Below are 277,409 nucleotides of genomic sequence, written 5' to 3' on the forward strand. Positions count from 1 at the left end.
TCTCTTCTTTCTCTTTATCTCTTAAATCCGGCGAAGGGGCGAGCCCTTCGCCGGAATCTCGTCTGGTTTTCCAGACGAGTAGCCGCCTGGAAAACCAAACGAGATGCCTTCGTCTGGATCTGGAAAACCAGATTCAGTCGAAGGCATCTCGTCTGGTTTTCCAGGCGACTCCTCGTCCGGAAAGCCAGACGAGATTCCGGCGAAGGGCTCTCCCCTTCGCCGGACTTAAGAGAGAAGAGAGATGAGGGAGGGAGAAAGAGGAAAAAGAAAAAAGAGAAGGAAAGAGAGAGAAAAAAAGAGGAGATGACTGGTTTGAAGGTGGAGTTAGTCGGTATTAATGGTGAAGATCGCCGGAGTATATTGTAGAAGTCGTCGGAGTTGATGTTGGTTGGAAGGAAGAAGACAATAAAAACTTGGGTAGTGTTTGGAAGAACCAAAAAAAGTTTATTTCCACCCTAAAATTTCTCCCCCGGAAAATTTTCATATTTCCCCAAAACATCGACCTAGTTTTTACACGTGGGGCCATAATTAAAAACCTTGGGATTTCAAGATTATAAAATAGTACAAAATCCAACGGCGGGTAGGTAATTCTTATGATGAATTCTAGTCAGATTAGTACTACTAGTGTGACTGTGTGAGCATAGATTCCATCATCACTCTCTTTCTCTCTCTAAAATATAAACAAACATTAGTAGATGAATAATAATTAATCCAAATTTGAAGAGACAAAGGTCCCGCTAATTAATCTACTACTACTAATATTTTTGTACTGTAATAATCCCACTTTATTAACTTGTTTGTCTCTTTGGGAATTTCACATCTTTCACCCTCCCTTTATATCTTCACTTTCTCTCCCTTTCCCCACCTCTTTCTACTCTTTCTCTCTCTCTAGAAAAGAAACTTCTCTCTAAACCCAAAAGTGTGTGATTCACAATTAGGGTTTTTGGAATGTATCAACCTCTTTCATGATAATACCTTCTTTCTTCTTCTTCTTCTTAAGCTGATTTGAATTTCAATTCTCTATGTTTTAAGAGAAATGGGGAAGAATGAAGTTGTATTCTTTCTCATTTTAATGGTTTTAGTTTGTGGTTTTACATCCATTGCTTCAGCTACTCCTCCTTCAAGTAACTCTCTCTCTCTCTCTCTCTCTCTGTAACTCTCCTTACCCCCATTTCTGAACTTCAATCTTTAGCTATTTTTAATGTTCTTATATTTTTTTGTAGAAATTGTAAATGGGTATATCTCAAATGCTCTTTCTTCACTTATGAAATGGGTATGGTCGATGAAAGCCACCACCAAAACAGGTTAAACATCTCTCAATTGAAACCCACATTTACTTTCTATCTCTCTTGTACTTTTGTTTCATTGTGTATTGGAAATTGGTTATTACCATTAATTAATTTATTGGGGTTGTGGGTGTTCCATTTGTGTGATTAGCTATTACTGGTCGTCCATTGATGAAGTTTGAAGGTGGGTATACTGTGGAGACTGTGTTTGATGGAAGTAAGCTAGGAATCGAGCCGTATTCGATTGAAGTTTTGTCTAATGGGGAGCTTCTTGTTTTGGATTCTGCAAATAGTAATCTATATAAGATCTCTCAACCTTTGTCTCGCTGTAAGTACTATTGCTTCTCTTCCAATGCTTTAAATTAAGTAAACAAAATTCAATGATATAGTCCTCTTTTAGAAGAAACAAATTTGTGTTTGTGTTTAAGAGGTTTTCGTAGTTAGTGAACATTCATCTCTAACATTTATAGTGGTTTTCGTAGTTAGTGAAAATTCAATGATATACCCTATTGTAAAAGGGGACCTATTAGCATCAGACCAAGTCAATTTGTTTGTGAAAGGACCCTTTAACAAAAACGGGGAAGCCTATAAAACTTCCCGTAGTAGGTTTCTATTGGCATTACTACCACACACGAGTGTATAGTTCTTAGCCACTAAAAACAGTAGAAAGACAATATTTATTTTGAGGGACCGTAATTTTCGTTTTAATGGGAAACCCCATACTTTGTAAAACATAACCATTAACCTTGTAATGATGATGACCGCACAAAAGGAAGCCCACTGAATAGCAGTTATATGCCTTGTACGTCATATGCCTACTTTTTTGAAACATTTCCAGTAGTTTTGGTAGATGGAGACGGACTTCTGAGTTTATATGTTTCGATGCAACAACGAGATTGTAATTGTAACAAGTAACTTTGTTGGTTGGTTGGTTGATTGACCACATTTTATTCATGAAATGGATGTGACCTAAGATTAAAAAGATTCTTTGATCATTGAATTAGTCATATATCAGTAATGTCATTGTAATATAATACAACACAGATGTAGTAGAAATAAGAATAACAATTCGACTAATCTCTATGTATATGAATGAGATGATTGTTGTCACTGTGTGCAAATCTATTTCAACATACCTCTACATGTTATCCAACAATTTAAAATCTTTTAGCCCTCAGACGTTAAATTATGGTTACTAGTTAGTACCTAAGTTTGTAATGTTTAATCTTTTGGGTCTTAACGTTGTAACTCTTTTACTTATAATAGTATTTTGGCTTCAAAAAAAAAAAAAACAATTTAAGATCTTGTCTAAAAGAGGACTGAAATTAACTCTGCATAGTCACCCGCAGTGAGACTATCATTCATAGAATCACAAGGAGTTGCCTTGGTGGCACAATCAAGGATGAATACTTTACAGTAAGATGATTATTAAATCATAAATACCAATGTTAAACAAATTAGATATCTGTATACTTCTTGATGCGGCTTTGAATCTGGCACAATCAAGGATGAATACTTTATAGTAAGATGATTATTAAATCATAAATACCAATGTTAACAAATTAGATATCTGTATACTTCTTGATGCGGCTTTGAATCTTGACGCAGAAAGCGAAAACTCTGCACTCCGTAGAGAATTGATAAAACTATGTTAGATAGATTCTCGAGGCTATCTATCACTATGGGTTAGCATTGTCCTAATGAATTAATGATCCTTTAATAAATGTCTATTTTGAGAAGGAAAATGTTGAAATGATGTCAAGCAACCATTTGCTATTATTGTTACGTGTCATTTGTAGTGAGATCTATTCTTGTGTTGAAATTTTTTGGTTCTCCTATGAACTAAAAAACACATGTTTTTGTGGTAGTTAGGCGTACATCACATTGAATGAAATGAGTAGACGGATTCCCACCCTCACCTGACAAAACATGTATTTTTAGTGGGAGTTAGACACAAGTCAAGCAATGTGCCATAGGCTCAGAGTAGAGTGTGGGTCTCTATAATTGTAAAAAAGTTCTTTTTTGAGTAAATGATAAAAAAACGATTTTACTTGGGGAACTTTTTACCATTTACCAAAAACGGCCCCCATAAAACTTCCCCAAGTAAAATCATTTTCTTTTACCATTTATTGAAAAAAAGAGTTTTTTTCCAATTATATAGACGCACACTCTGTTCCAAGTTTATGACACAATCCCTGACTTTTGCCTAACTCCCACTAAGAATGCATGTTTTGTCAGGTCAGTATAGGAATCCATCTACTCATCAATGTGATGTACCTGCCTGACTACCACAAAAACATGTGTTTTTTTAGTATAAGAGCAAAAAAATTTCAACACAGTAAGTAATCCTCCATCAGAGTTCATCTCCTTAAGAATGAGGTAAAACTAGAGTCTACTTAGTCGAGTTGGTTTTTTATTTCTACATCTGTGTTTTATTATATTACTGATAAACGATATTAATTTATTGACCTGAAAATCTTCTTAATCATCTTAGGTCTCATCCATTTCATTAATAGAATGTGACCAATCAACCAACAAAGTTACTTGTTAGTTGATACATATACAATCTCGTTGTTGCATCTAAACACATAAACTCAGATTCCGTATCCGTCTACTAAAACTACTAGAAATGTTTTAAAAAAGTAGGCATACGACGTACACGACCCGTAACTTCTATTCAGTGGACTTCCTTTTGTGCGGTCATCATTACAAGGTTAATGGATATGCTTTACAAAGTATGGGGATTCCCATTAAGACGAGAATCACGGTCCCTTAAATAAATATTGTCTTTCTACTCTTTTTAGCAGCTAAGAACTTTATACTCGTGTGTGGTAGTAGGGCCAATAGAAACCTACTACACAAATTTCATAACTAAAACGAAGTTTTATAGGCTTCCCCGTTTTTGTTAAAGGGCTCTCCCACAAACACATTGACTTGGTCTCATGCTAATGCCACCTTGGTCCGCACCGAGCCTTCCCTCGGGTGTCCCTGACTTGTCATGTCCGTGCCACCTTGGTCCGCACCGAGCCTTCCCTCGGGTGTCCCTGACTTGTCATGTCTGTACCACCTTGGTTCACGTCGTGCTTTGCCTTGGGTCTCCCTGACTTGCTATATTCGTGTCACCTGGTTCTATTTTTTTTTGAGATTCTTCACCTTTCTCGAAAGAATCCTCATATGCACTTCTTTTCTTACTAGAGAGTTATCAAGACTGTCTCCTCTTTACTCATTTCATCTTTAACAACTCGCCAGTCGAGTTCTCCTGAATGAGTGTAAGGCTATTTAGCTACTCGAAGTAGCCTAATTCTTTTCTCACTATATTTATCACTGATTTATAGCTTCGTTTTTTAGTTTCTCTTCCACATCAAGCTTGTCGCTGACTGTAGTTTGTACCAACTAGAGGTTTCGGCTGAAATTTCTTTGGAGTTCTTTCTTAACCCCAAGTGTTCTCGATGCAGATAGTAGGCCAAAACTTGTTGCTGGTTCATCGGATGGATACACAGGGCATGTAGATGGGAGGCCGCGAGAAGCAAGGATGAACCATCCGAAGGGCCTTACAGTGGATGATAGAGGGAGTATCTATATCGCGGACACTATGAACTCTGCCATCAGAAAGATTAGTGATGCAGGTAATTCAGTTAATAGTCCCGATTCTAATCCTACAGAACTTGTCCCTTTTTGTTTGTCGACGTTTCATAAACTAACCCTGAAAATATCAAATGAACTATAATGTACAGAATGACTTTTTCTTCACTAATCTCTTCTCGGAAGGATTACTTACTAGAAAGATAAAAACATGCTTTCTGAGCTTCTCTAGCAATTCTTCTTTTTTAATATGATATAACGATAAAAATGTCGGAGCTACAGCTTTTATAAACGAGTAGAAATAGCAACTGAAACTAAATAATATTAAGCATGCGTTTTGATGCCTCAGAGCATATACTACATTCCCAAAAGACTGTTATAACTTATAAGATATCTTTAGGTGTAATGTAATGGTGGAACTCGCACAACTATTCTTTGTAGGAGTGACCACAATTGCGGGAGGAAACTTGGGTCGAGGAGGGCATGTTGATGGGCCAAGTGAAGATGCAAAATTCTCTTCTGATTTTGATGTGGTTTATATTGGAAGCAGTTGTTCTCTTCTGATCATAGACAGAGGAAACCAGGCAATCCGAGAGATCCAACTCCACTTTGACGATTGTGCTTACCAATACGGATCTGGTTTCCCTCTAGGTAAACGTTCTACTCCAAATTCTTTTCCCAAATATATAAGATGGTAAATCTCAGTTCGATTGAGATGAGTATGACGATGAATCTTCGTTTGATGGTGAATCTCATTCTGCTTTCATCACATTTGAATGGGTAAAGATGTTAATTCTTAGTTCGATATTTGCAGGGATTGTGGTTCTTGTTGCAGCAGGCTTCTTTGGTTACATGCTAGCGATGCTTCAGCGAAGAGTGGGCACAATGGTGTCTTCACAAGATGTAAATATCACCACCGTCTTAATTTTAGTAATAGTGAGAAAAGTTTATATGAACATAAAATTGAACACATCTTTTTGTTTCCTTTTTTTTTGTATAGGATCTCGAGACCAGGAAACAAAGCATTTCTCTCAGTCCATATCAGAAGCCACCGAAATCATCACTAAGACCACCATTAATCCCAACTGGAGATGAACAAGAAAATCAAGAAGATGGCGTATTTGGGTCATTGACAAATCTTTTCATGAACGCCGGAACATCTTTCACAGAAATCGTTGGAGGGTTGTTCGGATATAGAAAGAAACCTCTGAAACATCAAAACCAGTACCAAAACCAGCGTTCGAACTCTTGGCCATTACAAGAAAGTTTTGTGATTCCAGACGAAGACGAGCCACCTTCTATCGAAACTAGAACACCAACTCCGAAGAAGACTTACGCGTTTATGGCCAAAACCCCGGAGAAAACCCATCATGTTAGACCAAGTCGAGCTTACTCTAATGGGTGGAATAGTGATCTCCATCAAAATCAGAAGCAGCAGCAACAACAACAACAGCATTATCGACGGCATTACTCGACAAGTTCACAGACATATTACGAGCCAAGTTGTGAGACAACCAAGGAGGTTCTCTTTGGGGCAGTTCAGGAAGATCAACAGAAGACCAAATCTCAAGTCAATTTCATGGGTCATCCCTATGATTATTATTAAACTTGTCTGCAATTTCTATTATATCACTAGATTTCAGATTCAAAATATTATAATACTCTTGAGGTGTAAAAGCTATATTTTTGTATGAAGACTGTCCAGCATTAGTTTTCTGTCACAAATCAAAAATAGATCCATAGATTATGTTTCACCTAACAGTCCAAAAGTACAAGATTTGAAATAATTTAAGTGGGGTCATAATTAATATTTAAACAGATTAGGTAATTGTTCACAAAATTTACATAAAAATTTGTCATCTTATTAAATTGATTCCAATAAATTTAATGTAATGAATGAAGAAAAACTAGTCAGACCCTGAACAGAAATCTTATGTAGATTGTCGTGATTTGTGTTTTTTGTGACCTTGATCTACTAAACAACGAATCATAATGATTTCTGTTCGGAGTCTGTCTAGTTTCTCTTGTTCTCTAGCATTACTCAATTTACAATAGGTCATACATGTAGAATGAATACTAATTTGTTGTAAACCCGCTTTACAAAAGTTAAGTTTTATAACCACACTTTTTTCCTATAAAACGTTCACGCGATAACATGTGTCGATAAATTTGACATTCAACGTTTGTAAGTTGACGAGCTCTCTAATATGAACATTGTTTTTTCGTCTGTAATGTAAACAAATGACTCAGTATCGAAATAAACAAACTTTGTCTTTCTTGTAATTTCATTTTGTTACCAACTTCAAGTTTGTATTTTCCTATGAGAGTGAAGTTTTATTCAAATAAACATAGCACATTTTTGTCATGAACTCCACGTTCTTTTCCTACTTAAAACCTAAAAGATCTTCTCATTAACAATTTTTATCCCTTAAAAGCATTACCTAATACCCCCTCTAGGGACAAAGATTACTTGATATATAAGCTAACTCAACCACTCTTTTCAATTTGGGAACATCACCATTAATTAGGATAAAAACTTGTATATGATCTTGACCATCCAAAATAATTGACCACTTTCCCCAAATGAATCTCAATCATTAGATTAATCAACTTCTATTCTTGATAATCACCACTTCTACTTGTAATCATCTGATCCAAGGAATTTAAGTGTTCAAGAATAATGACCATTGTACCCTTACAAAATTAGAGAAATTACACTAAAGAGCCTTACTACACTTTTGTTCTATTTGTCACTCAATGAGAGCACCTACCTTTCACTTTTGGTAACTGGAAGCAACAACTTTGTCTTCCTCACTTTTGTGAAAAAAATCAAGATTCCATCTTCCAATTTTTAGGGTTTTTCTACCACTGCTAGGACAGTAAACAAGTCAGACTTGTCAAGTTTTAATGGTGGATTCTTCTCACCAAGGTTGGTACTCTGCAATTTTCAATATATCTTAGAAAACATAGAAAAAATTGTTCAGATTCATTTGATCTCATATGAGATGGGGGTTTTCTGTTTTACAAAAAACCTAATGAATGAGTTCTGGGTATCCCTTTGATCTCAAAATTTGTTAAGAAATTAGATTTTTTTGATTGATTTGATCATACCCATCTCCTAAAATGTCTTCAATTCAATCTCAATTGCAGAAAAAAGATGGTATCTTTTTAACACATCCACCATCTATATCTCCTCTGTTTTCTCACTTGAGTTCTTCTTCACCAAACAGTAATTACCCTAAAGAATCAACACAAATATCATCATCTGGTAGTAGTAAATTGAGTCCAGCTATCATCTTCATCATAGTAATCATAGGAGCTATTTTCTTAATCTCAAGTTTACTTCATTTAGTAGTTAAATTCTTGTCAAGACACTCTTCTTCTTCATCATCATCTTCAATTTCTCAATCTAATAGATACACAGAGTTTAACTCTGGTTCTGATGTTCTTCAAAGACAACTTCAACAACTTTTCCACCTCCATGATTCTGGTCTTGATCAAGCTTTCATTGATCAATTACCAGTTTTCCTTTATAAAGAGATAATGGGTAGTATATCAGAAGCTTTTGATTGTGCTGTTTGTCTTTGTGAATTTTCAGAAGAAGATAAATTGAGATTACTTCCTTTATGTAGTCATGCTTTTCATATAGATTGTATTGATAAATGGCTTCTCTCAAATTCAACTTGTCCTCTTTGCAGAGGAACCCTTTTTACTCCTGGACTTCCTCCTATTCATAACCCAACTTTTGTTTTTGATGATTCAAGAGAAGAAATTGAAGTACAAGATGATAATAATGAAAATGGGGTTTCAATGGAAATTGAAGAAACAAGAAGGGTTTTTCCTGTGAAACTTGGGAAGTTTAGGAATGTTAATAATGGAGGAGGAGAGAGAAAGGAAGAAGAAGAAGAAGAAGGAGAGAGTAGTAGTAATAATTTAGATGCAAGGAGATGTTACTCAATGGGTTCATTAAAGTATGTGGTTGGTGAATCAAATCTGCAAGTTGCTCTGTCTCATGATAAAGATGGAAATGATAAGGATTCTATGAAAGGGCAAAATGGGTATTCTTTATTTAATGGAGATCTTGAAGAAGGGAAGAAGTTGAATAATAGGAGTAAAGGTGAGAGCTTTTCTGTTTCTAAGATTTGGCTTTGGCCTAAGAAAGATAATTTCCCAACTTCTTCAAACAAATTTGTACCTTAGGGCTTAGTGTGTGAAAATAGATAACTATTGAATGGATGAAACTAAAGGTATCTTGTACTATATTTATTACTCAAATTACATCCTCAATAAGAGTTTTTTCTTTGTGTTCTTGTTTTTCTTCTTCCTTTGGCATTTGTATGTGTGATTTGTGAAGACAGTAATGTGTCGGTGTATACAGATGGCTCGCATGAGAAAGTTGTCGGTAAGTTGCTCATGGCTTGTGCAGAGTAAACATCTTGCCGACCCACTCTCTAAGTCACCTCATATGACAAGTTCGTACGAAAAAGAATTAACTATATACATCTTATAATGGGAACACGAAACGTTATGTTTGTAGAATTAAATCTTCCAAAATTAGTTGATTGAGTTACAGGATGATAGGGCTTGCCAGTTAGTGATATTGTACGCTTGAGCACTTTAGAGCTTTAAAATTTTAAAAAGCCTCATAAAAGAAGAGTGTTTAACCTCTTAAGAGCGAAATTACACGTATTATAGGATGATGTAGACTAGCCTTACGGGTTGCTAGTAATACTCGGGCCTCACGGTTTTATGTTCACATATATGGTCATATCGTCTCATTCACAATAACACTAAAAATGGTTAATTATAGTTTATTATTGGTAAGGAGTTCACCTCTACCCTACATATACCAAACAATTACAAATAAACAAGAAAAGTCCCATTACCATCCACAATCAAAACCATCCAAAGAAATGACACATAAAATTGCTTAACCTAAACAAGAGATAATATAAAATATAGAATTTAAAAGAAATTACAAAAACCCACCATCTTGATTACTTTGATAGGTTGGTAGTACCACCATTAGGAATTTTTTGTTCTTAATTTTTTCGATGACATATTAAACACATAAAGAATAGTTGTTCATATACGAAACGTAAAACCAAATAAATTTCCACTACTACAATCAAAAATCAACCATCAACTACTATCACAAATTCGAATGTAAAGATACCTTTTTTTTTTTTTTTTCCGAATCACCACTTGATTTTTTTTTTATTGAAGTGATAATTGGGCCATTGGGTCCATGGGCCATATCATCCTAGGTAAAAGAAGGCCCATCTTTTCCAAGATCCATAGAAGATTTAGCAGAAACCGGAATAGAAGCATACCGGGATGAGAAATCCGGGTACCCGTAATCTTCTTCAAAATACCCATTTTCTCTCGCTCCTTCCTCGAAATTAAGAGCATAACTTAACGGATCGTACTGAAATTTCTTACCCCCATATCCTCCGCCGCCGGCGCCGCCGCTATTACCCCTCTGGTGGTGGTAATGATGGTGGTTGTTCTTATTGAACCGCCGGATAAATGTCTTCCATTTAGGACCAGCAACAATTTCCGACCATTCTCTTACCTTCTTGAACGCTATTATACCTTTATTCCACCATTTATCTTCGTATTGATCTGATGACGACGACCCTTGGATTCTTTCCCACCAAGCGGCGGATCCGACTGCCTGTGATGATCGATCTGATCCGAAACAAGGTAACCAAAAACAACATCCTCTTTTTGTGAACATAATTTCAGCCATTTCTTCTTCTTTATTTGATGATGATGATGATGATGGTTCTTGATGATTTTGATCTGCCGCCCCCACCACCATTTCTTAATTTCAAACCCTAACCCTAATTCTCTCTCTCTCTCTCTCTCTCTTTCTCTCTCTAGAAATTGAGGAGATGAGAATGGGGGTAAAAGTAAAATGCCAGGAGTGGGGAGCCTCTAACGGCTCGAAATTGTAAATGAAACGGATCTTCTGATTTTATATCGGAATTTTCTCTCTCTCTCTCTCTCTCTCTCTCTCTCTCTCGTTTTAACGGGTTTTCCCGGTTTTTTCGTTTTTCTTGGTTAACAACGTGTCAACGTGGGTTAACAAACCTCACCTTATATATCACTATTACCAAATCTCAATGGTACAAAGATTTAATGATTAAACACTCAGCTCTGAAACATGTAGATCCTAGGTTCGATTGGATCTCATGAATGTTCGATTAGATCTCATGAAAGTGCAAATGAGAGACTTAAATAAGCGATCCCCTCAATTTCCTCATGTGACAAGGTTGTATGTGTCAGAAGACGGTTGATTGAGTTTCAGATTCCACCACGGATGTAGACATCCACATTTTTTTTTTTACGTTTCCCTTTCCGAGCAGGGATCCCCAGGGGTGTTGGGTAGGTAGCTACGGTTCCATCCGGACAGGATAGACACATTTCACCCTTAGACCGCTTGGGCTAGCGTACGATTATTCATGAACGGTTTCTCACATACTCATTTTTAATTCGAAAATACTTTCAAAATATTGGAAAATGGGTTACATATAAAGTGAAACAAAAGTAGAAATCTTCAAGTGTATGATTATTCTTAGAGAATAGATCCTTCTTTATCTCCCATAATTCCTTCATCATAGGTCTAGCTTATACCCCAAGAACAACCCCAATCATTTGGGCCGTACCAGCTTCTATCTTCTGACTTATGCCCATTATTGGAGAGAATGAATCACAGAGTGCTCCATTAATGGAGTTCGGGACACATGCTTACAAGTGTATGAGATGTATTAAGTGACCCAAGTACGAATATTACCATTTACTTGGGACATTGATCGTGGTTCCTGATTCCCATTTTATCACCTACACATGCATATATCATTTGAAGTACAAATTGTTACAGATAATTGAATACTATTCTTATACAAAATAAAAGATCAGTAACCAAATCAAGAAGATTTTGATAAAATAACAGACTCATAATTCTCATGGGTCTGCAGTTCCAGCAACATCATCGTCGTCACTTGAACCCATGCTGTTTTCGTCACTAAGATCCTCATCATCGCTACTTTCTTCGGCAGTATTGTTTGAAATGTTCTCTCTCTTCGCGTAACGTTCACAGTACTCTGTTGAAAATGAAAATTTCCGTTGATGTTCGAGGAATAACAGTTAAAATCTATTATCTAACTATAATGATATTGAAAAGAGTTAAGATGATCCTTAAACCTTTCACTTTTTGTTCATATTGTTGCTTGTCTTTCATCATCAATGATGCCGCGTCGCCGTTCAATGGGTCTGAAGGATTGGGGTAAAGCAAAAGCTGAGGAAGGAAAACTTCGAAAACATTCAGAAGATCTGCAACACATTGGGCATATAAAGATGGTAAGGCCAAAGGAGAAGTATTTCCGAGAAAGCAAACAAGTTTTGCATAAACAAAAAATTTATGAATATGGTCTTACCAAACATTGGGCTCCAAGATTGGTTTATGACATCCAAACACACAGAGCCGGACCTAAAAGGAACATTAGAGGTAATGAGTTGGATTAGATAAACTTACGAATTATAAGATTACACGAAAAAGTTAATACAAGTGCTTCAAGCATAGGCGAAGAAAAGAGATGGGGTAGCTCTCGGATTATGTTGATGTCTTGGTTATGGTCTTGGTTAGATGAATTAACGAACACTTTCAACTTCCAATGGAACATCAAGGATAACTTGCGCAATTAAAAACGATTTATACGTTGGTCCGTAGAAATAACAAAGTCGTAGCTTATTATAAGAGGGAAAAAAATACTGATATATATGGTTGGAAATAAAGATTATGTATGCTCACAATTCATCAACATTTGGATGGAAAATTTTGTTCATGAAGCCAATAGAAGGAGACTTGTAAGGGTAGGCATCAGGCAGTTCGACGCGGATTTTCCACACTCCACCTTCATAAAGGCCTGCAACCACGCAAGTCAAAATGGTAAGCATATGAAAAGATGAATTGAAGTCCCAGATAGATGAGTTTCCGTTCACATTGTAGGCTGCGGATGATTATATAGTACATGAAACATCCTGGACAATTTGAATAGATCAACTAGTACTTCAAAATCCAAATGAGTTGGGAATTTAAGTGGTTAATGGCTCCATATAATTAGAGAGAGTAACAATGATTTAAAAAAACCCGAGTTAGACCAACTTTCTCATAGAGTCTTATGTTATCCCCGAGTAACTTCAAGTTAGAAACAACGCGTAAAAGTCAAGGGTCTCTGTCACTCATCCGACTTTCAAAGTGGCAAAACGGGAGAAAAAGATGACTATGGCCTATGGAAAACTACTATTTATAGCAATTATACTCCACAAACAATCAATCGTGATTAACGATGACAATGGCATATAGTTCTAAGGAGACATGAACCATCACAAAAGCCTAACGGGCGGATAAGATATCACATGAGCAAAATCAAGAGAGGCAGCAAAGAAAACTTACTTTCTTTTGGACCATGGAACTCCACGTTGAACTCACTGAGTCCGTCATTGATTGTCTCCACAGTATAGTCACTCATCATCCTAAGTAATCAACATAAAGTAGAGGTACTAAATCGATCATTATCCAAGTAGTCAACCAAAATATATCAAAAGGCACTCATATACTTGCCTCATTAATCAATGTCATACTATCTGTTTATTTGATTAATGTCTACCTACTTCTCTTTAGATTTTTTTTTACCATATTGGCATGACTAGAAGTACTTCGAAGTACATAACTTGCCTGAATAGCAATATAGATTTCACATGTTATACTGAATATCTAACATTTTGTCTTCACAGTTAGGAATATCATTAATGCCCACACCAAGGCAAAATTTATGTTCATAACCAAGGGGACTAGAAGCACCAAGGTCCTACAAGTTCTATGCATAATCGAGGGGCAGAGGGCCAGAAGCATCTGCATTCAACAAAGAAAATTTCACAAGAACCAGGTTGAAAATTGTCTACAGGGCGAAAGCGTATATTTCCATAATCACAGATAATTTCTCAAGTTGGCGAATATGAGATTGTCTAAGTTAGACAATGTTTAGCTCGATGTCAAGCTATGACGGAATTTTAACATCTCACCTCTTTGTTAACGAAAAGGAATTGAAACTACAAGAATGGAATAAAAAGTTACTCCCAAAAAAATAAGTGGAACTTACAACTTCATGACATCCATATCTCTCCTCTTACTTGGAGACGACATCTTTTCGAACTGAGTCTTATTGTTCAAAACCTAATCTGCTGCAGGCATCACAAAACTTAGATGATAAAGTTGATTATGGAAATAAATGAAATAACTACTACTAGCAATAGTCAACTACATCAGGTGCTAAAATTCGACGGAAGAAATCCAAGAGTTATAGGTTTTCAATAAAACTAAAATTCATGGAAACACAAAAACATAGTTAGCATTTTCGATCGTTCTATAGGTCTTACTAGAAAAACCCCTAAAATTACCACAAAATCAAACATTCATGTCAGCTCCATACGAGACATGTGGAAAACTTCTTTTTCCACTTGCTTGATGTGTGTCGACGAATTACCACAACTTAAGGTGGAAAGAAAAAACTACCTCAGTGGATGAGCATCTACTTCGACATCTATGTGGCACTTATTTATTTGGCAAGTTCAGAGTTTCAAATAATTCTCTTGCTCAACAATAAGAATATTCAAATGTTACTTCGTTCAATTTGATGTTCATAAAGCTGCTCATTGTAAGTGTCATAAAGAATTTGATTGGGAAGTACAATGGTATAGAATCCAAATAAATCCAAAACTTGGGTGATACATCCTTCAACTGAACCCAAGAGTGTCGACTTCCTTACCAAAAAGAAGAGCCGACTAGATAATATCTTAATGCACTCACGCAACGTCGGACGCACATTGAGGGATCACATTATGAGCTCATAGTGACAATGTACATTCCGGAACGAGATCTTAGAAATGGAAATTCGTCACACGGGTCATGGAAAACTAAGAAAAGAACATTAGTCTGAATAGCCAGGAATACCATGTACAAACGACTACTACAGGAATACGCTATCGCTCCTTACACTTATGAAGAAGGTAACAGCTATGTTGTTGTTCTAAGGGATGGATTGGTGTGGTGACAAATGAAACCTAGATTTTCCTATTGATTAATATATCAGACTACCTTTAGTAGATGCAAAGTTGAAGAATACACAAAGAAACCATTATACCCCAAACAAAATGAGAATCAAAATTTGAAGTTTGGATATAATTAAATGAAGATTATGAACTATTTGCATAGACAAAAATGGAAGATAGAGTAGTACTTGGTCTAATTCAGTGAGGGGATAAACAACTTCACTATAGATCAATCATTATATAAAGAGACAACCACAAGTAAATCAAACTATTTAAAAGGAACACACTATAAATTGATTATGCTTTTGGGTTCTGAATTTAATCATGTTTTAGGATCTACCCATTACCCAAACTTAATCTCCCCAAAAGAAATACAAACCTAATATGGATCTGAAGAACAGTGAAAAATTTACAAAAATTATACCCTAAAATTGAGAAAACAAAAAAAAGTAAGAACAACAACCATAGTAGAGAGAGGGAGAGAGAGAGAGAGAGAGAGACGAACCAAGGTAGGTTTGGTGATTAAGAGAGAATTGCAAATTGGAAATAGTGAGATTGGAAGAAACTGGAAGTTGGAAGGATTTTGATGGAGAAAGTTTTGATGACCCTTTTTTTTCTAGTCTAGAGAGAGAGAGAAAGAAAAGGGGAAAAAAAAAAAAAGATGTTGGAGAAGACGTTGATGTATCCATTGCTTAGCACGTGCAGAAAAATGGTGAGTTGACATGGATGGCCATCTTGGAAACCTATCCTATATGTTCTTCTTCAAAACAGAGACCAAATACTAAGGGCAACTCTAATTCAATGGGCTATGACCCTCAGACCCAGGCCCAACACCAATCTCAAGCCCAAGCACAATTTCAAGCCCAATCCCAAGCCCTTAGATTTTTGTGGGCAATATAGTCCAAGCCCATAAAGAAGTCTTGAAGAGAGTAAATGTTAGTCAAATTACAAGTAGTATAGTATAAGTGATACTGCTTATTTCTTGATAAGACCGAAATGGATAAAAGCGATTAGTTGCAAATTGAAAGTAAAACAAACCATATGAGGAACTTGCTCGGGGGTTTGATGTCAAAATAATTAAGAATCATCAAATAGTGTGTGATATACTCGTTAATAATAATAGATTTTGTTACTCGTCAGATGATTGCAGATACGTAATTCAATACTTTGTCAATGACACTTCTACTTATCAACATTTAACTGAGACATTTATCTTCTATTCCAAACATTTAACATGTAGACAATAGTTCACTAATTTCTTCATAAATACGAAAACCATGAAATGCTAATTTTAATTAAATAGTGAATTAGCACAAAAACAATATAATAAAATTAACAAAAGAAAAAACAAAGAAGGGAACTCAATAAGCCACTATTTTAGTGGTTTATATGCCATGCATATATGTAAATTGATCATCCTTGAGTTTGAGATAATAAGTTGCCATTAAGAAGAGCTTGAAGAAATCTAAGTTTTAACTTCAAATGCAGAATGTAGTCGGCAGTTTGAAGAAAAAGTCGATTGGGTCTTAACCCTTTCCCACCAGGCACTAGCCTTTGCAGCCTCTTGACTTTCATTCGAACTGAACCACCACCAACCACCATGACCCGTCTTCTCTTTTGCTGTCTAGCCAACATTCTATATATTCTTGTAGAGAGAAAGAAAGAAAGAAAGAAAGAAAGAAAGAAAGAAAGAAAGAAAGAAAGAAAGGAAGGAAGGAAGAAGAGAAAGCAAACAAGAGAGAAATTTGTAATGTGTAGTGAGTGAAAGAAGAGAATGGTGATGGTGTTATATATAGAAATGAAAGAGAAGATAAAGAGAAGAATAGGGCATGTGCTTGGGGGGGTTGATTTTTGTATTTTACAGGTAGTTGAGGACTTGATTTGAAATTATTTATTTTTGTTGATTGGACACGTCAGACGGCCAATCCTTTTTCGTCATTTAATGTGGGAAAAGGGGACCACTAACATATTTTCGTTGACGACTCAACGTACACACGTGTCTGCCAGCTATTTGTATTACACACATTCCAACTACATCTACTGGGGTTTATCTGCCTCGTGATTCCCAACATTTTGCCCACTCCAATGCTCTCCGACTAATTCGACTCCATGTAATAACAATGTTTATGCCCGGCACATCTCCCGACCTTGGTGATGTGTACGGCATAGATCTAGAGATAGAAAGTTAAAAAGTTTTTGTCTTTAGATCTATGCCCTACATATCACCCGATCGGAATTCAGTTGTGAGATGTATCAGCATAGTATGACGACTGTAAGTAAGTAGACAACAAAGTGTGTTGATTTGATGATCAGAAGATGTGACACGAGAGAATAAACATGAGGCGCAAATTAAATCCGACAAAAGAACATCAAAATGGGCTGATTGGGAGTCGACACAAATTAAATCCGACAAAACATGAGGCTTGAACTTCCTATCAATTCATAAAACAATAGCCGTTCTTAATCTTCACCACTAAAGAAGGAATAAGAAGGTCTTAATTCACATGTAGCTAACCTTAAGATTGGAAGATCAAGTTGATTGTTCAGGTGTCTCAAGTGGAAAAGCTGCACAGGATCGATCCTGATATTTAGGTGGCCCGAAGCAAGGTCCGAAAATGTGGCTCCTATATTCTACTAAATCATAAATGTATATATGTATTACAGAAAAATTGGAAGTACTGCAAAATATTTACATCATACGTAATATAACAATGACGATTTTCTAATAATTACAATCACTGAATTTTGTTCTTCTTACACTTTTAGATGAATTTGTCGGCCATATCCTTCTCAATAGATGATATAGCTAATCCATTTAACATTTTTTGTGACATATTAGACTGAATATAAGACTTAATTGACTTTAACTTAGAAAAACTTCTTTCTACAGAGGCAACAATAATCTCGTATCTTTAACAAATTTTTGTAGGAAAACCCATGTATTACGGTAAGAACCTGATCTCATATCTTTCAAAAATTTAGTACTTCACTTGGTCTTATGATCGATAAAAGATGCTTCAACACTTTCAGTTTAGAAAATATGTCGAGTCAGTGGCGGATCTATGTGAGGGCGAGGGTAGGCTATAGCCTCCCCTCAACCCCCACAAAAGTCGAAAGGAATTGAGAAGTAGCCCCCAACCCCTCCGTGTAACGAATAAGAGATTTGACGTTCTTAAGTCGAAAGGAATTGAGAAGTACCCACTTCTATAATTATTAATCAATATATTTTTGTGGCCCTTTTTTACTAAAAAGATTTGATACATGGTGGCCTTTGTTGTGTTTCTTTTATCGATGGGCCTCTTACGAATTCCTTAAGAAAACAATACTTTGGTGGCCCCCATAAACCGGTGGCCCGAAGCGACGCTTTGTTCGCTTCGGATCCGAGCCAGCCCTCAACTGCACAAGTGGAGCTCTATACCTTCGGGAAAATGCGATCAAACTAGTATGAGAAATAAGCAAATTAAAGTGATTCTCTAACTTAGTGTTAGATGTATAACATTTGAGTTTCCGCTTATAACATTAGGTAACATCATAACCGAACAGAAAGTCCACCAAGAAAAAGGGAAAGTTGACTCGAAATTGGAGACTGTTTATTTTTTTGTGGGCTAGGAATAGATTTTGACTTTTAACTCCTAGCACTGCTCTAAATATCTACATAATTTTGTTACTTACATTTTTTTTTTCTATGAGACTATCCTGAAGGGTCATTCTGATTTACATCACTAATATATTAAGCAACCAGTTAATTTAGCGCAATCTTTAATGTTTTTGTCTTTGTTATTACCAACTATGAAGCAATTAGAACTTAGGATTAAATCTTAACCTTATTTAGCTATGTATCTAAGTCAGTTGTAAACTCGATAGTCAAAAAGTTAACGCTTACCGTTGCTAATGCAACTGCATATGTTCCGTATACTATAATAATCAATGTTGAACTATTAATAGTATTTGATTATTCAAGGATTCCTTGCCTCGTTGGCCCATTTAAGATTCACCTATACCAGATTAAATTTGAAAGAAGAATATTTTTTTACTTAATAAGAAAAAAAATATCAAAAAGAAGAAAATACCTCCCTCGTATATTATCCAGATTCGACAATCAAAATTGGTAATCTAAGGTATTCTAAATCTGATTTATAACACCACAAAAGCATCACATTTAATTGGTCAATAGATTAATTAACATTATGTCGTTCACCAAGTAAAGAATCTCAACAGTAGTTGTGAGGTTTAAAATATTATCGTCAATAAAGTACATGGATCAAAACCCTAAGTCGATTGATAAGTACGCAAGTACATTACATTTAAAAGAAGAAAGAATAGTTAAGTTTCACTGGTTTCTTAAACATCTCTATATTTTTTATTACTTTTATGGGAAATCCTGATGTGTGCCTTTTAACCCACTTTCATCTAAAATGCATTATAAAAAAATGTATCAACTAAGTTTTGCTGTCATGTTTCGTAGTTGAAGAGAAACTCTTGCTTAAAGAAAGAAATATGGACCACAAAATTGTGTCATTAATTCCCATTTGCATTGATCTAATCTTGGTTTTCTTAATTATTTTTTCAAGGACTCATTGGATTTAGAGCATTGATAACCAATTAGTTTTACTTGAAACAGATTGATAGTTGGGTTGATTCCATTTAGTTCTTACAACGTTATCAATGCACTTGTTTGCCCTTGCATATGACTAGCTTCTATTTTGACCATCTTTTTATTTATTATTACTTTGATATTTTTATTTCTAAATAAAAGAAAGGGGGCGATTTTGACAATATTAATGAGCACTACCAATGAATATGATAGAATGGAAGAGTCCAATTCTCTATCTAAAAGAAGACCTCTATTGTGTTTAAAATTTACCGTTTTTATGAGTAGAAATCCAACCACCTCAATTGGAGATGAGAAGCGATTCCCCATTGGTAGCAAATGGTTATCCATTAGGGGGAGAATAGTATTTAAGAAGCATAAAATTATGCTCCCACTCTTTCAAGACGGATTAACAAGGCCAGCTACCTGATCAACTTTCGTAATTAAATGTCGTTACTGTATGAATAGATCTTACCTATTACTCGAGAATTTATGGGTAGAGCCTAAGTTTACCTTAATTTTTTCTTTTCCGGAGTGGACTGCCATTGTTGTGTGGAAGTGAGGAAGTGGAGTAAGAGATCCAAGCAAAGGTGGGGTTAGTGGTAGGGCACTTCACAATGCACATTTCACACTATCACATGCATGCACATGTACGGTCTAATTTCCCAATATCCTTTGCTTAGGCAAACTTAGGGAATACACTTTTTATTTAATTACTAAGTTCTAGCTCCCGAAAATCCCAAAACGAAGAGAATTTTCTTAGAATTTTAGCAGAATTAATGTTAAGAATTGAAAGTAAAGCAAAATATATTGTTGCGGAAGCGAAATAACATTGGAATCCATTACTAAAACTAAAGAAGAAACAAGAAATAACTAATGATAAACTAAAATAATTGTAAAGAAAGAAGATGCAATCAAGGGGTTTGTTTATAATTCAATTCAATGTCTTACAAGATAAAATGGACCTATCGTTTGTAGGTATATATTTCAAATTAAATTAAGAAATCAGTAACTTTTCACATTAAGTTACTAAAAATTTATCTAATTAGATGAATACCTAGTCTAATCTAATTAGGTAAAGAATCATTGCTCGTGAAAAAGAAAAAGAAAATTCGAAATTCATTTTCATTCATAGTTGGTATAGAAGCTAAACGATGCTTGATTTTCTATTTTAAATTAGATATGAAATGAAAAATAATAAATTTGCCCATACTTATATTAATCTTTGACTAGTTTAAGCCCTAAATAGATAGGAATAGGGGGCAAAATTTGATGGGTGCAATGTGCCATCATCTAATTCAATGATCTCTCACAATTATTTGCCTTCACTTCTTAGCCAATCATTGTTTAGTGCCTACACACCCAAGTCAAACTTGATGTGGGCAAAACAAAAATAAATATGATAAATTTGCTTTGAGCCATCTCCCTTTATCTCATTATGTTTTGTGGTTGTGGCAACTTCCATGACATATTGCACAAACTCAATAAGAGAATTGTTAATTGTGCCCAATCTTATATCATTGGCTGTCCCAATCATTATCCTGTGCAAGCCTTATTTCCACCCAAAGGCACGATATATATATTTTTAAAATTTATATACGCTGATTTCCATGAGTATTCTTATATGTGCTTGCAAATTTTAAGATACAAGTTTTAAAATTTTCATTTCCTCACCCAGTAAGCATTGAGAACAGTATAACAAGTACTTAAAGTTCTGTGTTTTGGACGTAACAACTCTTGTAAATGTTAGACAATAAAAGAAGAAGAATTTGTTTCGATAAATGACAACTAGTTGACCAATTGTTTGAGGTGTAGTGGTAAGTGGTTTTCCCTTTGCTTCGTAATTTATCAATTGTTAATTACGATAAAATCCAAGCTTTGCTTAGTGAAGTGAGCACCCACCTTGCTTGGGTTATCCACGGGCCCGAGTCGAGTCGCTCGAGGATGCTTATAGCCAATTTCTAGAAGCCCATTACTACCTTAGCTCTAGAGGAAAATCTTAAAGACACTACCAAACATAATGAAAGCCAAGCCTCCACTAATTGTGACTTTCATGGAGCATAAGGTGACATTGGCTCAACTTGCATATAACATTCCTTTTTTAACATATCAACTTCAACTTTTCAATTTAAAAATAGTTTGACCTCAATACCTAATTATTCACACTTCCATTTTTGTTTGTTCAAAATAAAAGTCCCAAATTGGTCTTCCAAATCATGAATTTTGAATCACCCAAAGTAGTGAAACAGAGGATTTTTTAAAATAAAAAGTAGTGAAACAGAGGTAGAGAAAACAGAGAAGATAAGAAATTCATGGAGATTGGAAGAGAGAGAAGAGGGTCTTATCTATGGGAGGTAGTAGTTCCATTTGTAGGTATGTCAATGGTGGAATTCACTGATGTTGGTATTAACACACTTAGTAAAGCTGCCATGACTCAAGGAATGAGCCCTTTTGTCTATGTTGTCTATTATAATGCCCTTGGTACTCTTCTTCTCTTCCCTCCTCTCCTCTTTCATCACAGGTACTCTCTCTCTTTCTCTCTCTAAAAACCCTTTTTGTCTCTTCAAAATCTAAACTAAACCCTAGTTGTATTTTGTTTTTCAGAAGAAGGCAACCACCACTAACCTTTACCCATCTCTCTATCTTCTTCCTCCTTGGTTTAATTGCGTAAGACAAGTAATTTACAGTGATAAAAGTTCATTAATTTATTTCAATTTCTCATTTTAATTCTGGGTTTTTTCTTGGTTATTTAGGATAGGGTTTGGACAAGTAGTTGCCTTTATTGGTGTTAGATATAGCTCCCCAACTCTTTATTCTGCTCTTATAAATCTCATCCCTGCTTTTACCTTCATTCTTGCTATCATTTTCAGGTACTACTTCATAAACCCTAATTTTAATTTGATTAGTAGTATTATCTATCTGGTTTAATCTCCTCTGATTTTCAATATTTTGTGTGAATTTAGAATGGAAGAATTAGACTTGAGAATTCAAAGTAGTCAAGCTAAATCATTGGGAACCATAGTTTCAATCTCTGGGGCATTCATTGTTACTCTCTATAAAGGACCTCCAATCATATTTAGGGCTACCACCATTGATGATCATCAACTTCTCTCATCTTCAAATCAATCAAATTGGGTTCTTGGTGGTATTTGCCTTTCATTGATTTGTATCTCAAGTGCCGTTTGGAACATTATTCAGGTACTCAAATACACATATCTATATTCATTTAATAAAAAATTAAGGCCGTCTTCGTTTTTTTGCTCATCGTTTGGTTCTGACTCGTCTGACTTAAATCAGCTACTCAGACGAGTCAAACATTATGAGTCAGATAAAAACAAACGTTATGATATTTGACTCAAGTCCATTTAGACTTATAATCCGATTTCATATCCAGACTTGAAAAAACGAATCCTACCTACCTTACAAGTTGAGTTTGAATCTTTTATTACGTTTGTGAGTATCTAACTCAAAATCAAGTAAGTCGACAAAGCAACCATTTTTGTTCTTCGACAAAAGCTCGAAGTAAATTACGTTACAAAAAAAAGCTCGAAGTAGATTCTGAATTATAACTTATGTTTGTTTACATAGACAGCAACTATAAAGGAGTATCCCTCAAAGATCACAATAGTCTTCTACTCTACTTTGTTTGGGACTATCCAAAGTGCAATAATCTCTTTGATTGCAGAAAATGACCCAAATGCTTGGAAACCAACATCTGGTCTGGATCTGATTGCCATTATATATGCAGTAAGTTTATCATGTATTTGAACTATGCAAAATTGATGAATTTGACCCATTTGGGTTGATTAAAACTCCATTGTCTAATTTTGGTTTTTTTTTCTTTAATGGGTTTAGGCAGTGTTTGGGTCAGCAATCCGAACAAATGTTCATACTTGGGGATTGCAGAAGAAGGGTCCTGTTTATGTAGCCATGTTCAGACCAATGGGGATTGTCTTTGCAGTTTTTACTAGTGTTACCTTTCTTGGTGACACTCTTCATATTGGAAGGTACAAAATTGATTAGATTTATCTCTTTTATAGTCATTTCAAAATATTTGTGAGCCCGAGTCGTTTATATTTGAGTTATCGTGGTCATATGCACAATACTCATTTCAAAATATTTCAGACTTAAATCTCTCAGTTAGGAACTATTTTATGTTTGACTCGAATAGACCCAAAATCAATTAAAGTTTGCCATGCAGATGAGTCAGACAGAAACAAACATTCTCAAACTTGACTGGAGTCGATTTTGTACTAGGAGAGAACATGAGCGCCACAAATTCTAATTTTTTTTTTGTATCTGATTCAGTGGGTTAATTTTTTGAACAGTGTGGTAGGAGCTGTAATAATTACTACAGGGTTTTATGCTGTGATGTGGGGGAAGGCCAAAGAAGGGAAGGTGATCGTTGAAGAGTACGTTGATGATAGAGTGGATAGTTTGGGATCATCGACACATAATGCCCCTCTCTTACAAGGCAACGACGTCATCGCATAGTGATTGTCTCGATAATGCACTACCAATTCAACTACCTGTTGTTGGCCGCTTTGTATATACATACGTCTTATGTGCACTTGTCTTGTACACCTATATGTTATGATTACACCTATGTTAACTTCTTTTGTATCTATAAAACATTGGTTAGATTGAAAAAATGAATTGGTCTCCATAAAGCCAAAAAGACCCTCACCAATAACCAGGCCAAGTTTGGAGTCAACTCATAACCTTGACTCAGTTGAAAGTTAGTATAATGAAAAAAAGGGTTAAAAAAATAAAGCGCCGCTGCCGGGGATCGAACCCGGGTCACCCGCGTGACAGGCGGGAATACTTACCACTATACTACAACGACTTGATTGTTGATTGATATAGTTATTCCCTAATTAAGTCATTAATATAGAAATTAGGATAGTGTAGAAAGACCTAGTTATTCTAATGAGTTTGTCTATTTAAATTGATATATGATCCAACTACTAGAAATAGTAAGAATTGCACCACAAGAAGTTACATATTTCATTCTTTATCGAACAATCTTAATTAGCTTTAAATTATACACAACACCAGAGAGGAACTCGTTGTTCGTAATAGACTTTTATTACCATAACTAAATACAACCAAGCATAACTTAACAATCTTCTACTTTTGTTGCAAAGGAAAAAAATGGGAGTAGAAGTATCCAAATATGTTACTCAACTTCAAAAATTCTGCAAAAAAGAAGCACAAATAGGAGTATATGAATTGAGTACATAAATAAGATCAAGATAATAGAATTAAAGAAGAGAGGTGGGTTTAGGACTCATGAGGTGATTTTTGGTACCTTTAATCTTGTTGATGTTTCATGTCATGAGATCATCAGACATCGATGAAGGTATACAATGAGTTGTAAGTATATCTAGTGTTGCTGCTTTTGCTTTCTTGGTTTGTAGTATCACTATCTGCTCATTCAAACAAAAAACGATAGACCATAAGACAAACAGACAGATAGACAAACAGACAAACCGAGAGAGCGAGAGAGAGGGACCTTCTGGTAGTCCAATTCAAAATTCAAAAATCCATCATCACATTCCTCCACCATTGACACCAGTTCCTTGAGATTCTTTATTGGTTTACCATTGAAAGCGAGAACCTAAACAAGTTCGCATAACAAAACCCTCTCACAAACTAACCCGACGATAGTGGAGACAATAGAGAACTAAATGAGTTGTTATTTCAATTGTCACCTGCGTGTTAACAATGTCTTCGTATCCGATGTTTATATCAGCTGCAAGAACCTACACAAAACACCCACACATTTTTTAACAAGATCAATCACTAAGACCGAATTGAGAAGACAAGGATATAGGATAAAAAGGCCAAAATGAAATGAAGAAAACACCTGAGATATCACCACTAGTTGTTCATCTTCTGATTGTGCCATTGCATAAAAGTATTTTGCCAACAGTTTAACTGGTGTATCCTCTTGTGTATCATACTAATAACCCGAGTAAGAAACACGTAAACTTAGTCACAAAAAAGTACTCGAAAGGTATAGTAACTGAAGATAAAAACTTCTATTGAAAGGACTATTCCTCTATATCATATCTTTTGACGATTTTGATAAGAAAAAAAATGTACTCACCTCGGAACGAAGATATGGAACAGATACAGCAGTGAAGACTAAACCGGCAATGATATAATAAGGAGGTGTTCCCGTTATATTTGGCGACATGAGTTGTTTTCGCGTTGCTAATTTTATATTGAACTCTAAAATCTCGGAGTTGCGAAGAACTTTAATTACAGCGTCATCTCCGGTATATCTCTGAGAAACAAGATAATTGAAACCAATTCGCTCTCCGTGCCTAAACGGGACTGAAAACACAAAATGGACAAATATGACTAATGGAGCATCGAGAGATACGTGAAGCATCAAAGTTCCTATTGCAGGATGTCGTTGTAGTATCCAACATTGTCTGGGAAGTGTCTAGATACTAGGCTATAGGTGGGAGCTCAAGCTTAGTAAGTGTCGACCCCTTTTGGGTGAGGCTCGTGAAGCATTTGCCAAGATATAAACCATGCACCCCTTAGGCCTGGGTCGTAAAAGCGAGGAATATATCGGTAACTGTTGGGGTATGGGTCATTACTTGAAAATGTCGTATTAGTGTCAAGCTAAAGCTACCAAAAGATATAGCTAATTTGTCATGTCTTTCTACAGATTAATCTAACAAGTTTAGTAGTTCTCTAAGAAAATCCAAGTTGCTTGCCTGTTCCATCGTTAGCAATATCAATTCCATCAAAGCTGATGAGCACATCAGATGGTTTCAGGAACTGAAATTCTGGCGAAGTTGGCTCAATTCTTTTAATACGAACGCCCTTCTGATCTGGTCCCATCCCCATTGCTAACCGCATATCAGGATTTTCCATCTTCTGCCACTCAACCCCAAGAGTTGGGAAACCTGGAATGACATGAGAATTGCTTAGAGTTTAGAAGGAACTTTGAACACATAGAAGACTAGAAGGATGACAAGAATATAGAAGAATAAACTTCAAAAGTACCCGTATATTCCTCTTTCTTCTCATAATCCTCAATGAAGTGGTTAACGACAGTCGTTGGTATAAGATAACCGATATTCTCAGCATTTTCGTCTTTTAGGGACTGAAATGCGATACCCACGCAGTTTCCTTTATCGTTGAAAGCAGGCCCACCGGAGTTTCCGGGATTTATAGCAGCATCAATCTATAAAAGCAACCATATGGACGAAAACCTATATATATATAGGATAATAACATAAAAAAAATGAGATATTGTATTGTTGGCGTTTGATGGTGTACCTGCAAACCCAATAGTTCATTTGATCCATGGGCATATGACAACATCTCCATACGCGAAACAACACCACTTGTTACAGAAATTGTATCTCCTCCGATTGGGTAACCCACAACAGTTACAGCATCTTGGAGTGCAGGTAATGACCCGAATTCGACAGGTGAAACTCCTTCCCAAAACTCATCATCTTTCACTGTCAACAATGCTGCCGAATCACAAAGAACAATTTGGCCGTCAAAATCATCGAAAAATAAACTAGTTTGGGTACTTGAATTTGATCTATGTGAATCTAAATATAAACTTCTAATTATCCCTTTAAATTTGAAATTTCTAACTTTGCATTGTTTTCTTATCTTTCTATGTGTCTTCCATCCACCTTATAGACCGCCCATCAACCAACTACATATTATGTAATAACTAGCACAAACACAAACACAGAGACTCAAGCTTGTTAATGATGGAAATCCATTAGTATAGGTTACCTAATTTTCTGAAAATCTACCAATTTAAACCAAATAATAATTAAGTTTGTAAGCTTCCAACTCAAAACTATACCCTAACTTAAACCTTCACTTGCAAAACTCTTGTTTAGTCCATGTGGGACTACTCTCACTTATCAAGCTTAGTAACTATGGAGCCCTTGTGGGTGCTTTCATGAAGCTTTAGCCAAGAACAAAATACCGCACCCGTTGGGCCTAGGCTTGGACTTCAAAAATAGAGTCAGTATCGATAACTGCTAAGACTTGATGCGTTACGGATGGTATGAGTTTAGGGGAAGAGCATTGAATAGAAGTAGTCTAGCACTCCAATCTAAGTAGTCTAACACTTCAATTTTTCATCACATACACTTAAATGTAGAGAGAGAATCTATAGAGAAAAAGAGAAAGAGAGTTACCCATATCACACTCAGTTCCAATAGCTAAGACAGTAGCCAAGTACTTGACATCAGAGCCACGTTTCTTGAGCTTGACTTGTGTATAATGCTCAACTGAATGGGCATTAGTCAAGACTCTTCTTCCCCCAATTATAAAACCAGTACTACTCGAACTTCTCTGTCTCTTTCTTTGCCATGGAAGTGAAAAATTAGGTGAAGTATGAACACAGAATACTTTAACAACAGCATCCATTAAAGGTACCACCTTTTCTCTTCCACTTCCACTACTTAATCTTGGTGATCCAGCAGCTGAAACTCCATAATATTCACCATTACTATCAATCGGATTCTTATACCCAAAACTTCTTGATCTAGATGGTACTTTCTTTACAAGTTCTTTTGAATCAGAATTCGAGATCTGTAGTTTACTAATTGAAAAATTAACTTCATCCATGGCTACCCTTTTGAAGGAACTCAAAATTGGGTAATCGAAATTCTAAGAAACTAAACAGTAAGAGATCAAATTAAAGACCACCCTAGTTCAGTTTCACAGTGAAAATGAAAACCCAAATCCCTGATTCGATCATAAATGCTTTAACTTTCTTCTATGTGTGAACTAGCAAGTGCTCAGGAGTCAATTTTAATTCCATCAAGTCAACCACTCCAATATCTGGGAACTCCATATTTGACTCTTGATATCACCGTTGGATTGGAATACTTTTGAGTTTTTTTTAGTGGTAGATGAATTAGATCTGACAGTTGTGCGAGTTAGTAGAGTAATCCGAGATGTACTGTATCATGATTCTACTTGAGTCCAAGTCATCGTCAACTCATCCACTGACAGCCACTCTTATGTCGTCTTTCTTCTTTTCTTCTGGGTGGTTGTCCACGTAGGATTCTTCACTTTCTCAACTATGCTACTTGACCCAAAATGTTCCTCCTACTTGGCAAATTTTGTTAATGAGTCAGCACGATATCATCAATTTGTTTTGTTTGGGTCATTCGAACCACTTTCGTTTCGACCAAATAATAGTTTATTTTCTTCAATTATGATTCGGGTCAAAAGACATCTATGCTTATTAAGTTTGAACACGCTTCTATAGTCTAATGTCCAGACGCTCGAAAGTAATGTGAGATTGTCTTAATCTCTCACCTTTGGAGACTGAGCCGTCTTTAGTTTTGATACTATCTAATACTCCAAATTTTAGCAGTTATCAATAGATAATGTTTAACTCTGATCAGATTGAAGTTGTAAGTGGCGGTTTCATGACTTGGATTGAGGCGGTTTCATGGCTTGGAAGAGAGGCGGTTTGGTGAAATCAATTGGAGGCAGTTTTGGAAACCAAATGTGAAGGGTTAGTAGAACTACGGTAGGCTTGATCCTGTAAAAAGGTACGTAGGCAGCCATGGTCATATGGTGCAGTCGGATGAAGTTACAAGAAGCAGATATATCTTACAAGGAGTATCCTGGTTCGTCCAAAATTTGAAGCATATCAAATTCTGTACGAGGTGGAGAATTGTAAGAGTAAGAGGCGTTTCATGGCCATGGATAGGGGCGGTTTGCTTGTGGCGGTTTCATGGATGCTTGTGGCAGTTTTGGTTTGAATTGAGGCAGTTTCCAAAAGCTATGCCAAGGCGGTTTAGTTTGGTTTCTAAATTGATTCAAATTGGATTCAATATGTCGGCTTATATTATTATATAAATAGGGGGTCTTGAGTCCAATAAAAAACACATCAACAAATAACTCAACAACTCTTCTTTAGAGAGAGCTAGAGAGAGAGCAAGTTAGAGAGATTGATTGTGGCGGTTTAGTTTGGTTTCTAAATTGATTCAAATTGGATTCAATATGTCGGCTTATATTATTATATAAATAGGGGGTCTTGAGTCCAATAAAAAACACATCAACAAACAACTCAACAACTCTTCTTTAGAGAGAGCTAGAGAGATTTTTTGTTCATAGTTTTGAGCGGTGTTTAATTTCTCGGTTGTCGAAGATCTAGTATAGAAGGTTAAATTCTATACGGTACCATCTTGGGACGAACTTGCGGGTTGTGTGAGTCGTCTTCATCTATCCTTCAATAAAGATTTCTTGTTCGCCCGAGGACGTAGGCTTTAAAGCCGAACCTCGTTAATTCTGTTCGCATATTTAGTTTTGGCATAGCTTTTCGATTAATCTTCATAATCGGATCAATTTCTAGGAAAGGTTCGATAGTTTCCGCGACTTTTAGTTACAACAATTGGTACCAGAGCCTTGTTTGAGATTGAACGAAGAAGAAGATGGGATCGAGAAGTGGTACGGTCAAAGCAGGGAAATATGAGATAGAGAAGTTCAATGGGAAAAACGATTTTTCTTATTGGCGGTTGCAGATGAAGAATCTACTAATCTCGCAGAAATTACACAAGACGTTGACGGGAAAGAAACCAGGAGATATGTCAGATGAGGATTGGGTGGAGTTAGATCTCGAAGCACGGGCCACTATTATGTTGTGTCTTGAGAGGGACGTGGCGTTCCTAGTAGACGGAGAAACAACGGCGGCGAGTGTGTGGTTAAAACTAGAAAGCAATTTCATGACGAAAACTTTAACGAATCAGGTCTACTTAAAATCCAAATTATTCACATGTAGAATGGAAGAGGGTTCTTCTATTCAGGATTATGTGAATAGGTTTGACAGGATTATCTCAGATTTGAAGGATATTGATGTTAAGGTTGAGGATGAGGACCAAACCCTCATATTGTTACTTTCATTACCTAAATCCTATGAGAACCTTGTTCAAACTTTGATGCTTGTTGGTGATAGTCTAAGCATGGAAGAGACGAGAAATTCGTTATTAGCGGATGACCTTCGTAAGGTTGCTACTAGCGGTATGACGTGGGTGGAGTAGACAAGGATCAAGCACAAGGGTTGTTTGTAACGAGGGGGAGGAGTAATGAAAGGGGAAAGGGAAAGGGCGGGAAATCTAGATCCAAATCTAGAGGCTCTTTCAAGAAAACGTGCTTTAGTTGTGGTGAGCTTGGCCACTTTAAAGCGGCTTGTCCAAAGAGAAAGTTGAAGCAAAAGAACGAAGGCTATAAGGAGAAAAAGGAGATGCAAGAGGAGGGATATGTGTCAGAAGAGGCGGACGAATGTTTCTCGGTGACAGAGGTGTCTGAGAAGATCTCCGATAAGTGGATGCTTGATTCAGGGGCGTCACACCATATGTGTCCAAATAGGGAGTGGTTTACAACCTATAGGAGTATAGATGGTGGTACAGTTATACTGGGTGATGATAGTACATGTAAAACTGTGGGACTCGGAACAATACGTATCAAGATGCACGATGGAGTGGTGAGAACATTGACGGACGTAAGACACATACCCGATTTGTGGAAAAATCTAATTTCCCTTGGTGTGTTGGAGCGAAACGACTGTAAGATAATTATAGAGAATGGCTCCATAAAAGTCGTTAAGGGTTCTTTGGTGGTAATGAGAGGTACTCGTTACGGTAATTTATACAAACTTTTGGGGACAACAATTACGAGAGATGTAGCAGTAGGAATCAGTGGAAGGGATCCAACGGCTAGTACGAGGCTTTGGCATATGCGCCATGGGCATATGTCAGAAAAGGGTCTATCTTTGATGTGCGGGAAAGGCTTGTTGAAGGACATGAAGAAGCCTTGCATGGAGTTTTGTGAGCATTGTGTGTTCGGGAAGGCACACAGGGTAACGTTCTCTTCAAGTAAGCACAAGAGCAAAGAGGTATTAGATTACGTACATACCGATGTCTGGGGACCGGTAAAGTTACCTTCCAAGGGTGGTTCCAGGTATTTTGTTACATTCGTTGATGATCATTCGAGATTTGTCTGGCTTTATTTTCTGAAGCATAAGAATGAGGTATTCAACACATTCCTGGTGTGGAAAGCAATGATTGAAAACAAAACTGGTCGAAAGCTGAAGACGTTAAGGTCGGATAATGGGACCGAGTACACGGATGGGGCATTCAAGGAGTTTTGTAATCAGGAAGGCATTGTGAGGCACTGGACAGTAGTAAACACACCTCAGCAGAATGAAGTCGCAGAGAGATTGAACCGTACACTACTTAAGAAGGCTAGATGTATGCGCTCCAATTCGAGATTAGGCGTAAAATGGTGGGCAGAATCTGTTGCTACAGCTTGTTATATTGTGAACAGGTCTCCACATTCTTCTTTAGACGGCGGCATACCTTACGAGGTGTGGTCAGGTGAACATGCAGATTACGGGAGACTTAGGGTTTTCAGTTGTACGACCTATTACCATGTTAAAGGTAACAAACTTGATAATAGAGCAAAGAAGGCAAGTTTCTTAGGATATGCTACAGGAGTCAAGGGTTATCGGCTATGGTGTACGGAAGACAAGAAGTTTGTAATCAGCAGAGATGTGGTGTTTGATGAGTCATCTATGGTAGCTATGGCGAAAGCTACGGTGCCTAGTTGTGGTGATGTTGGGTCTACTAAAGCTCAAGTAGTGGAAGTAGAAGCCGAAGACCAACGGGTTTCTAGGAATCATGATCAGGTGGAGCATCAAGATAATACTCAGGATGAGGAAATTGATGAACACAATCATGAGGAGGTTCAAGGAGAAGGTACACAAGTTTTACAACAACAACAGCAGGATGTTTCGGTACACACTAGGCCGAAACAGTTATATAAGCCGATACAGAGGTTAGGGTCAGACAAACCTCTTAGGCATTACGGGCAGGCAAATCTGGTTGAATATACACTCTCGGTGGAAGACGACGAGCCGGTCACCTTCAAACAAGCTATTACCGCGGCGGAAAGAGAGAGTTGGTTGGTTGCTATGCAAGAAGAGATGGAGTCTCTTTACAAGAACAAGACATGGGAGGTTGTCCCATTGCCCGAAGGTAAGTCTGTTATTGGTTGTAAATGGGTGTACAAGAAGAAAGAGGATTCTTCCGAAATCAAGGGTACAAGGTATAAGGCAAGACTAGTGGCCAATGGTTATGCACAGAAAGAAGGGGTCGACTACAATGAGATCTTCTCACCGGTCGTGAAACATACTTCTATTCGGGTGTACGAGGTGGAGAATTGTGAGAGGCAGAGGCGGTTTGCCAATTGGCTATGGCGGTTTGGCAATTGGCTATGGCGGTTTGGCTGGGTTTCCAATTTGGAGGCAGTTTTTTCTTTCTGGAAATAAATTGAAGTCGGTTGGTTGAAGTCGGTTGGTTGAAGTCGGTTGGTGAAGCCAAATTGGTTTCTAAATTGGATTCAAATTGGCTTCAATTGTCGGCTTATAATAATTTATAAATAGGGGTCCAATCAACACAATAAATCAACACAACTACTCAACAACAACTCTTCTTTAGAGAGCTAGAGAGAGGGCAAGTGAGAGAGAAATTTGGTTCATAGTTTTGAACGGTGTTTAATTTCTCGGTCGTCGAAGATTTAGTATAGAAGGTTAATTTTTATACGGTACCATCTTGGGACGAACTTGCGGGTTGTGTGAGTCGTCTTCATCTATCCTTCAATAAAAATTTCTTGTTCGTCCGAGGACGTAGGCTTTAAAGCCGAACCTCGTTAAATTCTGCTTGCATATTTAGTTTTGGCATAGCTTTTCGATTAATCTTCATAATCGAATCAATTTCTAGGATAGGTTCGATAGCTTCCGCGACTTTTAGTACTAACAATATTGTAAGTGGCGGTTTCATGATTTGGATTGAGGCGGTTTCATGGCTTGGAAGAGAGGCGGTTTGGTGAAATCAATTGGAGGCAGTTTTGGAAACCAAATTGAAGTCGGTTGGTGGAGCCAAATTGGTTTCCAATTTTTTACTCAATTTGGAGTCGGCACAACCAGATCCCACCGGCTTATATTAAATATAAATAGGTGGGGTGAGTGCTTTGTAACCATCATCAACACAACATCAACACAAGCAACAACAACTCTTCTTTAGAGAGAGCAAGTGAGAGAGAAATTTTTTGTTCATAGTTTTGAGCGGTGTTTAATTTCTCGGTCGTCAAAGATCTAGTATAGTTAATTTCTATACGGTACCATCTTGGGACGAACTTGCGGGTTGTGTGAGTCGTCTTCATCTATCCTTCAATAAAGATTTCTTGTTCGCCCGAGGACGTAGGCTTTAAAGTCGAACCTCGTTAATTCTGCTTGCATATTTAGATTTTGGCTTAGCTTTTCGATTAATCTTCATAATCAGATCAATTTCTAGGATAGGTTCGATAGCTTCCGCGACTTTTACTTCTAACAATTGGTACCAGAGCCTTGTTGAGATTGAACGAAGAAGAAGATGGGATCGAGAAGTGGTACGGTCAAAGCAGGGAAATATGGAGATAGATAAGTTGAAGTCTCAACTCAGTCAAGAGTTTGAGATGAAAGACATGGGCGCTGCAAAGAAGATATTGGGAATGGAGATTAAGAGAGAGCGGTCAAGTAAGAAACTGTACTTGAATTAGAAAGGTTACATCGAACGAGTAGTTTCTCGATTCGGGATGCAGAATGCGAAGGCGGTGTCAACACCCTTGGCACCACACTTCAGGCTCTCGGGAAAACAATCTCCCACTACTACGGTGGAGAAGGTGAAGGAGTTGAAGGAGATGTCCTTCGACCAAGGTGACAATGCGAACAATTTGTCGGATAGGAAAATTGATGTGGAAGATCATCAAGTCCGATTGATTTAGGGATCGTAGAGTTGTAGCTAGAGACCAACTACGATCGTCGAATTACGAAGTAATTCGCGGCTAACTTCGATCGGATCCTACAACGGGTTACACATAAGAGTGACAAATTGATCTAGGATATGAGTAGTGGGAGTGAGATATAATCATGGGAGTGTCCCATAAACATATCTCATAGGCCTAAAAAGGAATTAGGCAAAGATAGTACAAAAAGGCCAAAAACAGGGTTTTTGGGCCTAGACCGGTTCGGGTACTTCTAGGACTCGGATTGGGCTGAATTTTGGAGGGTTAGTTGCTGATATAATAAACATTATATCTGCCAATTTTCGTGGTGTTTGGGAACCTCCTCCTTAGGGAATTGAGAAAATACCAATAGTTGCTATTTTCGACTATTTCCCTAAATCTTATTCTAAATGGTGTTTTAGGAAACCTAAAAGGAGGTGGATTCTTATTAGGGTTCTATATAAACACTCTTAGGGCAGAGAATAAGGTGTGGAATTTCTCTCTAAGCTTTCTTACTCTACCACATCAAGTAGAGAGGAGAAAGTGAGCTAATTCCCATTAACTATCTATCTAGTCAAAGAAGAAGGTGTTCTTCTTTCCAACCACCATTGGTGTGCTAGCTATACAACAAGGTGGGAGATCAAATTGATTGCTCGTGTCCCAAGTAGAGGAGCTACACTTGAAGCTCTTGGTCTTCTTCAATCAATTCAACTCGTTCGAGGGAAAAGCGATTAAGGTAATCTACTATCTCCATTAGATTAATTACTAGTTTTGCATGTGATCCTGGGAATACTAGTGTAGACATTAGATGTCATATTTCCGCTATAAACACTAGTAGAAGGGTATAAATCCCTACAGTGGTATCAGAGCCTCTTGTCATTAACTAGTTTTTGCTAAGAATCGAACTAATTAATATGCTTAATAGTTTGAAAATTGAGTTTATAAAAGTATTTTAAAAGATGTTTTTAAAAGTATTTTAAACTCATAATTTGATGGGATTCAATAAATTTTCAAATTGAGAATCAAATTGATGATTAAAAGTGTTTTAAAAGACTCAATTTCATTGAATTTCAAACTAATCCATGCTTGATTATGTTGATAGTTATATTTAAAAAGGTTTTAAACATAAAATTTGATTAATTATGAATTGGATTCAAAGATTTTTCAAATTGATTTCAAAATTGTTCTTTGAAAAATTTCAAAAACCTAGATTTTGATCCAAAATTGGTTTGATTAAGAGTTGTTTTTTAAATTTTGGAAACTTTTGAAAAACAAAGATTTGGAATTTTAGAAGTGTTCTAAAAGAGTAGTTTTGAGTTTGGGAAACTCTCAAAACAAATTTGGAAAAATTTAAAAAGTTTGTAAAAGTTTTGAAAAATTTTAGAAGTGTTCTAAAAGGAATTTCAAAAATTTAAGAAAAGTTTTAAAATTGGAAAATAGCAACTTAAAGTTGCATAAGAAAAAAAAAAAAAATTTCTTTTTGGAAACTAGGGTTTTGAAAAACCCTAGTGTCCGGCCAGGAAGCTTCCTGGCCGGACCAGAAGCTCCTGGATGCGTCCTCTGGACGCGTCCAGAGCAGCTGCTGAGACGCGTCTTGAAGACGCGACCAGCAGCTGCGACAGAAGCTTCTGGACGCGTCTTGAAGACGCGTCCAGGTCGCGTCTAAGACGCGACCAACAGCTGCGAAGGAGCTTCTTGGACGCGTCCAGAGCACTCGACCAGACGCGTCTTGGAGACGCGTCTGGGAGGTTCTGGGTGTCTCGGACTAGTCCGAGACACCTAGTGCTGGTCCGGTCCAGTACCAGACACGTCTAGAACGCGTCTGGTACATGGACTAGCGTCCTGGCTCCGGCCAGGACGAGACCAGGCCTTGATAGGCCTCGGCCTGGACATGCCGGCCCTATGGGCCGTGCTATGTCCGGACCTTCTCCGAGTCCTTTTTGGGCTTGGGCCGGGACTTGTCTAGGACTTGTCCCGGGCTTTTTCGAGGCTTTTCGGACCACGAAAAGGGACCATCATTCGAGTGGGAGTTTTTGCCAAAAATTATTTTCCGATTCCAACCAAATAATTCCAAAATCAATCCGGGCCATCCAAGAGCCCAAAACGGATTTCTCTTTAAATTGATTTATGAAATCATTAAGAATCGAACCAATATTTTTTCCGAAATTGACCCGGGCTTTCTCGAGCCCAAAACAGAGTTTTTCTAAAAGATGATTTTAATCATAAAATAAAACCGGAAAGCACCATTAGTTGAATTCTTCGAATTTAGACTTAAGGTCCGCAATGTGACATGTGATGTCAACAAAAGTATCTCCCAAGATAATCATGCATATATAATTCTTAGCCTTGATATATTATATGATTGCATGTGATGTGAATGCGGGAAACTAGTATGGCCATAGATTTATTTCCTTATTCTTGTTTTAAGCACGGATGGGTGCATGCTTTGTAATTAATTTTAATTTCAAGTTTATACGATCTGCGAATCGTTAGAGTCTTGTAATTAGAGTTTAGGGTCTATGAGTCCATTGAAGAAACTCGAGGATGAAATCCAAAGGCGAGTGGGAGAAATCAATGGAGGTTCAAAGATGGCGATCCAAGACGAACCAAAAGGCGAAACAAGAAGAAAACCAAGGGAGATTAGATCTTCTAGGTTAGGGGCCATACTAGGATCTATGTCTGCTTGATTTACTTTCTCGCGCGCATTTACTTACTTATTTACGCTTTATGTCGTGGATGTTAGTTAGGCTAAATAGTTCACTATAACAAACGCCAGACTAGCGTAAAAGTCCCCAAAATTAATCTTGAGTAATCGCCTATCCAGATTAAGACACTCGTTGCGCCCTTGTTCGAGGAAGGTGGGTCGGCCTTCGCAGAGTACCTCCTCTACCTTGGGAAAATGCGGGTAGGCCTATAGAAGAGGCCTACACGTCTAAATGGTTCTACTCAACGAGATCAGCAAGAGAGTCTTGGATACTCGAGGCAAAAGGATAGATTAGTCATTCATTAATGAAATCTATCAACCAAGAGTCATAAGGTATGATCAGTGAAGTAGTTCACTCACCCGGAACGACGGAGTCAAAGGGTAGGGCCTTCGTCCGCTTTACTTCGAAGAACTGGGGTCTTGGAATCACTTATTCAATCGGAGACGATTTTTATTGAATAATGTGGGAAAACTAATGTTTTTCAAAAACGATAACGAGTTTTAAAACTTTGCCATTACTTTATGTAGTTTTAAAGATGACAAAAGATATTTTCAACTTCCGCTCACTTCTCGACAAGGAGAAGCTGAATGAGCACAACTTCCTTGACTGGGAAAGGAACCTAGGAATAGTTCTCAGGATGGAAGGAAAGCAACATGTACTAGAAACTCCAATTCCTGTATTGGATGATAATTCGACTAAAGAAGAGATAGATGAAGAAAGGAGTGTGCGGAAAAGGGCAGAGCCCGTAACTTGCTTAATGCTAGCAACCATGGAACCGACTCTGCAAGAGCAGTTCATAGACATGGATGCTTACTCCATGATGCGACAACTTCGGGAAATGTTCCAGAAACAGTCGAGATTGGAGAGGTTTGAAACCTCTAAAGCAATTATGGACATGCGCCTTGAAAAGGGAAAACCAGTTGGGCCTCATGTTCGCCAAATGATCAGGCTCATAGGCAAGCTGGCTAAACTAGGTTTCCCTTATAGCCAACAAACGGCTACCGACACTATCCTTCACTCCCTCCATAGTGGTTTTAATCAGTTTAAGATGAACTACAACATGAATGGATGGGATAAAACGTTGGAGGAACTTCATTCTATGCTTCTAACAGCCGAAAAGGACGTCGCTATAGTGGAGACTAAGAAGGACGTTCTTATGGTACAAAAGGACAAAGGGTTCAAGAAAGGTGGAAAACAGAAGAAGAAAACCGCGTCAAAAGGTAAAAGCAAACGAATTGCCAAACCTAAAGACAAAAGTCCTCCTCCTGACACCAAATGTTTCTACCGTGATGGCAAGGGCCACTGGAAAAGAAACTGCCCTAAGTTCCTGGAGGACAAAAAGAATGGAACAGTAGCTTCCAATTCAGGTATAAACAGTTAACTTATCAAATACTGTAAAATTCCCAAATTATGGTATGTAATACCTAAAATTGCCCTTTCATTGTGAATGAACAGGCGCAGCTGGGAACTGAGTATTTGGCTAAGGAAGACAAGATCCAAGAGGGAGCAGAAGCCTCGACTGCTAAGGATGCTGAAAGGGATCGAAGTCTACTTTAGGCACTATTCTAGATTAATCGTTTTTCTAGTTTTTTAACATCATCTCTGTACTAAGTATTATGGAGAATCAATAAAGAATTTTATTTCTAAATTGAGATGTTAATAAGTGCTAAGTTTAACAAACTATACCAAAAGATTCTAAACTTGGTCAAAAACCTATAAGATAGGTTCATCCCAATCGAAAGGGATGAGGACAACAAGTCCACTATAACCAAAACATGAATCAAACTGACAAGAAAGAAAGCCTTGAGTCAAAAACAGAGATTGATCTTCAAACGTACTTCTAACCTATCCATATTTGGAGTGTCCAAAAGGATTAAGATGAAGAACACGAATCAAACTCTATCCTCCAAAATCCATTTAGTCTAGACATAGCTTCTCACACAACTACCAAAATTCCGTCTAACAGCTAAGCTTGTAAAAGCATTACAAAACTAGCTAATATCTGACGCAATTTCTTTTAAAAGAAATTTGGGCTTCTTCCATAACTAATCAAGAGAACAAAGTGTTTGTTGCTCATGATAGTATTCTTCTAATAATTAGCACACCTAGTAGTCTGAGAGAAAACACTAATTATTAAAAGAATAAGTGGGAGAAAAGTACAAGTCTATTTAATTCGATCATGAGAAAAATCATGGAGGGTCATGAAGAACAATCATGAAACTTGTACAAGTCGATTAAATTCGACCAAGAGCAACAAACTGCGGCTCATCGGAAAAAGAAAGGTTAAAGACATGATCTAATAAACCCACCGCACAAAAGCGAATGTCATTCGCCGGAGAACTCTCAAAACAAGTGAAAGTGTCTCTAAAGGAATATCTCAAAGTAGTTGAGAAAATTCCAAATTGTTGTTCAAAAGCCCTAAAAGGTCAAATCTCAAAGACACAGAAAATAAAGGTTATTTCTGAAGAGATAAAAGACCTGCGCAGAAACGGAAACTGACTCTAGATTTTGGCTAGAAGCCAAAATCATCGTGGAATCCATATCTCGTCAAGACATGAAGCTTGATAATTTAAGTCAACAAAAGACCTAAATTGGTTTTCCAAAATAGAAAACTGAGAAGGATGGAAACATTCGTGTTTCCCGAAACGAGACAAGAAGAATAAAGATTCTTCCAATCAAGTTATGTCCACAAGCATGCTTCAGAAATCTATCGACGGATTAAAAGCACGCAAGAGTTAGAATCTTCGATTCAAAAGGCAATCAGAGAAATTTGATTCCTGGAGAATGAAGAAAATCTTGAATCACGAGTTTCAAGAAGGTAAGTGGGAGTAAACAAACCTTCCGGGTCCGTATGCAGAGTACATACAAAAGATTGAGTACGACATAAGGTGTTGTATAACAGTAACGAACTGACTCAATAAAGGACCACACACAAAAGGATAAAATGCCATTTTGGGCATCTGAAGATCTATAAGCATAGATCAAAAGGATGATAGGATTAGAGAGACTCAGTACGCTGAGATGCTTGAGATCCGAAACAGAAAATCTAAGACTCGGAAAGTCTAAAAGAATTTCGACCCAAAAACTCATGACAGAGGGCGTTGCAAAACTCGGAGTCTAAAAGACACCGATGAGCTAGCACGCATGAGAGAGACATTTATGTTCGAAAACATAAAGTCAATCATGTTGGACATGATTAGCATTTAAACATCCGAATTCGGATTGGAAAACCGAAACACTACTTAGTACATCCTAGAAGGCTAAAGGATGAAGTAGTACAAAGTTGAACATGTCATCGTAGCAAACTTCCAGACATGGAAAGAAAGTAGGCTAAAAGTGTTTTAAGCCGGGAACTGTTGCAAATACTACACAAAGAATTAAAGGCCTTAACCCTAGTAAAGATTACTAGATATTATCAAGGTTGAAGATAGTAATCTTCAAATTAATTGATAATAAGCAAAGTTTAAAACCGACTACCACGGTAGTCAAACTAAACTGTCACCTTAGACATAGTATGAGATTCATACACAGTCTAAGGCATGAGGTATAATTTTAAACCTCGACAAGTAAAACTGAGTGGGTAAAAGGAGTTTTACGGAAGAGGCTCAGATTTACAACTCTCGTTATCAGAAATAATAAGAATTATTTCACCAGTCGTCTAAACTTGGTTTAGTGTTTAAACGACAGTCAATCGATAATAAAACGTTCCGAATAGGTTTGTCAGATACGTGATCTGATGAATGAAACCCTATTAAGTGAACTTGGAATAATTATTATCAAAAATCCCTGGTCCAGGTCATTGCATGGACAACAATGACTCACGAAGACTAGCACGGGAGTCGATGGGATAGCGCAGTTTCATGGGCTATATGAATAGTATATTCTATTCGACTACGTGGGTGTGTAAAAGGTTTATACACTGGATAACCCTCAAATGAGAAGTACATCACTCGTGATGAACGTCAATACTTCTCATAAAGACAATTGGAGAGATTCCTCAAAACATGAGTGCTCCACTCATCTTATGTAAGGAATGCCCGACTTTGGTTCCGTTAAACGCCGCGCCGTAAAAGGAGGTTATAAAGACGGATACTGGGAAGGACAGGATAGACATGAAGTTAAGTGGGAGCGCAAGAATGGATTGTGTCACCCTAATCACATTAGGTACAAAGTGTCTCAAGGCCACTTGATGAGTAGCAACTGAAAATGCGTGGCCGCGCTCAAACGGATTAAAGTTAATCGTTTGTCTTTTACAGTTGTACTCGGATATCAAAAAAGTCTGAATGACGTGACATATCAGATGGATACTAAATTGACACGGGAATCGAGGCATTGCACTTGTTCTAAGTCCAAGTGGGAGTCTGAAGGAGTTGAAGGAGATGTCCTTCGACCAAGGTGACAATGCGAACAATTTGTCGGATAGGACAATTGATGTGGAAGATCATCAAGTCCGATTGATTTAGGGATCGTAGAGTTGTAGCTAGAGACCAACTACGATCGTCGAATTACGAAGTAATTCGCGGCTAACTTCGATCGGATCCTACAACGGGTTACACATAAGAGTGACAAATTGATCTAGGATATGAGTAGTGGGAGTGAGATATAATCATGGGAGTGTCCCATAAACATATCTCATAGGCCTAAAAAGGAATTCGGCAAAGATAGTACAAAAAGGCCAAAAACAGGGTTTTTGGGCCTAGACCGGTTCGGGTACTTCTAGGACTCGGATTGGGCTGAATTTTGGAGGGTTAGTTGCTGATATAATAAACATTATATCTGCCAATTTTCGTGGTGTTTGGGAACCTCCTCCTTAGGGAATTGAGAAAATACCAATAGTTGCTATTTTCGACTATTTCCCTAAATCTTATTCTAAAGGGTGTTTTAGGAAACCTAAAAGGAGGTGGATTCTTATTAGGGTTCTATATAAACACTCTTAGGGCAGAGAATAAGGTGTGGAATTTCTCTCTAAGCTTTCTTACTCTACCACATCAAGTAGAGAGGAGAAAGTGAGCTAATTCCCATTAACTATCTATCTAGTCAAAGACGAAGGTGTTCTTCTTTCCAACCACCATTGGTGTGCTAGCTATACAACAAGGTGGGAGATCAAATTGATTGCTCGTGTCCCAAGTAGAGGAGCTACACTTGAAGCTCTTGGTCTTCTTCAATCAATTCAACTAGTTCGAGGGAAAAGCGATTAAGGTAATCTACTATCTCCATTAGATTAATTACTAGTTTTGCATGTGATCCTGGGAATACTAGTGTAGACATTAGATGTCATATTTCCGCTATAAACACTAGTAGAAGGGTATAAATCCCTACAGAAGGATCATATCGATCGTATACCGTATGCTAGTGCAGTTGGCAGTTTGATGTACGCTATGGTGTGTACTCGTCCGGATATTTCACAAGCGGTCAGTGTGGTTAGTAGGTTTATGGCAAACCCGGGGAAGACACATTGGGAAGCTGTGAAGTGGGTCTTGAGGTACTTAAAGGGTACCGTTGATACGGGTTTGTGCTTTGGTGGAGACACATGTCAGATAAGCGGTTATGTTGACTCGGATTATGCTGGCGATCTAGATAGAAGACGATCTACTACTAGTTATGTATTTAGGGTACATGGTGCTCCAGTTAGTTGGGGATCGATGTTACAATCTACAGTTGCGTTATCTACTACGGAGGCCGAGTATATGGCTATGGCCGAGGGTGTGAAGGAAGCATTGTGGTTGTGGGGTCTTCTGGATGATCTAGGGATTAAGCAGGAGAGCGTAGATGTATGGTGTGATAGTCAAAGTGCAATCCACTTGACGAAGAATCAGGTTCATCATGCTCCTACTAAGCATATCGATGTCAGGTATCACTTTGTACGAGATGTCATAGAGGAAGGTGGTGTTTCTCTCATGAAGGTACACACAGATGAGAATCCCGCAGACAAGTTGACTAAAGTGGTGACGTGTAGCAAGTTTCAGCATTGCCTGAAATTGCTACAAATCGGCTCGTGTTAAGTTGCCCGAAAGGGCGTAATGGCGACAAGGTAATCTTTATGTGAAGGGTTGGTAGAACTACGGTAGGCTTGATCCTGTAAAAGGGTACGTAGGCAGCAATGGTCATATGGCGCAGTCGGATGAAGTTACAAGTAAATATATCTTACAAGGAGTATCCTGGTGTTCGTCCAAAATTTGAAGAGTATCAAATTGTGTACGAGGTGGAGAATTGTAAGTGGCGGTTTCATGACTTGGATTGAGGCGGTTTCATGGCTTGGAAGAGAGGCGGTTTGGTGAAATCAATTGGAGGCAGTTTTGGAAACCAAATTGAAGTCGGTTGGTGGAGCCAAATTGGTTTCCAATTTTTTACTCAATTTGGAGTCGGCACAACCCAATCCCACCGACTTATATTAAATATAAATAGGTGGGCTGAGTGCTTTGTAACCATCATCAACACAACATCAACACAAGCAACAACAACTCTTCTTTAGAGAGAGCTAAAGAGAGAGAGCAAGTGAGAGAGAAATTTTTTGTTCATAGTTTTGAGCGGTGTTTAATTTCTCGGTCGTCAAAGATCTAGTATAGAAGGTTAATTTCTATACGGTACCATCTTGGGACGAACTTGCGGGTTGTGTGAGTCGTCTTCATCTATCCTTCAATAAAGATTTCTTGTTCGCCCGAGGACGTAGGCTTTAAAGCCGAACCTCGTTAATTCTGCTTGCATATTTAGATTTTGGCTTAGCTTTTCGATTAATCTTCATAATCGGATCAATTTCTAGGATAGGTTCGATAGCTTCCGCGACTTTTACTTCTAACAGAAGTACATAGTGGGTTGTCAACAAGAGGGATGGAGAAAGCGAGAGATGGGTAAGTATGGAGCAAGGTTATTTGTGTTCCAAACACAAACATAACATCAGTCTTATGTAAATCTCATGTGTTACTTGAGGTAGTCCTTTCGCTACTAGTCTAGCTTAGGTTTTAGCTGATTTAGAAGGTACTACACTTGCAACCAGAGGTTAATAATATATCTCCATCTCCAAAAGGGTTTCCCTATGGTCATGGTGCTTGTAACCCAAAGTTATTGAGCGATGATTGTGTCATAGTGTAGCCAAACAAACAATTAGGTTCACTACTTGTTGTGAATTATGAGTTACAAAGAGAAGTTTTGGTCTTACGAAACTCGGCCATATAGAATATATTCATATTAGAGGAGAAAATTCGGACGAAATGAACAAATAGAGAGAAACTTATAAATAGACCCATTTTGTGTATCCGAAGTATTAAGCCATATGATCCATCAAAATACAAGAACAAGAGGATATTGAAAAAATGTTATTATACATAAATCTTCAGGTCATGTTCAAATCTTCAGACATGGCAGACGGTATAGAATGAGTTTTGAGAATGTCAAGTGTTGCTGCTTTCGCTTTCTTGGTCTTCAAGACAACTACCTTTTCATACTCCAATTCAAACTTCAAAAATCCATCCTCACAATTCTCAACCACATTCACCAATCGCTTGAGATTCGTGATAGTTTCGCCATTGAAAGTCATAACCTAAACGGAGTTTGTGTAACATAAATCGTGTTTCAGGAAACTAAAGAAATTAAGCTCGGAGTTACAATTTTCACAAAGTTATCTGACTAACCTGTGTATTGACAATGTTTTCATAGCCCATGTTTATATCAGCAGCAAGCACCTACACAAATATACGATAAGTGAGTCCTACTTAGGCCTAGAGATAGATAAACGAGATGGAAAAAACGATAAAGAAGAGAAGGAAAACCTGAGAGATCACCACGAGCTCTTCGTTTTCCGACTGTGCCATTGAATACCATTTCTTGTCCACCAATTTGACTGGTGCACTACTATAAAATTTTTTCCCATACTGGTAAACAAACAAGAAACAAACATGCGTGTTACTAATAAACGATAGACAAGGTCGAAGAAGAGATAGATTGAGATACTGAAATGAAAATTTCTCTCATTAGTTCACACCTCAGAACGAAGATATGGAACAGAAACAACAGTGAAGACTAATCCAGCAATAATATAGTAAGGAGGCAATCCACCCTTACTGTGTGCAGGAATGAGCTCTTTCGGAACGACTACTTTAATGTTGAACTCAAGCATCTCGCAGTTGCGAAGAACTTTGACAAGGGCATTATCTCCAATATATTTTTGAGACACAAGGTAACTGAAAGCGATACGCTCCCCTTTCCGAAATGGCACTGAAATCACAAATGGAAGAAAAAAGAAGACAGTGAATCAATACTACAGAAGTAGAGTTTCACAATGGTCTGTGTCAGCCCAGAAAAGGCCCGTCACTGCAACGGACACACGGTGTCCCAACATGTTGGTATTAGTCCCCTATTGGTTGTGGGAAGGTGTGGTGGTCACTGGTCAAGTATGAGAGAAAACTTTACCGGCCTCATGAGCTAGTTTTGGGATGATATAGGTCCAAGAACACTTTGGGGCAAGTAAGGCCCATGGACCACACCCTCAATTTGTATCAGAGTCCACCTCACCCCTTGAGCTAACGTCGGGGTGAGACTTGAGAGAGACCCAAGACCTCTTGAGCTAGCTCGTGGACCACACCCACCCAACGCACAACGGGCCTTGACAGGCACAGAATGGACCATCTGGAACTTCATATGAAACAATATCATCAGCTTTAAATGAACTAAGTCAAGGTACACGTGCCTGTTCCATCATTAGCAATGTTAATTCCATCAAAGCTAATAAGCACATCAGATGGCTTTAAAAACTGAAATGCAGATGATGTTGGCTGAATTCTTTTAATAAGAACACCTTTCTGATCTAAACCCATCCCCATTGCCTCGCGAAGATCGGGATTTTCCATTTTTTGCCACTTAATCCCGAGTTTCGGGAAACCTGGATGAAAACTGATTAGAATATACATAAAAAAATTAACAGTAAACTCCAATCTTGTATAAACTTACCTGTATATTCGCCGTTCTTCTCATAATCCTCGATGAAATGATTAACGATAGTCGTTGGTATAATATAACCAATATTCTCTGCTCCGTCTTCGATAAGAGTCTGAAATGCAATACCAATACAAACTCCTTCCTTGTTAAAAGCAGGACCACCAGAGTTTCCTTCATTTATAGCTGCATCAATCTGCAAAATCAACTCCATTAACAAATTCTTTATCAATAACTCTATATTAAGCTAAAACAAATTTTATCGAAATCAAAGTTTAAACCCTCAACCTGAACTCCTAATAGATTAATCGACCCATGTTTATAACGTAAGATCTCTATACGCGATACAACGCCACTTGTGACAGAAATTGTTTCTCCTCCAATGGGGTAGCCAACAACAGTGACAGAATCTTGAAGTTCAGGCAAGAACCCGAATTCGACAGGCGAAATACCTTCCCAAAATTCATCATCTTTCACTGTCAACATTGCTGCCAAATCACATAAAAGTTTAGAACATATCTATATTAAAAAATCTAAGGTAGTTTTATGAGAAAAAGTTACCAATATCACAATCAAAGGCAATGGCTAAAACTGAGGCTAAGTATTTGACATCAGACCCACGTTTCTTGAGCTTGATTTGTGTATAATGCTCTACTGATTTTGCACTAGTTAGTATTCTTTTCCTGCTAATAACAAACCCAGTACTTGTTGAACTATACTGACGTTCCCGTTGCCAAGGAAGCGAAAAATTCGGTTCCGTATGAACACAAAACACCTTAATGACTGCGTCCATTGACAGACCGATCTTCTTCGAGCCATTACACTCTCGGCGAGCGGCTCCCGGAGATGAGATAGGTTGGTTCTTGTTTACAAAACTATGTGAAGTGCCTGGTGCCATGAGATCTTCTTCTTTACTGATAGAATTATGAGAAGTTCTGTGAGGCAAAGAATGCTTATAAGAATCTAGGTGGAAAATGAGTCTACTCCTCTGTTCACTTTATTTTTATAAGTAGTGTGTGGAAATTTCATATTGGCCCCCAAATTTGACTTATTCTTAAGACTTCTACCTTTATGGGGTCTTCTTCATACTTGACACAAATTCCTTGTTTGGAGCCCCACAATTTCGTAATTTTGCTATGGCGTCTTTAAATCTTTTGAAATATCTGATTTCATGCTCCACAACTCTATGTACTTAGTCCTAATCATGTGAAATTTGATAATAGTCCCACATCGACAAAAAATTCATTGCTAAGAGCCTAAGAGTAATCTTGTACTTTTCCACTCAATGCTGACTGATTTTGAGTTAAATACGTACTTAGTTATATAAAAAAAAGTGTACCTCTTTATCGAAAAAAGACAAGAATAATAATCGAACCCAAAATCCAAGTTGGGATTTGAAATATGAATGATTTGACATAAGGGACATGAGACTACCTTTCTAAGTCTAAGTCTTCGTCAACTCACTCCCTTTTATGTTTTTCTTCTCTTATAGGATTTTTGGTAGTAGTCAAGGTAGATTTAACTTTCTTTTAGAGGTTAGGAATACTTATTCTTTTCACATAATAGTAATGTAGAATCCAAAAATTAGGGCGAAACAGGTTAATTCTTGTTATGCGCCTACTTTATGACTAACTTTTAGTTTGGCCTTCTATTTTATGCCAATTCCGCTTTCCTCAACACCTTCGCCAAATTTTGGTAAAGTTAAGTTTAACTTCTTAAAATTAACTATGTAGTATGGACTTGAAAAGAAGTAATAATGCCATTTGAAATCCAAGAAATCAGGTAAAATATTGGATTACAAGAACTTTAATAGAAAAACAGGATTTGTAGAGAGAGTAAGGGAGAGGAGAGATAAAAGTAGGAAACAGGGAGAAACATATGATCACTATAGGGGTAATTTTGGAACGTCAAAATAACTTGAATTGAATTTGATCGGAGGTGTTATCTGAGGGGGGCTAAACTCGAATATAGATTAAACACGGGTCTAGACATAAGTTTGTCCAAAAAATTGATATAGGTTATTGCCACGGATTGAACCCCTAGAATACTTAACCACGTTACTACAACGACCTCGTGTTGAATTTGAGACAACGACCACTTACTATTTTTTTTTTTTTGAAATACACTTATTGTTCTTCTTCTTTTCGGAGTTTGAGAGAGAAAGAGCAAGTTGAAGAAGAAGTGATAAACAATCTAAAGTAGACAGAGATATTAGTGTTGGGGTAATTTTGGAACGTCAAAATGATCTTTAACAGAATTTAGACGGAGGTGTTATTAAAGAGGGCTAAACTCGAATTTCGAAAAAATAGAGGGCAAATAGAGGAATTATTAGACCAATAAAAAAAAAAAAAAAGCGCCGCTGCCGGGGATCGAACCCGGGTCACCCGCGTGACAGGCGGGAATACTTTTTTTTTTTTTTTTTTGAGGGTAAATGTTTAATAAACCAAATGTAATACATCTCTTGAAACAGAGTATTAAAAGTTAACCTTAATGGGTCAAACCACAAACAAATCAAATGTAGGGACTAAACTCCACTCGCCAAAGAATGAGCCAGCTGGTTGCAGTAACGTGGAGTGAATGAAATGTGGACATGGCGGTTTGTGAGTCTCCCACGCAAGTCCTCAATCTCAGCCGTTAAACGCCAAGGTGTCTCCAGGCCGTCGATGGATAAGAGATCCACCAAAACCCTACTGTCCCCCTCCAATATAAACTCCTCTAACCCTAGATCGTCGGCCAAATCTACTCCCAACCGAAACCCTATTAGCTCGCTGTGAAGTGCCGATTTTGGTCTGAATCTCATCTTCTTTGTCCCAATGATTACTCCACTCGAGTCTCTAGCCACCGAAGCTGCTGATGCTCTAGTTTCCATGAACGAGCCATCACAATTTATTTTAATCTTACCTGTAGCTGGAGGGTTCCAATTTCCTGTTCCAGAAGTTAGAGAAAATGATGAGGGATTTGATTCAAAGAGAGATGGAACATACCTGAGTGCCTCTTTCGTATTCCACCAACAGCGACTGAGATCTACTTCTTGATGACGAAAGTGTTTGTTATTCCTCATCTTCCAATATTCCCATATGAGATAAGTGTAAATGAACCAATTACTCCTGTTTTCTTTATCAAGTAGAAGTCTAGCAAGATTTCTAATGACCTCTTCGCCCATATGTTGCAGATCCGAGATCCCTGTTTGTAGTAACAGTTGGTTGAATGTAGGACAAGCCCCGAAAAGGTGATTCAATGTTTCTGGGTCTCCTGAGTTGCATAACAGACAATCTTGAGGTATACTTTGAACCCTTTTTCCTATGTTGGTAAGAGTGGCTATTCCATTATGAACGATTTTCCAAATAAATTGATGAATATTAGGGTTCATTTCTTTAATTTTCCAGAATTCCTTCCATGGAAAATCAATAGCCTCTTGACTTAAAATAGGGAAAGTATTAATCTCTGTATAATAAGACTTAGTGTTGAATTTCCCATTCTCATTTTGGCACCATATTAGTTTATCCCTTCTCGTGCTGTGAGGAATAGTAATTTCTTGGATAGCCTGCACAGTTTCTTGATTAAAGTAAGTGGTTAGAAGATCATGATTCCAACTATTATTCTCTGTGTTTATCAAATCTGCCACCCAGAATACATTATTTGGTAATTCATTTATGATAATGGGGATTTTGTTCACCAAGTTTGGGATCCAAGGGTCTGTTTTTATTTTAACCCTTGTTCCATCTCCTATTTGCCATAAAACATTTCGTCTCATGGTGGGTTTAGTGTGTTGAATCGATTTCCAGAGAGGGGATGTCGAAGATGGACTATCCGTAGTCCAAAAGTCATCATTTTTAAAATATTTCGATTTTAGAAGTTTAACCCAAACTGCATTTGCATTTGTTAAGAGTCTCCAAGTCAATTTTGCCACTAAAGACTCATTGGCTAATTGGAGATTCCTAATACCTAATCCACCTTTATGCTTTGGAGAACAAATAATCTCCCATCTAATGAAGTGCATTTTGGTAATGTCATTAGAATGACCCCACCAAAAACTTCTCTCTGCCTTGCTTAGTCTGTTAATGATATGCTTAGGAAGTATTTGATAGCCGAAAGGGTATGTGCAATATGATGACAAAACTGATTTGATAAGGACAGTCTTACCTGTTTGTGTTATGAATTTTTCCTTCCAACCTGCAAGACTCTTATCAAATTTATCTACTAACCATTGATGACTATTTATTCTGTTACCTGGCTTGAGGATTAATGCTCCAAGGTACTTAGCCTGATCTGTCATTAGAGGAGCATTTAGTTGGGAGATGAAAGCTGATTTGATATTATCTTGGACTCCTTTGCTAAAGAACAGAGATGATTTGGTGAAGTTAACTTTTTGGCCCGAGAAATCTGCATAAACTTGCATCATATGTAATATTGAATCTAAATTATGTAAGTTAGCTCTCCCGAAGATAATGAGGTCGTCAGCAAACAGCAAATGTGTAATGCTAGGGCTGGACCGATTTATCCTATAACCTGTAAACTGATTATTGATTTCATAATGAGAAATAAGGAGAGAGAGAGACTGCGAGGTAAGGATAAACAGGTAGGGGGACAAGGGGCATCCTTGCCTCAGGCCTCTAGTGGCCTGAAAATCCCCCACTAAATTTCCGTTCAATTTTATATTAAACCTAGCAGTAGTAACACATGACATAATAAGATCTAAGAGGCGGCCAGAAAAACCCGTGGCAATAAGTACTTTTTTAAGAAAACCCCAATTTACTCTGTCATAAGCTTTCGCCATATCCATTTTAAGGGCGAAAGCTCCATTCTTAGCTTTGGATTGACTCATAGAGTGTAATAATTCCTGAGTAATTACGATGTTATCCAAAATCTGACGGTTGGGTACAAATGCGTTCTGGGTCCACATTATTGATTCCTCTAAGCAAGGTCGAATTCTATTTGCTATCAATTTAGTGATGAACTTATAAATCGAGTTGCAAAGGGAAATCGGCCTATAGTCTGAGGCCAAACTCGGGTGTTGACACTTGGGGATCAAAACCAAAGTTGTAAGGTTTAGAGAAGGATCGATGGAACCTGTTTGGAATGCCGATTGGATATATTGAGTAAGTTCGTCCCCTATGATGTCCCAATGTCGCTGGAAAATAAAGTTTGGTAAACCATCTGGCCCCGGGCTTTTTATTGATCCCATCTCCATCACAACATCTTTGATCTCCTCCTTTGTTGGCACCCTCGAGAAGTGGTCCTGATTATAATCCGAGATGACCTTATAAGCATTTAAAATCTCGATTGGCGGATGTCGTACTGGCTCCTCCTGAAATATGTTCTGAAAATGCCCAATAATCTCCTTTGCAATGTCTTCTTCTTTTGTTACTGTCTGCCCCGAATTTGTTTTTATCTGATGGATATAATTTTTCTGTTTTCTAATTGATGCCGCGAGATGGAATGCTTTTGTATTTCTATCTCCGTTTTTAACCCAGTTCGATCGTGCTCTCTGTTCCGCCTTAGTCCGTTGGACTTCCTCCAAGTAGATGATTTGTTCCTGAATAGAGCTTTCAAATGATAGAGAAGAGTCAGTAGGATTAATTGCTTGAATATCCGACAGTCTCTTCCTTAAGATGGCTAGTCTATTTTTGATTAACCCAAACGCCCTTTTACTCCAGAGTTGTATGGAGTTCTTGATAAGTTGAAACTTGTCCATGAGGTTACCTTCTGCTTTATCCCATTCTGTTGAAAAAATAGAATCATAGTCATCATGTTTAGTCCAAAAAAGTTCATACTTTGAGATTGTCTTCATGATTTGTCCCTGAACCTTTAATTTCAAAAGTATAGGGGCATGGTCACTGTTATATCTTGGAAGGTGAAATACTCCGGAATCCGGGAAATCGAGTAACCAATTTGAATCACAAAGTACTCTGTCGAGACGTTCTCTTGTTAAATGATGAATCGATTTACTATTTGTCCAGGTAAATCCAGGACCATTGTATCCTAAGTCAACCAGATTTGCATCCCTAACAAACTTCTGAAATTGCGACATGAACGGAATGTTTGAGGAACCCCCGCTCTTTTCCGATCTATTAGTGATAGCATTCAGATCTCCTATACAACAAAAGGAATTATTAATAGATCTGATTTTATTTAAAATATCATTCCAAAAACATGCTCTGTCCTGAACCCTTGGAGGACCATAAATACATAACATATCCCAAGGGTTTGGACTAATAGAGTTAGTAATAGTTATATGAATATAATTCGTAGAGTGTGAATTTACTATAACATCCAAGTCGGACGACCAATGTAATAATAAACCACCACTACGACCACAAGACGGTACATAAAAATATTTAATTAGATTAAATTTACTGAAACAGGCGGGAATACTTACCACTATACTACAACGACTTCATGTTCAGCTTTTGGCTATAACCTTTATCAATCAATTTTAGGTTAAATCTTAGCATGGTAACTTCAGCATTAATTGATGCTTAGGATGTGGTTTCATTAGAAAATGTTGGTTTGACTAGTAGTAGGCATATACTGGAACTGTTTTAGAAAATTTGGTTTAATGGAGTAATGGGTACCGAAAGAAACTACCGGTTACTACCCCTTAGATCGTGTCGTCTCAAGCTGCTTATGAGTTTTACCTACTTAGGCTATGTTTGCTACGCGGGAATGCTTCATGAATCACATTCCTATGGTGGTTGGATTTGCAATTCCCTTTTCTTTGGAATTGTAAATCACATTTCTAGCTTTTCGGGTACAAATCAATGAAGACAAACATGAGAAAATTCATAAGCAAGGCAGATGATCATTCATAGTGATCCCTGTAAGTATATAATAAATGAACAGAAGTTCTTTATATATCTCAAGCTATGTAGAAAATACATAACTATGACATTCATCATCTTCTTCGTAAACAATTAATCATCTAGCAACTAAACCCTAACAATAACCCTAAATTATTTTAATTCTCCTCATAATTAAATGGCTCTAGTCTCCTCATAAATGGCTCTAGAGCGAAAAAGCTCCTGATATGTTCTTCGTGACGAGTTTATAAACTGCTTCACTTGGATGAACGGCGTCCCAAAATAAGTACTCCGAAGAATTTGAACAAACTGGAGTATAAGCATTACATAAAGGTCCCATTTCCACTAGTCCAGTCCCACAACAACCCTTGTTTGTCTCCACAAAACCATATTTCTTCGGATATTTTATCATGTCCAATATTGAATCGTATAAATTTAGATACTTAGTTGTACTTCCAGGAAGTGATGCTTGTAGCGTACTAGTCAAATTTTGAAGTTTAGCATTATATGAAAGAGTATCTTTGTTCTCGTCATCTAGACATGTTCGTTGAGTAGCATCTAATTCGAATTTTGCAGTTAGTTGAACCGGTACACATCCAATGGGAGCAAGCCCGGCAATTGCAAAAGTTCGGCATCCAAGATCGTATAATTGCTGTCATAGTAAAACACATTAGCCAAAATAAAAAAGTTAGAAAAGAATCAATCATTTCGAAATACATAAAAATTTCGAAGTACATGTTACTACCTTAACTACATCATGTAGATTTTGTAGTAGAAAATCGTGATAGGCGGCAATGTTATATTCAGATTGCCTAGCGGGTGTATCGTAGTAATTAAAAAGTAGATCATTACTTCCTGCACTAATTAGAACCAAAGCACCATTGATAATCTTGTTAGCTTCTTGTGTACCCACCACCTTCTCTAATCTTTCTTTATAATTTTTGAAATATGTTACTTGAGACGATACAGATATAACATTTGGGAGCAAAGTTGTGAGATCGTCAAAGCCTGATCCAGCCGAAGCAAAGTTGACACCAGTAAGTAATTCTTTATCCGATAGGTTCGGGTCCAAGAAAGGAGGAACCAACTCTTTGATTCCAAACTCTGACGCTAAGAAGTCAGGAACTAGCTTTCCATTTGAAAATCTTCCAGTCGCTATATGATTAGGAAATTCTTGTCCATAAGGAGCATGATCGCTTTTGAAAAGTGACATGATGAAGTTATTATTTCCTGTATCAACTGTCGAATCACCGAAGACTAAAATTGCAGGAAATTTTGGTTTACTAGTACTATCTTGGCATATACATGTGGTGATACTTGTGATGCCAATGAAGAGTAGGAGATTGAAAATGAGAAAAATGGTGGAAGAAGCCATAGTTGAAGAAACTTGTGTTTACTTTTCTTATGAGGAGCAATGGTTGAAAAAAGCTTGATGGGGTTCGAAAAATGTTGGACTATAATATATAGTATAAGATTCAAAAAATGAATTTGAACTAAGAAGTTAATAGATTTAATGGTGTGTAACTTAAGAAACAATGAAGTTTCTTCAAATAAAGTTTTAATGGCTTTTTCAAATTAAACCCCCTTTTCTTGAGTCAAGAATAACAGTTTCAAAACTAATTACTTGAAGTGTTATAGAAAAGATAAGTGTCTTCAGTTTTGGGTAGAACTGCAGTTAGTATATAAAAGATCAAAATGATGCATTCACTTTGATCACTATAGGGGTAATATTGGAACGTCTAGATAACCTTTAATTTAATATACACGGAGGTGTTACCGGTGCCCGGTGGGGGCTAAACTCCATTTTTGAAAAAATACAGGGCTAGACGCCGTGGACGGGAGTTTTCCCCAAAAAGTTGTTAAATGTTATTGTTGGGGGTTAACCCTTGGAACACTTACCACTATACTATGACGAACTCGTGTTGAATTTCAGAGAATCACCACTTCCTATTATACTACCAAGATTCTTCCCCTTGTAAGGAATATTTTTGGCAATTGAGAGAAAGAATAAGTTGAAGAAGAAGAAGAGAGAGAGAGAGATAAAGAATCTGAAGTAGACAGAGATATTAGTGTGGGGTAATTTTGGAACGTCAAAATGACCTTTAACAGAATTTAGACGGAGGTGTTAATAAAGAGGGCTAAACTCGAATTTCGAAAAAATAGAGGGCAAATAGAGGAATAAACAATAAAAAAGAGAAAGCGCCGCTGCCGGGGATCGAACCCGGGTCACCCGCGTGACAGGCGGGAATACTTACCACTATACTACAACGACGTGGTTGTTAGCTTTCCGGCAACAAATTTTATAATGTTGACAATAACCAACATCGAAACCGTTCACCTGGTCCTATACAGATCTAACCCTCCAAAAGTCTCATTGATCGTTATCCTATACGATTAGACCTATTGCTCTAAGGAGCTGATCTATCATTTGAGAGATGTTATCAAATTCTTTAGTTAGCATTTCGTTTTTCGCAGTCCGAATGACACAAGACTACCTTGCTGAGTGTTGGTAGCTCATGGGGAAGTACACGAAAATTCCGAAAGTTTGTGCTAATTTAACACTTCTACTACATTCTTTTATTATGAATTTTCTCTTATTAGTTTTCATAGATTTGAACCCGAAAAGCTAGTAATTTTTCGTACAACTTATTTCATAAAACATAAACATAGGTCATATATAGATCACTATCTTCGGTTATCGGATTAATACTATATAATTCTTTCTGGTCTCATTGTTTATGCGGCCTTGGTTAATAGGTAAGCATCAAGACCTTGAAAGCTCTTAACTGCAAATTCTGTAAGAGTAGTTGGTTCAGGAACTTCTTCACTTGCTTTTTCAAATTCACAACTCCATTTAACTAGACTCCCTTCACCCTCCTTTGGTACAACATTCAGGGTAGCCTTAAAATTCTTGTAAAAATTCACAAGTTCTCCGTCGATAACACTATACGTTACCGATTTATTAGTTTCATCGACAGCTTCGATCTTCTCTTTCGAATATGTTATTAGTGGCAACCCTGACAATAGAAACAACCCAATATTTTAGTACTAATTAAGATGAGATTAAGAATGATTTAGAGATTTAAGTATGAAGTAGTGTAGTACCTTGAGCATATTTGATGAGCTTGATAGTACCCACACTTTTTCCATCTCCTTCAAGTAGTTCAATACTGTTGAAATGTTGAGGGAAGATCTTGGGGAAGAGAATGGTGGAATCTCTTATGCCTTCCCAAAATTTGGGTGGTGAGGATTTGATCTCCACTTCTACTTCTGCTTTACCATTGGAACCCATGGTTTTCTAGACTCAATGTGTGTGTGTGTGAGAGAGAGAGAGAATGGTGTATATATAGTGAGGAAATTTGGTTGGGAAGGCAAATAACAATAACTTCATTCAACTGCCAACGGTTACCTGTCTCTGGTGCCATCTTATCATTAAGTTTTTGGCAAGAAACAACTCCGGAATGAACTACTCTAGTAAGAGCATCTCCAATGGGACACTCAATCTCTGACACTTAAAGTGTCAAATATGACTCTTTGGAATTTTTGTTAAAAAATCATCTCCGATGGGACACTTTGTTAGACACTCTTTTATGAGGTGGACACATTTATTATAGAGTGTCTAAAGAGAGAAACTCCAAAACTAGAGTGTCTCTTTGAGACTCTCTAAGTGTCACTTTAAAATTTAAACCAATAGAAACTTTTTTCTTTTCAACTACTTTTTCCATATTCAATTTGAGAGTGACATGTGTATTAAGTAGAGAGATTTTAGAGATCTCCAATCTATATTGACACTTGGAAAAAAGAATCTTTATTTGACACTTGACAACTAAATTTTAGAGTTTTTGTTAGGGTGCCCCATTGGAGATGCTCTAAGTCAGTAATTTTTTTAACACATCAAAGTTCGCATTATCTCACTAATTTAAATGATTTTAAAAAATATTTTCTCTTCCATCTATCATGTTCCTATAAAACAATTTTTTTCCCATCTAACTATCGTTTTAACCAGTTGTTTTTTTTTTTTGTTGAACTTATTTTAATCTTTCAACAAAAAAAAAACTATCGTTTTAACCAGTTGTTTTTTTTTTTGTTGTTGAACTTATTTTAACCTGTTGGTTGTTTATCTATACCAAAAATTCAGAAGTAACAATTTCGATCTGCAGTGGAAGTAGTCCATCATTTATTAACTTCTGTTAAGTAGTATAAATAACCTAAATTATATGAATGGATTTCATGCCCCTAAGATAAACTTTAGGGTTCTTTATGTAGACTTATTCATGATTAAACATGTCATATTGGATGTAATAATTTTTGGAGTCCATGTCAAAAAGAATAAAAATCTTATTTTAACATCTGAAAGTTCTTACTCATGTCTTTGTTATCTCTTCCAAACTAGGATTTATTTTTGAACTTAAATTAATTAGTGAATTCATTTAAATTAAGGATGAGATTAGTTAGAGAATCACACTTCCTTACCAAAATACATGAGTACAAAACAAGAGATCTGATAATGTAAAAAAACTTATTAAATAAATTTGATTGATAGCATCCCCTCAACGGCTACTCTATCTCTAGTTCTTTCATGATCTGCCCAAATTAACCTTCTCTCCTATTTGTTTGCTTGAAAATCTCTTTTACTCTTTCATTTTTGGCAAAAACTCTTCTTCTAGATTGAAAATCAAGCTAGTTTGAATTTTGGAAAAAATTGGGTTGTTGATTGAGTATTCATCAATCTAAGTTCACTTTTACTGCACGTACTCTCTTCTTATCAATTCTTGATTACCCATCTCTCTCTCTCTCTCTCTCTCTCTCTCTCTCTCTCTCTCTCTCTCTCTCTCTCTCTCTCTCTCTCTCTCTCTCTCTCTCTCTCTCTCTTCTTCACAAGTACAAACTTTCTCTCTCTCTGTTCTTTTCTGTGCAGAAATGAGTTTGGATCCTGTCTTCTTTATTTGGTTTGGTTTCCACTAGAGTTTGGTTGTTCTTCGATCATCTACGAATCAAAAACTTCCATCAGTTTAATCGAATATTAATGTCGCAATTTGTTATCAAAATCCTTCATTGACAAATTCATTATGCCGTTCGGGTTGGTCTCAGCGTGGAAAAGGCGAATAAGCAAGGCACATGATCATAATGATCTTTGTAAGTATATAATAACTGATTTTTCTTCGCGTTATTGTTCATCTGATTCCCTGTTCTTAATTGTGATTCATTTCACTTTTCTAGGGAAATACAAGTCTTTGGAATACTGGCAATTGGGAAATCAAAATCCGACAGAGAAAAGACGACATGGGTCGTCTGTGTTCACTCTAAAGGAAATGGAGGAATCAACAAATTCATTCAGTGATGAGAACTTAATCGGGAAAGGAGGATTCGGACGAGTTTATAAAGGGACTCTGCCTTCGGGTGAGGTATGTAATTAGCTTCCGGTTAAACCCTGAAACATTCATGGAGATATTCCTGCAATTATATATAATCAACATTCATGGAGATATTCAGGAAAACCTTCAATATTTGCAATTTTGAAGGTGGTAGCAATCAAGAAGATGCAGCTTCCATTATTTAAAGCAGCAGATGGCGATCGCGAACGTGAGTTTCGGGTAGAAGTTGATATTCTAAGCAGACTGGACCACCCAAATCTGGTTGGGTTGATAGGCTATTGTGCCGATGGAAAGCATAGATTCCTAGTTTATGATTACATGCATAATGGAAATCTAGAAGATCATTTAAACGGTATAGTTATCTGCTAAAGTTTATTTTCATGAGTATAACAACAGTCGAGATATTGTCTCTGCTTTTGCCACCCAGGCCCAAGCCCTACAGGTATAGACTTTTGCTCTTGGCAAATGGTCCACGAGCCTTACCAGAAGGCCTCGACAGTTACTAAGCTTGAGCTCATAACTATAACTCAGTCTCTAGACGCTTCCCCAAGCCACATGGGATATTATATTGAGTCTATGTTCTTAACTCGAAATTGCTTATTTTGTCTCATAGGTATCGGAGAACGGAAGATGAACTGGCATCAAAGGCTTAATGTAGCACTTGGAGCAGCAAGAGGTCTCGCTTATCTTCATTCGGGTTCTGCTCTTGGGATTCCTATTGTTCACAGAGATTTCAAATCTACTAACATTCTACTAAGTGAAACCTTCGAAGCAAAGGTAATTAAAGTTTGAATCTCTGAACATATTGAACTAGCCAGGGTTGATAATCTATGACTCACTCTATCAGTTATTCTTGTTCTCAGATATCTGATTTTGGCCTTGCAAAGATGATGCCCGAGGGCCAGGAGATGTATGTGACTACAAAAGTTTTTGGAACTTTCGGATATTTTGACCCCGAGTATACATCAGTATGATTCTTTACTTTTTCCGCTAAACTTTCATATACACCATATTCCTATATCTGGAATTGGATCACTTTAAACATACCCAAAGAGATCTCAATTTGGATATTTTCTGCAGACAGGGAAACTAACTCTACAAAGTGACGTTTATGCATTCGGGGTCGTTCTACTTGAGCTCCTGACTGGACGAAGAGCGCTCGACTTGAGCCAGGGACCAACTGATCAAAACCTTATTCTACAGGTACAAAGGGGGATTTTTGGATCTCAAAGCTAGTTTGAGAAAGTTCACTTTTTAAAAGATATAGATGTTTAACTATCAAATAGTTATATTGGATCCTAGCTACATACTCAACTTTTTTCCTTTTTCAGGTTAAGCATATATTGAATGATAAAAAGAAACTGCGGAAGGTGATAGACTCAGAGATAATTCGGAGTTCATACACCATGAAGTCCGTCACCAAGTTCGCCAACTTAGCATCTCGCTGTGTTCGGAGCGAGAGTAGTGAGAGACCCACAATGGTGGAATGCGTTAAGGAACTTCGACTCGTCATCTTTGTAAATGAAAAATACTTGGGGAAGCCTGGGAAGGGGATAAACAGATTGAGAACAGTTTGAAAACTTTTGCGGTCCCTAATAGTTCACACTACAAATGAATGAGCAGGTTGATCATCGGAAAGAAAATATTTGATTACTCTCTCTTAATACAGGGATGTAACACGAAAGTCCTAAACTATTGATTAACGGAAAGAACTGAGAGAAAGACCACAAACAAGAGCTAAGTCCGATTATAGAAGAAATCAGCAAAAGAGACATGAAGTTCACATAAATTTAAAGTTCACGGACATGTATTTACAACTCAGTATGAAAGTTGATTAGTTTCCTACACATTGTTTCACAATTTATTTCTGTAAATCTATACAAATTTGCAAAAAGACAAGTATATATTCGAGATAATTATTGTTTTTCCAGACACTTGTTGCATCCCCAAATTATAGTTTACTGTCTTTAGCCTTTTCAAGCATGCTTGCCCATATTTATGAAATAAAAGCAAAGTTGAAAGCTAATTACCTTTTCGATCTCTTGCTCCAAGAATCGGCTTCCTTGTAGTCCATCTGATAGATTCAAGTATGTGTTTCAAACTAATAAAGCATTCCAGAAAATAGTTCGGTGAGCATTAGGATAACCAAAGATCTATGGGGAGAACTTCAAATAGAATTTGCATTGGCATCCTATTTAACAACAAAATGAAATAACAATGCTTACTAGTAAAAGAAACATAAAAGAAAAAGGGAAGAGGAAAATCGGTATTCTTATAATTCAAAATTTTACAACAACAGGATCCATATTTTTTTTTATGTAGAAACTGAAATCAATAGTTACAAAGAAGAAGAAAAATACTATTTGTTTACTGACAATGCGAAGAACTTCTACGAGTGACGAATATCTGTCAACGTAATTGGATTTCACGGATACCTTCACCTTGAAGATTCATGAACAGAGTAATCTTCGGAAACCAAATTCTCTGATTCTGGTGGGGTCTCGTAAACTGGCAGTTTCTTGCACATTAAGTGTTTTCGTCGTTGTAATGTCAATAAGATCAAGATACTATCTGTTTTGACGACATTGTAACCTGCTTTAGTATACATGCTGAATGGAGCTGTGTCAATGATTCGGCAATGCAAGTACACTTCTCTTGAAGTATGATTCATCTGCGATATTAGCTCCTCGCAAGCCCTCAAAAGTTGCCAACCGATGCCCTTCCTGAAAATGGAGCGAAAACCCTTAAGAAGAAAGTAAGATTTTTATTTTATGCTGCTTAGAGTGCCACAATCTACCAAACTAGGACTATGCTCTTGGGTATGAGTTAAACAGAAAACGAGAAAAATGAGTGTCTCGGAATAGCAGAAAAATGAAAATCATGCAATCATGTTTCGAACTCGTTATGTTTCGGTCACCAAGAACGAATATTCGGCATATGACCGGTTATATTAAGTATATGAACGATTGCTCGGCAGCCCGGCCGCTCGGCAGCTCGGCATATGATGAGTAAACCTGACTCAAACTATGCATTGACATGAGAAATTTTTTGAATCAATCGATGAAGCAAACTCATAACTAGTTCTTCAAAAACAACCCAATTTGATTTTTCAGCATATGATGACTAAACAACCTCTCTCAAGATATGCATTAACATACAATACGGCGATATTCCAACCAATCAAGTAAAGCAAACTCATCCTCTAGTCCTTCAAAGACATCGGTTCTCAACCCAATTGGATTTCAGACTTTTAGGTTTAAGTAATTGAACAGGAATTCGCTATCGAATCAATCAACAACAAGTACTGAATAAAGATACAATCTAGTAATTGAACAGGAAATCGAAACCGAAAATGAAAGAAATTGAAATCATTTATACCTTCTAAGTTCCTTCTTTACTGTCATGTTACAAATATATGGTGAATCTTTAGGAGGAGTTGGAGATGGAGGAGAAGCATTAGAACCCTTTTTATTAAAAGAAACCTCAACTGTTCCAGCTAATTTCTCTTCTCCATCTTCACCTCTATAAAACCCAATCAATGTTGCAGTATTTGGCACTAAAGCTCTTCTCTCAATCATATACTGTTTCACCAAAAACCCTAATAAATTGACATAACGAGAAGGAAGCAGCATAGATTCAGCAAAAGATTCTGAGAGCAACCCAACTGTAATATCCATTTCTTCTTCCTCCATAAATCTTACCCAAAAAGACCCAGACTCAAATTCATGAGCAAATCTAAAATTAGTGAGGATTTGAAGCTTTTGGAGTTCTTGGGTAGTGAGAAATTTACCTGTTTTTGGTGGGTCAGTGAGATATGATGATGATTCAGATGGAGAAGAATGTGAAGAAGTGAAGGAAGGAGTGAAGTGGAGAAGAGGGTGATGAGAAGGTTTAGAGGAGGAGGAAGATGTTAGTGAGAAAGGTAAGAGCTTGTGGTGTGATTTGAGAAGATGGGTATTGAAGGAGAGAGAGTAATGTTTATGAGGAGGGTCTGAGTAGAGAGAGAAAGGGAAAGAGATGGTTGCTGCCATGGATGACAGTTTGAGAAGATATGAGCCTTAAAAGAACAATAATGGAGTTTTTGGCACTTAAAATAGTATAGTTTGTGAAAACAGAAGAAATGGAAAAAGTGAGACAAAAAATACTAGTACAAGGTTGGAATAATTATTGGAAAATAGCAGATTGCATCAAACTTTACCTTCAAATGATCCCATTTATCACAGGAAATCTATTACCACAAGTTACAAATCTATAATCCTACTTACCAAATTTAAGGTGGGAAGTTAGTCTAAGGGGTGCTATGCCCTCCTTCGTCTTAATAGAGGGCCTCCGCTCCACGAATTGGGCACGACTCCGTGTTAGGCTTGAACAACTATACTAAGTCAAGTCTGAGTGTCCTTTGGCTGCCCAATTTGTAGGCTTCGGACTTCTTAGTCTGAGGCCCTAGGGCTGTCCCAATTCGTGACCCTCTGACTGTTCAGTTTGAACCCCCAAAGAGTGCCAAGAGAGGGTTGGGCTCAGAGCAAAAAGACGTGGCGTCTTTAGAGACACCCTAGTATAAGAACCCCATATTCCATCGGGAAAATAGACTACCTAAAATCCAAAATGGCTAACCTTGTACACTGGTTATGTTCGATGACTCAAATGCGCAACAAAGAGAGAAGATTTGCCCGAGCCATCTGAACATCCAAATATTTTATATGATTTGGAGTAGAAACAACCTGTCTTACGTGATTATGAGTAACCACACTCGATTCGACCCTCACTGATAACCTAATCTTTTGCACGATCTATTTCGTACACGAACTTGATCAAACAACTAAGAGCTCATATGCTTACATTTTTTTTACGCCGTGTCAAATTGGTCAGGTTTTCCAGATCTAGCATTCCATGAGGCTTATATGGGACATTGGCTTGGCTGTTATTCCTAATTTATTGGTTTGTCTACTCAGACATATTTGAGACACCTACACGAGCCCGTTCTGGGTCACCCTGGTTCATTGAAGGCCATAATGAGCCAGACTAGATGGGTCGCCTCAACCCATCTAAAACAAAATGGTGAAAAAATGGGCAAACCTCTATATAGATTGACTTGTTCCATTAACCCACATACTGGTTTAACTTTGGGTACTTTAGATAATCACTACTATTTTGTTTGCACAAACTCTGCAAATTTTAGGCATTAAAATAGAGTAAAAATAAACTGTACAAGCTCTAAAACTCCTTAGTATAGTCTCCAGGTACTATTATATGACTTATAAGAACTCAAGATACCCTAAATCAGACTTTTGTGGTGTTAATCAATTGATTCAATCATGAATGGCCATGTTTATTTATTTATTTATTTTTTTATGTAAGTAGGCTTTGGCCTTATTTATTCAATAAAATTGTCGGATACAATTAAAATTTGTTCTGAAATCAATAATTTTACAATAAGTGATGGGGGTTCTTTGTCCTCCCATCTGAAACTATTCTGAGAGACTAATGCATTTGTCGCCAATTTATGCGCTGCGACATTTATTGTTCTTGAGATATTTTGAAAGACTACCGATTCAAATTTCGAGATCTCATCTTTGATATCTTGTACTATATGACAATGTTTATTATCTCTCCATCCGTATATTCATGCCTTGATAACCATTGCATTTACTCTTGAAAAAAAAATCTATACGTAAAAGAAGGGCAAATCGAGTGCTTAAAACTCTCATGCCTTTAGATTCTACAGTTATAGATAAAAAGCACACCAACTATGTCCTAATCAACAACAACAAAAAAAACACCCAACTCTGTCATGAAAAAGACTCCCCCCTTTCCTGCCTAGTCCCAACTCTTAAGTCCCACCCACCCAAGTACCCATCCTAGTTTCTCTCTCTTCATCCTTTTGTCTTCCCCATTTCAACTTGGGTTTTCCTTCCACTTTCTCTCTCTGATTTATAGCAGAAGAATGTCTGAAGGAGGGGGTTATGCAATTCAACTCTACTTCGATCCAGCACTTGAAAACCAAGTCTTAAAAGCTTGGAATGTTCTTGCTCGTCGTCAGATCAGTACCCATCTCATTGAAATTGAATCTCGTCCACACATTACCCTTCTCTCTAACCCTCTTCTTGATCCCATCAAACTTCATAACATTATCAAAAACTTTGCTTCAAAACAACAACAACCTTTATCACTTTCTCTCTCTACAATTGGATCCTTCCCCACTGATGAAAATGTTCTCTTTCTCTCTCCAACTCCTTCTTTATCACTCCTTCAATTTCACTCTCAATTATGTGAACTACTTAAGAAAGAAAACATTGAAATTGGGGAAAATTACTTACCTGAATCATGGGTTCCTCATTGTTCAGTTGCTCAAGGAGTAAATAGGAATCGAATTGGAGAAGGGTTTTGTATTTTAAGAGATCTCAAGTTGTTACCTGTTTCTGGGTATATAATGGATATTGGTTTAGTTGAATTTTCACCAGTTCGTGAGCTTTTCTCTTTTCCCCTTGGAAATTCATTTGACCCATGAAAGATCATCACTAAAAAAAAAGAGGTATCTAAACCCTAAAATTTCAATAGATTTTCATCTAGATGTGTTTTTATGATATGGGTTTTGTAGAAAAATGTAATCTTGATTCAACATTTGATAATTTTTTATTTGATGTATTTGTATTTGATTAAATGCTGAATTGGATTATGAATCAGAGGAGTTTAACTTGATTAATTTAAATCAACCCCTTAAACATAATTGATTAGAACATAACCCATTATAGGCTACATGTCTTGAAATATGTTTCAGACAATGTTACTTGTCATTTGCCTCAACATAACCCATTTGGAAGTTAGACAAGGCTATGGATATTAGGTCAAACACCGCTCAACTCGCGATTTGGTGGTCGTTGTGGCTGGAGAGAAATAGTATAGTGTGCCAACTACCCTTGGCTAGAGCGGTCATGAACTTGGTTTTCGCCCTCTAGGTCTCGGGTTTGAGGTGTTACCGGTTTGAGGTGTTACGGGTGGTCATGATTCTAGGAGAACTAGAACTTAGCTTGAAACATGTAGTTTTTCGCTCTCTCGTCTGGTTCTTTTGATTGTTTTCCTCTTTATGTGATGAGACAAGAACTTAGTTAGAAACATGTCATGTTTCGCTTTCTATAAAGGATCTTCGGATTATGTTCCTCTTTTTTGTGTCGCTACGGTTTTAGATTTCTCACTTCTTTGGGGAAAATAGGCCCTTTAAATACTGAGTTTGGTTTAACCTGTTATATATGAATACATGATACCTAGTAGATACAAGCAATTTGATTGTTCATGCCTGATCATCCAAACCTATTAGTGTATGATTCAATTTTGAGAAACCCATTCTCATTTCTTGTTTCATTATAGGTTATGTACTTGAACAAATAAAGAAGAGACAAACTAGACGCACCAATATAGGTTGATACCGGAATGGAATATATCATTCATACACCAAAAAACCCCCACAAAAGCGAAGCTGTCAGAGATTTAGCTGAGTTAGTCACATCCGACTTGGTAAGCTCCTCACCTCCTCGGTACTAAAAGGCAGACAGTTCAACACCCATATCTCCTAGAATGTTGATCAACGGGCGACTAACCATTTCGGTTCCGCAAAAGAGCCATTAAAAAATCGTTCCATACATCGATAGGCCCAGGCAAACACCAATGAACACAATCATTGTAACCCTTCATCCATTGATTGTTCCAATTCGACCCAGGATGACCATCTGGGCGCATCAACATCGCCTTCGTTATATCTAAAACCTCGAAAGTCATTTTTTCCTTATTCTTATTGATTCTTTTAACCTCTTCAACTTGGCTATTTCTTAGTTCCATTTCAGACCCACCCAAGTTTATCTCTTCTTTAGTAAATGGACTTGTTCTGTTACAATTTCCTCCCCCATTCCATGACCCATTCTCAAAATGTGCAGGTGAAAATGTCCTCACGAATGTGAATAAACTTTTACTGCAATTCTTGCAGTCACTAATGAACCCGAGAGCAGTCCTAAAAGCCCTTCCTAGGGCAAATGGAAGACCTTGGTTTGTTACATTAGGCTCATCACAGTAAACACATCCGATTAGATTCCCATTTTCATACAAGTATAGCTTTCGGAAGAACCAATGAGCATCGGAAAGGATAATGTAATCGAGATCGGGTAGTTTGTTAATCCAATTAGAATCAATCTTGTCTAGTTGTACATCGAAAATGCCTGAATTCGAACCATTAATTATCTTCTCTTCTGCAATGACTAGAAATTTAGTCCAAATCACCATTAGAGTGAAATCATGAGAAGGAAAATACCATGTTCTAAATCTATCTTCAGAGTCTTTATACATGTCTTTTGGAGTTTGCTCCTGCAAAATGATTTAAGATTTCCATCATAAAAGTAACTAAGGAAAACCATTGACCTTGATATATTTTGGTGGACTAAATTTCTTCATTGGGATTATGAAACCTACTTACTTGAGAGAGAAGACAAAGGAGTGATTCCATTTGGTTGCGTGCAACAGAATCGCCAATAAAAGCTAAAGTTTTACCTTTTACGATCGATAGAAAAGTCTTGGATTCAAATCTTGGAAGATCACATTCATTTGGTTTCCATCTCCAATTCATATAATCTACATCCATCCTCCCATTCTTCTTACAATTCTTCGAGTCTGGCAATGTTAAACAACTTGAGTTCGTATATAATGGTCCTCTAAGATCCGGTATCCATTGACCCATAAACAAGTCACATGTCTTTTCTTCATCATCTAAACCATTAAAAAAAATAACCAATTGATTAGTATCAATCAATATTGAAGATACCCCAAGAAAAGTGAAGAAAATCATTAAAAACATGTAATTTTGGTAATGAATATAGGTACCCTTTTTGGGTTTGATGTGAATGGTTTCATTGAGATCATCTTGTGTCTGAGAATTGTCCTTGAGAAAGCTCTGAAAATTATTAAGAGGATAGGGAGAATAAAGAAATAATAAACTTAATATTGATGTTAAACCAATTAACCATAACAAAACCCATGGCTTTTTCTTGTAGTATTGATGAAGATTTTCAAAGATGGTAAAATTAGAAGATCTCATGGCATAGAGGGAGAGAGGAAGAAATGTAGAGAGAGATAACAATTAGTATAACCCACCTTTAATCAAGGTTGATTTCATGGTCAAAACGTCTCTAAGAATTCAAACAAGGATGCATTTATGGAGATACTAAAATGGGTAATTTGTATTTAACTCCTAAAATTATGCTTTAATAAGTCCATTGTCTTTGAGACACTTGCTGCTTCATCTCTGATGAGAAACGCCTTTCAACTGAAAATGGGTTCCAAATCAATATTATGTGGAATGAGATCCACATACACATGCCATTTTCTGGTATAGTTTTTTTTTTCTTTGTATGAAGACATTTCCTAGCATGAGAAGCCAATTGACCCATAAACTGTCTACCTGCGCACTGGGGCCTAAGGTGTCTAAAACGGATACAATATCGATAACAGTTAGAATTTGAGATGTCACAAGTGGCACCAGAGTAGAGGACGACTTTCGCATAGGGTGAGAGATTGTCGTAGTCCCACATCGCTCGCGAGAGTGTCCAAAACCTGGGCTATTTACGTACGCGAAAGCTTAGTAAACGCCGAAATCTCTCGGTGTCGAACATAACTTCACACCACAGTAGGTGGTGGCTAAGTAAGGACAAAATCGTACATATAAGGGATCCACAACATCACTGCCTCCTCCGATGGATAGGGCGGAGTGTGTCTTCGTCGGTATCGACACCTTGTAGGGGGTTCATGAAACTCTTGCCAAAAACAGAACCCAATACATATGGGCTTGGACCTGGAGTGTCATAAACGGACACTATCGTTAACTGCTAAGGCTTGAAACTTCACCAAAACCCGTAGAAAAGTAGGGTATTACGCAGGATTAAATATTTCCAACGTTTTCCTTTTCTCGCTTTTCTTTTAAACGAGGACCTTAACATTCGAGAGAGAGAGAGAGATTTTGTTTAGACAGAGGACTTAAAACATTTAGAAGAGAGAGACATGGGAGAGCACAAATAAGTAACACACATTATTCATGAACAAGTCATATGAAAGGGTACTAACTCTAGCACTCACACAACCAATACATTTTTCCATTCCAGATGAATTATCGACACCATGATAGCTTATAGTAACATCATATACCAAAACTCACAAAGGTCTACAAGCATACAAAACAACTAAAATGGCACATAAATTATATTCACATTCAAATGTTAAAACAAATACCACCTTAGTCGACCATGGGTAAAAAAAAAAATCCCAGCCGTCTCCTTTCTCATGCTCTTAAATGGAGTTCATGAACCATCACCCTGAAAATATGAAATATGCAAAAGAAGAGAAAACTGGAGTTGTGGAAGAAGCCATGAATATCCCTTACAAGAAGATGGAATCACTACCATTTACAGTAAATACAGCAAAAGGTACACAACTTTTTATAAGGTTCCAACTGCCAAAACTTGAACTAAAATATCAAGACACATTTTGGAACTAAAATGTTTAAATTATATAAAAAAGAGTAGGAGCTCACAAGTGGTGATTTGGGCCTGAAACTGAAGGTGTCCTCCTCACTCAACCATATGTCAATACATATGCTATACATTCCTCTCTCTTTTTTTTTATCTTCTCTTCTTTATCATCTGAAAGCCCTAATTTTATCGACATTCTCGCGATATAGGACAGAAGGAAATTGGGCTGACAACTAATCAGGCATTCACAGATAGCCAGATAGTTCCTTCTGGGAGCTCCTCTACTGCCAGGGTTGTTTGTAGCCGAATCGCTCCATGTCCCACCCTCCGTCAGGCTCCTTCCTCTTCGATACAGCAGCTGTCTGAGACATCATCCTCCCTTGCTCCTCTGATGAAGTATGAGAACTGGCAACTGGATGTTGCCTAGATGTCGGATTATATCTCTCTTCTCTTCCTTCTGCATCTGCAGTTCCTGGACCAGCATTCAAATCTAACCCTTGTCTTCCCATTTTTCTACCATTTCCAACCCCACCATTAAGAGTAGCACCATTTCCAACCCCACCATTAAGAGTAGCACCATCCTGAAGTATCATGTATGGTCTTGGGTAATGACCTACAGGTCCTAATAACTGAGAAGGTACTCCAGCAGGGAAGCAGAGCCCACCACCTCCTCCGCCAGAAGTAGCTGACCCACCTGAGAAGGAGGTTGAAGGGAGAGAAAAAGCAGTTCCAAAAGGAAACCCTGGATATGGATAAGCAGTTCCGGGAGGATATGCAACTGCAGGAGACGACGATAGAACTGGACCTCTGTACATATCATGCCCATAGTTGGGCCCAGAAGTTGATGGTCCTAAGATCATTTGTGCTCCGGCAGCCGAAACAATAGGGTAGTGTTGTTCTCCTCTATCAGGCAAAACTGATGGGATGGCTAAAGCTGGATAAGAATTCCCAATAGGGAACCATGATGAGAGATTCATTTCTGCATTGTTCATTCTCTGACCAGCACCAGGTGGCACGAATGGCAAGCTTCCTTTCATATGGTGTCTAATAACTGTTGATTCTGCACTTAACTCATCTGTACCTGGACCATTCAAATCGAAGTTCCTACGTGCATTCATCTCACCATTAGAAGATGGCCCAGACGAAGATCTAACAGGCAAAAGAGGTGCTTCCATTCTCATACAGGTGTTGGCGGAAAACTGTGAATTATCAATATCTTCGTCGACTCTGTTCAAGTCGAGATCTAGACCTGTAAAACTGACTGGTGCAGAAGAGTTAATCTTCTCGCTAAGTCCTAATTCACAGTTCTTAAGGATCCTGGAATCAGCACGTGTTTCATGCGCAGAGCTTTCAAAGGGTGAGTCCTCAACCATTTCATCCGCCACATTAAGGTCAATATCCAGCAGCCGTGTATCCTGTCTGATGACAGCATCACGAGATATAGTTGTTGAACTTGGAGAAAACTCTGGAACTTTTCTAGGTTCAGCCCTACGAAAAGCACTTGTGGCGGCAGATCCTTTCCATCCTATTTCCCCTTTACCCCTCAATAGATTTTCTGGAGGAACAAAGGGCCCTTTTGCAGCAGCAGTCACTGTGACTGAAGCAGGCACACTGCTTGAAATCGAAGATAGACGAAACTGTAACGGACTAGGTTCATGAATAACAGACGATCTCCCTATTGCAGAGAAGTTAACTCCATCTCCGTGATTAGCTTCATCCACAGGGAACCCTTCATTCAAATCAAAATCCAGTTTCGCAGCTGTATCTGACTCTGCTGCGGCAGATAAAGAAGAACCTCCTGTAGTGGAAGCACATTCTTCCACCTCGTCTGCTCCAACACCAGACAACTTAGATCGACAAGACTTGACACACCCCTCAGATTCTTGTTCAGAAACCAAGGCTAATTGTTCCGGAGGAATAGATCCCCCAGTCTTGCTTCCAGCCACTTTTCTATCGGAGTTTTCCCCAGTGCCACAACTTCTACCTAATTCAACTGAGCTTACAGTAGCTGCAGCACGCTCACTAAGAGTTAAAGGAACTGCACTAGTCTGCTCTGCTCTTTCATTTTCACTATTTAATTTGTTAGAAGCATCTTTCAAAATGACACCAGAACAAGAAGAAACCACAGCATCTGCCAGATTCCTATCAACTGGTTTATCGTGATCTAAAAGAGTTGAAGGAACTGCACTCGTCTGCTTCTGCTCTGTTTGGTTGCCAGTGTTCGTTTCTTCAGGTACAAGTGGCTTGCTCTCAATACCCATATTTATAGGTTGAAGAAGAGATTTTTTGACAGCTTCCTTATCACCTTTTGGACTTAAACCTGCACCATGAACAAGGAATGCTTCAAGAAGATACAGATACGTAAATTAATACATATATATATAACAAATAACTTTGAAGTATACCCGACGAGGAGGTAATCTTGTCGGTAATGTTTCCATCAGCAATTTCTTTTTTAAATGAAGGTACGCTAGTTTGTCTCTGGTGAAGTTCTTTAGACCCTTCAGGCTCAGCACCCTCTATTTTCACATCTGCAACGGATATAGCTACAGAAGCGGAAACTTTTTCGTCAGGCTTGACATCAGACTTCAAGCACAGATTGGCATTTCGTTGCATATGTGAACTTGGACTTTGATCCCCTCTAGCTTTTTCTTCAGATTTTGATATGGTCCCATTGTGTTGGATTTCATTCTTAACTCGCAATGAACCAGATAAACTATGCTTGTCTGTAGTTCCTTCTTCAGCCAAATCCTGACCTTCGACATCCTCACATGATAATTTCACTTTTGCATGACTTACCATTTTAGAAACCTTGCTTACAGATAAGCTTCTTCGAGGAGAATTAATTGGTGAAACCAGTTCAGATTTGGACATTTCTCCAGTAGCAACACTTGCTAGCAGATTTATGCCTACATCATCGCCTGCCGAATTTCTTTTCAGAGTATCCCCATCTGACATAGACGCACTAGCTTTGACACAGCTATCAACCAAAGCATTCATGGAGCTCAGTGAAGCTTCATTTAACTTTCTTTGTCTGGCTACTACTTCATCATTTTCTGCTGGAAAGCAAGTACCTTTGGATGCTTCTGACAACTTTTCTAACCCATCACCCGAATTGCACCTTTTTTCACCAAGAAAACCATCACGTGACCCATTCGCTGCATCTGATTCAGTGACTCCATCTTTCACGTCATTAACCTGTGATGACTCTGGATTCACATCGGTAGCAATATTAGCTCGAGAAGCATCAACCTTTTTCTTAACTTTTCTATCACATTTGTCTTGCTTCTCTGAATGTCCAGGAGAAGAAGCTCTGCTCACTGTGGCAGAAGCGTCATCAAAAGAACAAACACTAGCACTTCTTGCGGGACTGCGGCCTGGGTTAGGGAGCCTGACTATAAGCCTGTGACTGTTTCCATGATCCGTGGGAACATCAGGCGTTCTTTCGTATATCAATCCTGACTGTGAAGCCCTTTCGGTTGTTGAAGTCTTTTTCGCGGAGCCGCATTTGTTCAAAGAATTTTCCCTTTGAACACCAGAAATAACTGAACTTGGCAAACTACTACCATATTTTCGATGGCGGGAAGCAGCACTGTTGGTCTTGCTACCATTGATGGACCCGGCAGTGGAACTCCTGGCTTCCTCTTTCGATGAAGTACCACATACAACCTTAGCATGATCACTAGAACATGACTGACTGTTGTTCTGTGATTGACTGGAGCCACTGCTCTTCTCCTCCTTCATTGTTACTAAGAGGGCGTCAGGACTGCCATTGTTACCTGTCACTTTACAATATGAATGCTTTGAAGTTGCTAGTACTGCAGGCTGTGGTGCTGATAATTTCACCAACCCAGGAGATGAAGATGTTGTCTTCACCGCAGTATCTCCAAGACCAGGCTTAACTGACACTATCTTTGACACAGAATGCTGTGACGCAGAGTTCTTCGTAAACCCCTCAGAACCCACAGATCGTCTGTTTGCTCCAGGAGATCCCTCAGAGGTACATTGCTTGCCAGGCCATGAAGCGGCCTGGTTTGACCCAGACTTCGTATCGTTCATCTTCATTTCTGCCTCCACGCGTTTCTTCCATGTGTCTACTAAGCTCCTAGACTTCTTCTGAATTTCCAAGTTTTTGTGACTGCGTAAATTATTCACAGACTTGCCAACATTACAAGTCTGAAGGGCATGAAGATTGACAGGTAACATATCAAGTGCCCGGAGCAAAGACAAAAGGAAGTCCTCAACTGGTTTATCACTTTCTTTGGGGCCACTACCATCGCCAACCTTCCCTTTATGGACCTCCTGTAGCCACTCATCCAACACAGACAGACCCCTTAGCTGCACAAACCGACCCAGGCAATCATCCCTTTCTGTGGCCCCTATGACATCCACAAGCATTCTTCTGCCAGACAACTCTATTTTCTTCTCAGTGCTATCAGGTTGCATGAGTTGCACCAGCTTCTCTACCCCTTCATAGTCTACAAGTCCTCCTTTATCTGTTATTTTTGTTATCTCAGACTTCAATACACTCTCAAGTCTAAACTGACAAAGGTCACCATCGTCTTCCTTTGAAAAGCGCTCTCTTTTGACAAGCTCAGCCCCCTGATCACCACGTTCCCTCTTCTTTCCCTTGCCTTGAGTAGCTAATGTGGTTGGACTCGTTTGCACACAGTCTGAACCAGGCTTAAACTGTGCTGTGGATGCGGAAACACTCAATGTCTTTGGAGATCTCCCTCCTGATTGTGTTGCATGCATTTCTAGACGTGTTTTATCCAATAGTTTATTTACTTCCTCTTGTCGGTCCTATTATGCATTAAATGTACACAGTAAGTGCTTTGTGAGTATAATTGGTAAACGTACATCTGAAACATAAAAGAATATAATTACACCTACATTGATATAATCTTGATCAGTTAGCCACCATAGACGTTTGTTTGTAATATCATACACCCGCCTACACACAAATGAGGATATCCCTGAAGGAAGTTCAACACCTATACGAAGGAATGCGACTTTACACGGATGGAGTAACGATGCAGCAGGTATTTCATCCTTGTGAAACGAATAAAATATTTCGTTAGGAGCAGCTTCCAGCAAGACGCCTTTGGCAAGCTTTATATCAGCCGGACGGTAAAGCCAATTAACACCTAACTTTAGATTACCCTCTTCTGATGTTAAACAACGAATTATTCCAATAAAAGGCGCAGCACTTTCCTGGTTGGGCTTGAATAGCGCACAATCACCAACAGCAATCTTCCGACCATCCTGAAAAACAAATGCTTGTTAGAGACATTGATAAATTTATATCACGAAAGATAAACAGTAAATAGAAGAACTATTGAGGTGATGAATATATCTTACGTCAATGTGTACCGACTATAAATGACACCCAATTTCAATTTCATATTGTATCATCATGATATATCAATGTAATGTAACGAATGTCATGACTCTTGAGTATTTCGTCAACAAATATATATATATACATATATATAAAAGAACAAACTTTTCTCTCAAAATCAAAACAGAAATGGTTCAACAAAAAAAGAAAAAAATCAAAACAGAAATGATACACTCAACTTGCCAATTAACTACAGTATTGTAAAGAAATGACAAATGCATTAACAAGCAGTAAAATAAGTAGAGCTCATTAGACAACATCTTCATATTAGAAAATATCAAACCTTTCACATTTCAGCTACCTTGAGGGCTTTCAAGCTATAGATTCATATGAATCAATAAAAGAACTCAATAAAACTGTAATTCCCTAAATTTAATCCATCTTCAACTGAATACTAGACAAATGAACGCAAAAAGGGCAAAAACCCTAAAAAAATGAATTACCTTTGAGAAGAAATCAGATGTATTGGGGATGGTAGAATCAGAAGCAGCTACAATCTTACCGATATTGGGGACCGGAAACATGTGCGTCTCGGTTCCCTATCTTCCCCTTTTCACCCACGCATACCTTTGCATCTTCCCCAGATTTATTTTGAATCCCACTTTTGTTCCGATAAACAACCATCAATTCCCCACCGTGTTTCTAATTCCCGATTAACCACACACAAAAAAAAAACCCTAGAACTCAATAATTCAAATCAAAACAAAATAAGTTCTCTAACTATTCCCTACAGATTTCCAATACTAATAAAAACCCTAATCTTTTCCCCTGTACTTCCTCTAGAAAAAAACAGGGAAATCAAAATTAGGGATTACTCTGAAGGTGTTGTTGGTACTTCTTCTTCTTCTTCTTCTTCTCGAATCGAATTGACGGTCAAAATCTTGTACAGTTCAGATCCAGCTACACATAAAGACGTTTTCGGCAGCAAAATCGGAGAATTTCGAGCTTCTTGTGGAGCGATGATTTCGCGATCTAGAGAGAGAGAGAGAGAGAGAGAGAGAATTGTCGAAAGTCGAAACCACGCAAAAGTCCAGATGGGTGTACTTAGTAGCGAAGCTCGGGCAGAGAGGGTAGTTTAGGTAGTTTCTTTATTCAATTTTGGCTTTATTCTATTTTGATCCCTCATTTATGACAACTGACCAATTTGACCCCATATTGATTTGTGCATGTCAATTTTATGCCCCAATTGGTTTTTCACTTTCCCGTTTTACTCTTTTTGTTTTTATTTTTAAATTCCTTATAGGTTTATCGGATTCGGATGTCTCCTATTAGACTTTAATTTCTTTTCTCTCTTAGATTTCACCGCCACCATCCATTCGCCACTCATGGAATGATTTTAAATTACAAAAACAATAAATGAAATGAGGTTGTATCTATGGAAGGAGAAAAAATCTTGTTGCAATTGAGTTATATGTAATGATGTTGTAGTATGACAAGTAAAGCTATGCCAATGGATTTATTTGGCTTCTCAAATCATTCTATTCAGTAACAAATTATATATATATATTTATTGTAGCTTGACGATGTTACCCTACGATTGGATTCTTCTCTGCATCATAGTAAGATACGACAAGGATATGTGGAGAGCAACATAACACTTTATATGTCAACTCTTGGTCTCTTTCTTAACGAAGTTTAATATAAGAATATAGAGAAGAAACAAACGTGGAAAACAAAATTGTATGTAGCATCCCACCAACAATATCATTTCATACCTCAGATATGCTTTAGGACTTTTTTTTGCCAGTTTTTCACTTGCTTGGACTAAATGGCCATTAGTTCCAAAATATTGACTTAGTGACAATGGCCTCATTGAACTATATCAAACTGAGAAATACATTCTGGATATTGTGACCATGACTTGATCTGTTTTCTCCAAACAGAAGCTTTTCGAAACCGAAAAATTCAACAAAGAGAAGGCTTGATCACGTCTCCTTCGCTTTTCGACTGAGTTGCTATACTTTCACCCTGGAAATATGTAGCATGGACAAGGAAAAAACACTACAATATCCTATTCAAGAAGATGGAATGGAATCACCACCATTTACAATAATTACAGCAAAAGGTTCAGTATAAGTTTTCAATCTGCTACAACATGAACTGAATATTTAGATCCATTTGGAACTAAAATGTTCAGATTACATAGACGGGTAGGAGTTCACAAGTGACTGGGGCCTGAAACTGAAGGTGTCACTCAACCATATGAGTGTGTTAACATATATGCTGTATGTACATTCCTCTTCTTATTTTTTTCGTTTTGTTTCTTTTTTGGAAGCCCTAATTTTATCGACATTCTCACAACTATAATTTAAGAAAATTGAGATGACAACTCACCGGGCCTTCGTTAAATTGTTCATAATTTCGGAGACCTACTTACTGCTGCTAGGGTTGTTTGTAGCTGCTCAATGTCCCACCCTCTGTCAGGCTCCTTTCTCTTTGATGGAGCTGCTGTTTGGAACATCCTCACCCCTTGCTCCTCTGATGAAGTTTGAGAACTGGCCACTGGATGTTGCCTAGATATTGGAATATATCTCTCTTCTCTACCTTCTACATCTGAAGTTCCTGGACCAGCATTGAAGTCTAACCCATTTCTTCCAGATTTTCTACTATTCCCGACCCCGCCATTTAGAGTACCATCCTGAAATATCATGTATGGTCTTGGGTAATGACCAACAGGTCCTAGTAACTGAGATGGTACTCCAACCGGGAAGCAGAGGCCACTTCCACCACCGGATATAGTTGACGCGCCGGATATAGCTGACGCACCTGAGAAGGAGGTTGAAGGGAGACAAAAAGCAGGTCCAAAAGGAAACCCAGGATATGGATATGCGGTTCCGGAAGGATATGCAGCTGCAGGGGACGACGAATGAGTTAGCCACCATAGCCGTTTGTTTGTAGTGTCATAAACCCGCCTACACACAAATGAGGATACCCCTGAAGGAAGTTCAACACCTTTAAGAAGGAATGCGACTTTACACAGATGGAGTAGCGATGCAGCAGGTATTTCATCCTTGTGAAATGAGTAAAAGACTTCGTTAAATAGGAGCGGTTTCCAGCAAGATGCCTTTCCCAAGCTTTAAATCAGCAGGACGATAAAGCCAATTCACACCTATAGATTACCCTCTTCTCCTGATGTTAAACAACGAATTATTCCAATAAAAGGTGCAGCATTTTCCTGGTTGGGCTTCAAAAGTGCACAATCACCAACAGCAATCTTGCGACCATCCTGAAAAACAAATACATGATAAATTTATATCATATTGTAATTCTTCACTGCAAACTTTTCTCTCGAAACGAATCGGAAACATAAGCTGCAAATGATACATTCAACTCTTCCAATCAACTAAACTTTTATAACGAAACGACAACCCCACAAACAAGCAAAAATAGCTCATGAAACAACATCTTCATATCAGAATAGAGGTGAAGTATAGAAAAATATCAAAATTTTCATATTTCAGCTGCCTTGAGGGCATTCAAGCTATAGCTTACTAAAATATAAGAATCGAGAAAGAACCCTAAAAAGTAATTACCTTTGAGAAGAAATCAGAGGTAGTGGGGATGGTAGAATCAGAAGCAGCTACAATCTTACCGGTATTGGGGACCGGAAACATGTGGGTCTCAGTTCCCTATCTTCCTCTTCCCACCCATTCATACCTTCCATCTTCCCTTTGGATCCCACTCTTGTTCCGATAAACAACCATCAATTCACAACGTGATTTTATGTCCCAATTAATCAAAACCCTAGAAATCGATAATACGAATTAAAACAAAATCAGTGCCCCAACGCCTTCAATACAATTCCTACAAATTTTAAGCATTGTTTCCTCTATAAAGAAAAACAGGGAATTCGAAATTAGGAATTACGCTCGAAGTATAGTATAGGTAATTCTTCTTCGTCAAAATCACGATCAAAATCTTCGCCGGTTCAAATTCAGCTACAAATAAAGACGTTTCCGGCAGCGAAATCGGAGAATTTCGATCTTGCGATGATTTCACGATCTAGAGAGTGAATTTCGAATTTAGTAGCTAAATTCGGGCAGGTCGGGTAGTTTGGGCAATTTTCTTGAATTTCCTGTAATAAGGTTTATTTCCCAATTGACCCCCAAAAATATAACCTTTCTCACATGGCCCCTTAAGTTTGCATAAATGGCAAGACAGAAGTCATCTCAACATTTATGCAAAATTAGGGGTCACGCGAAAAACGGGTCATGTTCTAGGGGACTAATTGGGACATAACCCTGTTAATAAAAATCACTAGTTTCTGCATCAGTCGACAGGGGTAAGATGCATATGCATCAAGTTCACATATATTGTACTTTGGAAACACTGTAGGTGGTTGTGCATCACCCCCGAAAATGTGATAGTCCCTTGATTAAAATACAATGGCGTTTAAGGATATTTTTCATGACTTTCAGATTGGATGAGTATCTTCAAAACATTTCATGGCATTTACGCCAAAATACGTCAATTTCACTTATCATCCTGTTTTTATGTTTGCGACATAGTGGTTAGCAGAGTTAGTTATGGTGGGAAAAAACCCTCTTCTGAAGGATCGGGGTTCTCGCCCCATGTCACTAGTTTTCACTTTTTGTATTGGATATAAATACGTAGTAAAAGTGATAGTCATAGGGCACTATGCCAAGTCTAACGTTCTCGTTTATATTTTTTTGGATCATCGAGTATATCATTTTGAAGTGTTGAAACAAGTAGTAGAATATGATTTAGATCAAAGTTGGAGGGCAAAAGATCACACTAGTAGAAAGAATTGGGTTCTTTGTACATCACTAATTAATTGGAATTTTCCAATTGCTCTGACTTCAAAATGATGCGACGTAACGCGGTCCACACCTATATCCATAAATCACGTGGTTCTTATTCTCACGATGCAAAATTAGATTAAAATGAGTTTTTAGTTGTAGAATACAAATAATAATCGATCTTTCACTCTTCTAAATAAGACACTTTTCCTTTCAACAAAAAAAAAATAAGACACTTTCAAACGCTTTTTTGAGTGAGACAAATTTCAGAGGTTCGTGACAAATCTCCCTCTGTTCTTAATTTCTGTTCTTAATTTGAGACGGAGAAAATATTATGCTGTCAATAATATGTTAGTTTATATATAGGATAGTCAACATTAGATTTGGACTCTTTAACAAAAAAAACATTAGATTTGGACTAGCCATTTTACCCCATTCTTTTGTGGCATGTGAACCTGCACCTATAAGTGCACCCAGAATGTGTGTTCATGATCTTTAAGGTTCCTGTGACATCCTATTGTCTTCCATTTCGACTCTTTGCAATCCCACAGTTGTAACTGGTTAATATAGTCGATCGCCCAAGTATTCCAACCTTTAGGGTTAGACGTTTGAAAATACACGAAATCTTAAACAAGTCTAAATCATATAACTCTTAACATATAATTTTGTTGGAGAAAGCAAGTGAAACAGATCGATGTCCATGTGACATGTCCCACTAAATTTATTGTTAGTTTTTTATACAAACATCTTCAACTACTTTCTATTTTATTGTGTCTCAAACTTTTTATGTAATAAAAGAAGACTTTTTATATGAATATGGTCGTGTGGGTGAGTCATCATGAAAAGGACTTATTGAAAATGTTAGTTAGTTGGAGTGTTGGACCATTTAAATGAAAGCAACCTAGGTGTAAACATCATCAAATTGATTTTTGTTTTATTTAATCTTAACTTTAATTTTATTATAATATACATAAATATTAAATAATTAATACTTTTTGCCAACTAAATCCACACACATCATTATTTTTCCAAAAACAAATATTTGTCTAGCTATGAATTTCCTCCCCATCCATCTTTTCATTGTGGGGCACATGATGTCTAATTTGACATTAATGTGATGTCGATCTATGACTCTTTAGGATGTGTTTGATAGAGATTTGAATACGCAGTTTCATAAGTCAATTCAATTTCCGTATTAGTTAAGGAATAGCGAAAGTTGAATTGAAAATTCTAAAATTCAACAAAATTTGATCTTACTAATATAAATAGAATTAGATCTACTCTATTATTGATCCTTTACTTAACCTCTCTCCTATCTACAACTTTTGAGATTCTTTTTGAGATTTAAACACATATCTCTATGAAATTATGATCATTGAAAAATAAGATGATATCCCAAAGTCAAACAAGATCAACATGGGAGTCAAAGCCATATATATATATATATGTCAATATGAAATAATGTTATATTGACCTTCAGTTTGACCCACTGGTTCGACATGGTTATTCATGTATGGACAGAAGAATTTCCTATGTGAACAGTGAAATTTTGATCAACACAAACCAAACTAATTGAGGGACGAAAAGGTAAACATGCCACCTCCACTATCGATCACCAGCTTGTACCACTGACAGCCACAACAGTCCATCATCGTTATCTTCTCCTTCGTCGTTAGTGGTGGCTAACGGCGTTAGTTATTAGGGCATTCCGAAACCAGATTAGACAAAGAATGACTTAATTGGGCTCCAAACTAGTGGATGTTGCCAAAAAAGAGCCGCGACCCTATACGTAAAAGGAAGAAGAGGGAGGTTGCCTAACAAAGGTGGTGGGAGTTGGAGGTTGGCAAATAATGGTGGCAGTGGATCGGGGAGTTGGCTACCAGTGGTGATAGTGGGTGGCTAGGTTGTAGAGGCCAGTGGTGGTGCTCAATGGTATAGGCTGGTAGTTGGTAATGGTGGTGGTGGTGTATGAAAAACTATAAATAGAATATAAATAGAATGAAAAAATAAATATAGATGAGAGGTCTTATTGAGATGTAAGAATGAATTACAGATAAATAGAAACAATAGTCTTATTGAGAAGCTCCTACAGTTTTCGGTAAGCAGTTTTCCCCGATACCAAATCCATTTATACGAAAGAGTGAAAAAGTGGGTCAAAATTTGTAGCAGGCCTGAGAAGAGAATATAGTAAATCATTACTATCTTTGATCACTCTTGATATTGTCATCATCTTCTAGCAACTGTTGTAAGTATTCATTGTAAGAAGGATCATATGCAGCTGCCTTACGGATATACTCCTCCGCTTCATCCTTCCGACCTTCGTTAAGCAGAGCACTGCAGATACAATTGTTTTAAATAAACCCCGCCAACTCTCGTTCTAATGGGTCACTCTGTCGAAAAGTGGCGCTCGACCGACCAATCAAAGAAGAAGAATTTAAAAACGAAGATTTCAATCACGTTTAATACTATTCGAGTATTGATATCTATAGTCATGGAATTTTAATTTCCTTACCTTGATAGCAATATGAATCCATCATAGTAATGGGCTTTTCCTTTGGGGTCCTCTGGTTCATTAATCTGAGGTATTCTCAGTAGATGCTCCAGTCCTTCCGCCATTCTTCCCTACCAAATTTGAGAAAAGAAGAATATGCAAATCAATCAATGATTTTTTAAACATTCTCTTTGCAATTAGATGGGTCTTCTCATTCATGTGTCGAAGCTTGTTAGTCACACTAAACATGTTAACAAACTTGATTTTAAACATTAATAGATGACCTTTTTGCCTTTGATTAAAAAAAAAAGTAACCAAAATCATATTTCTCTACTTCAGAAATTGCATTTTTTGTGCAAGCTACTGAAGTTCACCTGTCGGATGTTTGCAGTACCGGCCCATGAAGATGCGAGAATCAAAAGATCAACCTCCTCAGCTTTCGTTGGTTGCCCATGAAGATATAACTGATAAAATTTAAACCAGAAGGTATGATTATGGAAGGACCAAGAACAGTAAGTACAACTGTACAAGTAACAGCCATCACTCGTACGATTAGTTATTGAAAATCATTCCCAGAAATACACAAGTCGGCCAATTAAAGAGTAACAGACCTTGCATATAGCACTTTCAAGATATTCTGTAGCCTCCTTCAGCAGTTGTTTTTGTATGAATGTCTGCCCCAGGACAACCAAAGCTCTAACATGATCAGGATCCTTCTCAAGTGCCAACCTGTAGCCAATTCCAGAGCTTAACAAACCCAGTGATGAAAGAAACTTAAGCTTTTAAGATAGAAAGGAAATCTTTCTTACCGTAATAATGGAGTTGCTCTATCTTGATACCCTTTTGCTAAGAGTTGGATGGAGAGCTGCAAGTAGATCAAAACCATATAGATGAGAGTAAAACTGAAATGTATTTCTGAATAGAAAATCGCTTGTTCAATTACTCACAGATAGAAGTTCATCTGGCGAGAGGTTTTGCACATTGACTTTTTGCTTTTGCTTATCCAAATACCTTATTTCAATATTATCCATATTTGAAGAAGGTTCACTCTTTACTGGAGCATTTTTGTCGGGGAGTCCCAACTTATCCCGGATAGCAGGATTATTCAGAGATAATTGCTGCAAATTAAGAAATGGAGAAAAATTATAATTTATGTTTCAAGGTTTGAGTGATGCCGAAATGGTTCATCAGTCATAAACCACGAGTTGTAAAACCTACTACTTCAAGTAGAAATTGTAAAATAAAAATTGAGGAGATTGGAGCTGTAGAAACAGTTTCAACTCATAGAAGCCTAACGGTAGAGAAACGCAGCCGGAAATATCCACAAGAAAAATATATTTGTTGCAGGCAAAATACTGGTCACAGAAGCCCAACTAGAAGGCCACCGAGACTTGTTCAGTTGACTTAGTTGTGTTTTTAATTCTAATCAAGGGAGAGTGGATCTTGAGATCCTGCATATTCACTGTTTTATATAATAACGAACATAAATTTCACATATAATAGCTTTGCGCTTTTTTTGGTTAGCTCGATTCACTCAATCAGCCTTATTTTCGTGCTTTATTTTGTTTGCTTAATTGCTTCACAGTATGATGCAATTGATGCTGCTTACTTCTAAGTTTTAACATGACTGTTAACGAGCCTTACTTCTAAATTAAATCAACGGATAAAGTGGTCAAGTGTGAGGAGAAACCTGAATGACAGTTAACGAGCTGTTTGTGACCCAGTAGACTAGACTCCCCTGCAGAATAAAGAACAACTAAATAAGCCACCTGAAAAATGAAAGAACATTATCTGGTTCGCCACTTCATTGTACTTGGCCAACAAAAGAAAGATTTCAGTAAGTGGAGACAACGAGAACTGAAGAACGCCTCACTAAAATTAGGTTTATATGTTAAAATCTCTGGTTCCAATCTCCATTTTCTGGTCCAAATCTATGGCATACAGCAACTACCAAAATAATATAAGGAACACTTAGTAGGCTATGACTTCTCACATTGTGTAATAGCAGCTGGAAGGGTGGTTATAAGGGGTTAGAGGCATGGTTCAGCAATTTTGCTCATTGGAAAACTTGCTGACATTTTCAAATATTTTCAGATACGAACATCAGCAGCACAAAACAGTACTCAGTTGTTTTAAAAATGAAACAGACCAAACCTAAAAACGAAGAATTCATGTTCCACGTTTTCATCAAACATGATTTCTTATCAACAAAATATTGAAAAGATTCGTTAAAATCTCATTCCACATCGGGAACTAAAAATTGTGTTATTATTAAAGTGACATAGAAACATCTAAAACTTAGCGAAGAGTTTCACTTGAAATTTAGTTACCTGGGGGATACAAAACCCCATAAATAATATGGGTACCGTCAGAATATCCAGATATAACTTGTAATACTGCATCAAACACAAGTTTGTCAGTTGAGCAGTATAGGATATTATAGAGAGGGGCAAACAAAAAAGGTTCCAAATGAATTCATCTCGAACTTGACAAATTGAAAACTTTTTCACCGTGGAAGTTTTATGCAGCAAATAAACCAGCAAAATTGTAGTCGTTGCTGCTCGTTTTAACATTGAAGGGGACAAGAAGTGAAATGAAAAGAACAGTTTGACTTTATCTACTCACTTTAGATAACATGCTAAAAGCACCAGTAACTTTACCGACCCTGGACGTCCCGAAAGATATCTGGCAACATGGAAGGAAATCAAGTTCAGAGTAAGTTTTTCTTTTTGTAACTTTGAATGAATATATTATAAAGAACAAATATAGTAGAGCTCTAAGAAAGCTCCCTAAGTAACCGTTCATATTTATTAAAATAGCTAATGTTACCATACCAATTCTGAACTGGAGAAACTTAAAACCTCATCCATCTGATGAAATCATGGAAGTAAAGTCTGTCTCTCACTAACATATACCTGAATATTGATGTAATGCAACCCTGCAATCAGTATCGGGAAGATAGGGTCTAAAATACCACTAGGTAGTTCTGTCAAATTCTGGAACCATAATACACCACCCTGAAATGAATTTAACATGGGAAACATAAGAGCAGGGTGAGGTGAAAATTTGATGTAAATATGTATTAATAAGGTAAATTTTAAAACCAAAAGCACAACATAGAAAAACACTTCCACCTCTCTTTTTAGTCCCTGCTCGAGGCAGCGTTGGAATTATGTACAGAAAACTGATAAAGGACTATATATAAGCATTATCTAAAGAGACTAAACTATGCCTAATAACATGCATTCGCATCCTATCTAAATGGAAACTCCACCAAACCTTTCCTTAATATCGGCTATTTGGCAAAAAGTTAACCAGCTTCTCCTCGTTAATCTTTTACATTTCCACAGTGGCTACCTTGTTAACCTTCTTGCTTCTCATTGATCTAAAACCACTCTACAGATATTACCTTTTAGACTTAACAGTGACAGCTTCAAGACAAATGACAACTGGGAAAAAATCCATGAAATTTGCTGTCTAAAAAATTACACAAAGAGACAAATGAGCAAGTTTCTTACACATTCAAACCCTGGGTGATGCGTTAGTGACATCCTTCGAATGGTTGTCATCCACAAGAGAAAGCATGGAATCTGTACATATACCATACAAGTTTCCAACAAAGTGTCCGAAACCACCAACACAAACCACAGATATCAGTCAGAATAACAGTATCTCTGTATAACTTCTACAGGATATGAGGATTTAAAAATAAAAAACATTTACAAGGGATGCTTTACCAAAGAAAAGAGAAGGATGTACACACACACACACACACACACACACACATATATATATATATATTTTTGTTACTTAGTATAACTGATGATCGTGCAAGGACAAATAACCATGTCGAACGTCTATAAATCACAAACTAAAACTAATTTGAAGTTTTAAACTGATACGCGCCTACTTCTGACTTTGATTATTCATGGAAAAGTGCATGTTAAGCTTCAGTATCAAAGTTCAAAATCATCTGTAGACAGAATAGTGACGTTACCTGGACAGAAACGTATGCGACGCACCATAAAAGGGAGGGGCACCCGATAGCTTGTTTTTCCTTCCGAAAGAGTGAAAATTGTTTAGTAAAACTCTTTCCTGAGAAAGGTGGTGGGAATGGAGGAGGCACTTTGAGAAATGCATTTGGAAGTTGACAAAAATATTCCAAATGTAAGTTGAATTGTTGAATTACACTTGATTACTTTAAAGACAATAACTTCGGATGTATGATTAGTAGGATAAACAATCAATATCTGATTTCCTCATTTGGTGATTTTAACAGGTTATAAGAACTAAGCCTGGGCATGCATGCTATATTGCCGAGTAAGAGCTGATTCAAACTAAAAGAATAGGGTAAGCCAACGAAATAAAACAATTTCCAGTACGTGGGATTTCTTCTTCCCTTCTGTATATTGTATAATACACAAAAAATATGTTATTATGTTTTCTGGTACACTCTAAACATATACTGTTATGTGTATGTTGGCTTACTGTATTTGATGGGTTCGACTAGTTTACACCGTAACAATACAGTTAGCAACTTTTTTTTTCATCGGAACTTCTTGATTTGATGTACTCAAGAAGCAAAACAAATGAGGAACCTACTGGTTGTTGGTATACCAACCATTCCACATCTACTCTTCTTGTGCTCTAGTGCTAATGTCAACCAAGTATATGAACTTTATCATCGTTCTATTTACCCATAACTTGGAAATCATTGATCACATAGAAAGTAGTATTATAACATTTCTCATGTATAAAATTCAGTTTGTCAAACACTCATTAACCCTATCGGCGAGGACACAATTACCATTTTCATTTATATATGTTACAACCACAAGTTTCCAAAAAAAAAATTGAGACAATTTTGACGAAATCATTTGAGTGATTTCCCAAGCAGGACTAACAAGAAGAAGAAAAACAGCATAAGTAACAAAAAGCAATAACCGGATTATATTGAGGTTTGGCACTCACACTTAGGGGCTAACTCTGAGATCGTCTTGAGCTTGTTAAGTTGAACAATTAGGACAGGTAGAAGTACTACTCGAAGTGCCACGGTAGACAGAGCAATGACAACCCACCTATAACACCATTTCAACTCTTAAAACGAAATTGTGTCGATCTTTGCTAGTACAATCGAAAAGATTCAAACTTTCATAAATAACAGTTTCATCTAATGGTTTTTAAGGGTTTCTTTCAGCATTCAAATGGTAAGTAAGAACTCATAGGCAATAGCAAATCCAAATTTTCTTTTTGTTTACTCAAAACTCTTATCAATTTTTGAATTACTCACCAGGGAAGACCAGTTAGATCATGACAGCCATCCAACAAGGAGATAACAGTTTGAACAGCAGGATCATACCAAGAATCAGAACTTGTAATAGCCCCCTGATCAACTTCAGAACCGTTACTATTAAACCCTAAATTCAAATCCTCCGACTCAATTGTTAAATCTCTCTCGAGATTTAATCCATCGTTTTCAGGAATATTAGACGAAGTATAACCTGATAAAAATCGATACGATAATAAGTTGGAAACCATGCGAGATGAGATTTTCTCATTCGCATTGAATCGATACTGAGAAGAATTGTCATTGAAGTTGGAAATATTTGTGGGGGAGAAAATTGAATTAGGGCTTTGAGAATGAATTGAACGAGTAAGAAGAAATGAATATGATGATGAATGAGATCGATATCTACGAATCAAGAAAATAAATTTAGGGTTTCCCATTAAGAAAAATGGCGGGAATTGATTGTTAGAAATCTCAGATGAACTGAACTTTGATCATACTCTCGGGAGTCTCGGCGCCTCTTTTTACTGTGTTTTGAATCGAAAGATTACTGACTGTTTAGGGAAATTTGCCCAAATGCCCGATACAAGGGGCACTTTGGACAAATGCCCCAATTTTCATTTTTTTTTTTTTTTTAGAAGTCGACTACGATGTGTGTTAGGCGTTACAAGGCATTGATACATCATGAAGATCAGACGATGTGATGAACATGATAACCACCTAATTTAAACCCGAATGAAAGAGGCCTAAACCCGATAACATAAAAGAGGTCTAAAGTCTGACAACATGAAAGACCCTAAAGCCTGACAAATTTATTACATTATTTACTTCATATAATGCCTAAATAACATAGGATAAAGTTTGATGGCAAACTGCCTCTTTCTTTTTTCGTTTTTGTCCTTGTGTATATTGAGAAATCTAGAGTTTTCCAAAAGGCCGGTGTTATGGGGAAATAAAGAAATTTTTCGGGGTGGAAACAAAAAAAATTACTAATTTTTTGTTTCTCCCAAAAAACCAAATCTTTATACTCCACTTTTCATTTTCTTCTTCCTTCACCTATCACCACCATCTCCGGCGAATTTCACCATCACCGACGACTTCCACCATTTTAGGCGAGATCTTTTTTTTCTTCTCCTTCTCCTTCTCTCTTCTGCCTCTCTCTGTCTCTCTCTCTCTACTGTTTCTTTTTCTTCTATCTTTATATGTTCTCTCTCTGTCTCCGGCGAAAGGGAGGAGCCCTTCGCCGGAGCTCGTTTGGTTGCAAACCAGACAGGATCTGGTTTCTTCAAACCAGTAGAGCTCCGACGAAGGGGCTCCTCCCTTCGCCGGAGACAGAGAGGGAGTCAGGAGAGAGAAGAGAGAGAGAGTCAATAGAGAGAAGAGAAAGAGAGAGCAGATAGAGAGAGAGCCAGAAGAGAGAAGAAAGAGGAATAAAGGGAAGAGAGAAGATGTCGGTCGTCGCTGGCGACTTTCTTCCGGCAACTTAAAGGTGCATTTAATTGGTTTGGGTTTTTTGGTTTTCCACCATCTTCCCCGAAAATTTTTCTGCTTTCCCCAAAACGATGGCCTTCCAAAATATCAGCCCAAATCCAGCTGAACCCTTCTCTCCTTTTTTTCCCTCTTGCAAAAATTATTGAGCTCTCTTTCTCGATCTATCCTGCCACCGGTTACACTCGGTTGTTATCTTCTTCCTAAACGAGCTACCTTAGATTCGTATCGGGCGAGCTTGAGAAGGTCAAATATCTCTCTAGCCCGAAATCTCTTTTTCATGATTTTGACTATACCAAGACCTAGTATTTGATTTAGATCAACATGTAGGATTTTTTTGTTTTCAAAACTTGGGTTTTAAAATTATCTTGGATTTTACCGATCTTGATTGAAATTATTCGTTGCATAGTCGGAACCGGTCGATCCAGGTCGAACTCACCTGATAAAGTATTTTAAAATAATGGGGGTGTCGTCCTAGTATCGATAGAAAAGTGGGAGTTAGTGTCAAAATCATAAATAAGGACATTTTTTCTTGATTCACACAAATAACATTGAACTAGAAGTTAACGTTTTCCGTCTTTGTAGGTGTGTAAATCAAAAAATTTAAAACAACAAAGGTGTAATCCTAATTAATATCGATATAAATGTGGGGAATCAATGTCAAAATCTCCCTTCCTCGTCGTTTAGTGTGGAGAGATATGTTCCTAAGTAATTTTTTTTTTTTTTTGCAAGATGTTCCTAAGTAAATTAGTTTAGGTTATAATAATTCCAAGATAAAACTAAGGGTCATGGGTTGGAAGTCCAAAAGTTGGGAAAAATTCGGTCCAAGATCCAACCATCTATAGGTTTTTAATCCTCTGTCTAAAATGCCCAAAATACCCTTAGTCAATAGATTTGATACATCTGGTAGTTTGTATAATGCATCTGGTAGTTTTATATTGCATGTGGCAGTTTGCACAATGCATTTTTAAATGTGTAATCCATTTTATTCTATTGATTTATGTTCTTAGAATCTGAAAAATTAGGCTACGAACTATGCATAAATGACTTTGTATGAATCTTAGATGTGTTGCATTTCTAATTCAATGTTGGTATATTGTATCTGTAGTTTGTACAGTGAATTTTTAAGTGTGTACTTGTATCTGGTATATTGTGCAAACTATGTGAATAATATACAATAATTCTAAAAAATGCATTGAGAATCATAAGTAATGTTTGAAAAAACATGATAAGTAATGTAAGGTACAACTTATGCAATGTAAAGTAACGGTTAAATTATAGAATACAAATGAAGTATACATTGTATGTAATGTATGGTACAACTAATACAATGCGACAATAATTGTTAAAATATCAAAAAGTTTGAAAAAAATACATTGTATTATCATTCCTTGAACATTCTGAAAAATGTACATATTGTAAATAGACAATCTATATAACAAGGGAGGAGGGTATATTTCCCCCTCCTCTCAATGGCTAAGATTTGCTTTGCCACTTTTATCTCTAATGATTAGTATTTACTCTATCACAGTTTGAGGGTTCAGATATGATTAAAAATCAACCAAGGGTTGAGATTATAAGAAAGGGCATATTTTTAAAGATCTCATTTTTCTTTGAGAAGACTTAAAGGGACCCATATTATTGTTGTAGGCGTCTCATTTACATATAGATCCCTTAAAACTTTAGCCTTTGAGGGGCGCCTATAGTTGCACTGTGGGGCACGTGTAGATCACCACTCGTCACGCATTTGATATAACTGTCTATACCCTGCGGGCACGGGTTATATCCTCGTTAGAACATACATTCTAAAAAGGGTCATTTCCCAAATAACCCCCAACTTTGTGACCAGCTTCCTGCCTAGCCCCCTACTTTATCAAAAACACTTAGGTGGTCTCCTTTTTCAGTTACCGTTAGAACTCCGTTAACTGCTCATCATCTCTCTCTCCTACATCTCATCACATCTCTCTCCTCCATCTCATCACCTCTCTCTGCCACCTCATCGTCTTCACTGGCAAAGGTCGCCGGCTGGCGACCTTCAAACATAAAAATAAAATTTCTCTCTCTTCTCTCTCTAAATTTTTTTTTTACTCTCCTCTCTCTAGATCTGGTGAACCAGATCTAGGTCTGTTCGCAGACCAGTGAAGGTCTGCGAACAGACCTTCAACTTCAAAGGTCTATTCACAAACCAGTGAAAGTCTGCGAACAGACCTTCAACTAGATCTAGAAAGAGAAAGGAGAGTTAAAAAAAAAATTAGAGAGAGAGGATTTTTATTTATGTTTGAAGGTCGCCTGCGCGGAAAATTGGTCGATCGGCAACCTTCGCCGGTGAAGACGATGAGGTGGCGGAGAGAGGTGATGACTAGTTAACGGAGTTATAACGGTAACTGAAAAAGGGCGTCATTTGGGTATTTTTGATAAAGTATGGGACTAGGCAGGAAGCTGGTCACAAACTTGGGGGCTATTTGGTAAGTAACTCTTCTAAAAATGTACAAACTATCTGAATCATGTACCATAATTCTGAAAAATGCATGGAGAATCATAAGTAATGTTTGAAAAACTTGATAAGTAATGTAAGGTACAACTTATGCAATGTTATAGTAATGGTTAAATTATAAAATACAAACGAAGCTTGAAGAAAATACATTTATTATCATTCCTTAGACATTCTGAAAAATGTACCTATTGTAAATCATTAGACATTTAAAACATAAATTCTAAAAAATGTACAAGCTATCTGAATAATATACTGTAATTCTTAAAAATGTATGCAGAATTATATATATAGGGGTAAAGTTGGAAGAAGCATTTTTTTTCCTAGAGATGGGACTTTTTTTTTGTTGCTGAGAAAGAGATGGGACTTTTTTTTTTTTGTTAAGAGATACAAATATTATTAAGCTAATAAAGTGTCATTACAATAGAAAGAAACCATAAAATAAGGAATTCTGCTCCAAGTCTTCGATTTATTCTTCTTTCTGGCCCATTTAGCAAGCTTATCCGCCGGAGAGTTGAATCTACGATTAGTGTAACTGAATTTCACCATATGAATCTTGCGTTTTACCTCCTGAATTTTACGAAGATGGATTCTAGACTGCCATTGAACTTCATGCTTAGTATTCTGAATGTTATGTATGATATTTATATTATCACTTTCAATAATAAGAAAGAGATGGGACTAAGTGATTTGGAACCCGTTTTTGGACTAGTGTGGATTTATAATTTGCTTTTGAGTTTTTTATTCATTTTGGGAGACGAATGGACTATTAGTACTATTAAGATCTTGTGTTTTAGACCACTAGCCCATTTTTCCTAAAACGTGATTCCAGTATCATTCATGGGGCAGTGTAAATTGACAGAGTTGATTCCTTTTAAAACCCTATAAGTGACCAACTCATCAAAATGGTACCCGAATAGTGCTATTTGCTTTGAATTTTGAAGCCAACCAAAGAACGAATAGTAATGTGGTTGGTTCCGATTAGTCAGCGCATGTAGAAAAAGAAATCTGTTGATCAATCGAAACTCTAAAATTAGGAGCAGTTAGAACGACATTATTGCTTATTTTTGTGATTTTGAACTATTAAATTACTACAATATATGCTTATGTCTCAAACACTGGTCCCAAAATCAGATGCCACAAGAAGACTATATTATATTTATTATTGACAGTAAATAAAAAATTGTTTCTACGCAAATACAAAAGCAATAGAGAGGATGCTTCTGGTCTAATTAGTATCGAGGTTCATCGTTCTTTCCACGTTACCTTATTTTTCTATTGAAAAAGTGTAAGTTTTTTTTAGGAGGAGAATCTTACTTCACAATTAAGAACGATTGATTGTGTTACCAACTCGAAAAGTGAACAAATAAACTATTCATCAATTTTTTCTTGTGACATTCGAAGAGTATGATAGTCGACATCGAATGAGTTCTCTATTTTATTTTATTTTATCCTAAATGCACACACACTCTTTGAATCTCATTTAGTTATTTGACTGTCATTGGTCGAAGTTATTATTAATTTATTATATCTCTTTTTGTTTTCTATCCAATTTATTACGAAAATAAAACTGTGGCGTCCATCTCTATTAAACTATTTTTTTTATTACAACCTTAAATTTAACCACCAACAACCCTTGACTCAAGTGGTAAGAAGTAAGTCTTCCAACTTAAAGGTCAAGGGTTCGAGACACACGCTTACTGATTCAAAAAAAAAAACATTAAATTTAACCATTATAATTATATCTTTTTTTTTTGTTGAAAAACCATTATAATTATATCAATTTGCGTCTTCGTATGACTTTTTGTGTTTCTTTTCTATTGTGAGAGTTATTATTTAATTCGTGAGTTTCTGAAGCAAATTTCATTCATGTAACGTGTTTTTTGTTTCTGCGTCTAAAACTTATTAATTTCAACAAAACATTTAGCTATTTTGGAAAATGAAAATTTTCATTTAGCGTAAGTATTTATTTTTGGAATCACTTAACCTACTAAATTGACTTAACTATGTGAAAGAAGGCAAAGGTATGGTAATTAAAGTCCATGAGTCTATTTTACACTTACTAATTAATGTAACATCTATAATTAAAGTCCATGAGTCTATTTTACACTTATTAATTAATGTAACATCTAAATTTGTCCACAATCACCTAACAATATTTAATAAACCTAACTTTATTGATATAGATTTAAAACATTTCTTAAAGTGATATTATTGCCAATCTCAAAGTTCAACCCACGTACAATTATAGATGGTATAACCTTGAGCCAATCAAACCTCAATCACAAACTGGGTTAATAAAAAATTGTATGAACTAGTAACCATTTTGGATTGCTATTTATATGTGGTTAATCGCGTTTCTTATCATGAACTGTTATCAATGTTACAATTGCAGTTGTTTTTACTGTAATTGTGTTTTAGTGGTTAAATCACCGTTACACTCTTATAATGATACATTTTAGTCGTAAATATCTTGTTTTGAAGAAAAGATGATACTAGTGATGTTCGCTTGTCCTTCAGTTTTAACATTAGTATTTTTTTATGTTCGTTTGGTCGAATACCAATAACAAGAGGTCAGAGGTCAAAAATTAAGATAAAATCGTCCATATTTCTCTCTAAAATGGATGACTCACTCTAGTCCCTCCATTATTAGCATAAAAAACAAGTGTGTATGGTCTGAACTCCGTCAAACTCAACTTGATATGCCCATACCAGATTTATAGAGTCTCTCTGAATCTAGACCGACCACATACCTTCGACGAGACGCGGCACACTATTATCGTGTAATCATCTGAGGTGAGAGTCTGACCCGTAAGGCAGAAACATCGAAAAAAAATCTGATATGGACGGTCGAATTTGGGTTAGCTAATTAAAAGAGGTGGTGAACCTATGGTTCCAAAATAGGGCTCCCCACGAGTACTTTGTCATCTTTGGTGGAGTGTTTTACCCTACTCCTCCTGGTCCTAGTCTCCTAGAGCACAACCCCATAAAAATCAGTAACTGAAGTGAGGAAACCAGAAAGGTAGAGAGAGAAAAAAAGATTGAGCGAAAATGTGTTGGTTTTTTGTATTCCTCTTCCGTTTCTTACTTGACAAATTAATATTATTATTTTAAATTTCATTGTCTTCTTCTTCTTTCTCTCTCAACAACTGTAAATCACAAACAACACTGTTAAAAACACACCACAACAAAGAGAGAGAGAGAGAGTGTGAGTACAGAGAATGAATCAATTTCAGTAGTTCATCTTTCACTCATCACTAGAGTCTAGAGAGATAAAGTAGAGAGAGAGAAAGAAAGATACATTAATTACCCACTTTCTCTCTCTATCTTTCTTTAAAGCTTCTCCCTAAATTCAAAGCTCTTGAGATTATCTACTGTTTTTTTTTTTCACTACATCTTCTTCTTTACGCCACCCAGAAGAATATAGTAGTCGAGGAAGAATCCTTTAGCTTAGGGTAAAACCCACTCTCTCTCTCTCTCTCTGTATATATATATATATATATATATAACTCTTTCTATCTCTCTCTCTGTAACTTGGCGGGAGATACTACATTTTGGGTAACTTTGATTTTCATTGTTTAAAGAAATTTGGGTTCTACTTTTTTGAATGATTGGGGATTGTGGGGCGGTTGATTGAGTTTTTGGGAATTGAGATTCTTCTTTCTTTTTCTTCTGTACTCTCTATTTTACTCATTTCTCTTTCTTCTTCTTTTCTGGGGTTGTGAGTGATGATAGATTTGGGATTCGGTTTTCATTAGAGATCTGGGTTTATTGTATTATTATTATTATTATTTTGAAATTGATTACTTGATTGTGTGGGTTCTTCTTCTTTTTCTAGTCAGAGAAGAAGAAGAAGAAGTAGAAAGAGAAAGTGATAATGGCAGGTGGTGGTGGTGGTGGAGCTCCGGCGCCTAAACAAGACGAGTTACAACCACATCCAGTGAAAGATCAGCTACCCAACATTTGTTACTGTATTACTAGTCCTCCTCCATGGCGTAAGTTTACTTAGCTATTCAACAATGGAATAAACTCTTCTGGGTTTTCTTCATTTGCTTAAATTGTTCATTCTAGTTGTGGGTTTCTTGTATTTTTTTTTTTACTATATCTCATTCTAGTTGTGGGTTCATTCTAGTAATTTCCAATTTCGACTTCCTGATCTTCATTCATTTTCCAGTATAACTGTATTAGTATGTTGTTTTAGCTTTAGAGATCTGTATCTAGTTTTCTCTTATAATGTATAGATTCTGTTTCTGATACCTAATTTGATGAAATTCATCTAGTGCTCAGTGTTGATTGTATGTGTTTGGACTTTTCCATTTTCTTCTAAGTTTTGTTGGAAATTTGTTTTCATTGTTTTGGTTATATCTGATTTCAGCTGAGGCTATCATTCTTGGTTTCCAACACTATCTAGTTATGCTTGGAACTACAGTTATAATCCCCACTGCTCTAGTTCCTCAGATGGGAGGTGGAAATGTAAGATTCCAGAAAAAACAGCAAACACTTCTTAGTTCTAATCATTTTTTCTGAATTTACTTCACTGTTAATGCATTTGAATCAAAGACTGTGTTGTTATTCTAGGAGGAGAAAGCGAAGGTGATCCAAACACTACAGTTTGTTGCTGGTTTGAACACTCTTCTACAAGCATTATTTGGGACTAGATTACCAGCTGTTATTGGAGGGTCTTATACCTTTGTGGCACCCACCATATCGATAATCTTGGCTAAACGATACAATGATATTGTGGATCCTCATGAGGTATCGTGATGAATACCTAAACTGTTTTGCTTATCATTTTATTGGCTTCTCTTGGGAACTTGATTCTATATGTTTGTTTGATGCTTGAGCAGAAATTCGAGCGGATAATGCGTGGGATTCAAGGTGCCCTTATTGTTGCTTCAACTCTTCAGATTGTTTTCGGCTTCAGTGGCCTTTGGCGTAATGTCACTAGGTTGGTTTAGAATCTTGATCAGTTGTTCTAACACAGCAACATCTCTCACTGTGTTGAAGCTTCTGCTGTTAGGTTTACTAACTTTTTTGTTCTACCTCGTTTTCTCACAGGTTCTTGAGTCCCCTCTCAGCTGTTCCTTTGGTAGCTTTAGCTGGATTTGGGCTTTATGAGCTTGGCTTCCCTGGGGTAAGTTTGTGGGATCTTTTTGGATGTGGGTAATACCTGCATTATTTTGTTCTTTCGTACACTTCCTTCTGATACAAGTGTATCCTGACTCAGAAAAGCCGCATCTGATTTGGTTACCTTTCACATTCTAGAGGACATTATGCTCTGTATTTAATACTCAATACCTCTCGTCCTCAAAATGATGTCACTAAGAGCTTTTTCTTGGTATCTAGGTTGCCAAATGTGTGGAAATTGGACTTCCTCAGCTCATCCTACTAGTGATTTTTTCACAGGTGCTTTTCTGATCTATGAGCAATCTAAATATTTTTTTATCATTTTGTGATACATGATAAAACCGACGGTTTTAGTTATGTTTATGTGGTGGAAAAGCTTTGGAAAAAAGTTATTCAATGCTTGAGCTTCTTTGGGGTTGATTCTTAGTGAACTAAAGTCCTCAATTTTAAATATTTGTTTGCAGTATATACCACATATTTTGCACTCGGATAAGCATGTCTTTGACCGCTTCGCTGTTATATTTTCGGTTGCAATTGTCTGGGTTTACGCTCACCTTCTTACTGTTGGTGGAGCCTACAAACATGCTCCTGCAACGACTCAAATAAGTTGCCGTACTGATAGATCTGAACTTGTGAGCTCTGCCCCATGGTAAGGCTATTCTTTCACTTTTAGATCTTCCAGTATTCTTATATCTCGTAATCTAATTTCGGCCTACTATTTTTATCATTAACCCTAGTTTTCATTAACCTCATTTATCCTTCCATCACTATATTATGAATTCCTACTGTAAAATTTAGCGTTTTCAATAGTTTTTCGATATTCACGTGTACATAGAAATGCATACCACCTGGCTCTGATCATCCTCGAGAAATTTTACTGGTTATGCTGTGTTGGCTGTCTATATATGTGGTGTCCCACATGTATCGACACAAAATTGTGGTAATAATGTTCTTACAGATGATTGGTAATTTTTACAGGATAAGAATCCCATATCCATTTCAATGGGGACCACCGACTTTCAACGCTGGCGAGGCCTTCGCAATGATGGCTGCTGCTTTTGTTGGTCTTGTAGAGGTCGGTTTTATTTTACTAGTTTACAAGTCATACTAGTTTGAACTTTGGACTCTATTTTGTCCAGTATCATTTTCGATATCTCTATCAGTCTGTGATTGTACCCAGTTTCGATGTTTGTGATCCAAACTGTTTTACCCATTAAAATTCATCTTTTCTTATAACTGTTTATCGGTAATTGCAGTCGACTGGAACTTATATTGCAGTCTCAAGATATGCAAGTGCAACTCCATTGCCACCTTCTATTCTCAGTCGTGGTGTTGGTTGGCAGGTAATTTGATAATAATGAAATTGTTTTTAACTATACAATTATCAAAGTCAGTAATCACTATTTGCTCATTAGTTATTTCTATTCTTTCTTTTAGTCCGATTAATCTTTCACCTTTTTTCCTCCAGGGAGTTGGCATTTTGTTATCGGGATTGTTTGGAACCATAACTGGGTCAACTGTATCCGTGTAAGCTCTTATGATCGAACTCCATAATCTTTAGAAAAACCATATTCTTTAATATTCTGCCAATTATAATATTGCATTGTCTCTAAACTCTGCTACAAATTGACATGATAATCTTACTCGTTTGTTCACTTTGTTCTACTACACAGTGAGAATGCTGGTTTATTAGCTTTGACTCGTGTTGGTAGTCGAAGGGTTGTCCAAATATCAGCTGGGTTCATGCTATTCTTTTCGATTCTTGGTAAATCATTTGTTTTTAGCACATACAATTTGCACACATTAAGTCGAATGCTACTAAATCTGTAGTTCTGATCATTAATCAAATCTCGACGACTCTCTAACAGGGAAATTTGGAGCCGTCTTTGCTTCCATTCCGGCACCAATTATTGCAGCCCTATACTGTCTGTTCTTTGCCTATGTTGGTACGTATTAATCAAGAACCAATGATCCATCACTACCGTCTAGTTTATTTGGATCGCCTTACCGTTATATTTTTATGAACAAACAGGTTCAGCAGGTCTCAGCTTCCTTCAGTTTTGCAATCTCAATAGTTTCAGAACAAAGTTCATATTGGGTTTCTCTTTTTTCATGGGCATATCGATACCTCAGTACTTCAATGAGTACACAGCAGTCAATGGCTTTGGACCAGTTCATACCAGAGCAAGATGGGTACGTATAGTATTAAGTTGGGCCTACCTCTGGTAGCATATTAAGTTCATATATGAAGTTTATATTTTTGGTCATTAGACTTCTCTTGGCCTCCGTGAGACTGTTCTAATACGCCTGCCCACATGTGGCATCATTTGAGCCTATCATGTGTTAGACGACTTACAACACGTGTAGTTGTTGGGCCTACCTCGTACATGCCTAGCTTGAGTGCCGTGTTGAGTTTACATTTTTGGTCATTAGACTTCTCGTGGACTATTATATATAACAAATAGAATTATAAGCTAACTTCCAAGTTCAACCTGTCATTACTCGGTTCTCGATTCATTTAACCTGAGAAATACCCTGTTATTTTTTTTTGTAGTTCAATGACATAATCAACGTAATCTTCTCGTCGAAAGCTTTTGTTGCATCCTTCTTGGCTGTGTTCTTGGATGTCACTCTGCACAGGAAGGATAGTGCTACCAGGAAAGACAGAGGTATGCACTGGTGGGACAAATTTAGGTCATTCAAGACAGATACAAGAAGTGAAGAGTTCTATTCTCTACCTTTCAATCTGAACAAGTTCTTCCCATCTGTATAAGTCTTCTAAAATTGATGCTTAATCGAATCTCACACCCACCGTTCCCCCGATAGGCTATTTCCGGGTTCATGTTATAGTGTTTTGTTTTTATCAGTTATCGGTCAACCGGACGGATGCTCAAGAAATATACAATATTTCTTGATTTACTTCTCAATAGAGTTTTCGTCTTCATTCCTGTAAAAAAATTCAAGAACTTGTAAGCTGATTTGAGTACCAAAGAAGTGAATATTTTGATCATGTGACAAGTCCCCTGCTTTCTCATCTAAGGTAGGGTTTGTTTTTGTTCATGTCATCAGATCTAAAAGTTTACTCGAGGCCTCAATTAACTTGCGTCAATTTGTGATATCTGACTAGTCTGAATAGGTGATTCAGGTTGATTTTGCCTCAATTAACGAGAACACACTACCTTTTTATTCAAAAGGAAATTCACATTATATATATATATATATTCTTGAGGACCAGCGATGATGGCCCGAACATCAATCAAATCGGGCTCTAACATTTTCGACTCCAAATTGAGTGTGCCATGTGAGAATTAGTCACCTAGTATCAATACACCTTTAAAACGTTGTCACAATAATTGTAAGTAGGAACTAAAATGGTGCATGAATTTGATGGATGATATTTGGAGTTGCTTTGATTATGAACGTGGGTGGTATAGATCATTAGGATGCCAAATTTTCATACCTAATATTCTCTCCTACTTATTTAAGAATAATTGTACTACTTTATCATATTTGGGCAATCCATCAAATCAACTACCAAAAGATATCACTACTCAATAAGTAGTTGAGGGTACTAAGTTTTTTATCACCTAAACAAGAGATAAGAGAGAGAGAGAGAGAGAGAGAGAGAGAGAGAGAGATTAGTTTGTTGAATAGAAAAGGAGCCTATCATTAAGAGAGAAGAGTCTGAGAAACTAAGTTCAGCAGAGAGAATATGTAGATGCTGTAACTTTTTTTTTTTTAACTAATGCTGTAGTTTTACGGTGGAAGATATCTTGAGTGCCCTTAGACAAAGGCACCACGGACTGAGTCGGTCCAACCGGCTAGATATGAGGGCCCGCCCCTCCATCTAGATCCGATGGTCCAAGATGTTTCACATCCCTGGGTTATCATTTAATGTATATTAAGTTTAGGATTTTGTAAATATAACTATATATATTTTTGTATGAATTCACCCTTTTGACGAGTTTTCAGGCCCACCAATCTTTGGTGCAGCGGTTGGATACCCCTCGTAAGCACATGAGGTCGTGGGATTGAGTTTCGGAGTAAGCAGTCTGCCATCAAGATTTATCTCATGTAATTTAGGCATATAAGTAAATAATATAATAAATTTGTCGGACTTTAGGCCTCTTTCATGTTGTCAGACTTTAGACCTCTTTCATTATAGTTTAAATTAGGCAGTTATCGTGCTCATCACATCTTCATAATGTATAAGTGCCTTGTAACGACTAACGTAGTCCGTAGTCGTTTTCTCTAAAAAAATAATAATAATAATTTTAGAATTGCTTAGAGGGAGATTAGAAGTTATGATTTTCTTAATCAAATTTAAGTTTGATAAGTGAACATAAAATACCTAACAACCATTCTCTTCACTTATTTTTCCATACCAAAAGTTAGGAGATATCAAAATTTAAAATGGACCCACTAGAGAACAATATCTTCTTTTATGTTTTGTACTTACCTATAATGTCAGAATGTTTAGGAAAAAGAAAGATGCACCTAATCTATATTATTAATGTCTTTCATTTGATCAGAATGATTTCCATCCCAATTCTCAATGGCCAAGGTCCATCTCCTCCAAGAATGTATGCATTTGACCAATTTTGATTAGAAGGTTAGATGGCAAAGATTTGTTCACATGGACCAAATATTTTTTGCCCCATAAATTATAAGTTATGATGAATGAAACTTTCAATGTTACCTATTTGTTATATTTTTTTCAAAGTTTCATTACGCTAAATAGTAGGTAGGACACAAATGAGCCAGAAGAATAAATTACTAACAAATGTCGCAAAAATAAGAAATACTAAGTGCACAAAAAGTCTTGACTTAATTTATGATATGCTCAATCATTCAAGTAAAAGAATAGTATAGAGATCGTAGTGAAAATTTGAAATCTTTTATCATTTAGTGAAAGTGAAGTGAATCATCAAACTACATACGAAATCAAAATCTTTTGTCGAGACGATAATACTACTTGTTTATGTGTGTAAATACATGGTCTAATTCAAGATAATAAGCAAGTGGGTCCTATAAATCAACTCCATTGTGCACAAGGCATTGAGCCTACTAGGGCCATGTGTTGTAACCTTTTTATTGATTTTGGTACAAATCAAAAACTAAAAGCACAAAAAGAAAGAGCAATAAGCTCTCATTTAAAATGAATATTAGTGGATGGCATACATGTTGCCCTCTCATCACCCTATAAACAATGGTTATTCAATTATTTTATGAAGCCTAGATCCCCAACACCTCACATGGTAACCATAAATTGATATTATTATGATGGGTTGGGGGTTTCAAAAGATCATTAGTACTATAAAGATACACAAGAGTCAAAGAAACCCTAGGAAGTAAAAGTGTTCCTGCCCAAAACTACTTAAACTTTTTTTTGTTTGATGAAACAAAACTATTTAACTTGTATGCCAATACAAATTATTAAATAATGTCAAAGCCAATGAGACAAAAATCTATAAATTTTCATTTCAAATATTATGTAAGGTATTTTTTATATATATTTTTCATTTTTAACCAGTAAAGTTCAATATCTATCACCAGACACAAGTTTCTCTTCTGAAAATGAAAAACATTATCGTATTAACATGACATATTCAGAGCACGTATTGGTCAAACTCAATCTTCATAATGTTGTCTTAACATGGGCTAACAAGAACTAATTCAAATTAATAATGGTATCTTAGCACGTTTAAGAAAAGCAAAAACCAACTAATGATAACGACATTGGGTGGGCGCAACTTCTTAAGAAACTAATTCTTAAATTAACCAGTTTAGTGCGATTGCTTTTATTAATTTATCTCAATTTTTCTTTTTAGAAAAGAACCAAAGATGAGAAAGATTTGTCATTCTCACAACTAGAATTTCCATACTTCTCGTGATATTCACTAAACGTCAACTTAAAATTCATTTTATTTAATGAATATTAGCTCGAAAAACAGATGTCGTGGAATCGAAATTTAGTAGACTTAAGGTGTATATAATTTTGTTTCAACGTCTCAGTCTCACTCATCAAAATCTAAATAATCTGATTTATACGGTCGTCAACATTTAATTGCAGGTTGATAGTTTTGACGTGAACTCTAAAAGTTCTTGAGGTCTATGGTTCGATTCTCTCATCAAGCTAACATAACAGGTTCGATTCTCTGAGGAAGCCAACTTACATGGTACTCTACCCCTCGAAAAACCCGGTCAATAATTAGACCTAATAAAAGTCGTAGAGTTGACTAAAGGGTATAATAGTAAAAAAGAGTCTCAACAAGTCACCAGTCACAGAGGAGGTAAACGGTCAAATGTGGGGCCCACTAACTAATTCATTCACGGAATCTCACGCTTTTACTTTATTGCCCCACGCCATCCATCATTATTTAGACCTCTCCTTTTTTTCTCTCTCTTAAATATGTATACTACTAATAACCACTGTTCTTGTTGAAGACTTGAGACAATTTCAAAGCTATACCATTTTTACACAATTTTCCTTCTTCCCCACTTCTCCCTTCTTCTCCTTCTTCTTGGTTCTACTAGTGTGGGTGAAGTGTTTTAGAGAGAGAAAATAGTGAGAGAGAATGGGAAATTGTCAAACAGTTGATGCAGCAACAATGGTTCTACAACACCCAAATGGAAGAGTTGAAAAATGGTATTGGCCTTTACTAGCAAAGGAAGCCATGAAAGCGAATCCGGGTCATTACGTCGCTCTTATAATCACATTACGTAATAATAATGTCTCACAAGAGGAAACGAAAACGAAGATGGCAATGAAGACGAAGAAAGAGCTTGAGAATAGTACTCGTGGTGATGGCGTTCGAATTACCCGAGTTAAACTTCTTAGGCCTAATGATACACTTGTTCTTGGACAAGCTTATAGACTCATTAGTTCTCAAGGTTTGATCTTTTTCTTTTCATCTTTCACACTTCATGGAAGTTATTATTATTTTTTTTGTATTGGTCAACATACTTTCAATGGAGTATGATTGTATGAACCTGTAACGCCTCGAATTTGAGACCTAATTGTTTTTTTTCTTTGTTTTGGGTATATAGAAGTGATGAAAGGGATGTGGGCAAAGAAATATGCAAAGATGAAAAAGAAAGAGTTGGAATTTTGTAATGAGAAGACAAAAGTGAATGAAGTTTGCGACAATCAAATTTTAAGATGTGGTAGAGAAGAAAGATCTTCAGAGATGAATCAGGTAAATCTCAATCTAGCCAGCATGGGTTGTTTTTAGTTTAGGGTTTAGACCATAGACAATGAATGAACATAAAGAGAGAAAGAGAGAGTGAATGTATAATTTCATTACCTTTTAGCCGTAAACTAACTCGTTCTTCAATCCCTTACACAATTTTCAGGTACTAAAACAGGAAAGACATCAACGAAAGACGTCAAACTATGTCATAGCAGCAAGATCAAGGGCATGGCGACCGTCATTACAGAGCATCTCTGAGTCTAGTAGCTGAAACATTCCAATCTTTTCACCCCCACTATAACAAAACCAGCAGAGAAGAGAAAAGAACTGTCATAAGCCAGAAAATTTTCCTTCCAGAATTGGAGTTCTTACTGGGGCAATAAGCGGGGAAACGATCCATGACGAATGATTTCTAGCTACCTTTGAAGTTCTAAATGCATATCCATTGATCTATATATTTGAATCAGTCAATGAGGGGAAATCATCCCTTGTATAGCTAGAACAAGAAATTCTTGTAACCTCTACCTGTTATTCAATGAAATTAGACCTTGCCTGAATCCGACTGTCTTCATTAATGGTGTCTCCGAGTTTCTTCTTCGCTAATGAGCAAAATTGTTAAACCATTATAGGATCATTTGGTTGGGTTTTTGTTCCATAATTCCCAATCCTTATCAAGGTAGTTTTGAGCCCATAATAGTGCTGCTCGAGCAGCAACGGGCGCTCCTGGAAGTCTCTTCTCCTTAAGAGCAACCAACATATCAGTGAAAGGTTCAACCAAGAGGGTCCCGGGTCCTCCATACTCTTTGTACAAGAAATTGCTAAAAATCTGTTATCATGATTAATGAACTCGTTAGCAACAGATTATGTCAATCTGTTTTGACGAAATCATCAATAGATCAAGATAGATAAAACATTAATTAACCGTTGCAGGAAATAGAGAGTTCTAAATATACTCATGGCAAAAGTCTGATTTTCACTAGACTTGATTCTTATACTATCCATTTTAGTTGTTAAATACCAGAATTGCTTGCCTAAAGTAGCTTTCACAAATGTCGACGCTGTTATGAGATGTAGGTAGTGAGAGTAACTAAGAATTCGATAAAACCAACCAGGAGTTCATGCATCGTCATTATCTAGGGATGCTGAAATAACAATATCAGTTGGCACCAAATCTAACAGCCAGAGTAACAACATGGGCTCGAAATGACCGATGCGGCTGGCCACCAATATATGCACAAGTTAAAGTAGCTATTCATAGTTTTGTAGCAAATCTATCGTATAGTTCATAGTATTAACCATAAAAAGTATTATGCCCTCTCACATAGATATCGAGGTTGACAATACTGACTCCATCTTAGAATTCACCACTATCTGGGACTAAATCCACATCGTTTTTTAAATTTAATATCTAGATAAGCAAATGATAGGTGAAGTCATACTAATTGACTTAAAAGTTAAATGCAGTACAAACGTCATGTTATTTTTATTGGATCTAGCATTAAGGGCTTTGAGGCTCTCAACTTGCATGGAATAACTCCGTTCCATTATTTCAATAACAACAAAAAAAGTTCGCTCCATTTTGTATATATTAACATTTGTATGAACTTGCTTTCTTGGACAGTCAAAAGGTTTATAGCATTACGTGAAAGATAATATACAAATTTATGACTTCATCTACTATCTGCAGCAAAGAGAGATTTCATATCCCTCGTAGCTCTCCCACTTTCCAGTTGGGGACCAAACCTGAGGTGCCCATCTAACATTATGTACTGCTATATTCAACGATTAAAGAAACATGACGTCTCAACTACAAGCAACTACAAAATCAATTCTTGTTTTAGCATATGTTGACTCAACTTTCATTTAATCTTCTAAGCTACTTTTTCTCCCAAAATAAGGCGACACAGTTGACATGCTTTATGTGCACATAAAACAATAGATTTGGAAATGCGAAACCTAGAATCTGCTTTTGGGTGCTATTACTGTGATGCCTTTTTCCTTGGCCATGATGATGACGCATCAATTCGGTAACTTCAAACTAGGTATATTATTCTCTAGCCAATCCTTTTCTAGTTTTCTCTTATTCGTGTTGAACTAACATAGCATTAGCAACTATACATAGTATACTTGTAATTCTCGTGAGGAAATTATTATGTACTTGTTCTTGTGTTTCGAAAATTGTTCAGAAATCAATATCAGTGTAATCAAATAACTACCCATCTTGACCCATCTTGTACCATTTCTAGGTTGTCGAGTATAACATCTGTAGTAGGCCAGAGGACCACCAAGTATGCTTCTCACTGGTAACTTGGGCATAGCTTGTACCTTTAGAAGTATGTCCAAATGAAGGAATTTTGTGATTGGCATAAATACCAGTGATTCATATAGCATCGATCAGGTCAATTTAACAAATGAAATCTTCCATATCGAGTTGGATTAGCTAATCCTCAATTCTGTTTTCGTTCCTTGCCAGTTGCCTCTATCATTTCCATGGCTTTGAGTCTTTACTTAAGAAGAGAGAATCAAAGCCCGAGCTCTCTTTTCTACTTATTTTCTACTTGCAAATATGGAAGTATTAACAGTAAAGTAGTTAGTGCCCATCTGGAACTAGTATTGAAAGCATTAATATCAGTTGGGTTTGATTCAAAATTCAAATTATCTACTGCATGAGGTACTAACACGAACAAGGACCAGCACCATATCCACAAAACTAGTGTCTTTTAGTGAGGATAGTGGCAATCGACAAAAGGAAGTTGCATACGGCATACCCATGTAATATCTAGGGTCTCTGACTCATTACTAGTGGATTTGAGTTGGATTCACAAAAACAAAATGGTACCAAAGCTAGGCCCAACAGTGATAGGCACAAAGGTCACAGGTGACCCATGCCATCTAACAAAAAGACACGTCTCAGGCTCATCGTACGCAACACATGACGGTGGGCGTGTCAGAATAGTCTTGCATGGGCAAAGAGAAGTCTCATTCCTAAGAATATGATACCAAGGGCTTCTACAAGTCATTACCAATTGTATTGAGTTGAATGCACACAACTTAGATACTTATTCTACTTTGAAAAAAATGACAATACTAATCTATTGTCGTTGATACAAAACATTTATCATTGACCATCGATTCATTATGATTGTTCTTATCAGATGATTTATTGTATACTCAAACATTTTTTTATTGAAACATTAGATATGAAAAAGGAAGAATTTTTTTCTTTTTCTTTTGTACCTCTGAGCAGACATTCACCACCATATCAAGATCATCTCCAAATGACTCATTGCTTTTAGATAGCTTCCTCAGAAGTTCACTCCTAAACTTATGGGTTTCCTGTTTCAAAAATCAATCGAAAAAATGGGAAACAAAATTTCAATAAATTGGGTTAAAGAGGATGAACTATATATGATTATAACATACAACATGGAATAAACCCATCACAGAAAATCTACAAAAAAAGTAAGACTACTTTGAAGATAAGATGAAATTGAGATCCCAAGAAGACAAAAACCTACAAATTCTGCAAATTCAGGAATTGGGTCAGGATAAACATATTGTTGTTGTTGTTGCTGTTTTGTGACTCTCAGAGGGTTTTGGAAGCTTTTTGAGAAGATGGGTTTTACAGAAGATGAAGTAGGAGATGGGAAGCATAGGATATGAGAGTTGGTGAGTTGCTTGAGACCCATGGAAGAAGATGAGGGTTTTGTTTCATTTTTGAAAGGACAGTGTGAAGTGGGGAGGGAGAAGAGAGAGAAAGAGTTAGAGATTGCCATTGGAGGAATCTAAACGGCTGTGAATTTTGCCATTTTGGTTGTTATTAGAGAGGAAGTAGGAATTGTGAAACGGGCTTGTTTGGCATCTCTTAGGCCCATAACTAGACAAGTATAAGCCCAATTCTATCCATGTTGGGCTCAAATTTTGGTTAGAGAAGCCCAACAATTTATAGTGCCTTTAAGGAAACTCCCTTTAAAGAAACTAGGTCTAAGTCCAGACTGTCCAGTAGAGCCATAGAGGTATTACTCCCAACCACTCTTCACTAAACTAGGTCAAGTGACAAAGACTACTTGTTCATATGAAGTTTATCAATAGCAGTGACTTCCATGGAGATGAAAATACTTCCATAAACAACTAATTGACAAAGAAAAATAGCCCTTTATCTTCCTCATATAAAAGAAGAATATGAGTTGTAAAAGCACATAACAAAGAGTGCAACTAGTGTGGTATGCCCTGTCAAAATCCTTTCATTTGTAGGACCAATTTATATGATGTAACAATTTTGAGGACCCAAGTTTGATATACTACTGATACCATTGGAGTTTTTCACATCCTTTCGAATAAAGCAAACAGTCTGACAAGAGCTGACTATTAGCATGTTTCCACATCGCCCGAACAATAGAATTTACGAAGCAGATAAACTTTAAAAGATCATTTTCTTGCAAGAAGGGTTTACAAGGAGAGTTAGATCTACGGTCGATTTATCTTAAATGTTTCTTACTTTGCACATTACACATAGTCGATCAAAAGAGGCTTTCTACCCAAGATTATAAAGGTTTGATGCATAGTCGCCTATTGTCCATAGACTACGTCTTGCAGTCTTATATAAGGTCCTGACTCGCCCTTCGTAAACAACACCAAGTAGAATTTCTTTCTTCTTTTTTTATCTCCAGCTGCCTCACTGCTACACGAAAATGCTACCTACTTCTCACTTAATGATCAGTCTGACCCAAATTCCATTTTTTGCTTTTCCTAGGAACATTGTGTCTTAAGTGGGTTTCAGACTACCATAGATAAGAATCATAAGTTGATGTCTTTACATAAATGGTGCAATCCAAATCCATTTCCAAGAATCAAAAAATCATTCTGGCCTATGACTCTTTCTTCAACTTGGACCTACAAAAACATGTACCCTACCACCATGTTGTAGGCCAAGCTTAAAAGCTGAAACCCAAGGCCTCTCTCCCTCTCTAGATATCTGCCTTGTGTCATGACCACCTAAAGCTGAAATTCCACAAGAGAGATAAGAGTACTAGATCAATATTCTATTGGATCTCACTTTACCCTTCAATTAGAGAGAGGAAAAAGTGTATTTGGCTTTTGGGTTTATTCTTAGGATTCCAAACTTTGAAGAACATTTTTAGTTGAGAATATTAAAAAAGAGAAAAGAGAATGAATGACAAAAGAGAGTGTTGTAAGATAAGTAGTGTGATGTGAGGGAACTCTTCTTCCCTTTGCTACTTTCTCAAATCCCCATCAACAAAATTTGTATAAAAAAAAGTAAGATATTTGGGTCCTCTTTCTTCTCTAGCTATTTTACTCTCATTGGCTTTAATGCTTAGATGAATTTTCTTTTATCAACTCTTCATGAATCATTATAGCTCTTGTCTATTGCATATTACTAGTTATCTATGTAGTTTCTATACATATTGTTATCTACGACAACGAAAAAGAATCAGAAATGAGATATACATACTTTAATAAACTAGTAGCGATTTTAGTTTAGAGTCCTTATTCATTTATGTTTTTACCATAGTCTTTTGTCCAAGACAATTGTTCTTGCATTTTATTAGTTTATTCAATTATCGTGATATGATATACATAAATTTAATATATATAAGTTATTCTAAATATGAGAAAAAGGTAGGTAGAAAAGACATGGTCTTGTCACGAGTTAGCCCCATCGCCATCAGGACGCTCCCGTTGTTGTCGCATTCAATTAAGTAACAAAATTAGAAAAAAGAAATTGAAGGTCTCTCCTCCTTTCAATTCTCTCACAAAATTCCAACATTAATTCTTGTCCCCACCACCATCTTTGCTCCAAAATTCCTATACAAACACTAGAAAAAGTCTTCTCTGTCACTCACATGGTACTCAATGAGAGAGAACACGAAGAGAGAGATATTACACCAACAAACATCCATATATATAGAGAGAGAGAGAAGATACAACTTAGTATTAGTTGAATCCATATACATACACTCAAAAAAAAAAAGGGAAGCCTAAAAGCAAGCCCTCTCTTTAACAAAAAAAAAAAAGCAAGCCCTCAAATATAGCTTTCTTTCTCCCTTTGAAAGGGAATACAATCACCATATTATGCAAGACAACTCTAACCGATGAGATTCCGACAATTGATTTGCACAAACAATATACATTCTCTCTCTAGAGATTAGCTTTCATAATCTAAATCCTGTCCGTCCAACTCAGTTGTTGAGATTCTGCACAACACACGCGTTGACACACCACACACATAAATCAGTTTCAGTCTACTTAGGCCATAAAAAATGGCTTCCCCGCCAAAAAAAAAACGACATATCACACTCATACATTATGCTAGGCCATCTTATTCATCATTTTCTTCCTTCTTTTCTTCTTATTTAAACTTGACTTATCTTTCATGAACAGATTGGATTATTCAAAATCTCTCCTTGTTTCTCAAAAACCCTAGATGTCCCTACAATCTATCTCCTTCATGTCTTTATTTTAATCTATCCAGCCTTGAAATCAATACCCACTTCTTTTATACTCCATGGTTCCCACTAATAAAGACATCTGACCCTTCTATAGCTCCCATTTCCTCACAAACACACAAAAAAATCCCTCTCCTAGATATATATATATACTACAAATTCCCCTCCATTGGGAATATGCAAAACCTATAATTCAGGGCATTAGTTAATCAAATACCCACACAATCAATGAACAAAATAGTCCACCAAAAGGGACCCACAACCACACAAATATTTATTTACTTATTTCACCACCATTACTCTATCAGGATTAGCTCTGGTCCTCCACAAAAAAACAATGAGGTCCTTGTTCCTGTTTTTCTTCTTTTTCTTTCCTTCAAGATTCATCTTTATGTTCATGATCAAAATCATCTACCCAGAGTAAGTTGGTAAGTTTTCTTCTCTTGTTGTTGGAGTTGGATGAAGGAAAGGAAATGGTAAATAATGAGTTGCGAGAACCGATTCTAGTTCGAGTTGTTACTATGAGTTGTGGTAGAACTTTGGGTGGCTTTGTTCTTTGGTTGTTGTCAATATTCACAATAACTTCTTGCATTAACTCATAGCAACTTATGATTCTATCCTGCAAAAATTTAATTTGTTCACGTGTTGGTACTATTTCTGAATACTATATCTGAAGTTCACTTTAGTTGAGTGGTAATATACAAGTGTTCCTACTGAAAATAACAAAAGTTCGAATCTTACTGTTTTTAAGAAAAAAAATTACTTACTTCGCTTAGTCCATGGCACCATTCAACTGCAGTTTTAGGGTTAACAAAAGACTGATGTTTGGCTGCACAAAGTATTGACGCTGCGGCTATGGTTGAGGGGCAATAATCTAAGAAAGTAATATCTGCACGGCAAATAGAACATCTAAACAACATTTTTAATGGACCATATGACATAGAAGCTAATATAATATATAGGTAAAGTTGTAAGAAAATATCACTTTTTCTAGTCATGTCTTATGGTTAGCAAATGCGATCCTAAAAATTGACCGAAACACCAAAAAAAAACTAATATCCCCATGACAGATTGAACATCTAAATTCTAACACCATTTTTGATAGACCAATATGACATTGGCATTGAAGGTGAGGCAAAAGAGTTTTACCTCTGATGATAGTGAGAATAATATGGGTTGCTCTTGAAACAAAGAACTTGCTGAGTTTTCTGGTTGAATCAACTTTGCAGGCAAAGAAATGGATGAAAGTGAAAGGTGTTATGGACCTTAATCTCCAGTTTAAAGCGTCGAGGACAATAAGTTCCATCTTTTGTATACTCCTCGGTTCGAATATGAATTGTGAATCGCCTTTAACCTATCACAATTATTGAGCATGGAATAAGACAATTTGGGCTCATGGAGGAGATTTAAATGAATCAATAATTGCGATAGAACCAAAATGAGACAAAGAGTGTATATGCACCTGAATATCTAAGAGAGATGGAACTGTGGGTTCCTCCATTTTAGCAGCTAAAGATAAACAGGCAACTGATAGGAGTTTTAATGGCCACCCATCTTTTTGCTGCATCATATTTTGATAATAACATGAAAATCTATAAATGTTCTTCATCAATTCTTTAATATATGTTTATACACTCATGAATGGCCTCTTAAGTAATAGTATAATACAGAGTAATGCAGAGAATAAGAAAAACTAGACAGACTCTGGACAGAACAAATTCTTACCCATCGAATACATGTTTACAGATACTTACCGGCAAACAACGAGAAGCCAAGAATCGGTCCATGTAATTAACAGAAAGATACGCCGTTAATGGCTGGAAACCCAACAACCGATTTACCTACACAATGATCATAATCAATTGAAAAATTTAACGATTCTTCTTTAACAGTAACATAGACTCAACGATTCAGATAGACTGATACAGTATAGGTTTATCGGCATTAACATGCGCGTATTATTTTCCCGCCCAAAAACAGAACGATATGGCTTATCGTAAATATCGTCATCAGAAGAACCGGTTCTCCGGTCAAAGTTAACCGGCAACTGATTGAAGTTCAACCGGTAACTGGGGCATATTAGCTAACATGCGCACATCAGCTAACGTGCGCATACCATTTTTCCCGCTAAAAACAGAACAAGATGGCAAAATTGTAAATAACTTCATCAGAAAGATTCAACTCCGATCGAAGTTCAATCGGTAACTGAGCATAAAGGACTGATCGGAATGGAAGATACCTTGAGAATCCAAGCAACAGATTCATATCTAGCAGAAGCATCAAGTGATTGAGTCTGAAATTTGTCTCGATAATCAAATCCTGGAACGTAATCTCCTTCTTCTTCAATAAATTGAGCCAAGGATTCTTCAATATCGGACGGAAAATCAAGATCCGGCGAGTAATTCAGTAAGTAAATATCTTCATCGTCATCATCTGTTTCGTAGATGATTTCAACGTCTTCACAACATAACAGATCTGGTAAAGAATAATCCGGTGAGAAATTAGACATGATAGTAATGATCGACTCATTCTACTTCCATAGCTTGATTAGCTTTCAAATCGATTAAAATCGCCTTCGTCGGAAAACTCGCCGCAGATGTCGCCGGAGAGTGATAGTATGAATCAGAGATTTCGAGTGAGTGTTTCAGTTTCAATTCCCAACTGATTTAAATAGCTATCAAAGGATACTGACAGAACTGGTTCTTCCGTAAATATTTGGAATCGTCCTAAACAGGCCCTTATTTATAATATAATTGATTCTTCATGGGCCTCCTATGTGAAATTAGAAATTAGGATATTGTCTGTTTTTTTTTGGTAGACTTTGATGTTTGAATGATGTTGGCTGTTGGGGATCTTAGGGGGGGTAGTGGAGCAAGACTTTCGCGGACTCTTGAGAGTCCGCGAAAGTCTGAGGCATTCAAATCCAGACATTTGAGAGTCCACGAAAGTCTGAGGCATTCAAATCCAGACATATGAGAGTCTATGAAAGTCCGAGGCATTCGATTGTAGACAAAATATGTCCCAGACTTTGGTGGACTTCATAGTTTGATGAATTTGTGAAGGATTTGGGACAAATTTGGAAGCCAAAATGTCTTTCAAAAAACAAGAGACATTTGAAGTCCATCATGTGATCAAACAACAATAATAATATTAAAATAATAAATGTCTACAAAATGTCCATCAATGTCCACAAATATTCACAGATGTTTACGAAAGTCGAAAATATATTTTTGAAATGTTAGTATAAATATATTATTTCATGTGATTGAACAATAATAATAATATTAAAATAATAAATGTCTACCAAATGTCCATCAATGTCCACAAATATTCACAGATGTCTACGAAAGTCGAAAAATATATTTTTGAAATGTTAGTATAAACATATTATTTCATGTGATTAAACAATAATAATAATATTAAAATAGTAAATGTCTACCAAATGTCCATCAATGTCCACAATATTTACAGATGTCTACGAAAGTCGAAAAATATATTTTTGAAATGTTAGTATAAACATATTGTTTCATGTGATTAAACAATAATAATAATATTAAAATAGTAAATGTCTACCAAATGTCCATCAATGTCCACAATATTTACAGATGTCTACGAAAGTCGAAAAATATATTTTTGAAATGTTAGTATAAATATATTATTTCATGTAATTAAAAAATAATAATAATATTAAAATAATAAATATCTACCAAATGTCCATCAATGTCCACAAATATTCACAGATGTTTACGAAAGTCGAAAAATATATTTTTGAAATGTTAGTATTAATATATTATTTCATGTGATTAAATAATAATAATAATATTAAAATAATAAATGTCTACCAAATGTCCATCAATGTCCACAAATATTCACAGATGTCTACAAAAGTCGAAAAATATATTTTTGATTAGCACAAATATAATATGCATTACACATTTTGTCAATGGACTCAAGATCTTAAAATGTCCCCAGGACATTTTGTCTATGGATCAAATGTCTTGAAATGTCTATAAAGACATTTTGTCTACAAACTCTCAATGTCTTGAAAATGTCTATGAACACATGTTGTCTATAATAACTCATCCGATATGTCTTGAAATGTCTACGGGACATTTTGTCTGTGAAAGTCCCGCTCCACTACCCCCCCTGATCTTAGGTTCATTTAGAAAAACGATTCAGAAAGAAAAACAATTTTGGGACAAGTATGGACGGGTCTGCTCAAAAGGTACATGGAGGTTTATAGGGATCTCGTGCTCGAGTCTGGATGGGTTGTAGTGGACTCTGGCATTGCTACACACTTGTTTGTTGGATTTCGTTGCTCTTGTTCCACTTTTCAAGGATGGTCTGACAACTGCTAGATATGAGACAACTTGTCCGACAGCTTATGATACAACCATGAAGGTTACATTAAGAGTATAAGTTTCAACTTGTATTTTTCGGTTTTGAGCTCCATTGTTGTAACTTTGTTTCTCTTCTGTGAACTCTGAAACTATAAATGATACAATATTTACAGTTGTCTTAAAAAAAATGACTCCGTAATGTCTCAGGAAAAAAAAGGGTACTCGACACTAACACATGTCATTGAGTGGTTATGCAGAAAACTAATTAGATGTTGGTGGAATAATGAATTTGAATCACACATTAGGTTATTAATTTGCATTTAGCACTTGTGCAATTGTAGACAATAGTTATTTATTTGTTGTATCAGTAAGCATAAACGATCCATTGGTATATTGAATGCAGTCACTTGATTGTATCGTTATGCTGCAAATTTATGATTGAATGTACCAATTATGATTTGGTGGTACAATTTCTCTTCTACCATTCAATTTTTTTTGTTGCTCAAAGATTCTAAATTTCTAACATTCAATTGAGTGATATAGATTAACATTTCTAAGAACATGTCATTCTATTGTTGTACTTTTTTAATAGTTCATATCATTGTAGTATGACTTTATGGTTCAATATTCCAAACAAAATTTGGTGGTTTTATTCGTCGTCTAATAATCATCTCAGTAGTAAAACCTTATTCATCTTATTACCGTACAAATTCACATGTACAAAGGTGTCGATGACCATTTTTATGAAAGGTATATATTATTTTCGAGCGCATGTCAAAAATGTTGTCCTTTTTCTTTTATTTTTTTGCAAGTCTTTTTTTTTTTGAAATTTTTACAAGTCTTTAGAAGGATGATTGGAGATATGTTGGATTGTGAGGTTGTTGGTTTTTTGTTTAAAAGTTGTTTCTCCCCTTGCTTGAAAAATCAATATGGTCTACCTTTATATCACCAAGATTTGTTCATAACAAATTTATTTTCTATCTGCCAAGTGAGTGCATTATATTTTCAACAAAAAAAAAAAAAGTGAGTGCATTATATTCACCACCAAATTTCTCTTTCATTATTTTTTTAAATTTTAATTAGTCTAATGAAACTAGACTATCAAGGGTTAAAGTAGTTACTTTCTATCCTTCCTCTTGAAATTATTTCAAATAAGTAGTCTTATTATGTTATTTCACCTTTTTAAGTCTTTTATTTATTTTTTTTGTTGAAAACACCTTTTATGTTATTTCACCTTTTTAGGTCTTACTTTACCATTATTGGAATCTAGTACTCAATAAAATAATTAGGATTTTTTTGTCAATAAATTCAATCAACTTTCTCAATGAGTTGGCATTTTTAATTAGTCTTTTTTCTATTTAATATGACATTTACATGTGGGTTTTCAAATTTGTTATTACATTTAAATTTTTCTGCAGTAAACTTCGTAGAATTTTCTTTCACAACATCGATATGAAAGATAAACTCTTCCAACAAAATGTGGTAGCAAAATATTTTGATATTGATAATCTATTTGATACACTTTTATCTAATGATAAGTTTTTTAGGAGTCTTGGAACTAATGACACTATGTTGATACTAAACTAGTCAATTCATTTTAAAGTTTAGCCGGCTAGTCTCATCTCCTCTCTTCTGACTTCTGAGGCCTTTTCCTAAATCATATGTAGTGCTAAGTGTTACTTTTAAGCTAATGGAGTAAGGGATGGCAGTCTATCTGGATTACCTTAATTTATGCCTAAATAGTGTTTCTTGTTGTGGATGAAAAAGGTAAAGAGTACAAGAGAGATGGAATTCCAAAATAAAAAACTATAATATAAAAAATGTGGGATGACGAAGGAGTCTACTACCGGAAGAGAGAGAGAGAGAGAGAGAGAGAGGAGCTAAATGAAATTAGTTTTATAAATTTTATTATAGGTCCCTCCACAAAGTTTATCCATAATAAATTGGTCATAAGGACTTTGAAAAACTTATTATCTGACATATAAAACACTAGCGTCCGCCTTTCCTAAACATAAAATATAGGTGAAGACACAGATAAACATTCAGATAATATGACAAATTAGCAACAAGTAACAACACTCAAATGCGCCAACAACCCTTGGCTCAAGTGGTAAGAGGTAAGTCTTCCAACTTAGAGGTCAAGGGTTCGAGGCACACGCTTACCAATTAAAAAAAAAAACAACACTCAAATGCCTATACGAAAAGAAAAAGACTCGTAATCTTTAAACACTTAGAACAAAGTCGAAAACTTTATTTAGATACCTACTTTACTATCAATAGATTCATTGGAATAAGAGAAATAATATAAGAGGCGAAAGATTCAGACCTACACTAGGCCTAACGAATCAAAGTTCGACATGTGTCCAAAATCTCCACATATGCACTGGCTCTGGTCAAAGCAGAAATCTTACGGTTTAGTCCTTCATTTATACAATAGGTTACATTTGAGTCCCTGGTTCTTTTTTAATTTGAACTGTTCATATGGATCAACCTAAAAAACCTAAAATTCCAACCTACGGTGATGATGATGAACTTAAGCTCTGATCATGATTAATGGTGGCGACCATAAATGTGTCGCAATTCCAACCTAGAATCGTAATGGTTGTGGTGGTGGAGAATTGAAGGCAAATCATCCTTCATCTCCAAAGCTTGAGTCCATGTTAAGGTCCATTCTCTAAATCCCACCGATTTGTTGATCCGACCAGCTAGAAGAGTTATCACCAGTATGGAAAACTGTGGAGCAAAGAGCTTGTTCAGATGAGTTACTTAAGCGTTGATTATGCTGGTTAAGTATCATTGGATCTTTAAATGACTAAAGTGAAAGATGAAAATCTTGGATTAGACTAGCTCTTTTAGGAAGATCAGAGAAGATCAAGTTATGGGAAGAACTAACAAGAATGAGCAGCACTGCAACAACCATTAGCAAGAAAGTTATTGTTACTTTGGTTGTTGTTTTGATGATGAAGATGATGAAAGCTCAACAAATTCATCAATGGCGGATGTAGCATTCTTCATGGTTGAATCCTGTAAAATCTTCTGTAGAATAGCTTCAAAAAAGAACAATCATCAAAAATCCTCTCGTCTCAGTTCAAAATCGTCTCCATAAATCTATCGATTGGAAGCACTAGGTTTTAGAGAGAGAAAGAGCAAATTGTTTGGTCGTGTTCTTGGAGTTGAGTGTTAAGAGGGGATTTTTTATCTACACCGTTGATCCATATCGATGGTTCAGATTAAAAAAGAACCGGGGACTCAAGTATAACCTATTTATGAAGGACTAAACCATAAGATTTCTGCTTTGACCAGAGCCCGTGCATATGTGGAGATTTTGGGCACGTGTCAAATTTTGATTCGTTAGGTCCAGTGTAGGTCTGGATCTTTCGCCTCTTATATCATTTCTCTTGGAATAATTCAATTGAAAGCTCTACTTACCAAATTCAGTTGAATAATATTATGTAAACTAGTTGGTGGGGGCTAAAGTTTCAATCTCAATGATGCCTATAGAATTTCTTTAGTACAATATATATGGGCCAAATGGGGTGCTCTTAGTGATCAGCCCATAAAATTATATCATCTAGGGTTGGGCTCTGATTGATAATGATACCTCACCTGTCTTCTCCTTGATCCTTGATTCTGCAAGAACATATCCAAATTCCTTCTCTGTCAATTTCTAGAGAGAAAAAGTTGATTGAAATGGTAGTGTTATTGGAGGCAGTCTTTCCTTCTTCTTCTAGGATTTGTTCATTTTCTTCTTCTTCTCCTCTTGCTTATCCTTCTATTAACAACTCTATTCTCAAAACCAGCAAATCCACAAGGTATAATTATCCTTCTTTCTATGTAAAACCAGCGAAATCTGTGATTTTTTTATCCGTTTCAAAAAGGGTTTATCAGAAAACCCATCATGGGAAATGGGAAGAACCTGATGATGGAAATAGTAGTGAAGACGAAGATGAAGAAGAACAAGATGATTGGGGTGAAGAAGATGAAGTAGAAGAAGAGAATAGAGAAGTTTCTCTTTCTACTAGTTATATAACAAAACCCCAGAGTGACGAAGAGTTCATTAAAGGTTTTATTCGTCTCTCTCTCTCTCTCTTTCTCTGTTATTTTAGTGTTCTAAAATTTTAGTTGTTGATACTTGGTTTTTATTCCTTTAGGGTTTAGTTTAGTATTTGATGAAACTTATCTGATTTAGGGTTTAAAACAAATTGAGTTTGAAAGTGTATAATTGTGAACATGTCTATTGATTGTGAAGGAAAGTCTATTCAATTAGTTTCTCATTGGTTAAGCTTCTAATATGCTTTAATTCAATCGAATTGTTTGTCGAAAATTTAACAGTTCTTAGGGTTGTCTATAGTGTGCAAACTCGAAAGTCAAGCATATATATATGAAATTTCAACTTATTTGGTGATTCCGGAAAAGGGTTAGTTCTTATTCTTGCATTTAGAAAATGGGTTCATTCTTATTTGGTGATTCCAGAATTGGGTTTACGAAATTGATTAAAATGAGTTAATACTAATCCTTTAATTGACCAATATATATTTCTTTGCTGCTGCCTCTTCGCGATGAAGTTTATCAGACGAAGTAGAGGAGAAATATATCCTTACTGAATACTCATTTAGACCTAAACCCACACAAACTATATGTATATATGTACAATTATTATGTACATCTACCATTAATAGATTCTCAAAGTCTGGCTGTTGGGATTGAGGGGTAGAACTCGTATTGCTTCTATTGTCGATTTGATGCTTCTGAAAAAGAATCTGTTCTTGACATTGTCGAAATGTTGTTATCACTGTTAAATTTCCATCTAACTCTCGTTAGTATGCATCCTCTCAGTTTGGCTATAGCTTCCGCATAACGACATAATTTATCTTTTGCAGAAGTTGAACAACTTTTGGACCCAGAAGAAAGAGCAATCTTGGAACAGTATAAAGCTCCTAATATCGGCAAAATATCAACAGTTAAGTTTTGACAACTTTTAACAATGTTTTCTTCCTTCCTCTTTGTGGTCTTCTTCGTGAGTGTATCCTTCACCTTCTGTACTTTGTTTATATTGGTCTTTGAGAATCATCTTCTTGGTAACGAGTTGATTTTCAAACCATTATTGTTTACTCACTTTCATCAACTAAACTTTGATTCTTTAAAACTTTCACCAACACCCCCACAGGCAAAATGGAGACCACTTCATACCCTTGCTCTATCAGGGCAGATTCGTTTCATGGATAAACTCCTTCAAGAAGGTGTGGATATAGATGCTGTTGATAAGGTAACCTTGTAGTTGTTTGTAACAGTGCCTAGACATTCTCTTCAACCCAAATCGAAGGAGCTTAAATAGTTTTTTCTTTAAACCCAGGATGGTTTCACTGCTCTTCACAAGGCAGTCATCGGTAAAAAAGAGCCTGTTATTAGTCATCTTCTCAGAAAAGGTGCAAATCCACAAATTGCAGACAGTGTAAGTCGAATTCTCCTGACATTCTAAAACTTTTAGTTGATTTAGTGATCTTTTCTAGTTGTTTCTTTTCGGATAGACCATAAGTTCGAGTCTTCTAAATTTTTTTTTTCAATTTGGTTAGGATGGTGCTACACCACTTCATTATGCAGTTCAAGTTGGTGCAGTTCTTACTGTCAAGCTGTTCATCAAATACAAAGTTGACGTAAATGTCGCAGATAATGTAAGTATAGGCTGCTAAAGTTTTCTACATAAATATAACAACTGGGTCAAATCCTTCTTCTTCTTTAGTTCTAAGTTACTTTGTTCTTCCAGGACGGTTGGACTCCGTTGCATGTTGCTGTACAAGCAAGGTCTAGAGATATAGCAAAAATCTTGTTGAAAAACGGTGCAGATAGGACACGTAGGAATAAGGTGATTTGCTTTTATAATTCAAATAATGAGATTCGGATTCTAATAACTCTTCTTGTTGATCTTATACTTGGTCGTTTTACTCGTTATTCATTGTGGTTCAGGATGGAAAAACTCCCCTTGATCTAAGCTTATGCTACGGGAAAGATTTCAAGTCTTACGAACTTGCAAAACTTCTAAAGCTTGTTCCAGCCTATACCCATTCTTGAAGCCTGAAGTAGAATCATCGAAGGGACGGTGGTAGAAACCATTCTTACGAGGCCTCTTTTGTTAATCTTCGGGGAGTGAATGAGTTCAAGATGTTACTGGGCCACCCAAAATGCTTGCAAGAATTCAAGGTTAGGGATAATGGAGTCAATGAACCTTTCATGGGGATGGACCGAAATAGAAGCTTGCTGAAGGAACTGGTTCGGCCATGGTCGAATCGTGTAAAGTTGGTTGTAGACAGAAGTAACAATGAAAGGTCTATTTACTAATATATTTTGGTGTCCCGTGTTTTCAGAAACACAGGATCACGAGTCAAGTTTTAGAATGATGTAATGTTTATTTTAAGTATGAACACTAGAGATGGAATGTTTGATAGTTTTATTAATACAAAAGTAAATGGTGTAGAATGAACCTTGTCAACGATAGATGAAAGTATATATTGTTGGTAATCTATAAGTCAGATGTTTTATTTTCCGATTTTTTGTTACTTTTGTGCAATGTAGAGTTGTTATTGGTATTCCGGAAACGGGTAAGGCTGGAGTAGTTCAAGTTGGTTTGATTTTTCTTAAATTTGGTTTATGATCATTTTCTGTGTTTGTCTCTTTATTTACCATTAATTCGGATTGACATCTTTCTATATGTACATCCAACCAACATAACTGAGAAAGAATAAGCCTCTTTCCCCTTCCGTTAACGACATGGCCGTTACAATGGGATTGATACGTCAAAGATGTATTAAGCACGATATAACCGCCCAAAGCAAACTCTTACACGAACGGGCCTAAAGGCCAACTAAACTATGACCTACCCAACAACATCATTTGTACCTTAATAACTCAAATTCAATAAACCATAGAATCCACATCCTCTGGGAATTGGATCTCGAACCTAGAGGGTTTTTGGATGAACATCATCCACCACTTGAGCTATCTAATGTTGACAAGAAAAGTTAAAGTTGACTAGCGAATCGGAGGTTATTTTGGAAGCTAGACATTTGTAGGGGGGCCATTTTGACGAGTTGGTAACTGTTAGGAGGCCAAAACAGAAATAACCCTTCAGAAAACCGACGTAAACCCTAGTCCCAAAAACTTCACATTATAAGTAGTATAAACCCTAGCTCATTTTCCTTCTCTCCTGAAAGGCACTGCCATTAGTGGCGCCTCTCTCTTTCTCTTTCCTCAATCTCATCGCTATCGTTCGTGGAGTTTCGAATTCTTCACCCATCCATCCACTTACAGAGGTTCGTCTTCACTTTTTGCGTAATCTTTTCAAATAATTTTTTAGGTTTTAGGGTTCTTAAATCTTCATGCTTCTATGATTTTAGGTTGATATAGATGAAACTGTATTTTTGCCCTTACTTGCTTCAATTAATTCAATTGGGTATTTATCTAGTTATTAGTTAAGTTTCCAGGATCCTTTTTTTCGGTTTTAGAGAGAAACTATTGAACCCTAGTGAAAAAAGAAAGGAAATTTGATGTTGAAAATCATGCTTGTACTTAATATACTATTGCTAGATGCTTAATTTTGCTATAAAGTTAGGGTTTTCAATGTAAAAATTTAACCTTTTTATATACTCTGTTTTTGTGTTATAGAGGATATTGAAAAATCGTAAAAGATGGTGCAATATAACTTTAAGAAGATAACAGTGGTGCCCGCTGGCAAGGACTTCATTGATATCATACTCTCCCGAACTCAACGCCAGACACCAACTGTTGTTCACAAGGGATATGCTATTAATCGTCTTCGTCAGTTCTATATGCGAAAAGTTAAGTATACCCAGACGAATTTTCATGAAAAGCTTTCGACCATCATTGATGAGTTCCCTAGGTTAGAGGGAATCCACCCTTTTTATGGAGATCTCCTTCATGTTCTATACAACAAAGATCATTACAAGCTTGCCCTTGGTCAGATTAATACTGCCAGAAACCTCATTGGTAAAATTGCCAAGGATTATGTGAAGTTGTTGAAGTATGGAGACTCACTTTATAGGTGCAAATCCCTAAAAGTAGCAGCACTTGGTCGCATGTGTACGGTTATAAAGCGTATAGGCCCAAGTTTGGCTTACTTAGAGCAGATTAGACAGCATATGGCAAGGCTTCCGTCGATTGATCCAAACACTAGAACCATATTGATTTGTGGGTACCCAAATGTTGGCAAAAGTTCTTTCATCAACAAAATTACTAGAGCCGATGTGGATGTTCAGCCTTATGCATTCACAACAAAGTCTCTCTTTGTTGGACATACTGATTATAAGTATTTGAGGTACCAAGTGATTGATACTCCTGGGATTCTTGATCGTCCTTTTGAAGATCGTAACATTATTGAGATGTGCAGTATCACGGCTCTTGCCCATTTGAGAGCTGCTGTTTTGTTCTTCTTGGACATTTCGGGATCATGTGGGTATAGCATCGCCCAACAGGCGGCTCTCTTCCACAGCATCAAATCATTGTTTATGAACAAACCACTGATTGTAGTTTGCAACAAGACTGATCTTCAGCCTTTGGATGGGCTCTCAGAGGAAGACAAGAAGCTGGTTGCAGAGATGAAAGACGAAGCTATGAAGACTGTGATTGGTCAAGGAGGTGAAGCAAGTGACAGTGATAGTGTTCTCTTGACTATGAGCACTTTGACTGAGGATGGAGTAATTTCTGTAAAGAATGCAGCATGTGAAAGATTATTGAATCAGAGGGTAGAACTGAAAATGAAGTCAAAGAAGATAAATGACTGTCTTAATCGATTTCATGTAGCAGTTCCAAAGCCACGTGACCAGAAGGAAAGGCCACCTTGTATTCCTCAAGCAGTTTTGGAATCAAAAGCTAAGGAAGCCGCTGATAACGAAAAGAAGAAACTTGAAAGAGATTTGGAGGATGAGAATGGTGGTGCTGGTGTTTATTCTGCTAGCTTGAAGAAACACTATATCTTAGCTGATGATGAATGGAAGGAAGATATAATGCCAGAGATTCTTGATGGGCATAATGTCTATGATTTTGTTGATCCCGATATCTTACAAAGACTTGAAGAATTGGAAAGAGAAGAAGGACTTCGTCTCGAACAAGACGAAGCAGATAATGGTGATTTTGAGATGGATGGTCAGGAATTGACCCCAGAAGAGAAAGTAGCTCTGGCTGAGATCAGGAAAAAGAAAAGTTTGCTCATTCGAGAACACAGGATGAAGAAGAGCACTGCTGAGAGCAGGCCCATTGTACCAAGGAAATTTGACAAGGACAGGACTTTTACTTCAGAGAGGATGGGCAAACAGCTATCCGCTTTTGGAATTGATCCTAGGCGAGCTATGGAACGGGCTCGTAGCAAGTCTGTTGTTAGGGGTCGAAAGAGAGAGAGATCAGTTTCCAGGGGAGGTGATGATGGTGAGACTATGGATATAGATGGTGATCACTCCAACAAAAAGATGCGATTGAGGTCTCAATCTCGCCCAGCGTCAAGGTCAAGATCACGACCACCTGGTGATATTGTTCCTGGGGAAGGCTTCAAGGACTCGATCCAAAAGTCCAAGGCTGTGAAACTTGCTAGGAACTCCTTCAAGGTGAGGAATAAAGCTGCACACAAGGGACCTGGTGATAGGACTATTCCTGATCTTAAACCTAAGCACTTGAACTCTGGGAAGCGTTCAACTGGAAAAACAGATAGACGTTGAGAAACTAAGGTACCAACAACTCTAATCTTCTTTATTGTTACTTCTGTTTCATTGTTGCTTTGAGTCGCTCTTTTTCTTTCTGTTGCCTGGTCCTTTTTAGATAATTATTAGCATATACTGGTTAGTGTCTAGCAAATTGCTTATTTCTCCACATTTGGTAGTCTTCGAAACATAACTTATGGTGTAAATTTAGAGGCGGCAAATTCTTCTGTACCAGGTACGAGTAAGAATCCAACCAGAGTAGGGTGTAAATCTATAATATTGAAACTTCAGATCCCCGACAGGTATGGGGTGACACCTGAGTTCCCGTTCTCCACCAATTTTGTTATGTTAGTTATCTACCTAATGTAAAACTAAACTAGGGAACATTTCGAGGATCAGACATTCGTCCACCAACTTAAGAACCCTAAATAATGTCATAGGTTTTTGACATTTCCCTTTTTCATGTGTAAGAAATCTAAAATCATCATATGAAAGTACTTGTTTAGATCCTCCTCCCTATTCGATAATGTCCATTTGTAACATATCTAAAATCATCATATATGCGATTTTGGTTCATATCGTTTTACAGACTTCACATCTATTTTTCGTTTTCTACGTTTTTCGTTTCCTTACCGCTCTTGGTTTCGTTTAATTTTTTGCAGGTTGTTTTGGAGAACTACATCGGCAGTTTTTTTATTTTTCTAGTTTCTTATTTACAGTAGTAGGCTCTATATATTTGACAGACTCCTGGTTTTATTTTGTTAGTTTCAATTGAATATCTAAGGATGCTATGAAGGAAAGAAGTTTTGACTTTTAGTGTTTTATTTAACATAAAAAGAAATTAAATTGAATGACTTTATGATACTTGGGTTAAGTTGTCTTCTATGCTTGTTAGCTAAGTTTTTTTTTTTTATGAAGGCTTGTTAGCTAATTTGATGTTTGATTTTCAGATTTAACATGTTTGAATGGTCTGAGTTTGGAATGTTTGTTTTTGTTTAACTCAGTTTAAGTAGTTGTCTGGCATTGATTTCGAGGCCATTTAAGTCTTGGTGAAATAAGCTCTTTTTCGATATTGAGCGATATTTTTGTACATTGAGACCATGTAGCTAACAAGTGATGCCAAATGCATCGAGAGGTCTGTCATTTAAATTATGTTTAAATGACTAATGTATCTCTGATCAAAACCAAGACAAGTGATGGCAAACGACTTAAAATCAGACAAGTCAAATGCAGACAATCGGGATTGGGAGGAGTCAGATCCAGAAGAAAAATAACCATCTTAGTTCTGGACTCTTATGTCAACTAAAAGTGACTCTTTAATTACCAATAGTCCTTACATGAACATTTCCCTTCTTTAAAGGTATGAAATCTAGATCGATCTCGAACGATAAGTTCTCGACCAAAAACTTGAGATATAGCTTTCATGGCAGAATGACAATCTTCACAAATTCTCAAATTCTTCACAATCAAGATAGATGTACCTGAATCAGTTCTAAGCAACCCAAATGCCACTGCTAGCTTCTCACTATGCCAAGCCAGAGCTTGCTCTTTGTCCTCCTCACTTAAATCAAACAACACTTGTTTTGTATTAGCAACATAACCTCCTCCTACGCTTATAATCTTCATAACTTCTTTTAGTTTCTCATTTATCTCTCTACTTTGTGGGTGTAATCTCTCTGCCGGACGGAATTCATGAACAACTCCATCGAGCTCAATCCAGCTACAACCAGGGCTCGACTCAATAGTCTTCTTCTTTCCATTCATCTCCTCTCTCAATCTAGCAACTCCGTCCCAACGGCCCAAAGATGCGTATAAATTCGAAAGAAGCACGAAACCTCCACTCTGAACATTAGGGTCCAATTGGGAAATGTGATCTACTATTTGTTCCCCGAGATTGACGTTTCCATGAACTCGACAAGCACTAAGCAATGCCCTCCAAATTACGATATCCGGCTCCATAGGCATGTTTTTTACAACGTCAAATGCTTGTTCCAAGTGCCCCGATCGACCAAGTAAGTCCACCATACACCCATAGTGCTCAATCTTCGGCGAAACTCCCCATGAGACTTCCATTTTGTTGAAGACAGAACGACCTTCCTCGACTAAACCAGAATGACTACATCCGTTTAAAACCCCTAAAAGTGTTATATCATTGGGTTTTATTCCTTGCACAAGCATTTGAGAGAAAACATCAAGAGCTTGTTTGCCAAGTCCATATGCAGATAAGCCTGAAATCATGCTTGTAAATGTGAGGACATCTCTCAGTGAGGTTCCATTAAATACACTTTGAGCACATTCTATCTTCCCACATTTTGCATACATATCAATTAGAGCAGCAGAAAGATTTGAACTTCTTAGCGATAATCCACTCTTATCTATATAAACATGAATCCATTTCCCTTGATCTAATGCCCCAAGACGAGCACACGCAGACAACGCACAAACAAGAACGGCTTCATTCGGTTTTACCCGACAATTATCACACAACATTTCATTGAAATATCGAAGTGCATCGCTATATCTTTCGTTTCCGAGGCAACCCGAAATAATAACAGTCCATGAAACTTCATTCCTTTCTGGCATGTTATTGAACAATTCTTCAGCTCTACACATTTCACCACACTTAGCATAACCACTTAGAAGACTAGTCCATGTTACTACATCTCTTTGAGACATTTCATCGAACACTTTATGAGCTTCGTCAATTTTCGCAAAGGTAGAATACATATTCAATAGAGAATTGCCCACAAAAACATCTGATTCACATGAAACTTTTATAATTCTCCCATGAACAGTTGTACCAAACATGGGTAAGAGTTGATATGAACAAGCAGTGATCATAAAAGTATAAGTATATTTATCTGGAATTGATAAAGAGGGTTGATCAAGTGATAGCATTTGGTGGAATAAATAAAGAGATTCTTGAGAATTGGGTATCTTGGAGTAAGCTTGGATCATGATGTTCCATAAGAGAGTGAATGGGGAAGGAGAAGGAAAACGATCGAATAGATTTCGGGCGAAAATGAGGTTCTTTGAGAAAGTATAAGATCTAATTAGAGTGGAAATGAGAGCTGAGTTTCTTGACAAAGATTGGGTGATAATTTGGCAATGAATTTGTTTGATTTGAGGGAGTTTTGGGTGTTGGTTTAAGAGCTTAGAGAGCGTTTCAGTGATGGTGGTTGAGTTTAGGAAGTGAGAAAAGGTTGGGTTTGAAATGGTAGAAGTGGTTGATGAAGAAGTAGAAAACCCTAAAGTCAAAATGTTCAAGTGATCTAGTTTAACAATGGGTTTACTCTTCAGGCATGAAAACACATTCATCTCTCTCTACTTTCAAAACTCATGTCTTAGATTATATAGTAGAATTTACGTACCGGTCCAAGTTGGTTTCCACCCTCCAGGTCAAGGGTTCAAAACACAGGTCAAGGGTTCGAAACACAGAGTCGTACCCGTTAAAGAATGTTTGACATTTCAAAAAAGAAATGCATAAAAAGTACGAAACACAAAGCCATACCCCTTAAAAGAATGTTTGACATTTCAAAAGAAAATGCATAAAAAGAAGAGATGATGCCCACTTCCGATTTATGCCTAGTTCCAAATAAATCAACATGGTAAACTTATTTTAATTTGAAAATTCTTTCCAAGATTCATTTTTCAAGAATTTGAATTCACAGACTTACCACACTTATTACAACCAGCTTGAGTTACAGCTTAAGAACATTGAAATGAAAATTCAAATGAGTTGATGATGATATCAAGAAGAAAAATAAAGCGAAAGCGGAAATGTTAAGGTACGTTGTTCATTCTTCTCCCTGATTAGTTCTCTGTGCTCGCTTGCTTACGGGCTTCTTCTCTCATCACAGCTCTAACATAAATCTCATAGCAACAACCTGACAAGAGAAACACCAAGACCAAATTATTTCTAAGAAATGAGTGACTGAGTGAAGTTCGATAAAAGATTTGCACTCTCTGATGATCTGATGTAATAGATGAAATACCCTCACTTTCATCAGATCTTAGATTGGTATACTTGATTTATTACAAGTATAAACCTAAAGACCTTGTTGCGGCGAGACCTTTTATATAAATTTGATTTTTCTACGGAGAAGATAGTGGGACCAAGTTTAATCGATTTCTAATAATGGGTAAATGGTAATAGCATACCTGCAACAACAGCAATGGTAAGAACATCTCCAACTCTTTTAAGCCGGTACACACTTTTCTTATGAGATCTGAATCTCTTTAGTGCAGGATCCTCTTCCACGAGCTGAAAATCGGAAACATATTTCACTTACTTCAGTAAGTTATAAGAAAACCTTGAGAACTCGGTCTCGAAGGTCAATTATAAATTCTAGATACAAGCATATTCAACAGCCTCCAGTTTTCCGTGATTGTTTTGAAAAAATGCATCTTTTACACATTAGGTCAAGTACAATGTGAAGGGATTCCTTGCCCAAAGGGCTTGGGAAGAGATCCAACCGGCTGTTCAAGGAAAGGAACCGAGACTCCCTACACCATGTAACAAATCTTCATCGTGCGACAAAAACCCTGTTGGGAACTTGAATTATTTTTATAGTACTTGTCCAATTGGCCTTAGCATGGCAACATGTAGTGAAATAATAGATATCCGAGGAGTCCAATGGGAAATGATACAACAAAGGGAAAAATGAACTAGCTCTAGGATACAACACCCATAGCAAGTGTTTGGCTCGGGATAAAGCTTTGGTGAAAGACTTAAAGCAAATGAACCGGAATAACTTACAAACTTGATAGAGGAGTCGACAACTCGACATTACAAGAGTTTTACTTTCTAATTGAATTCAAACAACATTTGTCACTCAAGGGCTTGTTACTAACTCCTCCACAGTTGCTCTTATATGAACCCCCGTGATGACATTTGGATATATATAAACATATAGTTACTCATAATTTAGTTTTCATCTATCGTGAAAATTTCCCTCCGCACATTGGATCACTTTCCCTTTAGTAGAGAACAATTACCTTATGTCTACCTCTTCTTACTAGTAAGGGAAAGAATCCAATTCACTTAGAAGAGGACACTCCATCCACACAAGATTCATATCAAATCATCAATGTCTTTGCTACCCTAAGACAGATTAGACAGATTCGGTTCGTTCGAACAATTTTATAGAACCCCTTATTCCCCCCACTAATTAATGAAATATTAACTAGATGATATCATCATCTACAGATGATCAAAATCCCACTTAATCAACAAACCCTAAGTTCTAGAGTTTCTATTGGTATCTTAAACGAATAGCAAAAAGATAACAAAATGCACAAACAGTAGAAACCCATTTCTTTTCTCAAAACCCTAAATAAAAACAAAATATATCCCCACCCAAATCCCAATAGAGAAGTAGTAGTGAAGTTAGGAGAAGAAATACTTACAGCTTTCTCGCGAGCTCCTAATTCAATGTGAAATTGACGGTTAGGTTGAATCAGTGGATTCTCCATCCTCGGCTATAACAACAATCACATTTAGGGATCAAAAAAAAAAAAAAAACATTGTGAAACAAAGTCGGACATTAAAGAAAGATCTACCTGAGATTGAGATGAAGAAAAGATTTTGGTTTTGTTAAGAAAAAACGCCATTATCGCACGAAAATCTGATCCGACTACAAAACTAAGAAAAGTTGGAAATGGCGTAATGTTTTCAGTAGGATACTACGGGAAATGGCTATAACCCCTGCCGTGATATTTGGGTGGGAATCTGCCCGGCCCAGCTGACGGGTGGGATTTTGGTCCGGAAACGCTGAACCCGCCCACGACCGGTCCGTGTCCGATGGGTCTGCAACCGTCCGATGCCCGAATCGAGCCGTACCCGCCCGACCGAAATAGCTTAAGCGGACGGACGCGGGCATAGGTCCTTACCCAGTGATCCGACCGAATCCGTCCCCTTATATAGCCGCCCGACCGAACCTGTCCATAGCCGTCCGTTTATCCTACTCGTTATACTCCCCCCTCCCTCTTATATGATTGATTTTAAGCCTTTAGATTTGTAGGGTTAGCTACAACCGTTAGATTTCAAGAGTAAAAATATAAAATCCTAGAACTCACTTTTCTTAATCTTGTCTTCGGCTCTCTATTTCTCTAGCCTCTCTCCTCCAAAATCTCAATATCACATTCGTAACCCAAGAATCCACAATACACCTATACGATCCATGAGAAGAACAATATAATCGATCGCAATCCATGAGAAATCTCAATGATTATCTCTTAATTTTGTACTCATTTACTTTTTGGAGTTGTAAAGTGGGAGTTTAGAAAGTTGTATTTAGCTACTAGATAGTTTTTATTTCAAATAAAAATTTCTTTATTTGTTTATTAGTGACCGGTGCCCGACCGACCGATACCTGATTTGTCCGACTATCAAATGGTCACAGACGGGCACTTTATTGGGAAAAATATCTGAAATGTCCGACCGTTTTGTTCGGATATCCAAATGAACACTTAGGACTTGTGACCGTTCCGTCCGAACCGGTTGAGTTAGTGTTCGTTTCCCACCCGTTCGGACCGAGACTTACTCCGCTCACTAGTTCGAGCATGTCGCGCTCTATTTTAGTATATATGTCCATCAGTGTTATCGGGTGGCTATAAGCCTTGCCGTACTTAGATTGGAGGGGGTCCGGTGATCACGGAATTACTCTTTCATTGGGTCAGGTCAGTCGAACGTAGTGGTGTTTATCAGTCTGGACGGGTCCAAGTTCGACCAGTTTACAAAATGGGTCAAACTAACTCGAGTCTTATCTCGGGCACGAGTTAGGTCTCTATCTGAACGCGGCGGGCGAGGAAACGAAGCCCGGGTTGGGCAAAGCTCGCCGGGCTATTGAGGCAGCCCAACCCAACCCGAATCAACAGTCAGATTTCTAACTTTTTAGTGCATGTTCATGAGTTTTAGTGCATGTTAACTTATGGAGTTGTGGTACTGGTTGATACCTTTAAGTTTCATATTGCCCATAATTTATATGTACTCTGGCTGTCATATCAATTTCTCGAGTAACTACGTGAAAGAGGCACACCTTTATATCAGATGTTGTCACGCCCCTGCCAACAAATGTCTAGCAATTCTTTTTGACCCAGTTCAACAAAAAAAAAAAAAAATCTTTTCGACCCTTAAATACTAGAAAGTTATTGTATTTTTCGGAAATTGCTTATATAGCATTGGTGTAAATAAATTTTCTATTAACGGATATCATCTCTCGCTTAAGAGCATCTCCAAACGTGCTCTATATCTCTATATTTAGAGATTTTGGAGCTCCAAAGGAAGCTCTACTTCTCTATAATGTAGAGATTTGTGAATAGTGAGCCTTCACATTTGAAGACTCACATTTACTTCTCTAGATTATAGAGGTGATGTGACATAATATATTTTTAGTCATTTTTTTTTGTTGAAAGATATATTTTTAGTCATTGGTTACCATAACATTTATACTTGAGTCCTTAATATGTTCTATAAATTGACACTTGTGTCCTATTATTGTTGTATTCTAATAAACTAATAATACTATTTAACTTTCAACAAAAAAAAAATAATACTATTTAATTAATTATATAATTATAAATTACCATAATTAAAATTTTATTAATAAAAATAAAATACTTAACAAAATACAAAATTAGATCATATCGTCTCGTAGAATTTAATCATTATTCTAAGACGAAGTATCACCCCGTCTTGCCCATAAATACTCAACCAAAGCATTTCTCAAAACGTAATGACCTTCTTTATTTTTAATTTTTTTGTGTCGATGTGATCGATACGGAAGTGGTGAGTATGAAGTGAAGGAGTTGAAGGAGATGTCCTTCGACCAAGGTGACAATGCGAACAATTTGTCGGATAGGACAATTGATGTGGAAGATCATCAAGTCCGATTGATTTAGGGATCGTAGAGTTGTAGCTAGAGACCAACTACGATCGTCGAATTACGAAGTAATTCGCGGCTAACTTCGATCGGATCCTACAACGGGTTACACATAAGAGTGACAAATTGATCTAGGATATGACTAGTAGGAGTGAGATATAATCATGGGAGTGTCCCATAAACATATCTCATAGGCCTAAAAAGGAATTAGGCAAAGATAGTACAAAAAGGCCAAAAACAGGGTTTTTGGGCCTAGACCGGTTCGGGTACTTCTAGGACTCGGATTGGGCTGAATTTTGGAGGGTTAGTTGCTGATATAATAAACATTATATCTGACAATTTTCGTGGTGTTTGGGCACCTCCTCCTTAGGGAATTGAGAAAATATCAATAGTTGCTATTTTCGACTATTTCCCTAAATCTTATTCTAAAGGGTGTTTTAGGAAACCTAAAAGGAGGTGGATTCTTATTAGGGTTCTATATAAACACTCTTAGGGCAGAGAATAAGGTGTGGAATTTCTCTCTAAGCTTTCTTACTCTACCACATCAAGTAGAGAGGAGAAAGTGAGCTAATTCCCATTAACTATCTATCTAGTCAAGAAGAAAGGAGTTCTTCTTTTCAACCACCATTGGTGTGCTAGCTATACAACAAGGTGGGAGATCAAATTGTTTGCTCGTGTCCCAAGTAGAGGAGCTACACTTGAAGCTCTTGGTCTTCTCATAAGCAATTGGAAAGGTTCGAGGGAAAACTAGCGAATAAGGTATTTATCTTTCTAGTTTTAATTAATGATTATCATGGTTTATGCATGTGATCCTGGGAATACTAGTGTAGACATTAGATGTCTTAATTCCGCTATAAACACTAGTAGAAGGGTGTAAAACCCAACAGTGGCGTCAGAGCCTCTTGCAATTAGCCTATCTTATCTAAGTTTTGGACCAATTCCATGCTTTTCTAGATAGATTATTGTGTTTAAAAGTGTTTAAAACACAAAATTTTTGATTAATATTGAATAAGATTCAAGTATTTGTCAAAAGATTTCAAAATTTGTTCTTGAAAAGAATTTCAAAACCTAAAATTTTGATCCAAATTGGTTTGATTAAAAGAGTTGTTTTAAGTTTTTTGGAAACCTGTGAAAAACAAAATTTGGAAATTTAGAATAGTTCTAAAAAGAATTTGAAATATTTTAGAAGTGTTTCAAATTGTGGAAAAAGCAATTTAAAATTGCAACAAAAAAAAAAGGAAACTACTGAGTTTTTTAGGTCCGGCCAGGAAGCTTCCTGGCCGGACCAGTAGCCTGGAGGACGCGTCTGGTAGACGCGTCCCAGATTACTGTTTGATGCGTCTGAGGACGCGTCCAGCTGCTCCAGGTCGCGTCTTCCAGACGCGTCCAGCTGCTCCAGGTCGCGTCTTCCAGACGCGACCAGTAGCTTAACCAGGACGCGTCTTGGAGACGCGTCTGGGGTCCTGGGTGTCTCGGACTAAGTCCGAGACACCTAGTGCTGGTCCGGTCCAGCACCAGATGCGTCTAGGACGCGTCTGGTGCTTGGACTAGCGTCCTGGCTCCGGCCAGGACGAGATCAGGCCTATTGGCCTCTGCTCGGACATGCCGGCCCTATGGGCCGTGCCATATCCGGACCTTGTCCAAGCCCTTTTGTGGGCTTGGGCCGGGACTTGTCTAGGACTTGTCCCGGGTCTTTTCAAGGCTTTTCGGACCACGAAAAGGGACCACTATTCGAGTGGGAGTTTTATCCAAATTTTCTCCCAAAATTCCAATCCAAATATTTCCGAAATTAACCCGGGCCATTCAAGGCCCAAACGGAATTTCTCTTTAAAATCAAATTTTAAAATCAAACCAAGACACACCATTAGTCTAATCTTTTGATGTAGACTTAAGGTGCGTACATGACATACGGATGTCGACAAAAGTATCTCCCGGATATACATGCATATATAATTGATAGCCTTGAAATATATTATATGATTGCATGTGATGTGAATGCGGAAACTAGTATGGCCATAGAATTTATTTCTTATTCTTGTTTTGAGCACGGATGGGTGCATGTTTTGTAATAATTTTAATTTCAAGTTTACACGATCTGCGAATCGTTTGAGTCTTGTAATTAGAGTTTAGGGTTTATGAGTCCATTGATGAAACTCAAGGAAGAAATTCAAAGGCGAGTGGGAGAAATCAATGGAGGTTCAAAGACGGAGATCTAGACGAACTAAAAGGCGAAACAAGAAGCAAACCAAAGGAGATTAGATCTTCTAGGTTAGGGGCCATACTAGGATCCATATGTGCTTGATTTACTTTCTCGCGCGCATTTACTTACTTATTTACGCTTTATGTCGTGGATGTTAGTTAGGCTAATTAGTTCACTAAAACGAACGCCAGACTAGCGTAAAAGTCCCTAAAAGTAATTTTGAGTACAGTGCCTATCCAAATTAAGACACTCCTTGCGCCCTTGTTCGAGGAAGGTGGGTCGGCCTTCGCAGAGTACCTCCTCTACCTTGGGACATTGCGGGTAGGCCTATAGAAGAGGCCTACATGTCTAAATGGTTCTACTCAACGAGATCAGCAAGAGAGTCTTGGATACTCGAGGCAAAAGGATGGATTTTACACTAAACATGTAATCCATCAACCGAGAATCATATGGTATGATCAGTGAAAGTATTCACTCACCTAAATCAATGGGAATTAAGGGCAGGGCCCTAGTCCGCTTAATCCTTGAGAGATGGGATCTCGGAATCGCATTATTCATCTAAGGACACGTTTTATCTTGAATGAGGACAAATTGAACATGGATAACTTCCTTTTTTCTGTTTCATGTAGTTTTACTATGGCAAAAATCAATCTTTTCAACCTATGTTCAATCCTTGATGAGGACAAATTGAACATGGATAACTTCCTTGATTGGGAAAAGAGATTGAGAAGTGTTCTCAAATCTACAAACAAAGAAAGCGTACTGGATACCCCTATTCCAATAACTGCGAACTCAAAGATTGAGGAACAAAAGCAGGCCAAAAGTATCCGGATGAAATCAATTTCAGTAACTTGCCTTATGTTGGCAACCATGGAGCCTAATCTTCAAAAGAGATTCAGGAAAATGGATGCGCACACAATCATCCGTCGATTAAGGGACATGTCCCGAAACAAATCACGGTTGAGGAAGTACGGGACTTCTAAGGCAATCCGGAGAGGCATTGGAATGTCTGAATCAAAGAAAGAACTTCAACTGATTCAGAAGAACAAAAGGAAAAAGGAAGGAACTCACGATTCCGACCAAGGTATCTATGCTATCGAAGTTAACTTAGCAAATACATTTGATTCTCAATCCTGGGTATTCGATACCGGATGTGGTGCTCATATCATTTATGATGTGCAAGGCCTTAAGGGAATCAAGTATTTATCTGGAAGGGAGTTTGTCCTACGAGTAGCAAATAGAGCAACGGTTGCTGCGAAAGCTGTAGGAACTTTCAGTCTACCTTTGGAAACTGGTCTAGTTTTAGAACTTCATAATTGCTATTATGTACCCTCTATTTCTAGAAACATTATCTCAGTCTCAGAATTAGACAAAGAGGGATATCACCTATTAATAAAAAACCAGCGTTGTTCTTTATACAAAGGTGAAATGTTTTATACCAGTGCTAAGCTATACAACGGTCTCTATATTACGAATATTGAGAACGAAGTCTTCAACATAGAAACCAACAGGCTACGGTCAGATGATTCAAATCCAAGTTACTTTTGGCATTGTCGTTTGGGTCACATTAACATGACACGCATGAAGAAGCTCCATGAACATGGACTTCTAAGTTCGTATAATTTAGAATCATATGACACATGCGAATCATGTTTAATGGGTAAAATGACGAGGTCTTCTTTTAAAGGAAAAGGAGACCGAGCCAAAGAACCCTTGGAACTCATACATACGGATGTATGTGGACCAATGAGTACTCCGGCGAGAGGTAACTATGGCTACTTCATCACGTTCACGGATGACTTCACTCGTTATGGTTACATATACTTGATGAGGCATAAGTCCGAATCGTTTGACATGTTCAAACAATTTCAGAACGAAGTAGAGAATCAACTTGGCAAGAAAATAAAAGCCATTCGATCCGATCGAGGTGGTGAATATTTGAGTCAAGAATTTGACGATCATCTTAGGAGTTGTGGTATAGTATCTCAACTCACTCCGCAAGGAACACCCCAGATGAATGGTGTTTCTGAAAGGAGAAATCGCACCTTGTTAGACATGGTTCGATCTATGATGAGTTTAGCAAATCTTCCAAACACGTTCTGGGGGTATGCTCTAGAAACGGCAGCTTTCACACTTAACCGAGCTCCGTCAAAAGCTGTAGAAAAGACGCCATATGAGTTATGGTTTGGAAAGATTCCAAAGCTGTCTTTTCTCAAAGTCTGGGGATGCGAAGTTTATGTAAAACACTTACAAGGAGACAAACTCGCACCTAAATCAGACAAATGTCTCTTTGTGGGCTATCCAAAAGAGACAAGGGGTTACTACTTCTACCACGAATCTGAGAACAAAGTGTTTGTTGCTCGAGATGGTGTCTTCCTTGAAAAGGAATTCCTTTCCAAACAGACAAGTGGGAGAAATGTAGATATCGATGAAATTCGATATGAGCAACAAATAAACACAGATATAGAAATATCAAGAGGTTTAGCGGCTCCTATCTATACACAAAGTATGGAAGAGGAAAATGAGGTCGAGAGAGTACCTCCCGTTCAAGTCGAATCAAATTCGCAGGAGACATCTCAACTAGTTGAGAACACTCCAAAAGTTGCTCAGGCCCCTCGTAGATCTCAAAGGCTCCAGGAATTATCTCAGAAAACAGATATCCTACTGTTAGAAGATAATGAGCCGAGTACCTACAACCAAGTTATGACGAGCCCCGACTCCGAAAAATGGCTAAAAGCCATGAGATCGGAAATGGATTCCATGTCAGAAAATCAAGTATGGAACTTGATCGATTTGCCCGATGGAGCAAAACCAATCGGATGCAAATGGGTTTTCAAAGTAAAAACTGACAAGGATGGAAACGTTAGCGTTTTCAAAGCTAGACTCGTGGCAAAAGGATACAAACAGATTCATGGCATAGACTATGATGAAACCTTTTCACCTGTCGCAATACTTAAATCCATTCGGATCATTCTAGCAATTGCAGCTCATTATGATTATGAGATTTGGCAAATGGATGTCAAAACCGCCTTCCTAAACGGACACTTGGAAGAGGATGTGTACATGACACAACCCGAAGGTTTTGTAGATTCCAAAAATGCTGGAAAAGTTTGCAAGCTTAAGAAATCCATTTATGGACTCAAGCAAGCAAGCCGGAGTTGGAATCTTCGATTCGACGAGAAAATCAAAGAATTTGGATTTCTCAAGAATGCAGAAGAATCTTGTGTTTACAAGAAGCTTAGTGGGAGCGACCTAGTTTTCTTAGTCCTTTATGTCGATGACATATTAATCATAGGAAACAATATTCCGATGTTGGAATCAGTTAAAGACTGGCTTCGGAAATGCTTCTCTATGAAGGACTTAGGGGAAGCAAAATACATATTGGGAATCAAGATCTATAGAGATAGATCAAGGAGGATGATCGGACTTAGTCAAGAAACTTATATAGATAAGATTCTTCAACGGTTCGAGATGACAAACTCCAAAAGAGGATTCCTTCCCATGTCACATGGTATGGTGCTTAGCAAAGATCAGTGTCCTAAGAGTCCTGATAAGCTAGCACACATGATGAAAGTACCCTATGCTTCGGCAATAGGATCAATCATGTACGCCATGATCTGCACTCGCCCAGACGTCTCATATGCTTTGAGCATGTGTAGCCGTTACCAATCAAATCCAGGCCAAGCACACTGGCACGCCGCCAAGAATATCCTAAAGTACCTGAAAAGGACTAAGGATCATTTCCTGGTATATGGCAGGGAAGATACACTAAAAGTTGTAGGCCATGTGGATGCAAGCTTTCAAACGGATAGAGACGACTTCAAATCACAATCTGGGTTCGTCTACTGTCTGAATGGAGGAGCGGTATGTTGGAAAAGTTCCAAGCAGAGCACAGTTGCAGACTCTACCACTGAAGCAGAATACCTAGCGGCCTCGGAAGCTGCAAAGGAAGGAGTCTGGATCAAGAAGTTCATGATAGAACTTGGTGTCGTACCTGGCATGGAAGAGGGCGTGACTCTCTATTGTGACAACAACGGAGCTATAGCCCAAGCCAAGGAACCAAGAGCGCACCAAAAATCCAAACATATCCAAAGGAAGTACCACTTGATTAGGGAAATCATAGAGAGAAAAGATGTGGTAATTTGCAAGGTTCATACGGATGATAACGTTGCAGATCCGTTAACCAAACCGTTACCTCAGCCCAAACATGATTCACACATGAGGGACATTGGTATAAAGCGCATTGGGGAATGGCAACAAATGTAATTTGGATTCATAATAAAGTTTATGTGCCTGATTACTTACATTCGATAAATAAAATAAAAGAAATTTTATTTTGTCCTTAAAATTTGGTTTGGTATTTTAAGAGACAGTCCACACGATAAAGAAAACGCTCCGAGTAGGCTTGTCAGATACGTGATCTGATGAATGAAACCCTACTAAGTGAACTTGGAGTGATTCATTATCAATTCCCTAGTCCAGGTCATTGCATGGACAACAATGACTCACGAAGACTAGTACGGGAGTCGATGGGATAGCGCAGTTTCATGGGCTATAGAAATAGTGTATTCGATTCGACTACGTGAGTGCATAATAGGGATTATACACTGGAATAACCCTCAACGTGAGAAGTTCATCCAAAGAATGATGAAATCGTCAAACTTCTCACAAAGACAAGATTGAAGAGATTCCTCAAAACATGAGTGCTCAGCTCATCTTATGTAAGGAATGTCTGACTTTGGTTCCGTTAAACGTCGCGCCGTAAAAGGAGGTTATAAAGGCGGATACTGGGAAGGACAGGATAGACATGAAGTTGAGTGGGAGCGCAAGAATGGATTATGTCCTCCTAACCATGTTAGGGTACAGTGTCCTCGGGCCACTTGACGAGCAACAACTGAAAATGCATGGTCGTGCTCAAATGGATTAAAAGTTAATCATTTGTTTTGACAGTTGTACTCGAGATCAAGAAAGTCTGAATGACGTGACGTATCAGATGGGATACTAAGTGACATGGGAATCGAGCATTGTACTTGTTCTAAGTCCAAGTGGGAGTCTGAAGGAGTTGAAGGAGATGTCCTTCGACCAAGGTGACAATGCGAACAATTTGTCGGATAGGACAATTGATGTGGAAGATCATCAAGTCCGATTGATTTAGGGATCGTAGAGTTGTAGCTAGAGACCAACTACGATCGTCGAATTACGAAGTAATTCGCGGCTAACTTCGATCGGATCCTACAACGGGTTACACATAAGAGTGACAAATTGATCTAGGATATGACTAGTGGGAGTGAGATATAATCATGGGAGTGTCCCATAAACATATCTCATAGGCCTAAAAAGGAATTAGGCAAAGATAGTACAAAAAGGCCAAAAACAGGGTTTTTGGGCCTAGACCGGTTCGGGTACTTCTAGGACTCGGATTGGGCTGAATTTTGGAGGGTTAGTTGCTGATATAATAAACATTATATCTGACAATTTTCGTGGTGTTTGGGCACCTCCTCCTTAGGGAATTGAGAAAATATCAATAGTTGCTATTTTCGACTATTTCCCTAAATCTTATTCTAAAGGGTGTTTTAGGAAACCTAAAAGGAGGTGGATTCTTATTAGGGTTCTATATAAACACTCTTAGGGCAGAGAATAAGGTGTGGAATTTCTCTCTAAGCTTTCTTACTCTACCACATCAAGTAGAGAGGAGAAAGTGAGCTAATTCTCATTAACTATCTATCTAGTCAAGAAGAAAGGAGTTCTTCTTTTCAACCACCATTGGTGTGCTAGCTATACAACAAGGTGGGAGATCAAATTATTTGCTCGTGTCCCAAGTAGAGGAGCTACACTTGAAGCTCTTGGTCTTCTCATAAGCAATTGGAAAGGTTCGAGGGAAAACTAGCGAATAAGGTATTTATCTTTCTAGTTTTAATTAATGATTATCATAGGTTTATGCATGTGATCCTGGGAATACTAGTGTAGACATTAGATGTCTTAATTCCGCTATAAACACTAGTAGAAGGGTGTAAAACCCAACATGAAGGTGGTGGAAAATCAAATTGGTAGATACGAAAGTGGTGGATACGGAGGTGGGTACGGAGGTGTAGACGGAGATGAGTATGGAGCTATAGACGGAGGTGAATCTAGAAGTGAAGGCGGAGGTGGAGACTTACCGGAGTACTAAATAATTTTACGGGAGTAGTTATGTAACAATATTAATTTATATTTTCGTATTTTATAGTAATGTACGCATTGTAATATCTCTAATATATATTTTTAGTATAATGTTTTTATATATAATCTATATTAATTATATTTAATTTATCAAATTTTAGAAGTTATAATTAATGAAAATGATAAGTTACAGAATTGAAACTAATAAAAAAAACAAAGATGCCAATATAGAGGCTTGAATAGTGTCTTGCGTTTGGAGTGAAACTCTGTTTAAGGAGTGAAAATATAGAGATTATGCCAATATAGAGGTTTCACGTTTGGAGATGATCTAAACTTTACTTTCTCACTCTTCTATTTCATCTCTCCATCTCTTTACTTCACCTTTCTCCTTCACTAAGGTTGTTGGACGACGACCCTCTATGTGCTATTGCAGTACCCTAACTACCATTTAGGAGAATTATTGAATTTTGTGTTAATTATATCTACGCATATAAGGATTATTGGACATATACTGCACTAATTCATATTTATATTCGTGTTAGGTATTTAATAGTCTTTTAGTACTATATCTTATGTGTCTTTAGTTGAACTAAAGCATCTTAAACAGCTTTAAATCGTGCTTTTATTATTTGGTATTAATTAAGTGGGAATGTGAAGATTTGGGTTTCTTTTTCTTCATTTTTTTACATCTTGTCATTGTACTTATGTCTAAAAAAAAGTAGAAGGATACAACTTAATATGGGAGAAAAGTTAATTGAACTCTTTTTTTTTCCTCGATTAGAATGAAGCATATAATGAAAATATGACATGAGTTGTACAACATTATCTTCTTGCCCATGGGTAGCGAAAAAATCCGTGTATATAATCAAGGGCGGAGGCACTAGCAGACTACCCCTGGCTGCAACCAGGGGTAGTTTCGTTAATTTTTCAAAGAATAGGGTCAGTTTTATATAGGAAGCCAGGGGTCGAGTAGGGTCAGTTTTGCGAAGGAAGTCAGGGGTCTTTGTTTCTGTACACTCATTTCTCGGCCGAATAGGGAAGAACCCGAGAGAGAAATCGTGGGTGACTTCTATGCTTCAATCCGAGAGAAAGACAGAGAGATTAAACCTTGAATCTGATCAATAGGTCTTCATAACTTCACTTCTCAGCTTCCCTAACATTATCATCTCTCTCTAATAATTCTGTTAATTTAAGATTCAATCTGAAATATAGGGTTCTTCATCTTCTATTTTGTTAACAAAAACAAAATCAAGTACTGTAATCAATGAAAAAACAGTCGACTTTAAGAATTATTAGGGTTTCCTCTCTCTTGCTCTTATTCTCCTTCTTCTCTTCCTCGTCATTAGATCCCTAATACGTCAATCCAACCACTAACTGCTTCTACCTTCTCACACTCTTCCCTATTCATGAAAATTTCTCTTGGTCGGATTTAGGGTTCTCCTGATTCATGTCTCGTCCAGTTCCCCCGAAGGTAAAACATCAGATTCTTCTCTCGTTTCCTGTCTTAGGTTTTTAGTGTTTTTAATGGGTATTTCTGAGTTTATTGATTTTGCCCTTGAGTTGTCAGTTTGTTGAGGTTTAATTTTTCTATGTTTAAGCTCCGATATCCTATCTCATCGAAAAAAGCTCCGATATCCTGCTTATAAATAAATCATCTAGGTTCATTTGTTCGTACCTTCAACCAAGAACTTTCAATTGTTTCTTCACCTGCAAAATTGAAATTTGCTTCATTCTGTTCTAATGTTCAACTGTTTTAATTGGCTCAGTTTTTAGTACTCAGCCTTTCAAGTGATTTTAGTATGATTATTAAGGATGAATCTCCATGATTAATTTAGATGAAGGTCAAAGATGTGTTGATTTAACGGTGTTACTACATTCAATTATAGATGCGAAATATGTTCTATTTTAGGGTTTCTTGTATCTTATATGGGCAATGGTCATTTAAGGTTCACTCAAATAATGTGTATTGGCTGCCCCCAATTTCACATCTCATGAGTACTTTGAAAGTAGCATGCTTCTAAAAGTTTGTGATTTTGTATTTCTTTTTTGTCATGATAATTAAGTTAGGCCTTCTCAAAAAATTGTATGTTCGAAGATCCTCAAGTAACCAAGCGAAAGAAAAAATTCGACATACAATTCAACACCAAAATTTGTCTTTACATGTCAGTTTCTATGATTGTATATTTACCGTAACAAGAAATTTGGTCTGAAAAAAATTTAGGCTAGTCCTGTATAGATTTAAATCCTGGCTCCGCCCTTGTATATAATATATATGCATTTGTTCTAGCATCAGTCAATATACTGTGACAAGTAGAAGACAATCACTAAAGGGTGTCAGATTATTTTAGTGGAAAATTGAAATATTGTGAAGTTAATTCACCAAAGAGTCTGAAAGAGTAGTCAATTGATTGGAAGCTAGGGTTGATCTTTGGGTCCCTTGAATTTGTCTTGGAAGAAATCACAACCTCATTCTTGAGAAAGAAAATTAATTAACTAGTAAGACCAGGTATTCTCTTATTTCCCCTTAATTTAATTATTTTTCTTTCACCAGTTTCTTCTAGTCCAGTTAAGTCCCACTCAGTTTCTACTTATCTCATCCCATGTTTATATCTGAATTTTTTTTTTTGATGAAATTGTTTATATCTGAATTTAGTATGATAAAATGAAGGACCAACTTGACATTTAATGATAATTAAATAACTCCTTGAAACCTCATACATAAATTAATTGATCAAGAAATTTAGCTGTTTGGTTGACTCTTGTTCGATATCACATGACACTGACCTGTAACAGGGGAATCTTAATTGACAATCACTCTTTCTTGTATGCATATTTTTTATACGTCTTTACTTAGAGTGTGGCTCAAAAGTAGATTGATATTTTCCTGAGAACGTATTGTCGTCTTAATTTTAGATTATACATAGCGTGCAGTCAATATAGTACGTACCTAAAAAGCAAAAATGACATAGCAAGTGACTTCATAGTGGTAATAGTCCTCAATTGAATACAATAAACAATGCAAGCTCAGGCAGGACGTGATGTAATAGTACCCTGACACACACCGTCCACATTGATGACGATCATGTTATTGTTGCATCATCGCGTAACAAACCCGACCACCGTCACAATTTTACGCTTTCCACTAAAGATGAAAACAATTCTATGGAACGTTAAAAATATGGCGATGGACTGATGCATGTGCAACCAGGGGCGGAACTATGTGTAGACTAACCCAGGCTATAGCCTGGGTTAGGTCTTATAGGTTCCGCACCAAATTACAAACATTCATAAGAGTTAGCCCGGCTGGTTGTGGTTCTGCCACACGCACTTGAGGGCAGTGGTTCGAATGCAAGCATCAGCTTGATTTTTAATCTTTTTTACCTAAGGTTTTGATAAAGAATAATTCTCTTTTGGCCCCTAATTTATAACAAAGTCTTGATTTTACCCTTAACACTTAACTAACTGTCGCTTTGGCACCTAATTGTGTCAAAATTTTCTTTTCCGCTTCCCACTATTTTTATGTTTCCTCTCTTCTCTTTTCTTTTTTTTTGTGTTTCTTCCTTTTCCATTTCTTTTTCTATATAACTTCAACCTCCACCATAGGCCTCTCCCCTACTTCTTAGCGAAGTTATTATGGTATGTCTAATTATCTACCATATTTTATTTTAACTACTTGGCAAGATAAAAGAGTTGACTTTCTTGATTTTTGTGTTCTTGTCACAAATTTAACTTCATTTTTTTTTCTCAAACTTTGGGTACGTCTAACGGTAAAATGTAGAAAATTTTATCGTAAAATAATAAAATAAGAAGCAATTGTATTGCACAAAAAATGTCAACATCTTTCCAAAGTAATAATGTCTTAAAATTCCATAGACAAAACTTTACTTGAGTCAGCCCTGCCTAACACGAAATCCTGGCTCCGCCCCTGTGTGCAACCTCACTAGTCCTAGTTGTTTAACGGGTACTTGACGGTTCACGCCTATAAGTCTTGAAACCTAATTGACATTTGGTATTTTACCGTCTACTGATATATGTAATGCCTCAAGTATTCAAGGTACTCGTCTGCCCATTTCCCACCTGTGATCCATGGAAGTACATATACGATCCATCCTTTCAAAAGAAAAATAAACATAATCAGTCGATTTTTCTTTTTTGTTGAACTACATAATCAGTCAATGGTTCAAAACTTATGCACATCATAAAAAGAAAATTGAAAACCCTAAACCCTAAGGTTTATATATATCCTAGGTTCACTTGATGTTTGTTAGATCTACAATATCCAAATTATAGATAAGAAACGTAAAAAAGTAAGTCAGGGAACACAGGGAGCCCATCTTTTATTCTGCTGGGTATTTTGATATTAAATAATAATCTCCACTAGCCTTTTTGTTGAAGTAAGAAATAGATTCTTATACATCTCGGTTGGACTGGAGTTATTTGGCCACACTAGTGATGCTCAATTGGTTACACTAGTGATCACTTCTCTTTTATTTGAGACTATCCTTTTTCCCTTGTGCCCTTCTTTCGTCTAAACACATGTTCTTTTATTTATGAATGAAGTAGGATATGTGTTAAACTAGATCTAAATCTGATACTATATGTATTATTTAAATGTCAAAAGTTCACAGAAGAAAAAACAAAGTTACATCAAAAGAGATAAAAACTGAAAATACAACCTAAAACTTTTACTCCTACAGGTAAGTCTTGTGGTTGTATTATAAGCCGCCGGACAAACCATCTTGTGTTCAGCTGCTTTCCAACCATCCTTAACAAGTGGAGGAGTCGCAACGAAATCCAACAAACATGTGAATTACAAAGTCATAGTCCACTTCAACCCATCCTAACTCAAGCATGATACCAACACAACTCCATAAAGTTTTCAAACATATCAATCCACACTTTTCCCAAAGATCAGAATCATCAGAGTCCGAGGTTACCCTCTAGACTTTTCTCGAAGAAGAAATAATATCCAATTGTCTGTCAAAGGAAGAAATATTGAATACCTGATAAATAGAGTTGTTGTTCCCGTTCGAGTCGAGAGACCCGACTCAATTAGTAAAACGCGGTAACAAAGCTACCAAAGGTGGAGAGAGTGCTATAAATTTGTACTACTTGACAAGGAAACAATAAATCCTATACTATGTTGAATTTGTGTAATGTGGGACTATTTTTTACAGTTTCACGTGTAGTATTTAAAGCTAGTAGGTGATAATGTTGTAATAACTTTGTCTAGGTGAGAAGGAAAATAAAATGTTAGTAAAATATATGCACATTTTTACACGAAAAGAGTAAAGAGATAAAAGTATTTTTAGGAGACAGAAGCATAAAGACAAGAAGAGACTAGAACCTAACTCAGATTCCAATGAACAACTTATTTGAAGCTGGCACTGATAGCTAGTACTGAAATCTTTAATGAGTGAATGAATTTCTTTCTCTTTTCCTCCCCCATTCTCTCACTCTATCTTCTCTCTATATATTGGACACAAGTTTCTCTAGTTTTTACTCAACTATTACTCATCAATTAGTAGTGATCTTTCAAATCATTATATTTTACAATGGCTTCCAAAGCTTTTATCTTCTTGATGATGCTCTCTTTTCTTGTTATTGCTACTAAGGTCCATCTCTTTCTTCTCATGCCTTTGTCTCTCTTTCTCTGTCCTTTCTATCTGTGTCTTTATCTCACTTAGGGTTTTTGTTTAACTTTGTAGGTTTCATCAGATGAACAGAAGTTTGTTCAGGTAATTGATTTATTTGATTTTATGTATATAGTTTTGGACATTGTTTATGACTTACATATAATAGATATACCTTGTTTCAAATACTATATCCCCCTAAAACATAAAATCTTAATCAACAAAATGTTAGTTAGTGGTTTTGAAATATATCATCACGGAGCAACCGATTGGATCAGTTCCATAAGAATAGTCCCACACTGGAGAAGGGTAGTCTCGGAACTAATAATATAATGTTTAGGTCCTTTTACTTATAGTCTATTAGTTTTGAGTTATATGACCACAAATGTAACAATTTTTTGGGGATTCATTAAGTATATATCTAGTTACAAGGTACCTCGAAAAGCAAATAGCTATGGCCTAAAGTTTATGCCGGAGATATTGCCTAAAAGTGATGTGGCATGTCTTGATTGGAGAATGTGCTTGCCACGCCATCTTCAAGCCATATCTCGATCATATTCCTAGTAGCATTTTCCTATTATCAAATATATAAAGAACTTGATCATTTTCAATTATTCGTGAAGTGGGAGACAAACTTTAGTATCATATTCCGAGTTAAAAGAGAAAAATACGACTGCACGGAAGCACATGGAATATTAGTACACACAACATATATACATATAATTGTACGATATTCACTTTTAGAATACGCGTCAAACTAGGTGTTTATGTGTTACACGTATATTTACTATTTAAATAGTTGAATGTAATCTTTTGATGTGCATTTTGTTGTAATTCTTGTCATAAGTCACAGCAACAAAGACTAATGAAAAAGTCGAAAACTAAACATTCTTAAAAGAGGGATTTGTTACTTATGATATGGATGTGGGCTTTGATATTGAAATAGACACCGAAAAAGGTTCCAGTAGCAGTTCCGGTGAAAGCTCCAGCCAAAGCTCCAGTGACAGCTCCGGTGAAAGCTCCGGTGAAAGCTCCGGTGAAAGCTCCGGTGAAAGCTCCGGCTCCGGCTCCAGTCAAGGCCCCAGTTTTGTTGCCTCCAGTGAAGTCCGAAGGTAACACTATAGATTCTTGCTCTATTCAACGCTTCTAGTGAACCCCATTAGAGCTCACTATCGATGCGTGTGCCTTGGCATATGGTGTCCCTAACTGTACCACATAGGACTTTATCGTGGGGGCACGTTTTGTGTTTGCCCAATCATGGACTTGCCAGACCCTACCCCAAACCAGGCCACAAAACGTTATAACGGGTCATGCCATACTGCTTGCTGTACTTAAGGGGTCACAACAGGCTGTTTTCGGGCCGCTGCAGTCGGTTTTGAAACACTAATTTGAAGTAGAGAGGAAGAATATGACGAAAAACATTAGATTTTAACCATTTATTAAGAGATCGAGAGTTATAAATTTGAAAATTTATGATAAATTGATGGTTGTACATGATGGTGGTTTCAGCTTGCCCGGGACTATGCCAAGTAAGGTGTGCAGCTCATTCAAGGCCAAATAGGTGCAATAGAGCATGTAACACATGTTGTGAACGATGCAGATGCGTTCCACCAGGCACTTCTGGTAACTACGAGAAATGCGGCAAGTGCTACACCGAAATGAAAACCAAGGATGACAAGCATAAATGCCCTTAGAATTTTTCACTTTCATATTCAATCCTTGGTTGGATATTTATCGCCGGCTTTCCTTTCTTTAGTTTCTTGTGTTTGAGTAATCACTCTTAATCTCTTTATGTTGTTTATTATGTAATCTGTTTTAGAATCAAGTTACAATAAATTGTTTAAGATTTTAGTTATGGTTTAAGACGAAATCAAAAGAAGCCAGACTCAGATGATTCAAATCCGAGATATCAGACTATATCACATCAAGTTTAGAAATTAAAAAACAAAATCACCTCTGTTCGAATTACACTAGAAAAGAAATGGCACACATACAAGCTTTATATTCGAGTTCCTAATTAAACTTTGAGACTTAGGGTTAATACAAAATCAAACTAGAGAACATATAGATACATATAAAGATACTAGTAGAAAGAAAACATTAAAACATGGGTGTAAGTAGGGTGTAAATTTGATAATTTAGGGGCACTTGGATCTGTTGCCATGGGTAAGCATATCAGTGTAGCAGGACCCACACACTTCCCTATTACCAGCAGTACCTGGTGGAACACATTTGCACCTAGCACAGCACGTACCACATGCTCTTTTGCACAAGTTTGGTCTTGAATGGAGACTGCACCTTACCCCACACAACCCAACACAATCTACAATCAACACAATAATATTAATATCAATGCCGATTTCGAGATTTTAGTAGTTCGAAACAAATTAAAAGCTTTAGTCTATACAAATTAGACTGAGTCAGGGTGGGGCGACCCCTGTGTTACGACCTTATTTTCTCGTTAGGTTTGTGCAACACTTGTGCACACTCTCGGCCCAACAACAAGGCTTGACAAGGTGGCGGTGATACTTGACTCCAGTCCAGGGTCAAATATGTGTTACTTTTGCACATAGGTAGATGATATAACCAGTACGAGAACCAAGTTTTTGTTCCCCAGTCTAATGTACCTCAAATCACAGAGTTCAAAACCCTTTCTCTCAAGTCCCTACGTTCTTATATTTAATTTTTTGAATTAATTCTGTATTCCCCATGTATATTTTCACCTTTGGTCCTACTTCTTGACGATATTTTTTTTTTGACCCTTTTTTTTTCAAGTTCTTTTTTGCAATTTTATTAGACTAGAAAAAGATTGTGAAAAAAGAAATACTAAGCATATTATTTTCACCTATATCGCTTTTCTGGTTTCCTAATCCGACCTACAAGAAAGAGAAAGAACCATAGTTATATACTAAAATAGTAAAATTTCACAAAACGTAAAAATCAAAAAATTGGACAAAATTATAAGCAGAATAAACTTGAAAAGAATAAATATATTAATATAATACGTAAGAATATTTAGGTTATGGCGAAAGCAGAAAAGGAAATATAGAAAGATAATCAAAGTACTTGATAGTTCTTACTCGAAAAACACAGAAGATTAAAAGAGACACCAAGAGAATCATTCTCACAGCCATTTTTGCAGCAAAACACTTTTGCAAGTTAAAGGTAAACGAGGATAGTAATGACTCATAAACATTTATAAACTTTTACCAAAACTAAATACCCTTAACTATTTTGAGTATTTACTAGAATACCCTTATACAAAGACAAGAATGTTATGGAATGAAGCTACCTGTTCATGGCACATGAATCCAACTAAACATTTTGTTTGCGTAAAATGTTGACACTTTGAGTCTATGGGGGTGTATTTAGTATTTAACTAGACGAATACTATATTCACAAAAGATTTGGATAAGCATTATCTACCAGTTTGATATTCTTACATAAAGAATATTTTGGTAGTCCCAATTTTATTCTCATGTTTCGCCCCACACATTCATTTTAAGGACCAAAATCAATGGTTGTAGTTTCCATCACCACAAGCACGTTTTTATCTCCGTCAATAATTGTACCATGTAACAATAAGTCTATCTATCTTTCACATATAATTATACTAGGGTATAGCCCGTGCCCGTAGGGGCACGGAAATTTCTATATTTATGTTATACAAAATTATCGAATATTTTGGTCTTGTAGAGACATTGAAGTAATAAAAATATATTAAAAATAATAACAGAGATTCTATTTAGTTGTTTGAAGGGAGAAATGGAAAAGAGAGAAAAATAGTTAGAGAGTTTATAGGGAGTGGGTAGTTATTCTCACTTTTCCACCTTTATCCTTTAAAACCCCGTTTTAAAGAAGGGTCGTGATTTACAAAAAAGAATTGGACGACCGAGATTTATAAACCAAAGTTATGACAAGGCATGAAAACCTATGTCATTTGTTATATAGATGTGATTTTTCTATAACACACTTTTGAAAATATGACCAGTGTGAAAAGAATTCGAGTTAAATAAATTACATGACAAAATTGTTTGATGCCAACTCCCCCAAAAGAAGTTGTTTGATGCGAACTCTTTGAAATGAACGGGTCAGTCTAGGATTCACTAAACTCTTTGAAATGAACGGGTCGGTCTAGGATTCACTTTGGGTTTACAGTGGTGAGTTTGGATCGTGAGTTTGGATTGGACTTGACTCATTTAATTCTTTTTTTTTTGAGAATTCGGCTAAGATGTACGTTATTCGTTACAAGGCATTGATACATTATGAAGATGTGATGAGTACTTGTTACAAGACATTGATACATTATGGAGATGTGATGAGTACGATAATCGCCTAATTTACCCAGAATGAAAGAGGCCTAACTCCAATAAATCTTGACGGTACTTCCACCATGACAGAAGTGTTGCACTAAAGAGTGGTAGACCCTTTACACCAGGGCCGTGCAGTGGGGGGTGCGGGCCGTGCGCCCGCACAGGGCCCCCCACCACAAAGGGCCATTTTCAAGCTTTTGGCCATTTATTAACCCTATTAAACTGGGAAGGTTATAGGATTAGCATGAGTTGTGAAGTAGCTCAGCTGGTTCACTGTTCATCTCTTGGGATAGAGGTCTTGGGTTCGAGTGCTACCGGTAGCACTTTCTCTTAATTTTTTTGGAAGAGGTCACATTGAAACGTTAATGGTCAATGATTCAAGTGGTATAATATACATGTGAACAAAAAAAAATGGTATAATATATAGTATTGTCATCCCAAAGCCAATAAGGACAACAAAACTATTCTCTAACTATCACAAATCTCCTTTCTCTCAGTCTCTCTTGCGACATGATATTTCTATAATTTTTATCGCAACGCAATTTGCTCTTTGACACATAACTTTCTTTTTAATCCTTATTTTTTTTCTCCTCTCTAAAATTTCTCATTCTTTCTATCATATGAATCTCTATCCAAACTCTCATTATCATTCATAACTAAACTATAATTTAATGTGTGAGATGAAAAAGTTAGCCACAACCTTGACATACACAAAAGCAACCGAATGCGTAAAAAAATTTAGATTTTACGTTTGCTTATACAAGGGGGGCCAACTAAAAAATTTGGCACCAGGCCCCGGATTCTCAGGCACGGCCCTGCTTTACACTAAAGAGGGAAGAGAGAGAGAGAAGTCCCTATCAATCCTATATGAACCTCTACTTATGAAGAAGAGGGAAGAGAGAGAAGTGCCCAATGTTGGGCCTGGACACAAGAGTGCCCACAATATATAACCAATGTTTTAATTTTAAGAATTGTAGGGCTTTACCCTTGTTTAGAGGGAGCCCTTCCAGAAATTCTCGACGGTCCAAGGGCTGAACCCAAAGACCGAGGAGGGGGTTTGGAAATAGTTTTCAACCAGCAATTGACGCGCCTCGGTTAATACCTCACTAGCTGCGTCATTGCCCCAAGCGCAAAGATACTTTCACCAGTTATCCCAACTCCTCTCTTATAACTCATTCTTCCCTCTCCAGCCTTCTCCTCCTCCAATGTGGGACTAAAAGAAAATCACACAACACAATTATTAGTTCCTTCCTTATACTTGTTAGAATCCTAATAATACTCTGATAGTATTACTGTATCAGTAGCAACCAACAGAGAAAAAGATCTAGAGAGAGGGAAAAAATGAGATCATCATCAGATGGAATTCTTGGAATAAAAACCAGAGATATCGAAGAAGAAAGTAAATCAAACAAGAAGAAGACTACGAGGATGAAGAAATCAACTTTGAAGAGGGAAGAGATATGGCTTGTCATTCTCGGAGTGATTCTTCACGCTGTTTATATGCTTAGTATTTTCGATATCTATTTTAGAAGTCCAATCGTTCATGGAATGGATCTTGTTTCACCTCGAATTCAATCTCCTGCTAAACGTCTTATACTCCTCGTCGGTATCATCTCTTTCTCTCACTACTTGATTTTGATGTAGATCAAATAGAATTTCTTTGATATGTATTGAATTGTATGAACAAAATGACGTCTGATGATTTTGTAATGAACAGTTTTGAAGTGGATTGAATTGAAATTCTTTGATTTTTACTGAATTTTATCGACGAAATGACATCTCATGATTTTGAAGTGAACAGTTTTGGAGTAGATTGAATTGAATTTCTTTGATTTGTAGTTAATTTTATGAACAAAATGACGTCTGATGATGATTTTGTAGCGAACAGTTTTGGAGTAGATTGAATTAAAATTCTTTGATTTGTAGTTAATTTTATGGAAGAAATAACAAATTTGGAGTAGATCAGAGAGAAATTCGTTGATTTGTAGAGAATTTTAGGGAAGAAATGATTTGTGATGATTTTGAATTGGCAGCTGATGGATTACGTGCTGATAAGTTCTTTGAGCCAGATTCAGAAGGAGGATATAGAGCTCCTTTTCTAAGAAGTGTGATTAAAGGAAAAGGACGATGGGGAGTGTCTCATGCTCGACCTCCAACTGAATCTAGACCTGGTCATGTTGCTATTATTGCTGGTTTTTATGAAGATCCTAGTGCCGTTACTAAAGGTTTGATTATATTATCGTTTTGAATGATTTGATTTCAACTATGTCTCTTTTTTTATAGATGTTGAAGTAAAATGTGTTTGATTGTAGGATGGAAAGCAAATCCAGTTGAATTTGATTCAGTTTTTAATCGAAGTCGGCATACATTTGCTTTTGGTAGTCCTGATATTATTCCTATATTTTGTGGTGCTTTGCCACATAGCACCTGGAATAGTTATCCTCACGAGTACGAAGATTTCGCAACAGGTTAGATTTTCTAGCTGAAAAGGTTTAAATGCTTATCGATACCTGTCCTCGAGGAATACCTTATTCAGGGAAGTAGAACACGAAAAGATTGTAGTTCCATTCTCGTTGTAGAGTTCTATGGGAACTATATGTTTTAAGTTCTGTAAATTAACCTTTACCATATGCTCAAAAAGAGTAGTTTACCTCCAATTTTTGCATGGGTTTTGCATTATTACCACATTGAGAAAGAATTGTGTTGTTTTTACGACTAGACCACTGTCTTGTGACTCTTGTCATTTCATAACCACATATAGTAAAATAAAATGTACACTTATCGTCCTCTGTTGAAAAACGTCTGGGTATGTGAGCGCTTTGGTTTTGCAACATGCTAGTATTTTTGGTCATGTTTAGTTTCTTTAAGAGCTTCTACAAGTTTGACATAATTGCTATTTTATTTGTTATAATGATCTAGTGTTTACCTTATCGAATGCTTTACTGTTTGAATAGTTGTAATGCAGATGCATCTTTTCTGGACGAGTGGTCGTTTGATGAATTCAAGAGCCTTCTGAATAAGTCTAATGAGGATCCTAAATTGAAGCAGTTGCTTCAACAGGATAATTTGGTTGTCTTTCTACATTTACTCGGCTGTGATTCGAATGGTCATGCACATCGACCTTTTTCATCCATTTATCTTAACAATGTTAAAGTTGTTGATAACATAGCGAAACGGGTATATGATCTTGTTGAAGATTATTTCAAGGACAATCGAACGGCTTATATTTTTACCGCAGATCACGGAATGAGTGACAAAGGTTTGAAATTTGGCTCATCATATATGCTTAATTCTTTGTTTTTCATGCGTTCTTTTTAAGATTTTCACTTTTATATGTAACCACGATGGTTCAACTTATGTGATCTTGACCTTGCTTGAAGTGAAGGATGTGCCCCTAAAGGAACTAATCTTTCATTGTTCTATAGTTTTTCCCTACCTAAATTGGGATTTTTTGTTTTTCTGATGAAGTTTGAACCATAAGATATTTAGAATAGGAGAGATTGCAAAAATAACTAACTTTCCCTTGCTTTCTTCATATTGTAAAACTCGTCATCTTGATTTCTGGATCTATTAGACTTCTTTGTAGCATAGTACATTTTTGCTGTTCTGTTCGCTTTTTGCCACAACAAACTACAAGTCTCATTTCTATTCGTTCCATTTGTTATCGTATCTGTATCGATGTAATGTGCATTTGTTATTCGAATTAATCATGTTCTTATGGATAGGTAGTCATGGAGATGGGCATTATTCAAACACTGATACTCCTCTAGTAGCTTGGGGGGCAGGAGTTAAGCATCCCAGACGATCATCACGCGGTCGCTATGCTGATGATGGTTTTCGCTTTGTTGACGAGCATGTGCATCATATGCCTATACCTGCTGAGTGGGGCCTCAGCGGCATAGAAAGAGTGGATGTTAATCAGGCTGATATAGCGCCTCTAATGGTCGTAACCATCTCCAATTTTTCTAGTTCTCTCTTTCTTGACAATTATTTCTCCATTTTCCTTGGATTATATTGTGCTAATGCACCCCTTGAAAATTTTACAGTCTACTCTTCTTGGTTTACCATGTCCTGCAAACTCAGTTGGAAATCTGCCTCTGGGTTATGTTAACCTAAATGAGGTTAGTTTTTTGACTTCAGTTGTATTTTATTTTGCTAATTTTTGAAAAATTGTTGTGATGTTGTCAGTTGGGCATGTCTATTTCATGCTTTCTTTGGTTAACACCCAAGTGGTAAGAAATACGGTTTATTTTTTGAAAAAAAAGAGGAATTGTATATACGGCCTACGGGTTAATGAGCAAGAAAAAACAGAGAGAGGAAAGTTACGGAGTTACTTATTTTTGCTTCCCCTTGTCCAGAGTGAAGAAATTGAAGCTGCATTGGCTAACACGAAGCAAGTTCTCAACCAATTTCTCCGCAAATCACGTATCCTAATAATGTTCTTTATGTAGGCTTTTGAACTATATAGGGTAATTCTGTCAATTAGATTCTCTAATTATCAATCTCACACCATGCATGCTGCTATTTTTATGAACAAACAACTTACTTCCAAACACTTAAGATTTTGGTAAACCAATTTGTCTTAGGAAAGTAAGGTGGCTAGGAGTTGTTTATTTCTTCTCTTCAGTCTTTCTTGACAAGCTTAGAATTGAAGCAGGCAAGCTCATTAAATTTCAAGCCTTTCAAACCATTGGAAAATTATTCGTCTGTTCTAGGTCAAATTGAAGATCTCATTTCTGCTGGAAACTACGAATCCGCAATGAAGTTATCCCAAGAACTGAGAATCTTGTCGCTACAAGGACTTCACTACTTTCACACTTACGATTGGTTGATGCTGATGAGTGTCGTTACTCTTGGCTACATTGGGTGGATGATCTATCTTGTTCTCCATGTGCTGCGGTCTTATACCTCTTTCTCAGAGAATATTTATGTCAAGAAAGATCAAATGATTCATCAGAAAAATAACAAAAGAAAAGTAAGGATTTGTAGCTTACTTTTTTTAAATCTTTCTAAACATTGTTTAGCTGATATTTTTTTCAACAGTTCAATACCATGTTCGGTTAATGCTACAACTCCACTATCATATCTGTAGATAAAAGAAAAGATTTTCAATTACTCCATTGCCATAATATTTGTAACTTCCTGATTCCTTATTTGTCACTTGTCTTGTATTTTTTAATTCATTGTCTTTCAAATTTCAAATTGTCAGTGACATGATACGCTTTTTCGGAGATGCCTCTGAAAGTAAGTTTGTTGATTTTGGTTCAGAGTTTTTTATAGTCATCCTTGAAGCTTGATGTTAAAACAACTGAGCTAGAGGCTGCATTGTAATTTTGTTCTAAACAATCAAACCACGTATCCTTTCACCGGTTCTGTTCATGTTTGAAGTAATTCTTAAAAGAAAAAGCCTCAAGATACACTAAATTCTCTTGTTTTGGTGTTCTTGCACTCACGATGGTCAAAAAGATGGGTTTTGCACTTGGCTACTACAATACCAAGGATATCTAGTGTTGTTTAGTACTGAAGCATCCATTACCTATATATTCAGGTAATAGAAAGATACGAGTAATTCAGACCTACGGGTAATTTATGTTTTCAGTTGTTACAGCTTGCAGAAAAAATGTGCAATTACTATTAACATGATGCCAAGACTTCTTATTTTAACTGATTTCCTCCAGTAAAAACTAAATAAAAGGGAGAGGAATAGAATACGTTATCCTGTGATTCTTGTCTCAGTTTCCATTTACTTAATTCTATGGTTAGTTATGATGTTTATTTTAAGTTTGTTCTTCTTTCAGATTGTGTTTCTTCTTAAATGTATTCTTTTTCCCCAACAGGTGTATATATGTGGGTTATTGTTGATGGGAGTAGTTTGTATCGTATTGCTTTTGGAGCGTTCACCTCCTCTTTACCACATGTATACTGCGATGACTATATTTCTGTGGACACAAATATTTAGTGAATATCAGTTCTTAAAAGTATTCTGGAGGGACTTATGCGGAAGCAACTTTAACTTTATTATGAAGCTTTTAGCTACTTGTGCAGTTTCAGTATTCATTCTTGAATTACTGGTATGCATATCCACCATACTTTAAGTTCGTCTAATTTTCCAAGAGCAAACAAGAAAAGAAAAACTTTTACTTAAATTAGATTTGCTTAAGTTTTAAGAATACCGAAGCCGGTCCACAGCTTGACTCTTTAGTTCCTTCATGCAGGTCAATAGCTTCACAGAGAGGACGATTTACACATTCTGTTTCTTGATTGTGGGGATACTGGCCGCAACTTATCTCTTTTGCTCTGTCCCTGGGAGATCTGTGGTACCCATTTTTGTATGTGTTTCTTGTTGGGTTTTGTCAACTTTTACTCTGATGCCAGCAGAAATTCCCGACAACACTCTGCTAGTGTAAGTCATGATATTTTGAAGCTTTTCCCATGTTTCTGGTTAGATGGGTCTTAACTCGACTATTCATCATTTGTTTAAGCATGCTAAAATGTTGAGGTGGTCTGGTTTGGTTTACTTATACCTGGGTACCTAGGCATAAACTCTGTACATAGGTTTTGGATACCAATGCACTTCCATTCATGTCTTACGTAAACATCTTCATTGTGAATGCTATCTCTATTGACTTGTTGCCATTCTATTTCCTCATTCCAAATGATTTAAGATGCAATTGTACATGGACCAAAGTGCATCTTAGAAGTTGAAAAGTCATCTTTGTTAGTAAGTCGATACATGCATATGAATATAAACACGCAAGTGTTTCAAAATGCTCTTGCAATAGGTTTGTTCTACTAGTGAATGTTGGCCAAGTGCGTAACTGGCTCCATTGCTAGTATTATGTGCATGCCATTTTCTAATATGCAGGTGGTTAGAGTTGTAATTGCAATATAAATTTGTATGGCTGTCCGACACTTTTTGCATGTATCTTAAGTATTCCCTGCAAACCCTACATCTTATTTGCACTTAAGCGTAGTCTTAACATATTAGGAATCTTGTGCGCGTTGTTTCTTAGCTCTTACCAGTCAGCAAGATGCCACACTTGCTCAAATTTAAAGAAAGATTAGTTGTAGGATGCCATGAGACACAAGATAAGGTTTTAAGTAGCTTAAGAACAATATTTTCTTTTAGTTTCTCTCAATTTTTTTTCATGAAGAAACTATTTATCATTTAAAACATATTCTTTATAGCACTGCGAGTGGGTTTATCGTCATCCTAGTAGGCATTGCCTCTAAATGCTTTGACCTTGCTGCTGGTGGGAATAAATACTGGCAACAGATCCTGAATTGTGATAACCAAAAGACCACGGTGACACCGCTCTTCTGCTTTCAGGTAATAAGCAGATGTGTTTGCCAGGATACAAGTTTTCAAAATTTTAGTCTGCCACAATCTCTCTTTTTTTTTTTTTCTTTTTTTTTTTAATTATTTTTTTAACGAGGAACAGGCAAAATAGCATTAGGCAATAGTATCAAAATATTTTGACACGATCTAAATATAATTTCTTCTTGTCAATTAAAATTAGGTTCTCCTCGTTGGAGTGTCATCAGGAATGGTGTGGCTATCTACTTCTCACAGAACTGAGAAGCAAGAACTTCCTGTACTCTACCAGCTAATAAACTGGTCTGTAGCTGGTATTTCACTAACGACTTTCTCCATCTTGTCTAATTTATTGGTTATAATTGATTTTCCGAAAAAGTTTAACTCTAACTTGTTAGTTTCGTTCACCTAATTACAAAGATATCAATTAATTCCACTGTTGAATTTTGTTACTAAGTCAATAGATGCCCATATGACTCATAGTTGTGCCAAATTGAATCTGTGGGTTTTGTAATTTTGTATATCTGAGCTTTTGTTTCTTCTTCTCAAACAACTTTTGAAGTCTGTATAAACATCCAGAAAGGGTGATTTATGTTCTTAGATAGGTCTATGCAAAGCAGAAAACTAATACAAAAATGATGTAGAGCACCGATAAACATGTCGCCCAAGTAAGCATTGTTGAAAATACAGTGACACAAATACACAATCACTTTTAAATTGCGTTTGAGCTTTGTGTATCTAAGACTAAGTTTGTCAGGTTTTACATACTTCAGAGTTATCATAACCTCTCTTTGACAAAACTTGTTTAGGAAAAGAAATCAACAGCGATTTGTTATGTAACTTTTTGTTTTCTTATTTGTTCAATTTTGGGATTCAGCAACTGCTAGTGACTGATATAGCAGATCAATTGAAGGGAAGTTTTGTTTATCACATTCCTATGTTTTCTACAGGGGTGTCAGTGATTCTCCCTCTATTTTCATCAACTAGCCTCTTGTCTCGACTCAATTCTATCTTTCTTGGTTTTGCACCGCCTTTCCTACTACTATCTATCGGGTAATCCTTTCCCAGTTCAATGATGGAGCTACCTTCATGTAGCTGATTTTACATTAAGAGAATATACGTGTTAACTGTAATTTCTTTTGTAGGTATGAAGCCGTCTTTTATGGTGCACTTGCTCTTGTACTTATGGCATGGATACTGTTCGAATGTGCAGTTCTCTATTTAAGTAAAGCAAGAAGTTCTTCTACTTATATTAAAAATGTAACTGGTGAACAAGATGAAAGATGCTTGCAGTTGTCTGACATGAGAGTGGCACTAGTATTTGTAAGTCATTTAAAGCTCTTCTTCTTAAGATTATTGAGTTAGTTCTCTGCTTCATATTTGTAACCATAACATGTTGTAAAAGAGAACAGCCTCTGCTTTGGGTCACTCAGTTCTTACATTCTGCAATCTCTCCCAGATTAAATCAGCATTTTGTTACGATAAGTTCACCAGTATTTTATTGTAGTAGAGAGTTCGGTTGATAGCTCCTTGCTAGAGCTACTTTTCGTAAATCATATCCACGGGTAGTTTGAACTGGGTATAGCTCTCTACAGAACTCTTAGAGTTGATTAGATTAATAGAAAAGTTTGGTTGCTAGCTCCTTGCAGTTGATGATATTATGGTTGACTCCTTCCTGGGAACAGACAACTCTTCTGATGGCTACACAATACTATAAAAGGAGAATATCCAAAAACTGTTTTTCTTAGTTGATGAATATATAGATATGGAGAAAAGGTTATAGCGAAGTTACAGATTCAGCCAATCAGACTGCGACAAGTCCTGACTACTGAGCTGAAACCGCAAAGCTCGTAAAGAAATGGCCTCCTTTAGTTCAAAGTAATATCTATATTTATAACAAGGGAATTTGAGGTTCTGAACCGTCATAAGTTAAATTAGCCTTATAGACATGATGCTGATTCCATCTTGCCCATGAAGGAGGTCAAGGATCTAATACAAAATGTACTTTGCAGATGATCTTGTTTAATGTTGCATTCTTCGGAACTGGTAATTTTGCCAGTATTGCAAGCTTTGAGATCTCCTCTGTCTACCGATTCATCACCATCTTCAGTGTAAGTCAAATCCTGCATGTCTCTGCACTCTCGTATCAAAGAGTTATTCGTTTCTTAGTGTTGGATATATTCCTTACAAATCTGATATAGTTTTCTTACAACTGCAGCCGTTTCTAATGGCAGCGTTGCTTATTTTCAAGTTGCTCATTCCCTTCTTGCTCGTCGTGTAAGTGAAAACCTACGTAGATGTGTTCTATAATCTATATTGTTTCAGTTACTGTTTTAAAGTGAAAACTTAGTATGTTCTGTACTCTGTCAGTAAATCTAGATTCGATCTAGAAAGGATAAGCTTTTGTGGTTGCTCAAGTTCTTCTAACTAAGTGCTGGTAGGTCTGGCCGAGTCATTCTAGACTTGGTCAGGTCTAAAACTGGCTGATGAGTCGATAATAAGGGAAATCCTTGTACCATATGAAACTTAGCTAGTAGACCTTAGTGGTGAAATCAAGGTCCAAAATTAGGTTCGCTTTTGTTTTCTTTTAATTGCTCTAAACTTGAATGCAGATGTGTTTTTAGCGCAATTACAAAGCTCATAGGAGTTCCACGTCTTGGATGCTATTTCCTAGTCATATTATGTTCGGATGTAATGACTATTCATTTCTTTTTCCTGGTAAGCTTCCTTGAATCTTTACTCACAAACTTTATGAAGCTCGTAAATTTGTATAGTCCTCAAGATTTCGTCCATTTCCATCGAGACATTTTGGTTTCCAACTTTTCCCGACATTCAAGGTATACATATAACTATTGTATGATTTTTACAGGTAAAAAATACAGGAAGTTGGATGGAAATAGGCAACACCATAAGCCATTTTGGAATCGTGAGTGCTCAAGTTGTATTTGTGTTGCTGCTATTCGCTGTCACAAATATATACACAAAGGGCATAGAAATTGGATCACAACGACCATCTTCTCGGAAAGCTTTGTAATCCAATGAACTCTATACTCTTAATCATCTAGAGCAGCAACATTCTAAAAGTAACTAACTATCCATTACGATATCCGTCCAGCTTCTCCATGGTTATTGAACTTGTAATGTTTCCTCCGCAACTTAAGAACCAGGAGTTGAGCCAAGTTTCGATATTTATATAGTAATTGACCATGAACTTTGCCAAGTCTAATAGATTTTTCAGACGCAGACTGAAGAAAAGTAGTCACAGGAAACCCTAGTTGAGAAGATATATTATTGTAGCTTTTCATTATTTTTTCGTCTGTTGATGTTGATGCAAGATTAGTGCTTATTCAACAGAAGGTATATTTATCACATTGAAATTTTTGATCTTTTATGTTAGTGATTATTTATTTGGATAATTATTTGCTGAATTTTCCGTATCTTTTACTCTTATCTGATCACCAAAAAAGATGGAACTATCAATATCATTAGTTGCTTATGTGTAATATTCTAGCAAGCTTAGTGTCGAGGCCTTTGAGTAGATTCGGGGAGTCTTCACCAAGAACAAAGCCACGTATCCATGGACTGGGTCTCTGTGTTAAAAGAGGGGACAATATTTGAGACTCGGGGAGAGTCGTCTTAGGCTCATCTACAAGGGAGGGAGATTGTAAAATTTACACAGTTTAAAAAACGTCCTGAGCCTGGGTTATATGTTTATGCTCAAGTCTTTCAAAATATGGGTGCATTGAATCTTCAAAATGAAACATAGACTCTCTAGAGAGGGGTGGTGGGGGTATCCTTCAAAATATGGGTGCTTTGAATCTTCAAAATGAAACTACTTAGATATAGTCCAAGGAGAGAGGTAGACTGTGACACTACAAGCTTTAGTAGTTATCGGTACTGTCTCCATTTTAGACATCTAGGCTGAAGTCTAACAGGTACAAAATTTTATCTCGCATCGCTTGCGATAGAGTTTGACATCTGGGTTACATGTGTACATTCAAGTTTAGTAAATGACGAAAAAAAATTTGGGTGGACTCGTGGAGCATTAGCAAATAACATAACTGTGAACCTGTTGGACTTGGACCTTTGATTTCTAAAACAGAGACAATATCTCTGGGAAATGGGAGGTGACAAAGAGACACAAGAAAGCCATTGACATTATAAGAAAGGGCACTCCACTCATAGCATTTTGCAAAAAGAAAATGATAAAAAGTGTATCTAAATGACTAAATCTGTGGTGGGTACCTGAATGTCCAAAAAGGGAAATCTGAGTTCCCCAAATATAGGATCCATTTTCCTATTGTTTTGGGTCTGATAATAGAAAAGTCAAAACAAAAATGAAATTCCAAGATATGAGAGTTTCTCTCTCTCTATCTCCTTTCTCACTTTTCTTTATATCCATCTAAACAATTCAATCAATCTATTTTATTCCCCACAAAGAAGAGAAGATCCCCATAAATAAACAAACTTCCCTCCTAAATCAACTCCCATCCACATCAATTTGAAATCCATCGCCAACCAACCAACCTTCTCTCATCTTTCTCTCTCACTACTTCCTACATTTCCCTCAAACTCCCTCACAAACATATCTGCTTCCTCATTCTTTCCCTCCCTTCTCCTCTCCTCTCCTGAGGAAGCAGATCATATCAATTCTCTCTCTATCTAACACACTTTCTCCCTCTCTTTATCCAAACCCATGGCTTCTTCCTTTTCACCTTTACAACACCTCATTCTCATATTCCTTGTTTCTTCCTCCTTCCATTTCTTTTCTTGTGAATCAAAACTTAGCCTTGACTATTACCAAAAATCATGCCCAAACTTCCAAAAAATCATTCAAGAAGTTGTCACCACTAAACAAATAACTAGTCCTACAACCGCGGCCGCCACCCTTCGTCTCTTCTTCCATGATTGTATGATTGAAGGTTGTGATGCCTCTATTCTTATATCCTCCAATTCATTCAATAAAGCTGAAAGAGATGCCGATATCAATCTCTCATTACCCGGTGACGCTTTCGATTTAGTTGTTAGAGCTAAAACAGCTCTTGAACTTTCTTGTCCTGGTATTGTTTCTTGTTCAGACATTCTTGCTATTGCTACTAGAGACCTTGTTACAATGGTTGGTGGCCCATTTTACGACGTTCGATTAGGTCGTAAAGATGGGTTTGTCTCTCAAGCTTCTCGTGTCGAAGGAAACTTACCCAAATCTGAAATGAATGTATCTCAACTCATCTCTTACTTCAATTCTAAAGGATTTACACCTCAAGAATTGGTAGCTTTAAGTGGAGCTCATACCATTGGTTTCTCTCACTGTAAAGAGTTTGCTAATAGAATCTTCAATCATAGCAAAACCTCACCAGTTGATCCTGAATTGAATCCTAAATTAGCAAATGGGTTGAAATCTGTTTGTGGGAATTACAAGACTAATGATGCAATGTCAGCATTTAACGACGTGATCACACCTAATAAATTCGATAATATGTATTATAACAATCTTAAGAGAGGTTTAGGGTTATTGAATTCGGATAATGTATTGATTAGAGATCCAAGAACTAAACCTTTTGCAGAATTATATGCAGCAAATCAGACTGCATTTTTTGAAGCATTTGCTCATGCAATGGAGAAAGTTAGTGTTCATGGAATCAAGACTGGACATAAAGGAGAAGTAAGGCACAGATGTGATGCTTTTAACTCTATTAAGGCTTAAAATTACTATTACTACTAATTCTTTGATTAATTGTTTTTTTTAACATGAAAAGGTTTGATTAAAGATGTTGATTAAGAAGATATTTAGATGGGTTGTGATCATGAAAAGTGGGGGTTGCTTTTAGTCAATTATCCTTTTCTTTTTAAAATTATTCTTTTGGTTAAACATTTGTGTTTGGAATTGTTTGTTTCTATAATGAACATGTAATTGTTGTGTACTTATGTTTGTTATAAAACATTGAAAGGAATAAATTTGTATTGATTTTTGTAATGGTGCTAAAGAAATAATTTTGTGGTGTCTCAATTTGTTCTTTTCTTTTCCAATATTGACTATTGGAGAGTGGACAAATAATATTTGGGTGTGCAAAATAAAAAAAGATAATTAAAGAGATAACCTAATATTCTAACTATATATCTTATATTCTAATTATACAAATCAAATTGGTAAGAATAAAATTCCCGTGCTTTTATATCCTAAAGAATACTCCAACATTTATCTAAAAAACTTTTGAAATTTCAGACTTCACAAATTCTGTTTAGTTTACTCCAATATCTACATTTTCAATGCTAGATTTTAATAATTAGCTCACTCAAAAATTTAACTCATGAAATAATTTTTTGAGACAATAAACTATATATATGAAGTTGTTGAGCATGAAATAAAAACACTCATGTTCCATTAATGAGTTTTTGTTCATAAGTTTGTAGTGAACAACTACTTATTCTAAATCAACGACCGAGGAAGAAGAAGTACTAACATCACCATCATCCACCCAAGTTTCAGATCCATCTAAATGGAACCATCCATTTGGTGTAGAAAAGGAGTGGGCCAACGTTCCTAAAACTCCATAGGATGATTCTCCGTCACTGTGACCTCATGTGTAACAACTTACTTTGAGATTGGCTATATAGTAGTATTCCGTCACAAAAGGTGTTGGTCGCATCCGTAAAGAAGGGGCAGATTGTGGTTCACTACATTACCAAAAAAGATGGAATTTGGTCTCCCGTGATACCGAGAGAGGAAGCATTGTTGTGTACCCAAGCTTACCTATCCTACTAGAGGCAGCAGTTGTGTTGAAACTTGAAAGAGATTTGGTCGAGTGTGACGGAAGGGTTTCTGGTGGACCACAACAAAAATCGAGCAAATTGCAGACGGCATCAAACCGTCGGGAAAAGATGTTCACGACAAAATTAGACTTATCTTTCAAAGAAGCGTCGGCAACACTTCCTCGCCAACAACCCTTGGTTGGAGTGCTAAGAGGTATAATCTTCCACCTTAGAGGTCAAGGGTTCGAGACACGCTGAACAATTAAAAAAAAACTTTCTCGCAACGAATGTCCCGACAGAAAAAAGTGTCAGGAAAACTTCTGCCGACGGTGTTTGTCAATCCCGAATGGATGGCAATGGATAATTAATTGGCAGGCAACAAATTTATTGACTTCTTCTATCGGTACGGATTTAGAATACCACCGGAATAAGAAATCATGTCAATATTTATTGATTTTGGCCATGGGGTTGATTCCGTCGGTTCTAATTGAAGAAATTTTAAAGAAAACCATTTTCGGATCCATAAACTGCAGCAACGTGATGAACAATAACCCGCTATTGTTATCATACAGAAGTTTCAAAACAAATTTCTAACACATCAATTAACCTATAGATAAATCTATAAAACTCATCACGTTCGTCAACAAATCATAATTATCAAAAACGAAATTATTTGTATATAACAAATCTTTGTTTTTCAAAGTTCATATTTCTTCGAGTGACTTAAAAATTGATTAAAATTCACTCCAACCAAAAGTTTAGACTTTTATTCTCCACCTATTACAAGCCATGAGACCCCGAAAATGTACTCTAAAATTTTATCCTAGCAGTGTGGCTTTGGTTTATTTGAAGCTTAATTATACTATTTAGATGGGTTGTGATCAAGAAAAGTGGGGTTCCGCTTCTAGTCAATTATCCTTTTTTTTATTCTTTTGGTTAAAAATTTGTGTTCGGAAACATTTGTTTCTATGATGAACATATATTGTCGTGTACTTATGTTATAAAACATTACAAGGAATAAATTTGTATTGATTTTTGTAAGTTTTGTAACGGTGGCAAAGATCTTTAAGAAAAACTTGACTTAATTTTTTTGTTTTTAAAGTGGTGCCTCATTTGTTCTTTTCTTTTCCAATATTGACTGTTTTAGACGGTCGAAAAGTCTACTTGTTCAAAGTTTGTTGGTCAATAGGTCAACGATCAGAAATACAATGTGTTGTTCTTTATATGCGGGCATGGGGTACCAGCTAAGTGGCGAAAAAAAGCTGTGAATAGAAAACAGATAAAAAGAGATCGGAAAGCCTCTGAACACCGTTGTGATGCCTGCCAAAAAGATTGCGATGGTCAAGTGAGACAGGTTATACGATACGAAATCATGAAAAAAAGTAGGAAGTAAGAAGGTAACCATCTTAGGAGGATCAGGAATTGGCTCGGCATGTAGAGTAGTCAGCAAAGGCTATACGAAAAAGGTAGACTTACTGTAGTTGTCCCGAAGCAATGGTGATAGTGGAAAGTCGTCATTCCAAAGACCTTGAGATTAAACTTGTGATCTACGGTTATCCGTAGTAAGCTTCTGCAAGACTGACTCGGACCGAGTCAGACAGATCTGAGTCAGATCTGACTCGGCTGAGTCAGACATACCTGACTCGGAACTGACTTGACTGAGTCAAACAGTTCTGAATGGTCTGACTCGGTTGAGTCGGACATGTTTGATTGGTCTCAGTCAGACAGATCATTTAGTGTGTTAGACCGGTCTGACTTATTGAGTCAGACAGATCTGACTGGGTCAATTACAGACCAAATTAAAGGTTCTTTTTTGAACATTTATTTTGTAAAATTTAAACAACTAATAACTGATACATCCCTCAACTAATATCCGACATTTGATAGAACTAATTGAACTAAAATGTCGCCAAAGTGACCTCTTTTATGTAGATTAGTTCAATGACAATGTTAGAGCAGGTCGTGTGTATGTAAATTCATGCGGGTATTAAGTCGACCCAAAGGTATTTTAATATTTGGCCGAACTACATATACACCTGCGGTGATGAATGTGAGATGATTGTAAGGTGTCCATGTGAATAATGAGTTGGTCCAAAGATAGACTTATTGTTTGACAGGATTTATCGTCTATATTTGATTACTGCAACAGAGATACCACTTACAAATTAGTATTACTGTCCAAAGACTTGATGCTAATGTTGTGCTCGGTATTCTGCTATGTATCTAGTTATTGTTTAAATTTTAAATCCCACTTTAGTTATGATGTGAACATGTAAATTTATTATGTCTATTCTCTGTGTAGTTGCTACAAATATACCAATGAATGCTAACAACATTCCCATTCTCAGTGGGAACAACTTTAAGGACTGGAAAGAGAGCGTTCTGATCGTTCTGGGCTGCATGGATCTGGATCTTGCACTTAGGGTGGAGCAACCTGCCCCTCTTACGGATGATAGTTCTCCTGATGAAAGGAGACACTATGAGAGGTGGGATCGCTCCAATCGCATGAGTCTCATGATCATTAAGCGCGGCATTCCAGAAGCTTTTCGAGGCGCAATCTCTGCTGAGGTAACTAAGGCCATTGATTTCCTTGCCGAAATCGAAAAAAGGTATGAAAAGAACGATAAGGCAGAAACAGGAACGCTTTTGGCGAACCTGACTTCTATGAGGTATAAAGGCAAGGGAAACATAAGGGAGTACATCATGAAGATGTCTCATATAGCTTCCAAACTTAAGGCACTGAAGCTCGAGCTGTCTGAGGACTTACTCGTGCATTTGGTAATGAACTCTCTTCCTGCACAATTTGGTCAATTTAAGGTCAGTTACAACTGCCAGAAGGAGAAATGGACTCTTAATGAGCTCATTTCAAATTGTGTGCAAGAAGAGGAAAGAGTGAAGCATGAGAAATCTGAAAGTGCTCATTTGGCCAGTACCTCAAAAGGGAAGGGCAAGAAAAGGAATAAGGATAATGAAGCTGCTAAGGGTCCAGAACAAAAGAAACCTAAGGAAGAAAATGGTTGTTTCTTTTGTGGAAAACCTGGGCATGTAAAGAAAGAATGTACGAAGTATGCTGCTTGGCGTGCCAAGAAGGGTATGTTCTTTACTTTGGTCTGTTCTGAAGTTAATTTATCTTCAGTACCTAGAAACACGTGGTGGTTAGATTCAGGTGCATCTACTCACATTAGTGTTTCTATGCAGGGTTGTCTGAGCTACCGAAAGCCAATTGATGGTGAAAGATACATCTATGTGGGAGACGGGTAAGCGGTAGAGGTTGAGGCAATAGGTCATTTCAGGATATTATTAGGAACTGGATTTTATTTGGATTTGAAAGACACTTTTGTTGTACCGTCATTCAGACGGAATTTGGTTTCAGTTTCTGTTTTGGACAAATCCGGTTTTCATTGTTCATTTGGAAACAATCAGTTTAGTCTTTCTTTAAATTCAAATAATTATGGTACTGGTTCTCTAAGTGCTTATGATAAGCTATACTTGCTTGACACTATTGACTCATATAATGAAACCTTGCACGTGGAAACACGGGGTACGAAAAGAAAGATTACTGAAGTGAATTCAGCAAAATTATGGCATAAGCGTTTGGGTCATATATCTAAAAATAGACTCAAAGGGTTGGTGTCAGAAGGTATTTTGGATTCACTTGACTTCTCAGACTTAGATGTCTGTGTAGAGTGCATAAAAGGCAAACAGACCAAACAGAAGAGATTAGGTGCCGCTCGAGCTTCAGGCGTCTTAGAATTGATTCATACTGATATATGTGGGCCATTCGCTTCTGCTTCTTGGAATGGTCAACGATATTTCATATCATTCATAGACGATTTCTCTCGATATGGTTACTTATATCTCATTCATGAAAAGTCTGATTCCTTAGAGTAGCGTTAGTCGCCTCAAGTCTAGACATGCTCCGTAAAAGTATCTCTTGTGTTCTTAACAATGATTGTTCCTTCCGTCTCTCTTCCAATTCGTCCTCATAGAAGAATCCTTCCATTTTTTTTGTTTTGGTTTTGGTTTTTTTTTTTTTTTTTTTTTTTTTTTTTTTTTTTTAATTTTATTAAAAGAGTAACGAAACTACGAAGATCCTAAGGAAAACACACACACAGGCAAGCTGACTCAACCAAGCAACCTAGACACAATCTAGATGACTGGGTAGTCTTTTTCACCTAAAAATTGATCTAGACAGCTTCTATTTCTTTCCAAAGCTTGAACTATGATTCTTATAAGGAGTTACTCCGTCACAGTACAACGATCAAGAATTGTGTTCTTGGATCGTTCCCTCTTCCTGGGAAAACTCCAAATACTAATCAAGTTCGAGATTTGTCAAGAGGGTCCTATAAGCTCGTTACCCTTGGCCAATGTCTAAATCGATTTTTAATTTTAAGTGAGGCTTGGGATTGCGCAATGCTGTTACCTAAATGGGCAAGAGACCGGTGATGAAATCCGACTCCTATCTTGTAATGGGTTAATGCCCTTACTAATATGATAATTAAACTAACAGTTCGACAATTAATTAGGCAAGCAAAAACATCACAAGTACCCACTTACGGGAGATTCGTGGGTGATCTAGAAGTTACCTCCCGTTCAAGACGGGCGACGACCTTTGTAGACGACCCGGGCCACTCTCCCGTGAGTGTTCGAACCCGAGGCTTCGTTTTGGTTTTCGGTTACAATTAACAAGCCCTCTAATTTAGGGTCAAAACGTTTAAACCAAAAATAAAAACTAGAAAGTCTAAAAGTCTCTCTTTCACCAAAAATAAAAAGAAATACTAAAAATAAAATGTAAATTTTCCTTCTTGAGCTCCTCTCCTTGTTGCGCCTCTTCCTTTGCTCCTTAGCGTTCTACACACCAAAAATGGAAAAGCAAGTCAAAGTGTCCAAAAATAAAAACTTACCAAAAAAAAAACTTTCCAAATATAGAAATAAGATAAGACAAATTCAAGCTTAGTCCCCGGCAGCGGCGCCAAAAACTTGATAGGCCCTAAAATAGGTCTATTCCCGCAAGTATACGGGGTCAAGTTATAGTATTTCTAATAAGTCGAGTTTCGTTCCAAAGGACAAGCTATTTTATCTAAATCTCGAATTAAACCCCCTTTCAAACTTTTGATTTGATTTGGAAACTACTATGAAAAAAAGAAAGCAATACTAATAGACTAATAAGAATGAAATCAAGGTGAGAAGAAGAATCTATGGTTTTCGATTTCACCACATAAATGGACTACTTAAAACATGCATTAATTAACAAATCCCTTTTCTCATGTATAACTCAAAATCTAACATAATAAACTATTTAGATTTCGGAATATATTCTTTAATAACACAATTCAAAATCAAGAATGTATGATTGACTATCATATAAAACTAATTTCCTACACTATCATTCAAGATCTAAAAGGCATATCTCATCTAATAAATCAATAAAAGCATGAAATATCTAATTATAATACATGAATGATAATAAGGTTATAGAATCAACATGAAATGACAATCAATAGGCATTGAAACTCAAAATAAGGATTCATTGATTTATAACATATCTCAAAATAAGCCCAAATATGGGTTTCCTCTACACCCTAGATACAAAATTTAGCTACTCATGGAATCTAAAATAATATTCATTGAATTCATAAAATAAATGGAATTACAAAAGATTAATGGAAAGAAATCACCAAGAATGTTCACAATCCATACTCCCATGTATCTCAATTTTGATGTCCAATTTAAGCTCCAAGTATCTCAAGAATATTACCCAAATCTCCAAATAATAGCTTATTAGAAGATAAAAGAAGAGAAATTTAGAAGAGAGATAAAAGAAGAAGAGATTTTAGAGAAGAAGGTATAGAGAAATTAGAAGGTTAGAAGAAGAAATTAGAAGGAGAAAGAAAATCTAGAGAAAAGATGAAGGTAGTAGAGAAAAGAATGGTGGTTAGGGTTTTTAGTTGAGAAGAGGTAGAGAGAAAAGAAGGGAGAGAGGATAAGAGAGGAGAGAGAATAGAGAAGAGGGAGATTGAGAGGGTTTGCAAGTCTAGGTTCTAATGGAGGAGAAAGGGATTTATTTATAGGGTTAGGGTTTTGGTTGGGTTAAAGTGGTAAAAAAAGATAAAAGGAAGGGTTAAAATTAGAAAAATGGGGGTTTAAAGGACAAAAGCTGGCGGCTAGGGTTTAAAGGTTGAAATCCGGATGTTATCGTGTACCCGGTTATAAGATAATTAGGTGAGATGATTCAGCAGCCGTCGGATGGAAAAGAGCTCGGGATCTGGAGGGACGGGAGAGTGACACGCGTCCGAGAGCATAGAAGTTAAGCAACTTCGGGTGCACGGAATAAGTGTAAAACACGGGACTTACGGAAGCCGTCGGATCTGGGACACGCGGAAGGGAACGGCTAAGATTAAAACGTGAGATCGGGGCTACCAAGTTAAGTTACGACGCGCTCCACCGGATCAGGCCTATAGGGTGCGCTTGGATGCCTAGCGGGAACACGGGATATAGATGCACCAGCCTCCGTCCTCCGACACGTGTCTGTTGGTGTATCGCGCGCCAAATCTGTGCCCGACACTGTCCCGAGTGTTGACCAAATGTGCACCAAATGTTGACTGACTTTGACTTTGCATATTTCACTCATCCGAACTCCGATTTGACTTCCGTTTTCTCCTATGGGCTCGTCTCGACCTCTACTTTTCAACCACGCACTAACCTTGGCCAAATTACCAGAATGTCCTTGACTCCAAATGACCAAAATACCCTTCATGCATCTTTTCCTCGTTTTTAACCGTTTTTCACACCTAACTCTGCAAAAGACACCTAATCAAGAAAACCAACCATTTTATTATAATAAAGACTCGAAACCGACTAACTTGTCTAAATTAAACGACTTAGATGGGACATTTTCATGACCCATCAGAGACACTATGAGAGGTGGGATCGCTCCAATCGCATGAGTCTCATGATCATTAAGCGCGGCATTCCAGAAGCTTTTCGAGGCGCAATCTCTGCTGAGGTAACTAAGGCCATTGATTTCCTTGCCGAAATCGAAAAAAGGTATGAAAAGATCGATAAGGCAGAAACAGGAACGCTTTTGGCGAACCTGACTTCTATGAGGTATAAAGGCAAGGGAAACATAAGGGAGTACATCATGAAGATGTCTCATATAGCTTCCAAACTTAAGGCACTGAAGCTCGAGCTGTCTGAGGACTTACTCGTGCATTTGGTAATGAACTCTCTTCCTGCACAATTTGGTCAATTTAAGGTCAGTTACAACTGCCAGAAGGAGAAATTGACTCTTAATGAGCTCATTTCAAATTGTGTGCAAGAAGAGGAAAGAGTGAAGCATGAGAAATCTGAAAGTGCTCATTTGGCCAGTACCTCAAAAGGGAAGGGCAAGAAAAGGAATAAGGATAATGAAGCTGCTAAGGGTCCAGAACAAAAGAAACCTAAGGAAGAAAATGGTTGTTTCTTTTGTGGAAAACCTAGGCATGTAAAGAAAGAATGTACGAAGTATGCTGCTTGGCGTGCCAAGAAGGGTATGTTCTTTACTTTGGTCTGTTCTGAAGTTAATTTATCTTCAGTACCTAGAAACACGTGGTGGTTAGATTCAGGTGCATCTACTCACATTAGTGTTTCTATGCAGGGTTGTCTGAGCTACCGAAAGCCAATTGATGGTGAAAGATACATCTATGTGGGAGACGGGCAGGCGGTAGAGGTTGAGGCAATAGGTCATTTCAGGATATTATTAGGAACTGGATTTTATTTGGATTTGAAAGACACTTTTGTTGTACCGTCATTCAGACGGAATTTGGTTTCAGTTTCTGTTTTGGACAAATCCGGTTTTCATTGTTCATTTGGAAACAATCAGTTTAGTCTTTCTTTAAATTCAAATAATTGTGGTACTGGTTCTCTAAGTGCTTATGATAAGCTATACTTGCTTGACACTATTGACTCATATAATGAAACCTTGCACGTGGAAACACGGGGTACGAAAAGAAAGATTACTGAAGTGAATTCAGCAAAATTATGGCATAAGCGTTTGGGTCATATATCTAAAAATAGACTCAAAGGGTTGGTGTCAGAAGGTATTTTGGATTCACTTGACTTCTCAGACTTAGATGTCTGTGTAGAGTGCATAAAAGGCAAACAGACCAAACAGAAGAGATTAGGTGTCGCTCGAGCTTCAGGCGTCTTAGAATTGATTCATACTGATATATGTGGGCCATTCGCTTCGGCTTCTTGGAATGGTCAACGATATTTCATATCATTCATAGACGATTTCTCTCGATATGGTTACTTATATCTCATTCATGAAAAGTCTGATTCCTTAGACGTGTTCAGAGCTTTTAAAGATGAAGTTGAAAATCAACTTAATGCAAAAATAAAAGTCGTTAGATCTGATCGTGGTGGTGAATACTACGGCAGATATGACGGTTCAGGTGAACAACGTCAAGGGCCATTTGCTAACTTCCTAGAGGAATGCAGAATCGTTTCACAGTACACCATGCCAGGTTCTCCTAGCATGAATGGTGTAGCTGAACGGCGAAATCGTACTCTTAAGGATATGGTAAAGAGTATGATCAGTCATTCTACCTTACCAGAGTTACTCTGGGGAGAAGCATTAAAGCCAGCAGCTTACATCCTTAATAGAGTACCATCTAATGCAGTTGCTAAAACACCTTATGAACTTTGGACTGGGCGAAAGCCTAGTCTAAAACATTTACATATTTGGGGATGTCCATCTGAGGCAAGGCCTTATAGGCCGAATGAAAAGAAGTTGGATTCCAAAACAATAAGCAGCTACTTTATTGGATACTCGGAGTGATCTAGGGGCTACAAATTTTATGATCCCACAAGAAAGTCTATTTTGAGACGGGAACTGCAGTATTTTTTGAGGATGTTGAGTTTGGGGGGAGAAATAAGGTCAGAGATATTGTCTTTGAGGAGGAATCGGTTGTGATCCCTACTACTACTTCTGACAATGTACCAATCTTAATGCGTACGATTGTCGAAGTAGGAGATTTGGAACCCTTAGAAGACAATGTTGAACAACTCCCCACTCCAGTTCAGGAAGTTGTTCCTGAAGAACAAACTCAACAACCTCAAGAGGAAGTGCCATTAAGGAGATCCAACAGAGAGAGGAGAAGTGCCATTTCGGATGATTACGTAGTATATCTCCAAGAACATGAGGACACTGGTGGATTGACAGAAGATGATCCAATCAACTTTCGTCAAGCCATGCAGGATTCTAACTCTGAAAAATGGATCAACGCCATGAATGAAGAATACAAATCAATGCAAGACAATCAAGTTTGGGATCTTGTCCCATTACCTGAAGGTAAGAAACCCATTGGTTGCAAATGGATTTTTAAAACCAAAAGGGATTCGAAAGGTAATGTGGAGAGATATAAGGCTCGTCTTGTAGCTAAAGGCTTCACTCAAAAGAAAGGCGTAGATTATAAAGAGACTTTCTCTCCGGTTTCCTCGAAAGACTCTTTCAGGATAATTATGGCACTTGTTGCACATTTTGATCTTGAGCTACATCAGATGGATGTCAAAACTGCTTTTCTCAATGGAGACATTGATGAAACAATATATATGGTGCAACCCGAAAACTTTGTATCTGGTGATCCAACGAATATGGTTTGCAAATTAAAGAAATCCATCTATGGGCTCAAGCAGGCTTCCCGACAGTGGTACTACAAATTTCATCAAGTCGTAGTCTCATTTGGTTTTGAGACAAATATTGTTGAGGATTGTGTGTATCACAAGTTCAGTGGGAGTAGCTTTGTATTCCTGGTTTTATATGTCGACGACATACTACTTGCTACCAATGATAAGGAAATGTTGCATGAAAGTAAGAAATTTCTATCAAAGAAATTTGATATGAAAGATCTTGGCGAAGCTTCATTTGTATTAGGAATCCAGATACACCGCGATCTCGCACGAGGTATTCTTGGATTATCACAGAAGAGCTATATTGAAAAAGTTCTGAAAAGATATGGTATGCAAGAATGTAAACCAGGAGACACCCCGGTCGCTAAAGGAGACAAGTTTAGTCTAAACCAGTGCCCTCGAACCAACCTGAAATTTAAAGAAATGCAACAGATTCCTTATGCGTCAGCAATTGGGAGTCTGATGTATGCTCAAGTATGTACACGTCCAGATTTAGCATTCATTGTCGGTATGTTAGGCAGATATTTAAGCAATCTTGGAATGGATCACTGGAAAGCAGCCAAAAGAGTCTTTAGATACTTGCAGAGAACTAAGGATTACATGGTCACATACAAGAGGTCAGATCACTTGGAGATCATAGGGTACTCGGATTCTGACTTTGCTGGATGCCAAGATAGTAAGAAATCTACATCAGGTTACATTTATCTACTGGCTGGTGGAGCTATATCTTGGAAGAGTGCTAAACAAACACTTATGACTTCCTCCACCATGGCAGCGGAATTTGTGGCTTGCTATGAGGCATCAAACCATGGACTATGGCTGCGAAATTTTGTCACTGGGCTGCGCATTCTGAATGGTATTGAAAGACCACTAAAGTTATACTGTGACAATAACTCAGCAGTTCAATACTCCAACAACAACAGGAGCTCTTCTCGGTCAAAACACATTGACATAAAGTTCCTTGTTGTAAAAGAAAGAGTACAAAGTGGACAGTTATCTATAGAGCATATTGGGACAAACTCCATGATTGCGGATCCGCTGACTAAAGGATTGACACCTAAGGTCTTTCATGAGCATGTTGCTCACATGGGTGTTGCACCACTTAAGGATACTTCGGTTTAGTGGGAGTTTGTAATGTTTGGGTTGATGTAATTCAGACGTTGCTCTATTTTCTATTTCAGACAACATTTGCTGAACTAAAGTCTTTCTGCAGAAATAAAGTATTAAGTACATTCCACTTTGTTTTTTAAGTTAAGTATGGATCTCAATAAAGTTTCGGTAGGACCAGTTGGGAATAGGCATGGTAAGATCACATTGCATGTAATTTCCATGCTACGCGTCCATGATTGATCTATGTCATTTGGTTATGTTGGTATGTGTGACTACTGATGGATTTAGTGACGATTGAATGTTACGAAAGTCCCTTTAATCCCATACTAGCACAACTGATGGACCAGATTGTTTGGGATACCTAATATTTGATAGCACATTTTGAGCTCATAAGGATGTACACATTTCTAGATAGCATATGTGGCCCAAGTGGGAGATTGTTGGAAGAAATTCCAATATATGTGGGCTCACATATGTATAGACATGTGTATGGCTATCTCAGTAAATTGTCAAGTCGTAAAGTGGTCTAATATGGATTGACTTGACTAGTAGGTATCAAAGTGTCATGGAATAAACGTTTAGAGACCATTAAGTGATTTCTAATTTGATGAGGGGCCAAATTAGAAATAAAAGTCTATAAATAGGGGTTATGGTCCCCATTTGGGCTTCTTCCCTAATCTCAATATTTTGGTTAAGTGTGAAATCCCTTCATCACAAGAGAGGTTCTAAAGGAAGAAGAACCAAGTGGAAGATCAACCCTACCCAACCATCTTCAAGCTATGGATCAAGGTACGCTTCCGTGATTATTTCATCTCTATGAATCTTTTGGAGTTTTTGTAAGTATGCTTTTTCATGTTATTTGATTTCATCATAATCATCTTATAACATGATTAATTTAAGCATGTAAGGTTAAATATATTTACTAACATGTGATGGAAAGGTTTTCGTGGAATTTTCGGTCGAAGTTGAGTTGGTAAGATTACGTATTTTGGAATTCAAGTATGAAGTAGGAGAGTGGAAACTCATTGCAACCATGGCACAAGAGATGTGCTAAGGAGCTACTGGAAGATGTTGTAGTTACGCAACCAGGAAGGGCTTGTGGAGGTTATTGAGCCTATCTAATGATCAATAGGTATCATTTTCATTAGGATTCTAATCACAGAAAATTAAGTTGAAGGCCTCACGTATTTCCGATGCGGGGAAAAGAGAAAGACAAGAAGAGAAACCTTTTGAAACGAAAGATAAAAAAAAAAAACATAGCTATTATATTGGCCTAACTGACTCATAATATTAGAGGCCAAATTGAAACAATGGACGAATATATAGGTCAAAACTTCCACATGGTCAAAAATTAGGGAGCAGATTGAAATTAACCTATCTTTATCCTAGAACCCTAGACCCTAGAACCGATAAACTCTGGATTAAATAAGCCCCGCATAAATGTTAACGGCGCCTCCTTCACTCACAAACTAGACTTTGCTTTGAGAGAGGCGCCTTTAACACTTAATTGAGGCGCATGTAGAAGTCCCCATTTCTAAAATCTTAAATCAAATATGGTGGCCGTTTTGGGGCTAATTTTGCCTGGAAATCTTAGATAGCCCAGATTCTAAGATTTTAGATATACATAAACAAATAATATCATTGGTATACTAGTTTTGTGAAATAAAATCAATGGACCAAACTCATGATAATGAATGTTGGTAGAAAAACATAGGAAGAAGATCAAAATCAATGGGAGAAACTCGAGGATGCGATAGCCGAAACAATACTTTCTAACTACCCATTGCAGATATCTTATCTTGCATTTTCGTTTGTAAAAGATGGAAATCAATACTCATCTTCATGTTCTTAACTTCTTATTGCCTTGTTGATTAAAAGGAAGAATTTGTCTACCCAAGTAAAGTAATCTATCATTTTATTCGAGGCAATGAAGTATTTGATTTTGTTTGGACAAGTAGGTAGAAGTGGTAAGTGATTCAGACTCTAATAAGTCGGAACCCTCCTAATACTGCAATCACGATCATGCGGTGGCAGGTGTGGGTCGTGCGTAGCGGTGTCAACGGGTCGGTTCCAGTTCGGGTATCTCACTACCCAGAACCGGAACTTATTAAAAATTACAGTTCCGGATCCTCGCGGTTTCGGGTCCGGTTCCATAATTTAAGGATCCAGAACCGGAACCTATAAAAATTGCGGGTATCCGTCGGGTATCGGATATTTGTCGGTTCTATTTATTACTTCTTATTTAATCATTTTTAACACTAATTAGGAAGGTTATACTTCATTCAAAAACTCAGATATTTTTTGTAAAACCTATTTAATAAAAGATACACGAATGAATTATTAAAATTTTATAACAAATCTCATTATTGTATATTATAAGTTTCAATAAAATTTGTTATTGAATATAATTTGATTACCAATTAAGAATGTTATGTTAAGTGAGAAACTCAACGACACGATTAGAAAATATTTATCATAGAATAAGTAATTAGGACCTTAAAATTTGTAAAAATATCAACTAATTACGCATTAAAGTCGGGTATCGGGTACCCACCGGGTACCCGTCGGATATACCCAATAAGTATTGAAATCTTATCGGTTCCAATCGGGTAATACCCGTCGGGTATTAAATTCTTATCGGATATCAAAATAAGGATCCAGAACCGGCATAAACAATTTCAGTTCCGGTTCGGTTCCGGGTAAATGGGTACCCGTTGCCACCCCTAGTCGTGCGTCCGCACAGACCCCCATAACAGTGGACCTATTTTTGTCCGAGTCTGATTACTTATAGTCATATATTAAGTTGGAGTTCGAATTATACATATACAATAAAACAAAAGTCGATAATGCCCTTTTTGTTATTATATAGAAGTTCCCAAAATTATAATGTTAAGTAACTCTAGGATTCGTGAAATCAATCCTAACTCAAATAGGATACATAAACAATAAAACAAATTCTCTTTCTATATATAATAGAGACAAAGAATGAAACATCATCAGTAAAGTAGAATTAAACAATGGAGCAAACACATGATAACAATGGTGGTAAGAGAAGAAAAACAGAGGAAGAAGAAGATGAAAATCAATGGAACAAACTGGACAATGCAGTAACAGAAACAATACTAGCTCAACTTCCCACAGCAGACATTGTCTCATGTCTTTCAGTCACTAAAAGATGGGAATCGATCATCCTCCATTCTTCAATTTTATCCAACTCCGCTAAAAGTCGTTTTCCTATGTTATTCAAGCTTGGTTTTAGGTCACGGTTATGGAGCAATATGGTTTACGACATGGAAATTTCCGAGGAACGAAGAATATCTTTACCTTGTAATCCAAAATCCAAAACAATTTCAATATTTCCTGCTTCCTATGGACTTATCTGTTATAAAATATCATCAAAAGGAGACAACAATAATGATTTTTCTCTTGTGGTTAAGAATCCTCTGAGTAGCATCTCTCGTGTACTACCCAAATTCGATATAAATAAATCTGATAAGATTGTAGGCATTGCCATGAGAGCATCAAGTAGTAGTAGTAGTAGTTCAAAAACAGGATCTTCATCGATATGGAATTACAAAGTTTTCGTAGTTTATGAGAAATCTTCTGAGCTTAACAATTATATTGTGGGTGTTAAAGTTTTTTCATCATCCTCACAAGAAGAAAAAGCTAATAATAGTAGTAATTGGGATGACTTCATAGTGAATAGTAAGGAAGTTTTAAGCCCTTTCTATAGAACTGGGTTCGAATCGAATAGAGAAGTACTTGTTGGTGTGACAAGTTTAGGAGATGAAGGACAAATCAAATTATACTTTCTTGCTAAAACCACAGAAAGATTAATATGTCTAGATACCAAAAAACAAATATTATTCACCTCTTCATTGGATTCAACAACTTTCGAATATTCTTTGACAGACTTGGTGGAATGTGGTGGTAGGGTTTTTGTGGCAGTTTATGATTTTGATAATAAGGTAGTGATTTGGAAGATTAATGAAGATGAGGATATGGAGAGAGTTGTCTCGTCGAATATGTATATACATCTTGAAGTTCGCATTTTCAATAATGACGAATATAAGGGGTCGACATTTGACAATTTTAAGTGCATTAGTTATGGGGATTTCATGTATATTTGTTTAAGTAGAGGAGGTAAAATTTACTTGTTCGTGACTAATATCAAGAGTAATACTTGGGATGTGATTTGGAATATGTATAATTATTCTTTGGTTCAACCTTTTATAACAGATTTTCTTGCCAAAGTTTAAATTGGCGGGGAAATTAGGGTTTCATCAAAAGAATGAGGAGTTTTGATGATTTTCTTCCCAAATAATTAATCGATCATACTCTTCAAACAAATGAAGAGTTTTTGGTTTCTTATCATATAGCAAGTAGTAGTAGGCGATTCGATGGTTTTATAGAGTAGGAGCTGCCTTGCCGAGTGCAGAGTGCTAGTATTTGTATTTTCTTTCTGATAATGACTGTCTGTTAGCTTGGGAATATTAATTTGTAGTACACATTGTTTTCCTTATCTATCATGATTGATACACATGCATTATTCATTGAAACTAATAGCATTCATGCATCATATAAATTTTGCAACTAGGTATTCATTGACTGACTTGGTGGAGTGTGGTGGTAATTACCTTTTCTTGGTTGCTCATGATCCTATAAAGGTAACGAATTCGATATTGGAGATGGATGAAGATGAGAATAAGTGGAAGCCTATTTCATCTAGCAAATACAATGTTGAATGTGGTTGGGAAGTTCATGGACTCTCAATATCTTTCTGATAAAAGTATTTTTTATCTTCTCGAAAATGAATGTCTGCTAGGTTGGAAATGCTTGTATCCGTTTTTTTTTATTTAGCACGAAATACTTGCATTATGCCATGGACTCTCTTGATTTGGGTTTGGCAGTTTAGATTTTTCTATCCTTTTCTTACAAGTTCTTTAACCTTTTAAACTTTTTTTTTTTTTTTTTTTTTTTTTTCACTTTGTTAAATAAATAACAAACAATGACATGTCCTTTATTAAAAATCAATTGTTAGCACAATTTTTTTTTTTACAATGTTCTATTTCCATTATCAACAATGTTCTTTGTCCGACTAGTTGATCCATGATAGGCGACGAGTTGAATTAGCAGGCCCAGATGAGTTATGTAAACATCTCTCTCTAAAGTCTAAATACTAGGTTTGTTCTGGCCGACCAACTAAACACATCCATCAACCAATTGGAAAAACAGAAAATGACTTTTTTGGTTGAAAAAACTAATTATCATAATAACTAAAAAAGCCTACATCTTTTTCTACATTAACTAATGGTGTGTTTGGTTGCAGGATTCCTAAGTAGGATTCCTATCAAAAGTGGAATTTGGTAGGATTCCTATCAAAAGTGGAATTTGGTAGGAATCATGAATCCTTGGTCTGTTTGGCTACCAAGAATCCTAAGACTCTTGAATCCTAAGGATTCCTAATTCCAAAATTTGTATTGGACCAAAATCCTACCTTACCCCCTAGGATTTGCTAGGATTTTGGATTAATGAACCTAAATTTCAAACTTAAAATCAACAAAAAAATATTTCCTTCTACAAAATCATTATTTTTTTTCAAAATCATAGTTTTTTTCAAAAATCATATTTTTTTTAAAGACGTTTAAAAATACTCAAATAATAATAAATCATAGGATTTTTAGTTGCCAAACAAGCCAAAAAATATTACTTGGATTCATGAATCCATGGAATCATGAATCCCAAGGACTCATGAATCCGCGGATTCATGATTCCGCCATCCAAACACACCATAAAAGTTATCAAAATATTATGATCAATGGTACATAAAGTGTAAAATAATAGGAGTAATTTTCATTAAGGTTATTTTCTATTTTTTCATCCCCAAAGTACCCTTATATATTTTAATCAGTTTATCTCTCAACAAACCCGAATTTTTTAGGATTTTCTTTTTCTTTTTCACTAATTAAAGTAGAGACAGAGAAAAGGATATATATATATATATATATATATATATATATAGAGAGAGAGAGAGAGAGAGAGAGAGAGAGACGATGAAGCTCGTTTTGAGAGAGAGAACACGACACAAATGCGTCATCATCTTCGTCCATATCTTCTCTGCCATCATCATCTTCATCCAGGTCTTATCAAGACGGTGTCCAAAATTTTACTGAAAGCAAACATGAGTCGGACACATCCGAATGGTGGATTTACAACACCGAATGGGAAGTCCATACAGATCTCTTTGAAGAATAGAATGAAGAAACCAAAAAATCTAACACGACAATGATCCGTCCACCAGTTGGTTCTTAGGTCAGTGATATAGTTTCATGTTCATCAATACCCATTTCCACTTCTACCTATTCTTCGAACTCAACATCATAATCATGACGATCATCAACATCAATTTTTTTTTTTTTGTAATCGACGAGAGAGGTATACAATTTTAGTGAGAGAAGGGAAAACGATAACGTGTTTGATTGATTCCTTCGAGTACTTCATGAAGTTGAAGTTCATATTCTTGTAGCTGTAATGAGTTTGATTGATAATGATGAACCCAATGTTAATGGTGACAAACCTAGAAAAATTGAGACCTTAATTTTATTGATGAAGATGATGAATCTGATGGTGAAGATGAATTTTATTTTGATGTTGATGATGATGCACAAGCAGATCTCGAACTCTAATGAGGTTTTATTTGATGACGAAGAAGAATTTTTTCAGATTTGAAAAAGAAAAAACTTTAGTTTTTTTCTCGATTTGCAAATCAAGTTTGCAAACTCTACAACATGAGATTACCTTCTACAAAGCTTGCAAATCAAAATTTCAATTTAAATTTCGCAAATCCAATTTGTGATTCACATTTTGCAAATCCAATTTGCGGTTCATATTTTGCAACCACAGATTGCAATTTATGTTTTGCAAACCCAGTTTGCAGAAAGAAAAACGGTAAAAAAAAAGAATTTGCTTTTTTTTTGGAAGCTAATGAAAAATCATTTCTAAATACATAAATTTCATAGAAATCCAATATCTCAAAAAAAAAAAATATAAATAAAAGGGTGATTTCCTTAATAGCCCCCAACTTTGTGACCGGTTTCCTGCCTAGCCCCCTACTTTATGAAAAATACCCAGATGGCCCCCTTGTTTAGATTCCGTTATAACCCCGTTACCTAGTCATCATTTCTCTCTCTTCCATCTCATTACCTCTCTCTGCCACCTCACCTTATCGCCACCTCATCGTCTTCACCGGCGAAGGTCGCCGGCCGACCAACTTTCCGGCCGGCGACCTTCATTAAAATTTTTTTTCTTCTCTCCTCTCTTTCTCTCTTAAAAAAAAAAATTGTTTTTTTTTCTCTCTCTAGATCTGGTTCATATGAACCAGATCTAGAGAGACCTTCAAGCAGGTCTGTTCGGACCTTCTTGAAGGTCTCTCTAGATCTGGTTCATATAAACCAGATCTAGAGAGAGAAAAAAAAAAAATTTTTTAAGAGAGAGAGAGAGGAGAGAAGAAGAAAAAATTTTAATGAAGGTCGCCGGCCGGAAAGTTGGCCGGCCGGCGACCTTCGCCGGTGAAGATGATGAGGTGGCGATAAGGTGAGGTGGCAGAGAGAGGTAATGAGATGGAAGAGAGAGAAATGATGACTAGGTAACGGTGTCATAACGGAATCTAGAAAAAGGGGCCATCTGGGTATTTTTCATAAAGTAGGGGGCTGGGTAGGAAACCGGTCACAAAGTTGGGGGCTATTAGGGAAATAACCCTAAATAAAATGTTTAGAGAAAAAAAGTAAAAATTATTTACACAAATCCAATATGATGGTTGGTTAACTTAGGATAAACCATTATTATAAAGATAGTGAAAAGGCCATATTGCCCTTTTTGTTAGTATTATATAGAAGTTTCCAAAATTGTAGGGAAGTAATTCTTCCTGAAATCAATCCTAACTCAATTACCATACTTACCCAAATTCTCCTTCTTTAACCCTATATATATATAGAGAGAGAGAGAGAATGATTGAAACGGCAGGCAGAGTAGAATCAAACGCAAACCCAAAACCCATGGAGCAACTCGATGATGCAGTTATCGAAACAATACTAGCTCAACTTCCCACAGCAGAGATCGTCTCATGTCAATCCGTCTGTAAAAGATGGGAATCAATCATCTCCCATTCTTTAACTTGTTCAAATTCTGCTTTCAAAAATCGCTATTGTCCTCTGTTACTCAATCTTGAATCTCAATTCTTTTTACCGAACAATATCGTTTACGATTGGGAAATTTTCGATGAACGAAGAATATCTTTACCTTATGACCCGCACTCCGAAACAATTTCAATAGCATCTGCTTCCTCTGGACTTGTCTGTTACAAAATATCATCAAAAGGAAGTGTGAGAGACAAAACATTTTCTCTTGTTGTTAAAAATCCTCTAAGTAGCATCTCACGTTTATTACCTAAATTCGATACGAATAATTGTGATGAGATTGTTGGTATTGCCATGAGAGCATCAACTAGTAGTTCAAAAACAGGTTTATCATCAATATGGGATTACAAAGTTTTCCTAGTTTATGAGAAATCTTGTGAGCCTAATAATTATATTGTGGGTGTTAAAGTTTTCTCATCATCCTCACAAGAAGAAGAAGAAGAAAAAGGTAATAATAGTAGTAGTAATTGGGATGAGTTTCTTGTGAAAAGTAACAATGGTAATGAAAATCTAGATCGTTTCTATAAACATTCTTGGTTCGAACCCGATAGAGAAGTACTAGTTGGTGTGACAAGTTTAGGAGATGAAGGCCAAATCAAGTTATATTTTCTTAACAAAACCACTAAAGAAATAATATGTTTAGATACCCAAACACATAAATCATTCATATATTCGATAGGTTTTACCGGCTATATTAAATGGACCAACTTGGTGGAATGTGGTGGTAGGATTTTCGCTGTAGTTTTTGATCTTGATATGATATGTATATGGGAGCTTGATGAAGAGCGGAAGATTAGGAATAGACCTATCTCATCTTTAAAATTCAAAGATGAATATTGGTGGGAAGTTTACAATATTAAGTGCACAAGTTGTGATGATTCCATATTTATTTGTTTAACTACTCCAAGGAAAAATTACTTGGTAGTTAATAATATCAAGAATAATAGTTGGGATGAGCTTCCTTCTCAGTATAATTGTGGTAGTTTGGTTCAACCTTTTATGCCAAATTTCCTTGCCAAAGTTTAAATGGGATTATTTAGGGTTTCATCCAAAGAATGAGGAGTTGATGATCTTGTTGTTGTTTCTTGGTAGTGCTAGGTGTAAAGGAAGAATTTCAAGAAACTCTCAAAGCCAATGAAATGTATATTATTTTAATCTTTTCGTGAAGTAGTAATTGTTCAATTGTGAATTTGATAATATGTTTTTTTTCCTTTCATATTTCAGTCCACTTTATTTTGAACACATAATGATTATTAGTATTGATTATTTTTTTTGATATTCTATATTTTTTGTGGTAAAATTGTGTAACTGCATATTTGTAAAAAAAATTTCCTTTTACGCATGTTTACTAGCTCCGAGTATTTGTAAATGTTTTTCTTTCATCTATAACCTGGGTTCACTCTTAAGCATTTTACATCTGAACACTTTCACTTAAGTTAGCGGGCCCAGATGGAAAAGGCTATTGCTCCTCATCTATATAACAAACCATGACTTGTTTAGGTGACTGGACAAAATAAATGAGGATGACCCTTTGAACACCTCATCTTCCCCTCACAAAACCTTTATGGCCCATTAAGTCTATACTGTCCATAAAGTCTAAACAAACAACTTCTCTGGAGTCTCTTCATCTCCTCAAAGGATTCTCTTCTTTACATATTATAGATTTTTTATTTTTTGATATATTTTGTTTTTCTAGCTTGAGCTTAACTTTTGCGTAAGATCTGGTTGGTTCTTATGGTTGATTCTCTATTACTACAATACATTGTTAATTGTTTATATTTTTTTCTTCTCATTATGGTGGATGCAAGGCTCTCCATCTCAATGCAAAGGTCATACCAAATCTTTTTTTTAAGTTTCCTCCATTACCATGATGATCCCATCTCTTTATCCAAAATTGTAAAGCAAAAGATCAATTTGGGTGATGGAACCTATAATTGTTTGTTATAGATATGCCAATTTGAATAGATGAATCCATATGTTTAATTCCTTCCAGTGAACTCTCGAGGTCATAAATCAATGCCTTATAGCTTTAATGTTTAGGTTCTTCCTTTCTTGAGATTTTGCAAAGGTGTCCATTATCATCTATGTAGATGAATCCATATGTTTAAGGGGAATTTGTCTAAAACTCCCTAAGAAATTATGATTTTGGTTAAAAAGGATTCATCAAAATTTTTTAGGCTTCACCTCCCTGATGGCAATTATGTAATTTTCAATTTCAGTAAAAAGACCAACTTAACCCTAGTCTAAGAAAATACCTTGCAAACACCTTGCACTGCCTTGCAAACACCTTGCAGAGCCTTGCAAACACCTTGCATGGTTTTTGCAAACACCTTGGATAGCCTTGCAAACAAATTGCAGAGCCTTGCGAACACCTTGCAGAGCCTTGCAAAAACTTTGCAGAGCCTTGCGAACACCTTGCCTGACTTTTGCAAATACCTTGCGAACACCTTGCAGAGCCTTGCAAAGCTTTGGAAATACCTTGCAGAGCCTTGCAAAGCCTTGCAAACACTTTGCAGAGCCTTGCAAACACCTTGCAATGCCATGCAAATGGTTTGCAAATTAGTTTTTGAATTGATTTAACATGAAATTTGTTACAAATTATTATATTTTGTCTAGTAGAATGTTGTATCGAAAAACTAGCTAAAACGCGTACAAATTCATAATAGTCATTTTATAAGCTTTAGCACCATCATTTTACTTTTCTTCGAAAAAATTTCCAAAGCTTTCATGAAATTCTCAATTTGAACATAAATACCAATCGTGATTGTCCAAGAAAAATATATTTCTCACAGGCATTTCATCTAACAACTTTATAGCTATTTCAACCAACCTACGTCTTGTATAACCAACTAACGTTGCATTCCAAGCAACAACATATCTTTCAAGCATTTTATCAAACACATTGCTTGCATCAACTATACTTTCACAACTTCCATATAAATCCAACAAATAAGTTTGAACATAAACATCAAAACTAACAAATTGTCATCCATCATTCATAACTCAATGAAAATAAAGCAATGAAGAAGTTGGATTATACCTTGAAACACTATCAAATTCTCCTTCCATTGAAAGTATATAAAACTTTCTCTCTCTAGAATTTAGAACCAAAAACTAAATCAAACCCCTTAAAAGCCTCTTCAAACAACAAGCAAATAGATTAAATCACCAAAACCTAAAAACATCAACCTATCTTATAGCCAAAATCGATTCAAATCCTAGAAATTTTAATCGGCGTCGACAATCCAACTTGGTTCGTTCATGAGAAAAACTCAAGTTCCTGATTTATTAGTTAGATTATTACTAGGTATTTCTAATTGAATGAAGGGTATTTTTTACTCTTAAAAAGTTGGTGCCTTTAAAAATGTCCTTTAAGCCTATTTTTATAACTTACTTGGGGCCTAGCTAGTTAAAAAGATGGGTTGTCTTTTTAACAAAAAAATACAAAAAATTGGGCCTCCGGCCCAATTTCCTGTATGTTTAATTCCTTCGGATGAACTCTCAAGGTCATAAATCAATGCCTTACAACTTTAATGTTTAGGTTTTTCTTTTCTTGAGATTTTGCAAAGGTTTCCATTATAGTCTATGCAACCTTTTATACCCGATTTTCTTGGCAAAGTTTAAATTGGTGGGTAGCTTAGGGTTGCATCAAAGGATAGAGGAATTTATAGATTTTCTACCCAAATAATGAATTGATCGTACTCTTCATATAAATGAACTGTTTTTGGTTTCTTTTCATATGCCAAGTAGTAGTAGTACTATTAGGTGATGCAATGTTTTATAGAGTCGATGGTTTTATAGAGTAGGAGCTAGCCTTGCCCATTGCCAGTATTTGTATTTTCTTTGGATAATGGTTTGGCAGCTTGGGAATATTAATTAATTTGTACATGATTTTCTTTAATCTAGCGCGAGAGTCACGTGCATTATTGGGTATAAAGTCTCTTTACAAATTATATTTTCATGGGTTTAATTATCTACAGAATCTATTTCCATGAAATATTCTAATTCTGTAAAGAATTTCATGGAATATATAGAAAGTTTGAAATCAATTTGTCAACAGTTGGTAACCCAAGTGGTTCCAAGGTGTTGACATAAACTCCAGAAAGCCCGGGAGGTCCCAGGTTCGAATCCCAGAGAAGGTGGAATCTTTGGTTTATTTGAATTGGGATTATTAGGGTATAAATAATGTAGTTGGGCTTTAGACCATCGTTTAGTTGGGCTATAGGCCCGGTTCTGTTAGAGTTTGGGTGGGTGGTTATCGAGCTTATCACATCTTTGATGTATCAATGCCAAATGTAACGACATACGTTGATCGTAGTCGACTACCAAAAAAAAAAAAAGAAATCAATCTTTTTATTTTATTTTATTTCATTTATTTGGATACTTAAAACTTTATATTTGTCTCCATAGTAATGACATTTTACATTCTTACCCATCAATATCTGCAAAATGCACTTATACTTATATATGCTAAATGATATTGTTGTCATTATGTACAAAATGACATGTTTACCCCTATGTTGTCAAGATGACATTTTAACTTTTGTCAAAATAACAGTTTTATCCTTTTATAATACCAAACTGTCATTTACCCTAATGTTTTCAAAATGACATTCTCACATTCCTATAGTACAGACATGACAACTAAGAGCAAAGTGTCATTTTCGCAACATAGGATAACAATGTTATTTGACTTATAAAAAAACATAATCATTTTAATTACATTAGGATAAAAATGTTATTTTGACAACATAATGGTAAAAATGTCATTTTTGACAACACAAGAGTAAAAATGTCATTTTAACAATATAAAGAGTAAATAAAAGCTTTAAATGGAATGTTATATTCGTGGAAATTAGTTATCAACCAAATAATAGAAATTGTAATTCCACGGAAATCTTTTATTTTCATGAAATTATTTCTCTGATATCAAACACATAAGCAATTCATGATAATTAGAGTTGAATGAGAAGTTTAAAAGAGTATACTATAAAATAATAAATTTTAATAGAAATTACCTCTTGAATCGTAGCAGATTTTTGTGCAATTCTGTTCACGAATAATTTGTACTTGTCGAATTTGATCTTTGAGACTTAAATAATTAATCTCTATTTTTTCAATAACAAGAAACAAACCTAGTAACTAGTAAGCAGTAGTACATATTTTATGTACGGAGAAGAAAATAACTTAAATAAGATTTTATAGGCAATCCACAAGTTAAAGACAATGTATTTTAGTCAAAAACTCGATCAAAATAAATTGACCAATTATGGTTAAAGGCAATGCAAATCTTCCTTCTTCTTTGGCAAGAAGTCGGCGGACGGTAACCTCCGGACGACGACATAAACTCAAAAATCATTTTTTCTCTGTTCTTCTTCTTTGGCAAGTTGGACACTGGGAAAATAGGAAACGAAGAAAATAGGGTAAGCTTTGATTGTGTGTCACGACCTCATTCATCTCATGTAGGTTTGGATAGGGGTGGGAATCGGTCCGGGTCGGTCGATACTGGGCTCTAACTTCATCGAATGGGCCGACTCGGACACAAAATGTCGGTGACCACCTATTTATTCAGGCTGTCTCGAACGGTCACTTTCAAGAATTGTTTGTCCATTCACCGTCCATGGCCGTTTATTTTATCAGGCCAGTCGGACGCCGGACAGTCTCGGTTCGGGGCTTCCAATAGCAATTTACAGACACTTATAACTCCATTTTCATCCGCGTTAAGCAACCCTCTACCAACAAATATGAATTGGACCAGTATATCATTAAGTATGAATGAAACCAGTCAAGTAGAATCGAACTAGTAAGGACAAAAGATTCAGAGAAAAACATAAAACAAAGTTATACAGACCTTCGTAGTACGATGCTCGATGCAAAACTTCTAATGAATGGAGAGATTCAGAGAGAGAGCGATATAAATGGGGAGGGAAATGAACTAAGATGATCAGAGATCCTGTTTTAGATGGAGAAACCAAAGAGAGATGGTCTCAAAACTGTAGCCGACAGCCGTTCAGGTTAGGAATCTACGGTTACTTGCTTACTTGAACCTTGGAAGAAAAGAGAGGAAAAAAGAATTAGGGTCACTTAGGGGGTATTTATGAAGAGTTGGTTTTTGGGGTCGGTTTGGTCTTCTATATCCAAACGACCATCATAAGTCTATAAAATTCGACGGTCTATAACCTCTAAAAATTAGGACGAGATTATTCGGTCACTAGTACCCGTCAGATACTTGAACATGCCATATTGGTCAGTCGGCTAGCGGTCGATCAACCGACATAAAATTTTGACAGTAACCGTCCGCAATTTCTTTCGAGACGGTCAAACCATGACCGTTATGACCATCGGATGTCTATGGACACTTTTTGTTTCGGTCGAATGGATAGGATAACGGTGTTAGGGATCTTTTTCCCACCACTAGTTGTGGACCTTTAACCTGGTTATCCTAGTCTTCATATAAGAGCACAAGTTGTGATTTCTAAAATAATCATGAAAGAAGTTTTATTTGGGGGCCTATGCGGGGGCACACTCCCCCCACCCCAGCCACACGCTAATGCTTACATAGGTAAAGGGTTCGAGCGCTGACAATAGAAGAGGGGAAAAAATCTAAACCTTGCAAGTGACGTGTCAGGCAGAGTAAACCAAATAGATTATAGGAATCCTAAACTAAATACAACTCTCTCTCTCTCTCTCTCTCTCTCTCTCTCTTTATATATATATATATATATAGAAGGATCAAAACTAAAGTAGATGAATCATCATCAATGGAGCAAACTCATTATGATAGAAATACAGAGGAGGATGAAGATGAAAATCAATATAGCAAACTCGACGATGCAATAATCGAAACAATATTAGCTCAGCTACCCACAGCAGATATTGTCTCATGTCAATCCGTCTGTAAAAGATGGGAATCAATCATCTCCCATTCTTCAAAAATTTCAAATTCTGCTTTCAAAAATAGCCACTGTCCTCTGTTATTCAAGCTTGATTCTCAATCCTGTTTAACGAACAATATCGTTTACGACATGGAAATTTCCGATGAAAGAAGAATATCTTTACCATATGACCCGCAATCGGAATCAATTTCAATTGTTTCTGCTTCCTCTGGACTTGTTTGTTACAAAATATCATCAAAAGGAAGTGTGAGAGACAAAAAATTTTCTCTTGTTGTTAAAAATCCTCTGAGTAGCATCTCACGTTTATTACCTAAATTCGATACGATTAATTGTGATGAGGTTGTTGGTATTGCCATGAGAGCATCAAGTAGTAGTTTAAAAACAGGATTATCCTCAATATGGGATTATAAAGTTTTTGTAGTTTATGAAAAATACTCTCCTAAATACACTATAGGTGTTAAAATTTTTTCATCATCCTCACAAGAAGAAGAAGAAGATAAAGGTAATTGGGATGAGTTTAATGTGAAAAGTTTTAATTGTATTGAAGATCTAAACCCTCTCTATAGAGGGTCTTGCTTCAAACCAGGTAAAGAAGTACTAGTTGGTGTGACAAGTTTAGGAGATGAGGGTCAAATTAAGATATATTTTGTTAACAAAAATAAGAGAAGTTTAATATGTTTAGATACCAAGAAACAATTATTATCCATATGTTGGGACTATTTTGCATCAACAGACTTGGTGGAATGTGGTGGTAGGATTTTTTTGGTAGTTTATGATACTGCTACCATATGGATATGGGAGGTTGATGGAGAGAGGAATATTAGGTCTAAACTTATCTCATCTTTCAGATTCTATGAAGAAGATTTGAGGGAGAAGTACAATATTAAGTGCACTAGTTATGGTGATTCCATATTTGTCTGTTTAACTACTCCAACGAAAAATCACTTGGTAGTAACTAATATCAAGAACAATAGTTGGGATGAGCTCCCCTTTGAGTATAGTTGTGGCAGTTCGGTTCAACTTTTTGTGCCAAATTTCCTTGCCAAAGTTTAAATGAGATTATTTAGGGTTTCATCCAAAGAATGAGGAGTTTGATGATCTTGATGTTGTTTCTTGGTAGTAGTGGCAGGTGTAAAGGAAGAATTTGAAGAAACTCCCAAAACCAATGAAATGTATCTTAGTATTATCTTTTCTTTTAAGTATTAAGTGTAGAGAAGTAGTAATTTATTCAATTGTCAATTTGATATATGTTTTTTTCCTGAATGATGGTTTGGTAGCTTGGGATATCAATTAAGTTGTACATGATTTTCTTTAACCTAGCAAGATACACGTTCATTATCAGTATAAAGTCTACAATGTTGCCTTACAATTATCAATAACTAGGTTTCCTCCCCGTCCTACGGACGGGGAAGATCCCTCTTGGCTAACGCCGTTAGATCGAAACCAAATTAAATTAATGGTGAAAAGTCTTTTTGGAAAAGTAGTTTCTTCGTGAGTTTTAAAACCGATTTTCAAAACCAATTTACCTCTCTTAAGAGTAACCGTGAGGATTAGTGGAGAGATTTGAGGGCATAACGCCATAACCTCCCATTTTTTCTCTCTATTCTAAAGGTGGGTTACTTTTACTTAATTACCCCAAAAATATTTATGTAACATCTGTTTTCACGAAGTTGTATTTGCATTATCTTTCACAATGTTGCATTTGCATTATCAATAACGCTCACTTCCTCGCTATCTGGTCAATGATAGGCGACAAGTTGAATTAGCAGGGTATAATGACCTAACAGTCCGTTTATTATGTGAGAAAACGTTTGGATGTGAAAACTAAGTATTTCTCGTGGAAAAGAAAATTATCATTTTCAAATCTAAAATCAAACTTTAAATGTCCGGTAGGAATATAAGAAAACTAAGCGAGTGCCTTCTAAAGGTTATGTATTGTTGGCCTTTTGAAGGGCGCCTTTAGAATTTCGTCTTGTCTTCTTCTCTTCCCCAAATCCATTTACAGTGCACAAAGAGAGATACGGAAGGAGAGACCGCACGTTTTGGTGGTAAAATAATTTAATGGTGTGTTTGGATGGTGGAATCATGAATCCGCGGATTCATGAGTCCTTGGGATTCATGATTCCACGGATTCAAGAATCCAAGTAATATTTTTTGGTTTGTTTGGCAACTAAGAATCCTATGATTTATTATTATTTGAATATTTTTAAAAGTCTTTAGAAAAAATATGATTATTGAAAAAAACAATGATTTTGAAAAAAAATAATGATTTTGTAGAAGGAAATATTTTTTTGTTGATTTTAAATTTGAAATTTGGGTTTATTAATACAAAATCCTAGCAAATTCTAGGAGGTAGGGTGGGATTTTAGTCCAATACAAATTTTGGAATTAGGAATCCTTAGGATTCAAGAGTCCTAGGATTCTTGGTAGCCAAACAGACCAAGGATTCATAATTCCTACCAAATTTCACTTTTGATAGGAATCCTACTTAGGAATCCTGCAACCAAACACACCAAGTTTATTTGTTTTTCCAAGGGAGTTCAATTGTGACACTGACTTGTTCCAACTAAATATCAAAAAATCTTGTGTTCGTGGGTAACAAACAGACTCTGGGTAATTCTTCTATCCTCACTGGATACTACCCATTCTTGGGGACCAACTCAGTCCCTCGGTCATCCAATCGGACAATCATGGTCGTTCTCTTTTCAGCATATTTTAGCATAAAACATTACTAGTACACATCACAACTTGCGAAAAGAAGGTGAAAAGATGAGGTTGCCAATTTTGTTATATTATAAAGAAGTTTCCGAAATTCTAATGATTAGGAATTTAACTCAGAGTTTCTAACTTTCTAGGATTCCTTCATGAAATCAATCCTAACTCATATTCTATATATATATATAGAGAGAGATAATGATTGAAACGTTATCAGTAGAGTAGAATCAAACTCAAACCCAAAACCAATGGAGCAAACAACTCATGTTAGAAGAAGAAAAACAGAAGAAGAAGAAGATGAAAATCAATGGCACAAACTCGACGATGCAATAATCGAAACAATATTAGCTCAACTTCCCACAGCAGATATTGTCTCATGTCAATCCATCTGTAAAAGATGGGAATCAATCATCCTTTATTCTTCTACCTTTTCAAACTCTGTCTTCAAAAATCACCATAGTCGTCCTCTGTTATTCAATCTTGATTCTCAATCACTTTTAACCAACAATATCGTTTATGATATGGAAGTTTCCGATGAACTAAAAATATCTTTACCTTGTGACCCAAAATCCAAATCAATTACTATAATACCAGCTTCATATGGACTAGTCTGCTACAAAATATCATCAAAAGAAAGTAATGATTTTTCTCTTGTGGTTAAAAATCCTCTCAGTAGAACAATGTCGCGATTATTACCCAATTTCGGTACAAATAGTTTTGAAAATATTTTGGGGATTGCTATGAGAGCATCAAGAGAATCATGTACGTGGAATTACAAAGTTTTCGTAGTTTATGAGAAATATTCTGAGCCTAATAATTATAACATGGGTATTAAAGTTTTTTCGTCATCGTCCAAAGAAAAAGAAGAAGAAAAAGATAACAACTGGGATGAGTTTATTATGAAAAACGATGACGAAGACCTAAACCCTTTCTATAAAAATCCATGGTTCGATAGAGAAGTATTAGTTGGTGTGACAAGTTTAGGAGATGAAGGCCAAATCAAGTTATATTTTCTTCACAAAACTAAGAGAAATTTAATATGTTTAGATACCAAGAACCAAATATTATTCACTTCTCGATTATATTATATTCATGATTATTCATCGATAGAATTGGTGGAATGTAGTGGTAGGGTTCTTTTAGTACATCATAATCTTGACAGGGTAGTGTTTTGGAAGATTAATCCTGACAGATGTTATAGGACAAATAGATGGGATCCTATTGGCTGGCCGAATACAAGGATAATTCTCTTATCTTTCAAATTCGTTGACGATTATTATGAGGCGCTAAAGTATAAAATGAAGTGCACTAGTTATGGAAATTTCATATATTTCTCCTTAAGCGATGGAAGGACAACTTACTTGTTGGTGACTAATATCGAGAAATTGAAGAAAAAAGATACCGAACATGTGACTTGGAATGAGATTCCATTTGAATGCAATTTGGTTCAACCTTTTGCGACAGATTTTCTTGACAAAGTTTAAATTGTTGAGTAAATTAGGATTTGCCAAAGCTTTTCACTAGTTGAACATGAAAGATTTTGAAGAAGGAAAATGAGAGTATGCCAATGACATATCTCAGGCCGGAATACGTGTCCGGTCATGATAAATAGAGGAAAAGTGTTTTATCTGGCTGGGATATGTCCGGAGCATAATATCTTTACTGTTTGAAGAAACTGTCACTATCGAAGTGATCAAGTAGCTTACTACCTAGAGAAATTGGGGGCAACAGGAGAAGTAGAGCTGGATCCATTGCCCATGCTGGCTGAGTTGGATTTGATTGTCCAAGAAGATAGCGAGGGTGTAACTAGAATAAGGAAAAGTTGGGCCTGAAAAATGTAGTAGATTTAATAGTTTTTTTTTGTTGTTGTTTTTTAGCTAGTTGCTCTTGTACAGGGTCAGAGTTTTATGTCAATTGGAGTTTAATATGATAAGCAAACAAGTTACACAAGAGATTCATGAGATTAAACTACTGATATCTCTTAGGATTTTAGTTTATATAGATACTAAAATCCTAATCCCACCGCCTCACCGACTCTCTTTCTAAATCTGAAATACACATAGATACGCTAACACTAATAACCATAAGCCTAGCTTCCGCATTCCAGCTCTGCCTCAGAGACCTGCTTTGCATACCAGCATTGTCTCAGTAATTAGCTCCGCTAACGGGTCCAACATTCGGCGTTGAGAACCGGGTCCGATATCAACCCATATTCAAGCCACTTTGAACAAGAGTGCCAGACCCTCTAACCTGTTCCTTGTTCCAAAAAAGAAAAACAATTTTCTTCTATCAAAGCCAATCAAGTATTTCTTATTATTATCTTTTGTTTTTAAGTTCATGAGGTTGTGGGATGGAGTTACGGTGGAAGTAGTTTGCCATCAATATTTATCCCATGTAATTTAAGCTATAAACGATGTAATAATTTGTCGGGCTTTAGGCCTCTTTGTTGTTGGGTTTTAGGCCTCTTTCATTCTTCGTTTAAATTAGACAGTTATCGTGCTTATTTCATCTTCATGATGTATCAATGCCTTGTAAAGACTAACGTAGATCGTAGTCGAATTCTCAAAAAAATAGTTAATTTTGTTTTTTTTTTATATCTCGTTTTGTATATTTTGAGTAGTTGATCATAGCATCTTCTATGAAAAGCTTTTTTTATTAAAGCATCTCCATTGCAACATTTACATTTGGAACACCGAATGTCACATAAGATTTTTTAGAGTGCCTCGTGTTTCACAAGTGAACGAGGTATGACGAAATTCTTAATGGTCGAATATCCACAAGGGATTGGGTTGCCCTCTTATGCGATCGCATGTTTGTTCATTAGTTCTTATTTGCTCTCCTATTTCGGCTCCCCAAAGTCTTTGGTAGCACAGTGGAGACAATGACAAATTCTCTACCCTTATGGGGATCAAGTGACCAAAGTTTTGAGAATCCAAGAGAAAATCACGACTCTAACAGGTTATCCACTTTTGATTTCAGCCGATCCTATGTCATTATTGTTTATCAATAAATAGATATTGTTAGGTAGATAACTTGTACTGTGGAAGATCATATGGCGAATCATAAAGTAAATTGTATAGAATTTACAAAAGAAAAGGGAGATCTTCCACACACACCCCACCACCACAAACCATGTGGCTATAATATTTGGAAAATCTTGCAAGGATATATAGATGTCTTTATGTGAGAAACAATAGCCACTCTTTAAAAGCATTATTATTATTATTATTTTGGAAGAGTCAGAAGGGAGATCTCATAAAGATTTGAATTAATGGAAGGATTTCTTTCTTCTTTCCTCTCTTCACACGACATAATAACACACACCTTGGTCGGTCACTGTTTCTTCGGGGCCACCCTACCCCCTCGCCTGCGTCAATGCATTGGAAATTGAAAACATTTCCGTTTGGGGAAAGTTTAGATGCCTCCAGCTTCCACGGCCACTTCTTCTCTTACGTAGATGATATCTTCTCAACAGATTTTTATTGTCGACGACCTTTCAAGTAAAATGATTTTTTTCTTTTTCCACCACCCACCACTATTGTTCTCTCTCTCCTCGCTCTCTCTGGAGACCTGGAGAGTAGATCTGGATTTGTGCAACCCCATGGTTTCATGGAGTTTCTGCTCCCCTCTCTCTCAATCTTCGAAGAGAGTGAGAAAAATGGCAGTGATGATGGTGGTAGGAGGTGGTGGTGGGAGGAGAGAATACTTGTTTCCTATGAAGGATTATCGTCAATTGCAGTTTTCGGGCATCTCTTTATTGTCGTGAAGAAAAGATGTGGTAGTGGGGATGGGGGCATCCAAGAATTGGTAAATCAAATTTATGTAGAGGTGTTACAAAAACAAAAAAGAACATCTTAAATTAAACACAATATTTTTCTTAGAGATAAAACTCCTGATTCATTAGGTGCATAGTTAACGGTTTAGATAATGGTGCACTCTGTTTTTATTTTATTTTGGAGAAGAGGTATTGTTAAAACATTTTCTTCACATAACAGCAATTCTTTTTTGAAAGTTCACTACGCAATTCAAATGCATAGTTACATTATCAAGATCTGATAAACATGATAACTTCTTGAATTTAAACATTCTAAACTACCGCACCTAAACCCATCTAAAAGCTAGAGATTTAAAGCACATCAAACTACTTTAGCTATATCTTAATAACCCAATTTCTTTTAATAAACTCTGGATTTCACCTCCACTAAAAATCGAATTTGAGACTTCCCGAAAAAAGGACACAATAAACTCATTTGTGCCTGACAACCTAAAATTTAATACTATAATACCTGAAGTTATTTTCTTATAATTGATCTTGACTAATAAATGTCAAAGAGAGTCTTTTAAGTATATTTTTTGATTCAAAATTCAAACTCGAACCTGAAGAATCATGGAGGGGCCCTACATATTTTCGAGGAAGAGAGAGAGAGAGAGAATGAGGTCCCACACGTAACGAGGTTGAAGTGGGACCAGGACTCGGATTCCCTCTGTTACCCACGCTCTCTCACGTTACTATCATTTCTTTCCCATGTGCCGGCCGACTGATGATCTTCCTTCAAATTTCAAACATGTACGATACGATATTTTTTTTGGTTGAAAATCTACCCATTAGATTTTTAGAAAAATGAGAGAACCATGTTCATTTTCTTCCACATAGAAATATACATATAACCACTTAACCCGTATGGAAATAGTTTGAGAAACTATAGCTTGCAGTTGTACGATGACAGTAGTCTACATTGGTACAATGACGATAGTCTACTCAATTTTATTTCAAGACACTATACTTTTTTTAAGAATTAGTAAGCGTGTGCCTCGAACCCTTGACCTTTAAGTTGGAAGACTTACCTCTTACCACTTGAGCCTGTTGGCATTTCGAGACACTATAGCCCGCAATAGTACTGGCGACAACCTACTAAATTTTATTCTTGGCATAAAACAAGCAACAGTCGATTGGATTGCGACTTGACCTGAGTGTGTTTGAATACGAACTTGGTCAAGCTAGGCTTCTTACAGGCCTACAAGTGATGAAATCAATACCGAGACAATCAAATTGGATTGAGCGGCCCCTGGACTATATCTAGCCCTCTTATATGAGCTCGAGGTATACTAAACTAACTACAGTACTCTTGTGATGCCCCGAATCAAAGTTGTGCAAAAGCCAGACATTCTCAGAAGAGGGATAGGTTAGGTCCAATCTGACCTAAAAGACTAAGCAGAATGGCCCTTACCTACAACAAGCTCCACATTATCCAACCTAATCGACAATAGTAATTTAGTCGAACACAAAAAAAATGTGAGAGCTGCTAGAATCACAAAAGATTTTGACAAAAAAGTTCTCAGCTGATGTGGCGGTTGTGATTTTCATCTCTCAACGGCCTAGATTTGATTAAAGTTTGAAACCACACCCGGCACATCAGCTGAGAACTTTTTTTTGTCAAAATCTTTTGTAACTTTATCATTTCTCCAAAAATACTCCGTCACGATAAAAAAAAAAAAGGGAAATAACCTTGTTTAATGGGAGAAAATTTTGATGGAAAATGGGCATCAAGATCGGATTATTTTCAGATTTCTTCTACTTTTGGTATTCCATTATTATTTTAATAATAAAATAAAAATCAATTTACCTGTCAATGGAAAATCTTCCCCACTATCCTCAATGCCCCACCACCACCACACCACTGAATTTGTATATCGTCATGTCTTCTTCATTCACTCATCATCTCGATTTTCTTGTCTCCCCTTTAATCTTCAAATTCACTCCATCTCATCTTCTTTAAATCTCAACCCTACGATCTAAAATCCAACGACCCAAAATAAAACTATCTCGAATCGAAGAGAGAGAAAGAAAGATTTGATTTCGAAAATAAATAAAAAAAGATTTGCCAGATCTGAATTAACTTTAATAAAGGAGATTTTTTGACAGAGAAAAGATTCAGGTGATTCGATTTTATGCCCTAATATAAATGAACCATTCAGTTTCATTTCATCATCATCAAACTTCAAAATCAGTTCAAGAAGAAGAAGAAGAAGAATAGGAAGAAAAAAAGACCGACGAGATCTAATCGGAAAAAATGTCAGAAGAACAACAACAACTTCATGTTCTTGCCGTCGATGATAGTATCATAGATCGGAAAGTAATTGAGAGATTATTAAAGATATCATCATGTAAAGTAACAACAGTTGATAGTGGAAAAAGAGCACTTCAATATCTTGGATTATTAGATGGTGGAGGAAATTCAGATTCAGATAATAATAATGGTTTGAAGGTTAATCTAATTATAACTGATTATTGGATGCCAGGAATGACTGGATTTGAACTACTTAAGAAGATTAAAGAATCATCATCAAATTGTAGAGAAATACCTGTTGTTATTATGTCATCTGAAAATGTATTACCATGGATTAATCGATGTTTAGAGGAAGGAGCTGAAGAATTTCTAGTTAAACCTGTTCAGTTATCTGATGTTAGACGTTTGAAAAATAATCATATCAAAAGAGATGAGGTAGATGAACAATTTCAAGGAAAGAAATCCGCCTCCACCGTCGCTGCTGTCTCAACAACCCCCGCCGTCGCCACCACCACCACCTCCGGCACCACCTCCGGCACCACCACCACCACCGCCACCACTAACAAGAGGAAGTTAGAGGAGGATTCATCAAGAGGTGTTTATATTTCACCTTCGTCATTGGATTTGAGAGAATCACCAGCGAGACGGTTAAGACCGTTGGATGAGGTTGAAGCTATTTGAGTTGTATTTCTTTTCTAGGAAGAAATTTTAGGTGTATATTTTTAGCATTTTGGCCTACTTTTTCTTATACTAGATTAGATTACAAGAGAAATCCAAATACTCATCCTGTATTAGTTGTTTTTGAAAATGAAATATACTCTTAATTTTTTTATCTCGAATGTTTATCGAATGAAGATAGATCGATTTGTTGTCATTTATCCAATGCATATAGAAATGCAAGGAAAGTAGTATTTCAATTGCAAATTGAAACAGCCTTTCTTCTAAAAGAGAGGGGTTTAAGGTGAAGGGGTTAATTAGGATCTAGTATTTTGCCAGAAAGAGAAAAAAAAAACAGTGCTTGTAAGACGCGGTGGCCGGAGGCAGTAGTGGTTGATGGTGAAGATGAGAAAGGGGAACAACAAATTAGGTATTAAAGAGTAAAGACGTGGGCTGGCGGCTGGCCAAACAAACATAGACCACTTACTAAGACACCAGAAAGCGGTTCTGATATTTGATGCACAAACTGAAATGCTATACGACAGACCAATTGTCTGTACATCCAACTCTCTCACATGAGTGGACTGTGGCACCCACAAGCTCAACTCGCCGATTGCTCTCCCAAATGCATTTTTCTGCCGACAAATTTATTGCAAGTATAAACAGCGAATGACAAGTATAACACTCACATCGAATGTAGTCATATATATATATATATATATATATATATATATATATATATAGGTGTATTTCCAGGGTGAATCTGTCCAACAAAGAAAAGGCATAAATGTTTAATTTAGCTGCAAGACTATACTGGCAATAAACAATGTTACATGAACAAATATGACCATAAATATATTCTTACACATTAGAATTCTTTTCCGTTATAGTCTATTTCTAGAATCATTTTTCTGGTCATATTTCATGCCTAATACGGTATCTGAACATGGGAATTGGGAGGAGAAATACTCCAGTTCTTGGTCGGATGCTCCATCAGGTCATGAATGGCTTGGTAGTGAAGGCAGGCTAGGAGTAGTAAGCCCTTGAATCAATTAGTTCCGAAGCATATTCCAGTATCATGCATACGGGTGGTGTCTGTGACGATCCTTTTCCCTGGACGAATAAGAGGAGCTATGGTGGTCACTGCGATCTGAAACAAAAAAAGCAGTATCCGTAAGAAGATGCGCACGCATTCAAGTAAAAATGAACAATGCATATTCCAAGTTCAAGAAAGATAGACTACAGCAGTATGTGTGGAACGGAGATCAATAGGTAAAACTTACTAATCAAATCAAGAAGCTAAGTGACGTGAAAGAAAAGTTTCAAGCGTGTGGTACTTAGTCCCACATTGCTTAGGTAGTTAGGTAGACCTTTCAGATCTCGTTTATAATATAACACCTTGTCTTACGTACTGGTAAGGGCATTTGAGATGGCTTGGCGACTAGATTGGTCAAGTACAGAAGCCTGACCTGAGGTGTTCAGTGTTCTAGACACAGACCCATGACAGTGCGGAACTAGGCTAGTGGGTCTGGGTGACACATAAATCAAGGACAATATAACTGTTGTTACATCTCTAAACATAGAATCATGTACCTTGAGAAGTACGAATTATTTCAGGATAACAAAAAAAGGATTTGAGACCGAATAGGAGGTTCAAAGATACGCACCACGAGACGGGTGATGTCTAGATTTCTCAGCATGCCCTCCTCCTGCGCAACCATCAGAAAACAATTCAAGTTTCAGGCACTAGTAAAATGAGCATTTATTATCACACAGAGAGAGAGGAAGAATGACTATATGCAGACATAAATCTTTACCCTTGTTGTCTTTTGACCGATGACTTCTCTCCTTGAGTTTCTCTCGCTCCCTCTCTACCTTCTCACGTTCCTGTTCTCTGTCGGAGTCTCTTCCACGATCAATGCTCCTGGCCTTCCACCTCTCCCTTTCCCTTTCCCTGTTCCTCTCTCCACTACTTTCTATTCTTTGTTCAATGTTGGGCTTTGGTAAAGGCTCCCTTGTCTCTCCTTCAACAGCTACACTCTTTACTTCGTCATCGCTCTTCTTACATTCCTTTAGTTTGTTAAGAGCTGCCTTTATCCGTGTGTCCTTAGATCCACCGGAGTCGGGATTTGGCGGCACAGATGTTTCCTTCGCAGTAGCCGAGTCATTAGATGCTGGTGCATTTGCCAGACTTTCCTAAGAAAATGGAGTTGAAGGTCAAATTCCATCGATGCTATCATTCAACCAAATTGATCATAACTAGAAAGAGGGGGCAATTAACTTCCAAATGTTTAACAGGGAGAAGTGTTAATGGAAAGCAAAAAAAGAGCAAATATGAAGCATATTTCCACCACATGTCCTATAGAATGACAGATTTTAAGAAGAAATCCAAGAAACTTGGAATGCTTTTCTTATGATTTTCCGTAAGAGATGTATCATTTTGCTCGTACTTCATCAGTTATTTATGCAATTATGAGTGTTAACGGGAAAAACTGCTACAACTTATAAGTAGTATATCAAGCAAAACCACTTCAACTAAAGTGAATCTTAGCAATACTCATCACAAAGACATCAGATAATTAAAAGCAAGTTAAGGAAGAAAGAAGTCGGGTTGCTTTTGTCACCTTAGGAACTGGTTGAGCTTGACTGTCCCATGACTTATTTGATGATGTAAACGATTCACCTGTTTTACAAACTGGTATATACTCTGCTTTGGGCAGGCTATACAAGTGTGCAAGAACTCTACATACTTCGTCAATCCCCGACTTATCAGCATCAAATACCTTCCACCATGGAGGGTTCTCAGGAAGCGGAACTTGAAACCTACGAGCAGCAATATATACAACTCCGCAGGCAACAACCTCACTTTTGAAACGGACACATAACGTAGTTCGCAAACTGCAGATATTAGATGCCACGGTCAGAACTCATAACTCTTTATTATAATCACTTCATCAGACGAAAATGAAACTAAGATAATCACTTAACAGACAGTTACTGAAAGAAACACTATAAATCCTTAGATAGCATTAGCAGAAGAGAAGTTCACTATTGCCCTTGAAGTGCATATAGCATTTTCCCATTCCAGACATTAGCTTCTCTGTGAGTAGTTGCACCAACTAATACGACAATCACCAATGCATTAGAATGGCCAACTGCGCTTATTAGCTAACACGCAATCATAGGCATATCCTGCTAAAATTTCGTGTACGGTCAAGCAAAACCCGCTCTCACTGTGAAGTAAAGCATGCCACAGTCAGGCATATTCTAGAATATGTAAAAATAGTGAAATCAGATTTTGCGCCATAGAAGTTTTAGGAATAGTGTTTAGAATAAAGATCAGAAGATTCTGAGCTACTAAATGACATAAAATACGACACATGGATCATTAATTAATTGCAAAACTTCAATGTACTTGAAAACTTAAGATTGAATAGTACCTATCATTTGCAAGATTCCAGGCTTCCTGCTGCAACTCGCGTGCTCCAAGCGCATTAAGGTAATTTGAAATAAACTTATGAGGATGTTCAACGTGGCAGATGAAAGCCATCTCTTTCAACAAATGCCGTTCACTTCTGGTCAAGTCCCTCTTCAATTCTGCATATTTCTGTAATTCAAAGAAGCCTACTTTAGAGGAAACGACATCAATAATATAATTAAGCAAGTGGTATTGAAAAGTTTTAGAATTCAAGGCATGAACCGGGAAAATGAACACAAATGCAAATCGTAAAGTTTGTTATGATCAACTACTGACTAAAATCTTTTGACACAAGCCTTGCTTTACTAGAAACAACCTACGAGATTCTGGGGTGCAAATTAGGGGAAAACAGGAAGATAATGAAACTAATAAAAAAATAATGAAAGATCTAAATGTAACCTCCGAAAATGGGTCCAGATGCTGAATGGGTAGATTCTCTCTTCGACATTCCATTCTATGGAAAACAATGAGGACATGCTTCGCTCTCCTAGGGTTTTCTTCCAATTTAGATGCAAGCCAAACACAACTAGCAGCAATCCTCTGCAATCAATTAAGATAAAATCGACATTAAATAACTAAACCCAACAATCCATACAAAAAGAAAAGAACACAAAAACTCTATAATTACACCATAAACGTAAAAAACCTAGTTTCAGACGAACAACGAACCTTAACATTAAAACGAGCGAAAGATTTCTTGCAGTAGAAACGATGAAAAAGAACTTGTCCTGTTGCCATTACAACTTGAGGTCTGTGGCGGAAATTAAGATTAAACAAAATAAAGCATAATAAACTGAAAAAATTAGTAGAAAAAATTTAACAAAATTTATAATGAAAAATGATTAAAGGATACAATCTAAGTAATATTCCGCTCTCTTGAATGAGATCACAACCATAGATTCTAAGTTCAGTTTCTGTTCCTTCATCAATTCCATCTTTTCTAGAAGGAGAATTCGTCAACTGCTCGTCCGTCAGGTAGAATGTATCAATGGCCGTGTAAATCATTATTGAAACCCTAGATAGATAATTGCTAATAATTAGTACTTTCAATCTTAAGAAACGGAAAGTAAACCCTAGATTTGAAAATTGAAGTACCAGAATCGATTTCGTTAGAAGATAGAGAGAGAAAGAGAGAAGAGGAGAGAGAGAGAGAGTGTACCTGAGAGTGAAGAGATCGATCGCTAGCAAAATCGAGAAGTTGGAGCTAATTCTTGAATGGGGCGGGGCGGAGAACGGAGAGAGAGATAGAGAGGAAGAACTCCCGGAGTTTCTTTTTTTTTTTTTTTTGAATAACAGCCATTTAACAATTCAAGATTACAAAGTTAGACCCAAATAAAAAAAACAACAAAACACGGGGGTTAACGAGTAATCCACTCTAACAACGAGGGCTCAAATGTAATTAATAATTAGGGGATAAAACCGACGCGGCTAAATTGTGGGCTTCTTTATTCTGAACCCTAGGGCAGTAAAGAAGCTCAATCCGACGGCCAGCTATCCTCTCGCGAATACTTTCAATCTGATCCGTTAATCTCCATGGAGGGACCAAATCTACGTCTCTAATCAGCTCAAGTAAAACCCTAGCATCCCCTTCTAGAGTATAAGAGGGGAGACTCATTTCGTCTGCTAGGGTTATACCTAACTTCATGGCTGCAATCTCACTATACATCGGTGAAATCGCCTCGATCAATCTTGTTCGAGAGTGAAGTATTTCACCCTTTGAGTTCCTCACGATCGCTGCACATGAAGCAGATGTTGCCCTAAAAGCACCATCGAAGTTTATTTTTATTGTTCCTTCTGGTGGCGGACACCAAAGTGAATCCTGCATCGAATCGTTAGTAATCGAAGTAAAATTGGTTGAAGGAACATACCTCAAAGCTTCTGTAACCGACCACCAGCATCTCTGCAAATTTGGTGGTTTATTTTGGAAGATCTTTTCATTTCTTAGCTTCCACCAACTCCACAAAAGATAAGTAACCTTGTACCAATGCTCTTGCCTATTCTCTTTATCTTTTAATATATTTGAGAGATTTTTAATAGGATCTGTTCTAAGATCGTTTAGATCTGTAATACCTGCTATGTTAATCAGTTGACCAAACACAGAACACTCACCAAAAAGATGTTCTATACTTTCCAGATCACCCGAGTTGCACATCTTGCATGTTTGATCAACTTGAGGAATCCTGATTCCTATATTGGTAAGAGTTGGGAGTCCTTTATGAATTAATTTCCATACAAACATTTGTATTTTGGGTAGCATTTGATTCATCTTCCAAAATTTGTTCCACGGAAATTCTTGTGCCTCTGTTGGTAGTACTGGATTCGTCTTTATTGCCGTATAGTATGATTTTGCAGAGAACTTACCACTGTCTATGGGACACCAGATCAATCTGTCACTTTGAAAATTGACATGAATATGTATGTTAAGAATGATGTTAGCTTCCATATCATTAAAATACCTGCGAATAAGGTCTGAGTCCCATTCATTAGTTTCCTGTTTAATAAGTTGAGACACAAATATTATATTGTGAGGTAAAGTATTAGTATTTGAAGGTCTGTTCTCACTCAAATCAGGAATCCATGGATCATTCCTGATATTTATCGATCTTCCATTAGCCACCTGATAGATTGTGTTTGTCCTGATAATATCTTTAGTATGGTTCATTGCTTTCCAAAAATTTGATGATCTAGCAGTAGGTATATGATACCAAAATGATTCACTTTTGAGATACTTTGCATGAAGTAGTTTCACCCATACCTCATTAGGATTAGTTAGGAACTTCCATGTCATTTTAGCTATAAGAGATTGATTGACCTTATTGATTGTCCTGATGCCTAATCCACCTTTATGTTTGGGACTAGATATTATATCCCAATTGATGAAGTGAAGTTTTCTCGTACTAACCTCATGCCCCCACCAGAAACACCTCTCAATTTTGTCAAGGTGTTTAGCAACACCTTTAGGCATAATTTGATAACAACAATTGTAAGTACAAAAAGAAGCCAGGATCGATTTAATTAATGTTGTCCTACCTGCCTGAGTTATATATTTTTGCTTCCATCCTGCTAAAGAACTCTGAAATTTATCTATTAGCCACTTGTAACTATCTATTCTATTGTCTTTTTTGAGAACAAGGGCTCCTAGATATTTCTCTCTATCTGTCATAAGAGGAGCATGAAGCTTGTGGACAAATTGGCTAGTTATATTGGTGGGCACTCCTTTGCTGAAATACAAGGAAGATTTCGAGTAATTTACCTGTTGACCTGAAAAGCTGCCATAATGCTCCATAATCCGAACGACAGTATCTAGATTTTTAATATTAGCTTCACCAAAAATGATAAGATCATCAGCAAATAGTAAATGTGTAATAGTAGGAGCTGACTGATTGATCTTATATCCTGTAAACCAACCTTGATTTTCATAATAATTAAACAGGAGGGAGAGTGACTGTGAGGATAAGATAAAAAGATAGGGCGATAATGGACAGCCCTGTCTAAGGCCTCTAGTGGCCTGAAAATCCCCAACAGTAGTGCCATTGATCTGAATATTAAATCTCGCAGTCGTAATACACGACATAATGAGATTTAGAATTCGACCATTTAAACCCGTTGCCTTAAGTACCAATTTTAGGAAGTCCCAGTTCACTCTATCATAGGCTTTCGCCATGTCCATTTTAAGAGAGAAAAAACCTTTCTTGGCTTTTGACCCATACATCGAATGAAGGAGTTCCTTAGTTATTATAATATTGTCCATTATCTGTCTATTGGGCACAAATGCATTCTGAGTCCACATTATTCCGTCCTCAAGATAAGGTCTGATTCTATTGGCTATAATTTTGGTGATGAATTTATAGACCGAATTGCAAAGGGATATCGGTCTATACTCCGAGGCTGTACTCGGGTTCCTAGTTTTAGGGATTAAGGCAATAGTAGTAAAATTTAAATGAGGGTCGATCAAACCTGTTGAGAAAGCTGATTGAATGTAAGCAATGAGTTCCTGACTAATAGCCTCCCAATTATGTTGAAAAAAGAAGCAAGGTAAGCCATTTGGTCCCGGACTTTTGATCGAACCCATTTCCATTACTACTGACTTAATTTCCTCAGCCGAAGGGATCCTAGAGATATCAGCCAGTTGTTCGACCGAGAACACCTTATATGCATTAATAACTTCGGCCGGCGGTTCTATTACTTGATCAGCCGTAAATAAATTCTGAAAAAAGCCAATGAATTCCTGTGAGATTTCTTCTATCTTATTCGTGGATTGACCATTGCTTAGTGTAAGTTGGTGAATTTTGTTTCTCTGTTTTCTGACTGACATGGCAATGTGGAAAGCCTTTGTGTTCCTGTCCCCGTTTTGGACCCACTTTGATCTCGTCCTCTGTTCTGCTTGAGTTTTTTGAATGTTTTCCAACCACACAATTTCTTCCTGAATTTTACCTTCAATGTGTAATATAGCCGAAGTAGACTGTAGTGATTGGATATCCAGAAGTCTTTTTCTCAAAATGCTAAGCCTATTTTTTACTACCCCAAAAGCTTTTTTACTCCAATGTTTGATTGAGTTCTTGACCTGATCTACTTTTTCTAGGAAATTTCCTTCTGAACTTAACCATTTGTCTTCAAAGATCTTTTTGTAGTCATCATGTTTTGTCCAAAATATTTCGAACCTTGAAATGGTATTGATAGAATGTCCTTCCACAATAAATTTAAGTAAAATTGGTGCATGATCGCTATTATAGCGAGGTAAATGAAAGACTCCTGCCTCCGGATATCTAGTTAACCATTGACCATCACAAAGAACTCTATCCAGTCTTTCTTTTGTTAAATGATGTAACGCTTTGTTATTTGTCCATGTGAAAGCCGGTCCATTAAAACCCAGGTCCAACAGATTAGCATTAAGGATGAACTGCTTAAAATTAGACATAAAAGGGATATTAGAATTACCACCCCATTTCTCGTTACTACTACATATAGCATTTAAGTCACCGATACAACAATAAGGATTCGAAATATTCTGAATACGAGTAAGTAGACCATTCCAGAAATTAGGTCTATCTCTTAAATTAGGCGGTCCATAAATACACAAGATATCCCACGACTCAGAATAGGGCAATTTAACCGTAGCATGAATAAGATTATTAGAGGTATAGTGGATGTCCATGTGAATGTCATCCTGCCAATATAGGAGAAGACCTCCACTGCGACCAATCGACGGAACAGAAATATATTTATTTAAATTAGCATTAATAAAACAATTCAGAGGTACATAATTAGATAATTTAGTTTCAGAGATAAAAACCATAGAAGGTTTTGTCGCTCCTAGGAACTGATTAAGTGTCTCTTTTGTCGGGGTGTTCCCTAAGCCCCGACAATTCCATGCTAAGACACTCATTGATTCATCGGCATTTGGGTTGCCGGCACCCTTTCATTATTACCCAAGACCAGAAGTTCCGATGATCTTCTATAGAACTTTGAAGATCGATCCTCCGTCGAAATCATTTCCTCATCTTCGCAGCCCTCTGAACAGTGCGCTCCCGAGTGCTGACCCTGTTCATTAATTGAATTACCTGAAAAAACAGCATTAGTATATAATCCAGTAGCACCATACGACATTTCCAGACCTCTCTTCTTAGTCCTAGATAACCTCGAAAGTAATTCCCCAAAATTAGAGTGAATGGAATAATCCGGTACAACTTCATTAGAATGGTTAACCTTATCTGACTGATTGTGAGTAGTAGACTCACTATTCAAAGGTTGGTCTGTACCAAAAGATTCTAGTTCTCTGCTTCTATTTCTAGCATTAAAAGGGACCTTGAAGTCCTCATTGTAAGAAGGGGTCATAGCTTTAGTCACTTTGAAACGTTGTTCTTCGGATATATTCTGTTTTAACAAATCATTCAAGGCTAACATCGTTGGACAAAACCTTATTGTATGCCCAGTCAACCCACAAGATACACAAAATCTAGGTAATTTTTCTATCTTAAGCGGGATGGCCACTATTTTGGTATTAGATAGTTTTAGATAAACACGTTGAGGCAATGCCCGTTTAAGATTCAACTCGATGCGAACTCTTGCAAACACACACCATTTGATTGCTTCCTCAGGAGTGGTAGGGATAAAGTTTCCCAAAGGTGTTGCTAATCTATTCACAATTGTACTATTAAGATGACTCGGCGGCAGGCCATGCATTTGTACCCAGAACCATGCTGAATCAAACGTTTGATCACCCGGCATTACATCTTGAGTACATTTCTTCATGACAATCAATTCGTCTTGAATAACCCAAGGCGAACTTTCAAAGGCCAAATCTAATTCAGTAGCAGTAAGAAACTTGATTAGAAAAGTGTTATCTTTTATCTCCGTGACATTGAATCTATTTGGTCCATGAATGACCCTCGATAATCTAGATAAAGCAAGATTAATGTCTATCTTTCTATCACTCTGGAACCAAACGACACCATGTTTGACAATTTCCATCTCCCATGGAGGCAGATCTTCAACATCAACCAGAATCGGAGGCTGTTCCTCCGTCGTTAAGGCTGCGAATTTTTGGATAAACTGGTTACTCGGTGCTGCCATTGGAAACAAGAAAAACGAAAAGAAATGAAGCGTTGAAATTAAGAAGAATAGAACTCGAAGGTAGAAACTTGATACAGAAAACTCCCAAAGAGTGACAAAAACTGGAATTCCAGGCTTATATCCGCCTGAATTCGAGAAAAGAGAGATAAAACTTCCCGGAAACTGCCAATAACCGTGTTCAAAAAGTGAAAAAACTGAATAACTGCCCAAAAATAACTAATTGCACCACCAAAAACGGTGTTGACCTATTTCACAAAGAACTTCTCCGCCCGGGAGCAAAAAGTAGACCCCCTCAACTTTCTTGATGACGTTATAACTCCCGGAGTTTCATCGACGTGATATATAAGACTTTGTTCGTAAGTTGAAATTTGAAATTTTTATAGGCACGCCGACTCGCAATATTTTCCCTAACTCATGGTAATGGTCAAGTGCTTTCGACAAAAAAAAGGTAATGGTCAAGTGAACTCGTTAAGTTTCAACAAAAAAAATAGTAATGGTCAAGTGAACTCGTTAACTAATCTCATCGAAAAAAAAGTGAACTCGTTAAGTTTCAAATATAAAAAAAAAAAAAAAAAGTAAACTCCTTAAGTGGATCAATTTTGGTCACCATCGCTTTTAGTTTGACTCGAAGCCTCATACTCTTCTCACTTGTTGTATTGATCAAATCAATGTAGATTGAAAATTGCAACTTCCATTTCAGATCAATCAAGAAGCAAGTTTATAGGTATTTCAGATCAATCAAGAAAAAGATTGTACTTTGATCGAAAATTTGAAAAAAGAACTTCTAAACTTTTATTTTGATCACCATCGCTTGTAGTTTGACTCGAAGCCTTATACTCTTCTCACTCGTTATATTGATCAAAACAACGTAGATTGAAAATTGCAACTTCCATTTCAGATCAATCAAGAAGCAAGTTTATAGGTTTTTCAGATCAATAAAAAAAAAATTGTATTTTGATCGAAAATTCGAAAAAAGAACTTCTAAACTTTTATTTTGGTCACCATCGCTTGTAGTTTGACTCGAAACCTTATACTCTTCTCACTCGTTGTATTGATCAAAACAATGTAGATTGAAAATTGCAACTTCCATTTCATATCAATCAAGAAGCAAGTTTATAGATACTTCAGAACAATCAAGAAAAAGATTGTATCTTTGATCGTAATTTTGAAAAAGAACTTCTAAAAAATTTGAAAAAAACCAACTTGGGAATAAGTTAGTGCTCAGAATATCTAAAATTAGTGCACATAGGTCTAAAAAATGTATTAGAATTAATCAATATTGTATTTTGTAGATTTTATGCATCAAACTCTACCTCACCACCACCAACCAAGGTGACATGGTTTACAACATATTTGAACTTTTAGCGGATTTTTCCAATTTCTCCATGACAATATTTTTTCCCCCAATTTGAAAGGGTTTACAGAATTTTCCAAACACAATATTGACCAGTAACTCAAAAAATGTAAATAGTGAGAATCAGGAGTGAGAAAAATAAGAGACTCATATCCTGTTTGATATTTCAGCATTGATTATTGGTGACAAATATTCTGATGATATAGCTTAACCTAAAAACCTTCTATAACAAATAATGAAGAATCTGCAAGCATGCCTTGCACAATTTCTGAAAAAAATAGTTGACAATTGGTAAAGATTAGTTATCTTCTATTTGGAAGATTAAATAATCAAGTTTCTCATCCAAGGAATAGGCCAATAGATTATAATGCCCAAAACTTAATGTAAAATCTAGAAGTTGAGTAGTTAAACTTCAAAAGAAGTTAACTCGTCTCATCTATACAGCATAAAGAAAACTGGAAGTTTACATGCCAAGAGAAGAGAATCAATTGACTCGTTTATTTGATTTTAACTCACGAATGTGTTTTTTCCGTGTATCTTTTCCTTGTTTAGGGAAGCACGGCTCTGACCTCCTTCCTGTCCGCTCCATATGCCTGCAGAAACAAATGTTGGGGTTTCGTAACTATAACCACTAGCAGAATGGATAGGTGGGTTCTAAATTATATGTTAAAAAGTTCTCTGGAAAACAAAATATCATGTTTGCCTTTTGTTCTCAGAACTCAAAAGAACCTCTTAGGTGTGGTGTTTGTCTTTTTTTTCCTCCTTGTCTGAATTTCACTTGTCTGACTCACATTGATGTAAAATCAATCAAATCAGCCATTCAGATCTCGAATCAGATTTCGTATCCGACTTAGAAAGAGAACAAATATTACCATACATGAGACTGTAGTCTAGGGATAAAATGGGAATACAAAAATATTTTTTGGTGAGAAAGAGAGGTTTGGTGCTATTTTAATGAACTGAAGATGAAGACTAGTAACACTATAACAACCGAAAAATAATTCATGTCATTTTTTAGTTGCACAAAATATACCTCAACACCGAAGCCCTTGACGTACACGTTGGTGAAAAGTTCAGCAGGTTCAGGCATTGGGCTCTCCTGATAATTTTAAAAATAGCAACAATATTTAGAAGAATAATAGCAGAGAAATAGAGTTATAGCGTCTTGATATAGTTGTGTCTCACCTTGGCTTGAGCAATGGCATCATCTACTTCCTTCCTAATTTCCTTCTCCATATCCTGTGTTAAAACGAATTCGTAGTATACTTTAGTCTCCGAAAGCAAAACATTTCCTCATAACTAGTAAGCCCCCAGTAAGTTTCTAGTATAGGGTAAATATAGATATCATCTGATGCTCATATTTGAGCCCCTGATCTCACAACATTTTGAACAAAGAAGATGTAAAAAGATAATACGGCTAAGGACAATTTCTTTTGGGCATCACTTTCTTAATGGTCTACCAATTTTGAGCTCGTAGACACCAAAAACGTGACTTTTTGAGCAGAAATACGTGTCACGATCATGTGATAGAACACGGTAAATTGATACCTTGAGTTCTTTTTCAGTGGCAATGTCATGAGCGAATATCAACTTCCTAATTCTTTCAATTGGATCACGCTCCTGAAATTAAACACCAAAGAGATTAGAATTTACATCAGATGTGTAAGACCTCACTTCAACACCATTGTATTTTGGCAAGAAAAGAAGCAAGAAAAGAAGCAAGAAATTTTACCTGTCTCACGCCACTAATCTCATCACGTGTTCGGTATGTGCTTCCTGGATCAGACATGGAGTGACCATGGTACCTATAGGTATCCATTTCGAGAATCTGTTTGCCGTATTGACAACAAATACATCAGATTGATTAACTAACAAAACCACCATATTAGGGTGAAGAATTACAAGTTGAAAAAGAAAAAGCCAGACAAGGGATTGACTAATGACCAACTAAAGCAAATACTAAATGACTTGAGGTGGACTAGGTGGTAGGTACCTCCTAGTCCCCAGCCCACGGTAATCAACAAGTACACCACATATCTGCTTAACAATTCCTAAGTCACACTACAACTAAAATAAGAATTAACAGAGAAGTATCCACACCCTTGGTAACGTCGATGTGGACACTTTTTTGGCAATATTACCATGTACTTAACAATTTTTATTTTCTGATTCCACTGCAACTATAGTACAACTAATTGAAGTAATAATAAAGAATATAAAAGTAAAGCCAAACTCCCGAGCCTTTCCACAGCACTGCTATTTCATATGATATGACAGACAATATACTCACAATTGGTCCATTCTTCAGAGCATGTTCCTTCGCAAATTTGCATGCCTGCTTCACAGCGAAAGCGTCCATACCATCTACCTGTTTTCAAAATGAAGCAAGTAATGAGATATTACCCAACAGATATTGTGAAATTTATTTAAAAGAAAGAATGCGAAATGAACTGCTCATTCTTTTCTGAACGACGCATTTATGCATGACAGATGTCATAAAAATCAATCAGTTAAAGAAACCTATGTTACAAAATACCGGTATCACAGAACTGTATCACATCTCAAAAGCAATAGAAATGACGAAAAACAAACTGCATCAGATATCCAACATTCAATAATCCACAAACCAACTCAAACACCAGAAACCGGCAATCCATACTACACAGACAACGCCTAACACTAGAAACCACAATCCATATTCGACAAACAACCTCTAACACTAGAAACCCAAAAATGACTTCTTGAAGAAAATCACACAAAAAAAGTATTTCCAAATATTTATTCGACATGGCTACCAACATGTGGTCAATTTCCAACTACATTATTGAATCATGATTGGGGAAATTATGGAAAATGCAAGTATCCTAATAAAAAATCTCCAATAACTAAGAACTAAATTAAGCCCTTTAAACAAAAAGAACTAAATTAAGCAAATATATTATTCCATAAACCCAATCAAATGGAATTGCACATTTACACTCACCTTTAAACCAGGAACATAATCTCCACGTTTATAATAAGCTGGACTCTTGGCGGCTCTCCACTCTGCTGTCCCCATTCCATCTATCAAAAAAAAGAAACAAAAAGAACCCACATAATAGCTCAAAGTTAAACAAGATCCGAAAAAACAAACATTTATATGAAAAAACCAAAACATAAAATCCAAACCCTAGTTTTTTTTTTGAATGGTCTTACAATGGTTATTCTCACAAACCAAAATGGCTGGTAAATCCCAAAGGGCAGCAATATTAAGAGCTTCAAACAATTGTCCTTGATTTGCAGCACCATCTCCATACATAGCAAAACTAACAGTTCCATCTTTAGAATATTTTTGTGCAAAAGCTAATCCAATTCCAAGTGGAACTTGAGCACCAACAATTCCATGACCACCATAAAATCCACTATCTTTCTTATAAAAATGCATAGATCCACCTTTTCCTTTAGAACAACCAGCTTTTCTACCCATTAATTCAGCAAAAGATTCAACTAGGGTTCCACCACGACCTAGAAAAATACAATGATCACGATAAGCAGTTATAATACAATCTTTTTTCGTTATCGCTGCTTCCATACCAATCGCGACAGCTTCTTGACCATCATAAAGATGACAAAATCCACGAATCAGTTTAGATTTGTAAAGAGAATCGGCGGCGATTTCCATCCGACGCATCGTCGCCATGTCTTTGAAGAAAGTAAGAAGTTCTTTAGGCGATGTTTCTACGGTTCGTGACGGCGGTTCACAGTTGTGACCGGTGAACGGAATTGAAGTTTCGATTGTGATTGTTTTTTCATCATTTGATGATGATGAAAATGAACGGCTAAAAGATGAAGAGAAAGAACTTGATACCAGAGGTTTGAGGAGTTTGGATCTAGATGATGAAAATGAACGGCTGAGAGACATCTTCAGATCTGTTTTCTCTCTTTCTTTCCTGACTAGTTTCAGAGAATTTTAGAGAGAAAGGAGAAAATGCTTTTCAGAGAGAGAGAAAGAGAGAGGGGAGGGAGAGAGTTGGTAGGGAATAAAGGGAGATGAGTTTTTATATTAGTGTGGTGATTGTTGCTCAGAATCGTCGGATCTAATCTTTGATTCTCGATGATATTGGATTCTTTTGGCAAAGGGTGCCTCTATGGGCGCGCTCCCTCATTTTGCTCTTAGCCTACTTCTCTCTTGGCACTCCTGAGAGTCTCGGATCAGGGTAATCTGAAGGCAACTGGAACTGGTCTGAGTTCGTGTTGTTCAAGTTCAGAACTAACCAGGCACAACTCGAGTGCCCTCAGACTGTTTTAATATGTGGAACGCTAAGAGTGAAAATGAGAGACACCTATAAACGCATCATTTGACAAAATACACATCTTGCCTTTGTGATTTACCCTATCATTCATTTGAAAAGAAGTGAACTCTTATCGGTTATCGACAGCTATCGATGTCTTCTTCGCTTTAGAAACCACGACCTTACTAAAGGGCATCGATACTTATTGAGTTCAGACGTCCACCTATCTCAGGTACCAGATGCTCTTGCGAGCGATGGGGAATACATCACAATTCGTCTCTCTCAGCGACAAACTGTCCTCGACTCTAATACCATATCTCGCTTTGCAGTGTCATCCTTAAGTTACGCCATGCCAATCTTCTTTGTATCGTTCCAATTTTATATTGCAACTTTGGATGGTACTAGTACTACCCCTCGAATTTGATTACACATTTTCCATTTATTATAGGGAATAAGTTTTTCTGTTGTTGTCAATTTGAGTCATTTCATGAAGTTGATTTGAAGTACAAAGTTCTAATGATATCATGATTTAGAATTTCTTTTTGGTTTATATGAAAATCATAGAATAATATCGCAAAATTTTAACAACGAAACAGCGAGATAATTGTTGAATTTTGTCAAGAAGAATGCGATTATACCTTTATTAATCTTAGAAATATGGGTAAATGGTGGGTTTTCATTTTAAACTAAGATTTGTATAAAAAATAAAAAAAATAATCAACTAATATCTTGAATTTTAAGTTAAATGAATTATTAATTCGGTTCTCAATAATCAACAATGATATTGTCAAATGTGCTAGTAAAACTATAACATCAATAGTTTATATTGGTTTTAATTAGAATAATACACTTAAAATAAAATAATAGTACACAAATTGATTCATCAACCACCCTATGGTAAATTTTTTGATGCTAGTTAGATATTAGAATTTGTTAAAATTATAGAACAAAATTCTAAATGAGAAAAATTTAGATATGAAATTTCATTTATGTAAATTAGGATAAATATATTAAAATTTAGACAAATGGGGAAAATGGGTGGTAAAGAATTCTATCTATATAAATAAGGATAATTGTGAGTGAAAATTCGATGGATATCTTGTTAGCTAATATTTGCCAAATTTGGGTTGTCTTTTCAGTTTTCTACTAATCTTAATTATTTTGATATTATCTAAAACTAATTGTTCTTAAGTATAAATACCCCCTACTAATACAATAACTTCATCCTCACATAATCATTTTGAAAAATCACATTAATCAAAGGTGAATTTGGCTAAGGAAGATTTAAAGTAGAAAAAGATGTCGAAAATTTTGGTCCTTGTAGTGGGCGCATTGTTCTTATCATATTGGGCAACCATGGCACAAGCACAAGAATACGTGAAATATAAGGATCCTAAACAACCAATGGGTATTCGAATTAAAGATCTTATGAAGCGAATGACTTTAGCAGAGAAGATTGGTCAGATGACCCAACTCGATCGAGTTAATATAACTGCTGATATAATGAAAAACTATTTTATCGGTAGCCTATTGAGTGGCGGAGGTAGTGTTCCTGCTTCGCAAGCTTCGCCCGAGACATGGGTTAATATGGTAAATGAGTTCCAAAACGGAGCTCTTTCTACCCGTCTTGGCATACCGATGATTTACGGAATCGATGCCGTTCATGGCCATAATAATGTGTATAAAGCCACAATATTTCCTCACAATGTTGGCTTAGGAGTCACTAGAGATGCTAATCTTGTCAAGAGGATTGGAGCAGCAACTGCTTTGGAAGTTCGAGCAACGGGCATCCAGTATGCTTTTGCTCCATGTATTGCCGTTTGTCGTGACCCTAGGTGGGGTCGGTGCTACGAAAGCTATAGCGAAGACTACCGGATTGTTAAGAACATGACAGATCTCGTTACAGGACTGCAAGGCGATATTCCAGCTAATTCTAGGAAAGGCGTACCTTATGTTGGTGGAAAAGACAAAGTTGCAGCTTGTGCAAAGCACTTCGTCGGTGATGGTGGTACCGTTAATGGAATAAACGAGAACAATACGATTACAAGTTGGCATAATTTACTTAGCGTTCATATGCCTGCATACTATGCTTCTATCATCAAGGGTGTTTCGACTGTTATGGTTTCTTACTCGAGTTTGAATGGTGTAAAAATGCACTCCAATCGCGATATGGTTACAAGGTTCCTCAAGGAGACGCTACGTTTTCGTGGTTTTGTCATTTCAGATTGGCAAGGAATCGACAAGATTAGCTATCCAATGCATGGAAATTACAGTTACTCTATTGAACAAGGTATTAATGCGGGGATTGACATGGTCATGGTTCCTTACAACTATACCGAGTTCATTAACGAACTCACCGACTTGGTTAACAGAAATGTTGTGCCAATTAGCCGTATAGATGACGCAGTAAAACGGATTTTGCGGGTTAAATTTACCATGGGTCTGTTTGAAAACCCCCTGGCTGATTTGAGCTTTGCTGATAAGCTTGGATGCAAGGAGCACAGGGAGTTGGCTAGGGAAGCCGTTCGCAAGTCGCTTGTGCTACTAAAGAATGGTAAATCGTCGGATAAACCATTGTTGCCCCTTCCTAAGAAAGCACCAAAGATACTTGTTGCAGGAACTCATGCCAATAACCTAGGCTATCAATGTGGTGGTTGGACCATTGAGTGGCAAGGTCTTAGCGGAAATAACCTCACCGAAGGAACAACTATCCTCAATGCCGTGAGAGCCACTGTCGACCCAGGAACCGAAGTTGTCTACAATGAGAACCCAGATGCTAGCTTCGTCAAGTCGAACAACTTCTCCTACGCGATTGTTGTTGTAGGAGAACACCCATATGCAGAGACAAAGGGTGACAATTTGAACCTCACAATCCCTGAGCCAGGCCCAGCCACAATCACCAATGTTTGTGGAGCAATCAAATGTGTTGTCGTTGTCATTTCAGGGCGTCCGGTCGTGATTGAGCCATATGTTCCATCAATGGATGCTCTTGTGGCTGCTTGGCTCCCTGGTAGTGAAGGCCAAGGAGTGGCTGATGTTCTATTTGGTGATTACGGGTTCACAGGCAAGTTAGCAAGAACTTGGTTCAAATCCGTCGATCAACTACCAATGAACGTTGGGGACTCGCATTACGACCCCCTCTTCCCATTTGGGTTCGGGCTTGCGACTAATTCGAAAAAGACAAACTAGAGAAGGAGATCTTATTCTTTCAGAAGATCCCCCTTTATCAAACTTTCTAACGATTAGTTTAGTTCCTCTGTGTAAAAGAATGTCTAAATAATGATAAGGATTCTGGTACAAACCCAGAAACTCGAAACTAACAAATTAGTAGTTGAGAGACATTTATGTTAATATATCGGTCGGTTTACTCTAATGTTCATTTGTTTTACTAGCACAATTTACGGTCGATTGGCCAACAACTCATTAAAAAAGTGTCTTATGTCTGAAAAATTACCATCAACAAATTACAAAGAGAACAAAATTACCAAGCTTGATTCTATATATATGGGATTGTCTATAAAATGTATATTAACTTGAAGCTTAATCATACCATATATTCGATTCGAACACCCTCAACACTAGCATAGATTCCAGTTCCACCTCTCGGCACCAACGTTACCCAAATGCTCTCGTCGTCCTCTGCTTTGAGATCTTCTAATAGTTCTGAAATTCCCAACTTAAGAACCGTTTTCTTCTTCCATATGACATCGCCTTCTTTGAGCACTAATGTCACTCCTCTCTTCATGTTAACAAATGTTCCTGCAAACTCTCTTGACTCTGGACCTATTATAGTTTCATCGACTGCATTTACATATACATCAAACTTAACATACTTGTCATTGTTGATTTCAATACCATAAACAACAAGAACTTCTTCTTCATCTTCTTCTTTTTCACTCTTATTACTTCTATTAATTCTCTTTGGTCTTTGAACCTTAACTCTAATTGTTTTATCAAGTATTTTACCCTCTATCCCGAAAACTTGTGAAACAATAGTTTGGTTTTCATTGTCTCTCATTTTTAGAACGTGACGGGCAATCTTCGGTGGGACGGAAGGTTTAGGCTTTGCATTTAACCATACATTATCAACTTTCTCATAATCATATCCAAGCTTGGTTTTATCAAGAACATCTCTAAATTTGATTCTAACAAGCTCTGATTTTTCATTGTGGAAATAGAAAGTAGTATTCAACCATTCTGGATCACTAATATCTGGTTTGTTTCTTCTATTAAGTTCCCTCCATACGTCCCAAAGACGATCGATGTTAGCATGATGAGAATAGAATATTGGGTCTCTTGCTGCTGTATGAAATGCACCTAAATCTTGTCTCTCTGGATTCAAAGTATTACCAACCCAAGAATGTAAGGCATTATGAGGTCCTACTTCAATGGTTCCTGGTCCATCACAAAACCCATTCTCACCTGCCTTATAAGGACAACCCATAAAAAGTTCAGTCTTTTTGGCACCAGAAACCATTTGATGATACATGAAAGCAACATTAGTCGATATATGTTCTTCCGAACTAAACCCACGTTCGAAATAATCGTAATTTATATCGACAACTTGAGGTGGAAGATGAGTACTTTCTCGTTGAGTATCGAGTAGATTTCCATCCAAGTACATACCAGGAATGAACATACCCTCAGGAGAATCCCAATTCCAAAATGGTAAAGCAAAATTCTCATCACCAATAAGACTTCCAAGAATTCTTTCATGAAAGTAAATTGCCATTCTATGCCATGGGAAGAACATCCAAGATTTATGAATTTTTAGAAGAGAATTTGAATGTTTTTGGTTATAAGCACCAGTACAATATAGACAATGAATATTTGCTTGGCGCATATAGTTTCTTGGATCATCATAAGGTAAAGATTTCATAATGGCTATGGCTTTATTGTACTTAGCAATGTACTCGGGATCAGCCCGATGGGCTGGTCTTCGGATTTTGATCGGAGTTGATGGGTCAGGGAATTGAAAATCGACGATGGTTTCTTCGGATTCTCGCTTCGGTGGACAACAATAAACAGGCCGGTCCCCGTCGGAAAGAGATTTATGACAAGTAGTAAGGTTTGGACTTAGAATAACAAGTTTAGGATTGTCTTCTTTAGTAGTATTACTTTGTTGATTCAAGGTGGCGGATTCTTCCATGGAAGGCCAAGTTTCATAAACTAGGCCAAGAATTGTTGTCTTTAGTTCACTGAAAAAGAGAAGAAAAAAAATTACTACTTCAAAGTGAGAACCATTGATGGAACTAATAGTATTCAAATACATATACCTCATGAAAGAAACACCTTGAACTTGATTTGAATCTCTAAGAAGTAAGCTTGAAAACTCCACCAAGAGAAAAGCAGCAAAGACAAGTAAAGAGACCCATCTCTTTGCATCCATGGCTATACCAAAGATATCAACTTTCACCTTCAAATTCAGTGGTAGTATTTGCTCAAAAGCTAGCACCTCATGCAAACAAGTGGATTGTATTTCTAAAGGGTTAAGGTGTAATGAGATTTGGTGGGAAGAAGAGGCTTCAATTTCCTTTATACACAAAAAATACTAATATAAATGATATTAGCCTCAACATTTGTTATTGTCATCTTGGTTTTATCATTAAAATCAAGGTCATTGAGTGAAGGTTTAACAAATCCAATTAAAAATCCTCTCAACTAAATAAGTTTGACCTCGCACTTATAACCCAGATCTAAAACGTTCCTCCAAACGATGTAGACTGCATTTGGGATATTAATTAGCTCAAGAACAACATATATGTATGATATACACTTATTGCATGATAGGGTTAACTCTTTCCTAAATGTTACATCTCGCATCGAGACATATACAATAAGATTTCTGAAAGAACCACAACCCGACAATCTCCTGTGAAGGAGTTATTTGTTTCGAGATATAATCAGATAGATATGATTAAGCCATGAGATTAGGAAATTGAGCAATACAATATATAGAATTTTTGGGAAAGCATCACTCTTCTCTTTGGGTTTGACCCTTATAAATTAACAGAACTCAAGAAACTTTGAGGTTAATTTGGGAAGTTCAACTATCTGTATAAAAAGTTTATAATAACTACACCAAGACTAATTTTGTAAAATGTTTTATAAATGACCAAAGGATGATACAAATGAAGTCAATATCTGAGTGAGGTAAGCAAGAAAAGCTAAATTTACACACCCAAGGCGGTTTTGGTCATCGTAAATTGACCAATCAAGTGTGTTATTTACGTGTCTACGATAATAAATGTTGGTGTGGCTAAGATTTCCCGCTCCAGGAACTCATGCCGACAACTTGGGCTATCAATGTGGTGGTTGGACCATTGAGTAGCAAGAACTTAGCGGGAACAACCTCACGAAGGAACAACTATCCTAGATATTGTCAGAGCCGCTGTTGACCCAAGCACTGAAGTTGCCTACAGTAAGAACCCAGATGCTAGCTTCATCAAGTCCAATTAGTTCCCTACGCGGTTGTTGTTGCTGGCAAACACCCGTATGCAGAGACAAAGGGTGACAGATTGAACCAGACAATCCCTAAGCCAGGTTCAACAACAATCACTGGTATTTGTGGAGCTACTAAATGTAGTTATCATCATCTCATACCATCCTCTTGTAGTTGAACCATGTGTTCCGTCGAGGATGCTCTTGTGGCTGCTTGTCACTCTCGTAGCGAAGGTCAAGGTGTGGCTGATGTTCAATTTGGTGATTATGGGTTCACAGAATCACAAAATCACAGTTAAGCTACCAAGAACTTGGTTCAAATCTGTAGATCAGCTAGCAATGAACGTAGGGGGCCTGCCATTATGACCCTCTCTTCCCATTCGAGTTTGGGCTCCAGATTGACTCGAGAAAGACAAACTAGTGAAGGTGATCTCATTGTTTCAGAAGATCCTTCTTTATCAAATTCACAAATAATTCGTTTAGTCCCTCCACAAAAATAAATGTATGAAGCATGAGATTGCATAATATTGAAACTCAAAACTGAAAACTAGTAACCATGAGGTATTTTTACATGTTAATATATGTTAAATCAGCATGAGATACTATTATCCGACCGATAACTCTCCACACAAAATACTTTGCTGATCATATATACTTGGGTTTGGAAAACTGAGGTTTCTACGAAAGTTAATTATGTAGTTTGGCTTTCAACTTGGATAATTATGAGTCAAAATTTAATGGAAATCTTCTTAGCTAATATTTACTAAATATGGGCTTCTTTCAGTTTTATACTTTCTTATCTCTTCGAGTATTATCTAAACATAAACTGTTTTTTTAGGTATAAATACCTCCTATTAATCCATTAACTTCATCCTCACAGATTAAGCCTGATTCCTACAATCAAAAGTGAATTTCGCTAAAGAAGATTTTAATTCGAAAAAAATGTCGAAAATTTTGGTCCTTGTAGTGGGCACGTTGTTCTTATCGTATTGGGCAACCATGGCACAAGCAGAAGAATACATGAAATATAAAGATCCGAAACAACCAATGGGTATTCGAATTAAAGATCTTATGAAGCGAATGACTTTAGCAGAGAAGATTGGTCAGATGACCCAAGTCGATCGAGTTAATATAACTGCTGATATAATGAAAAACTACTTCATCGGTAGCCTATTGAGTGCGGGAGGTAGTGTTCCTGCTCCACAAGCTTCGCCAGAGACATGGGTAAATATGGTAAATGAATTCCAAAAAGGAGCTCTTTCTACCCGTCTTGGCATACCGATGATTTATGGAATTGATGCTGTTCATGGGCATAATAATGTGTATAAAGCCACAATATTTCCTCACAATGTTGGTTTAGGAGTCACTAGAGACGCTAATCTTGTCAAGAGGATTGGGGCAGCAACTGCTTTGGAAGTTCGAGCAACGGGCATCCAGTATGCTTTTGCTCCATGTATTGCTGTTTGTCGTGACCCTAGGTGGGGTCGGTGCTACGAAAGCTACAGTGAGGACTACCAGATTGTTAAAAACATGACAGACCTCGTTACAGGATTACAAGGTGACATTCCTGCTAATTCTAGGGAAGGCGTTCCTTATGTTGGTGGAAAAGACAAAGTTGCAGCTTGTGCGAAACACTACGTAGGTGATGGTGGAACTATCAATGGAATAAACGAGAACAATACGATTACAAGCTGGCATAATTTACTTAGCATTCATATGCCTGCATACTACGCTTCGATCATCAAGGGAGTTTCGACCGTGATGGTCTCTTTCTCGAGTCTGAATGGTGTAAAAATGCACTCTAATCGCGATATGGTTACAAGGTTTCTCAAGGAGAAACTACATTTTCGCGGTTTTGTTATTTCAGATTGGCAAGGAATCGATAAGATTACCTATCCGATGCATGAAAACTATAGCTACTCTATTGAACAAGGTATTAATGCCGGGATCGACATGGTCATGGTTCCTTACAACTATACCGAGTTCATTACTGAACTCACCGACTTGGTTAACAGGAATGTTGTGCCGATGAGCCGTATAGATGACGCAGTAAAAAGAATTTTGCGAGTTAAATTTACCATGGGTCTGTTTGAAAACCCCCTGGCCGATTTGAGCTTTGCTGATAAGGTTGGATGCAAGGAGCACAGGGAGTTGGCTAGGGAAGCCGTCCGTAAGTCACTTGTGCTACTGAAGAATGGAAAATCGTCGGATATACCACTGTTGCCCCTTCCTAAAAAAGCACCGAAGATACTTGTTGCAGGAACTCATGCCGATAATCTAGGCTATCAATGTGGTGGTTGGACCATTGAGTGGCAAGGACTTAGCGGGAATAACCTCACCGAAGGAACAACTATCCTCAATGCCATCAGAGCCACTGTTGACCCAGGAACCGAAGTTGTCTACAATGAGAACCCAGATGCTAGCTTCATCAAGTCGAACAACTTCTCCTATGCCATTGTTGTAGTTGGAGAACACCCATATGCGGAGACAAAGGGCGACAATTTGAACCTCACAATCCCTGAGCCAGGTCCAACCACAATCACCAATGTTTGTGGAGTAACTAAATGTGTTGTCGTCGTCATCTCAGGGCGTCCGGTCGTGATTGAACCTTATGTTGCATCAATCGATGCTCTTGTGGCTGCTTGGCTCCCTGGCAGTGAAGGCCAAGGAGTGGCTGATGGTCTATTTGGCGATTATGGGTTCACAGGCAAGTTAGCAAGAACTTGGTTCAAATCCGTCGATCAACTACCAATGAACATGGGGGACTCGCATTATGACCCTCTCTTCCCGTTTGGGTTCGGGCTTGAGACTAAGTCGAGAAAGACAAACTAGAGAAGGAGATCTTATTTTTTCAGAATATCCCTCTTTAGTAAACTTTCCGACGATTAGTTTAGTTCCTCTGTATAAAAGATATGTCTAAATAATGATATGGATTCTGGTATAAATCCAGAAACTCAGAAACTGACAAAGTAATAGTTGGGAGATATTTATGTTAATAAATTGGGCGTTTAACCCTAATGTTCATTTGTTTAACTTTTACTAGCACGATTTACTGACGGTTGATAACTAACTCATTAAACATAGTGTCTATTACTGTCTGAACTTTGTTCTAGTTTTAACTGGATATGATTACTGGTAGGGTGTCGATGTGTGATAACCATTCCTACCTACAGCAAGATCGTTACCAAGTAGCACCTATAGGCCAATAGATTTAGGTTTTGAGTGAGAAATTACCATGAACCCTAAAGTATAATTATAATCAAAGAGTCGAACAAACTATGGAAACTGAACATGTAATATAGGAATATATGATGCACAAGAAAGAAAAGATACATAGTAATTTCAAGAAACTGAAAATGATATATACCTTCGCTAGCATTTTGTCTTGCAAGTAAGTAGACCCTCCTCGCAAAATGAATATTTCTGCAACTTAATCATCAGTCGGGAATATAGATAAAGATCACAAAGAATAGAGAGAAACCCATGTTAGAAGGCAGAACAGACATGAAGCTTTCAATAAATGCAAAGAAAGAAATAAGGGATTGGAAGAACCCTTTTTAAATTATCTAATCTTCATGCAGGCCAATCTGCTTCCAATCTCGCAGATTCTTATTTTTTGGTTTGTTAGGAATTCCAAGACTGAAATCAAATCCAGAAGTTAGTTTTGAATTAGGCACTCAATCAGCGACCACTACTATTGCAGTATTGCTACTAGTAACATGATCTTCCCTCATGTCTTGACCTTGATGAACTCCTGGTTTTATTTTTTCTGAGTTAACTTGGAAATGACAAAAGTTCAACAGCTTCAAACAGAAGTATTTGTTTACCGAACAAAAAAACGTATGTCACTCCGAACTACAACCTGAACTAATCAAACGTCACAACCACCAATCTTGTTCACAAAAAAGGAGCAATATCACTACAAATTACAACCAACCTAGTCATAATTCATTCATGCACTGACAATACTAGAAAAAAAAAGTGAGAAAATTGCACCTTCTTAATTCTTATACTTCATCACTATCAACCCTTCCTCCCCTGGCCTCCATGCCATCTGACCCCGAGGTTTTGCCATAAAAAAACACTTAGTGGTGCTTCCTGCATTGTTACTACTGCATGAGGTCACAAATTCGTCTTTAAGTCCTCTGCAAATCTTTCCAATAAGCAACTAAACATGCAGCGCTAACAAATTTTAGTGAATAGTGATGGTTTCAGGACAGTACTAATGGGTCTGGACAGTATCGATGGCGTCTTCTTCACTCACACCAGTAAAGGGGTTCACTGGGCAGCCTTGCTTGCTTACTGCTTTCCAGGAGACATCTCTCCAGTATGAAACATCTTACCTGGTGACTGTTAGTCAAGATACATAAAATTACTACCATCGAAATGTTTATCCGTGGAAACAAACTAACAATATACAAAATGACTTCGTCAGCAGCTCCATAATAATACACTTTTCGATTTACTGGTTCATGTGAGCATTTGCAGGAATGATGGAATCAAATTCTAAATAAGAAGGGTTTAAACATAGTCGTGTTCAGGTAAAATTTGGATAAATTAGAAAACTGGGTGTCAAAATATTCGATGAAAATTTGGATAATTATCAGTCAAAATTTAATGGAAATCTTCTTAGCTAATATTTACTAAATTGGGCTCTTTTCAGTTATATACTTTCTTATCTCTTCGAGTATTATCTAAACATAAACTGTTTTTTTAGGTATAAATACCTCCTATTAATCCATTAACTTCATCCTCACAGAATCAGTGAAATATCACTTTTACCATAATCAAAGGTTAATTTTCTAAAGATTAATTTAATCAAATAAAGATGTCGAAAATTCTGCTCCTCATAGTGGCCATATTGCTTTTATCTAATGACGCAACCATGGCACGATCTGAAGAATACATGAAATACAAAGATCCTAAACAGCCGATGGGTGTTCGAATCAAAGATCTTATGAAAAGAATGACTTTAGTAGAGAAGATTGGTCAGATGACCCAAGTCGATCGAGTCAATATAACTGCTGATATAATGAAAAACTATTTTATCGGTAGCCTATTGAGTGCCGGAGGTAGTGTTCCTGCTCCACAAGCTTCGCCGGAGACATGGGTAACTATGGTAAATGAGTTCCAAAACGGAGCTCTTTCTACCCGTCTTGGCATACCGATGATTTATGGAATCGATGCAGTTCATGGCCATAACAATGTGTATAAAGCCACAATATTTCCTCACAATGTTGGATTAGGAGTCACTAGAGACGCTAATCTTGTCAAGAGGATTGGAGCAGCAACTGCTTTGGAAGTTCGAGCAACCGGAATTTCCTATGCTTTTGCTCCCTGTATTGCGGTTTGTCGAGATCCTAGGTGGGGTCGGTGCTACGAAAGCTACAGCGAGGACTACCGGATTGTTAAGAACATGACAGACCTCGTTACAGGATTACAAGGTGATATTCCTGCTAATTCTAGGAAAGGTGTTCCTTATGTTGGTGGGAAAGACAAAGTTGCAGCTTGCGCGAAACACTATGTAGGTGATGGTGGAACTATCAACAGAATAAACGAGAACAATACGATCACAAGCTGGCATAATTTACTCAGCATTCATATGCCTGCATACTATGCTTCGATCATCAAGGGTGTTTCGACCGTGATGGTCTCTTTCTCGAGTCTGAATGGTGTAAAAATGCACTCTAATCGCGATATGGTTACAAGGTTTCTCAAGGAGAAGCTACGTTTTCGAGGTTTTGTAATTTCAGATTGGCAAGGAATCGATAAGATTACCTATCCGATGCATGGAAATTACAGCTACTCTATTGAACAAGGTATTAATGCCGGGATTGACATGGTCATGGTTCCTTACAACTATACCGAGTTCATTACCGAACTCACCGACTTGGTTAACAGGAATGTTGTGCCGATGAGCCGTATCGATGACGCAGTAAAAAGAATTTTGCGAGTTAAATTTACCATGGGTCTGTTTGAAAACCCCCTGGCTGATTTGAGCTTTGCTGATAAGGTTGGATGCAAGGAGCACAGGGAGTTGGCTAGGGAAGCCGTCCGTAAGTCACTTGTGCTACTGAAGAATGGAAAATCGTCGGATATACCACTGTTGCCCCTTCCTAAAAAAGCACCGAAGATACTAGTTGCAGGAACTCATGCCGATAACCTAGGCTATCAATGTGGTGGTTGGACCATTGAGTGGCAAGGACTTAGCGGGAATAACCTCACTGGAGGAACAACTATCCTCAATGCCGTAAGAGCCACTGTTGACCCAGCAACCGAAGTTGTCTACAATGAGAACCCGGATGCTAGCTTCGTCAAGTCGAACGACTTCTCCTACGCGATTGTTGTAACTGGAGAACACCCATATGCAGAGACAAAGGGTGACAATTTGAACCTCACAATCCCCGAGCCAGGCCCAACCACAATCACCAATGTTTGTAGAGCAATTAAATGTGTTGTCGTTGTCATCTCAGGGCGTCCAGTCGTGATTGAACCTTACATTGCATCGATGGATGCTCTCGTGGCCGCTTGGCTCCCTGGTAGTGAAGGCCAAGGAGTGGCTGATGTCCTATTTGGTGATTACAGGTTCACAGGCAAGTTAGCAAGAACTTGGTTCAAATCCGTCAATCAGCTACCAATGAACGTCGGGGACTCGCATTATGACCCTCTCTTTCCGTTCGGGTTCGGGCTCGAGACTAAGTCGAGAAAGACAAACTAGACAAGGAGATCTTATTTTTTCAGAATATCCCTCCTTATCAAACTTCCTGACAATCTGATTAGTCCTTCTGGCTTCTGTACAAAAAATATGTCCAAGGCATGAAATTATGTATCCCAAAAACTATATTCATGACTTATGAGACACTTACGTAAAACGTATTGGTTGTTTTACCTCAATATTCATTTGTTTTACCAACATGATTTACTATTCTGCAAACCTATAAATCATTCAACCCAGTGTCTGCAGTCTAATCTTAATTCCAGTGGAACTGGAGATCGTCTTCCATAATGAAGGCGTCCTAAATTACTTGCAGGTTACGTTAATCAGTCCTAATTGCAGGTAACAACCTGAAATCAACAGAAACATTAGCGTTCCTCATTTTCTTGATACTGTTTTTTCCTCACAAGTCAACCTTAATTTTGAAGAATTTCTCCACATATGTCAAGAAACCATCAACTTAGGGTAAGTTTAAGACGTTTGCCATATATGATAGCAAATGATACTATTTTGTTTCGACCTAAGCATTTAAAAAGGACCAAGTTAGTAACATTTCATAGTCCTATTTTTGCTTTGATCTACTGATTTCTAACTAAAATTTGCTAGGAAGTTGTTCAAATCAGCAATACAGTCGTTTAAAAAGTCTGCACGGCTGACATAAACGGGACGATCCCCAGCAATGAATGCAACTGTGTATTCTTTTCTACAGAAGTTAGTATTTGTAAATCAAAGGAAAATAGTACCTCGGATCTTACAAGTAACCAAAACCTGCAGTGTACTTGAACAATGGCAACTAAACCCTTCATGCAGCTTGGAACGACTGCGTCTTGGAGGCTACTAAACCCTTCTCATAAAATGTATATATCCGCACCGTAATTGTCACCAGAAAATATAGATAGGGACTATAAAGAATATAGAGAAACCCATGTTAGAATATTAAACCAACATAGACGAGAGCTTTGAACTAATGACTATCAAGAAACAAGATATTGAAGGAAACCTCTTGTGTCATCGTCTTCCAAGTTCCAACTTCTCAGCTCTATCTCGACGGCTTCAACTATGTATAGGATAACTATGTCAAACAACACTCAGAATTGGGATGAACAATATGAAATGACAAAATTTGAAATGAACTATGAAAATTTATTGCAGTAAATGTTGAAGTTTTCAAGTACATGCTTTATCACTTTCTTATCTATCCACACACCCACATTACTTCTCTACATCAACACTAGATAGGTCTAAAAATGATTGAAAGTTTCTAATACTATATTCACAACTACCTAACACATAAGATGATCTAATACTGAACAGATTCAACACTGGAACACACGAAGAAATGACAAACACCGCATATATCACTAGAGTAAAGAAACAACGAAATGACTCTCTCTCTCTAAGATCCTGTATTCATACTAACAGAACGAACGAAACGCAGTTGTGAAGCTCCTCCATTTTTACCATTACCAGCTGAAGCCACCCCATTACCAGAATCATATGCTTTTCTACAACCAGGACAACGCCCGTCATTTTCCAAAATCCTTTTGTGACAAAACAAGCAAAGTCGAAATCCACACAAACAAGGGAGAAAGCTTGTATCAGTAAGATCAAGATCTTCACAACATATTGGACAAGATGAAGGCTGAGATACAAAAGGGTGACAACCCCAATTAACAACTCCACAACTATAATGCCGTACCGAATTCATGGGGAAACTGTATTGTTTTGAGAGATTTGGTAAACTCAATGGACGATACGCATCATCTGGTCTCCATGCACGAGAATTTTCTTCAAATTTGGGAGCTTTTTCGCTAAAATCTTGTTTAAGTACATGAAGTTCACTGTCATTATTAGAAACTCTGAGGTTGATATCAGATTCAGAATGTGGGTTTGAGTTAGGGCTAGGATTGGGATTCTTATCTTCATCAGCTGCCAATGCATCAGCAACAGCTTCCCAATCGTCGAGGCATCCATCATCACCATCTTCTTCTTCTTCCTCACTAAAGGTCCCGGAGAAGCTGCTACTACTATTACTGCTACTGCTGCTGGTGGTGCTGCTATCAGTACCATGATTTTTCATCGAATCATGACCTTCTAGTGCACTACTAGTCGAACTATTAGTCAGATCCTCCAAATCACTATCATACAAGTTAGAATCTTTCCCCTTTGACCTACTTTCCAAATCCTTTGTCAAAGTTTGGTCCTTTTCATGAACCAGATCCATTAATGACGCCGGGGAACAACCTCTAACTATTGGTTCATCCTTAACTCCCTTATTTTTAACTGCATCAAACAATCCATTATCAACCTCACCGACCCAAAATTTGAATAAGAACAGAATGACAAAAATGAAGGAATCTGATTAATTCAATAATGAATACCTTGAGAAAGCCATTGTTCACGCTTCGCCACGAATTTACACTGCTTTAGTTTCGCCAACCTATTAGTCTGAATCGAAAAATCAAACAGAAATGCAAAAATAGTAAGAACAATAACAGGGATAAGTAACCAGAAAACCCTAATTTCAAAAGGAAAAAAATGAGATTTTCAATTTTACCCTCTTTTTCTTCCCCAAATCCTTTGAGAGTGAAGGAGCAGAATTGGTCATGATCGAATTAGGACCCATGGCTTCACCAAAACTGGTACAGATTGAAAATTTGAAAAGAAGAATATGAAATGAACTTGTGGGGGGATTGAAATAGAAACCCTATGAGAGAGAGAAAGAAGGGAGTGAAGAGAAGATTTAGAGAGAGAGAGAAACAAAAACGGAAAAAGCTTATAGATTTAGAGAGAGAGAAACACAATAGGAATTGGTTCTGAATCTTCTGATATTTTTCTTTCCTTCTTCTGTGGCGACAAATAGATCGTTGGAGGAATATAAATAGATTTCATTCCTATAATACCCCTTCATTGTTGACTTATTTACGTCTAGCCAATAAAATACTAGACGGCCCATTTGAAGTTATCTTATATGGGCACCACCGACCATATATTATAAATCTCACACGACAATGGAAAATTTTAAATGCACTCACCGTTTAAAAAATCTAAGAACTTACCTGACATTCTGTATCTGAAGATATTAAAAAACTCAATTTTTCTCAATGTAGAAAAATGGATAGCCAGACTTATCTCTCCCATAACCGACCGAATTGTTTTGTTATTGATATTTTTTATACAAGACAAAGGAGATATTTGTGGGCGTTATAAAATAATCTGTGCATTTAAAAAATTTTGCAGAAGATTTTGCCAAAAAAGAGTCTGCTGGTCTCACCCTAGATTTGGATTTCAAGAAGAAACCCAAATGTGGGGTTTGAGAGAAATGCAGCATTGATGGTTGTGGCGGTGAAACGAAGAACATGAAGACGGAAATAGAAGAGAGGGTGTTTTGCGAAAGAAGAAAGACCAGGAGTCCGTCCACGACCATGGAACAATTTCTAACCCACGGAGAGTGCTCGAGAACTCTAGGTTGTTATATTGATAAAACTAATAGAAAAGAATATGGAGTTGAAAAATGAAATGATATAAAGTCTTATATGTGTTTACATTCATGTATTGCAAATACTATATTCACAAAATGGAACTCAATTACAACATTAAGGAAAAATGGATAAAATTAAAATAAATTAGAAACAACATTGCAGTTTCTTCAGTTGCCCGATCCAATTAGCCGATTAGATAAAGAAAACACAAGAAAGCAAGAGATCTGCCTTCTTTTAACGCTTTTTCGCTGTACTTGTTTTGTTCTCCTAGATCTCGAAGCTTCGCTTCCAGCTGATAGCAGAAACCTTTACTCAAGGAGAGAGAAGGAACCAAAGTAGATTTCAGAAAAATGGCTTGTCAATTCTCTAAACCAGATATGTAAAATCTCAAGAGAGCACACAAAATTGTCAGTGAAAGAAGAATTACCTTTGTCCGTTACTTTCATGAACCAGAAATGAGTTGGTGGAATCGCTGCACTCTCAGAGCATTACGACTCGATGATTTCGATTGTTCATTACATGAAGAGGTCTCTTCGGCCAAATGTCTCCTTTTCCTTCTCTTCCGGACGAAGAAATCTTCTGTGTCCAGAACGTACGTGACCTGCCATGAGCATAAGCATTTGACACAATTATGAGCCAAATTTTCGGTTTTATTACGTTACCCATTTTACCCAATAAATACCAAGAGATTACCCTTTTCAGGTTCGGCATTCTTTTTTCTTAATACTAGAATAGGAATTACTGGGAGCCAGAACATAGCATAATAATCACTTCAGGGTTGGGCTGTGAGATGGAAGCAGAACTAAACCAATAGAGATAGAATGCTAGTTTAACATTTGCATGTGGTATATCATTGGAACACACATACCTAACGGCCCGAACCACAACCGAATGTCTAAATTCCAATTTGACCTATTAAAGTACTAAAACCGACCAACTGACGCCCCAAACGGAAACTGTTAGACTGGTGGGTTTGTGCATACCTTGGATGAGTTGCAAGCTATCTTATACTCCAAACAGTTAACTACTAGAACCCCCTCCATGGACTTGCAGGTGGTAGAAAATTCATCATCCTCACATGCATATTTGTGTTTGTTTCTGCAACATTAAGAAGATAAGTTTTTTCGAGCAATCGAGTTAAAGTAGTAAATATTAAAACCGCCAACGATATCAGAGAAGTAAAGAATTTTGCCTACACAGAAGAAAGACACCAATATTAAAACCGCCAACAATATTAAAAACACCAACAATATTAAAACCACTGGCTCCAATTATCACACTTTTACCTTCGAAGAAAGACACCATCCGTCTCCTTCTTCTCAGGTACAACTGATAGGAAGTCATTGTACAAATAAGCAGCAAAATTTGGATCCATACAAACAGCAGTAGCTTCAGGCTTTTCATGGCCATGGTCCATCAATTGAATAAACAAACGAGTCGGCTTAGAAACCTAAACATTTTCAATTTCAATTGCATTAGTATTTCAATATATGAAGTGAATACTCTTTCAGATCAAAGAAAAAACAAAAAGGATTATGAAAACATACACATTCAAACCGGTAAATTTTCTCCTCGTGGAGAAGCACACGGGCATTTTCATAATACACCAAATCGAAAAATCTCTCTGCTCGTCTTGATTTTTCATATGCATGTAATTGAAGAAGTCTGTTGTCCATCTCATCGCTTGCAACTGTTTGAAGCTGTTAACATTATCATAAAAATGAGACCCCTTTCCATTTTTTGTTGAAAGCAACAAAAGGATGCACCCAAACTATCCAAATCCATTATTTGGGTTCTTTGGACAAACTAATTTCTTCCTATCCAATTTGAATTCTTCACCCACTAAAAGAATAATTAACTTACCTGCTTGACAAGTTTGTATATCAACTTGTCTAAAGTGAAGAGAACATATGATTGTGTTCCAATAACAGCTCGACAATCATCCTCAAACTTGATATTGTCGGCAGATCCATCAAGTAAACTGTACAAGGCACTCATGAATCTGCAGAGAGAGAGGACCATAAGTGAGTGTCAATCTATCTACAACCTTTTAACTTGTAGAGGACTGTAAAACTAAAATTAAACCACCTTTCATATGGGTTAGGTAGACCACTATCCTTTGAAGTTTTCCATTTCCTTTCTGCTGATAATGAATTTATCTTTGCCGATAGTATTCTCTCAAACAGTGTCTGCAAGAAGCCAAAAACGATGAGAGTGAAGAAAGACGCTAATACAAATAAAAATTCTATTAACATGCGAAAGATTGACTTACTTGATGAAGCCTAAAAAGCACATAGAAGGAATCATTTCCATAGAAAATTCGAGAATCTTTACTTTCCTTGTCATATAATGCCGGAAGTACGTGTTTTGTAAGAGGCTTTGCACTTACTAAAAAACGTTCAGAAAATGGCAATATCATGCCATCCCCTTCTACATCTGCCATCCCTTCTGCTTCCCCTTCACTTTCTGCCTTAGCATCATTTTCTGCATCTTCTTCTTCTTCATGATCTTCACGTGAGCATTCCTCACCATCACCAGACTCGCTTCTTGAACCTTCTTCACCAGCCCTTGAGGCATTTTCACTGTCCTCTGTTGACCTTTGTGCACTTTCTTCACCCTCGTCTTCAGCATCATTTTTTCCTTGTGCTTCCCTACCACGTACTTCTCCATTACTAGATTTATGCCTACTTGTTGCATTGCCCTTTGGATTAGGCGTTAAACTATTATCACCATCCTGATACACTGCAAAATTATCCTCCTCAAAATCTCCATTTGGTGATAGCTCGCCTTCTTCCCTTTCAACTTTGGAGTTTGCAACGGAATCCTCATGCAATCTGTGCTCTTTGCTGTCTCCTATGTACTCATTGACTGATGCAACTGGTCTTGAACTACCGCCGCCCTATATCAGAAAAAGGTAACGCACTAAGGCCATGCCCAATCACATTAATGCAAAGTCATCAGTCTGAGTACGATTCTATTAAATCCTGAACCCCAAAATCACACTGGAACACTTTCTCCACGACCGTGGTAATTCATGGAGGGTAAAGTTCAACACAGAAAGTTAATGTTTAGGCAAATAAATAAAAAGTGTAGTTTATGGTTCTATTTAAATAATTGGCTCCTTTAACTTGGGCAAAATAAAAAAGCAATTACGGCGTAAATTGATACCTCTTCAGTACGTAAAACTTCATTGTTAACCCTGGGCTCAAGCCCACCATCTTGAGTAGCATGACCAGGTTTGGAAGGTGTGTTGCGAAGGCCTAGCGAAGAAACAAAAGAGAAAGAAACTCAGTACAAGTATGACTTGAAATATTAAAATGCGAAGACAGTAAAAAGGATCAGTAATCCTTAAAACAACAAACCTGCGGAAACAGTAAAAAGGATCAGTAATCCTTAAAAAAACCTGCGGAAAGACTAGAAGATATTAAGTCCAGACTCAAATACAAACCTGATGTGCTTTCCGTGTTGTTCCTACTATGACTGTGTTCCAATCTATTTGCAACTGATGCATTCAAATTTGTTAGCTGTTCGTTAGGAGTAACTTGGCCATGAACTCCAGACACTTCTTCGCTCACAGGAATATCATGCGGAGAAGTGTCAGCCTGTTCAGGCTGGATATCTTCCTCTCCGTTTACAGGATGGTTTTGTTGCTTGGATTCTCCAATGTTCGCTAAACTGGTAGCGGGAACAGTATTGTTAGACTTCACAACGTCCTCAGTATCCTCCACACCTGATGGCCGTGATGGGATACCCATCATCGGTTCCAAGAAGGTAGTCCATATCCTCATTACTTTATCCAACTGTTCTGTAGAAGAGCAGACCTCCCCACATGAATATTTTATCAGCTGATATAAGTCTTCGTGAACATCTGGATCAGAGTACTCAAAGTCCAGATTGGGTATGATCGGTATTCTATTCCCAGCAGCAATTGCAAGAAGTACATCATCCTCCTTCAGCTTCTTCTCATTGATTTCTTTTATTTCAGCTAGCAAAGCTGTGCAGTCGAAAGGATAAGAAAGTTAGCCCTAACAACCAACACAATGAAAACGAAACCAAAATAAAATGAGCGATTAACATGCACTTAAACTATTTTGTTATTTGAGTGTAAAATAGAGGCCAACAAATTACAACCATGGTGAAAAGCAATTGCCTGCCAATAGAGCATATATGAGAGGCTAAAGGTAGAACCAAATTTTACAAAAACTAGATGATCATCTCAATGCATTGTGATGAAAAGGTGGAAAACCGTTAGCTCTTTAAAGCTAGAAACCCACAGCTAGGGCACTTAGATAGCTAGGGTCACTTCTTGTGCAGAGCCTTGTATCCTTCCGTAATTCTTTGATTCCTTAGTTTCTCACTAACTTGCTAGAAACCCGTTAGCTCTTCATATTATTCACAATCATTCAGTTTCACAGGAAGCAGATATCCCATTTTAGCACAGTAACTCATCTCTGAGAGTTGACATCTAGAGGCATAAAAAATGTGGACAAAAGTTTTACACTAACTTGCAATAAGAATTGAACAACGTAATCATCTCCCATTTGCTAGTTGTGTATTTAAGTGGTTACCAAGAACTGATAAACTCAGAAGTGCAATTCAGACAAACAGAAATCACATATTTTAGGTAGAGATATGCATGATTAGAAAATTTATATGTGGTTAGTATAAAAAATATAATAGGGTAAAGTGAAGCTAATCCAGAGGTTGCTATGAAGTGTAATATGCACGATAAGGAAACTTCTAGTACCTTTAGTACTCAAGCTTTTTGTGTCATGTTGCTTGAAGTAGAAGCTACGATGGTCCAAGGATTTGTGGTAGTTTTTGGCGTAAATTTCAGCCCAAACTTTGTTAAAGTCGGAACGGCACTTTGACCATTCCTCCTGCTTTTGCTTCAAACGAGTTGATATTACAGACAATGCAAGAGGGGCATTCTTCCGCAGTACATCCATCACATCCAACCCATGGTCTCCGTACAAACGTTCAATGCACCTTAGGTTTAAAGCTACAAGAAAGAAAGAAGTGTACACATTTGAGGTTGAATAGTCTTGTGTAAAATAATATTATAATTGCATTACTCCTTAATCAATTAACATAGACTAACCAGTGAAGTGATCCTCAATTCGTATTGGACTGTCTTGCTTGATCGTATTATCATTAATTTTCTTAAACAATTCTTCTACACGATTTGTGGTTGCATTTACGGACTCTAATAACATATCCAGTTCGAATCTGACATCATAAACATAATAATGTATTAAAAACTGGAAAACCAAACAGTGTCAGCTTCAGCAGTCAAAAGTTCCAATATCTACCAGAATATCCTAGTATAAACAAGCAAAATTCGGCTCTGGACATTGCAGACCAATAAAAATGAGAAGAGGGGGAAAAAGGAATAGAATTGTTCTGGATTTCAGACATTATACAACATTTCATTGCAAAAAAAAGAGCGTTTACCTGTCATCTTCACATTTAAACAGACTTTCTTCATATTGATTTTTGCGCATGTGTTTAAAAGAGTAATCTTCACTTCCTGAAGTTACTGATACCCAAGAGTCATTCAAAACTTGTGCTCCCAGTTCTGTCCTCTGGCTTGCTAAAGGTATTGGGTACTGCAAAGAGGAAGCACATGAGACAATATGAAGACACATTTAGCAAAAGAAAATGTTAAAAAGTTACAACCATCGAAAAGGCTAAGGTAGAGACGAGGTTACATTCTTTGGAAGAAGCCGATAACTTGGCGTACAGCGCTGACAATTGGAGAGGTCAAGCTCTGAAATTGGTTTCGCTAAATACTTTTCCCTGTTTAAAGTTGCAGCTTTGTGACCAGCTGATCCTCCATTCCTATCTATTCTTTCTCTTTCTCGATCCCTCTCTCTTTCATTATCACGACCTCTTTCCCTTTCTTCCCTTTCGCGGTCCCACTCTTTATCCCTGCTGTCTTCTGCTTTTAGTGGTCTAGGCAAACTTCCCTCATTCCACAAAGATTCTGCAGTTAATCAAAGGCTTCATGAGATGGAATGATGGAATAACACTTAAGCTGGATATCCCTGAGATCTAAGTACTCATTTAATAATGCTATAGGCTATGTGTTGGAGTTGAACTTGAAAGTTCTCATTTTAATCCATACTGATAAAGTGATAAGAAACGAATTGCAAGTGTTCAGTTAAGTAAGTCTCTCCATAACAGGATATGACAGGTAAATATATGTTAATACTTACTTTTACTCATAAAGCTGGTAAGGAAACCATCTGCAAAAAGGTTACAATCAGAAAACAGCAAAGAAGAAAAATCCACAACTACTTTAAAGCGTGAAGGTCTCCAAAACTCACCACCATTCTTCTCGCACTGTGCCATAAATTCGCTGAACCCATCCATAAGCTCCTTATTTTTCCCAATCAAATCGCTAATCTGGACAAGTAACAAGTTGTTAGTGGGGTTTTACAACGAGATGTAACCACAGTCTGAGAACCAGTTTTTGAGAAGTTATATATTCACTATACCGAAGAAATGAATTTTTTATAGTATAAGCAATAAAAAAATATCATTCTAAAAGTGCAGGAAATTTTTATATTTTATTAAATATTAATGACGGTGTACATGCAAACACAATTTGGGCAACAGTCAGGAGGCAGCACTAAACCTATCTTGGACAAACGAAGATAAATATTCAAAGGGGGCTTACAAAATTTTTTAGTTCAGCTTTTGAAATAATCTCTCTGTTATAGATATCAATGCATTTCAGCAACTCGTTGTAAACATCAGGATTTCGCAGCTTCTCCTTGACTTTCTCAAAATACATGTACTCTTGAGCATAGTCGCCTGTAATGAAAACGAAAGTTTGAAAAGAAAATCAAGTATATGAGAGTATGTCAGTGAAGAAGCAAGGGGACACGCAAAGAATTAAAGAAAGTAGGAGCTCCAGAGTATCTCTAACAGGAGCCTGATCTTCTGATTGTTTTTCAATATGGGTTCAGTACAAGATGCAAAATAACTAAGAACATAACTTGTAACTCTATAAGGTACTCCACAAACAAGTCAAGGAAAGCTACTCCAAAAGCAACATCATACTACTGAAAATATAGGCTAAGCCAATAATGCATGTACGCTTCGCCTTGAACCCCAATATATACAAAAATAAATGACAATCTTCATATGGGATTACAATGCATTCATATGGCATGATCCAATAACTAACTTCTAATTGGCATTTCGCGATAATCAAGAAGTTACCAAGACATTTCCCACCTCTATTTAATGGTTCAGCAGAGTCTTCACTCCTCCGACCAGATCTCCGTATGTGGGGGTACCGCTGCATTTTGCTGAAGTCCCTGTTGTCATGCTCTAAGCCCTTATCATGGTCACGGTCTCTCCTATCCCTCCTCTCTTTCTCCTTTTCAGCACGTTTCCTCTGCTCCTTGTCTAGTTTCATCATAGATTTATCATGGTCTGCATCAGGACGATCGACACTGGGATCACGTTCGAGGTGGGAAATAGTCCTCTCCTGACATAATGTATATAGAGAAAAAGTAAACATACTGCACCACAGTAATAAATCAAAAGACATGCGAACAGAGAGAGAGAGAGAGACCCTGTCTCCATGTGTTGTTGGCCTTAAAGTAGGAATGCCATAACTCCTCTCATCACGGCGCAGAGAAGACATATTTTTGCCTAATGGAGCGTGCTGTATAGAGGCTGTTGCAGAAGAATCCGGCAAGAAATGTGTGAACTCCTCGAGCAAGTCCGGATGGAGGTGAAAAAGAGATGCAACCTGCAAATGGCAGAAACTCAGACTGTTGAGAACGAAAATAGTTTCCATGACAGGATTGGACTCTCAAGACAGGCAAGATGTCAAAGATTTCCTTTTGAAACACTCACCTCTTGGTAGACCTCCGTAATAGATTTGTTTTCTTTCCGGTACATGTTCAAAATATCTAAGAATGATTTGTACACGTTATCATCATTCTGGAAGCGTGTCTGTAAGCACAAAAGACTAACTGAAATGCCTTTCAAGCAAAAACAACAATTTAAAACATCCAGACTGACAAGAAAATCACCTTTATTTTGTTTACAAAATGAATTGCTTCGTCAAACTCAACTGGCTTTTTTGGTGGGGGGTCATCCTCCAACGGAAGGGTTATCTCGTATCCTTTGGGCAAGAAGGTATTGAAACCCAAAATAAGGTCTCGATGGCCCTTAAATAAGTCTTTCACCCTTGATATAACACCCGTGGTGTCAATTCTGCAAATGAAAAAGAACTCATGAAAATGCCCACTAAAAACATAAACCAAACAAAATTAAGTCTGGGAAAGACCCCGACCTTTGAGCCTTAAAATCCTTCATGACTTCAAGGAACTCATCATACTTGCCCCTTTTATCTTGAAATATATCCTTTACGGCCTTGAGGTATGATAGAGCATCATTCGTAGTTAGTTTCTGGTCCCCTCCACCTCCTCCTCCGGGAGCTTGGGATTGCCCAGAGCTACATAATCAACAAATAACAAGAAGAATCATGGAATTCAGTCTTCAATTAAACTTTGCCCCAAATTTCAGTCTTCATGTGGTCTCCTTTTGTCTGGTGCATATAATTTAGGGTTTCGTTCGTTTCAATAAATTGAGGGCATCTTACAATAACAATTTCTCACCCAAAAAAATCACCTATAATTGCAGATTAGATTTCTAGGTCAAAAATCTGCTGCAGTATCAATCAAAACCTAAGTGATCAAATCTCTTTGTTCCGACAAATAAAAAGCAAATTAGAACAGAATCTATCAAAAATAGTGACAGAATAACTTCAACAAATTGTTCTCAGACTCATAAGTTTCAACCTAAACAACAAACCCCTAAACATGAAGTGAAAAAAAAAAAAAAAAAAACTTGTGATCTTGATTTTTCATATCATTTTCCTTATCCAAGTCCAGAGATAAAGAAAACTTACGCTTCACCCCGGGAAGAAATTAGTGGTCGTTTGAGTTGAGAACCCATATAAACTTCTTCTCTACTCCTTTTCATCTTCAAAAAAAAAACCTTCTCCTTGTCAATGAATCATTCTTCAATTTCTTCAAGTACAAAATGAACAAATTAAACTCAAAATGAGAAATTCATAATCATCGTCAGAGAAAATTGGCCTGAATTTAACCTAAAAACGATGAGAAAACAACAGATCTAACTATACCTGAGAAATAATTGAATTTCACATCAATATAGACCACCTATTAAAGTGAAAAAAACCTAATAAAAAATGATTCACAGACAAATAGTAGAAAAGATTACTTCTTAAAAAAGTAAAAAAAAAAATTGTGAACATTTTGTATTACTAAATAGAGATCGTTTAGTTTCAGAGGTAAATATCCTAAAGAGAATATGAGAAAGAAGTCGATCATTTAGAGAGAGAGGAAGAGTTTGTAAAACTCACTTGAAGATAATCAGATATAATTAGATGATGGCTTCTTCTTCTTCTCTTCTTCTAACAAAAGCTCACATTACAGAAGAAAAGAAAGATACAAGTTTACAAGTCCCTGTGAGAAGAAAAAAATGCCCAATTTTTAAGTTGGTTCCGGGTTATATTGGGGTTACCCGGGTGGTTCTAATTACCCACCCGTATTTAAACCATATCCCGTCCAAATCCTATTTGTCATGTGTTCGGACGGAATTTAGGGAGAGAGAACATTATCTTTAAATTCTTTTTGGACACATATGGTTGGGACAATGGCATATAGAGAGACATTTTCCTTTCGCTATAAACATAGAAAATTTTGTTACGAATATAGGTTAACTTTGTAAAAGGAAAGAGTTAATCTAGTTTGACCAAATTAGATTTATGATGGTGTTTATATTTGAAGATTTGAATTTTGAAGACAAGTCTTTTTTGTTTCGTTCATTTTTTTGTTTTCTCTCATATTCTCGCATCTCTTGGTGGAATTAAAGGTTACTCTTTTATTAATGACAAATAAAAGATGGAGGAGTCAATGGTTTTGTTACTAGTCAAGGTTTTCTTTATTGACAGTTAAATGAGAGATTTTCCTTCCTCCGAAGCTCCTTGGTCCTAGACAAAAGAATTGCGGTTAATACTAGCGAGAGACGAGAAAGTGAAAAGAGGTGTTGGTTAGCGATGGTGGTTCGTGACGGTGAAGAAGCTAAATAAATGAAACACATAATATGAGAAACAAAATAAGAAAAGTAATGGAGTGGAAATGAGTTATTTTTTGTTGAAAGGAGTGGAAATGAGGGTGGATCGGGTAATTTAAAGGGTTATTTCCCTAATGGCCATATGGAGGAGAGAGAGTGGCGGTGTTATAATGGAAGGGGACCATATAAATATTTCTCGTAAAGTAGAGGGTCAGGCGGGAAGCTGGTCACAAAGTTGGAGGCCATTAGGGATATAGCCCTAATTTAAAAGCTAAACGGACCCATCAGCCTCTTCCTAGGATCACTCACTGTCCAGTTGGACAAGGCTGACCCGGCTCGTTACTTGATCTACACGTGCATTTATCTTGAATCAGAGAACGATACAGACCATAAGGTAGATGTTTTGGTTTATATTTGCTTGGTTTATTCACTTTATTGGTTACTAGGGTTTACAAATTGGAGGCATTTTTCAAATCACCAGCCCAATACATCTCTGCAAGCGTCCTTCTCGGACTGACCAGTCCGACATCTCAAACCATTCAAGCTAGGTCTCAAATCCGAAGAAACCAAGAAGAAGAAACCCTTGCATCAAACCCTTCAAGTTAGGTCTTAGACCTTGCATTATTTTTTGATCAAAAGGACTATGTGAACTCTTCGTTTTTTTTTTTCTCTTCCTCTATCCCTAATCTTATCTCATAGCAAACCCTTCAAGCTAGTTCTCAGACCCTTGCATCAACCTCTTATCTAGGTCTCAGATCCATAAGCAAGTTTGGATCTCCAAAGCCCTGAATTTTTCTTGCAAGATCTTTGAAGGAAGAGAAAGAAGAAGAGTGAAGAGGATGTGCTCGGAGACCTTAAGAACAATTTTGGATCCGTAGGGGGGCGCCTACAGATGGAGGCCTCAAGAGCAATTTTGGGGCGCGTATAAAGACGCACCCTAATACACTTGATTTCAAGTAATGTCATCCATTAGAAACCGACAAATTTTCAACCACTTAATTTGTCACAAAAACTTACATTATTATATAGAACTAGGTTCCCACCGCGCCCTACGGGCGCGGTAGTTCCCTCTTGGCTAACGCCGTTGTGGTTCATTACGTCCCGATTTTACGAGTAAAGTGTTTTCGAGCATACTCCGAGTCTGCTTATACTGTGGGATCTATGATCACGCTGTTGACATCACGTTGGGTCGACCTTACCCGAGAAGTGTATGTACAATGATGCCCATTTTCACACATTTTGGTGTCATGTGTTTACTTGTCATCCGAAATCAGTACGTGATTTCATTCGAAATCAGTACATGATTTCGGATGACAGGTATTCGCGTGACCCCACATTGTGTGAAAATGGACATCATTGTACATACACTTCTCGGGTAAGGTCGACCCAACGTGATGTCAACAGCGTGATCATAGATCCCACAGTATAAGCAGACTCGGAGTATGCTCGAAAACACTTTACTCGTAAAATCGGGACGTAATGAACCACAACGGCGTTAGCCAAGAGGGAACTACCGCGCCCGTAGGGCGCGGTGGGAACCTAGTTTACTCGTAAAATCGGGCCGTAATGAACCACAACGGCGTTAGCCAAGAGGGATCTACCGCGCCCGTAGGGCGCGGTGGGAACCTAGTTATCATGTATTTCATGGTAAAAAAATTAAAATGAAATTAAAAGAGAAAACTAAAAATTGATCTATTAACCATAAAGATAATGATTTATTAATTCCGACTGAATGGAAAAAAAACTTAAATAATGTCTTAATGCTGAATCATCACAATAATACTTCTGGATATACGACATTTGTCGTAGTGAATGCATTTTCATCTTCCCGCAACAATATACTCAATTTAGTAGCAGATGTGCACCTCGATAAAGCAACATACAATTGTCCATGGCTAAATACTGGAGTGCGAAGATCAACCCCCACAAATTTTACTGATTGACCTTGAGATTTGTTTATTGTCATTGCATACGCTAGCTTCACAGGAAATTGACGCCTTGTGAACTGGACGGCCGAATCGGAGGACGTAGGTGATAGAGAAATCCTTGGAATAAATACCAAGTTTCCGGCTTTATCTCCATTCAAAATTCTACATTCAAGTACCCGAGACGCACATCTGATAACCATCAATCTCGTGCCATTACACATTCCGTCTTTTGGAGAAAGATTTCGTAACAACATAACAGGACAACCAACTTTCAATTCTAATTTGGACGGTGGAAATCCAGGTGGATTAAGAGAATTTAATAATTCAGAGGGATAGCGAGCAGCGTTAGTGTAATCGTTTGCTTCAGCTTCATCCATTTTGTCGGCAGCAAAATAAGTAACTGTTTCTCCAGGAAATATATTTAATGCCAAAATATTGATTTCACTAACATCGTCATTACGCGCGGAGAGAATGGTTCTTTCTGTCAAATATTCAGAAGAACTTGTTCCCACCACATGTAATCCTGGATAAGTCGAAGAAATCAAAGAATGCAAATTATTGCATCTGTTGATAGAAGACGGCAAGTTAACTCTTTCGGCTGTACTTGATCCAACCTTCGAAAAATATAAAAGATGATGAGTAAAAGGTGAAGGGGTTTCACCTAGTGTATCTCATACACCTAATTGTCTATTAGTGTTGGTAGCGGAATCTCAAACATCATATGTTTAACACTAATCCAGGATCTATACATGAACATACCAATGAACTAGATTGGAAAGAAGATTACCTCTTAATCGCTTTCCCACGAACTAAATTCCGATCAGTATTCGGAAGATAAGAGCTCCAAGTGTAGCTCCTCTACTTGAGACACCGAATAATGACTTGAACTCCCTCCTTTCAGTCAGCTAGGACCTTCTTGAAGGTTGAGATGAAGAACTCCTTCTTCTTGACTAGATACTTGAGAAAACTCCTTTTCTCTCTCTCTCTCTGAGATGTATATTCTGAAACTCTTTCAGACTTGGGAAATTTCTCTCTTGAAATTGCCTCCCTCTTTAGGTTGAATAATTAGATATATATAGAATTCCCTAGAAGAGGTATTAGACTCAAACTAGGATTCCATAAACCTAATTATTAGGCAACACCCAAAATACCCTCCATTGGGTCACTTAAGTGTGGCCGGCCAACATAGCCCTTTATGGGCTTCCTTGGCCGGCCCACTTAGGGCCTAGCCGGCCATCACATGGCCGGCCCTGTTGCCTTGGCCGGCCATCACATGGCCGGCTTCCCTAAAGCCACTCCGGGCCTCCCTTTTGGGCCCGGACATGTTTATCCCTTTCGGACTTCTCCGAATCTTTCTGGACTTACCAATAACGGATCCAATCCACTTATTTGCCATTTCCCATCTAGTCAATTCTCTCCGTTCAAATCATTATTCTGTTGTGTAACCCTTGTAGGATCCGGTCTATGTTAGCCGCGAATCAACTCTTGATTCGACGATCGTAGTTGGCTTCTAGCTAAGCATTACGACCCCTAATTGGACCGGACTAATGATCTTCCGAATAAGGTCATTAAGATCCTAATAGCCAAATTGCACGCATTGCATCCTTGGTCGAAGGACACTCCTTCGGAAGGATACCATTCCTTCAGACTTCAGGCACCATATCCTTCAGTCTCCCACTTGTACTTAGAACAAGTGCAATGCTCGATTCCCATGTTTTTTCGTATCTCATCTGATATGTCATATTTATCAGACTCTCTTGATCCCGAGAACAACTTCCAATCCAAACGATTAACTCTTAATCCGTTTGAGCACGGCCATGCATTTTTCAGTTGTTACTCATCAAGTGGCCCGGAGATACTTTATCCTGATTTTACTCAGGAAAACATAATCCATTCTTGTACTCCCACTCAATTTCATGTCTATCCTGTCTCCCCCAGTATGCCGCTTTTATAACCACTTTTTACGGATGGCGTTTGACGGTACCAAAGTTCGACATTCCTTCCATAAACTGAGTGAGTACTCATGTTTTGAGGAATCTCTCCAATTTGCTTGAATGAGAGTTATGACACCTTATAACTTCAACTCTTGAAGTACTCTCATCCGGCGGGTTTCCAGTGTATCATCAACTCTTGATATACACCCATGAAGTTGACCTTTGAATACTCCTATTCCCATAGCCCAAGAAACAGCGCTATCTTGTCAAACACTCATGCTAGTCTTCATAAGTCATTATTGTCCAACTAATGACCTGGACTAGGGATAGTAGGATGATGTGCTTCCATGTTCACTTAGTAGGGTTTCTTTCATTAGATCACGTATCTAATAAACCTACCTGGAACACTCCATCCTTTTGGACTGTCGTCTAAATTCTAAACCACAATTTAGATGACGAAATAAACCCAGTTTATTTCGGATAACAAGAGTTTGTAAAATTTGAGCACCCGCGTGAACTCCTTCACGTTCTCAATTTTACAAGTCTTTTTAGGATTCTCCTCCTGGATCCTAATTCCTTAGACCCGAGCATCTCATGATCGTTCTAAGGTGACAGTTTAGTTTTCCTTTTCACTTCGCTTTGTAATTATCTTGCTTTCGAACTCTTCGTAAGCCGTTACGATATTATCAGTTTTCTCCCACTGAAATTAGTACTTCCCAAGTTCTAATTTTACTTTCTTATCTAGTAGAGTTAAGCAACGACTCCCAGCATGGAAAACTCTTTCCCATCTGTTAGCCCTTCCTAAAAGATTCCTATCTTTATTTTCGGAAGATTACTTTTATGACTTTCTTCAATCTTCTGACTTGTATGGGCGACGACATCTTTTCGTACTCCAAGTACCTTCTAGATGTACGGGTAAACAACAATCATCTCATGATCGTTCTTATGTTTTCCTAACATAAGTGTCTCTCCTGTGTTTTTCACGGGAGTTGGGTAGAATTTCTCTCCCAGAGAACTTCTTATTCAGACCTCTCCAAAACTCCTTTTGAACGAGTCTTTATCATCTAAAGTCTATCTCCATAGACTTCTGACGCCCATGGTTAATTCACCCTCGTCTTCTTGTCCTTTCTTGTATGTCTCCCACATACAGGACTCCTGAAACAACTCTTGTTTCACTCCCACTTACCTTCTTGTCTCACAAGATTCAACCATTCTTACTCTTATCTCTTTGGATTTTCGATCCAATTTCAGAGTGGTTTCTGCTATAGTTCTTATGAATCTTCCCAAGATTCATTGGGGTTTTTGAGCAACCTTCTTAACTCCTTAAGAAGTTTCTAGGCGATCGTCTCTTGAATCATTCAAGTCGACATCCCTTGTCACGTAAGACGAGTAACTCTTACTCTCTTTCGTTTTAAGGCAAGTAACTCCTTACTTCCTCTTGTTGCTCTTTATCGAATCCCATTCGATTTTTCCTCCCACTTGTCTTCTTTAGAAGGACCCTCCTTTTAATGAAGACACCATCGAGAGCAACAATCTCATTGTGTTCCGATGTTTGGCGAGAAAACCCCGTTCTTCTTCTTGAAGAACATATGTCTAAAACTCTTTTAGACATTGGAATAATTGATAATTTTAGAACTCCTTCTAAAACGATATCCATATTCGAATGGACTCAATTATTCACTATAGCTTTTAGGTTTTTAGTGGTTTGGCAGATACATATTAGACTTTGTGTTTTGGAAGACTGATGACTATCGGACTCATGATCTCATCATGCTCTTTTAGTCATCCCGATCCACTTCTCGATTTTGGATTTGTTTCTAAAACTCCTCCACAATCAAGTTCTACGTCCATTCTAATCACACTAATCGCAGACTTTCATGTCCAACATTGTTTTCTACGATTAACTGAACTCTTGTACTCTTACAAGATTTAGAATGACTAAGTCGGATCGTTCGTTAAAATTCACTTAAAAGTTAGATAGGCTTCTTTAAGAACATCATAAAATATCTCATATTTTATTCACTCCCATAATCTCATTACAGAGTCAATGTTCTAAAAAGAAAAAGAAATACTAAAACTACTTTAAAGTATTGCCTATCGAGTCTATGATCCTTCTTGAGCTTTTCCAGCAACTCTTGCCTTTTTCAGCTTTCGACAGGTTCATCTCCTCTTCAATAAATACTCAGCTCCCTCTCGCTCCTGTCATTCATAATGATAAGAGTCTTTTAGGTATCGCATACCTTGAGGAATGTGTATTTAATTGAATAACTTTTAATAATTTTTACCTTGACCGGAACTCCCAGCTCCGTTGTTTTGTTCTTCCAAAAACCGCGGGCAATCTCTTAATCGAATATGAGATGTACTACCGCACACAAGACATCTCTTGTTAGGAAGGATGGTTCTGGGTCTTGGTGCTTTCTTGCCCATTCTCCTCCCAGACGGCTTCCTTCTCCTAACGTCTTCCGTTCCCGTATTTACTGTCTCCTGAATTCCTAGAATCTCTTCTAGAGTTTCAGGGGTGCTGAAACCACTTTCAGCAACTTCCAGAATCGCCAGTAGACTTTCGAAGGATACCCGTCCAAACTTATCTTCAAAGTTTGTAACCACATCCTTAAACCTTTCATCCAATGAATTCAGGATCATGTCAACCGCCAGTTCGACTGGCATAGGAGACCCCATCCATTCCATGTCTTTGAGGTGATCTATCATCTCCAAAACATGGTAACGAACGGGTTTCCCTTTCTCCAGTCGCATCCCCAGTAACACCATTCTGATTCTAAATCTTTCTATTCGACATTGTGTTCTAAACACATCTCTTAGATGTCGAATAATGGTGTATGCCTCCATTTCAATGAACATATCTATATATTTTCTTTCCATGGCCATTAGCATTAAACCGGTTACTGGCGCTGACTTCCTTCGAATGTCGTCTACTTGCTTACGTTCTTCATCAGAAGAAGTTTCTGAAAGCACGGGGATCGGAATGTCCAATATTTCTGCGCTTTTTCCTAGAACCTTTCTTAGGTTCCTCTCCCATTGAACGAAGTTGGTGTCGTTCAATTTCTCAAGTATGGTGTAGAGGTTGAAGATGGTTGTTGTCATAATTAAACTACACGTAAGAAATGCGAAAGTGATTAAACTTGTTATCCTGGCAATTTTCCTAATTTGCCTATATTATTCTACTTTTGTTGTCCCCTTAGAATAATATAATTCCAAGATCCCATTCCTGTGAAGCTAAGCGTACTTTGGCACTGCCCTTAACTCCACCCTCCTGGGTGAGTAACTCCTTACTGATCATATCTCATATGATTCTTGGTTAACGATTTAAACATTAAATCGTCCTTTAGCCTCGAAATCCAAAACCCTTTTGCTGATTCGTTTGAGAATAACCATTTAGACATGTAGACCTCTTCATAGATCTACCCGTATTGTCCCGAGGTAAAAGATGGCACCCTGCTTTGGCATGACCCACCATCGATGAACAAGGGCTCAACAGGTGTCTTAATCTGGGTAGGCTTTACTCAAAATTCTTTTTGGGACTTATTACGTAATTTATCAAGTTGCGTTACTGTGAACTCTTGCATAACCATTCATGATTTATTACGTAAAAGTTTATGTGGGTTTGCGTAATGATTTGTTAAATCTTAGTATTACCCCTTAAAAGATCCCATCTTTTAAGTTTATTTCTTGTTCGCCTATGGTTCGATTGGATTCATATCCAAGAACCTCTATTGACTACTCCCACTTGAACCATGATCTCATCATTCAGTTCGTCAATAGAATCTAAGACCCTATACTCTAAGTATTATTCGGGCACAACTCCTTGCGCTTAGAACAAGAAACGATAATCCTATCTAAAGGTATACTATTCTACGCAATCACATATATCCATACATACAAAAATATGACAATCATAATAAATAAAGTATGTATCCTAGATTCGTTTCTAGGTTTTGCTATCGCATAGCTATTCGTGGGAATTTGTGACATCTCTATGTCTAATGTTTCTAAAGTTTCGTATTCTCAATACTCAAACTAAAACATTACGTTTCTTCCTTAATTGTTTCCAAAATCAAAATAAGGAAAAACTCCGTTCGGGTACTCCTCTAACCCGGGTCTAAGTCGGAAAAAATAAATTATGCTCGGAACCGGGAGAAAAGTCTGAAAAAACTCCCTTTCAGATCATGCCCAAAAGGGCCTTTGAGTCTCACTCAAAAGATCTGAGTCAAACCTGGTCAAAGCCCCTTGACTGGTCTCTGGTCAACTCTTGACTCAGCCTGGTCAAGGTCCGGTCCTAGAGACAGCACCTTCCTGCCGTGCTATGTCTCTCGGGCAGACGCGTCCTAGCCCAGCTAGACGCTTCTGTCCTAGGACAGACCATAGACATCTCGGATGAGATGTCTAGGATGCGTCCTGGTCGCGTCCCAGACGCGTCCAGGCCATCGGGTCGCTGCATATGCCTCTCGGATGCTTAATCCGAGAGCTGTTGGAACTCCCAGACGCGTCCCCGACGTGTCTGGTCTCGGGACAGCACACGTGCTATCTCGAATTTTTTGGTCCGAGATGCACCCGTGCCCCACAGTCGCGTCCCAGACGCTTCTGTGCACAGACGGCTAGGCCATCCCATCTGGGATGCCTTCTGGACGCGTCCAGACGCGTCCCAGACGCTTCTGGATGCTCCGGTCGCATCCGAGTTGCGTCTGGAAGCTTCCAGTCGCATCCGAGATGCTTCTGGTTGCTCCAGACGCATCCTCGATGCATCCGGACGCCCGTCCAGTGTCTCGGTCCTAGACCGAGACTCTAAATAGGTTCCTCGAGCGCGTCCCAGACGCGTCAAGGATATCCGAGACGCTCCTGTCTCGGAATCCTATTCCGTCTCGGACTGGGATGTCCCAGACGCGTCCCACGCGCTGGGACGTCCGAGACCCGAGAGTCTCGGACTCCTAGTCCGTGTTGGACTGGGATTCCCAGACGCGTCCTAGACGCTCTGGGACGTCCGAGACCCGAGAGTCTCGGACTCCTAGTCCAGCTCGGACTAGGATTCCCGGTCCTTCACGGACTGGGATTTCCAGTCCGTGTCCCTGTCTGTCTCGGACTGTCTGTCCGAGACGTGCTGGTCCGGCCCGGACGCGTCCTGGACGCGTCCTGGCCGGTCCGGCCAGTAGGGTTTCCATGTTTTTTGGAAAATCCTGCCGTTCCAACTTCTTTTTCTTTTCTTTCTTTCTGTTCCAGCTGCTGTTAGGTACTGTTTTTGATCAAATCATCAACCAATCTTCATGGTTTTGATGATTTTTATCAAAATTCTAAAACCCTAACACTTGTTTATGAAAACTCTTTTCATAAAACCTTGTTTCTAGTGTTTCTAGGTCATGAATCTCATCCAAAACCCTAATTTGATCTCATCAAACTTATGTTTAAATCTCTATTCAAACATTAAAACACTAATATCTAGTTGTTCAAGTGTGAATCTAATTCATCTAGTCAAAGATAGTTCATGCAAACGGCTCGTGATGCCACTGAAGGGGTTTCACCTAGTGTATCTCATACACCTAATTGTCTATTAGTGTTGGTAGCGGAATCTCAAACATCATATGTTTAACACTAATCCAGGATCTATACATGAACATACCAATGAACTAGATTGGAAAGAAGATTACCTCTTAATCGCTTTCCCACGAACTAAATTCCGATCAGTATTCGGAAGATAAGAGCTCCAAGTGTAGCTCCTCTACTTGAGACACCGAATAATGACTTGAACTCCCTCCTTTCAGTCAGCTAGGACCTTCTTGAAGGTTGAGATGAAGAACTCCTTCTTCTTGACTAGATACTTGAGAAAACTCCTTTTCTCTCTCTCTCTCTGAGATGTATATTCTGAAACTCTTTCAGACTTGGGAAATTTCTCTCTTGAAATTGCCTCCCTCTTTAGGTTGAATAATTAGATATATATAGAATTCCCTAGAAGAGGTATTAGACTCAAACTAGGATTCCATAAACCTAATTATTAGGCAACACCCAAAATACCCTCCATTGGGTCACTTAAGTGTGGCCGGCCAACATAGCCCTTTATGGGCTTCCTTGGCCGGCCCACTTAGGGCCTAGCCGGCCATCACATGGCCGGCCCTGTTGCCTTGGCCGGCCATCACATGGCCGGCTTCCCTAAAGCCACTCCGGGCCTCCCTTTTGGGCCCGGACATGTTTATCCCTTTCGGACTTCTCCGAATCTTTCTGGACTTACCAATAACGGATCCAATCCACTTATTTGCCATTTCCCATCTAGTCAATTCTCTCCGTTCAAATCATTATTCTGTTGTGTAACCCTTGTAGGATCCGGTCTATGTTAGCCGCGAATCAACTCTTGATTCGACGATCGTAGTTGGCTTCTAGCTAAGCATTACGACCCCTAATTGGACCGGACTAATGATCTTCCGAATAAGGTCATTAAGATCCTAATAGCCAAATTGCACGCATTGCATCCTTGGTCGAAGGACACTCCTTCGGAAGGATACCATTCCTTCAGACTTCAGGCACCATATCCTTCAAAAGGATATATAGTTGAAAAAGAAAATGAAATTAAATATAATGCTTTATGTTACCGAAAGAAAATAAAAATCACCTCGAGTAAAAAATTTGAAAAATGGAGGTTTGCAGGTTCTTCGAGACATAACCGCATGTTTTGATCAAGAGTGAGGACATTAATAAAGTCCCAAATAGATGACCGCCTAAGCGACGCACCTACGATCTGCTCCCTAACTCCTTTTGGTATCACAGGTAAAATTTGTCTAAAATCTCCCCCCATGACGACTGTTATACCACCGAACGGTCTGGTATCATCACGAACATCTTGTAAGGTACGGTTGACTGCCTCAACGCAATATCTGTGTTGCATAGGAACTTCATCCCAAATAATTAGACATGTTTGTCTAAATAGATCTGCGTGTGGAGTCTGCTTAGCAATGTTGCATATTGAATCCTCATGAACATCCAAAGGGATACGAAAAGTGGAATGGGCAGTTCTACCTCCAACTAATAGTAAAGAAGCAATACCAGAAGAAGCTACTGTGATAACAATAAAACCCTTTACACGACAGCTAGCAGCAATCGTGTTGTACAAAAAGGTTTTACCTGTTCCTGCTCCACCATTCAAAAAAAATATCACACCTCTTTCTTCATTAACGGATTCAGTTACAGAGTGAAAAGCTGTTTTTTGTGCGTAATTTAGACGTTCAACATTAGAGTCAACATCTGAAATCTCAATAGCAATTTGAAGTTGTCTGTGCTCCCAAATAAACCTATTACCAACAATTTCAGTCCATATTCCAATCGGTTTTGGCATGGAGGGAAAGTCGTTTTGAAGGTTTTTTCCGCACTCTAGAAGTAGCTCATTGAGAAGAAACAATCCAAAATCAAGTATTTGTTCCTCAGTCGGATTAGGAATGTCACGCGTGGTACGAAGGTTATGTGCAAGATCATCACATATATTAAGTGCAAATCGTTCCCATAACAGGTGTGGGTTTAACGGACAACATTCAATGAGAATGACACAAAAAAGCCTCCTCAACTGGTAACCAGAATTCATAAACTTTGCCTCTTCTAAACATTGTATCCACTCGTCGTCATCTTCCAAAAGACCCCGTGCAACACATGCCAATTTAAAGGTATCATGTAACTTATCGTCTACTGTGCGTAAAGATTCAAACGATGTCGGACCTGATACAACTGTGAGTAGCAACCTCAAGTAAAATCTCTCGCCTGCATTTGGACTTACAAAATACATTCTGCCAATGGCAGCACCTCTTTGCCTAGGTTTGCAAATTTTATGACTTTTGTCCCAAACGAAATGTTCTGGGAACTCTTGATAAGTATAGGCTCTTGCACTCTGAAATTCTCTACAACACAAAAAGTATCCCATCAACGTTGACCTTTGTAATTCAGCTCTTTGTTGAACTACTTCAGGTAAATCTGTAGGATTGAACAATACATTATGCATACCAGGTAGATGTACTGCCAATCTCACAACAGAAGGGTATTCTTCATGCAACGAATGACCGAAGAGTCTCCAAGCAGCTTCAGGCGGAGCAATGTACCGTGAATCAAGATACTGTTTAATCTCATCTGTCCCCCCAATAACATAGGTCGCGCGATCACCTCCCTTATAGATATATTTGTTAATATATTTCACACATCTGACGCTTGCACACACTTCAACATTTATGTGACAATCAAATATTCTAGAGAGATATGGATTATACGGAACCACATTTAGGTTGTTGACCTTACGACCACGGATAGTAAAAACACGTCCATCATTACGACGACGATAGAGTGGATAACCGTCCTCACCTAGAACTGTAGAATCCACAAATTTTCTAGGATATCTTTTTGTACACTTACCTTTGTTCATACATGGTGCATTTGGTCTTTCTTTTCCGCACGGACCGTGGACCATACAATTTTTAACAGTATTGAATAAAAAGGGATCTTCCTCTTCATCTGGAAATTCCGCACAAACAACTCTGTCGACTTGGTCTGCATCCCGAATCTTGTCATTTTTTGCGAGGAATATAAGGGCATGCATATGTGGTAAACCACGTTTCTGAAATTCAATCGTGTAGACATGAGCAACAACTTCACCAAAAACATTATTTTCTTTTATCACTTTCATCAGGTGTTTTCTTTTTAACTCAAACACACGTGCCACCAAGTCTGGACGATCTAGTGCCGTTTGATGTGGTAGTAAAGCACTCGTTATTTCAGGCCATTTTGGATTTGCAGTCATCGTGAGAAAAATATCTGGGTGATGGTTGAATCGAGTAATAGCCATGGAATCTTGATAAATTTCGAACATATTTCTTGCTCCACCTGTAAATGAAGATGGTAAAATAAGTTTTTTACCAATTTGATCCGGAGGCACCCCATCTTCCGCTACATCAGTAAGTCCAGAGTAAAGCTCACAACGAAGCACATCCTGTCTGCGTCTGATAAACATCAATCGATTTTGTTCTGTTGAAGCCCAAGCATCTACTAAAAACTCTTGAAATAATTTTCCTCCTCTTAAAATATTAGAATATTCTGAAGGCCTTTGAAAAAGTCTATAACTGAAATACTCCATTTGAGTTACTCGTGACTTACCTTGGCGATCATTTTGAACATCCCACTGCTTAATATCAGGTTCCCATCCAAGCTCGCCATATGGAAAAAATAAGACATAATGGAGTGGTAAATAAGCTGGATGACATTCTGATATCCGCATCAGTTCTCTATTCCCCCTTAAGTGTAAAACAATATCTCTTACCGTAGGCTTTTCAGTTTCATCTCCAGGCAATATAACAGCAATCTCATCCGAGGTTGGTAGATTATAACGTCTTCTATCAGTCGCCGAGTTATAATGTAGATAAGCAGGTACATTTTGGTCAGGCGAAACATTCACCTGATTTAGTATAGAATAAGCTTGACGATATTTGGGATAAAACACATTAAACTCTAATAATGTATCCTGAATTATCTTGAGGACGTCCACATTAAGGTCTTCATTTCTTGCTGAACGAATGTTCAATGCATCAGATGCATCATCGTAAATATATAGTTGAGCATATGAACCTTCTGTGCCACGATCTGGCAAGAGAGACCCTGTTCTATGACGCAATTCTCCATGTATCGTAAAAGAATTTGGACCACCTGACGCTAAAATTCTCGGCTGCAATGAGCATCCAAGGCTCGTAAACGCGTTCGCCGCATTGTAACGTCGTATATTTGACCGGAATGAGGATGAAAGATGATCATTTCCTTCATATAATCTTTTTAAAGCTATAGGTGGCTCCAAGAGTTTCGGAAGACGTATTTTACCTTGCAAGCAACATGTTCCAAATTTTGGTCTACCAATAGACGACCTCACCAATTTTTCGTCAATCCAATGTAGAGCCTGACAATGAGGACAAACTACGTCCATAGCACCGAGAAAATGACGTTCATTCGAGGGTTGGGAGTTGTTTGGGGTAACAGTTGATATTGAATTGTCATCACTATTTGGACTTGAATTTAATTCAGGGACGACCGATGATACTTCATTAATTCCATTCCCATGTTCTGAGTTTTGAAGATTATGGACAGTCGGGACCTCTTCAGGAATATCATTATGAACATGAGAATCTGTTACCATCTATAAGACAGAAGCAAAAGTTAATAATTACATGTTATAAACGTGCATGCCATAAATTGTGATAATTCTAAATTACAGATTGATATATGTATTTTCAATTTTAAGTCAACACCTCTTCAAAAGTTTCGTTGTTGACATGAACTCGGGAAGTTATTACAGATGTTTCGTTTGGTTCACGAATTGTCAAGGATGAACGGTTTCTGCTTTGTAAGATTTCTCTTTCACGTCGTCTTCGTTGGGATAATGTACGTGGTGATAACGGTATATCCTACCAAAATGAACTCACATCAGAATAAATAAAGTAAAAGAGAATAAATTAAATCTATTATAATTAATGCTTACATCAAAATCTGTTGCTTTTCTTTTTCCTTTCTCTTCTCGTGTAAATCTTCTAATTCCTTGGGGAACTTGACCAGACGTAGTACAAACAGATAAATTGGATAACTGGCAACAATCAAATTGAATCAGTTAAACCAATAGTTGAAATATCAATAGCTAGAGAGTGAGGGAGAAAGACTGAGAGAGACTGATGTTTATACTCACATTTGCACGTGTTTCATTTCTTTCAGTTGGTGGACTCTGTTGTTCAGGATTGGAAGTCATTCACTTGAGATTTTATTACACCTAAAATAACCATACAGTAACTCTGGTTAATTTAAAATCGATAACGACCAAGAATCCTAAAAACTAAGTAACCTATGATTTCACTATGCTAAAAAATAGACTTCAAATAGATTATTTTCGAATTATTCAGTGTTTCATCCATTTGAGTTTGTCTATAATGTAGGAATTATATGATTATATGATGTAAATATTTAAAGAATAACATTATTCTTATAGTTATTTTTATAGACAGTAAAATTCTCAAAATAAACCAGCTTTCATTGCGACAATAACATTCTTCTTCACATTAACTCCTAGTCAGAGAGACAAAAACATTTCTTAAAACTTTTTTTCAGCAAGGTAATGAAAGATAGATCACCAAAAAAAGCCTATAAGCACATAGAGAAGGAGAAAATATGCATACCTCGAGCTGGAACAAATCGAACTACTGCTTCGTTTGACTCTAAAGTTTGGGAACGAATCGAATTAATGGTGTTTGCCGTCTTTCTATCAACAGGAATTCAGAAGTTCCAAACTTCAGTGAAACATTTCGTACTGCAACTTTAAACAAACAATACAAAACCAAACGGTAAGAAGTGAAATCACCCTTTGTCTCATTTTCCCTTTCTATACCCCATCTAGACGTAATAAATCACTAAAACTTCACTTAGTTTACTTTATCTACAAAAGCAAGTAAATTCAGTTTGTAGCTGTTACTTCTTTGTTTTCTTGTCATTTCAATTTGACTAAGTTTAAATACTATGTCGAGGTAGGTATCAGATAACAATGACATTGTAGTGACTACCCAAGAGGCCAAGAAGATATGGCTGTACTCAAAAGAGAGCACTAATATACCACCATTAACATTAACATATACCATTAAACAATAACATATACCATTAAACAATTAACCAAAAAGATACAGAAAAGTTAAACATAAACCAAATTTGAATTCTTACCGAAACAGAAATTAACCGACTTATAAGCAACGAAAAAACCGAACTCCTAAGCAAGAGAAAATAGAACTGGACAAAGAGAAAAAAAAACAGAAATCAGCATCATTAACATATACCATTAAACAATTAACCAAAGAGATACAGAAAAGTTAAACATAAACCAAATTTGAATTCTTACCGAAAGAGAAATCAGCCAACTTCTAAGCAACGGAAAAAGTCGAACTCCTAAGGAAGAGAAAATAGAATTGGACGAAGAGAAAAAAAAAAACAGAATTCAACAACATTAACATATACTATTAAACAATTAACATATACCCATTAAACAATTAACAAAAAAGATACAGAAAAGTTAAATATAAACCAAATTAAGATTGTTACGGAAACAAAAATCAATCAACTTCTAAGCAACGGAAAAATCGAACTCAAAATTAAGAGAAAATAGAATAGGATGAAGAGAAAACTAATGTGAACTGTGTGTGTGCACCTATATTACTATTACTATTCATGCTCATTTTCCTTTTCGGGTACATATAGAACTTGGGGTAAAAATAGGACTGAATTCTAGATCATTTATAGTTTTGGAGAATAGTCGAAGTAATAAACAAAAATCAGACTACTATTGTGAATACCATTAAACAATTAACCAAAGAGATACAGAAAAGTTAAACATAAACCAAATTTGAATTCTTACCGAAACAGAAATCAGCCAACTTCTAAGCAACGGAAAAATCGAACTGCCAAGGAAGAGAAAATAGAACTGGACGAAGAGAAAAAAAAGACAGAAATCAGCAACATTAACCTATACTATTAAACAATTAACATATACCCATTAAACAATTAACCAAAAAGATACAGAAAAGTTAAATATAAACCAAATTTGAATTGTTACGGAAACAATAATCAGTCAACTTCTAAGCAACGGAAAAATCGAACTCCTAAGTAAGAGAAAATAGAATAGGATGAAGAGAAAAGAAAAACAGAAAAGTTTAAACATAAACTAAAATTGACTTTTTACCTTTTGGTTAATCAAATTCTTAAGCAACCTAAGCAAGGGAAAAATCTAACTCCGAAGCAAGAGAGAAATCTAAGATCTGGATGAAGAGAAAAAATAGAAATCAGTCAACTATAAAAGTGATAAATCTTAACTGGACGAAATGAAAAAACAGTCGAAGTAATAATAATGTGAATAACCTAACCTGTATCAAAAGAAAGAGCCGACTTAGTTTTTTTTATCCCGGGAGAGAAAGGCGTCGAGGCAAAATGTATTGGGAGGGAAAGTGATGGGAACTATGAATCAATTGTAAAGTTCTATATGAATCTTTTCTCTAATTCATGTCTTAACTTATAATAACCTCATTAATCGTCAACATTTTTCGTTTCTTAACGTGCAGATAAAACATGCAGAATGTTGTCGCTTATATGTGCTTTTCATCTATATTACTTGAATTTATATGCACAATGGTGGTCAAGTTACTCCCTGAACAACAAACATTTCTAAGATGAGAAAACTAATGTGAACTGTGTGTGTGCACCTATATTACTATTACTATTCATGCTCATTTTCCTTTTCGGATACATATAGAACTTGGGTAAAAATAGCACTGAATTCTAGCTCATTTATAGTTTTGGAGAATAGTCGAAGTAATAAACAAAGATCAGACTACTAATGTGAATAACCTAACCTGGATTATAAGAAAGAGTTGTCGATGAAGAGAAAAAAAATAGAAATCGGCCAGCTCTATGTGAAAAAAACACTGAGCAACCTTAACTGGATTAAAAAAACAGTCTCACTAATGTGAATATCCTAACCTGGAGAAGAAGACCACGGAAGTAATAAACAAAGATCAGACTACTAATGTGAATAACCTAACCTGGATTATAAGAAAGAGTTGTCGATGAAGAGAAAAAAAATAGAAATCGGCCAGCTCTATGTGAAAAAAACACTGAGCAACCTTAACTGGATTAAAAAAACAGTCTCACTAATGTGAATATCCTAACCTGGAGAAGAAGACCACGGAAGTGCAAAAGACTATGAAATAACCTCCCTGCAATTCAAAAAAAAACATCAAAATCAAAATCAAATAACTTAATGTAATTTCAATCCAGGAAATCAAATAATTCAAAAAAAAACATCAAAATCAAAATCAAATAACTTAATGTAATTTCAATCCAGGAAATCAAATAACTTAATGCACAATGGTTGTCAAGTTACTCCCTGAACAACAAACATTTCTAAGATCACAAAACTAATGTGAACTGTGTGTGTGTGCACCTATATTACTATTACTATTCATGCTCATTTTCCTTTTCGGATACATATAGAACTTGGGTAAAAATAGCACTGAATTGTAGCTCATTTATAGTTTTGGAGAATAGTCGAAGTAATAAACAAAAATCAGACTACTAATGTGAATAACCTAACCTGGATTATAAGAAAGAGTTGTCGATGAAGAGAAAAAAAATAGAAATCGGCCAGCTCTATGTGAAAAAACACTGAGCAACCTTAACTGGATTAAAAAAACAGTCTCACTAATGTGAATATCCTAACCTGGAGAGGAAGACCACGGAAGTGCAAAAGACTATGAAATAACCTCCCTGCAATTCAAAAAAAACATCAAAATCAAAATCAAATAACTTAATGTAATTTCAATGTAGGAAATAAATTGTAAAGTTGAAGAGAAAAAAAAATATAAATTAGCCAACTATCTATTAAGTATAGATTTTCGAACACACATTAAATAGGGAACACATCTAGATTATTTGTTCATTAAGTGCAGATTTGACTTTGAGTTTCTTCAAACACATTATGAGCAAGAAGTACAGTACCTCTTTGATAGACCTGGTTGAAGAGAAAAAAAATATAAATTAGCCAACTATCTATGAGAAAAAAAAAAGTCAGGAGCCTTAACTGGATCAAAAGAAAAACAGTCAAACTAATGTGAATAACCTAACCTGGAGAAGAAGACCACGGAACTTCAAAAGACTATGAAATAACCTCCCTGCAATTCAAAAAAAAAACATCAAAATCAGAATCAAAGAACACACTCTCTAAGTATAATAAATGAGGTCGGTCAAATCTAAAAAGCAAACTTCAGCGAGCACTTGTATTGTATACACAATAGTATATAAACACAAAATGATAAAGACATAGCAAAATTACTCACATGCAGGAGAAATCTAAACACAAAGATCGCCTTGGGAGGAGAAGAAGCTCTTACTGTGAAAAGAGGTAAAATTGTCACTTCACTAAAGGCAATTTGTTAAATGTAGAAAACCAACACTCTTATACTCCGTCCATAACCATTTCAATGTCCAAAGACTTTAGTGAAGCATTCCACAAAACTTATACAAACTTATAGGTGAAGAAGAAGAAGAAGGAAGTTAACAGGAGAAGAAGAATTGCTTACTCTGAAAAATAGAAATGGTAAAACATTTAAGGACTCAAACACAACCAGCAACATGGAGGTGGAAGATTTCCTTGCTCTACTATTCCATTGGAGGTGGAAGATTGGGCAAAGGATAATTCATATAACGATTTTGTGACCAAGTGGGAGGAGATAATGATGTAGTAGATAAATTTTAATGATTCCTTTCTCACTCACTTGTAAATACTTTTTTGCAATGCGTTAATTCAAATATTTCAAAAAAACAAATACTTTAAGTAGATCTTTGCCCTTGCAACAAATAGAGCAGAAGAGCAGAATTATTTGTAGAGTTGTGAAGCAGTTCAAGTTTCAAGTGAAGTGTTGCTTATCTTCCTCAAACTTATCCTCGACTTGATTAACAACTCAAAATGATGAAATGACAGAATATCACTACTTGCTAATATACCTAAAGTGACGCTAGTTGAACAAATCTAAAGGAGGTTCTTAGTGATGGCATCGTTAGATATTACTCTGATGTTATAACTTTGTCTACGAATTTTAATCTTAACCAATATGTCGTATATTACCCTGAAAGCAATATGTTCCAAACTTAATAAGCTAGTATATAAACACAAAATCAGTAGGTTAAATGAAAGTGAAAATCAATTGGTTACCCTTGAAAAGCATTCCACTAAAATCTCCTCTCCTTCACAGAACTATTTGGGTTAAGATTAAAACTTTAGTCAAACATTCCGCTTGGTTATTTTCATACTTAAGGATAATGCGAGGCTAATGAGGAACAAATACTAACAAATCATACCCATAACTAAGAACTTGGTCCTAATTCCATTGGAGGTGGAAGATTGGGCAAAGGATAATTCATATAACGATTTTGTGACCAAGTGGGAGGAGATAATGATGTAGTAGATAAATTTTAATGATTCCTTTCTCACTCACTTGTAAATACTTTTTTGCAATGCGTTAATTCAAATATTTCAAAAAAACAAATACTTTAAGTAGATCTTTGCCCTTGCAACAAATAGAGCAGAAGAGCAGAATTATTTGTAGAGTTGTGAAGCAGTTCAAGTTTCAAATAGAGCAGAATTATTTGTAGAGTTGTGAAAGCAATATGTTCCAAAGTTGAAGAGAGAGAGATTGAAGGAGAGATGTTTAAGGGTTTAGTAAAACTGTTTTGGGATGTTTCTTCGGAGAAGGAGAGATCGTGGAGAGGAGAATGAGAGGTCCCTCTTTGTAAATGACAACTTTAGCCTCCAATAAAGTCTCTAATTACTCAAACATTTAAAATAGATAAATTTTGGATTCTTTTCCTCCGTTAGATATAAAAAACACAGAAATAATGGACGGCCAGACTTATACCCTGAATAACTACTGAGCTGTTTTATTATAATAGATGGTCAGTTTTCTCAATTTAAGCTGATAATGAAAAGAAATGTTTCATTCCAAACGTAACTATTACTTTTCGAACTATCAATTAAGGGTATAACAAAGTAAACTCAAAGATTTTTTAACCCAAGACATCAAGTCGATGGATATAAATTCTCAATCAGATTCATTTTTAGATATACAAAAAAGAAAGACACACGAAGAGTATCCATAATTGTGTATACGGAAGTCCGAAAAGACCATTACAAACTATTGGTGTTTGAAGTCCTTCCTAGATTAACAAGTGAGAAATAAGCCCCATTTGGTCCTTCATCCAACAAAGAGTCATGGGACCCTTTTTCTATGACCATTCCTTTTTCAAATACAGCAATAACATCACAATTTCGGATGCTGCTCAACCGATGCGCCACAATCACAGTCGTCCGTCCTATCATCAAACGATCCAACGACTCTTGAACCATCTTCTCTGTTTGACTATCAAGGGCACTTGTTGCTTCATCAAATAACAAAATTGATGGATTTTTCAGTACAGCACGAGCTATTGCTATACGTTGCTTCTGACCACCTGATAGTTGTACTCCTTTCTCTCCACACCACGTGTCATACCCATCTTTTAATGTCGAGATGAAATCATGAGCGTTGGATGCCCTAGCTGCGGTTATGATCTCTGCTTCACCAATTTTATCATTAGCCGCGCCGTATATGATATTTTCTCTTATAGTCCCAGAAAACAAAGTTGGCTCTTGACTTACTAATCCAATGTGTTTCCTCAATGATCTTAAATGGTAGGCCCTCAAATCTCGACCGTCGATCTTAACCGTCCCTTTTGATGGATCATAAAATCTTTCAATTAGACTAATTACCGTTGACTTTCCTGACCCACTTTTTCCGACTAAAGCCATTGACGTACCCGCTTCAATACTGAGATTAAACCCATTAAATATGAATAATTTGGGTCTAGCCGGGTAAGCAAAATGCACATCATGGAAGTCGATTTGACCCGTTAAGTTGTTGGGTCGAAAACCATCTGGATCATCCGGTTCAATATGGGTAAAGCGGTCCAGTACTGAGAAGACCGAACCAACCGCATCCGAACCCTTAGCAAGGTCACTTGTCATGGTTCCAGCATCGGCAATAACACGACCAGTACTTATTAATATCATGAAAGTCGATAAGAATGACTTGGTTGTGATTTCACCTTCAGATACTAGTTTTGCCCCAACCCAAAAATTCAAGGCCCAAGAAGAAGCTATGATGGCTTGAGAAAAGCCCAATATAAGCCCACTAGCCCATGATTGACGAATGTTTTCCTTTTGTGGGCCTAATTGGGCTCTTTGGAAAAGGTTTTCAATTCTCGATTGAGAAGAAAATGCTGCAACGGTTCTAAAATTTGTAACGGCTTCAGAAGCGAGCTTGGTGGTTAGATTTTGAGCTTCATTTGATTTGGTAGACATTTTCTTGAGTAGGACTCGCCTCATATAAAAACTTGTGATCATCAATGGTTGGACGGCCATGATTACAAGCGCTAATTGCCAAGCTATTGATAGTCCCATTGTTGAGGCAATTGTTACGGCCGAGAAGGTCTGTACAATAAGAGATACTCGATCTCCCACCAATGATTTCACCTACACAGAAAAACATATCGCTTATAAAGTCTTGATAGTCAAATAAGATTTAGACTCTGACTAGTGAATGGATACACATGCTACCACCGAAACAAAGTGGACTTCACAGAGAAAATTCAGATACATATGTTCTAATTTTGCAAGTTTCTTTGTACAGTTGCGATAATTTATGACAGTCTATGTTTGCATATCGCCTAATTTTCCGAAGTGTGGGTTTAAAGTGTTGGCTTGGGAATATAATTTGAAATCAATTTAAAGAGTTATCCGAATAGGTGTTTTTGTCTTACTCATAATATATACTAACTGGTTTGCATTGTCCACTTCGACTGCTTTTAGGTGTATGTAGATCAGTCTATTCAGATTGAGACGAATAAGAAAACTTTAATTCTAACAATGAGATAAAAAGAACACTTATAGGGCGGGTATGGGCCTAGATGGGTAACCATACAGATTCACACCCTTATTAGGTCGAGCCGACCAAGCTCAGAAATTTTATGTTTCATAGGATTATTGGGCGGACTCCAATGGGTAATTGTTAAAATCCTAGTGTCGGTAAATCGTCTAAACCAATCAAACCCTTTGAGTTTATCGGGTATTGGGTGGTCCAGGTGTGGGTCTACACTATTGAAATGGATGGCACCTTTACGCTCTACGAAAGAGAGCAGCAACCAGAAACATTGTTGACATTAACCCATCGGTGTGACTTGCGAGGGCCCAATAGTGAGCTTAATGAAATTTTGAGAAACTCGATCATCACAAGTGAAGGTTATCTAAAACATGTTTTATTTCTTTATAATGCGGGATCAAACCACTTATATTTGATGGGTGGACACTACCAATCAGGGTGATGTTAGACAAATACTAACCGGTTGGCCAGTTTGGCTCCGGATTTCAGATGTCTATAGACTCTAACGGACTCAGATGTCGATGTTAAGTCTTGGTTTCCATACTTTTTTCAGAGCCTACCTAAAGTGGAATAAGTAAATAAAAAACTAAAAACTGTTTTGGTCAGAGGTTGCCTACCATATTAGCATCCTTGGCGAGCCTTGAGCAAACTGCACCAGTAGAATTCTCTTCTTGATCAAACCACCCAACTTCAAAAGTGAGAATCTTTGATAACATTCTTTCTCTAATCCTCTTTGTGAGTTTCTCTCCCATAAGAGCAAAGTTATAATGTTGACTTAAATTCACTAGGAATGAAAATATAGCCAATCCTGCGAAAGTCAACGAATAAATCTTGGTCTTCGATTTGATCTCTTCGTGATCGGTCAAGAAATAAACGAAGATCATGTGAGACATAACAAAACAATAAACAGGCTGAACTGCACCGAATAATATAGCACTTGTACACCCCAAAATACTCTGTTTCCACTCTGGAAGATTTAAACCTAACAACCTCCAAAATGATGGTAATTTACATTCCTCCTTTGAATCGGTCCTATCCCATACTTGATTTATGTTCACTGAGTTATCCGAATTGGATTGACTCAGTACATTCTTTTTATGACTTGTTCCATGGCTCAGACATTTACATACCGAGTTTTCTTTTGGTGTTGATATTTTTTCGGTTTGTTGCAATCGAACCAGTGAAGAATATAACCCATTTTTGATACCAAGTAATTCCTCATGTGCCCCGATTTCGCTGACCTGACCATTTTGGATCACTGCAATTACGTCTGCATTACGAATTGTCGATAGACGGTGAGCGATTATAAATGTGGTTCGACCAATTGATGCATTATCAAGTGCTTCTTGAACGATTCTCTCTGATTCTGCGTCTAATGCACTTGTTGCTTCGTCAAGGAGAAGAATTCTTGGACATTTGATTAATGCCCTTGCAATTGCTATTCTTTGTTTTTGTCCTCCAGACATCTGAATTCCTCTCTCACCTACCTGTGCAAAATTTGATTATTACTTTCCCCTAAGATACCGAAAACAAACGTGTTGATATAAGCTAATTACGAGAAGTGAATTAACATACTGAAGTTCGTTGTGGACGTGTTGGATTTTGTCCTATTGGGCGAAATTTGTCTGTCTACCTTGGAGTTCGGTTAGATTTCGACCCACGTTTTCATGTAGACTATTGTTGTCTTTAACTTACGAGGATACAACTAGATTTGGGTTAACATTCTCTCTACAAGGTTGTCTGTAAAGGGGCCTCGTGCTTTTGTCATTAGTCTACCCATTCTCCTTGGGCTTCGGGTTGAACAGTCCAAAACTCACAGATTGGCGCAGTCTGGGGGCACTCGGACTAGACCTAATCCGTGTTGTTCAAGCTCGACCCAACCTGAATGCCTTTGGACTGCCCCAGTCCATGAGGCGCTAAGAGGGAGGCCCAAGAGTAAAATAGAATAGGCGAACCCTCTCCCTAACCTACATTTTCTCTGTTCGCGAAGGCAATCTATATTGTTTTCCTGTCGGGTCGAATGAGATTTTCAGTTTCTCTATCACTACTCAGACTATGACCACTTGACATTGACAGGAATCTTCTCCTACTGAGAGTGGTGTAAAGGGAGTGTAACAAAGAAGATACTATGTTTATTTTATAATATCCAAGATGATTCCTTACCGAATATGTTTGTTCTTTTTATTAAAAATAAGTTATCATGAAGAAGATGAACAAATACCTGAGTATCATATCCCTGTGAAAGTTGAGATATGAAGGTGTGAGCATTTGAAGCTTTAGCTGCATCTATTACTTCATTAATGGTCGCATCTTCTTTACCAAAAAGTATATTTTCTTTAACTGTTGTATCGAATAAAGCAGGTTCTTGACTCACTAAACCCATTTGTGATCTAAACCATTTGAGTTGAAGTTCTTCAATTCTTATTCCATCTATTAAAATTTCACCATCAAGTGGGTCATAAAATCTTTGTAATAAAGATATAATTGTTGATTTTCCTGATCCACTTCCACCAACTAATGCAATTGTTTTACCTTCTTCAATTTTAAGATTAAAATCTCTGAAAATAAGGGTTTCTGGTCTTGATGGGTAAGCAAATTTGATGTTATTGAATTCAATTTTACCTGAAATTCTCTTCAAAATTTCACCTTTTTTGTTATCTGAATCAATTTTGGGTACTCTGTTTATTACCTCCATTATTCTCTCTGTTGCTGAATAAGCTTCTGAAAAGTATTTCATGTTTGAAATTCCAACTCCAAGTGCCCTAGATTAGAAAAATACAAGATACCCATTAATGATTTGACCAAGGAAAAGTTAACCCAAGCTTCAAATTCACTGAATCAAATAGAAACTCCATAAAACAAAGAAAACTAGTATGGGAGTAGCAGTCAAGAACAGTAAATGAGACCTAGAATTTCAGTGAAAAAACAAGGATTTCTGTGCAAAAAAATAGTAAAAAAAGAAGCCGAATAAGATGTTTTTTTATTTTTGTCATCATCTGAATGACAAGTAGACTCAAAATCAACTCAAATCGGTCAGCCAGGACGAATTGGATATCAATCGGATAAAAACAAACATTTCAAAATCTGACTCGGAATAAAATATCTAAACTCAAGTCAATTCACAAATGGAGAAATTAGATATGATATGAGAGAGAGAGAATTACAGGCCACCAGAAGAGAGACCAGCTCCAACAGCAAAAATGGTACCACCTTTTTCACCATGGTAAATAACCAATCTACTACCATACCAAGACAAGAAAGACCAAATTGCAAAATTAACACTTCCACTTCCAAGTGCTAAACCCTTAGCTAAACCTTGTCTCAATCCGAGTCTCACCGATTCATTCAACGATTCACCAAACTCACTAGTTGTCTTCTTTTCACCCACAAATGAATAAACTGTTCTAATTGAAGATATTGCTTGTTCTACTACACACCCAGCTTTACTATACTCTTCTCTTATCTTCCTTGATAGACTCATCGATATCCGACCGTACATCAAGCCAGGGAGGATCAAAATCACCAAAAATGGAAAACCCACTATTGCTAGTCTCCACATTAAAACAAATGCAACTATGTAACTACCAATGAATGTTGTACAATTCATCAAGAAATTTGGAACCTGTAAGATAAAATGGGTATTATCGTTACTAAAATGTTATCAGACATCACCTGTAACGGCCCATGCACACGCCACTGGCTCACATATGAGACTAAATTCTAATAGATTTTTTCAAGTGCGACTGTTTCGGTATCCAGAGGAGACTCTACCAAATCTCAATCTCCTATGAGCCTTCGGAGATGCATGTGACCCTTTTTGGGGCACATGGCTTACCACCTTGGCGCCCTAAAAGCAAACACATGCACACACCAGTACACCACTGACCCACATACGAGACTAAATTCTGATAGATTTTAGCAGGTGCGATTGTTTCCATATACAAAAGAGACTCTGTCAAATCTCAGTCTCTTGTGAGCCGTCGGAGATGCCAGGGCTTCTTTTTGGGGGGCATGGGGCGTTACAGAATATCATTACGGTTATGATTTTATCTTTTTCTTACCTTTTCAGAAAGAACGTCTTGAATGAGAAGACAGTCATTACTGATATTGGAGATAACTTCAGAAGGACTTGTTTTTGTTGATTTAATATCAAAGTAACCGACATCTTGTCTTAATATTGATTTCATATATTTCTCTCTCATCTTTGAAGCCTGTCTTTCCCCTGTTCTTGTCCAACAATATCCTTCTACAAAAAAAATTCAATAAATTAAATATTTCCTTCTCATTCTAAGAAATTTTCGAAATAGAATGATTTTATGTGTAGATTACCTAAAAAACAAGATACCCATAATCCCATTGCCATGTATAAAAGTGTCAATACATTCTACAATAACAGAGAAAGATTTTAGTCAGAGAAAGAATAGAGAGAGAAAGGAAGTTTAGAGAGAGAGAAAAACAGAACCCTAACCTTATTGATGTTGTGAAGAAAGATTTGAGGATCAGATGATGAAATGGGTTGAGACCCAAGATTATTCATGAATTTGCTTGTTATAAGTAAAAATAATGGTGTAGAAAATCCATCACCAATAGTACCAATTAAACCCAAACTCATCAAGAAGATATCTGTTCTATCAGCATGAATGAAGATTGAAAATATAGAAGAATTACTTCTTCTCTTCTTCTCTTCAATTTTAACACCCATTTCTTTGTTTTCTTTGCTAAGCAAGTTAGACACAGAAAACCAACTTTCTTCTCTCTCTAGATTTAAGTAGAGAGAGTTTTATCACTCTTCCTCTGTTCTACAAAATGACAATAGAAAAGAATCAAATGATGAAAGAGAGAGAGAGATAAAATGAGGGGTTAATCAAAATCTATAAAATTTATAAGAGAGATAGATTCCCATTTCCCTATATCAGTGGGATCTTATTCCAAAATCTATAGCTTCCTATATTTGTTTCAGTATTTAAGGCACATCCATCCATTTTCATATCACAGAATAATGTGGTAGGGGTTAGATTTCCTCCCTTTCCCAAATTAGTAACTATGTTTGATACCTCACATTTGACCGACCATGATCCCTATTCTTTATGTTAATTAATGTTTAGCCCCTACAAGTGACCAACTCACTGTTTAATACACTACCTTGTCCAAAACAAGTTTCTAGCCGTTTAAATGAAAATTCTTCAACTTTCAACTTTGTCCACCAATTTCACTCTCTCGACGAGTTTTTGTTTTGGAGGAGAGAAGAGAAGAGAGAAGGAACCGATACAAGAGAGAACAAAGTTGAAAAAAAGAGAGGACAAAATTACAATAATAATATAATTATTGAATTGTTGGGTTAAAATTTAAAGTTTGACGAGTTGATTTTGAGACATCGAAGAGAACACTCTAAGTTTGGCCTGTTTCTTGAAAATCTCTAAAATAACTACCTTCAAATCACCATTGGGTATCTAATAGTGTATGATCGGAGATGATTTTTTTAACAAAACTCTAAAAATTTCAAATGCCACCCTAAATTTTTAGAGTTCGAGCGTTAAAAAGAAAATATTCCTTATACGAGGACTCTAGAGGTGATACTACATTTATGAGGGACTTGTTTCAAATTCGAGCAGAAAACAAAGATTATCCTATTGGATTGTATTTTCTGTTAACCTTATTAGATTGTGTTTAGTTCAACAACAAAAAAAATATTAGATTGTGTTTGATTATTTTACTTTTTCCGGGTCCAGAGATCTATTTGTCTACAAGGTTAGCTTTTAAGGGTCCGTTTGGTTGGTGCGAATTTGAACTTAACAGTAATTTTATTTTCTCGTGACAGATTATACCCATATTTCCATTTTAAATTTAATTTTCAGTATTTAATGAGGTTTTGGAAGGGAAAAATGTTTCAACAAAAGACAGAAAACACTCATAGAGAGATTTGCGGGTGAAAAAACTTTAAGGCGAAAGATTTAAGAAAGATTGAGAAAATTTGACAAGAGATTTTGGGGAGATGATTAGTAGATATTTGAGAGAGCATCTGTGTAAAACCGAAAAAAGAAACTTTGTGCAACTTACCTGTCATGTTTTATACAGGATCTGTAATTGTTTTGTCGTATGTGGTAAATACAATTAGTTGTTCTAATTCAGAGAAAATAAACTAAATAATCATCATTCGTTTGTTAAGTATTTGTAAGCTTTTCTATTTAGAAGTTGAGTAGTAAGTCACGAACTTCTGGAAAGAAAATGTATTATTCATTATGACTAGTTTTATATTCCAATCATACAATGTGATTAAGAAAGTAAGAGAGTTTAGCCAAATAAACCAGAGTATTATCAATATAAATTTTACGAAAAAATGAACTCTATAATTAACAACACATTAAATTTCGTACACCTCAAGTGATGTATGGGTTTCAATTCTGTCCAATATTTTGTCAATTGCAGTCACATTATTCGACATATGAACATCTATAACAGATTGATAGTCTCTATATGAGATTATAAATCGACTCTTGATGCAAAACTCTTCTTGTTTGTTATTGTGGTTGATCGATTGGTCCCAAATTATGATGGGTACTTTGAGTTACAAAAAATCGACGACTTATTCCAAAGATGTTCATTTTTTCTCTCTTTCAACAATACCATTTTTAACCTCGAACCTTGTGCCATACGAATGACAAGAATGACAGAATGTGGGTACCCATAGTTTTAGTTATGCGTTTTTTTTCTAAGTAAGAAGAAAGGGATAGGACGTCAGTCACCAACAACATTAAAGATATTGTCCCACTTAAAAAGCTAGGGCTGAAACTCTATCTCACTTTGAACTTTTTTTTCCCCTTTTTCTTTTGTGTGTTACAACTTACAACCGTGTGTTGTTTAATGTAGTAGTAGATAAGGACTACCTAGTATGATATGAAAAGTTTACTTAATTTAGGGCATGAATTAATGACCTATTGGTTAGAGTAGGCTGGAAAATGCACTATTTTCTTCGTAACTGATATACGTTACTTGAATCTAATATATTAAGTATATTTGAACATAAAATGTTTTTAAAGTTTTGAGTTTTTTAAATCGTCATCTAAATTTTTGTTCATAGGACAAGACAAATTAGATTATTTGACTCGAAAATGGTCTACCTTTCAATTATATATTAGCATGTTAAAAATCCATTTCATGTATTTTAATTATAGGATAGAAAAAGGAGTTATAACAAACACATGTAGTGTCTTTTGGCATAGGAACTTGTATATATTCAATAACCTTATCATTCAAACTATTAACACCACCTTGGGGGTTCTTTTCCCATAAATCATTTAAGAAGAAAGAAAATGAGGAAGATTGGTTAATTTTTATGTGAGGTTTAAACAAAAAAAAAAAAAAGTAGATGGGAGGTAACCAAACAACCCCAATAACAAGGGTATTGATTGTCTATGTACTAGGGATTTCTTGTATCGATATATAACTGTTGGTTTCATTATCAAGTTATTATTCGAACCACTCGAGTGTTTTAGTCACTCCACCAGGCCAGGGGCGGATCCATGGGGGTGCGAGGGGGAGCGGCCGCACCCCCTCGATCCTCCCGTAAAAAAAGTATAAGTAGTAGTAATAATTTTTTGTTTTTTATAAGTTGTAGTTATAATGGATATGTATATAACTATGTGTGTAGAAGACACAAAGGAGGGTCTGGCGTGATGGCAAATCGCGGGAATCGAAACTACTTGACCATGAGGTCATGAGTTCGAAACTCACTTTTACTTTTTTTTTTTGAAGTGCTCTGTGGCTTTTAAATGTCTATTTACAGCAGCGTGCACAGTTATGTCTAAATAATAGAGTGGCCTGATGGTAGTATGGACCGCCTTCTGGACATGTAACCAAATTTGCACGAGTTGGAGCCCAATTGTCCCCTTTTAGTACTTTTTTTTAAATAGATTATATTCAAAAACCAACTTATATAAAATCAATTCAAATATCTTAAACTCCTACAAACTTCAATTTATCTTCCATAAACTCTATAAACTTCAATTCATCTACCATAAACCCCTACAAACTTCAATTGATCTATCCTAAATCCCTACAAATTTCAACTCATCTACCCTAAACCCTACAAACTTCAATTTATCTACCCTAAATTCTATAAACTTCAATTCATCTACCATGAACCCCTACAAACTTCAACTCATCTACCCTACAAACTTCTATTTTATCTACCCTAAACTCTATAAACTTCAATTCATCTACCATGAACCCCTACAAACTTCAATTCATCTACCCTAAATCCTTACAAACTTCAATTTATCTACCCTAAACGCTACAAACTTCAATTCATCTACCCTAAATCCCTACAAACTTCAATTCATCTACCCTAAACTCTATAAACTTCAATTCATCTACCATAAACCTCATACAAGCCCCAATTTATCTACCCTAAATCCCTACAAACTTCAATTCATCTACCCTAAATCCTTACAAACTTCAATTTATCTACCCTAAACCCTACATACTTCAATTCATCTACCCTAAATCCCTACAAACTTCAATTCATCTACCCTAAACTCTATAAACTTCAATTCATCTACCATAAACCTCATACAAGCCCCAATTTATCTACCCTAAACCCCTACAAACTTCAACTCTAACCATAAATCCTACAAACTTTAACTCATCTACCCTAAAGCTTAAACTCTATAAACTTCAAATCATCTACCATAAATCCTATAAAATCCAATTCATCTACCCTAAACTTCAATTCATCTACCCAACCATCCAACTACACAATTTTTTTTACCTCTATATATATCTCCCATTTCTTCATCTCAAACCACACTAAAATCACTTCTCCTCTACTAAGTTCTCAGCTTGATAATCACATTTACAATATGAGGCAAAATGACGATTTCTCAAATTTAGACGGAATTGGAGTTCTTGCTAGAATGTTGGTGGAAACTAAGATGGAATTGGAGCTCTTGCCGGTTGCAACTGCCTCTGTTGAAAGAGTTTTTTCATCTATGAAGCTAGTTAAAACACGCTTAAGAAACAAGATGGGTGATGTGTAACTAAATGATAGTTTAGTAGTCTTTATTGAGAAAGAAGTTTTTAGTGAAATTGACAATGAGTCGATTATGCGAACATTTCAAAATATGAACTCTCGTAGAGGTCAATTACGTCTGTAATCGTTGATGTATCAATATAATTAATGAATATAAGTATTTTATTAATTATTGTGTTTGCAAAAAAAATTTATTTAGGTATATAAATCCGCACCCCCTAAGTGAAAATCCTGAATCCGTCCCTGCACCAGGCTCAATAGAATTTTTCTATTTTGTAAAATGTAAAATATATACAACTTTTCCAAATTAAGTGTGTGATGTAACCACTATTCGAACTCCAAATCAAATCAAATGTCTTATAAAGTGATGATTGGTTGAGAATTATGAGCTCGAAAAGGCTAACTCATCACCCATACTCTTGAAAGTTGAAAGCACCACAAGTGTCTTGATGAAAATGACAAAGCATCCAAAAAGCATCTACTAAATGTGAATGAACATTGAAAAGGAGCCCTCTCTCCACAATGGGAAGCATATACTATTCCAGCCTTTAACTACAGAAATGAGATGATAATCAAGATTCACTATGACTTTTCCTTTGCCATTTTGTGCAAGTTGTCTTTTCCCATATTAATAATCAAAGACAAACCCTTGATTAAGCTATTTAGTTCATAGGTTTTGCTCACAAGTGGCCTAATTGCATCCACTCGGGTGTCAATCTTTTCTTAAATATGTCTAGTGTACCGAAAAAATTCCACTTTCATTCATTAATCAACATAAACGACTACTTTATACATGCCAATCTAATGGATTGATCGATTGAGATTAACTAGTGTATAGACCTAAATACATATCTAATTTATTAGACAATTTATATTGTCTCAATCAGTCCACCAGTAGTTCTGCCTCTACACGTTAGATACCGATGGATGCCAAGTACTATACGAGGGATTGCTTGGCATTACTTTAATGATTTTGGTGGTGGAACAAGTAATGGTAAAGGTACTTCCAAATTGAGGGCTGACTCATATGAGGAAGCTTTTATGTAGTTTTGGTTACAAGTCTAAGACAACTTTTTCTTTACCTACCTTCCAATTTCTCCCCTTCATTCTTCTTTTTTCTTTATTACACCCCACCACTGTCAAGTCTCAAGTGCCAAAAAGACAAAGAAGAAATGAAGCGAATTTGGGTGATTGGCGAGTAAAGTAGGGTGCAACTATATATTCTCCTGTCCTCTTATCCAATCATGGTCTCCTATATATATGGGCCAGGCCCACTACAATGGGTGTGGGGTTGTCAAAGCCCAATAAGCTGACGGTGACACAATAGAATGCCGCACGCCTGCACATAGGCCAACTATCTTATCAAGATTCTATAACACCGTTGTTTTTTTAGGCCCAAGCCCGAGTTATTTTCCTAGGCCCAAACCCAAGTTGTTCTCCTGGGCCCAAGCCCAAGATTCTATAACAATAATACCATTTGATGTTTATTTATTTTTTTTGATGAAAATAGCTCAGCCTAACTTTATTTAATCTCAAATCATAGAAATGTTGGATTTATCTGTCTCCAACTGACTTACAATACTCTCAGGAACCGTAATTAATACATTTGGTGTGTCAGAATTGTTCCTAGTATAAGAATTAGCTAGCAAATGTGCGACTTTATTCGCATTTCTCGGGCAATAAGCAAAACTACACTTATTGAGAAGTGCAGTATTATTTTTAATATCAAGCACAATAGATCGAATCTTCCATGGTATATCGTCTTCTAGGTTTGAGCAAGCCGTTACCACATTCAAGGCGTCCCCTTCGATAATAAAATCATATTGAGGTAAGTCTGCAACTAACATTGAGGCTAAAAGTGCTGCTTTAGCTTCAGCTTCAAGTGCCGATATAGCGCTTGTTTCGTGAGCCAAGGCCATCACAAAGTCACCGGTTGAGGTTCTGCAAACAGCTGCAAGCTTTGCTTGCCCTTCCTTATAACCCGCATCAAAGTTTACTTTAAGTTCCTCCCGTCAAAGGGGGTTTCCAAACCTCTGAATTAATTAACATATTCTCCTCACTTGAAGCACCTAATGAGTGCCCTGAATTCATAAACTCATCATTCAATTTCATTGCTGCATTTATAATTTGTCTCCCTCCTTGCAAGAATTTATCGAAAACCAATTTATTTCTCGCTTTCCATAGATGTTTATTGAATTAGTACTTCAAGGCTTCTAGCATACAATATATAAAGTCAAGAAGGCCACCCATTAAATAAGAGCATGTATTTTTCATTATTTTTTGTTATTTCTCCAATTGAAATTGTTCCTATATACGTAACTAGTGAAGTTTTCACTCCTCTCTAAGTATTTAACATGGAACCCAATTTTATCTAAAAGTATTAGGTTGATCATATATCCTCAACCCACCCCACCCCAATGTGACATGTGGTCTTTCAATACTCTTCTCACGTAAGTCCAATAACATATGGTACAGTTGAAAAGGATGGTTGGGCAGAAAAATTTAAGGTGATATATATTTTGGGTGTAGGGGTTGTTATCCTCACTGTTCTAGACTTCTAGTAATTAAGTTAGGGTTTGGCCTTGGTCAAACACAAAAAAAAAAAAACCCAACACTTTTTTGTCCTATATTTTCCCCATACCTTTTTGACTCGTCCTCACGTGATCATAGAACGATCCTCACGTGTTCATCTTACATCTTCTCCAATATCAACATGCATGAACCTTTTTCATGAACTCCCAGTTTCTTCCCAAAAAGAAAATTAATTACTCCAAATATGCTCGAAGAAGCTAGAACTCATTCAATAAGTAATACTTTCTTTTTCTTCTTTCTCGTGAATTCATTAACTTTGATAGTCTTCATTTACTCCAAATATGCTCCAAGCTTAATTAGGTTACTATCTTTTTCTTCTTTGGTAAATATTACCACGGAAAAGTAAAAGTACAAAAAGAAGGGAAAACCTCAATCCAAACAACACCAAACTTTCGGTTGAGGTCTAAAGGTGTTTTATTCTCTTTCGAATATTACCTAATTCGAAATACTCATTTTCTTCAAATATTGATCTAAAATAATTTTATTTTGTAAGAGAAATTAACTGTTTTTCTGTTTGTGTTTAGATTTGAAAACTTAACACTAATACTATAACGCGGATAAGAAAACAAAACCCTCTTAGTTAAGAGTTGTCTGTAATTAATCAATTCATTTTGTCCACTACGATAGCTCCTAAATTTTTTTTATCAGATACCTTAATTTCTGATACCATCTAATGTAACTATATCTACGTAATCCTCAAAATATTTATGAAAGATTGTGAACCTCATCATGTGGGACAATTAAAAAAGATATGATTTGGACCGTTGTGACCGGTGAATCCCACTTCTTAAACCTAAACCAATTACTTATTACTCCCACCTTAAATTTTTAGATCTTGTGATTATAAAATGTCCCTAAATTCTCTTTTTAAATCGAATGATGTCAGACCAATCAATAAAATAACATAATTTCCAGCTATATATATATATATATATATATATATATATTCAATTAAACAAAACAAAATATCTTTCCCTCCTATTTTTCTTTTTTCATTTCCATTTCCCTTCCAAATTCATAACTATATATACAAGTTAGTGCTTACGAGTGAAGATACTCAGATCTAAAGTGTGGAGAGAGAAAAAATATGTCGTAGGAAAGACAAGCGGCGCCACCACTTCCGGTTTAACACTTAGGTCATCCGAATCTGACCCACTCTCACTCATCAATGGCGATTCAAAAACGATCCTCACCAACTCAACTCAAGAACGATTCAACTCAGAATCTCAAACAACGAGTTATTAACTGTCTTAACAAACTCTCAGACCGTGATACTCATTTAATCGCTATAACTGAACTTGAATCAATCGGTCGGAATCTGAGTCACGACTCATTCTCTCCGTTCTTAAACTGTATTAACGAAACCGATTCTTCTGAAAAAACTCCAGTTAGGAAACAATGTGTTCGAATTCTAGGGTTTTTAGCTGAAGTTCATGGGGATGCTCTATCACCATTCGTATCTAAGATGATTTCGATCATTTTACGTAGACTTCGTGATTCAGATTCAGTCGTTAGATCTGCTTGTATTGATTCAGTTACTTTAATGGCTTCACGAATCAGTAAACTTCCATTTCCGATCTTTTTGAATCCATTAATGGAAACTTTGTTAATCGAACAAGATTATAATCTTCAAATCGGTTCATCACTTTGTTTAGCTTCTGCGATTGGTGTTATTGATGATCCAGAACCAGTAGAATTGAAGAGATTTTGCCCTAGATTGATGAAATTATTGAAGAGTGAGAGTTTTAAACCTAAACCGGCATTGTTAAGCTTAATCGGTAGTATTGTCGGAATCGGTGGAGCTTCTGTTAGTAGTAATTTGATGAAGAATTTGATTCATTGTCTGATTGAGTTTTTGAGTAGTGAAGATTGGTCGACGAGAAAAGCAGCGGCGGAGGCGTTAGCTAAATTGGCGGTGGCGGAAAAAAACAGTTTGTC

General features: G+C 36.9%; 37 protein-coding genes, 1 long non-coding RNA gene, 3 other non-coding genes and 3 pseudogenes across 57 annotated transcripts in view; 18 read left to right on the plus strand and 26 right to left on the minus strand.

Moving 5' to 3' along the window:
- The first annotated feature begins 593 nt into the window (after positions 1 to 593).
- Positions 594 to 6,600, plus strand: LOC147563036 (uncharacterized). The gene is made up of 7 exons (XM_086633935.1): positions 594 to 1,124; positions 1,224 to 1,304; positions 1,438 to 1,614; positions 4,742 to 4,912; positions 5,310 to 5,519; positions 5,683 to 5,771; positions 5,869 to 6,600. The coding sequence occupies exons 1-7, from the start codon at positions 1,037 to 1,039 to the stop codon at positions 6,472 to 6,474; spliced, it is 1,422 nt and encodes a 473-aa protein (XP_086490061.1). The 5' UTR covers positions 594 to 1,036; the 3' UTR covers positions 6,475 to 6,600.
- A 778-nt stretch (positions 6,601 to 7,378) lies between these two features.
- LOC147563037 (RING-H2 finger protein ATL46-like) lies at positions 7,379 to 9,189 on the plus strand. Its single transcript, XM_086633947.1, has one exon. It carries the CDS (start codon positions 7,992 to 7,994, stop codon positions 9,066 to 9,068), a length of 1,077 nt encoding a protein of 358 aa, XP_086490073.1. The 5' UTR covers positions 7,379 to 7,991; the 3' UTR covers positions 9,069 to 9,189.
- A 750-nt stretch (positions 9,190 to 9,939) lies between these two features.
- LOC147563038 (uncharacterized) lies at positions 9,940 to 10,827 on the minus strand. The gene has a single exon (XM_086633976.1). The coding sequence runs from the start codon at positions 10,690 to 10,692 to the stop codon at positions 10,132 to 10,134; it is 561 nt and encodes a 186-aa protein (XP_086490102.1). The 5' UTR covers positions 10,693 to 10,827; the 3' UTR covers positions 9,940 to 10,131.
- An 878-nt stretch (positions 10,828 to 11,705) lies between these two features.
- LOC147563039 (ubiquitin-conjugating enzyme E2-23 kDa-like) lies at positions 11,706 to 15,753 on the minus strand. Of its 2 annotated transcripts, none has more exons than XM_086633965.1 (7): positions 15,490 to 15,753; positions 14,036 to 14,114; positions 13,330 to 13,409; positions 12,685 to 12,799; positions 12,311 to 12,363; positions 12,078 to 12,206; positions 11,706 to 11,977 (listed from the first exon to the last, which is right to left on the minus strand). In XM_086633965.1, the coding sequence occupies exons 2-7, from the start codon at positions 14,077 to 14,079 to the stop codon at positions 11,838 to 11,840; spliced, it is 561 nt and encodes a 186-aa protein (XP_086490091.1). In that variant the 5' UTR covers positions 14,080 to 14,114; positions 15,490 to 15,753; the 3' UTR covers positions 11,706 to 11,837. The 2 variants fall into 2 exon arrangements, with proteins under 2 accessions (XP_086490091.1, XP_086490084.1); XM_086633958.1 differs by having other exon boundaries at positions 14,036 to 14,117; positions 15,490 to 15,712.
- A 5,875-nt stretch (positions 15,754 to 21,628) lies between these two features.
- Positions 21,629 to 24,348, plus strand: LOC147563040 (WAT1-related protein At4g15540-like). The gene is made up of 7 exons (XM_086633804.1): positions 21,629 to 22,096; positions 22,180 to 22,242; positions 22,329 to 22,445; positions 22,539 to 22,773; positions 23,164 to 23,322; positions 23,431 to 23,582; positions 23,904 to 24,348. The coding sequence occupies exons 1-7, from the start codon at positions 21,888 to 21,890 to the stop codon at positions 24,067 to 24,069; spliced, it is 1,101 nt and encodes a 366-aa protein (XP_086489930.1). The 5' UTR covers positions 21,629 to 21,887; the 3' UTR covers positions 24,070 to 24,348.
- A 1-nt stretch (position 24,349) lies between these two features.
- Positions 24,350 to 24,421, minus strand: TRNAD-GUC (transfer RNA aspartic acid (anticodon GUC)). Its single transcript has one exon. It is a non-coding gene; the product is annotated as a tRNA-Asp (tRNA).
- Positions 24,422 to 24,558: 137 nt separating this feature from the next.
- LOC147563042 (protease Do-like 9) lies at positions 24,559 to 28,414 on the minus strand. The gene is made up of 10 exons (XM_086633780.1): positions 27,768 to 28,414; positions 26,878 to 27,077; positions 26,602 to 26,782; positions 26,310 to 26,501; positions 25,688 to 25,917; positions 25,445 to 25,540; positions 25,290 to 25,340; positions 25,091 to 25,195; positions 24,887 to 25,004; positions 24,559 to 24,773 (listed from the first exon to the last, which is right to left on the minus strand). The coding sequence occupies exons 1-9, from the start codon at positions 28,198 to 28,200 to the stop codon at positions 24,906 to 24,908; spliced, it is 1,587 nt and encodes a 528-aa protein (XP_086489906.1). The 5' UTR covers positions 28,201 to 28,414; the 3' UTR covers positions 24,559 to 24,773; positions 24,887 to 24,905.
- Positions 28,415 to 44,270: 15,856 nt separating this feature from the next.
- On the minus strand, positions 44,271 to 46,985 carry LOC147563043 (protease Do-like 9). Its single transcript, XM_086633793.1, has 8 exons — positions 46,605 to 46,985; positions 46,332 to 46,531; positions 46,059 to 46,239; positions 45,799 to 45,990; positions 45,094 to 45,326; positions 44,882 to 44,983; positions 44,744 to 44,794; positions 44,271 to 44,652 (listed from the first exon to the last, which is right to left on the minus strand). Exons 1-8 carry the CDS (start codon positions 46,939 to 46,941, stop codon positions 44,446 to 44,448), a joined length of 1,503 nt encoding a protein of 500 aa, XP_086489919.1. The 5' UTR covers positions 46,942 to 46,985; the 3' UTR covers positions 44,271 to 44,445.
- A 6,063-nt stretch (positions 46,986 to 53,048) lies between these two features.
- On the minus strand, positions 53,049 to 54,218 carry LOC147563044 (GDSL esterase/lipase At2g31540 pseudogene; annotated as a pseudogene).
- An 825-nt stretch (positions 54,219 to 55,043) lies between these two features.
- TRNAD-GUC (transfer RNA aspartic acid (anticodon GUC)) lies at positions 55,044 to 55,115 on the minus strand. Its single transcript has one exon. It is a non-coding gene; the product is annotated as a tRNA-Asp (tRNA).
- A 303-nt stretch (positions 55,116 to 55,418) lies between these two features.
- MLP423 (MLP-like protein 423) lies at positions 55,419 to 56,158 on the minus strand. Its single transcript, XM_086633986.1, has 2 exons — positions 55,949 to 56,158; positions 55,419 to 55,860 (listed from the first exon to the last, which is right to left on the minus strand). Exons 1-2 carry the CDS (start codon positions 56,133 to 56,135, stop codon positions 55,580 to 55,582), a joined length of 468 nt encoding a protein of 155 aa, XP_086490112.1. The 5' UTR covers positions 56,136 to 56,158; the 3' UTR covers positions 55,419 to 55,579.
- Positions 56,159 to 57,452: 1,294 nt separating this feature from the next.
- On the plus strand, positions 57,453 to 60,152 carry LOC147563047 (putative serine/threonine-protein kinase PBL28). 2 transcript variants are annotated; one of them, XM_086634007.1, is made up of 7 exons: positions 57,453 to 57,979; positions 58,064 to 58,248; positions 58,366 to 58,570; positions 58,832 to 58,995; positions 59,082 to 59,186; positions 59,299 to 59,421; positions 59,550 to 60,152. In XM_086634007.1, the coding sequence occupies exons 1-7, from the start codon at positions 57,913 to 57,915 to the stop codon at positions 59,793 to 59,795; spliced, it is 1,095 nt and encodes a 364-aa protein (XP_086490133.1). In that variant the 5' UTR covers positions 57,453 to 57,912; the 3' UTR covers positions 59,796 to 60,152. The 2 variants fall into 2 exon arrangements, with proteins under 2 accessions (XP_086490133.1, XP_086490125.1); XM_086633999.1 differs by having other exon boundaries at positions 57,765 to 58,248.
- A 318-nt stretch (positions 60,153 to 60,470) lies between these two features.
- On the minus strand, positions 60,471 to 62,588 carry LOC147563048 (Acyl-CoA N-acyltransferases (NAT) superfamily protein). The gene is made up of 2 exons (XM_086634020.1): positions 61,597 to 62,588; positions 60,471 to 60,941 (listed from the first exon to the last, which is right to left on the minus strand). Exons 1-2 carry the CDS (start codon positions 62,247 to 62,249, stop codon positions 60,656 to 60,658), a joined length of 939 nt encoding a protein of 312 aa, XP_086490146.1. The 5' UTR covers positions 62,250 to 62,588; the 3' UTR covers positions 60,471 to 60,655.
- Positions 62,589 to 64,080: 1,492 nt separating this feature from the next.
- LOC147563049 (RNA ligase/cyclic nucleotide phosphodiesterase family protein) lies at positions 64,081 to 64,921 on the plus strand. Its single transcript, XM_086634063.1, has one exon. It carries the CDS (start codon positions 64,163 to 64,165, stop codon positions 64,724 to 64,726), a length of 564 nt encoding a protein of 187 aa, XP_086490189.1. The 5' UTR covers positions 64,081 to 64,162; the 3' UTR covers positions 64,727 to 64,921.
- A 624-nt stretch (positions 64,922 to 65,545) lies between these two features.
- LOC147563050 (xyloglucan O-acetyltransferase 4-like) lies at positions 65,546 to 67,398 on the minus strand. Its single transcript, XM_086634050.1, has 3 exons — positions 67,084 to 67,398; positions 66,680 to 66,969; positions 65,546 to 66,570 (listed from the first exon to the last, which is right to left on the minus strand). The coding sequence occupies exons 1-3, from the start codon at positions 67,295 to 67,297 to the stop codon at positions 65,809 to 65,811; spliced, it is 1,266 nt and encodes a 421-aa protein (XP_086490176.1). The 5' UTR covers positions 67,298 to 67,398; the 3' UTR covers positions 65,546 to 65,808.
- Positions 67,399 to 68,606: 1,208 nt separating this feature from the next.
- On the minus strand, positions 68,607 to 78,206 carry LOC147563051 (uncharacterized). 2 transcript variants are annotated; one of them, XM_086634030.1, is made up of 6 exons: positions 77,992 to 78,206; positions 77,658 to 77,868; positions 74,568 to 77,350; positions 73,617 to 73,988; positions 71,129 to 73,526; positions 68,607 to 71,043 (listed from the first exon to the last, which is right to left on the minus strand). In XM_086634030.1, exons 3-6 carry the CDS (start codon positions 74,646 to 74,648, stop codon positions 69,005 to 69,007), a joined length of 4,890 nt encoding a protein of 1,629 aa, XP_086490156.1. In that variant the 5' UTR covers positions 74,649 to 77,350; positions 77,658 to 77,868; positions 77,992 to 78,206; the 3' UTR covers positions 68,607 to 69,004. The 2 variants fall into 2 exon arrangements, with proteins under 2 accessions (XP_086490156.1, XP_086490164.1); XM_086634038.1 differs by lacking the exons at positions 77,658 to 77,868; positions 77,992 to 78,206 and having other exon boundaries at positions 74,568 to 74,766; positions 74,940 to 75,166.
- Positions 78,207 to 80,891: 2,685 nt separating this feature from the next.
- Positions 80,892 to 87,274, minus strand: LOC147563052 (ALBINO3-like protein 2, chloroplastic). The gene is made up of 14 exons (XM_086634100.1): positions 86,666 to 87,274; positions 86,347 to 86,453; positions 85,373 to 85,500; positions 84,894 to 84,965; positions 84,291 to 84,392; positions 84,001 to 84,060; positions 83,706 to 83,771; positions 83,066 to 83,113; positions 82,323 to 82,493; positions 82,185 to 82,240; positions 81,987 to 82,104; positions 81,750 to 81,839; positions 81,397 to 81,506; positions 80,892 to 81,218 (listed from the first exon to the last, which is right to left on the minus strand). Exons 1-14 carry the CDS (start codon positions 87,100 to 87,102, stop codon positions 81,083 to 81,085), a joined length of 1,701 nt encoding a protein of 566 aa, XP_086490226.1. The 5' UTR covers positions 87,103 to 87,274; the 3' UTR covers positions 80,892 to 81,082.
- Positions 87,275 to 93,543: 6,269 nt separating this feature from the next.
- LOC147563053 (nucleobase-ascorbate transporter 7-like) lies at positions 93,544 to 98,778 on the plus strand. Of its 3 annotated transcripts, none has more exons than XM_086634075.1 (15): positions 93,544 to 94,096; positions 94,480 to 94,636; positions 95,017 to 95,114; positions 95,220 to 95,396; positions 95,489 to 95,589; positions 95,700 to 95,775; positions 95,988 to 96,047; positions 96,233 to 96,417; positions 96,747 to 96,843; positions 97,025 to 97,111; positions 97,237 to 97,295; positions 97,442 to 97,533; positions 97,637 to 97,714; positions 97,801 to 97,961; positions 98,323 to 98,778. In XM_086634075.1, exons 2-15 carry the CDS (start codon positions 94,519 to 94,521, stop codon positions 98,539 to 98,541), a joined length of 1,608 nt encoding a protein of 535 aa, XP_086490201.1. In that variant the 5' UTR covers positions 93,544 to 94,096; positions 94,480 to 94,518; the 3' UTR covers positions 98,542 to 98,778. The 3 variants fall into 3 exon arrangements, with proteins under 3 accessions (XP_086490201.1, XP_086490210.1, XP_086490216.1); XM_086634084.1 differs by having other exon boundaries at positions 93,622 to 94,199; XM_086634090.1 differs by having other exon boundaries at positions 93,658 to 94,096; positions 94,480 to 94,714; positions 94,757 to 95,114.
- Positions 98,779 to 102,160: 3,382 nt separating this feature from the next.
- On the plus strand, positions 102,161 to 103,518 carry LOC147563054 (uncharacterized). 2 transcript variants are annotated; one of them, XM_086634136.1, is made up of 3 exons: positions 102,161 to 102,662; positions 102,819 to 102,967; positions 103,137 to 103,518. In XM_086634136.1, exons 1-3 carry the CDS (start codon positions 102,347 to 102,349, stop codon positions 103,230 to 103,232), a joined length of 561 nt encoding a protein of 186 aa, XP_086490262.1. In that variant the 5' UTR covers positions 102,161 to 102,346; the 3' UTR covers positions 103,233 to 103,518. The 2 variants fall into 2 exon arrangements, with proteins under 2 accessions (XP_086490262.1, XP_086490255.1); XM_086634129.1 differs by having other exon boundaries at positions 102,177 to 102,662; positions 103,125 to 103,518.
- LOC147563055 (protein PLASTID REDOX INSENSITIVE 2, chloroplastic-like) lies at positions 103,053 to 106,765 on the minus strand. The gene is made up of 3 exons (XM_086634147.1): positions 106,480 to 106,765; positions 106,199 to 106,297; positions 103,053 to 103,787 (listed from the first exon to the last, which is right to left on the minus strand). Exons 1-3 carry the CDS (start codon positions 106,735 to 106,737, stop codon positions 103,593 to 103,595), a joined length of 552 nt encoding a protein of 183 aa, XP_086490273.1. The 5' UTR covers positions 106,738 to 106,765; the 3' UTR covers positions 103,053 to 103,592.
- Positions 106,766 to 108,862: 2,097 nt separating this feature from the next.
- LOC147563056 (cyclin-D1-1-like) lies at positions 108,863 to 113,724 on the minus strand. Of its 2 annotated transcripts, none has more exons than XR_015223328.1 (7): positions 113,570 to 113,645; positions 111,668 to 112,270; positions 111,183 to 111,269; positions 110,891 to 110,989; positions 110,578 to 110,782; positions 110,196 to 110,337; positions 108,863 to 110,047 (listed from the first exon to the last, which is right to left on the minus strand). XR_015223328.1 is itself a non-coding variant. In XM_086634113.1 (7 exons), the coding sequence occupies exons 2-7, from the start codon at positions 111,935 to 111,937 to the stop codon at positions 109,805 to 109,807; spliced, it is 1,026 nt and encodes a 341-aa protein (XP_086490239.1). In that variant the 5' UTR covers positions 111,938 to 112,270; positions 113,570 to 113,724; the 3' UTR covers positions 108,863 to 109,804. The 2 variants fall into 2 exon arrangements, 1 of the variants encoding a protein (XP_086490239.1); XM_086634113.1 differs by having other exon boundaries at positions 110,196 to 110,317; positions 113,570 to 113,724.
- A 2,498-nt stretch (positions 113,725 to 116,222) lies between these two features.
- Positions 116,223 to 120,308, plus strand: EMB506 (Ankyrin repeat family protein). The gene is made up of 7 exons (XM_086634160.1): positions 116,223 to 117,831; positions 118,649 to 118,728; positions 118,936 to 119,034; positions 119,122 to 119,220; positions 119,342 to 119,440; positions 119,533 to 119,631; positions 119,733 to 120,308. The coding sequence occupies exons 1-7, from the start codon at positions 117,459 to 117,461 to the stop codon at positions 119,835 to 119,837; spliced, it is 954 nt and encodes a 317-aa protein (XP_086490286.1). The 5' UTR covers positions 116,223 to 117,458; the 3' UTR covers positions 119,838 to 120,308.
- A 350-nt stretch (positions 120,309 to 120,658) lies between these two features.
- On the plus strand, positions 120,659 to 124,336 carry LOC147563058 (Nucleolar GTP-binding protein). The gene is made up of 3 exons (XM_086634172.1): positions 120,659 to 121,075; positions 121,428 to 123,499; positions 124,135 to 124,336. Exon 2 carries the CDS (start codon positions 121,451 to 121,453, stop codon positions 123,488 to 123,490), a length of 2,040 nt encoding a protein of 679 aa, XP_086490298.1. The 5' UTR covers positions 120,659 to 121,075; positions 121,428 to 121,450; the 3' UTR covers positions 123,491 to 123,499; positions 124,135 to 124,336.
- A 432-nt stretch (positions 124,337 to 124,768) lies between these two features.
- On the minus strand, positions 124,769 to 126,997 carry LOC147563059 (pentatricopeptide repeat-containing protein At3g62890 pseudogene; annotated as a pseudogene). Its single transcript, XR_015223339.1, has one exon. The product of XR_015223339.1 is annotated as a pentatricopeptide repeat-containing protein At3g62890 pseudogene (transcript).
- A 71-nt stretch (positions 126,998 to 127,068) lies between these two features.
- LOC147563060 (succinate dehydrogenase subunit 7A, mitochondrial-like) lies at positions 127,069 to 129,297 on the minus strand. Its single transcript, XM_086634191.1, has 4 exons — positions 129,035 to 129,297; positions 128,882 to 128,953; positions 127,634 to 127,736; positions 127,069 to 127,359 (listed from the first exon to the last, which is right to left on the minus strand). The coding sequence occupies exons 1-4, from the start codon at positions 129,083 to 129,085 to the stop codon at positions 127,286 to 127,288; spliced, it is 300 nt and encodes a 99-aa protein (XP_086490317.1). The 5' UTR covers positions 129,086 to 129,297; the 3' UTR covers positions 127,069 to 127,285.
- A 15,636-nt stretch (positions 129,298 to 144,933) lies between these two features.
- LOC147563061 (uncharacterized) lies at positions 144,934 to 147,202 on the plus strand. 2 transcript variants are annotated; one of them, XM_086634211.1, is made up of 5 exons: positions 145,145 to 145,329; positions 145,423 to 145,452; positions 146,294 to 146,352; positions 146,389 to 146,459; positions 146,857 to 147,202. In XM_086634211.1, the coding sequence occupies exons 1-5, from the start codon at positions 145,270 to 145,272 to the stop codon at positions 147,039 to 147,041; spliced, it is 405 nt and encodes a 134-aa protein (XP_086490337.1). In that variant the 5' UTR covers positions 145,145 to 145,269; the 3' UTR covers positions 147,042 to 147,202. The 2 variants fall into 2 exon arrangements, with proteins under 2 accessions (XP_086490328.1, XP_086490337.1); XM_086634202.1 differs by having other exon boundaries at positions 144,934 to 145,329; positions 146,294 to 146,459.
- A 3,319-nt stretch (positions 147,203 to 150,521) lies between these two features.
- On the plus strand, positions 150,522 to 160,391 carry LOC147563062 (sulfatase and phosphatidylinositolglycan class N domain-containing protein). Its single transcript, XM_086634224.1, has 18 exons — positions 150,522 to 151,266; positions 151,694 to 151,885; positions 151,973 to 152,128; positions 152,626 to 152,919; positions 153,386 to 153,603; positions 153,707 to 153,781; positions 154,019 to 154,085; positions 154,307 to 154,635; positions 155,498 to 155,731; positions 155,876 to 156,063; positions 156,849 to 156,990; positions 157,181 to 157,289; positions 157,926 to 158,028; positions 158,121 to 158,298; positions 158,988 to 159,086; positions 159,194 to 159,252; positions 159,588 to 159,693; positions 159,845 to 160,391. Exons 1-18 carry the CDS (start codon positions 151,002 to 151,004, stop codon positions 160,007 to 160,009), a joined length of 2,979 nt encoding a protein of 992 aa, XP_086490350.1. The 5' UTR covers positions 150,522 to 151,001; the 3' UTR covers positions 160,010 to 160,391.
- LOC147563063 (U4 spliceosomal RNA) lies at positions 150,638 to 150,797 on the minus strand. The gene has a single exon (XR_015231593.1). It is a non-coding gene; the product is annotated as a U4 spliceosomal RNA (small nuclear RNA).
- Positions 160,392 to 161,363: 972 nt separating the features above from the next.
- LOC147563064 (peroxidase 41-like) lies at positions 161,364 to 162,949 on the plus strand. Its single transcript, XM_086634236.1, has one exon. The coding sequence runs from the start codon at positions 161,672 to 161,674 to the stop codon at positions 162,677 to 162,679; it is 1,008 nt and encodes a 335-aa protein (XP_086490362.1). The 5' UTR covers positions 161,364 to 161,671; the 3' UTR covers positions 162,680 to 162,949.
- A 3,131-nt stretch (positions 162,950 to 166,080) lies between these two features.
- Positions 166,081 to 166,978, plus strand: LOC147563065 (uncharacterized). Its single transcript, XM_086664698.1, has 2 exons — positions 166,081 to 166,816; positions 166,924 to 166,978. Exons 1-2 carry the CDS (start codon positions 166,126 to 166,128, stop codon positions 166,950 to 166,952), a joined length of 720 nt encoding a protein of 239 aa, XP_086520824.1. The 5' UTR covers positions 166,081 to 166,125; the 3' UTR covers positions 166,953 to 166,978.
- Positions 166,979 to 182,558: 15,580 nt separating this feature from the next.
- On the plus strand, positions 182,559 to 183,725 carry LOC147563066 (F-box only protein 13-like). The gene has a single exon (XM_086654473.1). It carries the CDS (start codon positions 182,559 to 182,561, stop codon positions 183,723 to 183,725), a length of 1,167 nt encoding a protein of 388 aa, XP_086510599.1.
- A 5,735-nt stretch (positions 183,726 to 189,460) lies between these two features.
- Positions 189,461 to 190,648, plus strand: LOC147563067 (F-box only protein 13-like). The gene has a single exon (XM_086654475.1). It carries the CDS (start codon positions 189,461 to 189,463, stop codon positions 190,646 to 190,648), a length of 1,188 nt encoding a protein of 395 aa, XP_086510601.1.
- Positions 190,649 to 192,525: 1,877 nt separating this feature from the next.
- LOC147563068 (F-box only protein 13-like) lies at positions 192,526 to 194,260 on the plus strand. The gene has a single exon (XM_086634244.1). The coding sequence runs from the start codon at positions 192,559 to 192,561 to the stop codon at positions 193,792 to 193,794; it is 1,236 nt and encodes a 411-aa protein (XP_086490370.1). The 5' UTR covers positions 192,526 to 192,558; the 3' UTR covers positions 193,795 to 194,260.
- A 3,543-nt stretch (positions 194,261 to 197,803) lies between these two features.
- Positions 197,804 to 199,210, plus strand: LOC147563069 (two-component response regulator ARR17 pseudogene; annotated as a pseudogene). The gene has a single exon (XR_015223347.1). The product of XR_015223347.1 is annotated as a two-component response regulator ARR17 pseudogene (transcript).
- Positions 199,211 to 199,809: 599 nt separating this feature from the next.
- On the minus strand, positions 199,810 to 203,818 carry RCY1 (arginine-rich cyclin 1). Of its 2 annotated transcripts, none has more exons than XM_086634265.1 (9): positions 203,673 to 203,818; positions 203,367 to 203,528; positions 203,183 to 203,264; positions 202,913 to 203,053; positions 202,476 to 202,642; positions 201,660 to 201,933; positions 200,853 to 201,231; positions 200,703 to 200,744; positions 199,810 to 200,185 (listed from the first exon to the last, which is right to left on the minus strand). In XM_086634265.1, the coding sequence occupies exons 2-9, from the start codon at positions 203,516 to 203,518 to the stop codon at positions 200,112 to 200,114; spliced, it is 1,311 nt and encodes a 436-aa protein (XP_086490391.1). In that variant the 5' UTR covers positions 203,519 to 203,528; positions 203,673 to 203,818; the 3' UTR covers positions 199,810 to 200,111. The 2 variants fall into 2 exon arrangements, with proteins under 2 accessions (XP_086490391.1, XP_086490398.1); XM_086634272.1 differs by having other exon boundaries at positions 200,703 to 200,741; positions 203,673 to 203,778.
- Positions 203,819 to 210,705: 6,887 nt separating this feature from the next.
- On the minus strand, positions 210,706 to 215,240 carry LOC147563071 (pyruvate dehydrogenase E1 component subunit alpha, mitochondrial-like). The gene is made up of 8 exons (XM_086634320.1): positions 213,636 to 215,240; positions 213,424 to 213,503; positions 212,731 to 212,808; positions 212,173 to 212,268; positions 211,989 to 212,060; positions 211,626 to 211,679; positions 211,474 to 211,539; positions 210,706 to 211,033 (listed from the first exon to the last, which is right to left on the minus strand). The coding sequence occupies exons 1-8, from the start codon at positions 214,339 to 214,341 to the stop codon at positions 210,989 to 210,991; spliced, it is 1,197 nt and encodes a 398-aa protein (XP_086490446.1). The 5' UTR covers positions 214,342 to 215,240; the 3' UTR covers positions 210,706 to 210,988.
- A 2,977-nt stretch (positions 215,241 to 218,217) lies between these two features.
- LOC147563072 (polyphenol oxidase I, chloroplastic-like) lies at positions 218,218 to 220,248 on the minus strand. The gene is made up of 2 exons (XM_086634284.1): positions 219,988 to 220,248; positions 218,218 to 219,909 (listed from the first exon to the last, which is right to left on the minus strand). Exons 1-2 carry the CDS (start codon positions 220,098 to 220,100, stop codon positions 218,256 to 218,258), a joined length of 1,767 nt encoding a protein of 588 aa, XP_086490410.1. The 5' UTR covers positions 220,101 to 220,248; the 3' UTR covers positions 218,218 to 218,255.
- Positions 220,249 to 228,989: 8,741 nt separating this feature from the next.
- On the minus strand, positions 228,990 to 230,757 carry LOC147563073 (uncharacterized). The gene is made up of 3 exons (XM_086634330.1): positions 230,425 to 230,757; positions 230,249 to 230,315; positions 228,990 to 230,150 (listed from the first exon to the last, which is right to left on the minus strand). Exons 1-3 carry the CDS (start codon positions 230,491 to 230,493, stop codon positions 229,264 to 229,266), a joined length of 1,023 nt encoding a protein of 340 aa, XP_086490456.1. The 5' UTR covers positions 230,494 to 230,757; the 3' UTR covers positions 228,990 to 229,263.
- Positions 230,758 to 231,369: 612 nt separating this feature from the next.
- Positions 231,370 to 241,059, minus strand: LOC147563074 (paired amphipathic helix protein Sin3-like 4). 6 transcript variants are annotated; one of them, XM_086634369.1, is made up of 25 exons: positions 240,762 to 240,974; positions 240,522 to 240,558; positions 240,285 to 240,405; positions 239,667 to 239,828; positions 239,404 to 239,587; positions 239,225 to 239,323; positions 238,938 to 239,117; positions 238,595 to 238,850; positions 238,032 to 238,168; positions 237,679 to 237,757; positions 237,568 to 237,597; positions 237,061 to 237,335; positions 236,804 to 236,958; positions 236,451 to 236,578; positions 236,097 to 236,351; positions 234,798 to 235,343; positions 234,518 to 234,609; positions 233,622 to 234,248; positions 233,438 to 233,538; positions 233,213 to 233,351; positions 232,897 to 233,049; positions 232,636 to 232,799; positions 232,333 to 232,447; positions 231,777 to 231,950; positions 231,370 to 231,655 (listed from the first exon to the last, which is right to left on the minus strand). In XM_086634369.1, exons 3-24 carry the CDS (start codon positions 240,356 to 240,358, stop codon positions 231,792 to 231,794), a joined length of 4,110 nt encoding a protein of 1,369 aa, XP_086490495.1. In that variant the 5' UTR covers positions 240,359 to 240,405; positions 240,522 to 240,558; positions 240,762 to 240,974; the 3' UTR covers positions 231,370 to 231,655; positions 231,777 to 231,791. The 6 variants fall into 6 exon arrangements, with proteins under 6 accessions (XP_086490495.1, XP_086490502.1, XP_086490510.1 ...); XM_086634376.1 differs by having other exon boundaries at positions 240,285 to 240,358; positions 240,762 to 240,948; XM_086634384.1 differs by having other exon boundaries at positions 240,285 to 240,396; positions 240,762 to 240,888.
- A 2,186-nt stretch (positions 241,060 to 243,245) lies between these two features.
- On the minus strand, positions 243,246 to 252,006 carry LOC147563075 (uncharacterized). Its single transcript, XM_086654519.1, has 2 exons — positions 251,950 to 252,006; positions 243,246 to 244,016 (listed from the first exon to the last, which is right to left on the minus strand). The coding sequence occupies exons 1-2, from the start codon at positions 252,004 to 252,006 to the stop codon at positions 243,246 to 243,248; spliced, it is 828 nt and encodes a 275-aa protein (XP_086510645.1).
- A 134-nt stretch (positions 252,007 to 252,140) lies between these two features.
- LOC147563076 (uncharacterized) lies at positions 252,141 to 255,492 on the minus strand. The gene is made up of 2 exons (XM_086654534.1): positions 252,354 to 255,492; positions 252,141 to 252,211 (listed from the first exon to the last, which is right to left on the minus strand). The coding sequence occupies exons 1-2, from the start codon at positions 255,490 to 255,492 to the stop codon at positions 252,141 to 252,143; spliced, it is 3,210 nt and encodes a 1,069-aa protein (XP_086510660.1).
- Positions 255,493 to 255,840: 348 nt separating this feature from the next.
- Positions 255,841 to 256,565, minus strand: LOC147563077 (uncharacterized). Its single transcript, XR_015223362.1, has 3 exons — positions 256,520 to 256,565; positions 256,036 to 256,116; positions 255,841 to 255,936 (listed from the first exon to the last, which is right to left on the minus strand). It is a non-coding gene; the product is annotated as an uncharacterized LOC147563077 (long non-coding RNA).
- Positions 256,566 to 261,869: 5,304 nt separating this feature from the next.
- LOC147563078 (ABC transporter B family member 15-like) lies at positions 261,870 to 268,864 on the minus strand. The gene is made up of 7 exons (XM_086634395.1): positions 268,320 to 268,864; positions 268,181 to 268,235; positions 267,913 to 268,097; positions 267,016 to 267,473; positions 266,073 to 266,613; positions 264,469 to 265,338; positions 261,870 to 263,445 (listed from the first exon to the last, which is right to left on the minus strand). Exons 1-7 carry the CDS (start codon positions 268,551 to 268,553, stop codon positions 262,063 to 262,065), a joined length of 3,726 nt encoding a protein of 1,241 aa, XP_086490521.1. The 5' UTR covers positions 268,554 to 268,864; the 3' UTR covers positions 261,870 to 262,062.
- Positions 268,865 to 276,516: 7,652 nt separating this feature from the next.
- LOC147563079 (TORTIFOLIA1-like protein 4) overlaps positions 276,517 to 277,409 on the plus strand; it is a 2,987-nt gene continuing 2,094 nt past the window's right edge. Inside the window, exon 1 of the mRNA XM_086634411.1 lies at positions 276,517 to 277,409. This exon is cut by the window's right edge and continues 52 nt beyond it. Within this exon, the coding sequence (XP_086490537.1) occupies positions 276,640 to 277,409 (770 nt within the window). The 5' untranslated portion in view covers positions 276,517 to 276,639.

Source organism: Eschscholzia californica, unplaced genomic scaffold (genome assembly GCF_041429995.1).
Source record: "Eschscholzia californica isolate CP2 unplaced genomic scaffold, dmEscCali1.0.p SCAF_1, whole genome shotgun sequence".
NCBI lineage: Eukaryota > Viridiplantae > Streptophyta > Magnoliopsida > Ranunculales > Papaveraceae > Eschscholzia > Eschscholzia californica.

Coding starts and splice junctions, on each gene's coding strand:
- LOC147563036 (XM_086633935.1), top strand. CDS start 1,037: ATGGGGAAGAATGAAGTTGTATTCTTTCTCATTTTAATGGTTTTAGTT. Junction 1,125..1,223: donor TTCAGCTACTCCTCCTTCAA/GTAACTCTCTCT, acceptor ATTTTTTTGTAG/AAATTGTAAATGGGTATATC. Junction 5,772..5,868: donor CAATGGTGTCTTCACAAGAT/GTAAATATCACC, acceptor TTTTTTGTATAG/GATCTCGAGACCAGGAAACA.
- LOC147563037 (XM_086633947.1), top strand. CDS start 7,992: ATGTCTTCAATTCAATCTCAATTGCAGAAAAAAGATGGTATCTTTTTA.
- LOC147563038 (XM_086633976.1), bottom strand. CDS start 10,692: ATGGTGGTGGGGGCGGCAGATCAAAATCATCAAGAACCATCATCATCA.
- LOC147563039 (XM_086633965.1), bottom strand. CDS start 14,079: ATGTCGTCTCCAAGTAAGAGGAGAGATATGGATGTCATGAAGTT. Junction 12,364..12,684: donor CATCCAAATGTTGATGAATT/GTGAGCATACAT, acceptor TGTTCCTTTTAG/GTCCGGCTCTGTGTGTTTGG. Junction 11,978..12,077: donor ATATGAACAAAAAGTGAAAG/GTTTAAGGATCA, acceptor CATTTTCAACAG/AGTACTGTGAACGTTACGCG.
- LOC147563040 (XM_086633804.1), top strand. CDS start 21,888: ATGGAGATTGGAAGAGAGAGAAGAGGGTCTTATCTATGGGAGGTAGTA. Junction 22,446..22,538: donor ATTCTTGCTATCATTTTCAG/GTACTACTTCAT, acceptor GTGTGAATTTAG/AATGGAAGAATTAGACTTGA. Junction 23,583..23,903: donor GACACTCTTCATATTGGAAG/GTACAAAATTGA, acceptor TTTTTTGAACAG/TGTGGTAGGAGCTGTAATAA.
- LOC147563042 (XM_086633780.1), bottom strand. CDS start 28,200: ATGGATGAAGTTAATTTTTCAATTAGTAAACTACAGATCTCGAATTCT. Junction 25,918..26,309: donor TATTGCTAACGATGGAACAG/GCAAGCAACTTG, acceptor TTGTGTTTTCAG/TCCCGTTTAGGCACGGAGAG. Junction 25,341..25,444: donor AACTAGTGGTGATATCTCAG/GTGTTTTCTTCA, acceptor TGTTTTGTGTAG/GTTCTTGCAGCTGATATAAA.
- LOC147563043 (XM_086633793.1), bottom strand. CDS start 46,941: ATGGCACCAGGCACTTCACATAGTTTTGTAAACAAGAACCAACCTATC. Junction 46,240..46,331: donor TTAATCTATTAGGAGTTCAG/GTTGAGGGTTTA, acceptor TTGATTTTGCAG/ATTGATGCAGCTATAAATGA. Junction 45,327..45,798: donor CATTGCTAATGATGGAACAG/GCACGTGTACCT, acceptor TTGTGATTTCAG/TGCCATTTCGGAAAGGGGAG.
- MLP423 (XM_086633986.1), bottom strand. CDS start 56,135: ATGGGTTCCAATGGTAAAGCAGAAGTAGAAGTGGAGATCAAATCCTCA. Junction 55,861..55,948: donor GCTCATCAAATATGCTCAAG/GTACTACACTAC, acceptor TTCTATTGTCAG/GGTTGCCACTAATAACATAT.
- LOC147563047 (XM_086633999.1), top strand. CDS start 57,913: ATGCCGTTCGGGTTGGTCTCAGCGTGGAAAAGGCGAATAAGCAAGGCA. Junction 58,571..58,831: donor TCTAGAAGATCATTTAAACG/GTATAGTTATCT, acceptor TTTGTCTCATAG/GTATCGGAGAACGGAAGATG. Junction 59,187..59,298: donor TTGACCCCGAGTATACATCA/GTATGATTCTTT, acceptor TATTTTCTGCAG/ACAGGGAAACTAACTCTACA.
- LOC147563048 (XM_086634020.1), bottom strand. CDS start 62,249: ATGGCAGCAACCATCTCTTTCCCTTTCTCTCTCTACTCAGACCCTCCT. Junction 60,942..61,596: donor GTAAAGAAGGAACTTAGAAG/GTATAAATGATT, acceptor CTCCATTTTCAG/GAAGGGCATCGGTTGGCAAC.
- LOC147563049 (XM_086634063.1), top strand. CDS start 64,163: ATGTCTGAAGGAGGGGGTTATGCAATTCAACTCTACTTCGATCCAGCA.
- LOC147563050 (XM_086634050.1), bottom strand. CDS start 67,297: ATGAGATCTTCTAATTTTACCATCTTTGAAAATCTTCATCAATACTAC. Junction 66,970..67,083: donor TCACATCAAACCCAAAAAGG/GTACCTATATTC, acceptor TTAATGGTTTAG/ATGATGAAGAAAAGACATGT. Junction 66,571..66,679: donor TCCTTTGTCTTCTCTCTCAA/GTAAGTAGGTTT, acceptor ATCATTTTGCAG/GAGCAAACTCCAAAAGACAT.
- LOC147563051 (XM_086634030.1), bottom strand. CDS start 74,648: ATGTTTCCGGTCCCCAATATCGGTAAGATTGTAGCTGCTTCTGATTCT. Junction 73,989..74,567: donor CATCTGATTTCTTCTCAAAG/GTAATTCATTTT, acceptor TTTGTTTTTCAG/GATGGTCGGAAGATTGCTGT. Junction 73,527..73,616: donor CTGATCAAGATTATATCAAT/GTAGGTGTAATT, acceptor AATGCATAATAG/GACCGACAAGAGGAAGTAAA.
- LOC147563052 (XM_086634100.1), bottom strand. CDS start 87,102: ATGGGAAACCCTAAATTTATTTTCTTGATTCGTAGATATCGATCTCAT. Junction 86,454..86,665: donor GATCTAACTGGTCTTCCCTG/GTGAGTAATTCA, acceptor ATGGTGTTATAG/GTGGGTTGTCATTGCTCTGT. Junction 84,061..84,290: donor TGCATTACATCAATATTCAG/GTATATGTTAGT, acceptor CCATGTTGCCAG/ATATCTTTCGGGACGTCCAG.
- LOC147563053 (XM_086634075.1), top strand. CDS start 94,519: ATGGCAGGTGGTGGTGGTGGTGGAGCTCCGGCGCCTAAACAAGACGAG. Junction 94,637..95,016: donor TACTAGTCCTCCTCCATGGC/GTAAGTTTACTT, acceptor ATCTGATTTCAG/CTGAGGCTATCATTCTTGGT. Junction 95,590..95,699: donor CTTTGGCGTAATGTCACTAG/GTTGGTTTAGAA, acceptor GTTTTCTCACAG/GTTCTTGAGTCCCCTCTCAG.
- LOC147563054 (XM_086634129.1), top strand. CDS start 102,347: ATGGGAAATTGTCAAACAGTTGATGCAGCAACAATGGTTCTACAACAC. Junction 102,663..102,818: donor TAGACTCATTAGTTCTCAAG/GTTTGATCTTTT, acceptor TTGGGTATATAG/AAGTGATGAAAGGGATGTGG. Junction 102,968..103,124: donor GATCTTCAGAGATGAATCAG/GTAAATCTCAAT, acceptor CACAATTTTCAG/GTACTAAAACAGGAAAGACA.
- LOC147563055 (XM_086634147.1), bottom strand. CDS start 106,737: ATGGCAATCTCTAACTCTTTCTCTCTCTTCTCCCTCCCCACTTCACAC. Junction 106,298..106,479: donor TTCCTGAATTTGCAGAATTT/GTAGGTTTTTGT, acceptor TTTTTGAAACAG/GAAACCCATAAGTTTAGGAG. Junction 103,788..106,198: donor TGGTGAATGTCTGCTCAGAG/GTACAAAAGAAA, acceptor TCATGATAACAG/ATTTTTAGCAATTTCTTGTA.
- LOC147563056 (XM_086634113.1), bottom strand. CDS start 111,937: ATGTCTAATTTCTCACCGGATTATTCTTTACCAGATCTGTTATGTTGT. Junction 110,990..111,182: donor TGGCTTCTCGTTGTTTGCCG/GTAAGTATCTGT, acceptor AATATGATGCAG/CAAAAAGATGGGTGGCCATT. Junction 110,048..110,195: donor GGTGCCATGGACTAAGCGAA/GTAAGTAATTTT, acceptor AAATTTTTGCAG/GATAGAATCATAAGTTGCTA.
- EMB506 (XM_086634160.1), top strand. CDS start 117,459: ATGGTAGTGTTATTGGAGGCAGTCTTTCCTTCTTCTTCTAGGATTTGT. Junction 119,035..119,121: donor ATATAGATGCTGTTGATAAG/GTAACCTTGTAG, acceptor CTTTAAACCCAG/GATGGTTTCACTGCTCTTCA. Junction 119,441..119,532: donor ACGTAAATGTCGCAGATAAT/GTAAGTATAGGC, acceptor TTGTTCTTCCAG/GACGGTTGGACTCCGTTGCA.
- LOC147563058 (XM_086634172.1), top strand. CDS start 121,451: ATGGTGCAATATAACTTTAAGAAGATAACAGTGGTGCCCGCTGGCAAG.
- LOC147563060 (XM_086634191.1), bottom strand. CDS start 129,085: ATGGCGTTTTTTCTTAACAAAACCAAAATCTTTTCTTCATCTCAATCT. Junction 128,954..129,034: donor TTTCTTCATCTCAATCTCAG/GTAGATCTTTCT, acceptor TTGTTGTTATAG/CCGAGGATGGAGAATCCACT. Junction 127,737..128,881: donor TAGGAGCTCGCGAGAAAGCT/GTAAGTATTTCT, acceptor TCCGATTTTCAG/CTCGTGGAAGAGGATCCTGC.
- LOC147563061 (XM_086634202.1), top strand. CDS start 145,270: ATGGCTTCCAAAGCTTTTATCTTCTTGATGATGCTCTCTTTTCTTGTT. Junction 145,330..145,422: donor TTCTTGTTATTGCTACTAAG/GTCCATCTCTTT, acceptor TTAACTTTGTAG/GTTTCATCAGATGAACAGAA. Junction 145,453..146,293: donor ATGAACAGAAGTTTGTTCAG/GTAATTGATTTA, acceptor ATATTGAAATAG/ACACCGAAAAAGGTTCCAGT.
- LOC147563062 (XM_086634224.1), top strand. CDS start 151,002: ATGAGATCATCATCAGATGGAATTCTTGGAATAAAAACCAGAGATATC. Junction 153,604..153,706: donor CTGATATAGCGCCTCTAATG/GTCGTAACCATC, acceptor AAAATTTTACAG/TCTACTCTTCTTGGTTTACC. Junction 156,064..156,848: donor CCCGACAACACTCTGCTAGT/GTAAGTCATGAT, acceptor TATTCTTTATAG/CACTGCGAGTGGGTTTATCG.
- LOC147563064 (XM_086634236.1), top strand. CDS start 161,672: ATGGCTTCTTCCTTTTCACCTTTACAACACCTCATTCTCATATTCCTT.
- LOC147563065 (XM_086664698.1), top strand. CDS start 166,126: ATGGATCTGGATCTTGCACTTAGGGTGGAGCAACCTGCCCCTCTTACG. Junction 166,817..166,923: donor TGCTTGGCGTGCCAAGAAGG/GTATGTTCTTTA, acceptor GTTTCTATGCAG/GGTTGTCTGAGCTACCGAAA.
- LOC147563066 (XM_086654473.1), top strand. CDS start 182,559: ATGGAGCAACTCGATGATGCAGTTATCGAAACAATACTAGCTCAACTT.
- LOC147563067 (XM_086654475.1), top strand. CDS start 189,461: ATGGAGCAAACTCATTATGATAGAAATACAGAGGAGGATGAAGATGAA.
- LOC147563068 (XM_086634244.1), top strand. CDS start 192,559: ATGGAGCAAACAACTCATGTTAGAAGAAGAAAAACAGAAGAAGAAGAA.
- RCY1 (XM_086634265.1), bottom strand. CDS start 203,518: ATGATTTACACGGCCATTGATACATTCTACCTGACGGACGAGCAGTTG. Junction 203,054..203,182: donor TCGCTCGTTTTAATGTTAAG/GTTCGTTGTTCG, acceptor AATTGATTGCAG/AGGATTGCTGCTAGTTGTGT. Junction 201,232..201,659: donor AAGCTCAACCAGTTCCTAAG/GTGACAAAAGCA, acceptor CCATTTTCTTAG/GAAAGTCTGGCAAATGCACC.
- LOC147563071 (XM_086634320.1), bottom strand. CDS start 214,341: ATGTCTCTCAGCCGTTCATTTTCATCATCTAGATCCAAACTCCTCAAA. Junction 212,269..212,730: donor CTCTGAAGAATGGACCAATT/GTGAGTATATTG, acceptor TACGGCAAACAG/ATTCTCGAAATGGATACCTA. Junction 211,680..211,988: donor CCACTGAAAAAGAACTCAAG/GTATCAATTTAC, acceptor GTTTTAACACAG/GATATGGAGAAGGAAATTAG.
- LOC147563072 (XM_086634284.1), bottom strand. CDS start 220,100: ATGGATGCAAAGAGATGGGTCTCTTTACTTGTCTTTGCTGCTTTTCTC. Junction 219,910..219,987: donor CAAGGTGTTTCTTTCATGAG/GTATATGTATTT, acceptor TCTCTTTTTCAG/TGAACTAAAGACAACAATTC.
- LOC147563073 (XM_086634330.1), bottom strand. CDS start 230,493: ATGGGTCCTAATTCGATCATGACCAATTCTGCTCCTTCACTCTCAAAG. Junction 230,316..230,424: donor ATTTGGGGAAGAAAAAGAGG/GTAAAATTGAAA, acceptor TTTTCGATTCAG/ACTAATAGGTTGGCGAAACT. Junction 230,151..230,248: donor TGAACAATGGCTTTCTCAAG/GTATTCATTATT, acceptor TGTTTGATGCAG/TTAAAAATAAGGGAGTTAAG.
- LOC147563074 (XM_086634360.1), bottom strand. CDS start 240,358: ATGAAAAGGAGTAGAGAAGAAGTTTATATGGGTTCTCAACTCAAACGA. Junction 239,829..240,284: donor ATTTCTTCCCGGGGTGAAGC/GTAAGTTTTCTT, acceptor TTGATTATGTAG/CTCTGGGCAATCCCAAGCTC. Junction 239,588..239,666: donor AAGGATTTTAAGGCTCAAAG/GTCGGGGTCTTT, acceptor TTTCATTTGCAG/AATTGACACCACGGGTGTTA.
- LOC147563075 (XM_086654519.1), bottom strand. CDS start 252,006: ATGCGGTTATGTCTCGAAGAACCTGCAAACCTCCATTTTTCAAATTTT. Junction 244,017..251,949: donor TTTCAAATTTTTTACTCGAG/GTGATTTTTATT, acceptor TATTTTTCGAAG/GTTGGATCAAGTACAGCCGA.
- LOC147563076 (XM_086654534.1), bottom strand. CDS start 255,492: ATGGTAACAGATTCTCATGTTCATAATGATATTCCTGAAGAGGTCCCG. Junction 252,212..252,353: donor TTCTTTACTATTAGTTGGAG/GTAGAACTGCCC, acceptor TATGCAACACAG/ATATTGCGTTGAGGCAGTCA.
- LOC147563078 (XM_086634395.1), bottom strand. CDS start 268,553: ATGGGTGTTAAAATTGAAGAGAAGAAGAGAAGAAGTAATTCTTCTATA. Junction 268,098..268,180: donor ATGGGTATCTTGTTTTTTAG/GTAATCTACACA, acceptor TTTTTTTTGTAG/AAGGATATTGTTGGACAAGA. Junction 267,474..267,912: donor AAGACGTTCTTTCTGAAAAG/GTAAGAAAAAGA, acceptor TTTATCTTACAG/GTTCCAAATTTCTTGATGAA.